At 38.3% G+C, this 288358-nt stretch overlaps 2 protein-coding genes across 2 annotated transcripts; one reads left to right on the top strand and one right to left on the bottom strand.

Moving 5' to 3' along the window:
- Positions 1 to 91494: 91494 nt before the first annotated feature.
- Positions 91495 to 214117, bottom strand: Tspan7 (tetraspanin 7). Its single transcript, XM_046465048.2, has 8 exons — positions 213993 to 214117; positions 112742 to 112930; positions 109255 to 109329; positions 106721 to 106816; positions 104854 to 105009; positions 98517 to 98600; positions 92795 to 92867; positions 91495 to 92523 (listed from the first exon to the last, which is right to left on the bottom strand). Exons 1-7 carry the CDS (start codon positions 214071 to 214073, stop codon positions 92799 to 92801), a joined length of 750 nt encoding a protein of 249 aa, XP_046321004.1. The 5' UTR covers positions 214074 to 214117; the 3' UTR covers positions 91495 to 92523; positions 92795 to 92798.
- A 66044-nt stretch (positions 214118 to 280161) lies between these two features.
- Positions 280162 to 282045, top strand: LOC124107120 (ferritin light chain-like). Its single transcript, XM_046465040.2, has one exon. The coding sequence runs from the start codon at positions 280223 to 280225 to the stop codon at positions 280739 to 280741; it is 519 nt and encodes a 172-aa protein (XP_046320996.1). The 5' UTR covers positions 280162 to 280222; the 3' UTR covers positions 280742 to 282045.
- Positions 282046 to 288358: the final 6313 nt, after the last annotated feature.

The following is a 288358-nucleotide window of genomic DNA, read 5'->3' as shown; positions in this document are numbered from 1 at the left end:
GCCCAGGTTCGATCCTCAGCACCACATACAAACAAAGATGTTGTGTCCGCCAAATACTAAAAAATAAATATTAAAAAAGTTCTCTCTCTCTCTTTAAAAAAAAAAAAAGATGATACAAAAAAGGGCTGGGGATGTGGCTCAGTAGTTAAGTGCCCCTAGGTTCAACCCCCAGTACCAAAAAAAGGAAAAAGTTGGGGCACTGGAAGTCTGCAAGCTCTATTTTCCGGACACCATTGCCAGCCAGCTACCTGTCAAGTCTGGTAATAGGAGGAACTAGAGGGAAATTAGAATGTAAGCTGAGGGAAGATGGACTTTCTTTGCATTTTCTGTTGTTGCTGTCAGATTGCCCTGGCAGCAATGGTTCACTCCAGAAGCAGAAGTGTTTCCAGCCTGCAGCTTCTTCTGGTCCCATCCTCATGCTGTCTTCTAACAGCAATATGACAGCCTTCCTCAGAAGTCCTTATGCTCAGAGTACCAGCTCTGAGCATAAGGACCTAGCAGCAGGTAGGTAGGGAACCTCTTCAAAAGTCTGAGCATCAATTTCTCAAGGCCTCTCTTCTAAGATCTTAGACTTGAGTAATGCCAGCCTCTTCTTTCTTGTTCCTCCACCCTAAGGGTGGTAGCTTCTTATAGCTATTATGCTCACATGATCTCAATTCTCCCTTTTAGTTCTTTCATCCCTCCAGTGTCTGCATAATTATTTCACCATATTAAAATCTCTCTATTACAAGACTGAGGTGGTTTCCATTTTCTTAGAAGGATACTTACTGACATCACCACCTTGGTTATTAGCACATTTGGGTTTCTATTTTATGGTAGTGGGATTGAACTCAGAGGCACTCGACCACTGAGCCACATCCCTAGCCCTATTTTGAATTTTATTTAGAGACAGGGTCTCACTGAGTTGCTTAGGGCCTCACTAAGTTGCTAAAGCTGGCTTTGAACTCGAAATCCTCCTGCTTCAGCCTACTGAGCTGCTGGGATTATGGGTGTGTGCCACAGCGCACAGCTTGGGTTCTTAAAATATAAGTCAATTTTTATAGTTTTTATATTTGGGGGGAAATATCCATTTTGTCCAGAATTGTGCCAAATATTTTCTTCTTGTTCACTCAAGTTCATATTCCTGAGATGATAATCCTAATCTTATATGTAGATTCTTGCATTTGTTTTTATATCCTTCATATTTTTCTTGTTTAGGCTATCTTACTTTTTGACTGTTGTTTTTTTTTTTTCTGAAGAAACACTGCTCTTGAATTTATTTGTGATTTCTGCCATTTTTCTAACTTACTGTATTTTTATCTATTTTGTGAATTTATCCTCTGCTTTCTCTGCTGTTTTTGGTGTTCTTTTATTTTTTAAATATCTTAGGTTGGTTATTACTTCATTTGTTCTCATCTCTCCTACTTAGTCACAAAAGTGTTTAAGGATATGACCTTTCTTCCAATTACTGCTTTAGTTGTTTTTAATCATTCTTCACTAGATATTCTGTTTGTGGCTGTTGTATCTTCTTTGGCCAAAAGAGTTGTTCCAGAGTTTTAAAAGTTTTATAAATTAGTCCTCCCTTATCCCTGATGGAGTTTTCCAAATTTTCAGCTTACTGCCCTCAGTCAACGGTTATGCAAAAATATTAAATGGAAAATTCCAGAAATAAACAATTCACAAGCTTTAAATTGCAGGCTGGTTATGAGTAGCCTGATGAAATCTTGAACTATCCTGCTCCATCCTACCTAGGATGTGAATCATCCCTTTGCTCAATGTTTCCATATTATCATAACCCACATGTTGATCACTTAGTAGTCATCTTGATTATCAGGTCAGCTGTTGTAGTATTGCAGTGCTTGTATTCAAGTAACGATTATTTTACTTAATAATGGCCCCAAAATTCAATAGTAACAATGTTGGCAATTTTATTATAATATATTCTTATAGTTTTCCATTTTTATTAGTTATTATTGTTATTTCTTATTGTGCCTAATTTATATATTAAACTTTATTATAGACATGTACATATAATAAAAACTTAGTGTATGTAGAGTTTCGTATTATCTGGGGTTTCAGGCATCCACTGGGGTCTTGGAACATATCCTGCATAGATATTAGGTGTTATTTTATTGTGTATCATAATCCTATTGGATTATTGTGTATTTTGTCGTGTTTTGAAATTAAAGACATAGTATTTTTATTATTTTATGAATACATAAAAACAAGATGTATTTCCTATTTTCAGAGTATAGATTTCTTAGTCAATTGAGGTTGCTATAACAAATTATCACCACCCGGATGACTTACACAACAAACTATTTCTCATGGTTCTGGAGGCTGGAAAGTCTAAGATCAAGATGCCAATACTATTGGGTTCTTTGTAGTTTGCAAATGGCTCTCTTGCTGCACCTCACATGTGCAGAGAGAGAAAGCTTTCTTGTGTATTCTTATAAGGGCACTAATCCCATCATGAGACCTATACATTCATGACTTAATTAAACTCAAGGCTCCATCTCCAAATACAATTACTTTAGAGATTAGAATTTCAACATATGAATTGGCGGAGACAAAGACTCAGTAGCAATAGAGTTCAATATATGTCTATTCATTCAATTATCTTAATTATGTGATTCAAATCCTCTATAATATCCTTAGATTTCAATGATGGTGATAGGTAGGAAGTTGGTGGTATACTTGATCTGCCTTAGAGCAGACGGAACTGTTCATCATTTTGCAGCACTTTATCAATTTCTCACTGTAGCTGTTCATTTTTGGTTGTTAATTAATGTATTTTGATTATGTATTATTTGATGAATAAATGTTAGTTCTATATTTGAGTTGTACCTTTTATCATAAAAAATTCATTCTCTTCACCATTTTGATGTTTTTTTAACTCAACCTTAGCAGATATTTATTTTGATGATTTATTCTATCACTTTGGTTCAACTTGCCTTATATGTTTTTGACCATTTTTCTAATTTAAATCTCCGTATAGCAAATTGTTTTTGCTGTAATTGTATTTGGTCAGCTCCCATATTCCCTGGGTATTTGAATTCCTTTTTTTTTGGTTGGCTTTTGTCATCAGGTGACTTTTTTCCCAAAAAGAACTTGTGGATACAATAGTCTCTGAGTTTTTCTGTATGTTTTAAAACATCTTTCTGGTTATAAAATATCTGGACAATAGCAAGACAGACTATAATATTATTAGGTCACTTTTTCCCCTCAGAGGTCTGGATACATTATAATTTTCCCAGTTGAATGATACTGTGGAGAAGCCTGAATTTCACCTGGTTTGTTCTAGCTTTGTTTTATGGATGCCCATAAGATTCAATGTACTCACAAAAGTCCAGGAACGTCAGCAGTATATGTGTATTTACCAGGGTAAATCAACTTTTCTCTGAATCCAATATGTTTTTTCAATCCATAGGTTTGTGTCTTACCTCCTTTCAATGAAGATTCCTTTAATTTTATCACTGAATAGTTTTTGTCCTTTAGATTTCTTTATTCTTTTATTTTGTCTCTCTTCCATAGCTGTCATTTTCCCCCATATACATTCACTTATTTTCCCTTTTTCAATTCATATTGTTAATTTTCAGGCCTGTTTATATATTATTTGTTTTTAATATCTATTGTATGCTTTGCCTTTCAAATCTGCCACTTTTTTTAACATGAATTACTGTCTTTTTTTGTGGAGAATGTATAACATTTGATAAAATTATGTTGTAAGCACACAGATTGCCTTATTATTTTCTGTAGTTTTCTATAGACATTATTTTTTTCTTTAAAAATATCACAGACTTAAAATTTTATTAACATATTTTATGTATATTATTTTTTAAATCTTTTTAATTCTAATTTGTTATATATGACAGCAGAATGCATTACAATTCATATTTCACATATAGAGCACAAATTTTCATATCTCTGGTTGTACACAAAGTAGAGTCACACCATTCATGTCTTCATACATGTACTTAGGGTAATGATGTCCATCTCATTCCACCATCTTTTCTACCCCCTTGCCCCCTCCCTTTCCCACCCACCCCTTTGCCCTATCTAGAGTTATTCTAATCCTCCCATACTCCCCCTCCCTACCCCACTATGAGTCAGCCTCCTTATAACAGAGAAAACATTCAGCATTTGTTTTTTGGGGATTGGCTAACGTCACTTAGCATTATATTCTCCAACTCCATCCATTTACCTGCAAATGCAATGTTTTACTCTCTTTTATTGCTGAATAATATTTCATTGTGTATATATACCACGTTTTCTTTATCCATTCATCTACGGAGGGGCATCTAGGTTGTTTCCACAGTTTAGCTATTGTGAATTGTGCTGCTATAAATATTGATGTGGCTGTGTCCCTGTAGTATGCTGTTTTTAAGTCCTTTGGGTATAGACCAAGGAGTGGGCTAACTGGGCCAAATGGTGGTTCCATTCCCAGTTTTCCAAGGAATCTCCATACTGCTTTCCATATTGGCTGCACCAATTTGCAGTCCCACTAGCAATGTATGAGTGTGCCTCTTTCCCCACATCCTCGCCAACATCTTTTGTTTGTATTCTTAATAGCTGCCATTCTGACTGGAGTGAGATGAAATCTTAGAGTAGTTTTGATTTGCATTTCTCTAATTACTAGAGATGTGAATATTTTTTCATATATTTGTTGATTGATTGTATATCATCTTATGAAAGGTATCTGTTCACCTTTTATTGATTGGGTTATTTGGTTTTTTAGTGTTTAGCTTTTTGAGTTCTTTATATACCCTAGAGATTACTGCTCTATCTGATGTGTGAGTGGTAAAAATTTGCTCCCAAGATGTAGGCTTCTATTCACCTCACGGATTGTTTCTTTTGCTGAAAAGAAGTTTTTAGTTTGAGTCCATCCAATTTATTGATTCTTGATTTTAATTCTTGTGCTATAGGAGTCTTCTTAAGGAAATTGGGGCTTAATCTGACATGATGGAGACTGGGGCCTACTTTTTCTTCTAATAGGCACAATGTCTCTGGTTTAATTCCTAGGTCCTTGATCCACTTTGAGTTGAGTTTTGTGCATTGTGATATGTAGGGATTTAATTTTATTTTGTTGCATAGGGATTTCCAGTTTCCCCAGCACCATTTGTTGAAGAGGCTATCTTTTCTCCAGTGCATGTTTTTGGCACCTTTGTCCCCATAAGATAACTGTAATTATGTGGGCTAGTCTCTGTATCCTCTATTCTGTACTATTGGTCTACCAGTATATTGTGGTGCCAATACCATGCTGATTTTGTTACTATTGCTGTATACTACAGTTTAAGATCTATTATAGTGATGCCACCTGCTTCACTCTTCTTGCTAAGGATTACTTTAGCTATTCTGGGTCTCTTATTTTTCCAGATGAATTTCTTGACTGCTTTTTTTATTTCTATGAGGAATGTCATTGGGATTTTGATTGGAATTGTATTGAACCTGTATAGTGCTTTTGGTAGTATGGTCATTTTGACCGTATTAATTCTGCCTATCCAAGAACAAGAGCGATCTTTCCATCTTCTAAGGTCTTATTTAATTTCTTTCTTTAGCATTCTGTAGTTTTCATTGTAGAATTTTTTCACCTCTTTAATTAGGTTAATTTCCAAGTATTTTTTTGAGGCTATTGTAAATGGGGTAGTTTTCCTCATTTCCCTTTCAGAGGATTTGTCACTGATATACAGAAATGCCTTTGATTTATGGGTGTTGACTTTGTATCCTGCTACTTTGCTGAACTCATTTACTAGTTCTAGAAGTTTTCTGGTGGAATTTTTTGGGTCTTCTAGGTATAGAATCATATCATCAGCAAATAGTGCTAATTTGAGTTCTTCTTTTCCTATCCATATCCTTTAATTTCTTTTGTCTGTCTAAATGCTCTGGCCAGTATTTCAAGATCTATGTTAAATAAAAGTGATGAAAGAGGGCATTCCTGTCTTGTTTCAGTTTTTAGAGGGAATGCTTTCGATTTTTCTCCATTTAGAATGATGTTGGCCTGGGGCTTACCATAGATAGCTTTTATGATGTTGATATATGTTCTTGTTATCCCTAGCTTTTCTAATGTTTTGAACATGTATGGGTGCTGTATTTTGTCAAATGTTTTTTCTACACCCATTGAGATGATCATATGATTCTTATCTTTAAGTCTATTGATGTGATGAATTACATTTATTGATTTTCATATGTTGAACCGGCCTTGCATCCCTGGGATGAACCCCACTTGATTGTGGTGCAATATCTTTTTGATATGTTTTTGTATTCAATTTGCCAGAATTTTATTGAGAATTTTTGCCATTTATGTTCATTAGAGATATTGGTCTGAAGTTTTCTTTCTTTGATGAGTCTTTGCCTGGTTTTGGCATCAAGTTGACATTGGCCTCATAGAATGAGTTTGAAAGTGCTCCCTCCTTTTCTATTTCACAAAATAATTTGTAGAGTATAGGTATTAGTTCTTCTTTATAGTTCTTGTAGAACTCAGCTGTGTAATCATCTGGTCCTGGGCTTTTCTTGGTTGGTAGACTTCTGATGGCATCTTCTATCTCCTTGCTTGAAAGTGATCTGTTTAAATGGTATATATCATCCTGATTCAATTTGGGCAACTCATATGCCTCTAGAAATTTGTTGATGCCTTCAATATTCTCTATTTTATTGTAATACAAGTTTTCAAAATAATTTCTAATTATCTTATGTATTTCTGTAGTGTCTGTTGTGATATTTTCTTTTTCATCATTATGTTAGTAATTTGAGTTTTCTCTCTGCTTCTCTTTGTTAGCATGGCTAAGGGTCTGTCAATTTTATTTATTTTTTCAAAGAATCAACTTTTTGTTTTGTCAAATTTTTCAATTGTTTCTTTTGTTTCAATTTAATTGATTCAGCTCTGATTTTAATTATTTACTATCTTCTACTGCTTTTGATGTAGCTTTGTTCTTTTTTTCCTAGGGCTTTGATATATGATATTAAGTCATTTATTTGTTGACTTTTTTTTTCTTTTAAGGAATGAACTTCATGCAGTGAACTTTCTTTTTAGAACTGCCTTCATAGTGTCCCAGGGATTTCAATATGTTGTATCTGTGTTCTCATTAACTTCTAAAAATTTTTTAATCTCTTCCTTGATGTCTTCTGCAACCCATTGTTCATTCAGTAGCACATTATTTAGTCTCCAGGTGTTGGGATAGCTTTTATTTCTTATTTTATCATTGATTTCTAATTTCATTCCATTATGATCTGATTGAATGCAGGGTAGTATCTCTCCTTTTTTATATTTGCTAAGAGTTGCTTTGTGGCATAGTATATGGTCTATTTTAGAGAAGGATCCATATGCTGCTGAGAAGAAAGTGTATTTGCTCATTGAAGAATAAAATATTCTATATATGTCAGTTAAGTCAAAGTTATTGAGTTCTTTGTTCAGCTTTTGTTTGGAAGATCTATCCAGTGGTGAAACAGGTGTGTTAAAGTTATCCAGAATTATTGGGTTGTGGTCAATTTGACTCTTGAACTTGAGATGAGTTTGTTTGATGAATGTAGATGCTACATTGTTAGGGGAATATATATTTATAATTATTATGTCTTGTTGGTGTATGGTTCCCTTGAGTAGTATGAAATGTCCTTCTTTGTCCCTTTTGATTAACTTTAGCTTAAAGTCTACTTTATTTGATATGAGGATGGAAACCCCTGCTTTCTTCCGCAGTTCATGTGAATGGTATGATTTTTCTTAACCTTTCACCTTCAGTCTGTGGATGTCTTTTCCTATGAGTCTCTTGGAGGCAGCATATTGTTCAGTCTTTTTTTTAAATCTAATTATCTAGCCTATGTCTTTTGATTGGTGAGTTTAGACCACTAACATTCAGGTTATTATTGAGACATGATTTGTATTCCCAACAAATTTTGTTTATTTTTGTTATTTAACTTGACTTGGTTTATCCTTTGATTAGTTTTTCCTTTAATTTGCAGAATATTTTAATTATGTACATCCTGAAATCCTTCTCTTTAATTTCTTCTGCTGTGCTGGCCCTGGATTCTAACAATGTGGTATCTTGATTTGTTTGGGACACTTTCTTCCTTTGTCTTTTCATGTTGCTCGTGTGTCTTCCTTTCCAGCTCTGTGGATCTGAGGCATTACCATTTTTACCTTTTAGGCTTGGAGTGCCCCTGTAAGGTTCCAAACCTCTCCTTTGATGGGAAGTACAATGTTAACAGATCCCAATGTAAACAAAATGCCACCTAAAAACAAATAGCTGCTATTAAGACATTTACAGTTTGGTTACAATGTACAGAAATGGGAAATTTGATTATTATCTACAATATAATCAGTAGGTTTGTAAAAGGCTTTACAATTTCTGATGGTGGACAAAGAATAGGGGGTGAGGTGTAGGATGATATGCTGAGGAGGTAGGAGGTGAGGATATAGAGTTATTATATCTTAGGATGTGTGAAAGAGAAATCTAAAGAAGAAAGTTAGTAGCAGGAGAATAGAGAGGTAGTAATTTGGGGTAGACAAGTAAGAGGGAAGACAGTAGAGTACATGAAACACACACACACACATACACACACACACACACACACACACACACACACACATATATATATATATATATATATATAAAGTAAAATAAAAATGTTATAATAGTAAAAATTGGAGAGGAAAAATAATATACAGCACAACTGTAATATACTTTTCAGTCATCTCAGTCCACAATATTCTAATTCATGCAAAGTACTTGGTTTCACATATATTGGGGATGTGAGGGTAGAAAAATAAAGAGGGAGAAGAAAAACAAATCTTGAAGGAAGAAACAAGGATTGTTTGGGTTGGAGATCCGTATCTTTCCTGCCTTCCTTCTCATCCAATGGTGGGGTTGTCTGTTCTTGTTGGTATCTCCATCCTCAGCATGCTGGGGGTCACCAGCATGTGAAGGTTGATCTTGGGGGAGGTACCTGGAAGTGGGGTATGGCACCCACTATTCCCATTGGGAGACAGCACCTCCAGGATCTCCTGTGGGGTGTGCTCCTGTGATGTGGGCGCCAGGTCTTATCTCCACATCTCGCCTGTAGACCTCACAGTTCCTGCCCTCTGGATAATTCTCTAAACTGTATCTCCCTCACCCTGTCCCTTTCTACTTCCTAATCAGCAACCTTCCTCTCCAGGGGTCTTGTGTGTGCACTATGGTGGCTGCACACCTGTCATGGAGGGCTGTTTTGTATTGGGCAGTCACTCTGCTGAGTTAGTGGCTGCTGGGGATTGGAGGGAATTAGAAAACTATGGGTACCTGGCTATCCAGTGTTCCAAACTGGTAGTTGTGCTAACTAAAGATGGTGATGGAGGTGACCCAACATGGAGGCTCCTGCTTTCAGTGATGGGGTGTTGGGTCGGGTGGGGGGAGCCAGATGATGGCATTGTGGGATGCATTCAGAGATGAGCTTTGAGGTGTTCAGTGTTGCAGCTGTCAGCTTTATTCAGAGCCTGTGATGTCCCCAGGTGTAGGGAGGCTACTGTGAGTAGTGAACTATGGCAGTGGCAGTAGCTGCTGAGTCCCAAGATGGAGGTGACTGGGGAGCCCCATGTTGGTAGATTGGGGTCCACACAGGAGTGGCAGCCAGAGTTTCTGCACATGGGTAGCAGCTGAGTGTCCTTCTTGGAAGCAGCATCCGGGGATTCTGCACTGGTACTGATGCTGATGGTCCCTCTAAGTCACCTGGGAGACCTGTGTTGGCGAGGAGTCAGGATTCAGGAGTCCTGCTCTAAAGCTGAGGCCCGGGGCCCCACATGGCACGGTGGCTGTGAATCCTACTCAGGAGCAGCTGTGGAGGGGTCCTCTATCACTCTTAGCAAAGTAGCATTCCCACTAGTTGAGACCTGGGTCACAGAGCGACACAGAATGCTGCCTCCCTCTGGCCCACCATCATGGATTCCTAGAGTTTATTTTTTATGCTTGATTTTTTGTCTGTTGTTGTTATGGGGGATTAAACCGAGGGACATTAAACCACTGAGCCACATCCCCAGTCCTTTTATATATTTTATTTAGAGACAAGGTCTCGCTAAGTTGGTTAAGGCCTCACTAAGTTGCTGAGGCTGGCTTTGAACTCATGATTCTCATGCCTCAGCCTCCTGAGACACTGGGATCACAGACATGAGCCACTGTGCACAGTTTTACACTTGATTTTTTTCCAAAAGGCCAAGAAGTGATTAGACTTTATATTTAGCATAGTCTTAGGCTCATAGCTCAATTGAATGGAAAGCACAGAGTTCCCATATATCCCTTCCCCCACACATGCACAGTATCACTCCACCAACATCCAGCACCAAAATGGTATATTTGTTAAAATTAATGAACCTACATTTACAATCATCACCCAAAAATCCATAGTTTATATTACAGATGTGCTTTTTATTTCTATAATTGTTTTGTTATTATCCATATTTCCTGTTCTGCCAGCATAGTCTTACAGCTCTTTCTCAGCATCTTACCATCTCTTACTATCTCTTCCTTGAGCCCTTTTTCTGTTCCTCTTTACAATTTTTCTATGTAATTTATTTATAATTGCACATTTCTTCTTAATTGAGGGCAGCTGCATTTCCCCCTCGTGCATTTTTGGCTTCGCTCTGACTACCATAACTTCACATCTCACTCATCAAGAAATCACACTGGATAGGAGCTTACACCGAGCACGCAGCGGCCGAGTTCCGGCTCCCGGAACTTCCCTGGACTGGGGCTAGGAGCCCGCGGAAACTGCGTCTCGGTCCGGGTCCTGCTGAGGGCCGGTCAGGACTCACCCGTTGCTTTGGTTGCCCGGCAAGGGGAACGAAATGCTGCCATTCGCATAGGATACCAACATGGCAGAGATCTGATATCAGCAGAAAGCGGTGGAGGAGAGAACTTCATCAATACCAGCGGTGACATAAGCAGTTGGTCTCCTGGTAGGGGGGGTGAGGTACAGTCACACAAGTCTCCTCAATTTCTCCTCGAGCCAGAGGGGAGGAGCCGGGCTGCTGCCAGCGCCCGGAGCAGGCCCAGCGGCTCGCCAGCGTGGTGACTGCGTGACCCCAATTGGAGAGGGGGCAGAGCAGAGCCGCCGCCCGCGCCTGCAGGAAAGATACGCAAGCAGTATGAAAAGACAAGGAAAGAAAGGACCACAAGCAATGCAGGTCAACACAACTTTAGAAGAGGTAACAGCTGCAGCAGATGGAATGTCAGATAAAGAATTCAGGATATACATGCTTCAGATGATCTGGAGTATCAAGGAAGACATTAAACAGCAAAATCAGACAATGAAAGATCACTTCGACAACGAATTATGCAAACAAATCCAGGAAGCAAAGGATCAACTATACAGGGAGATAGAGGTTATAAAAAACAAGCAATCAGAAATCCTAGAAATGCAGGAAGCAATAAACCAACTTAAAAACTCAATGGAGAATACTACCAGCAGAGTAGAACACTTAGAAGATAGAACATCAGACAATGAAGACAAAGTATTTCAACTGGAAAAGAACATAGACAGCTCAGCAAGACTGTTAAGAAACCATGAGCAGAACATCCAAGAAATATGGGATAACATTAAGAGACCAAACTTAAGAGTCATTGGGATACAGGAAGGTACAGAGCTCCAAACCAAAGGAATGAGCAGTCTATTCAATGAAATAATACGAGAAAACTTCCCAGACTTGAAGAATGAGACAGAATCCCAAATCCTAGAAGCCTACAGGACGCCGAATGTGCAAAATCATAAGAGATCCACACCTAGACACATTATAATGAAGATGCCCAACATACAGAATAAGGAGAGAATTTTAAAAGCTACAAGAGAAAGGAAGCAGATTACATTTAGGGGTAAGCCAATCAGGATAACAGCTGATCTTTCAACACAGACTCTGAAAGCTAGAAGATCCTGGAATAACATATTTCAAACACTGAAAGAAAATGGGTTCCAACCAAGAATTGTGTATCCAGCGAAATTAAGCTTCAGGATGGAGGATGAAATTAAAACCTTCCACGATAAACAAAAGTTTAAAGAATTCGCAGCTAGAAAACCATCTCTTCAAAACATCCTCGCCAAAGCATTACAGGAACAGGAAATGGAAAATAACAATGAAAACCAACAGTGGGAGGTAGGACAGTAAAGGGGGGGGGGAAATAATCAAAGAGGAAAACAAACCATGTTTAGTAACAGAAATAAACAAATATGGCTGGAAGAACAACCCATATCTCAATAATAACCCTAAATGTTTATGGCTTAAACTCACCAATTAAGAGACACAGGCTAGTAGAATGGATCACAAAACAAGACCCAACAATATGCTGCCTACAGGAGATGCATTTGATAGGAAAAGATATACATAGGCTGAAGGTGAAAGGTTGGGAAAAATCATATCACTCATATGGACTTCGGAAACAAGCAGGCGTGTCCATACTCATATCAAATAAAATAGATTTCAAGCCAAAGTTAATCAAAAGAGATAAAGAGGGACACTACATACTGCTTAAGGGAACCATACACCAACAAGATATAACAATCATAAATATTTATGCCCCAAACAATGGTGCAGCTATGTTCGTCAAACAAACTCTTCTCAAGTTCAAGAGTCTAATAGACCACCATACAATAATCATGGGAGACTTCAACACACCTCTCTCGCCACTGGACAGATCTTCCAAACAAAAGTTGAATAAGGAAACTATAGAACTCAATAACACTATTAATAACCTAGACCTAATTGACATATATAGAGTATACCACCCAACATCAAGCAGTTACACTTTTTTCTCAGCAGCACATGGATCCTTCTCAAAAATAGATCATATATTATGTCACAGGGCAACTCTTAGACAATATAAAGGAGTAGAGGTAATACCATGCATCTTATCTGATCATAATGGAATGAAACTGAAAATCAACGATAAAAGAAGGAAGGAAAAAGCATACATCACTTGGAGAATGAACAATAGGTTACTGAATGATCAATGGGTTATAGAAGACATCAAGAAGGAAATTAAAAAATTCTTAGAGATAAATGAAAACACAGACACAACATATCAGAATCTATGGGACACATTGAAAGCAGTTCTAAGAGGAAAATTCATTGCTTGGAGTTCATTCCTTAAAAAAAGAAAAAACCAACAAATAAATGATCTCATACTTCATCTCAAAATCCTTGAAAAAGAAGAGCAAAACAACAGCAAAAGAAGTAGAAGGCAGGAAATAATTAAAATCAGAGCTGAAATTAATGAAATCGAAACAAAAGAAACAATTGAAAAAATTAACAAAACTAAAAGTTGGTTCTTTGAAAAAATAAACAAAATCGACAGACCCTTAGCGATGCTAGCGAAGGGAAGAAGAGAGAGAACTCAAATTACTAGCATACGGGATGAAAAAGGCAATATCACAACAGACACTTCAGAAATACAGAAGACAATCAAAAACTATTTTGAATCCTTATACTCCAATAAATTAGAAGATAGTGAAGGCATAGATAAATTTCTTAAGTCATATGATCTGCCCAGATTGAGTCAGGAGGATATAGAAAACCTAAACAGACCAATATCAATTGAGGAAATAGAAGAAACCATAAAAAGACTACCAACTAAGAAAAGCCCAGGACCGGTTGGGTATACAGCAGAATTTTACAAAACCTTTAAAGAAGAACTAATACCAATACTTTTCAAGCTACTTCAGGAAATAGAAAAGGAGGGAGAACTTCCAAATTCATTCTATGAGGCCAACATCACCCTGATACCTAAACCAGACAAAGACACTTCAAAGAAAGAAAACTACAGACCAATATCTCTAATGAACCTAGATGCAAAAATCCTCAATAAAATTCTGGTGAATCGGATACAAAAACATATCAAAAAAATTGTACACCATGATCAAGTAGGATTCATCCCTGGGATGCAAGGCTGGTTCAATATACGGAAATCAATAAATGTTATTCACCACATCAATAGACTTAAAAATAAGAACCATATGATCATCTCGATAGATGCGGAAAAAGCATTCGACAAAGTACAGCATCCCTTTATGTTCAAAACTCTAGAAAAACTAGGGATAACAGGAACATACCTCAATATTGTAAAAGCAATCTATGCTAAGCCTCAGGCTAGCATCATTCTGAATGGAGAAAAACTGAAGGCATTCCCTCTAAAATCTGGAACAAGACAGGGATGCCCTCTCTCTCCACTTCTGTTCAACATAGTTCTCGAAACACTGGCCAGAGCAATTAGACAGACGAAAGAAATTAAAGGCATAAAAATAGGAAAAGAAGAACTTAAATTATCACTATTTGCAGATGATATGATTCTATACCTAGCAGACCCAAAAGGCTCTACAAAGAAACTATTAGAGCTAATAAATGAATTCAGCAAAGTGGCAGGATATAAAATCAACACGCATAAATCAAAGGCATTCCTGTATATCAGCGACAAATCCTCTGAAATGGAAATGAGGACAACCACTCCATTCAAAATATCTTCAAAAAAAATAAAATACTTGGGAATCAACCTAACAAAAGAGGTGAAAGACTTATACAATGAAAACTACAGAACCCTAAAGAGAGAAATAGAAGAAGATCTTAGAAGATGGAAAAATATACCCTGTTCATGGATAGGCAGAACTAACATCATCAAAATGGCGATATTACCAAAAGTTCTCTATAGGTTTAATGCAATGCCAATCAAAATCCCAACGGCATTTCTTGTAGAAATAGAGAAAGCAATCATGAAATTCATATGGAAAAATAAAAGACCCAGAATAGCAAAAACAATGCTAAGCAGGAAGTGTGAATCAGGCGGTATAGCGATACCAGACTTCAAACTATACTACAGAGCAATAGTAACAAAAACAGCATGGTACTGGTACCAAAACAGGCGGGTGGACCAATGGTACAGAATAGAGGACACAGAAACCAATCCACAAAACTACAACTATCTTATATTTGATAAAGGGGCTAAAAGCATGCAATGGAGGAAGGATAGCATCTTCAACAAATGGTGCTGGGAAAACTGGAAATCCATATGCAACAAAATGAAACTGAATCCCTTTCTCTCGCCATGCACAAAAGTGAATTCAAAATGGATCAAGGAGCTTGATATCAAATCAGAGACGCGCCGTCTGATAGAAGAAAAAGTTGGCTACGATCTACAGTCAGTGGGGTCCGGCTCCAAATTCCTCAATAGGACACCCATAGCACAAAAGTTAATAACTAGAATCAACAAATGGGACTTACTCAAACTAAAAAGTTTTTTCTCAGCAAAAGAAACAATAAGAGAGGTAAATAGGGAGCCTACACCCTGGGAACAAATCTTTACTCCTCACACTTCAGATAGAGCCCTAATATCCAGAGTATACAAAGAACTCACAAAATTAGACAATAAGAGAACAAACAACCCAATCAACAAATGGGCCAAGGACCTGAACAGACACTTCTCAGAGGAGGACATACAGTCAATCAACAAGTACATGAAAAAATGCTCAACATCTCTAGCTGTCAGAGAAATGCAAATCAAAACCACCCTAAGATACCATCTCACTCCAGTAAGATTGGCAGCCATTAAGAAGTCAAACAACAACAAGTGCTGGCGAGGATGTGGGGAAAAGGGTACACTTGTACATTGCTGGTGGGACTGCAGATTGGTGCAGCCAATTTGGAAAGCAGTATGGAGATTTCTTGGAAAGCTGGGAATGGAGCCACCATTTGACCCAGCTATTCCCCTTCTCGGTCTATTCCCTAAAGACCTAAAAAGAGCATGCTACAGGGACACTGCTACATCGATGTTCATAGCAGCACAGTTCACAATAGCAAGACTGTGGAACCAACCTAGATGCCCTTCAATAGATGAATGGATAAAAAAAATGTGGCATTTATACACAATGGAGTATTACTCTGCATTAAAAAATGACAAAATCATAGAATTTACAGGGAAATGGATGACATTAGAGCAGATTATGCTAAGTGAAGCTAGCCAATCCCTAAAAAACAAATGCCAAATGTCTTCTTTGATATAAGGAGAGTAACTAAGATTAGAGTAGGGACGAAGAGCAGGAGAAGAAGATTAACATTTAACAGGGATGAGAGGTGGGAGGGAAAGGGAGAGAGAAGGGAAATTGCATGGTAATGGAAGGAGACCCTCAGGGTTATACAGTGGAGGGGGTAGAGAGAGAGGAGGGGAGGGGAGGGGAGAGGTGGGGAGGGGGGAGGGTGGATGATGGGAAAGGCAGCGGAGCACAACAGACACTAGTATGGCAATTTGTAAATCAATGGATGTGTAACTGATGTGATTCTGCAATCTGTGTATGGGGTGAAGGTGGGAGTTCATAACCCACTTGAATCAAAGTGTGGAATATGATATGTCAAGAAATTTGTAATGTTTTGAACAACCCACAATAAAAAATTAAAAAAAAAATCACACTGGCTCAAGTTTCAAACTATCTCCAGAATATGATCACATTTTATGTCTCCATATGCCAAGGAGAGGTCAGGTGTGGCCAATGATATGAAAGAAAAAATTTTTCTTTAGCTCTCTATAAAAACTTCATGAAATAGAACAGACAACATTGGAATGTGCCTTTTGCCTTTTTCTACTTGCTGTTCGTCTCTTCTTACTGTCAGAGAAGCAGCTGGGTACCTCAGGTGCAACATCCATTTATCATCACAAGGAAGGGTACCACATATACTGAGAATAAGGCATGAATCTATAAGAAAACAGAGTATAAATAATATCTATGAGCAGCCATACCAACTATGAACTGCCTATGTCCATACTTCTTGTTACATGGGAAAAATAAATCCTTATTTATTTAAGCTACTATAGTCAATTTTCTGATATCTACACCTGAAAACCATCTTGACTGATGAACACCGCCTATATAGTATGTATTCGTTCCCTAGGGGTGCTGTAGCAAAATATTGTAAACTCGGTGGTTTAAGGCAACAGAAATTTATTCTGTCAACATTCTTGAGGCCAAAGGTTCAAATCCAAAGTTTCATCAGTATTGGTATTTTCTAGAAACTCTGAGAATCTAGTCCACGTTTATCTCCTGGCTGCTGGCCATCTTCAATTTTCCTTGGCTTGTATATGCGTCACTATAATCTCTGCCTCTGTCTCATATGGCCTTTTCCTCTGTGCTGTGTCCTTTTCTGTTTATTAAAGGACACTGGTTATTGGATTTAGGGTCCAACCTAATCTAGGAAAATCTCATCTCAAGATCCTAACTTTATTTACATCTTCAAAGATCTTCATTCCAAATGAGATCACATCCAGAGATTCTAGATAGATATCTTTTCAGAGCAGGGATGCTATTCAACACATTATACTATATGTAATTTTAAACATACATAAATGGAATTAGATGCATCATTTTTATTTTAGAGTAGTCTTATTATTTATATCTTTATTGATCTGTGTTTTACTTTTTGCCTGTCTCTTCTCTCTTCTTCTCTTCCCATGTACCCTTCTCTTATTCTCTTCCCATCATCATCCCCATAATCCAGGCTAACATATTATGTACCCTTTCATTTTTATCTGCAGACATCTAATCCGATAGAGACAAAATATGCATACACACTTTGAACACACAAATAGAGTATTAGTTATTTTGCCTAATGAACTACCCTAAAACCATGTGACTTAATAGGGAACTTACTTATTATTATAGTTTATAAATCATAAGATTTGAATTGGTCCCTCTTGGCCTGGCTTGACCATGTTGCTCAGAGTTAGTTGGAGTCTCTGCTGTAGGTTGGGTCTGTCTGGGGCAACAGAGGCTCTGCTTCATATGTCTCTCATCCTCTTCCTGGGATCAGGGTGTAAGAATATCCTTTCAACGGAGATAGTGGAAGTGCAAGAAAGCAAGGTCAGCCACAAAAACACCTGTCTGCTTGTGTTACATTAGCTCACATCCCACTGTCTAAATTTATAATCAATGGGTGGGGAAATATATTCCACCTTGTGAAGAAAGAAATTATGAAGTTATATTAAAAGGTCATAGATACAGAAAAACTTAGGCCCTTTTAATTAATACAGTCTATCACATAGAAAATAAAAACAAACACATATGACTTCATTTGAGCAAAGTTTGCTTTCCAAAAATACTATCCTAACTAGCTGAGCAGGAAGGTACATGCCTATAATCTCCATACCTCAGGAAGCTGAGACAGGAGAATCTCAAGTTCAAGGCCAGCCTCAGCAAATCAGTGAGGCCCTGACTCAAAATAAAAAGTACTGGGGTTGTGACTATATGGTTAAGGACCCCAGGTTCAATACCCAGTACTACAAAAAAATGGTCTTATCATGTAATTTGTTTGAATCTCCCTTTTCTCAACAACACCTAGTAGAAATACCTCTAAGTCATCATATTTATCTCTTAATACAGTTTTTAAGTGGCTGTATGTTATTCCCTATTCTGAATTTAGTATAATTATTCAGTATCTTTCTCCCTTCTAATGAGCATTTTATTTGTTTCTATTTTGAGCAGTAGAGAAAAAATCACCCTTGAATATACTTATATAAAAGAATTCTTATCTCTTTGAGGTAGATTTTCTGGAATAGATTTCCTGTGTCAAAAAATATGTCTATCATTAATTTTAACATAAATGACCAGGTTACTTTTCAAATAAAGCTGCAATGCTTCACTTATACCAGCAATTTATAATACTCTTTCCTACATTACTTTCAAGAGGCTGTAGCATCGTTCTTTGTTAATATTTGACACATTACTGTGCATAAAATCATAGTTCATTGCTTCTTCACTTTTCATTTCCCTAATTACTCATGAATCTGGGCATCTCCTTATATAATTTTCCACTTGAATGTTCACTTTCATTATTAGTTTGTTTATACCTCTCTCTGTTTTTCATTGAGTTGTTTTTAATTTTCTTGTCAATTTGTAAGAGCTCTTTGTATATGATAGATATTAAATCATTGTTAGTCTTCTGTGTTTCAATACTTTTCCAGATCTTTGTTTATGGTATTCTTTGTCATATAAAAATTTTGTTTGTGACTGTTTTTACTATTTAATATTTATTTAATTAAATGATTCCAGAAACATTGGTATGGAGGCTAAATTGATGTAATCATCAAGAGGTGAAGTGCAGAGAAGGAAGATGGCGGCGAGGGGAGTGCATTGCCCCCATGTGCTGCTTCACTGTGTGGGAGTATGACAAGTCAGGACGGCTAAAGGATATCTTGTTAGGAATTTCCAGCAATAGTGGGGTGCTCCGGAACCTGGAGGAAGGATTTCCATCGCACGAGGATCGGCTACGGGGACTCAAACGCGAGAGGTTTGTCACACGGAGGGTAACACTGCTTATTCAGCAAATCGCCCCGCGGCTAGAGTCTGCAGCGCACGCTGGGAAACGAGGAGATAGCGACTCAGGGATACAGCGCTGCAGTTTCTGCCAGCCGTGCAAGCACCGTACTCAGGGCTGAATTCTGGGTTCGAGACGGGGGAAGGAAGCGGTCCATCTTGGTTCTCCACACCGGTCAGACCACAGAGGAGGCCAGCAGCCACCATGTTGGAAAGCTGACATCACCATCCCTGTTTTCGACTGACCGCAGCTCATTCAGCCATAGAACAGGTAATTTCAGGCTGCCATTCGCCTGCGGCTTGCAGACAGATTGCTAGGGTTCAGTGCCTGGGTGCTTCTTAGAACCTGATCTTATCGGAGCGAACACCGAGCACGGGGCGGCCGAGTTCCGGCTCCCGGAACCGTCCCGGAACCGCCCTGGCCCAGGGCTGCGGAGCCTGCGGAGGCTGCTTCTTGGACCCTGCTCCTATCAGAGCATACACCAAGCACTAAGCGGCCGAATTCCAGCTCCCGGAACTGAGCCCGCGGGGACTGCTTCTTGGAGCCTACACTTATAGGAGCTTACACCGAGCACGGAGCGGCCGAGTTCCGGCTCCCGGAACTTCCCTGGCCCGGGGCTAGGAGCCCGCGGAAACTGCTTCTCGGTCCGGGTCCTGCTGAGGGCCGGTCAGGACTCACCTGTTGCTTTGGTTGCCCGGCAAGGGGAACGAAATGCTGCCATTCGCATAGGATACCAACATGGCAGAGATGTGATGTCATCAGAAAGCGGCGGAGGAGAGAACTTCATCAATACCAGCGGCGACATAAACAGTTGGTCTCCTGGTAGGGGGGGTGAGGCACAGACACCCGAGTCTCCTCAATTTGTCGTCGAGCCAGAGGGGAAGAGCCGGGCTGCCGCCAGCGCCCGGAGCAGGCCCAGCGGCTCGCCAGCGTGGTGACCGCGTGACCGCAATTGGAGAGGGGGCGGAGCGGAGCCGCCACCCGCACCCGCAAGGTGGGCAGACCCGCAACCCAGTGGTACATGGGCGTGGTAGGAGGGGCAGGGCAGAGCCGCCATTCGCGCTTGCAAGGTAAACAGACCTGTGACAGCCTGGCGGGTCAGGCCCAGTGGCCTGCCAGTGTGGTACACACGTCACCCCAACTGGAGTAGGGGCAGAGCAGATCCTTCTCCCACGCCCGGATCAGGCCCTGCCGGTGTGGTGGTCACGTGACCCCAATTGGAGTGGGGGCGGAGCGGAACCGCCACCCGTGCCCGCAGGGTGAGCAGACCTGTGACCAACCTGCAGATCAGGCCCAGGGGCCCGCAGGCGTGGTAGGAGGGGCAGGGCAGATCCGCCGCCCGCGCCTCCAAGGTAGGCAGACCTGCAACAGACCGGCGGATCAGGCCCAGGAGCCTGCCGGCGTGGTACACCCACCACCCTAATTGGAGTAGGGGCAGAGCAGAGTCGCCGCCCGTGCCAGGAACAGGCCAAGCATCCTGCAGGCGGGGTAGTCACGACACCCCAATTGGAGTAGGGGCAGAGCAGAGCCTCCACCCGTGCCCGAAAGGTGGGCAGATCGGCGACCAACCAGCGGGACAGGCCCAGTGGCCTGCCGGTACGACAGACACGTCACCCCATTTGGAGTAGGGGCAGAGTAGAGCCGCCGCCCGCGCCTGCAGGGTAGGCAAACCTGCAACCGACCGGCGGATCAGGCCCGGTGGCCTGCCGGCGTGGTACACTCGTCACCCCAATTGGAGTAGGGGCAGAACAGAGCCGCCGCCAGCACCCAGAACAGGCCCAGTGACCTGCCGGCGTGGTAGCCACGACACCCCAATTGGAATAAGGAGAGAGCAGAGCCGCCGCCCGCGCCTGCAGGAAAGATACGCAAGCAGTATGAAAAGACAAGGAAAGAAAGGACCACAAGCAATGCAGGTCAACACAACTTTAGAAGAGGTAACAGCTGCAGCAGATGGAATGTCAGATAAAGAATTCAGGATATACATGCTTCAGATGATCTGAAGTATCAAGGAAGACATTAGACAGCAAAATCAGACAATGAAAGATCACTTCAAGAATGAATTACGCAAACAAATCCAGGAAGCAAAGGATCAACTATACAGCGAGATAGAGGTTATAAAAAACAAACAAACAGAAATCCTAGAAATGCAGGAAGCAATAAACCAACTTAAAAACTCAATGGAGAATACTACCAGCAGAGTAGAACACTTAGAAGATAGAACATCAGACAATGAAGACAAAGTATTTCAACTGGAAAAGAACATAGACAGCTCAGCAAGACTGTTAAGAAACCATGAGCAGAACATCCAAGAAATATGGGATAACATTAAGAGACCAAACTTAAGAGTCATTGGGATACAGGAAGGTACAGAGCTCCAAACCAAAGGAATGAGCAGTCTATTCAATGAAATAATACGAGAAAACTTCCCAGACTTGAAGAATGAGACAGAATCCCAAATCCTAGAAGCCTACAGGACGCCGAATGTGCAAAATCATAAGAGATCCACACCTAGACACATTATAATGAAGATGCCCAACATACAGAATAAGGAGAGAATTTTAAAAGCTACAAGAGAAAGGAAGCAGATTACATTTAGGGGTAAGCCAATCAGGATAACAGCTGATCTTTCAACACAGACTCTGAAAGCTAGAAGATCCTGGAATAACATATTTCAAACACTGAAAGAAAATGGGGTCCAACCAAGAATTGTGTATCCAGCGAAATTAAGCTTCAGGATGGAGGATGAAATTAAAACCTTCCACGATAAACAAAAGTTAAAGAATTCGCAGCTAGAAAACCATCTCTTCAAAACATCCTCGCCAAAGCATTACAGGAACAGGAAATGGAAAATAACAATGAAAACCAACAGTGGGAGGTAGTACAGTAAAGGGGAGGAAATAATCAAAGAGGAAAACAAACCATGTTTAGTAACATAAATAAACAAATATGGCTGGAAGAACAACCCATATCTCAATAATAACCCTAAATGTTTATGGCTTAAACTCACCAATTAAGAGACACAGGCTAGTAGAATGGATCACAAAACAAGACCCAACAATATGCTGCCTACAGGAGACGCATTTGATAGGAAAAGATATACATAGGCTGAAGGTGAAAGGTGGGGAAAAATCATATCACTCATATGGACTTCGGAAACAAGCAGGAGTGTCCATACTCATATCAAATAAAATAGATTTCAAGCCAAAGTTAATCAAAAGGGATAAAGAGGGACACTACATACTGCTTAAGGGAACCATACACCAACAAGACATAACAATCATAAATATTTATGCCCCAAACAATGGTGCAGCTATGTTCGTCAAACAAACTCTTCTCAAGTTCAAGAGTCTAATAGACCACCACACCATAATCATGGGAGACTTCAACACACCTCTCTCGCCACTGGACAGATCTTCCAAACAAAAGTTGAATAAGGAAACTATAGAACTCAATAACACTATTAATAACCTAGACCTAATTGACATATATAGAGTATACCACCCAACATCAAGCAGTTACACTTTTTTCTCAGCAGCACATGGATCCTTCTCAAAAATAGATCATATATTATGTCACAGGGCAACTCTTAGACAATATAAAGGAGTAGAGGTAATACCATGCATCTTATCTGATCATAATGGAATGAAACTGAAAATCAACGATAAAAGAAGGAAGGAAAAAGCATACATCACTTGGAGAATGAACAATAGGTTACTGAATGATCAATGGGTTATAGAAGACATCAAGAAGGAAATTAAAAAATTCTTAGAGATAAATGAAAACACAGACACAACATATCGGAATCTATGGGACACACTGAAAGCAGTTCTAAGAGGAAAATTCATTGCTTGGAGTTCATTCCTTAAAAAAAGAAAAAACCAACAAATAAATGATCTCATACTTCATCTCAAAATCCTTGAAAAAGAAGAGCAAAACAACAGCAAAAGAAGTAGAAGGCAAGAAATAATTAAAATCAGAGCTGAAATTAATGAAATCGAAACAAAAGAAACAATTGAAAAAATTGACAAAACTAAAAGTTGGTTCTTTGAAAAAATAAAGAAAATCGACAGACCCTTAGCGATGCTAGCGAAGGGAAGAAGAGAGAGAACTCAAATTACTAGCATACGGGATGAAAAAGGCAATATCACAACAGACACTTCAGAAATACAGAAGACAATCAAAAACTATTTTGAATCCTTATACTCCAATAAATTAGAAGATAGTGAAGGCATAGATAAATTTCTTAAGTCATATGATCTGCCCAGATTGAGTCAGGAGGATATAGAAAACCTAAACAGACCAATATCAATTGAGGAAATAGAAGAAACCATAAAAAGACTACCAACTAAGAAAAGCCCAGGACTGGATGGGTATACAGCAGAATTTTACAAAACCTTTAAAGAAGAACTAATACCAATACTTTTCAAGCTACTTCAGGAAATAGAAAAGGAGGGAGAACTTCCAAATTCATTCTATGAGACCAACATCACCCTGATACCTAAACCAGACAAAGACACTTCAAAGAAAGAAAACTACAGACCAATATCTCTAATGAACCTAGATGCAAAAATCCTCAATAAAATTCTGGTGAATCGGATACAAAAACATATCAAAAAAAATTGTACACCATGATCAAGTAGGATTCATCCCTGGGATGCAAGGCTGGTTCAATATACGGAAATCAATAAATGTTATTCACCACATCAATAGACTTAAAAATAAGAACCATATGATCATCTCGATAGATGCGGAAAAAGCATTCGACAAAGTACAGCATCCCTTTATGTTCAAAACTCTAGAAAAACTAGGGATAACAGGAACATACCTCAATATTGTAAAAGCAATCTATGCTAAGCCTCAGGCTAGCATCATTCTGAATGGAGAAAAACTGAAGGCATTCCCTCTAAAATCTGGAACAAGACAGGGATGCCCTCTCTCTCCACTTCTGTTCAACATAGTTCTCGAAACACTGGCCAGAGCAATTAGACAGACGAAAGAAATTAAAGGCATAAAAATAGGAAAAGAAGAACTTAAATTATCACTATTTGCAGATGATATGATTCTATACCTAGCAGACCCAAAAGGCTCTACAAAGAAACTATTAGAGCTAATAAATGAATTCAGCAAAGTGGCAGGATATAAAATCAACACGCATAAATCAAAGGCATTCCTGTATATCAGCGACAAATCCTCTGAAATGGAAATGAGGACAACCACTCCATTCAAAATATCTTCAAAAAAAATAAAATACTTGGGAATCAACCTAACAAAAGAGGTGAAAGACTTATACAATGAAAACTACAGAACCCTAAAGAGAGAAATAGAAGAAGATCTTAGAAGATGGAAAAATATACCCTGTTCATGGATAGGCAGAACTAACATCATCAAAATGGCGATATTACCAAAAGTTCTCTATAGGTTTAATGCAATGCCAATCAAAATCCCAACGGCATTTCTTGTAGAAATAGAGAAAGCAATCATGAAATTCATATGGAAAAATAAAAGACCCAGAATAGCAAAAACAATGCTAAGCAGGAAGTGTGAATCAGGCGGTATAGCGATACCAGACTTCAAACTATACTACAGAGCAATAGTAACAAAAACAGCATGGTACTGGTACCAAAACAGGCGGGTGGACCAATGGTACAGAATAGAGGACACAGAAACCAATCCACAAAACTACAACTATCTTATATTTGATAAAGGGGCTAAAAGCATGCAATGGAGGAAGGATAGCATCTTCAACAAATGGTGCTGGGAAAACTGGAAATCCATATGCAACAAAATGAAACTGAATCCCTTTCTCTCGCCATGCACAAAAGTGAATTCAAAATGGATCAAGGAGCTTGATATCAAATCAGAGACGCGCCGTCTGATAGAAGAAAAAGTTGGCTACGATCTACAGTCAGTGGGGTCCGGCTCCAAATTCCTCAATAGGACACCCATAGCACAAAAGTTAATAACTAGAATCAACAAATGGGACTTACTCAAACTAAAAAGTTTTTTCTCAGCAAAAGAAACAATAAGAGAGGTAAATAGGGAGCCTACACCCTGGGAACAAATCTTTACTCCTCACACTTCAGATAGAGCCCTAATATCCAGAGTATACAAAGAACTCAAAAAATTAAACAATAAGAAAACAAATAACCCAATCAACAAATGGGCCAAAGACCTGAACAGACACTTCTCAGAGGAGGACATACAATCAATCAACAAGTACATGAAAAAATGCTCACCATCTCTAGCTGTCAGAGAAATGCAAATCAAAACCACCCTAAGATACCATCTCACTCCAGTAAGATTGGCAGCCATTAAGAAGTCAAACAACAACAAGTGCTGGCGAGGATGTGGGGAAAAGGGTACACTTGTACATTGCTGGTGGGACTGCAGATTGGTGCAGCCAATTTGGAAAGCAGTATGGAGATTTCTTGGAAAGCTGGGAATGGAGCCACCATTTGACCCAGCTATTCCCCTTCTTGGTCTATTCCCTAAAGACCTAAAAAGAGCATGCTACAGGGACACTGCTACATCGATGTTCATAGCAGCACAATTCACAATAGCAAGACTGTGGAACCAACCTAGATGCCCTTCAACAGACGAATGGATAAAAAAAATGTGGCATCTATACACAATGGAGTATTACTCTGCATTAAAAAATGACAAAATCATAGAATTTACAGGGAAATGGATGACATTAGAGCAGATTATGCTAAGTGAAGCTAGCCAATCCCTAAAAAACAAATGCCAAATGTCTTCTTTGATATAAGGAGAGTAACTAAGATCAGAGTAGGGACGAAGAGCAGGAGAAGAAGATTAACATTTAACAGGGATGGTAGGTGGGAGGGAAAGGGAGAGAGAAGGGAAATTGCATGGTAATGGAAGGAGACCCTCAGGGTTATACAGTGGAGGGGGTAGAGAGAGAGGAGGGGAGGGGAGGGGAGAGGTGGGGAGGGGGGAGGGTAGAGGATGGGAAAGGCAGCGGAGCACAACAGACACTAGTATGGCAATATGTAAATCAATGGATGTGTAACTGATGTGATTCTGCAATCTGTGTATGGGGTGAAGGTGGGAGTTCATAACCCACTTGAATCAAAGTGTGGAATATGATATGTCAAGAAATTTGTAATGTTTTGAACAACCCACAATAAAAAATTAAAAAAAAAAAGAGGTCAAGTGCAGGAAGAAAGGTCATCTCTTGACATTTGCCTGGAGCTTCCTCCAAATTCTTAGATCATGCAAATGAGAAATGAAGTAGAATATTTTAATTAAGCCTTAATAAAACTGAAAAAAGAGAAAGAGAACTGAGAAGTCACAGGTAAAGGACATGTGACTGAGGCCCAAACAATTCTAATCTAACAGAAGAAACCCCACTTGGGTTAACCAAGACTAAAGGAGGAGCTGAGCTACAGTAGTATATTACTTTCCTATGTGTCCCAATGTGACCTACTTATTGGGATGCCAGTCATTCAATTTAGGGCCCACTCTACACATGATCACTTTATCTTAACTACATTTTCAAAGACTCTATTTCCAGATAAGTTCACATCCTATGGTTTCATATGAACATGAAATTTTCAAGAACACTATTTAAGCATGTATAATCTGCCTTCTGCCTATTCCCCTCAAAAAAGTTATAGCCATTCTATATTCAAATTGTACTCCCCCAAATCTTGACCCATTCAAACATTAATCCTAAATCCAAAATATCATCACCTTAAAATTTAAAAATGTCAAAAAGTTTCAAATCTCAAGATCTAAATCAACTAAATGGGGTTTGGATGAGGCTTGATATGGCCCATTCTGGAGCAAAATCCCTCTCTATCTCTGAATCTATGAAACTAGAAAATAAGTCATCAGCTTCCAAAAATACAATGGTGAGATGGGCATAGAATAGACATTCCCATTCCAAAAGGGAGAAAATGGTTATAAGACCTAGTAGCCCATCAATCCAAAGTCTCCTGCGGGGTCCTGTCCCAGACAGAGTGATGCAGTAAGCCTCTACCATCAACAGGTGTCCTTGACACTTACTTACATTTTTGAGTATTTACAGCCAAATATAGCTTTTGTTTTTGTTTTTATTTATTTTCTTTTCTTTTGTACTGGTGATTAAGCTCAGAGGCATTCTACCACTAAGCTATATTCCTAGTCCTTTTATATTTATTTATTTTAAAAATATTTTTATTTGTAGATGGACACAATACCTTTATTGTATTTATTTATTTTTATGTGATGCTGAGGATAGAACCCAGTGCCTCACATGTGTTAGGCAAGTGCTCTACCACTGAGCTACAACCCCAGCCCTTCCTTTTTTAATTTTGAGACATGGTCTAACTCAGTGGCTAAGCCTGGCCTCAAACTTTGAATTCTCCTGCTTCAGCTTCTGGAGTCCCTGGGATTACAGATGTTAGCCACCACAGCCAGCCATTTTTTTTTTTTTTTGTACATTCTGCTGTTAGTCTTGGTTCAAAGTGTTTCCTCTGACTCTATATTATACACATAGTCCCATAATTTCTTCTAAAGATTCTAGTTGCTTAATTTTACATTTGCATTGCTAAATCTTCTGAAATTAGTTTTCTTTTTCATGAAAGATGGAGTCTATTTTTATTTTTTTTTCCAGAGGGATATGAAATTTTAATGTATCACTTATCTTAATGAATCCATACTTTTCCTAAAAAGTAGTTTGAACTATGTCTTTTGTAATTTATTAATTTCTCATATATGCTGTAGTATATATAGTTCTTGATCCTCTATTCATTTCCATTGATAATTTCATCTCTTCTTATGTCAATGTCATATCGATTTGATAAAAATAGCTTTTTGGTATTTTCTGATGTTTGCTAAAGCCAGTCTCCCTTCTCTGATTTGATTTTCTGAATTTCTATTTTTTTATCCCCCAGTGAGTCCGTGTATTATCCATTTGGTTACCACTAGCCTAAATTGGATTAATTAAAATTTAATACATTTAAATTAGTTAAAATTAAAATTAATCAAAATGGAATAAAATTAAAAATTTAGTTCCTTGGTTAGTCTACTCACATCTCAAGTGCTCAACAGTCACTTGTGGCTGGTGGTCACCATATTGAAGAGCACAGAGGTTGAATATTTCCACCATTGCAGAAAGTTCTATTGGATGGTACTGGTCTGGGTTATCTGACATTTTGTTGTTTCTAAGGATTATTTTTCTGATGTAAGTTCTTTCTTTAATTTGTGTTATATTTTTATTTTCTATTTTTTTTCAGATTGGAGAGTGTTCATGTTGCTATTATCTACGTATAGACCATGCATGGCCCTTCCTTCATTTTGCTCATCTTTAAATGGTGGAAATCCTGGAAAGGGCCACATCTTAATACTATTGTAAGAAAAATTTCTGCTCCCAACCATGACAGAGTAACTGGAAACAGATTTATCTTTTCACCATAAATTGGACAAAATATGAGACAAGTGTTTTCAAGCATAAGGCAGTACAGAAGTGTGATCCTTGAGAGACAAGAGACTCACACAAGGTGAGCCTGGCATTCACATCACCTTTTTGCCTTAGGGTACTTTTTGGAGTATGGTGCAGAAGACAGAGACCAGAAAGAGTAAACCAGTCTCACTTAGTGGAAGAGCTCAAAGTTTGGGGCAGCTGAAACACTTGGAATTTTCTCACAGGGTAACTAGAGAGGAGGGAAGTAAGCAGAAAAAGACCTAGAATACCTAATCCAGTGTAAGATAAAAATAAGAACAGCAACAACAACAACAACAAATTACTCTCCAACTTCAAGGATTACTAGAAAGCTACCAAAACCAAAACAGAAATCAAGGCGTAGAGAAAGACAAGCAAGTTAAACCAACAAAATATAATGAACATAAATGCTAGATAGGTAGATAGATAGATGTGCACACAATAGATTTTTTTGGCAAAGAAGCCAAGACAATGCAATAGGAGAAAGGAAAGTCTTTTCAAAATGTTTTGCTAAAACAATTGGTCATTTATATGTTAAAAAACTTATCTCACAACATAAGTAAAAATTACTTCCAGATGAACCATAGATCTAAGAAACTAATCTTTATTGATTAAATATAAATTGGGCTTTATTAAAAGTAAAGACTGGGACTGGGGATGTGCCTCAGTGGTAAAATGCTTGCCTGGCCCTGGGTTCAAATCCCAAGCACCAAAAAAAAAAAAAAAAAAAAAACAGTAAAGACTGGGCTGGAGTTGTAACTCAGTGATAGACCACTTGTCTGGGTTTGATCCTCAGCACCACATAAAAACAAATAAATAAAAATAAAGGTATTGTATTCATTTACATCTAATATGTATATATATATATATATATATATATATATATATATATATATATATATTTAAAAAAGAGTAAAGACTTTTTTGCCAATCTAAAGACAATTAAGACAATGAAAAGGCAAGCCAGCCTTGGGAGAAAATATTCACCACATACACTACAAGTCTCACAAGAGAATTCCATCTCGAATTTATAAAGAATGTTTTCAATAATAAAATGACAAACAGTTCAATTTAAAACTGCATAAAATATTGAACAAAAAGGGTGATTAGGACAGGCTAAGTGAATGGGGAGGGCTGGGGATATATTAGTCAAAGGTTGTAAAATTTTAGTTAGATGGAAGGAATAAGTTTAAGATATTTATTGTACAATATGGTGACTATAGTTAATAATATATTGTACTCTTGAAAAATGCTAAAAGAATGCATATAAATTGTTCTCACCGCAAAAATGATACCTACTAAAGTTAATGCATGTGGTACTTAGCTAGATTTAGTCATTTACAATATATCTGTATTTTAAAACAATTTTGTTGTATGCAGTGAATGCATACAACTTTATCTGTCAATTCAAAAGAAGCAAAATGAATCAGTAAATGAATAGAGACTTGAAAAAGACAATAGACAAAGGCCAATAAGTACATGAGAAAATGTTCAACATTACAATTATCAGAGAAACACAAATTAAAACTATAATGTGATACTACTTCATACCCACTAAAATAGCTTATACATGAAAGTCTGGTTGTGCTATATTATACACATAGTCCCATAATTTCTTCTAAAGATTCTAGTTGCTTAATTTTACATTTGCATTGGTGAGGATGTGGATTAACTGAAACTCAACATGAACGCGGGAGTGTGGAATGGTATGACTACTTTGGAAAACTGTCGGTTTCTCATGAAGCAAAACATCTGTACTAGCCTATTAGTTGCACTCCAATTTTCTCAAGACATATGAAAACTTGTGCCTACAGAAAGGTTTGTACAAGGATGTATAGCACCTTTATTCGTAATAATCCAAAAGTGGAAATCAACTAATGTAGTACACTCATACAAAGGAACACCAGTCAGCAATAGAAAAGAACAACAGGGAAATCTCCTAAAGACATAATGAGCAAAAGAAGCCAAACACAAAGGAGTATATACTCTTATATTACATTGATATCAAGTTCAAAGAGAGGCAAAACAAATTGATGGTGGGGCTGGAGCTAGCACAGCACTACAGACTTGCTTAGCATGTGTGACACATTGGGTTCAATCCCCAGCACCACATATAAATAAATAAATAAAATAAAGGTGTAAAAAGTACATTAACATTATTTAAAAAACTAATTGTTGGTGATGGAAATCAGAATGATGATTACTTATGGTGGGGAAAGAAGCAGGGTGAGTTAGGGATTGACTACAAGGAGGTTCACATGGACTCTCCTGAGTAATAGAAATGTTGTATTTTGGTTTTGATCAAGATGGTGATCACAGAGATGTATATACTTGCCAGAACTCATTGAATTGTACAATATAGATTTGTGCCATTTATTGTAGATAAAATTTTGCTTTTAAATAAAAAAGAAACTGTGAGGAAAATAATTGGGAGATGCTGTGGTTAACTTTTGCCTTTAAATCAGGTATGCTGGTTTTGGAAACTGTGGCCAAATGTAGATCTCTTTCCAGGAGGCAACCCCTCTGTTTGAGTTCTTGACACATCCTTAAGGGGAGACTAGCACTCACATGGGAGATCTCCTAGTCCAACTTGTCAGTTTTCTGAGCTTTTTCTTTCACAGACTTAACTAGTTTTTGTCTTTTTTTTTTCTTTGCTTTCCAATCTTGCCACCAGCCACTTCCTGGTAAGCTGGTGTCACCCCTGATTCATCTAGAGGAAGTTTATCTGAGCTGAGGAAAGCAAAAATGACATACCCATATTGGCATTTCTTTAGCCTCACTGCTTCTCTTATAGTTTTTTAGTGTGAAAAAAGTCTACACAGTGATGATCCCTCTTCCCCCATGGCTCACTCATTCCATAGTCTCAACTCTCAACATTACATCTAAACACTTACCTATGGACACTTCAAATGCCTCTCATTCATGTGCCTAGATATTTACATCCTTCTTGAGATCTGGAAAGTTATTTGTTAAGTCCCAGCATTGTTCCATAATTCTGTCCAAGTTTCACTGTATTTGGCAACAAATATTCATCATTATTTGGCTTATAGTAGCCATTTCTTAATTTCATTGTGGATGGATTTTTCTTTTCTTTCCCTCACTCAAACCTGTAGGTTTGGAGCAAAAGAGTGCATTTAAATAATATTGAGTCTTCCAATCCATGAACATGAGCTGTTTATTTGTATCTGTAACTTAACTGAATTTCTTTATGAGTTGCACTCAGTTTTTTTTTTTTGTGGAGTCTTTAAGGTTCTCTCTCTATAACATCATGACACCTGCAAATGTAAAATTATACTTTTTCCTTTCCAGTTTGAATGTTTTTTTCTTGCCTAATTGCTTCAGCTAGGACTTTCATTACTATTTTGAATAAAAGTAGTGACAGTAGGAATCCTTTTCTTGTTCTTGATCTTAGAGGAAAGACTTTCAACTTTTCACCATTGAGTATGATATTAGCTATGACATTGTGATATGTGGCCTTTATCCTGAAAGGATAACTCGATAACAAAAAGGTAATCAACTTGATTTAAAAAAAAGACAAAGGATCTGAATAGTTCTTTTTCCAAAGAAGGCATGAAAATGACCAACAAGTATATGAAAAAGTGCTTAACATCACTAGTCATCAAGAAAATGCACATCTAAACCACACTGAGATATCATTCCACACTTGTTAGGATGCCTATTACTGAAAGAGAGAGAGAGAGAGAGAGAGAGAGAGAGAGAGAGAGAGAGAGAGAGAGAGAGAGAGAGAGAAACAGTTTTTTGTAAGAGGTGGAGAAAAGGGATCCCTTACACACTGTTGATGGGAATATAAATAGGTATAGCCATTACAGAACACAGTATAGGTATTACTCAAAAGATGAAAAATAGAAATACTGTACAATTCAACAATTTCACTTCTGGTAATATATCCAAAGGAAATAGAATCAGTATCTCAAAGAGATATCTGCATTCTCATGCTTGTTGCATCATTATTTACAACAGCCAGGAAAGGGAAATAACCTAAGTGTTCATCAATAGATAAAAGGATAAAGAAAATATGACATATGCAATTGAAGATTATTCAGTCATTAAAAAAGGAAATCTGTTATTGGCAAAATAGATGAACCTGGAGGATATTATGCTAAGTGGAATAAGATAGATATAAAAAGGCAAATACTGTATGATCTTACTTACCTATGGAATCTAAAAGGTCCAAATTTCAGAAGCAAAGACTAGAATGATGGTTACCAGGGGCAAGACAGGGATTAGGGAAAATGGGGAGATGTTGGTCAAGGAGTACAATCTTTATGTTATAATATGAACAAATTCAGAGGATGTAATTTGCACTATGGATGTTGAAGGATGTGTTAATTTGGTTCTTGTAAACACAACACAATGTATGTTTATCAAATCATGAGTTTTTTCTCATCTTATCATTTCTCCTCAGCATTGTATTTTAAATTATAGTAAACATTAATAAACACTATGTGCCCAGTAATAGTGGGCTGGGAATTTTGTGTGAATTTTCTCATTTAATCCTCACAACCACCTATGAGGTAAATATTATGATATTCCCATTTCATAGATGAGGAAATTAAGGCACAGATTGATTAAATAATTTACCCAAAGTAACTCAGATGGAGTGTGCTGGAGCTGGGACCCAAACCCAGGTAAAGAAAGCAACAAAACCATCCTGAAATAATAAAACATTGTATGACATTGATAAAATATTCAATTGATACAAAAGAAGACTTATAATCTGTCTGTGAGGTATAAGAAGTCATGATACAATGAGAGAGAAATTATCCCTTGTCCAGTTTAAGTCACAAACACTTGCTTATGACAGATCTGCAAAATGGCCTTCATAGAAGTTGTGACAATTGGAACTAAATAGCATCTGGGCCTTAAGGTTAAAATTACCCAATGGAAAGAAGAAAAAGACTTTCTTACCCCTTAGTGTATGGTAGGTAGGCCCTTTGCCTCTGTAGGAAGTCTAGATCAGTTGGGTGCTGAGAGTACAGTGCTAGTGGATGCTTCTCAGGTTGGCCCTCCCCCAGCCTCAGGAAACTTCTGCACTGAGAGAGACTGGGGAAATCAGAGCAACGTTACCTCATGGAGTGGTCCAAGCTTGCTTAGGGAGGTGACTTAAACAGCCTTGGGAGTAGTGACATCAAAGTGGTCAGTGATTGAGGGCCCAATAGGTATCTGTGCCTGTGGCGAGAACAGCTCATGCTGAGCTCTCTGGGTGGACAAACCAGGGATCATGATGCATTCAGAGACAGCACTGTGGTGGCAGCAGGAGAACTTGTTATCTCACTGAGCATGCTATGCTAAATACACTGCTTAATGACATATCCCAGAGATGCATTTATGTGTAGAAATCATTCTCAACCTTTTTGTGTTGGCTTAATATTCCACTATGGGGATATTTTATTGTTCTGAACAGTTTTTCTGTATTGAATTCATGGTGTTTTAGTCAGCTTTTTCATCGCTGTGACCATAAGACCTGACAAGAACAATTTTAAGGAGTAAAAGTTTATTTGGGGCTCACAGTTTCAGAGATCTTGGTCCATAGATAGCTGACACCATTCCTCAGGGCCTGAGGTAAGGTATAACATGATGGTGGAAGAGTGTGACAGAGAAAAGTTCTCAGGACATCACAAGTTCTCCTGCTGCCACCACAGTGCTGTCTCTGAATGCATCACATCAGGAAGCAGAGAGAGAGCTCTACTAAACAAGGACAAAATTATATATCCCAAAGCATACCCACAGGGACCCACCTCCTCCAGTCACAGTTACCACCCAGTTAATCTCTATTAGGGATTTAATGCACTGATTAAGTTAAGGCTTTCATAACCCATTCATTTCACCTCTAAACTTTCTAGCATTGTCTCACATATGAGCTTTTGGGAGACACCTAATATCTCAACCATAAGACATGGTTTTTTTTTTTTTTTTAAATCCTTCCATTGATTCCTAATTTAATGAAAAAAATGTATTTGATAACAATGTCACTCCCCTGCTCACAAATATTTATGGCTTTTCATTGTTTGCAAAATCCAATTGCCTTAGGAGGGTTTTAAAAGCCCCTCAAAGTCTACCTTTCTGCACTTCCCACCCATCCCCATCCACCTTGTACCCAGTGTGGCATCCACAGGGGATCTCATCTTCTCCCTATCCCAAATTTCCTCTGTAGGTTGCTCACACAGTTCTTGCAACAAGAGTCCTCTCTTCCGTTCCCCACTTCTAACTCTGCCCTCTACATTGGCTGAAATTATTTGTCATTTCCTAGGAAAAAAGCAATCTCCTCCAGGACTCTTTTGCTGATTATTGTCCCCATCCACACTTTCCTCTAATTCAAATTAATCATTTCCATTCTGGTATTCCTAAAGCATTGTAGTAGTATTTTTAGAATTTATTTTTGCAACTTATATCATGAAATAATTTTCTGGTTATTTGTGTGCATTTCTCACCCACCCCCACCCCTGTAGCTCTTGGAGAAACAATTCCTGTACTGGGCTGTCACATGGTTAAGTGATCAATAAATATATTCCTTCTATTGTTTGTTTTTATTAAATGTCTGTAAAACTAAAGCACACATAATAACTAAGGTCAACAGTGCTTATGGTTTTAAAAAAGCAAATTCACGCCACTCATCTTTTTACTTGCTTTGTTTTATGCTATTTGGTGTTGGGGTGAAGATCCAAAGCAATTCCTGGAGAAATAGAATTCTCTGAACAATTGAAGGTTGTTATTTTGTTTTTCCAGCATATTTATGTAGTTTTAAAATTTCCATGCTTTGACATATCAACCTTCCTCTTAATAGCTTTTTGCCATCTACACTGAGCTTCAAATTAAGTTATTTAGGTTCTGTCCAAAATGACTGCCAAGCATTGGAAAGTCTGGATGTTTTACTGATAAGTTAAAATCAACATTTAAACATGTTTAGCCATGGGGCTGGAGTTGTGGCTCAGTGGTAAAGTGCTTGCCTCACACCTGTGAGGCCCTGGGTTAGATCCTCAGCACCACATAAAAATAAATAAATGAAATAAAGGTATTGTGTCCAACTACAACTAAAAAATAAATATAAAAAACCATGTTTAGCCATGACCAAACCCATCAAGACACACATATTCAAATGTGTGCATGTTTTTGGATAGCAAATATACTTTGATAAAGCTAAAAAAAATCCCAGGACATTAATTATTACTGCCCAATGAAAGTAACCTGACAGACTGAAACTATTTATGGAGTCTCTTTAACGGATAATGATCTGTGGGAATCTACTAGACAATCCTTGGCCATTCTTATTTCTTCCTGTGATAAGAAAAAAAAAGTTTTGTGATCATTATAAGAAAGAGCTGTAATGAACTCTTTCAAGGAAATTTTGTCATAATTTAGAGAATCAATACAAAGTTTCTGGTTCTAGAGATAAAAGTCTTTCTGGACTTTTTTGGACCATCCCCAGAAGTCACTTCAATACCAATGGGATTCTGTCAAATTCTAATGGAAAAAAATATGGGCTAGCAAATGTTAATTGTGATGAGTCATGTATTTGGTTTATGTATAGAACATAAAGTCTATACGTTAAAAGGCTTATAATCTCATTAAATACATCAAACTTCCCAATGGAATAACTGCCAAAGAATCTGTGGTCACCTTTAGTTCACCACAGTATTGGTCCAGGATGGTGATTCCAAAAATAGCAGCTAGAGCCCAGGCCTATCCTTTGGTAAATATTTATTGGATTAACAAATAGACCTTAGAGATATCATGGAAGGAAAAAAATGAACAGCTGGGTTTTGTGGTAAATTGTTTGCAGGAGTCAAAGGTGAAGAGAGAAAACAAAGTGATCATGGTGTATCTGGGAAGTTGATGGGCCCTTTGATATTCATATTGACAGCAGTTTTAAGGAATCAATATTATCTCTTCTTTTACAAATTAACCTTCAAAAACCACTGAGGCTGCCCCTAGAAATTGTCAATTAAAGTTAAGGGACATAGGTAAAGATTTGGAAATCAGAATTCCCAGCAATGGTTAAAAATGAAGGAAATGAATTCATCCATGGGAGAGACTGTGGCAGGAATAATTTTAAATAGTCCCCAAGTAGTTTTGTTAATGAACATTAACAAGAATATTTTTGTTGATATTATTAGGGCCGTTCTCCCATGAATAGTAGGTGCTCCAGAGAGATCAGTAGTAAAGACACCTGAATTCTGAAAAAGAATTGTTTTAGTGCTAGAATATCAGCGGCTTCCCAAGTTGTTAAATTTGTGAAGATGAAATATGGTCAAAGCATAGAGCATCCCTGTTTAAAGTTTACACTAAAAAAATAGTGGTCTGGCTGTCTCTAATTCAGCTGAAACAGAAACTTCTTGGCTGAAGCTTATGGGGGGTCTCTTCCAGTTTCTCATTTAAATCCCTCCCTGCTTTCCTGTAGCACGAGTTGTAAAGTGCTCCATAACCCTGTGACCAGGAAAAATGAGAGGCTCTGCTGAGACTGTAATCTTCCTTTAAACAGGTCTCCAGTGAGGGCTGGTGAGTGGTGATATATCACGCAGCTCTCTCCTCTAAGGTGCCCAGTGTCACCTCCACAGCGCTCTCTGCTCCAGCTGCAAAATAGGAGAGCTTCCAGCCAGCCTTAGCTGAGCTCCAGGTCTCCCATGTAGTAGCACCACACAGTGTATTAGCTGCTGAGCAATAGGTCTGGCCCACAGCCTAATTATTAACATTTGAAAGTCGGCTGCTGGGCAACTGCAGGAATAGCTTCTATGACATTTAAAAATATGGATTTTTCTCCTCCTACTTACTGGACAGGCCTATTGCATATTCGTTTGTGGATATACTGTCAGTGTGATTGGAGAAGCTTCACTGTGACTACTGTGACTATTGATTACAGCAAGGACGAGGCAGATTCTTCCAGGGACAATACACTAAATACATATTGGAAAATAAATAAAAGAGATATTTATATTACTATTATTATTTAGTACTAATATTAATTGTATTTACTTAGGCATTTAGGTGCTGGGTTGTATAAAAAGCAAAGCACCACTAAAATGTCATCATTATGGATAGTAGCTCCGTCAATGGGACATTTGACATTCTGTTTAGATAAGGGAGACAGACGCATTAGAACTACATCTCACAACTCAGTCAATAGCCATAATGATTCATAAATATAGAGAGTTCACTTAAAGTCTGACCTTCCAGCCTCTGAAAAAAGCTTTTGGAGTTCCAAGGATTTGCTAATATGCATTTAAGATGGTATTTTAGGCTGGACAGATCATGGAATGCTGAGGGATGTGGGTTGCCTTTCAGAAAAAAAGAATTTCCTCCATGCCCTGTCCAACATATGAACCTAAATTGAACATGGCTCTGGGGAGGTAGTGCAGGTGACCTAACACTGGATCCAAAATTTTCCTTCAGTTGCTGACAGATTCCAAGATAAGTCACATCCTGAATGTGGTTAACGCTGTCATGTGGCTCCTTTCTCAAGGGAAGCCAAGGACCAAGGTATCCATTGAGCGCTCAGCAGATGATGGGAGGGAAGCATCTGTTCCAGAGATGAGATGTGCCAGGGAAATGGTTGGGAGTCTCTCTTCTTAAGCCTAGATAGCCCTGACATCAAGGACAGGAGCTTGCTTAATCTCTGGCTTGTTGATTTGGGATAGTCAACTGCCATTTTGTATTGTGGCTTCAAGGGGGAAGCATACATGTTCAAGATCATTGACTTTTTATCGTATGTCTCAGTCATTTTACATAAAAAAAAAACTGAAAGAAGAAGAAGAAGAATGCCTAAAGAAAAGTGGCCATAAAAAAATAATGAACACAAATATTTTAAAAGCCTTTTTTTGGTAATAGTTAAGAAAAATAGTAATACTTTACATGTGTAGACTACTTTATTGTAGATAGTGCTTTGTAAATCACTTTACATACATTATATAGGACATTTAAATCTCAAAGCCAACCTACAAAGTGTACAAACATTTTATAAATGATAAATAACTAATACTGAAAGGCAATTAGTTTAAAAATTAACTTACAGATGACATTATTTTAAATGAATGGGAAATCATTCTTTTAGTAATTTAACATTGGCACCAATACGCCAGAAAGATAGACGATTTGACCTCGGCTTTAAAGTTGTCTTCATTGTTAATTTCCATAAAAACCTCAACATTGTCTAATTATAGGGTTCTGCATTCATTGATCTCACTAATTCAACTGTTTTATCTGAGGGCCTCTCCTGAATTGATAAATCTAAATTGCACATTTTCTAAACTGCTAAGCTCATGAGAAATCTTGAAGGTGGCCCAGATGGCAGTTGGATCTTTTGTACCCATCTAGCACCATCTACTGTAACTTTGCAATACTGGATTTATCCTCCTTTTCTCAAGTCCGCGATGTTCAGATTCCTTTACATTGTGTCCTGGCAGTATTCAGGACTAAAGGTGTTATGGTTAAACGGCAAATCAAGCAATTTGGGTGGCAAAACGGGGGTGGGCGTGGAGTTGAAACTTCATGATATTGTTCAATATTGTGATCAAGGAATAAGTTTCTCAAATCACCTGTCTCATCTTGAAGTCTGTTATTGCACAAGTTATGTTTTTACTGGAAACCTTTCTAAAGGGAATGAGTAGTCACATACAAAAAAAAAAAAAAAACTGCAAAACCTTTGCAGTTGCTTTGTCCCAGAAGAATGTGTGTTCACATGATTCACACAACTTATCGTTTTATCATTTATCTGCCTCCCTGGAAGTAATAGGACATAAAGAGAATGAAATCAATATTCTTTTCTACTTGCCTAGCACAAATGGATACTTACTTGGGGTCAATAGTCCTTTTTGTGGGTTTTTACGTAATGTACAAAAATACCTTTACTGTAGGTAGGAAGAAGCCAGAAGATGGAATGATGGGAGAAACATATGGTTAGCTGTAATTATTAGCATGTTCCTGGCTTTTGTTTGGGGCTGCAGCTTTGCAGATGCTTCTTGTATCATTCCAACTGATCAAATAAACAATGAAAAATTGACTAAAGTAGGCCATGAGTGGACTAGGGATAGAGTCCATCCTGGGCCGGTTCCTTGCTCCTCCAGGCAAATGCTAAAAAACAAAAAGAAAATTAAAAGACGGATGCAAAAATGTGCAGTGCTGTTCATGATAGTCCCTAACTAGAAACCGTTCAAATATTCATCCACGAAAGAATGGATCAATATTGAATACTCACACAAAGCAAAACTCCACCACAATGAAAATGAATGAACCACAGCTTCCACAACAATACGGATGGCACTCACAAAAACAACACAATGTGAGAATCTATATGCAAAATATTTTTTTGAGAGAGAGAGAATTTTTTAATATATATATATTTTTAATTTTTGGCAGACACAACATCTTTGTTTGTATGTGGTGCTGAGGATTGAACCCGGGCCGCACTCATGCCAGGCGAGCGCGCTACCGCTTGAGCCACATCCCCAGCCCCAAAATATTTTATACTACACAATTTCACTTATATAAAGTTCAAAAAGCAGCAGACTTAAACTATTTAAGGAAGTCATGCTTAGGTGGTAAAAATATAGAGAAAAGTGAAGTAGTCACTATCATCAAGGTCAGATTAGTGGTTACCATTGAGGGCCTCATATAGTGACTAGGAGGACATGTGAGCTGGGGGTCTGTCATGGGTTGGAAATGCTCTATTTCTTGACCTTGGTGTTTACTTCATGGCAATACCCTTAGCTGAACACTTATGATTTATTCACTTCCCTGATATTTAAAAGTTACAGGAAAATCATTTAAAAACAAATAATGAAAGCCATATGTGTCTCCATTGCCCACCCACATTCCCTCCTCTATTAATTTGAGTTTTCTATATCTGCTCCCAGCTACTGATTTTGTCTGGCTTCATCTTCTCTCCACCGTGTACACTATGCTCTGATCATATTTTATTCTTCAGTGACTTTGCTCTTTTCCAATTTCCATGTCCAAATGACCATCCCTATTCCCAAGCCATCTCCACCCATTGAATGCACATCCATTTATTTAAGGCATAGCCAGAGAATTCCTCCATGAAGTCATCTTTGAACACCTTGGTCCAGGGTAGTGTTTCCTGACTCTAGATTCTCACCCTCCTTCTTGTTGTAGTTGTTGTGCTGTGTCCTTTTTGTCCATAAGCAACACAACTTTGAGCCCAGTAAATATGGAATAAATTCTTTCTTTAATGGAGGAATGTGAATTATCTATTCAGCTATTTAGGACCTAAATTACTTTTGCAGAAGCTTGCCCACAGAAATGGGGTCACTGTTTGTTATGGGGACACTGACAAATAACTAAACTTACTAAGTAGAGTTTACTGACTGTAAAGACTCTTAAGGCATTCACTGGCATTAGATGGTGGCATCGGTTAGTTATTTGTATGCATAAAGATGTTCGTAAGTGGTTCATTCCTGAGTCAAGACATACCTATGTTGTGAGAGTATGGATATGTTTGTGTGTACATGTTATGGCCTATATTGGGGAACCTTTTCTTTAACAAATGAGCATCTATATTTTGATTGACTTTATAGAATTATTCAAAAATAACTGGTCACCATATTTTGAAGGAGGACTTATAGCAAATGTTGACTTAGGTAGGACTTAAAGCTAATTAGGAAAAAAAGAGCTCTTTAGAGAAGATTCTTGAGAACTGTGCTTGGTTGATTTTGAAAGACACAGAAAGAATCTTCAGATGAAAAGTTCTTTTAATCTGTTAAACTGAGACTGGAACTAATTGTTCCACCATAGGGGTGTTGATAAAAGTGGTTATTGTGCAGGAAAATTAGTATAGTTAAAGGATCGCAAATAAGTTAGATTTATATGTGGGCCCTAAATGCATTATACAGTATTAGATGCAAAGTGCAGTTAATGGCTAACAAATGTTTGAAATTCAAAGCAATACCAGGAAAAGAAGAATGAAACAAGTCCATGTTATATTCATTAAGCAAATGGCCTCAAACATTTGAGATGTTTCCCAAACACTCTGTGAATTACTGGCTTTAACGTGTTGCAATTTTGTTGCTCAAAGAATTATTGAGAAAATTCCATAGAAGTCCTCAGAACAAAATGGCATAGAATGGCATGGGAAGAATACTATTGTAATATATACTTAGAAAGAGGACAATGCTCCCTGTGCTTTTTCTCAGGACCTAGATGAAGTATAATTCAGGAAATGAAGTCATGTGATTAGAAAATATCATTAACATTCTTCAATATGATGTCATGAATATCCTTTATGGTTTAGATAGTTTCTTTATAAGTCCCTTATGGTTATCTCTGTTTTGGAAAACTTTGGAACTGTCTGTGAAGTTTCTGTAGTCTTCATAAGGAAATGCAGCAAAAGATAGGCTTCTGTTTGTGTTTCCCTTGAGTTTGCTAGTTTCAAAGCATTGTTACTGTGTTTTCATTGGGGTTCTCTGAAGAAATGGGAAGTTTTGATTTTGAATTTCAAGGTTGTTCTTTTTTTTTTCACCACTGTCATTGTGTCTTTGGCAGTTTACAGGTACTTTTCGGTTGTGGATGTTGGAGAAAATGAAATCAACCATAATAAAAATAATTTTGTCCAGGTGGAACATAAATCAGCTGAGGAAATACAGTTCTTTGTGGCAAATAAAAAACATATGTATTACCTAGTGCACTGAAATGTTATTATTCATCAAATGAATGTTATAGATGTGTCAGGATTTAGATACATGAGGAAGAAGAATATGAGGGTAGAACATTGCAATATTACGTATTTTTGCCTAATGTGGAATAATTGGAAACAAATATGTGAGGAATTATATATGGATTAGAACTAAAGTTCACTTCAGGGGTATATGCGGATTTCTCCATTAAGAAGATTTTTTGCTATTTCCTCATAATTTACAGTTTGTTGAATGTTACTGAATATCACTACCAAACTCCAACTAGAGAACTGAAAAATAAATATTATGGTGGATACAGTGTTAACCACAAAAATATATGATTACCTGGAAGCAACAGGAGTGTCTAATTATATGTATGTCTGCATATTTGTTTGTATGTAGTGTATATGTTTGTGCAATATATATTTTTATTTGATAAATTGCTATGGTATGTAAATTATTTTTCTTACCTGAAATAGACATTTCCATCAATGTCCTTTCTGCATTTATGTGTATAGTTTGTGCTATTTTCGTTTCTTATTAAGTGCGCTATTTTGTAAATATATGTTTTGCTTCCCAATTTAATTACAACTTTAACTGTTTTGTAACTCCTTTGTAACCTTCCTTCAACTATTCCCATAAAGTACTTAATACATAAGACATTTAGGTACTTTAAAGTCCTTTTAAACAAACAAATGAATGTATTTCTTTGCTATTATTTACCATTGTCTTATTTTAGTAGATTAGACAGAGAGTTTAAGGAACTAATGCAGGAATCTAAAAAACTTTAGAATGCTATAGTTTTCTGGACTCAGTTATAGTAATCATTTTTATTTTTCATATTTTCTTCAATTCTTTGTTCTATTTTTTTATGCCAACTTTACATCAAAGCTAGGTGTTCCAGGCTTTACTGAAAGTAAGTGAAAATACAAATTTTCTCCTTTTCTATGACCTTTATTAAGCAGAAAGAGTAATTTCAATTTAAAAAAATATTTTTAGTTTTATATGGACACAATACCTTCACTTTATTTATTTATTTTTATGTGGTGCTGAGGATCAAATTCAGTACCTTCCATGTGCCAGTCAAGTGCTCTACCACTGACCTACAGTCCCAGCCTTCAATTTTAATTTCTAAGATATTTCTCATGCATTTTTTTGTCCTCAAAATCTTTCTTTTTTCTTTTTTTTAAAGAGAGAGTGTGAGAGAGAGAGAGAGAGAGAGAGAATATTTAATATTTTTTTTTTTAGCTCTCGGCGGACACAACATCTTTGTTTGTATGTAGTGCTGAGGATCGAACCTGGGCCGCACGCATGCCAGGGGAGCGCACTACCGCTTGAGCCACATCCCCAGTCCCAAAATATTTCTTAATTGGACCAGAATCCTTATCTTGTATCCCAAAATCTATCATCTTATAGCAACTTTTTAATAGTTATTTTTCTCTTAAAGCAAAAAAATCTATAAATTATTTGTGATGAATTTAATATAAAATTAATACTATTGTCATTTACTTTTTAAATGAGCTTAATGTTTTTATCACTGAAAACTAAGGTTTGTTTGACTTGTTGTGTACATTTGTTGACCTGTTATGCACAAATCAATTCTTCTTTGATAATAAATTAATTCTCTTTCAGTTTCTATTGACCTTCCCTCTCTCCTTCCTTTTCCTTAGTGGTTTTCCTCTTCCTCCTTCTCTTCCTGCTTCTCCTCCTCCTTCTTCTCCTCATTCTCTTCTTCTTCTGCTCCTCTTTTTCTTTCTCTTCTTTCTCTTCTCCCACAAATGAAAAGGGGGAGGGCAGAGGTAACAGAAATACATTCTCAGGAGCTTATGAACATTTTGAAAAATAACATGAGTTAGAAAAGATCTGTGTGAATGAAGAACTGAAACAAACAGAATGTTCTTCCTCATATAAGAGTGAGAACACATTAATACAGGGGCTTATCCATTTCAACACCGGTCAGACTATGGTTTTTAAAAAGTCTACAAATAACGAAATCAATTAGTAGAGATTACAATTATTGCATGCAAAAAGTCATGTTTTATAGCATCAAAACTCTTGATACAAACATGTCATAATGTGAAGGTTCCTATAAGGGAATATGTGTAGCCCCTGTGGTTGTTCTTATGTGCAAATATCACAAGCGTTCAAATAGCAAATGGAGGAGAGGATTCGATTGAAATACTCTCACTTGACTTGTCACTTAGTTAAAATTCACTTAATGCTAGGTTTTTAAAGTGAAACCAACTGGTGATTAGGATATATCAAAGGGAGTACTGATCCTATAAAAAATGCTGAATGAATGAATTAATAGGTGAATTGAATGAAGCATATATCATTTTATTACAAAATTCAGATTTGTCTATTGCCCTACAATTCTGGGTCCTAATTTCCAAATAGGAGATAATATTTGTTTTTTGAAGATACTTTAGGAAATCGTAGTTTATAATTGGTGTGTAATTGGTGGAGTGAATATGGAGGGTAGTAATGATGATGAACCTTCTCCGCCCCGCTCACTTTTGGGACCGGAAAAGGATTGATAAGTGCTTCAAGGAAGTTGGAAGATGGAAGAGCTGATAGCTTCTTGGTGGTTCAGAGCACTCAGATTATCTGACATTTTCAATATCCTTTATTTAATATAAGAAATGTCATACTGTGTCATATCAGTGGTCCACCCATCTTGTGCTGTCTCCAAAGGTGATACCAATGTTTTATAAGAATGTTGCAATTTGCATGCATGAAATCCTCAGAGGTTAGGGATGTAACTTGAACCTGCCTAATTTCCCCTTAGTGAACTGTTATGATTCTGTTATCCATGAATTGATCCAAATTCACCTTGACCATATTCGCCTTCTCATTCTGCCCAGCTACGTGGGTAAAATGAGTTCCATGTGTCTTCTAGTCACTGTATAAACAACTTCTTCATGTTTGTTTTAAACCATTCCCCATAAGTTTTAGGGTATAATACATTCTACGTTTTCCTCAGTAAGCTCATATACGCCCTGGTCATACCTTCTGGGTGCCTTAGGTAGGGGTGGAACAAAACCCCTCCATTTTAGAGGAGAACTGTTGTCCAAAGAAATTAAGGTTTCTAATATAACCCTTCACATTTATGCCCAAATAAAATACACCCATATTTTTAAAGTTCTGAAAAATTCTCCCAGAACAAAAGAAGATTTTTGGTGATAGATTTTGGAAACTTCCACCTCCCTCACTACAGACTGGTTTTCTAACAAAGGCAAAGATTTGGTATGCAAACACTCCTCACCAGAGTACATGCAGACTTTCATAATTCACTCAGATATACCAGTCTAACCCTCAATATGTGATAAAAATTGATTATCCATTTAAAGTTGTTTCATGGTCCATGCATGTGTTTCCACTGGTGTTTTAAGTGGCTTTACACAGAGTGAAATAGCATTACTTAAACAGTAAAGTATAAACATAATATGGCTCGTTTATTAAGGTCCCAATGCTGCAGCTGGAAGGCATTCCAAGCAGTCTGGACGCACAGAAAATGTCAATGTCCTTGACTTCCTAGAAGCTGAGATAATTAAGACACCTCGATGCAGACTATGACACTTCCCTCCTTCCTCTTTCACAATAGAGGAGTCCCTGTGTTTTATTTTCCTTCTAGTCCTATTTCTTTTTAGTCAGTTATGCACTGTTCACTGTTAATAAATGCTGTAGCTAAAGTTGCAGATTGGACTTAAGTCTATTCCAATGTAAAAACCTGCGTCTTTGGTAATGATTGCTACCAAGACAGGGAGTATAAGGTCGAAAAATGGCAAATTTTTCAAACTATTGGGATTTTGCATAAAATCCTGGTGAGATTACCCAAATCTAGTCTACTCTGAGCCTTGGCTCTACCTCAAACAGCAGACATGTGTGTGTCCCAGCCATAGTCCCTAGATAATCAGCATCACTGTGCAAGCCAATCAGAGAGACTTCAACTGAATACATCCATCTGGTTGCCACAACCCCCTTGGGTCACTTAGATATCCAGTTGGCACTGCCAAGAAGTCAATGATAAAAGTTGACACCTCAGTATATTTGCAACTAGGATGAAGTATTTCAAAGACATGCTCCTTACCAACCCCCACAGTTCCCATTGCGATTGCGCTCTGGTTTCCCACAGCATTAACTTGCTCCATAACACATGCCTTTTTGGCTTTCTCCTTTTCCTCCCACCCCCATCAGCGTGATTCTTAGCATTCACCTCCCAAATGAACTCATTGCTTTTGCATTCTTATCTCAGAGTCTGCTTCTGAAAGAATTCAACCTTACATATTTTAAAAAAGATATTCTCTGGCCCAACCTCAGGTCAACCCCATCAGTATCTCAAGGGAGTGAAACCCATGAAATTTATACCTTTAATACATATGGTTATCTTCAGACTTCCAGAACATGGTGGCCATCAGTGAAGATGGAGTGTTAGAACATGGTTTCCACCACATTCTTCTTGCTGAGGATCCCACAAACTCTAGGAAATTGTGGGTGAAGTTTGGATTCAGACAACTTTCCCTTATATCTGTAGACTTCAGGAGCTCATTTTATTTCCCACATTGGTGCCATGGGTTAAATGAAGGATTCTGAGTTGGCTGCAGATCCCAGTAAATTATTACTGGGATATACTTTAAAACTAAACTGCATATTTAGAATTGACTCTGGTTGATTCCAAGAAAAAAAAAAAAGCAATCTTCTACTATGTCTTTCAAAAGAGAAGCCATCACAGTTTAACAAGGAAGCATAATGTGAATTGAATTTAGGGGCAAGAACTTCATTGTGCCTATTCACATTTTTTTTTAGTAATGGGAAGAAAAACAGGCAAAACCAGCTTCAAATCTATCTGTGCCAAACCAGGAATAATGAAGCACTGAGGGTTCAGAATTCACTGGGGCCAGTTCTGAAGGCATAACTTTAACAGTATAATTTTGAGCAGTGTGAATAAAATCACTTTTAAGGCTAAACAATGAATATACATTTTTCTGGAAAAAATATATGGAACTATGTTTATTTAATCTGCAGAAAAGACTACTAACAGGGACAAGAACAAATTGTCATACAACCATATCTTGAAGAACTGGGCTTATTGTAAGCATATGTTTTAAGTAGAGATTCATTCATTTAATCCAACTCATGCCTTTGAGTTTCCAATATGGACTAAGTGCTGTGTTAGGCATGGGCATTACAAAGGCAAGTTGGATATGACTCTGGTTTTTAATAAACTCACTGCCTGAAGTATCACATGTTTTCCCACGTGTATGGAATCTCAGGGGAAAAAAATAAGCCATGAGAGTAGCACAGAAGCTATTAAAGAGGTGGGGGAGGGGAGAGGAGAAATGATCAAAGTGTATTATTTATATATATGAATATGCCACAATAAGACCCATTTTCTGTAAACTAAATTTTAACTAATTAAAAAAACTAAATATAGTATAGTAATAAGTTTAAGAAAACATATAAGGTAGACTGCATGTAATATAAAAATATATGTGTATCATACATATAATAAATTTTTCTAGTATTTAAAAATAAAAAAAAAATAAACCCAGTGGTAGACAAAATGAAATCTAGTGTTTTCGGAACAAGAACATTAAATTCCTGTAATGAGCAGAATGCTGTGTAGTTACAAAGGAGAGAGTGGCTGGTTAACATAATATAGAGAGGAAAAGATACATCCAATTTCTTTTAAGCTATAAAATAGTATGTAAATGTGATTTTTTAAGAACATCTTGCCTTGGGGTGGGAGAGGTGAGGAACCTGGTCAAAGAAGATTTCAGGGAGAAAGTAGCTTTCGACCAGGAGATGGAACACAGTACAGGCAGCAGGCCCAGTATAGACAAAGTTGGGGAGCTTGTATGGGGGCATCTTGCTAACTGTCTATGCAATCATATATGTTTGTTCTAAACATTTTCTGCTCTCCTCAAGGCCTCCAAACCCTTCCTGCCTCTGTTTACCTTTCTTCAATATCACAGATACCCATGTGAACTTACTAATCTTTCTTCCTCACAGCCTGTATCTGTATCCACCTTTCCCCTACCTGACCTCAGAGATGACATGCTCAGAAACTACAAATATAGCATCACTGCTGACCCCTTTCAGCCAGATCCTCTGCTCCTAGACCAGCCCTTTCTTCTATGATCTCAACTACCTCTCCTCTTTTGGGGGGGCAGGAGGGTACCGGAGATTGAACTCAGGGGCACTCGACCACTGAGCCACATCTCCAGCCCTATTTTATATTTTATTTAGAGACACGGTCTCACTGAGTTGCTTCATGCCTTGCCATTGCTGAGACTGGCTTTGAACTCGCAATCCTCCTGCCTCAGCCTCCAAAGCTGCTGGGATATAAAAAAGTGTATGCCACTGCACCCCCCCTGCCTCTCCCTTTTTGAGATTCTTTTTTAAAAATATTGTCTTAGTTCTCAATGGACTTTATTTATATGTGGTGTTGAGAATTGAACCCAGTGTTTCACACATGCTAGGCAAGTGCTGTACCACTGAGCCATAGCCCCAGCCCCCTTTTTGAGATTCTTGAGCATGATCTGCACCACTCATCCTAAGTATTCCTACACTACTGCTGTTTGTTTGTTTGATTGTTTGCCTTTTCTGAAATTGCATATTTACATTTCCCTTACCTTTAAAAACAGATAATGTCCTTCTTTTTTCCCTTCTTTCTATGTACTGCTAGTTCACATCTCTCTTTCCATCTTCCTCAGGCTTCCAGAAAGCTTCATCTATCCCTGCCCCACCCCCCACTTTAATTCTTATTCCCTCTGCTAATTTCTTGTAATCTAATTCTATTTCCTGATAATAAATCTTTCCCTCATAGCACCTGAAAGCAAATGCTTCAAGGGTTTATCCAGGGCCATCTATGGGGTTTGCAGCCTCTGTAGCAATTGGCTCTGCAGGCATCTCTGTACTCCTCCCTGATCTGTTTTTCTCTCTCTTCTCAACTTAAAGGGGCAGAATTTACTCCCTCATTCACTAAATATCCATTGTCTGCCCCATTTCTGCTGGGTATCAGTACAGCACAAACACAAATGAAATCCAGTTTTCCCATAAGGCATTCACCCTTGGGCACCAATGCACCTGTCAATGTGTTGGAATGAAATCATGTGCCAAGGACTCCTGGAAAGATAAATAGGAAGTGCTTACTTGAGTCTGAGGTTGATGAAGCTTTTGGGATGACCTCTAATGCGTTCAAGCCCAAATAGCAATGTAGCTGGTTATAGCAATAAGTCAAGAAGCCAGAAGAGGAAACTGGTTTGTGGATGATGAGTTCAGTTTGGGCTGTGCTTTGTGTGAAGTTGACATCTGGGAAATCGAGCCAGCCTTCCTGGTAAAGAGAGGTAGGTTGTGGTAGTCACCTGCCAGGGGTAGGTGGCTGACACCAGAAGAGTGGGTGAGATCACTAGGAGACAAAGCTATAGAAAAGGAAGTCTAGAGCCAGATGCAGTGGCGCTTGCCTGTAATCCCAGCAGCTCAGGAGGCTGAGACAGGAGAATCAGGCGTTCAAAATCAGCCTCAGCAAAGGCGAGGTTCTAAGCAACTCAGTGAGACCCTGTCTCTATATAAAATACAAAATAGGGCTGGGGATGTGGCTCAGTGGTTGAGTGCACCTGAGTTTAACCCCTGGTAACTCCCTGCCCCCCAAAAAAGAAGATTAGAGAAGTAGGGATAGTGCTGTATAGTGAAGACAGAAGGGAAACCAGCCCTGAAGGAGGGCATCTCTCTTTCTACATCCTGCTCCACACCATTGCAAAGGTGATAGATTTGAATCAAAGATCTGTTCTGGTCACTTTGCTGCTTAGAAACCAATCCTCAGTGGCTCTCATATTGTCTGCAAGATAAAACGGAAAAAACAATCTCCTTAGCACCAGGCACTTCAAGACCTAACCCCTGTACCTCGCCTTGTTTATCAACCCTCTCTGGCAGGAGCCATACTCTAACTCACTGATTCTTGACCTTGAGCTTGAGAAACACACGGACGGCTTGTTAACACACAGATGGCCGGGCCCCACCCCCAAGTTTCTCATTCCCTAGGTCTGAGGTGGAACCTGAAATTTTCCTTTCTAACAAATTTTCAGAGATGCTGATGCTTCCGGGCCAACCATAATTTAAGAACCACTATTCTAACCACAGCAGGCTGCCCTGGCCAAGAGAGTTCTCTGCCCCCGTGTCTTGTTGGTGATACTGCATGCCTGTAATTCCACCCCTGTCATCATTGTCTGTGGCAAAGTTCTAAAAAACTTCCTAGACTGATTCTCCTCAATGGCCTTACATCCTGATTCCTGTCTTCTTCCTGCTACTAGTTATGGGGCCCCTCTAATAAGATAGGCACTAGGCTTACATCTGATATGCCAAGGCAACTAGCCCTGAGCCTCTGCTTCCTGGGCCTCAGTCTTAATATGTTGATGTGCTGTCTGCCCCAGCCAGGACCCTGGGTGGTCTTGAGGCTTGCAGTGAAGGGGAATGGAGGGGGGTTAGCAGCTCTGCCCATGAGTCTCTGGAAGAAGAATGATTCAGGGGCTGACTGTTGACAGTATTGGTACATTTGTCTTTTGTCCTCTTTTAGAACACAGATTGCTTAAATGCCAAAGCAGAACTCTTTTCACATACTGTGCCGCCTATAACTGTCTTGTACATAAGAGGTGCTTATTTCTGAATGAACAAAATGAGGAGCAGCAGTGTGTCCAATTTGTTATTTGCTCCTAAGTTTATTTAAACAGAAGAGGCCATGACAGATGACATCTGTGCCGTACACATTTGTCACATTTATGTTAACATGCAGCTTTTGAAAGTGCATTTCATACTATCTCCATTATCTTCTGTTATCCTCCCATTTTTATCTGATCAATTAGGAGGTAGCTTTTGACCAGCTGGCCATTAGGCAGCGAGACATGTATTTACCTAATTGATAGAGCTGGAAAAACTGGGACAATTCCAAATAGGGCATTTCTAAACAATTATTTTTAAAAGTAAGATATTTACTTCACATAGAACTTTGTTTTCCTAAAATACATTTAAAAATTAAAAAGAAAAAAAAAATTGGATTCAATTTTTTTTTTTTTTTTTTTTTTTTTTTTTTTTTAAGGTTTAACTAGTCTTTTTCAGGTCACAACAAAGTACCATAGCACCATTTTGCCATCTAGCGTTGCAGGTCAGTATTGCGACCAGACTTTTATTAAAGCTTGCGAAGACATGTATGGGAGTTCACTGTATCTTAGAAAACCACACAAGAGATCCAATTTCCAAAAAGTCAGACTTCTTTCCCATTCCTTTCAAAGTCTGCAGTAAACAGCCAAGCTGAGCTGAATTCAGAACATGTTGTAATTTGTGCCCCTTAGAAATTCCTCACATGCATCTGCTGGGAGATTTCCCCCAAGATGGGGGAGGATGGCAGCTGACAGCAGGACTGGAAGAGCATCTAAGTTGCTAGACTGCAGCTGACATGAGACTGAGTCTGGCTTTAGTAGTAGACCTGGGTTGATGAGAACACCCAGTGTGTAGGTTACATGAGCAGTGACTAGAGCAGTTAGCCTTCAAATCCTTATTCGGCCATTTACTAACTGCAAGTCCTCAGCAAGTCATTTAATCTCTCTGCATGTCAATTCCTTCACCTGTAAAATAGGGGTAATAATACTATCCTGTTACCCTCAAACTCCTGGGCTCAAGCACTCCTTCCATCTCAGCCCTCCTCCCAGTAGCTGGGACTACAGGCCTGAACCACCATGCCTGGCTATACAATCCTAATTTGAGCCCTTGTTCTATGACATATTATTTGTTTGTCTTTAAGCAAATTTCTTAACCTCTTTGAGTTTCAGCTCTCTTATTTCTGGGGATACTTCAAAGCACTGCGTTGACACCCAAAGCAGATTGTTTTGAACACTTCCTCTCTTTATATGACAAAATCTTTTCAGTAGTAATCATGAAATGAAACCTACCATTATAATGGTCCCCAAGAAACACCAAGAGCGAACATTTTTTCTTTTGTTGAACTTTCACACCAGTAGAAGAGTATAGGAAACAAATTTTTAAATATTGTAGAACAAAAAGGAAAAATGTTGAGATTAACATTTTTATTTATATTAATCATTTTAAGAAAGGAGGACCTGCATGAGGAAACATTGTCCAAGTGAGTGAACATCACAAGGTTCCAAGGCTGATTTGCATATTCAATGACAAGTCTCTTGTGTTTTCAAATCTACCGTATAAATGCAGGGATGTGTAGTACCGCAGGGACTGGAGATGCAAACTGCATCTGAAGTGAGCTCAAATGATTCTGAACCAACTCGAACCTACTCTAGGATCAAATATGCGTGGCTAAGGATGTGTGTCAGCGAACTCACTGAGGCTAATGGAGAGGGGACTCTTTGCATTATCTTCCATGCAGAAAACACTGGTTATTAAAGGGAAGTGATGAAGATGTGCCAATTTGAAGCTTACAAATGTGTTAAGACTCAACAGTAACTTCTGGAATTGTAGAACTTAATCCAAAAAGATATTTAGGGGACAATGAGAATAGCATTTTATCACTGACATGGTTTCAATAAGCTTGTACATGCTGTTAAGTAAAGAGACCAACTTAGGGTTCATTTTATTATTGTTTTTTCAAATATTTTTTTAGTTGTCAGTGGACCTTTATTTTATTTATATGCCATGTGGAGGATTGAACCCAGGGCCTCATGCATGCTAGGCAAGTGCTCTACCACTGAGCCACAACCCCAGCCCTCATTATTGTTTTTTAATTTGTCTCCAAACAATGCATCCTCTTCTTCCTTGCACCGAGGACAGAAAGACTGCTCCCACTGCCCTGCCATTAGTACCCATTGCTTCCAAGAGTTCAATGAGATGCTGGGCACAGTGGTGCATGCCTATAACACCATCAGCTCTGGAGGCTGAGGCAGGAGGATGGCAAGTTCAAAGTCAGCCTCAGAAACTTAGTGCAGCACTAAGCAACTCAGTGAGCTCCTATCTCTAAATAATAATAATAATAATAATAATAATAATAATAATAATGGACTGGGGATGTGGCTCAGTGGTTAAGCACTTCTGGGTTGAATCCTTCAGTCTCCTAGTACCAAAAAAAGAAGGAATTAAATGAGAAAATTTGCCAGGGCAATATATTCTATAGTAAATATTTAACACACTTCATCTTCTTTCATGAGTTATCTCCTAATTTCTCTCTTAGCCACCCAAAGCCTACTCTCCATCCCCTCATGCATACAAGCACACAAGTAGATGGTTTTCAGTCTTCAGGTGATCAATGAATAACAAACTAACTGACAAATCTGGCATCTTATACTGTTTGAAGACAAATAATCAGCAGCTTATGGCTTCATTTGGAAACATGGGCCTTCTCTGGAGTTCCTCTCAAGACATCTTTCAATACTGAAAGAAAGATAGACATTCTGAGTGACATTGGTCCTTGAGTGTGGTGGTGCCAGAGTAGGGGTTGGCCTATGAGCCTGTCATTTGTTCCCAGCCCTTCTTCTCCTCCATTCTGTATCACAAAACACTCCATTTGTCTGGATTCTGGGAAGGTTAGGCCAACAGAAGACTGGAGGGGGAAAGAAAGAGGGCTACCTATTTTTCAGCCCTGTGACTCCCTCAGGCAGTGTCTCCGTAATACCTGTGTCTCATCCACAGACAAGTTTCAAGAAAAATTAATGAAGCTGAAGCACTAAGGCCTCTCACTTTTGCACAGGCCTCTTCCAATGGCCTGCATGTATAATTTTGAACAGATTTATTGAAATGTAATTTATACCCAAGCACAGTGGTGCATGCCTGTAATCTTGGGACAGGAGGATCACAAGTTCAAAGCCAGCCTCAGCAACTTAGTGGGGCCTAAGCAACTCAGTGAGACTCTGTCTCTAAATAAAATATAAAATAGGGCTGAGGATGTGGCTCAGTGGCTGAGTGTCCCTGAGTTGAATCCGTGGTACCTCCAAAATACATATACATGTAATTTACATACTATAAAATTCACCCATTGTAAGTATACGGTTCAATGGTTTTTAGTAAATTTATTGAGTTGGGCAACCATCACAATAATCCAGTTTTAGAAAATTTACATCACCACTCCCCCTTAAATTCCCTTGTGTCTGTTTTCAGTCAGTCTAGGCTCCCAACCCCAGGCCATGGTAACCACTAATCTACTTTCTGTCTGTATGGATTCCCCTATTCTGGACATTTCATATAAATGGAATCCTAGTATGTGGTCTTTTGTGACTGGTTTCCTTCACTGAGCAGAATATTTTGAGATTCATCCATGTTGGAGCACATATCAATACTCCATTCCTTTTTATTATCAAATAGTGTTTCATTGACTGGGTCTTCCCTATTTTGTTTACACATTCGGCAGTCAACATGCCTATGTCAGATTTTGCATTTGTAATGTCGATGTACATGTCTATGTAATTTTTCTTTCTTTTTCCTAAAAAAACATTCTCCAGATAGTGTAAGCTTCAGGCCCTCTCAGACCTAGAGCTGACTCTGCCTCTGTTTTCAGCCCTGTGGCAAATAGTCTCTAAGAGTCTCCCTGTCCCTGATCCCTGTTTCCTGGTATCTGGCCCCTCTCCTTGAGTATGGACTGGACTTAGTGGCTTCCTTCTAACAAAAAGTATGTGGATAAAGTGTTGTGATATCATTTCCAAGACTTCTTTATAAAAAGACTGTGCCTTCCATCATCCTCCCCCTTTCTTGCATGCTGTGCCTCTCAGAGTCCTTGCTCTAGAGGAAGAAAGTTGCCATATTGTGAGTAGCCCTATGGAGACTTCCACTTGGCACGAAAATGGTCTGTTCAACTAACAGCCAGCAAAGTGAGGCTTGCTGGTCTCCAAGCAAGTGAGCCTGGAAGGATATCCTCCCCTATTTGAATCTTAACATAACTTCAGACTCAGCTGAAACCTTCATGAGAGTCCCTGAGCCAAACCCACTAGCTAAACTACCCCCATATTATTGACCTACAAAAACTGTAAGATAATAAGTATGGTGTTTCCAGCTAAGGTTCGGAATTTTTTTTTTTACACAGCAATAGTCAAACACAGTCCCCACATAGGAACCCCTCTTTCTATGGTCTCAGCACCCATCTTGTAGCCATGTCTCTATCTCCTGTCATATGGTCCTGCTTCTGGCGTCAGGTAACACCCTCTCTTCCCATGTCTCTCCATCCTAAGGATGGTAGCAACAGCCTCCTGTGCCTAATCTTTGTGTTGCCTTACTGGCTCCTCTTTAACTTCTCATTCTTCTCTGACTCATGTAACCAACTTCTGGTATTAAACCCCCTCTGTTTGAAATACCTAATGTGGTTTCTGTGTCTAACATTGCAGGGGAAAACATTTTATCTTCTATGACATGTAGCCTCACTTGAGCCTTCACAAGTCTGTTTAGAGAAAGAAAAAAATTAGTGTGGGACCAAGAGTCCTGTAGGTCCTAAAATCAGTCTTCACAAATAAAATAGGCTAAGACAGAAAGCCACCCGCTGAGCTTGCAGATAGCGCAGCAACAGTTCTGAAAGGTGATGACAGAGTGACTGAGCAGCTCTTCTCACCATCCCTCTCTGCAGAGAGCATTCTGGAGCAGGGAGAGGTGTGTGAGCAAGTTTGTATTCTCAAATGGAAGCAGCCATCTTTGGGATTCCCTTTACAGAGTCTCAGAGGCTATAACAGAAGGAGGGAGGCCAAAGGACTGCAAAAGGGAGGACATGATTAGGATCATAGGGGGCCAAGCCCAACTCCTCTGGGGTTTGGGTGGCTTCATTATACTCTAATGGAGCAGGAAAAGCAATACATTCTTGTCTCCCTGGGGGACAAAGAGGCTGTGCTTCCCTAGACCAAGAAAATAGAAAATAAGCTTTGGTGTTTGATTCCTGTCTTCCCATCACTATCTTAGTTGGGAGAAGAGGCTGTTGGCTGGGATAATTGTTTTCCAAGGAAACTCTATTTTTGGTTCTTGTCTTCAACATTGTTGGGTGGAGGCCCAAGAGTAAACCTACCAATGGAGATTGCCCCTGGCAGCTTGGGCTCCCTAAGGAGCTGAGTGTCCTGCACAAGCAGTGATCATTCTTCACTTACACCTTGTTGCTCACAGTTCTTTCTCCAGTGCTTCTGGCAGCTTCTCCCTTTCCCCAGTGTTATTTCATGGACCAGCACCTTCAGACCCACTCCCAACCTCTGACTGAGGAATTGGCAGCTTCTTCTGACACAAGTGGGCTCCGTAGCTCTCTCTGAGTCGCAGAGGTGATGAATTGCCTTGGAGCCATCGTGCCTCTCTCATCAGTGCAGACATTCAGCTGACAGAGGGACAGACAGAATGTTGGCAATAGGCAAGTCTGATGTCAGAAACCCTATGTGGAGTTTGTTACCGAGTGCACAGTCGGAACAGAGAGAAAGGGCATACAAAGAGGGAAATTTGGAATAAAATGGCTAGGAGGATTATAAGATTGATTTCAGTCTTGCTGAAACTGTCAGCTGTTTGGGGAATCTGGGCCCAGGCCTCAGCTAGAGCTGGGGAGAAGTTAAAGAACAATGGCTAATAAGAAAGGCAGTTCCCCCTCCTTCTACGGACTACTGCTGCTTTCTCTTGCTGGAATAGATTTCACCACGCTATTCAGTATTGACTCTCATCATTTACATCTTCATTAAATATTAATCAGATATCTTGTAATTGTTCATTGCTTTTTAAATCTGGGCTGGCTTCTGGAAGGCAGTGGACTGATTTGTTCTCAGGTTTGGGTCCCCCAATCTCTTTGGGGTGTCTTCATCACAAACAGTTGGGCTCAGAGCTCTGGTCTGAGCAGGGGACCAGCTCAGAATCAAGGGAGTCACTCATTGCCCACCAGTGTGTTTGATGGTTATTACAGGTGTGATAATGGGAAGTAATGTACATTACGCAGCAGCCTCTCAGGGCTCTTCTGGTGAATTACACATCACTTTGTCCTTTAGTCTGTTAGCACTTCCATAAATTACTGCACAGCCTGGGCAGAACTCACATGGAAAACCACCCATAAAAAATGTTTTCTAGTGTCTTTAATTTGGGGACCACAAATCAATTAGGTTAGCAGTCATCATAAACACTTAACGAATTGAAAAACAGGAACCATCTCCATTTTGTGGATATGGAAGAAAATTTGAGGACAAGCAGTAATGGATGTGAAGATTTGGTTTGGTGAGGACCTGTTTCTCCCAGTGGCAAAATATTGTCACATATTTTGTGGGGATCATTAAGGGAAAACTGGGTTTGGGTTCTACTGAAATACTTGAAAATGAGAGTGCTCTTTTGATGTATAAGTTTTAATGCTTTTGGATGCATGTAACTAAACATGCAACTAGAATAGCCATAACACTAAGGCTACTTCTCATTTAATATACTCAGAAATCCAGAGGCTGGTGGTTTCAGGGTTGGATCATAGGTTCCACACTAGCACCAACCACACAAGCTCCCTCCATCTTCTTGCTCTGCCCTCCTCAGGGCATTTGCTAGGTACCTAGATCCTCCCCCATATTGCTGCAAAACGGCTAACATGGTTCCAGACATTGAATATAAACATAACAATGTCTATTTTAGGAAAGAAACTTTCCCAGGAGCCTCCCCTCTTAATTTCTCACTGACCAGATTGGGTCATAGCCTTACCTATCTGCAAGGGAGCTGGAAAATGAGAAGCTGGTATTTTCAGTGTCTGGGGTAGTTCTCTGCTATCAAGAATGGAGGAAATAATTTGTGTCCTTATAACCAACAGTGTCTGCTACTTAGCACGTGTCTAGCACTCTCTTAGGCACCATCACATGCATTGTAACACTTACCTAAATAATCTATAATGAAACCAGAATGATCATTAAATTATCTTTAGGGGTTTTAGAAGCCACTTGTTTATCTATTTATCTTTGTAGCCCTAGAGCTATTCATTTTCACAAATAATACTATCCAATAACAATTTCTTCCCTTATCCATGAGTAATATGTTCCAAGATCCCCCCCCCCCCCCATGGATGCTGGAAACTGCAGAAACTACCAAACTCTATGTATATTATGTTTTCTCCTCTATACACGTACCTATGACAAAGTTTAACTTATAAATTGGCACAGTGAGAGATTAACAACAGTAATTAGTGATAAAATAGGATAATGATAACAATATACTGAAATAAAAGTTCCGTGACTGTACACTCTCTCTCTCTCTCTCTCTCTCTCTCTCTCTCTCTCTCTCTTAATATGGAATTTTCCATTTACTCTTTTGGATCATGGTGACTGAATCCTTGAAAATAAAAATTGTGGATAAGGGGAAAGTACTATAACTCTAATAATCAAATAAGCTGAAACTTATTATTAAAAGGAAAGACTGACAAATGTTCTCAACATAGAATCAAACAATCTGGTTATTGAACTTTCATTTTATTTGTTTCTGCAGACAGTTAACGCAAGAAAAAGACCAAATGGGGTATAGTTAGTATTCAGAGTAAAAACCATAAACTAAAAGGTCTTAATTTTTGTTCTTTTAAGTTGGGTAAGAACCAAAATTGGCCACAGATATAGACTCACCACAAGGAATGTCTCAGAAAACAGAACTTCAATACTGCGGTACGCCAGCATATTAGCTTAAGTTGACCCTATTGGCTGGGCTGATTTCATTCGAGCCCAGTGAGAATACATTATCATTCACCTATGTTTTGCATTGGAGTTTCTGTCAACAAGTAATCAAGTCTCTCCAGATGTTTCATTTGCTATGACAAAGCCACTGTCATGAACAATAATGCACAGATGTTCCCTTTGAAAAGCAGATTAAAAATGTTTCTGTTAATGCATTCAAATTATCAAATGAATTGGGAAGAATATGGATGTGAAATTGGTTTCAGGACCATCTATTTGAAACTGGATTTTTAAAAAATTAATTAACTATAACCTCTTTGAGTAAGATTAATCAAACTTCAACAAATAAAGTAGAAAAATAAACGTTGCAGGTTTTGTTGTCAAGTAAGATTCAAGTGACTAGAGATTATGAAATTTGACTTTTCACAGAAGGATTTTATTTCTGCATGTTTCGTTTCTTTTCCTCTCCTTTATTTCCCTTACTGTACTTTGACATGGATTCTCTTTGCACTTGTGTTACTTTAAATCTTTGTTTCTGAAATGATTTTTCTTTATTTCCTAATTTTATCCAAAGACCTGAAAGCTGTGTTCACATTCTCCCTTTGGTTAGCCTTAGCATTTCAGAACTTTGCCCTTTTCAATTTATGCTCCTGTTTTCATAGCTTTCTTATATCTCTTTTAATTTCATTTCTATAGTTATATAATTGGTTTCATCTGGGTTTTTATCATATTTTTCTGCTGTTCCTTTGTTATCTGTGGATGTGTTATTTTATTCCTTCCTTCTTTTTATTGATAATATCTTTTGTAAGGGGTTTGAGCATAACCTTTTTCTGTTGTTTATCTTTAAATGAGGTGTGTTTTCCTATATTTTTAGGATAAGGATCTTGAATAGTGAGTGAGTAAAGTAGAGCTGTTGTTGTGGACAGATGTTAATGCTCCTCCAAATTAATAAATTGAAATCGTAACCCCAGTGTGATGGTATTAGAAGGTGGGGTCTTTGACAGGTGATTAGATCATGAGGGTGGGACCCTCATGAATGGGGTTAGTGTCCCTAGAAAATAAGCCCCAAAGAGCCTCTCATCCTATTTCTACCATGTAAAGATAGGATAAAAGGAGTCAGTAGTGTGCAACCCAAAAGGGATGTTCCCCAGAACCTAGCCACACTGGTACCCCGATCTCAGACTCCCAGCCTCTGAAACTATGAAAAATAAATTTCTGTGATTTATAGGCCACCAGGACATGTTATATCAGCCCAAATGGACTAAGACAGCTCCTTTCCTAGCTCCCCTGCTTGAGGGCTCCCTCTCTGCTTTGACGGAGAAGTGGGGCTGGCCTCATGGGCATATGGCTTGTGCAGTCACACAGGGTCCTTCCTGCTCTGGGTTTCATGCTCTGCTATTGCGGTCATGAAATTTTTAATAGATTTTTGAACAAGGGGCTCTGGGTTTTTATTTTGCACTGTGCTCTGTAAATTATGTAACTGGTCCCACTGAGGAGTATTAAAAACACTAGCTTTTCCATGTAACTGCCTGCATAAGCCCTGAAGTTGGCCTCCTCTGGATCCCTCCCAGCCAGTATCAATCAGTCAGTATGTGAATATGTTTCCCTCCCCGCTCCCTCCCCCCTCCCCCTCCCCTCCCCTCCCCCTCCCTCCCCCCTCCCCCTCCCCTCCCCCTCCCCCTCCCTCCTGTCTCCCTCCCTCCCTCCCCCCTCTCTCCTCCACCCCCACCCCCTTCTTTTGGCTTGTTCAATTTGGATTCCACTCCCAACACGATTCTTGCCTTCACAGGGTAGGTTTCAGTTATTCTGCATGGGTGTATTATTGGGTATTTTTGTGGTTCCTGTAGGCTTAATTCATCTTAGTGCCCTGTGACCTTCTTGCAGCCTCTTCGTGACTCCTCGGAGTCCTATCTAGATTCACCTGCAAATGGAAATTCTGAAGATGTCTCGCAGGTCAGCTCACTGAGCATCCCACTCAAAGCAAAATACTCTTCTTTCAGTAATCAGTGTTCATTGGCAATTTCTGTGCCCTAGGTCTTTCAAGATAATCATAATATCCCTTTACTTTCCCTTCACTAACCTCACACAGCTATTAAATTCAAAAGGATCCTAATGCAGTTGAAATATTCTGGGGTTCATGGACATACTTGTCAATTAGGTTTGTTGAACATGGTTCTTTTACTATCCTGGTTGGTAGGGGAGGACTTGGAGATCTTAAAAAAATTCACTGCCATCATAATCTTGTTCCGAGGTACATAAGAATTTTTGGATTTGATGCATTGATTATAGAATCATTAAGCATTATTTACATACAACACCAAATTTTTGCTTTTTAATATTATTTTTAATTGACCAATCATAATTGTATATACTTATGGTGTACAATGTGATGTTTTGAAACATGTAAATAACGCGGAATGATGCACCAGATTTTCAGACTGCTTTCTACAAATATACTCAGACACATATCATCCAAAAGACTGAAACATGAAGTAGGAGGAGATGCAGTGTAATTCTAATTGGCAAGCCACATGTGGTCTCATTTATGCCCTCAATAGTAAAATAATTTTTTAATTTGGAACAATTAAAGCAAACGAGAGTTGACCAATCAATCAACAATTAGCAAAAGACACACCGTTTTGGAAAAAAAGAAATCATATTTACTGTAAATAAAATGAGGCAATAACATGAAATTTTCCCTCAGTATATGCAGCATTATTTATTTTGGCAAAATAGGACTGTTTAAGTAGGGCAGATATCAAGGATATTTAGAATCACAGTCCATGATGTTCCAGCAAAGTCCCTTTTCCACCAAAGGCCACGTGTCATTCATTCATCCATTCCCCAGATACACGGGAAATCTCTTATTTGCCACAGATGTTTAAATGAAGTGACAGAGGCCCTGCTGACTGAGAACTAGGTAGGCAGCCTCATAAGTTGGCTGCTCAAATAGGGACCAGAAGAGGGAAGCCAGAATCAGTTTAAGAAGTCAGAAAGGATACAGTACTGTATTCCAGTTCATTTCTACTATTTTTTTTTTTGGTGGTATTAGGACCTCATGCATGCCAGGCAAGCACTCTACCACTGAACTACATCCATAGCCCTATTGCTTCTCTTTTCTAAAGCCAATTTGCCATCCTAGCTGAAGTAAATCACATTCTTTCTGAAGTCTTCACGACTCTTCAGTTACAACTTTCCTCATTGATGCCACTTTATACTGACATTTACCTTTCTTTGAGTTCCAAAGTTCATAACACACTTTCATATTTGTCTACATATTATTTTAGAATTATTCTACAATTGTTTTTGTTTTCATTGTGTATTTGTATGTGATTTTCTGTATCTGGATTCTAAGCTCTTCCATGATAGATGTCATATCCTCTGTTGCTTTCTATCTTCTCTGAAATCCATTATGATACTGGGTGCATAATAGACACTATATTTAATAAATGCCTATTAGAGAGGAGAACAAGTCAGGAGGATCACAAGTTCATGGCCAGCCTCCACAACTTAGCAAGACCCTATGTCAAAATAAAAATAATAAAAAGGGCTGGGGATGTAGCTCAGTGGTAGAGTGTTCCTGGGTTCAACCCCCAGTGAGAGAGAGAGAGAGAGAGAGAGAGAGAGAGAGAGAGAGAACAAATGAGTGAGTAAATGAGTTGTAGAATTCAATTGCTGCAAACTACATCATGAGATTTGTTTTTCTATGATGGTTTGTTACATGAAATGTGATAGGACTGATTACACATCAAAATATGGGAGAAGGGAGCTGCTTCTCGGATTCAAATTATGCAACTATTTTGGCTTTCTTTTGCAAGGTGCTGATTTTAAAATGTGCCTTCATGTGAATTGAACAATTATTTCAAAATATACAGCTTGTAGCACATAGAGTGACATAATGTGGTGGGGAGAACATAAGGAGCACCTAGCCTCAAATGATAAAATGTCACATTGACCCTGGCAATGAGTGAAGGTTGCCAAATCTGTCTCACATCTGGCAAATGGGGACAACTGCACCTACTCAGTACACTAGACTATCCTCAGGATTCAATAATGTCTGCAAAGGGATTAACTCAGAGGCAGCATATAGTAGGCAACCACTAAACATTATCCTTTTTTTTCAGCTCCTTTCATACCATGAAAGAATCAGCAATTTTTCTAAGACTGAGAATGAAATAAAAATATTCCATGTTGAAGGACACTGAACACATGCTTTTTGATGATTCAGAGACTACTTTGAGATTTTGAAATTCCTCAGCATTACATTAATTAAAACATTTCACTCACTATTTCTTACAATCACTATCATAACTAATCATGATTAATTTTCTACTTCTATTTGCCTAACTATCTGCCTGCCTGCCTGCCTACCTACTGATCTGTTTACCTATCAAAATAAATGGATTAGTAGGTATTTCCAGAATAAAAAAAAATACCAGAATGGCTAACTTTTCTATATGTGTATTTTATGTACAATTATAGGCCTTCATTCTTTATAATAGTCTCTCAAATCAGCCCAATATAATAGGTTTACAAATCTCAACAACTGGGAGTCAATTGATACTATAAGCTCTGCATTGATGTTCTAAAATTGGGTCCATGCCATCAAAGTTTCTGAAGTTATGAGACAGATTTGGAGAATAAATCTTTAGCTTTCTGTAATATAGACAAGATCTTTCATCCCAGTCCCCAGTGATCTACAGTTAGAATACTGTTTGGAAAATGTAACAGCTGCAACTTTTCAAAAAGACAAGCCTAATTCTTAAACTCGTCATATATGCAAGGCAGTAATCACAGGGCTGAAAACCATAGAATTTTGTACTGAGCTTGATGTAAAAAGGAACAAAAACAAAAACATCTTTCAACCAAATCAGTGGGACACCTCAGCCTGTGATAGAGAAAGAGGTCAGATTCAATTTATTATTTGTTTGTCATCATTCAGCAATATAGTTTCTCTTATGTTGTCAAGTTCACAGGAATAAGATCACAGGAATGTTTAATAAAGCAATGAGTGTCTCTCTGTTTCAATTATTTTCTTGTAAGACTATGAAGCTAATAAGAATAACTATGTTGACAAGAAAGAATAAAAAGATATTTTTAAAAACTACTACCCTACGTTTCATCCTCACCACCAAAGCCTCACCTAGATGTCAAACTGAGACATATCATTCATAGATGTAAGAAAAAATACTGTTCTCAATTAACCACCCTTCAGATTGACAGCTCAATGACATGATGAAAATAGCAGCATACAACATATATGATGAAATCGTAGGTGGCAGTATCTCCAATGATTAGGTAAAATATACTTTATTACATTAAATATACTTTAAGAAAGTTCTCACTCTTCATCTGTCCCCCAGATATGTGCATGTGGTATGAGTACACTGTATACATGAACAAACACTGAGTAAGTCCAATGATAAGTTATTTAAGGAAGCACAATTATTTCTATATAGTAATTTTGCTTATTAGTGAGAGACTATTTGAAATTTTGAAGACATCTTTATAATCAAGTATACAGTCAACTGTTTGTATTCTTAGATGTTCTTGAGAAAAATATCTATTCACAAGTTGTCAGACTCAATTACATTCATGTGTTGCTTAACAATGAGGGCACATGCAGAGAAATATTGTGTTATCTTAAAATTTTAAGAAAACTTTTAATTTGTTCATTTTACATATACATGACAGTAGAGTGTATTTTGACATATCATACATAAGTGGAGTATAACTTCCCATTCTTATGGTTGAACATGATGTGGAGTTTCACTGATCACATATTCATATATGAACATAGGAAAGTTCTGTCCAGTTCATTCTACTGTCTTTCCTATTCTTATCCCCCACTCCCTTCCCTTCATTCCTCTTGTGTAATCCAGTGAACTTCTATTCTCCCCTATCTCCCCCCCACACCCACTTATTGTGAGTTAGCATCCACATATCAGAGAGAACATTCAGCCTTTGGATTTTTGGAACTGGTTTATTTTACTTAGCATGATATCCTCCAGTTCCATCCATTTACCAGCAAATGCTATAATTTTACTCTTCGTTATGGCTGAGTAATATTCCATTGTGTATATATGCCACATTTTCTTTATCCACTCATCTTCTGAAGGGCACATAGGCTGGTTCCATAGTTTAGCTATTGTGAATTGAGCTGCTATAAACGTTGATGTGGTTGCATCAATGTAGTATGACGATTTTAAGTCCTTGGGGTATAAACCGAGATGTGGGATAACTGGGTCAAATGGTGGTTCCAATCCAAGTTTTCTTAGGAATGTGTATGCTGCTTTCCAGAGTGATTGCATTGATTTGCAGTCCTACTAGCATTATATGAGTGAACCTTTTTCCCCACATCCTCGTTACTTATATTTATTTAATACTTATATTCTTGATAATTGCCATTGTGACTAGAGTGAGATAGAATCTCACTGTGGAATTTGCATTTCTCTAATTGCTAGAGATGTTGAATATTTTGTTAGCCAAATTCATTATTGTGTGAACATGAGAGAGTATACTTATTCAAACTGAGATGACTATGATGTCACTAAGTGATTTACTCTTATGAGACCACTGTCACACATGCAGGCATTGCTGACCAAAATGTAATGTGGCATAAGACTGTATATGCATGCCCTTTAGATAAACCTTATGAATTATGTTGTTTGAATCATCTATATCTTATTAAAGTTCCCCTTCTTGATTAATGTATTTATTAAAGAGGTGTGTTAAATTTTTCTACAAACTGTGAAGTTGTTAGTTTTTGTAAGCAATGCTGTTTTTCACTTTATATATATTGAAGATCTATTGTTAGATGCATACCAGTTTGGAATATATACACACACACACACACACACATATATGTACACATATATTCACATATATACATATAAATAATATTTTTCTTTTTATTACTATATAATTAACTATTTCATCTCAAATAATACTTTCTTGCCTTGAAACATATTTCATTTAACATAAATACTGTTTTATCTGATCTCTTTGTGCTATTCTTTACTTGATATATCATTCTTCTTCATCTCTTTAATTTTAACACTTTGGTGTCACTATGTTTTAAAAACTTTTATGAATTACCTAAATAATTTTTGGGATTAATTCATATATATTATTGTGGCTATTGATTTTTCTTTATTTCTAACATCTAATTTGCCTTGTCTTTGAATCATGCTGTTTCTTGGTTTCTTTCTTTTTTTTCCTCTTTAGTTGGTCTTACTTTTAATGGCTTCCTTTCTTTTTTTTTTTTTTGGTACTGGGGATCAAGCCCAGGGGTGCTTAACCACTGAACAACATCACTAGCCCCTTTTTAATATTTTATTTAGAGACAGGGTCTCACTGAGTTGGTTAGGGTTTCACTGAATTGCTGAGACTGGCTTTGAACTCACAATCCTCCTGTCTAAGCCTCCAGAGCCGCTGGGATTATAGGTGTGTGCTACTGCATCCAGCTAATTGCTTCTTCTTTATTCATCTCTGGTGTCGAAGTTTTCATTGAATTTCAATTTCTATTCCTTCGTGGTCCATTCTTAAATGCTTAACATGTGTACTTAACATGAAAAGTCCCTATCTTTGCCCTTCTCTTGAAGAAGATAAGACCTTAAAACACAAACTTGAAACACAATCTTCCCATCTCCCATGTTTTTGTTGTCTAGTATTTAGTTGCCCCTTATTTTCAACCTCTTGTTATTCACCACATTTATTATTGTTTATAGTGAATGTTTATTTAGATTTTATCTCTATTTTGAGCAAAGACCTAGCTCATTAGTTCTTGCATTCCACTTCTTCCTTCTAAAATTTAGTTTTCTCCTTATTGATGCACATCCTTGGGGTTTTTGTTTGTTTGGCTTTGTTTTTGTTTTTAGCAAAGATCTATGAGTGGTCAATGCTTGTCATTCTTTGTTTTTCTAAAAAAGTCTTTGTTTTGGTTCAATTTTGAACAAGAATTTACCATAGAATAGAATTAAAATTGACAGCTAAAAATAATACTCAACTGTCTTCTGGTATTGTTGTTGTTGCTGCTGCTAAAAATCTCTTCTCAGTTTAATTTTTGTTCTTTGATGTCTTTTCTCTGGTCACTTTACAGTTTGCTTTTTTTTTGTAGTTTCACTCTGTTGTTTCTATGTTAGGATTTATTCTTATTTACCATTTTTTGAACTGATGATTAATGAATGTCTCTCTTCAATTATTTTGAATGTCTCTCTTAATTATTTTCTTCAAGAATTCTATTTATTTATTTATTATTTTTTATTTTGATATCAGGAATTGAACCCAGGGGCACTTAACCACAGCCACATCCCCAGACCTTTTTATTTATTTATTTTTAAATTTTGAGACAGGGTCTTGCTGAGTTGCTTAGGGCCTCACTAAGTTACTGAGGCTGGTTTTGAACTTGTGATCCTCCTGCCTCAGTCTCTGGAGCCCCTGGGATTCTTCTGGAATTCTTATTAGATGTCTGTTGGACCTGCTCATTTTCATGTCCATGTCTCTTAATCTTTTTGCCATTTTTTTCTTAATTGATCTTTGCTGAATTATGAGCAATTTCCTCAGGTTTATTGTCAGCTGTGTCTAACCTAGCTATTGAGTTTTTATTCTAATGACTATTTTTTGGTTTCTTTTTAAAGTTCTCTTCTTTCATAATTTATTTTCCTTTTGTTACAGTTTGATTCATTTTTTAGCATTTTTAAATGTCTCATTTTCAACTCTTACACTTATATAACTTAAAAATCTATGATATATCAAAGTGCATAAATGCATTCTACTCCCATGTATAACTAATTAAAACAAATAAAAAATTTTTAAAAATCAAAACAACATATTCCTACCACCCAAAAATAGTTAAATTCATATGTTAGTTTCCAATGTACTTTTCCAGTATTTCTTAATGCAAACATAAGGATTTTTTTACTGTATATTCTGATTTTCTCTCTTTATCACCTTAAGATAGAATCATAGATTATATAAACGGAATTATGTCTTACATTTTCACAATAAGATCATGATTTCATAGTATTGCATTGTATGGATACACCACAGTAAGTCAACCAATACCCAACTGGTAGATTTGGGTTGTTTCCAGTCTTTTACAGATAATACTGCAGCAAATAACCAATACATGTGTCATTTTATGTGTGCTCAGGTGTGTCTGTAGGACAGTCATCAAGTGGGATTTCTGGGTCAAGGCATATGTGCATTTGTAATTTTGAGTGATATAACACAATAGTTCTCCATAGGGGTTGGCACATTTTGTATTCCCACCAATAGTGCACAAAAGTGCTTCTGATTCTCCAAAGTCTCACTAATAGAATATGCTGTCAAACTTCTTTAATCATTTTTAACATATCTCCTAATAATCTCTTTCAGATTGTTGCATTGTCTTTAATTCTCAGCATCTTCCTACATATCGTCTGTGGACTTCTCCTTCATGGAAGATCATTTCTTCCCATGTTTGTGATTCATGTTAGTAAGCCCTACTAGCAGAGTTTTCTTTTTCTTCCTCCTTCTTCTGATTACCTATTGTTATAAATGAATTCTCCTAAAATATAGTGGCTTAGAGTGACTATTTTATATTGCTTACAATTTTGTGGGTCAGAAATTCGGGAAGGATTTGGCTAGGCAGTTCTTGATTGGATTCTTTCTTGCTGTTGCAATCAGATGCTAGTTGAGCCTGTGGTCATTTGATATTTTGCTAGGTGAGATGTTCATGGTGGCTCACTCACAGGGCTGAGATGACACTCAGCTGACACTGTAGGTGGGAGCATCTACATATCAACTGTCCAATGTGGCCTCTCAGAGTGGTGATACCTCTTTACATGATGTTTAGGGCTCTAGCCTAATACTTCAGTAAACAAGGGGGTAGGTTCAAGATTTTTTAAAGCCTTAGCCTCAGAAATCATGCAGCATCATTTTTGCTATATTCTGTTGATCAAAACTGTCAAAACATGCTTGGATTTAAGTTGAGGGACACAGACCCATATTTGAGAGGAATATTGGTAATTTTGACTAATGCCTTCTAGACCACCACATTTCTGACATTCCATGTATCCTGGATTGTAGAAGGATCCCTACAGGTGTTTTTCCATTTGCCCAGTTAGCTTAGAGGTTTTTCTGGTCTGAAATCACTTTTTATATGTGGGTAAAGAAAATTCACCCTTTATACCCACTTGTAGGACAAACATGGGAACTTTGTTTTCTTACAGGAACTTTGTTTTCTTTAATTATGGGCAAAGAAAGCTTCCTTTGCTAAATCCTGAACCAATCAATAGAATTTTTCTAGTTTACTTTCACTAAGGGGACAGCGCTTCAAGAATCCTGGCTTTATAAAGTGAAATAAATTCAAGCACATTGTCTTTCATAAACACAAGGCCATGTCTTCTGCCCCTATATGGGCATTAAATTGCAACACCTGGCCATGAAAATGTACATCCAAGTCTGATGCTGTACCCTATGACTAGGATGCCCATGAGGACTTGTTTTTGTTGTTGTTGGTGGTGTTGGTACCAGGGATTGAACCCAGGGGCCCTTAACCCCTGAGCCACATCCCCAGTCCTTTTAATTTTTTATTTAGAGACAGGGTCTGACTGAGTTTCCGAGGGCCTCAATAAGTTGCTGAGGCTGGCTTTGAACTTGTGATCCTCCTGCCTCAACCTCCAAAGCCACTGGGATTACAGGCGTGCACCACTTCACCCAACTGAGGACTTGGTTTTGATTCCTTTTTAGTTTTGTATTTGTATGGATTTAATAAATTTATATATTTAAATTTATTCACTAAGGGTTGGAAATATCTCAGTGATTTGCCTAGCATACCCTAGCCCTGGGTTCAGTTCCCAGAACCACACAAAAAAAGTTCTTGTTGATGTATTTCATCCACTATCCCATGCGTTTGTAGTGAGAAGATCATCTATAGTAATCCAGTCCACTATAATCCCAGAACTCCTTATTTCTCAAACAATTTTTTTAGGTTAAAGAAAAGAGAGAATTAGTGAATATCTGAACTGAAACTAAGTTTATGAGGTCATCATCAGTGGGCAAGAATGAGTGGTTTCCCTTCACTAACCTACTTTTCTGTAAGGGCATCTGCTTCATATTTTCTGATCTAGATCAATGGGCAGATGCCATTTCAGCCAATCCTAAATGGCGACTGACGCATGTGAAGTCACTGCCTTTTTGCCATCCAGAATAACTATTCTTCTTGTCATAGATTTGGCAGCATAATCAATAGGACCCAAATGGCAATCAATTTCATGTGATTGCACTTGGTTTCCCATTGATTTCAATGCTGACTCTGTGGCAGAATAATGAAGAAAATCTGATGCCAATCATTGCTTGTGAATGCCACTGCACATCTTGCTAGGTGACTGAACAGCATCAGAAAGGGGGAGAGAGAGAGAGAGAGAGAGAGAGAGAGAGAGAGAGAGAGAGAGAGAGAGAGAGAGAGAGAGAGAGAGATGGATGCTGGCAAAAAGAGGACAGGGCAAGGCCCAATGATGGAGATGAAGAAAAACATGTTAATAGAGTTGCAAAGAGGAAAGCTTGAATTATAACCCTCCTGTGAGCCAGAACACCACAGAAAAACCTTCTTGGGTTTGTATGGTGGAGGATGAAATCAGCCTCAGGCCCACATAACTGAACAAGAATCCGGTGTATGTTTCCCTTGCAATCATGGTGTTTAATGTCTTAATCTTAGTGAGGAAATCTTGGCTGTGAGTTCCCCAGTAGGAGCTGATATGTCTAATCATGTCATTTTCTTGAAGCCAAGGATCACATTTTTGTTTTCTCATCAAGTATCCAAACATCCTCCACCATATGGACATTCAATGAATAATTTAATTAATGGAAATATATGTTGTGCCTATGATCTATGCTTTTTTTGAATCTATGGATCTAAGAAGGTATAATTAGTATTCTCAGAATTTTTCTGTTGACAGTGACTTTCTTGTTTGACATGTGATACAATCATCATGCCAAATGAAGGATCATGGTAGATCCTAATAAGGAGACATTGTTAACAATACAATGAAACACACTCAACTTAGAGTTCTTCTAAAGTGTAAACTTTCCTTCACCTCTGTGCTATTTATCTTTGACGAAAGTTTTCAATAGCATATATTTTTATTTTTTATTTACACTCTTTTGGAAAAGGAATGTATTTCCAACAGTTAAAGGTACATGTATCACTGCACATATTGTGTGACTCTACATCATATACAACCAGAGAAATGAAAAGTTGTACTCCATTTGTGTACAATGAGTCAAAATTCATTCTGCTGTCATAAATACCAAATTAGAATAAATAAATAGAGAAAAACAAAAAATAAAACAAGATATATTCTATGCTTTAAAAAAAAAACAGTGAAAGTGAGCTGGACGCAATGGTGCCCATCTATAATCCCAGAGGCTAGAGAGGCTGAGGCAGGAGGATCACAAGTTCAAAGTCAGCCTCAGCAACTTAGTGAGGCCCTCAGCAACTCTGTGAGACACTGTCTCTAAATAAAATACAAAAAAGAGTTGGGGATGTGGCTCCATGGTTGAGTACCCAGTGAATCCCTGGTACCAAAAAAAAAAAAAATACTAAAGTGATAGGGAAAGACATATATGAAAACATGTCCATCCTACCACTTCCTCCATCCACCTCTTTTACTCCTGCCCCCATTAAGTAAAAACCATATTAGTTTATTATATTCCAGCGTTTCCTTAAGCACATACAATTAATTACTTTTAAGTTTCCTACACAAAGGAATCATATTATATTTGGTGATCCACCCCTTTTTTTCATTTAATAGACCCTACATTTTGTTTTTCCATATCAGTACTTAGAGAAGAGTATTTTCATTCTATTTTAGCAGCTGCATAACACTCCATTATGTGGATACGGCAAACTTTATGTAATCAGTCCCCTATTAGTGGACAATCAGGTTGTGTCTTGTCTTTTGACATTACAAACAGTGCCACAGTGAATAATCATGAACATGGATCATTTCTCACATTTGCAAATGCATCTGTAGGATAGATTCAAAAGGTAAACACATTTTTAATTCTGATAGTGTCAATTTGGCATCAATATCCATAACATTTGCATTTCCACCTGTAATGTATAAGAATACCTGCTGTCCATAACCTCACAATAGAAAGTGTTATGCATTTAGATTTTTGTCAATCTGAGAGGTGAGAAATTGTATCTTATCATAATTTTCATTTGCATGTCTATAATTTTGAGATTGGTATATTTTTATAATGCTTAGAGATGTTTGTTCCTTTTTTCTGTGAATCATTTATGTAGGTTCTTTATCATATTCACCTATTATATTAATCTGTTTTCATTTGCTAATAACAATATCATAGACTGGTGACAAAGAAAAGACATTTATTTTGGCTTATAGTTGTGGTCTAAGGGTGAGGGGCTGCATCTAGTGATGGCCTTCTTTTTTATTGATTTTTTAAAATAAATAACAGTGGAATGTATTACAATTCTTATTACACATACACAGCACAATTTTTCATATCTCTGGTTGTATATAAAGTATGTTGACACCAATTCGTGTCTTCATACATGTACTTTCAATAATGATGTCTATCATATTCCACCATCCTTGATAATCCCCTGCCCCCTTCCTTTCCCTCCCACCCCCTCTTCCCTATCTAGAATTCATAGTGATGGCCTTCTTGATGGCAGAGTCCCAAGGCAGAACACAGTGTATCACACAGTAAAAGACAAGAAGCACGTATACATGCATGCACCTCTTCTAGTCTCTCTCTTATAAAGCCACCAGGACTCAGTCATGAGACTTCACCCTAATGACCATGTCTAACCATAATCACATTCCAAAGGTCCCACCCCTCACCGCCATAGTCAGTATAAGTTTCCTCTCTTAATACCTCACAATGAGAATTGAAGTTCAACACAAGGGGACTTGTGGGACACTCAAACCGTATTCAAACAATAACACCCATGTTTTTTGAAGAAAAGCTTTTATGGTTTCTTCTTTTTTTCCTGTTTACAGTTAAACCTCCAGTTGATTTAGAGTTTATTCTAGTGTACAGCTTTACAGTTTGAGGTATGGCTGTAACTCAGATCACTACCTAGTGGTCTAAAAGTCCTCTTGAACATTCTGATTAGAAACGCCATTTCATCATGTAGCTACCATTTGTATCATGAAGTAACAGCATGTATGTGGTTCAATTTCTGGAGTTTCTGTTCTCTTCCCTTGGTCCGTCTTTATTCGAGCTCTTTTCCAATCTCTAAAATGTCATTGTATGTTTTAATTCTGGTAGAGTTAGTGTCCTTATATTGTTTTTTCCTTTCAGAATGTCACTGGCTACTCTTGCTTGTTTTTGTAATGAATATTTCTTTTTCTTTCTTTTCTTTTTTCATACTGGATAGAACCTTGAGGCTCTTTACCACTGAGTCACATTTTTTTTAAATAGATCTTATTAATTTCTTAGGGCCTCACTAAGTTGCTGAGGCCAGCTTTGAACTTGAATCCTCTTGCCTCAGCCTGCAATAGGCATGTGCTACCATGCCTGGCTGGATGAATGCTTTTTTTTTTTAAATAGTATAGTGAATTTTTTTTCACAAAGCACACTACATAAATATATTATCATAATGAGAATTTTGACTTTGTGGTTTCGGTCAAAGATGCATTTGCCAATTTATTCAAATAACAGTTTATACTTAAATATTATGATACAGAACTAATTTGAACTGGGCGCCATGTTTGGATGAACCCAAAAAGCTATGCAGACCAAACAGAAGCAACGAACTGTTATCGTCTTCCACCTGTCTTCAGTCTGTATAGTGTTGTTACTGCCACATGATCAAAGAACTCCATCTTTAGCCTTTGCTTTGTCCCCCAAATGTTTTTTTATGTTGTACATTTATTTTTAAGAATAGTTTCAAGGCAAGATAACCACGAACCCACATAAAGGGTAAGAAAATGCTCAGAAAGCAGAACGCACGGTGGAATAACTCCCTGGTACCCCACTGCACCACCGACTAGCCACTATCAAGTATCTGCTCCTTTGGACCAAAACAATGGACCCCATTTATGCACACATTTGCAAATTGGTATTTATTATTCACACAAATTTGCTTTTATAGTTCAAATGATTTATTTTTATCTTTGCAAAACATTTTGTGGGTATTTGAGGTTGGGTTAGAGCACAACCCAATCTTCCCCAGTAAGATTAATGTGTGCAGTTTTTCATGAAACAGCTTTTCACATAGTGGCAAGGGTTTCAGAAATATATCAGCGTCCTTGAGCTGGGGATGTGGCTCAAGTGGTAGCGCGCTCGCCTGGCATGCGTGCAGCCCGTGTTCCATCCTCAGCACCACATACAAACAAAGATGTTGTGTCCGCCGAAAACTCAAAAAAAAAATATTAAACAATTTTTTCTCTCTCTTTAAAAAGAAAGAAATATATTAGCCTCCTTAAGGGAGGGGTGTAGAGAATCACGGAAGGCCACCTACATCTACACCACACTCCTCCACACTGTTCATGACTTTCCAGCATCCCAATGTATACAGCAACCCCAGTGGCTCTTAAGAGCCCCCTCCTTACTGGATGAGATAGATTTTGCTTATTATAAAAGGAAAAGTGGGGATTGAGGTTGTGGCTCAGTGGTAAAGCACCTGCCTAGCACATACGAGGCACTGGGTTTGATTCCCAGCATCACATAAAAATAAATAAATAAAACAAATGTTAAAAAGGCTGAATGTTTTCTCTGATATATGGATGCTAACTCACAATAAGCAGAGGGGGGACTAGGGAAGAATAGAGGTACTTTGTATTAGACAGAGGGGAGTGAAGGGAGTAGGAAAGATAGTAGAATGAATTGGACATTATCCCATGTACATATATGATTACACGACTGGTGTGATTATACATCATGTACAACCAGAAGGATGAGAAGTTATACCCCGTCTATGTATAATGTATCAAAGTGCATTCTACTGTCATTTAGAACAAATAAAAAAACAAAGGTTAAAAAAAGGAAAAGAGAAAGTCTACAATAAAAATACAGCAACAGATATCCTTTTACATCCATAATGAAGTGTTTGTAGAAGAATATCTGCAGGAGAAATTGGTAGGGGTCAAGGAATGTGTGTGTTTACAATATGAAAGTGAGTGGCGAATTGTTCTTCCCAGAAGATGCACCAATTTACACTCCCATTAACATTAGACAAGAGTTCCTACACCTTCACGAACAGAGGAGGAAAGCAAACATTTTCATATGTAAAAAGCAGTGATTCATCTGTTTTCTATGCATTTCTTTGAACGTGAGTGAGGGATAAGTATGAACAGCAGCATTTATCATGTCATTATAGCCACATGCGATTCTTATTCTCTGAAATACCTCTTCATGCCCTTTGTCCATTTTTCCATTAACTTGCTAGCTCATCTTTTATTGAATTGGAAGACTTAAGGATTTTAAATAGGGTTGGAAGACAATTGCATTTTAGAAAGTTCTTTTGCTTTATAGCATCATATTGATATTACAGTTTATCATTCACTCGGCTAATGTGCTCATATTTTAGAAATTTCTGGAGAATCCGGGTATTGGTTTCTCAGAGGCTCTGTGAAGGAGAAAAGCTCCTATAAAAATATAAACTTTATAGGTTCTCATAGGCTAGGTCTCACTGAGGAAGCATTTTATTCTTCTTCTTCTTCTTCTTTTTTTTTTTTTTTTGAAGTTTGAGGGATAGGCAGAAAATAACAGTAACCAGGAAACATGACAACAAAAAGATCAGAGAAATTGTACCTTCTGAAAATGAAATAAAAATTTAATGTCAGGCGATTTCAAAAGTAGAAAATAAAAGGTATACCACCATTGTATTAATTTCTCTGAAACAGTGCTTTGATTTCTCTCTGAAGGTCAGGCGCATTTCTTCTTACCCCTCTTTGAAGAATACACACTTGGTCACTGTTTGTTGATGAGGATAATCCTTTTTCTGCACTGAACTTTCTATTTCCCCTTATATAAGATCTGAAGTCTCCAGGTGGGTATCATGCCCTTAAGACCTGGCTTTGAGCTACCTTTTTAGTAGAATCTGTCTGTATTCTCTAATGTGAAATGGCTGCTCCATCCACAGTACATGCTAAATCCTCCTCCTCTTGGCCTTTGTGTCATGTTCCCCTTTGCTGGTGAATCCTTCACCCATCACCCATTTGGCCCTCAAGGTCAGCCAGCTCCTGCTTCTCTTTGAAATCTTCTTGGCCTCCTTGTTCCCAGAGTCCTCTAGACCTCCCCTCCCCCACCATTTGGCTTTTCCTTAGGTTTTCCTTTCATCTCACACCTCACATCTATCCCTTCAGTGTTGGGAGGCAGCGTCTGAGGAGTCAGTCCTTGCCCTTTTGCTCTATCCATCTTCTGGAAAAATCTCATCTACCTCATATTTCCTGTCACCAGGGACCTAAGTGTATAGCCTAGACATCTCTGGAGTCATCCTTAGGTTTATCTGGCTGATAGGAACATGCCTGCCAGACATCTATAGCTAGACATCTCTGAGACACCTCAGATTCTCAACCTATCTAGAACTCATTGCTGCCCTCAACCCTGTTCCTGTCCCTGCATTTCCCATCTCCACTGAGGCCCCAACACCCTCCCAGCCATCCAAACTAAAAATCCAAGTGTCATTCTTGATTTGTCCACCATGCTCAGACCATCTTCATATGCAGTCAATTACCAAATCCGCCAATCTGAACCCCTAAATATCACCCCTTTTCACCCCAACTCTCAGTGCCTTAGGATAAAGGCATCATCATAGGATAATTATAACCCACTTTCTTTCTCTTCTTCTTCTTCTTTTTTTTTTTTTTTGGTACCAGGGATTGAACCCAGGGGCACTTAACCACTGAGCCACATCCCCAAGTCCTTTTTATATTTTATTTTGAGATAGGCCCTTGCTGAGTTGCTTAGGGTCTTGCTAAGATGCTGAGGTTGGCTTTGAACTTGCGATCCTCCTGTCCCAGCCTCCCAAGCCACTGGGATTACAAGTGTGCACCACCACACCCAGTTGTAGCCATTTATGCCCCTCAAAACCTTTCAGAATGGCCAATCTCCCCCACTAGAAGCAGTTCTCCAGCTCTGTTGCCTGAGGGACGAAGTCTCAAATCCTCAGCCCGGCATATAAAACCTGCAGAGTTCTGCCCATGCCTTCTCCTGCTTTGTTTCTCACAACCTCCACTGAATACAGCCCTGTCTACCCCACTGCCACCACCCATAACTGTCCTACACTTGATTTGCCTCCTGTTCCAAATGTCTGTCCTTTGCTCTAATGGTCTTACACCTTCTCTTCACCTGGCCACCTCTATTCATCCTTTAGCACTGAATTCGAGGTCCTCTTCCCTAAGAAACAAAGCATTTTTCTGATACCTTATTCCCTCCTATTTCCTTCCCCTGCTCTGACACACATTAAATGCTTAGTTTGCTGAATGAAAATTCATCAATTTTTGTTCCTGAGCACATAGACAATTGTGTTGATATAGATAAGATTGCTAGGGGGTATTTCATAATACAGCTTTGTTTTTGTGTATTTATGTGGGACAAAGTTTTCAGAAATTGGCACAAACACCATGACTGATTATATACATCTGACACTTAGTTCAATCATTTGTAACTTTTCCTGACTAAACTTCCAACAGTGTCTCCAAGTAGGAGAAGTGAACCTGTTATGAAATGGGCATGGTACAGGGTAAATGTGTATGGCAATGGGATGCCCTATAAAGTCAGATGGGTGTGGATATTCCTTCTGGAATCAGAGCACAAGTTGCCCAGTGGTGAGGTGAACACAAGGGTAAGCCAGAAGCAACCAAGTGACCCTCAGGATGAAGAGGTAGGTAAAACAGGAATTAGAGAGGAAAGGAAGATAAAACAACATTGTCAGGCATGCTTTTGTGTGGTTGTTACCTTAGCTCCTGGGCTGGTATTTTTTACAAATGGTTACTTTGGCATAACAGAGACAAGAGAGAAAATTGGGCAATTTTATCTTGGTTCCTGGTTTATAATAAGGAAATAAGATAAATTCAAGTTCAACCTGGCAGCAATTATCAGCAGTCTCTCTCAACTCACTGAATATGAATGGGTTCTCCAGGTATCCTATTAGTCCACTTCTGTCCGCTTCTGCCCCCTAGTGGTTCATTTGGAGTTGCTAACACTTTCAACCTGTGCTTTTCTGAACCACTTTTTTTTTTTTTTCCTTTTGTTCAGGAAAGGGAAGTCGATTTTCCCTGGAAATGGAGAAAAGAGTATCTTTGTGTATAGACCCTTGCATTTTAAAATTGGAATTTATGGAGCATATTTAATTTATTTTGTAACTACCTGCTCCTGAAAGCCTAGCATAACCTATAAAGAACTATTTCAGCTCTTACTTTATACAAGCTTGGCCATGCTTTCCAAAAATATTGTGGCTTCTTGATTCTAGTAGAATGATTGACACATTGGTTTTATTACCTTCATCCTGTCTAGAATTATTAATAGTTCGTCGTTCCGCTTGATCTTCCTTCTCTGTTAATCTTTGTGAGACTTGTGGTTTGTAATCGTTATGTAGCCAGCATTCTCAAATAATGTAGTTTTCATTTTACATTAATCTGAAATGGAATGTTATTGGGTAAAATACCCCTTAGGGGTATAATGAAAAGGACCCATTAATTTTCAGGGCAAGAGGGCTAATTACTCCCCTCCCCCCTAAGTCTATACTAATTGCTAATAACTTTTTATAGAATTGAGTACATGAAGCTAATTTTGATTTCTTCTTTCCAACATATAGCATATCTGAAAAGCTTGTCTAGAAAAAGAAAAGGAGCTTTGGAAGTTCGGGTGCTTGATAAATATGCTTTATGATATTGCAGTTTGTAAATGAGTCAAAATTGATAGAAATTTGGGACTCCAAGAGGTAATCTTCATATTTTTAATTAAAGTAAAGTGTAATTGGGTGACCTGAACATTTTATGAGTGCACACATAAGCAATGCTTCATAGGAAACATAGGGGTATTTCATAATACAGCTTTGATTGCTTTATGAAAAGCATCATTCTAGAAAATAAAGATGAGGTGCTATAGCATATTGGTTAAGAGCACACTGTTCTTGCTACTAATTCCATGATAATCCCAGCTCCACTGGTGTGTCCTCCTGGAAAATTGCTCAACCTCCCTGTTCATTGGTTTCCAAATCTACAAAATGGGAATAATGAATGCACTCCCTAGTTTGTACCCTTCTTGTGAAGATTAAATGAGATAATATAAACCCATCAGAACACTCCCAGTCATTAAAGCCAACAATGCTAGATATTGCCTCTACTTGGGGAGGTCTCAGTTGGTCCTCATTTGTCTTGAGTCCAAAGAATTCTCAAAGAACTTTGGTGGTCATTGACTGACCAATCATTGAGCCATATCAAAGTGGTTTGGGGGAGTCTTTAGAAACATTCAGTTCCACCCTTGTCATTTTTGCTGGTGAGGAAATGAAGTTACAGCTTTTAAGAGATTACACATGAGTCCTGGAACATTCTGAAGCCTAAACTGAGACTTAGGTCCCTCTGGATTCCCATCCTGACATGCTTCAGCTAATGGTACCACATTTCTGTTCACCAGATATGGCCATGTTAGTGTACCAGTAACATTAGACTCTCAGGGCATTGCTGAGACACCATTATTGCTGATTTACATTTACTTCACTCTCACTTTTTTTTTTTGGGGGGGGGTGGTACTGGGGATTGAACTCAGGGGCACTCGACCACTGAGCCACACCCTCAGCCCTATTTTGTATTTAGAGACAGGGTCTCACTGGGTTGTTTAGGGCTTCACTGTTGCTGAGGCTGGCTTTGAACTCATGATCCTCCTGTCTCAGCCTCCTGAGCTGCTGAGATTACAGGTATGAGCCACCACACCTGGCCACTCACACTCTTAATATTACCTCACTTCTAGCTTGTGAGCAATTTAAACGTTGAGGACTGTGATGGGAGTGTCCTTTCCTGAGAGTGGAAGAATGAAAGACTTCCTGATACTGCTGCAGAGTGGTCTAGAAAACTAGGCATTAGTGGAAAATGAGTTTGGAACATTCCAGGGGTATTTAATTTGGGAACTAGAGGTTCTCAAGAAAGATTGTCTTGCCAGGCACGGTCGTGCATGCCTGTAATCCCAGCTGCTCCAGCAGCTGAGACAGAAGGATGGCAATTTCAAAGCCAACCTCAGCAACTTAGTGAGGCCCTAAGCAACTCAGTGAGACCCTGTCTCTAAATAAAATATAAAAAGGGCTGGGGATGTGGCTCAGTGGTTAAACACCCTGAGTTCAATCCCTGGTACCAAAAATAAAAAGAAAAAAGAAAGACTATCTTTTCATACTTCCTCCCCCTCCCCAGTTTAAGGCGGTATAATGGACCAATAAAAGTTGTATACATTTAAAGTGTTCAATGTGCTGTTTTGATATATGCAAACACTGTGAAATGATTATAACAATCAAGATAATTACCATATTCATAACCTCAAATAGTTACTTGTGTGTGTATGTGTGTGTGTATGTGTGTGTGTATGTGTGGTGAGATTTACTCTCTCAACCAAAATCAAGTATACATTATTAACAATAATCACAATCTTATTCAAAACTGAAAGTTAGTACCCTTTTACTGAAATTCCCAGTCTCTGGCCACTACCACTCCACTCTTGTTTCCATGAGTTTGCCTTCTTTAGATTCTACATATAAAGTGAGATCATGTAATCCAAAGGTGTCTTTTGGTGCCTGGCATAATGTTCTCTGGGTTCATGTGCATTATCACAAATGTCAGGATTTCCTTTTATTAAGGCCAAACAATGTTCCATTATATGCACACACCACGTTCTCTTTATCCATTCATCTCTTGATGGACACTTAGGTTGTTTCCATAGCTTGGCTATTAGGAATAATTCTGCAATGAACATGAAAGTGTAGATATCTGTCTGAGATACAGATTTCATTTCCTCTGACTATATACCCAGAAGTTGGGTTGCTGGGTTATGTTGTAGTTCTATTTTTAATTTGTCAAGGAACCTCCATACAGTTCTCCATAATAGCTATACTCATTTACATTCCCACCAACAGTGTATAAGGGTACCTTTTCCCACACCCTTGACAACTATTATCATGTGAAATTTTTATAAAGTAACCTCACACCCACATTTTGAGTTTTAAAAAACATACAGTAAAACACATAGATCTTAATTTTCATGAATTTATATTCTTTAATACCCATGTAACTATCACTCAGATCAAAATTAAGAAGATTCCAGAAATCATTCTATAAAGTCTCCTCATGTTCCTTTCCAGTCAATACAGTAACCACTACCATAACTTCTGACTATTGATTAGTTTTATCTGCTATTGAATTTCATAATATACTCTCTTGTATACTCTTTCAGTCAACATTTTGCCTAAGAGATTCATCCATGTTATTGTGCAAAATATTAGTTTGTTTTCTATTATTGCTGCATAGTGTTTTATTCTATGACTATACCACTGTTTATTTATCCATGGCCCTGATGGATTCTCAGGTTGACTCTGGTGTGGAGCTGCTGTGATTAAAGCTGCTATTGACATTCTTGTCTTTTGGTGAACATACACTTTCAGTGTTTTGAAGTATACACTTAGAATAACCATATTATGAAGCATATCAGCATGCTTTTAATATCTATATTTTAACATTGCTGATAATTACTTTTATATACACAATTGTCCCTCTAATTACCATGGTATGACCCTAGCTACCACCTAGCAGAAGATATCATTCCTGGTTACCTTTTCTTCTCCAACATGAGTCATTTGTCCTGCTAGGCCATTAGGAATTAGGATAGCTGGCAGCAGGAAGGCCTAGCACAGGTCCCCAAGATTCTTTGGAGGGTTTTGAATGGAACCCTTGTTATCTTTATGTTGACAGGGGATCTTCAGAATATGCCAGGGGACAAAGCATATTTGTTTTCCTCAGGGGAAAAAAAAAGGAAAATGGGAATACTTGTTTGTCTTCAGCTGAACCAATTATAAAGCAACAGAAACTTGGGCAAAACGCAAGAGGCTGTCAAGGCGATTGCATTCTCTACCTAGAACACCTTGCCCCTTGATGAGGTAGGTAGCAGGTCCTGAGAACCTTTGGCCTCCTGGTTTTGATTGCTTCCTGTTTCAAGATATGCAAGAGCCAGGGCTGGTTTTACAACTGGGGTCCACTTCTCTGTGTGTCCCACCTTCATGCATCAAGTACAAGGCAGAAAACCAACTGAGTTAGAGTATTGCCCTTGCTGTAGCCCATAATTCTTATAATAATTTTCACCATTTTATGAAAAAGACACAAGTTGTTTACCCAAAGGGTAACAGATGCAACTGATTGACTGAGTCACTTTCTTCCTGTCTAGATTGATTTTTATAGTTTTTTTTAAGTGTGTGTGTGTGTGTGTATGCGCACGCGCGCGCGCCTTGCTGGGAACGGAACCCAGGGCCTCATACATGCTAGGCAAGTGCTCTACCACTGGGCTATATCTCCAGCCCTTTATTTGAACTTTAAATACTATCTCCCCACAATCTCATGGGACTTTTTGTGAAAGGGCACATTTATCCTCTTTACCTGGGAAGTTATTAGTGATCCTTTCTCTTTTGCCCCTGATACTCTTTGGGGGTTACTCTCTGCTGTGCTGCTGGCTTGCACGTAGGGGGGTAGTCTGTGAATGGGTTTGGAGGAAACCTGGGCCACCTTGGGACTTTCCTGGTAGAAGCATACTTATCTTTAGAACCTCAGTTTTAGGAGACTACAAAGATCAGTATGATAAGGTAGTGCTGATGTTGGAGTGGAAATAACTTACTACCAGCTTTTGGGAGGAAAGCTCATACTTTATTGTTGTGTTTCATTGTGGTCTAGAAACCAGGTTATGGCTGATTATCAGTTCAGAGAAACACACTGGCCTCTGGAATATTTCTCAAAACATGGCCCAAGTGCACAACTATATTCTTAAAGCTGCTAGTAGGACTTTTACTTATCTAAGGCTCATGAGAAAAAAATCTACTGGAGGCTGGAACATGGGATCTGAGAAGACACCATGTACAGGGAATTCTTTAAAATCCTATTTTCTCATTAACCTACGATTTCAGACATCATGACTTCAATATGGGTAGATTTTCCATTGGTAACGTTACCTAATACTTTGGCTTTCTATTTCCTTCTACCCTTATTACCACAACCCATTTCAGGAAAATTATTACATTAAAAAACCTCTGTTCAAGCTGGTTGCGGTGGTGCATGCCTAAAATCCCAGTGCCTCGTGAGGCTGAGGCAAGAGGATCTTGAGTTCAAAGCCAGCCTTAGCAACAGTGAGGCCCTAAGCAAACAGGGCTGGGAATGTGGCTCAGTGGCCGAGTGTCTCTGAGTTCAATCCCTGGTACCCACTCCCCCGCAAAATCTGTTCCAAAATTTCCTGAAATTTATTCTTAAACTTAAAATGTGAACAAGGATACAGCCAACATAGCCTTGTACCTACCTTATGGTCCCCTATCTCCAAAGCATCTCTCCTCTCACCCTGTCTTCTGCCAAAGTCTTCCCAATTCTTGCATTCAGACAAGAAGCAAATATTTGGAAGATAAATACTTAACATTTACTCCCAAGGAACTTTATAATTAAAAATTATTCAGGGATGGTATTGTGATAAAGCCTATTGATCATTTGAAACTTTGTTTTCATTGATACAAAAGCAATAGTGTTACCGTCTCCCTGCTCCACCGCCACCATTTTCATTCATAGTGACCCTAGAATCGAGTATAAAGACCCTAGAATCAGCAAGACAAAAAAATGGAAAATCTTCAAACTAGTCCACCATTCCCTATCTAATAAGGATCTAATGGTGTCCAAACATGCTCAGATTATATATGCTCCAAATATGCTCAGATTAATTCCTAATTAAATAAGAATAAAAGTTGCTGGGGAAATTAAAATTCTTAGTTCAAAACATTTTCATGGAGTAAGGGTTACTCTGGGGCATACAGCTAGGTTTTAGACTTCCTATCTCGTTATAAGACCCAAAACTTCCACAGAGAAGGACCAGAATCTCTGGGAATGAAATGATGTGATTTCAAAGGGAGCTAGTTGACATAGAATCACTTATTTTCAAGTGGACTAGTCACTCTGCATTTACCCAATGACCACATGTGCCCCTGGTAGACAAGCAGTGAGTATTTCCATGGTTAACTTATATGAAATGGGACTCATATATGGAATAGGAAATCCAGTTCTGCCATGTAAGCATACTCTGGAATTATTAGCTGCCCTGAACACTAGGTTTGGAAGATCAAGACTCCTGGAAGCATCAGTACGATTGTCCATGAAATTAACAAACAAACAAACAAACAAACAAAAAACCTACCTTCTCAGGGTACCAGCTTTGACTTCCAGCATGTTACTATAAGTATGCACACATGAACCCATAACTAAAAGCTCAATGCAGCCTGCTTTTTGAACAAGCAGATAGAACTTCACACATACCTCCCCTTAACTATATCTTACTTAAAGTGGCTTTGGGACCATGGAGAATTGAATAGAGTGGAATTTTTAAAGTGTCTATGTTCTCCTATCCCATGATTTAGTTTTGATTTTTAAAACAATTGAAAATGCCTACTGCAGATTTAATTTTTCGAACCATGTTTCCAGGAGACAGAGAGGGAGAGAAGGAGGGGTGTGCACCCCCAAAGGCAACCTCTTCTGAAAAAGGCATCCACCTTCTCCCCTTTTCCAGCAATCCTCTGCTGTTTGCTTTATGACTTAATGCATAAGGCCATTCTATTTACTATCTTCAGTGGCTTGAGCTATCCATGTGGCTGCTTTCCCTGGAGGAATTTCACAGATAAATTATTGCATACAATTACATAAAATAAATTCAAACTGAATAGGTGAGTAGCAGGCAGGCTAGTCGGAGTGTTTCTACTGAGTTAATCCCTGGTGAAGAGGGAAAATTGCTGCATATAAATGAGATCTCACTGCTGTCTAAACCAGCTGATAAATGATACCATCTGCTGGCAAGGAATTCTCAATGCCCTTGACATTTGTCCCACCCACTTACCAGAATAGCCATTCTCCATTATGTTCTAGCTTTCACATGGAAGGAGGAGGTTGGGCAAGGGGCTATCACCTTTCCTCAGAGGTAGAGGGCTTTAGCTGATGGACTAACACTATAAACTTGGTTCTCTGGGTGACCAAAGAGTCCATATTTTGGGGACATCAATCATATCAGAACTCAGTCTGTGGCCTAAATCAGCATTCTTAAACTTGGTCGCACATCAGAATCCTTTGGGGAGCTTTTAAAAATCCTAAAGCATAGTCTATCCCACAACTCTCAGGGCATTGACAAGTACAGCTAAGTTTGGAAACCAGTGGCCTAAATCCTAAATCAGTACTTCTTAAAAAAATTTTTTTTGTGAATATGAAGCCTCTAAGGTCTTGTAAAAATGCAGACTCTAATTCAGATTCTGGGTGGGGCCTGAGATTCTGCAGTTTGAATAAGTTCCCAGGTGAAGCCCACACTGAGGAGAACAGATATTTTATTCAGCTCTGAATTCCTCATTAGCATAATCAAACTCAGTGATTTTTCAAACATTTTTTTCTTAAAGCTCTATGAATTCAGTTCTTTAAATCCAATCTTACAGCAAAACCCCATATATACAACAGGTAACACTGGGGTGGTTCCAAAGGTGAAGGGCCAGTTAGTCCACAATGCTATTCAATCATAATTACAGCATGTACATTCCTTGCTAATGTACATACCATAAACACTGTTAGGCTCGTCTGTCTGAAGTCAATTCTTCTTTGTGAGGTGGGATCTATAATTAGCAAATAATTGAATTTTTGAAAGTTTCTTCAGGATCCTGATTTGGAAAAGTTGGCAGCCTTATTTATATATCCATAAGCGGCTGGTTTCTATATATACAAACGCCACCTGTGATCACATTGCCCGGCCCAAAGCATTTGGCTTACACAAATCTGACTTCAGTCCACCTTTAAGTGAACAGATGAGATCATGTTAGAACTTGATGGCCCATGTTCATGAACTAATTCAAACACACTATCAAAGTTCAACTATTAAAGTAGCATTGCCAACATCACTCATTTTCATTTTTGAAAGCCTATCAGTGATCTTATATATTCAGACATTTACCTTCTCTGCCAACTTCTGTGGAAACATAAGTTCCATAAAGGTAAACCCTGCTCTGTGTTGACCACCATAGCACCACACTTGAGAACAGTGCTTGGCTCACAGTAAGCGTTTAATAAGTTACAGAATAATTGCATACAGAAAATACACCAAAAATTCCTGTTTTTTCTTTGTGTTAGTTTTGTTTTTGTTTGTGGTGTTGGGAATCAAACCCAGGGCCTTGCATATGCTAGACAAGTACTCCCCCACTGAGATATATCCCCAGTCCCCAAATTCCCATTCTTTTCAATACAAACCACACTGATAGGAATCTTTCCTAGATGTGAGTCCCAGTTAATCTCACCATTACCACCACTCTGGGTTTTCAGTCTTCTTTTAGCCTTGTAGTTGTTGGCAGATGAATTGTACATATCTATTACTCCAAAGAAAAGTGTAATCTGAGTATTTGAAGATGGAAGTCACTGCCACATATATGCAATTGAAGCAGCAGAGATGAATAAAATTGCCCAGGAGGAGAGCATAGAGAAGATGACCAAGGTTTGGGCTCTTATGAACTCAGTGTTTAAACAAGAAAATGATTTCCTGCTTTGCCCAATTTCCCCAGCATATCTCATGCCATATGCACCAACTATCAGAAATTCCTCCAACTGTAACATGATTTCTAGACCCTTACTATTTGGGAGAGTACTTTGCAAATATTCATTTATCAGTTTACTAATTAATATCCTCTTAAAAATATAATCTTTTTGCTTCTGAAGAAATCACAAATAAAATAATCCCATCATTAACTTTACTGTATCAACCATCACTTAAACACATCAATCCTAATGAAGTTAAAGTAATGGAAGAATAAAATCAATACCAATGTATCTATGCTTCTATGTATCTATCTATATATCTATTTTTTATCTATTTATTTATTTTATGATACTAGGGATTGAACCCAGGGATGGTTTACCACTGAGCTACATCCCCAGGTCTCTTTATTTTAACATGGGATCTTGCTAAGTTGCCCAGGCTGGCCTCAAACTTGTGATTCTGTTGCTGGAATACAGGAGTGGACCACCATGCACACCTCCCCATATTTTTAATATTTTTTCAGGGCTCCTTTACCATGAGATATATGGTAATACAGAATTGAGATAATTACTAGATTTTTAAAGGAGAAAGTAGATATCCAGAAACTAGGAAATCTTCCAAGAAAATGAAAAATATTTTTGATATTTATGAAAACTTGCAGCATTTGATTTTGCTATCACGACTTCTAATTCTTAAACAGATTTGAGGTGATGCCAAAAAAGCCTTGGCTAGCCATAAAAGAAATGGAAAACACCAAGATCAATGAGAGTGGAGTGTCAACTTATTTGTAAAACGGCCCTCTCTCTTAGTTGCTTGCCATTCTCTAGTGAGTTAAATATGTGAGACTTTGAATAAGTTCCAAAGGAAAGCAAATCAAATATAGTTGTGGTACGCTGCCTCCTAGGAGATGCCCAATAATAACAGCCTCCTGATAGTCAGAGCCTTGTATAATCCTTCCCCCCTATTCGTGGGCTGCTTCTTCCCTGATTTCCAATATATACAATACTAAGAAAGTGATAGCCTGTCACTTTACAGTTTAGGTTATAAAACAGTGGCTTCTGTCTTGAACACTCTCTCTTTGATTGCTCATCCTGGGGTGAATCAGTGTTAAGCCTTGGGGTAGCCCTGTGGAAAGGCCCACATGGCAAGGAACCAAGGGCTGTCCCCAACCAAGTGGATGAGCCCAGGAACTCATTCCTCTAACCCAAGTTGAGTCTTCACAGGAGATTATGGTCCTAAACAATGGCTTGACTCATGAAAGAACTTGAGAGCCAGAGGCATCCAGCTAAACCATACCTTGATTCCTGATCTACAAAAATTGTGATAATAAATGTTTGTTATTTTAAACTGCTAAGTGATGGAGTACCTTGTTATAAAGCAATAAATAACTAATGCAGTTGCATTTATAGAAGATATTATATTAGCCTTTTCACCATCAACTGTACAAACCTGAATTATTCTGGTAGAAAGATAATTAGCTTCCACAATTTGCTAAGTATATGGAAATTAATCAACATTGTTTGAAAGTGAATATTTTACTCTTCTTCACATGTCCCATGGTCTAAATCCAGTAAGTCTTCAAATAATCAGTTTTGAGTTCAATGATGACTCCCTGGAAACATCATAAAATAGGTCAAAACTCCTTTTTTCAATATTTTTTTAGTTGTTGATGGACCTTATTTATTTATTTTTATGTGGTGCTGAGAATTGATCCCAGTGCCTCACATGCTAGTAAGTGCTCTACCACTGAGCCACAACTCCAGCCCTAGGTCAAAACTTCTATGCATACATACTGAATACTATTTGTTGCAGAGAGCTACTACAGCTAGTTCATTTATCTGTTCTTGGATCATTTTTGTGTTAATCAGCTTATTTTTACACATTTAGGTTATATTAAGAAACAAAGGCCACCTCTTTGCCTCCTCCAAGAAATAAAAATCCGGGGATTCTAAATCTAGAAGAAAATCCAGATTAGACGATAGTAGTATTACTCAAGAACTGACTGTACTCGGAAAGATAAGTCAGAGGTGGGGAGGAAGCAGCTACAATCCACACATGCAAGAAAGAACTTTTATCCAGAATATATAAAGAGTTTCTACATGGGCTGGGGTTGTGGCTCAGTGGTAGAGTGCTAGCCTAGCAAACGTGAGGCACTGGGTTCGATCCTCAGCACCACATAAAAATGAAATAAAGATATCGTGTCCACCTACAACTAAAAAATAATAAAAAAGAACAAGTTTCCACAAATCATTGAAGATGGGTGAATTTTAGAAAACACACGAGACTTGAACATCTTACAAAAGGATATCAAAATAGACAATAAAAATTGAAAATGTTCAATATCATTAGTCATAAGAAGAGGGCAAATTAAAAAAAAAATACCACTATCCACCCACTAAATGGCTTAAATAAAACAGAACAGCAAGTGTTGATGAGAATGTAAAATGACCAGATTTTTTTATAACCTTGCTGGTGGGAGTATAAATAAGTGCAATCATTTGGGAAAAAATGTTAAACATAAAGCTAAACATAGTGTATTTCTGAGTAATTCAGTGTGTGTGTGTGTGTTTATGTGCATCAGAAAGCATATCCCATAATGCCTGCTGCAGCTCTGTCCATAGTAATCCAAACCTGAAAACAATGTAAATGTCTAGCAGTAGTATAATAGGTGCATAATGCTATATTCAGAGCAGAATCCCACATGGCAATGAAAATAAGACCTTGTTTATGTTCACCATGTCACTCTTTCAGACAGAAGATGACAAAAGAACCAGTCCGTACCTATGATTCTATTTATATGAAGTCTGAGAACAGATAAAATAAATCTATGGTAATACAATGCACAGAAACAGCTGCTACTGGATGGAGGCAGGTGTCTAGGGGTTGCTGACTAAAAGGGGCACAAGGGAAACTTCAGAAGTGCTAAAAATATTCTGTATCTTGTCTGGTTATACTGGTTTCTATATATGTAAAACTCCAAGCTATATATTTAATATTTTGTGCACTTTACCATATGCAATATTGTACTTCAAAAAGAGGAAAAGATGCTAGGTGCAGTGGTGCATGTCTATAATCCCAGCAGCTCAGGAGGCTGAGGCAGGAGGATCATGAGTTCAAAGCCAGCCTCAGCAACTTACGAGGCCCTAAGCAACTCAGCGAGACCCTGTCTCTAAATAAAATATAAAAAAGAGGTGGGGATGTGGCTCAGTGGTTAAGTGCCCCTGAGTTCAATCCCTGGTACAAAAAAAAGGAGGAAAAGGTATTTCAGTATTCCAATTTACATTTTTAAAATTTCATTGAAGGAGGGATATACATTACACACAAGACACTCAGAGTTGAAACATGATTACTACAGTTTTGAAGTAAATTTAACAATGTAAAAGTATGTAATATAGAGATCTGAATTTAATTTAGAAAATATATAGCTGTCTTACCCAAGTTTACCAATAAATGCATGGTTTGCAAAAAGATGAGCCATAGGTTGGGCTCTATTTAGGATTTTACAAAAAAGCCGTATTTCAATATAGAATGGAAATTTTTAAATGAAACTGAAACGTTCTGAGCTATGTAAGTTTGCACACAATAGCTCTCCTTGATTCTCCAAAAATGCTGGGCTATTGAAGAAGAAACTTCTGAAGGTTCGGGCAGTGCTCTCTATAAGCCTTGTAGGGTTTAGCACAGAGTTCAGGTGAATAAATGCATAAAGTTAGAAAACCATCTCCACCTTAAATAAAGCTCATTCTACAGAGAAGAGAGAGGCTTTCCCCCAACTATTTATTTTTAATTAGTGCTTTATTGATGTACATAAAGGTGGAACTCACTGTGGCATATTTATATGTGCACATAGCATCATTTTGTCAAATTCATTCTGCATTTCCTTCCCTTTCCTGTCCCTCCTCAAGAGGGAGCTTTTTAGATCTATTCATTTGGGAACAGATCACTTTATGCTTTTACTGGGTTTTTTTTTTTTTTCATGAATCATCAAGAAGAAAAAAAAATGATTGCAGATAACATATTATACTGCACCTATTGTTAAAATGCTCTTTAAATCAAGTGTAAGCATTTTATACTTGAGTATAAATTAGGGCATTGGGACAACTGAATTGTTGTTCAGATTGCATTTATTCAATCCAACCCAGAGAAGGAAGAAGGAAGGGAAAAATATATGCTCATTAGAAATGATGAAAGAAAGAATAGATGCTTATTGGCTTTTTAAATAAAATTCAGACTTTAAAGAACCCTGCTAAAATCTTATTTATTTCGTGGATTGTAGAGGCCTGAAAAAATACAAAGGCTCTATTTTTGCAGCCAACAATCTATCCCATCCGTGATGAATGATTCAAGTTTCTGAAATGTCCATAATAATAAGAATAATAATAAAAACTAACCCATCAGTTTTTTGGCTGCTCCATGCTATTTTGGTGGGGTTGGAGCATCTGTGTGGGGTTGGGTCTGCATGTAAGGTGGGCCACCTCTAATACCCAGAGAAACAGGATGGAATGGAAATATGTGTTCAAAAACTGTTATAACAGCCAGGCATGGTGGTGCACATCTGTAATCCTAGTGGCTCAAGAGGCTGAGGAAGGAGGATGGAGAGTTCAAAGCCAGCCTCAGCAACTTAGTAAGGCTCAAGCAACTCACTGAGACTTTGTCCCAGCCCTTTATTTTTATTTTATGCGTAAATAAAATATAAAAAAGGGCTGGGGATGTGTCTCATTGGTTAAGCACCCCTGGGTTCAGTCCCTAGTACCAAAAAAAAAATCATAACAACTAAAGAACAGAATCACAACACAACCATTTGTAATTGCTCTATTTATTAATACATATATCACAAATGTTCACAATATCAATGCATTCGTGTTGGCATGCTAGACAGAGGCATTATTTTTAAAGATCTTTTAAAAATATTTTGACTTTTGTTCCCCCTTCACACTCATTTTTCAATTGATCTGATGAGGTCCTCAAAGTCTGTAATGTCAATGCAAGAAAAAAAAAATACAGGAAAAATACAGGAAGAAGTAGTAAAATAACACAACAGCAATTCATTGGGGAAAAACAAAAGTAATATCATTGCCTTCACAGGAAGCAACAACAGCATTGTAACAGGATTATACAGGTTTCAACTGAGAGGCATAGGCGCACTAAACTGTCTCTTCATACCCAGGTATGGAACAATAACAAGCAAGGAGGCTACCTAACGCTCCAAGACCATTTCCTCATGCGTGACACATGCTTTCTTCTCTGTAGGAACAATTACTAGTGGGTCTCTTTACCTGTCCTAGGCAGCTTAAAGAAGGTAGGAAAGCATTTTAGTAAAGGGAAAACCAAACCAAATGAGATTAAGTCAAAAGAACAGATAACTAGCATCTGCTTATCTACGTAAAGGTATGTGGCATTTATCCACCACGGTCAGGGGCTAACAGGAGTTTCCCATAATACATGCAGGACTCCAAGGGGCCAGTGATGGTGTGATAACCAGTGACCTACGATGAGCTGCAGGTGGACCAAGTACACGTGAAGGAGCTGGCACGCACGGGGCCTCAGGGCAGGGATCACTAGGACTAGCCGCAGGGGGCCTGGCTATACTCTGTGGCACAACAGGGCTTCACAAGATGGACACTACACATGATGCCGGTGGAAAGATGAGAGAGACTGGGTAGGAGTGTCAGTTGCACGCAGGGGGTGGGTGGGTAGGGTTTGGGGAAGGGGGTAGCAGGAGCAGGGCAGGTGTATTATGTACTGTGCTCTAATATTCTTTGGAAGTCTTTCAGAGATTGCTGCAGTTCCTTTTTAAAACAGGTCTCTTATTCCATCGCTCTTGAAAGACTGAGAGGGAAATTAAAACACAAGTGATTCACCATTAATAAGGACTTGAACAAAAAGGTAACATGCTGAAAAGAGCATTTCCATATTTTATGCAATAGCACCCAGCACACCTCCTCCCAGCACCTGGGAAATGAGATTTCTGCCTATGGACAAGTGCCACCCAGAACAGGTATTTAAGTGGCCAGACAGTCCTCTTGCAGAGTTGGCTGAAGGGTATATGGCAGTAGTCCAGGCACACCCACCAAGTCCAGCACTCCCCATTGCCACTCACCTTCTTACACCATCTCATACTGATTGGCCGTGATGAACCGGGACAGACAGCAGGCCAGCAACATGCCAATCAACTGTTGCCAGGGAGACAAACAAAAAGGAGACATTCAAGTCACATCAGATGTAATTTTTAATTAAACATTTTAAGTTGATACATAATGATTAAATATATTTATGGGATGTGATATATTTTGATATATGGATATATCTAGATGTAATTTTTAGCAATGGAGGGACTGAGGGTTTCCATTATGTGACCAGGGAAAGGATGCTAGAGATAAAGAAGAAACCAGATTTCAATTGTGGGAACTAAGCTGGAGGAAGGCTACACAGTCAACTGAAGTTCTGGAACTGGCCACAGGGTTCCAGAAGAAGCTTGCTTTGGTCAGTTAAGAACAACTTTTGATACTAAGTAGTATTAAAATCTGTTCATGTTATGAGAGTAATGAAAAAAAAATCAAGCAATATGGAATTAGTAAGATATTAACTAAAAGGCCAAAATTTAATTCAAAGCCATAGCACATGCATTTGGAAAATTTTTCAATATAATATGATACTCTAGTCAAACTTAGCTGACAGAATAATAGTTCTTTCCTTGTGACAGCAACAGAGACACTATTCTCGACTAGGTTCATTTGCTTGTGAGATAAGAAAAAGTCATGGTTTGTAAGAAGTAGAAGGGGAAAGAGGACAGTGGGGCTTTACATTCTCTTTGTCTCTCGACCATATAGCTATCTTAGGCCTAAATGGAACCATCTACACACAGGGTACGCCTCCTAGTCTTTCTGGGGCCCCAAAACAACTAGTCACAGAGTACTTCCACCTTCTCAGAAGGCCCCAGTATTCCACCTGTCTTTGGCCTTGGCCTAACCTGTGGCACAGGTGCATGTGATAAAAATGGCTGTGATACTGCCAAGGCACCCTTAAGCACATCTTGCTCTCCGCTCATTAGAAACAAAATTCTCATTCATGAATCTGGAGGATCAGCATTCTTTGGATGGGAGCCCAATAGTACACTTGAACACAGAGGCAGCTTTGGCTGGGCCAATATAGTCCCTTCTATTTAAGCAACTGGGCACATTTTATTAGATCAGAGGTGGGGAATGACCTTTAGACATAATCTGTTTCAGTGTCATTCCACATGTGGTCCCAGAATCAACAGCATGGATCTTGTTAGAAATACACATTCTCAGACATGTTGAATTGGAAATTTGGGGGTGAGGCCCTGAAACTGGTGCTTTAGTAAGCCCTCCAGAGGAAGGAACCACTCATCCATTCTACCTAGTTACCCTTATCTTATAGACAAAATTCCTGTGGCCATACTAGTCTGTAGGTCACCATGACCCTTGAACTCTATTTTCCTGGCTTTTAGCTTAACAGTGCAGGTTCTAGTCTCCAATAATTACCTTACCTCTAAAAATGATAATTGTGTTATAAAATATGCAACCTATAATTTCTACCAGGTAAGGAAAACTCATCAAGTTACTTGACCCACACAATCTCCTGCCAAGGCTCTCTGGCTAAGAACATTCCATGGCACAATATATATATATATATATATACATCATGTACTGCCAAGTGGCCAAAGATATCATGGCTGAATCCTTCAGAATATTTTGTCAAATGAGAAACTAAAATTCCCCCATAAGTGTAAGGACTTTGAACTTTAAAACTTGTCACTTTTTATCAGAACTGCCATTTTCCAGGACCATCATACCCAGAAAATTAATTGATAGTGTCAAAAAATTAGATTCCAGCTAAAAACTAAGTAAGTATTGGGGGCACATCACATGTGTTCAGGCATATCTGGAAAGTTGGGATTATAATATTGCACAGGGTTGTAATAAAGAGTCTATTGAAAACAGATTTAGGGGAGCTTGAGGAATCTTCCCCCAAACTACAGAGGTAGTCCACACATAATGTCATAAAATGAATAATACCAGTGTTCAGGTTCAGTACCCCCTGACTTCTAGACTATGTAAGGTACTGGGAGAAAGGTGTGAACATGCATGATCTCTCCTGCCTCAAGTCCTCTTGAAAGAGTAGCTGCCAAAGACATAGGGAAGAAGTATCATATTCAAAGATGTGCAACCTCCTGCTATAATTTATAGAGCAATAGGACCTGTCCATCAAATCCTGACAGATGGGCTTTTCCTTGATAGGTCAAAGGCCATGGGAGCTTGGGGAGAGAAGCATTAAATGACCAAACCCCACTGTCCTAACAAGAGTTTTAAGTTGGCCAAAATAGCTAACAGGGGGAAAACGTTCTTGCAGTCTATTGAAAGACTAGACTTGGCCTAGTTTCCCTTGTATTTGATACCATCTTTAATCTCTGAGACAAAAGATATGCGAGGCTAGTTTCTTCCAACAGGTGACAGCACTCAGGTCCCAAGAGAGGGCCAGGAGAAGGAGACAGTGAAGAGGGGGTGAGGGAAAAAGAAAGGGAGAGCTCTGTTATTTCCTACCCACTTGGGCCTTTACATAGTAGATCTTCCTTTATTACAGGAAGGCCAAGGCACAATAGTTTCATCAACATCAGTCAACATTTGTGAGATTTACTATAACTCTGGCTGTAAAATTTATGAACAAATGTAGCTAAAGCTTTGCTTCTAGGTCACGGATCAATAGGGCTGGATCTTCCTAAACAAGCACATGGTAAGTGGCTACTACCATCATCTCAGGGGATCTGAAAACCAACTTTGGCTTCTAGGAACCCCGAATCTGCTCGTACCATAAACAGCTACAGTTGGTAGTGCATCTGGCTGGAGAAAGTCCTAAGTTGAGCACGGTAGGTCTCAAAGTCTCTGTTCTGCTGGACAAGCCTCACCTTGTGGGGAAGTGGTACTGGCTGAGTGATATCATCACTGGGCTTTGTATTTTCTTTTCTCATCCCAACAACTATGTGGTACCTTGATGACACCTAAGCTTGTTGCACAGTGTTTCTGTTTGGGGTTTCTTAGGTCCAAAGCTCTTCTCCTCCCAGTGTGCCACAATTATATTCAACCTTGTCAAGGATTTCTTGAAGGCAGCAGAGATTAATGTGCAACAGGCCAGCTAATCATTTCTCTATGCATAAATTCCTTCTTAGGGATGTGTGAAAGAAGAGTGGAGAATAGCTTTTCATCAGATTCTTCGTGCCTTAGAGAAGGACCTATATGACTTGATTTCATCTCTAATGAAAACTGGATCCTGCTCTCCACCATGTATACACTCAAGGAAGGCCACATGTGTGGAGATATCCTTGCATAATAAGATGCTTTATCCATGAGATTCCAGATTCACTGAGGTGTTTGTCTCCTCAGTGAATCTGGAATCTCATAACTGCATCATGTTCCTTTATTTTTCTAGGGAAGCCACAAGAGGAGACTTTAGTGATATTTTTTTTTCCCTCCAAGGGGACAGTCCTCTTCCAAAACAAAACAGAAGTCTGTCTTCCTGGTGTTAACCTGATGCTACATATAAATGTGTTAAGGAAACTGTATGTTCAAGACTTTCAAATGTATCCTGCACATTTGAATCAGTCACAAGGTTTTGAATACACTAAAATGTCCCCTGCAGTCATAACAGAGATGCTACTGGATGTTACTGTTGAAACATTATAGCAAACTAGAGGAAACTTCAGGGCAGTCATCCCTTTGAAATGTCTTTGGAGGCTGTGTACATTGTGGTGTTTGTGACCCACTCTGGTTTGTCTGTGTGTTGGCATGTTGAGGGTTTAATTCACTTCATGAGCTACAAGAACAATGAAGTGTGCTAAAAGATAATTTTGAAACTGCAGCAAGAAATGTACTTATATTGACTAAGTCTGCATGCTCTTGTGAGATGAAATGTCACACAGGTTTTTAATAACTGCTTAGGAAGAAACACATTTCTACTTCTCTGCAGCTAAGCTCTCTAACTCACAAGAACAAACCACCATGCTATGGTTCTTTTCCTTGATCTATGCAAGGGCTACACAGGTCTATTCATTTTGTGATCATTTATTAAGCTGTAAACTTACAATTCACGCATGTTTCTGTACATTCAATATTTCAACAATCATTTTAGGAGTGAGATGAAATCTCAATGTAGTGTTTTTGCATGTTTGTTTGATTTTTGGTACCAGGGATTGAACCCAGAGGTACTTAACCACTGAGCCACATCCCCAGCCCCCTTCTTAAATATTTTATTTAGAGATAGGGTCTTGCTAAATTGCTTAGGGCCTTGCTAAATTGCTGAGGCTGGCTTTGAACTTGCAATCCACCTGCCTCAGCCTCTGAGTTGCTGGGATTACAGGTGTGTACCACTGGCCTCAATGTAGTTTTGATGTGTATTTCCCTGATTGCTAGGAATGTTGAACATTTTTTTCATATATTTCTTAGCCATTTCTATTTCTTCTTTTCAGAAATGTCTCTTCAGTTCTTCTGAAGAACCCATTTATTGATTAGTTTCTTTGGATTTTGATGTTGTGAGTTTTTTTTAAAGTTCTTTCTATATTCTAGATATTAATCCCCTGGTGGAGAAGTAACAGGCAAGAATTTTCTCCATATGCAGTAAACCACACTGAATTCCACCTGCATGTATTCCTATAAAACACCAAAAAATAAGTATGTAGAAGAAAGACAAGTACAGAAGAAGAAGGGAACAGAGTGAGGGAGGAGGAGACAGACAGGGGAAGAACTAGGTACTGCTTATATGATTACGTCAAAATCAACTCTATTGTGTATAGCTATAATACACTAATAAAAATATTTAAAAATACAATCCAGGGAAGACAATTTTAGAAGAAAACTTGAATAAATTTAAAGTGCATCTGCATTGCTAAGCAGGAGGGACAGGGGTACAGATGGGCAGATGACCTCTATAGTAAGTAGAACACTGGAAAAATTATTGAGACAATATTAAATGAGCTTTGCTTGGAAAATAATCTGTTGATCTGAAAAAGGCCTCAGTTAAACAAAGTTGTTATTTGGTTGCTAGGTATACATGCTGATCCTTCTGCCCATCACAATATTATAGCTAGAATGTAACATTTTGCTGGGAGATCAGAAGCATGTGGAGCAATACCCTGCCTGGTGGCAGTAGACTACATTTCAGATCTAGTATAATCTTGTTTCATTCTTTAATATGTGTGGCTCACTTAATCTGCATAATTATTCTCCCATTGTTTTTTTAGAGGGTGGATAGAAATGAGGGGATATAAAACTGAATACCCAAAAGGTGGATTTTCTTTGAAGAAACAGAATAGTCAAAGCTAGAGATTAAAATAATAATCACAAGATGAAGTTTGATAAATGTGAGCTTTCTTTAAAAGGAAAAATGCCATGCATAATCCACAGGAACTAAGAAAGAACAAAAAAGGACAGGTCAGCCAGCAAAAAACCTCCCCCCAATCTGGATCAGCCATTTGATGTTTTGAGTTGTTTATGCTCCAATTAAGCCAGCACCTTGTTCAGTTAACCTCCATTTGACCTACAGAAGAAGCAAGTTGTTTATCTGGAGCTAGTCATTAGTTGAACTGTAACCGATATTCCCTTGATGGCAAAACTTCATTTAAGTTGAAAAAGGAAAATCAATAAACAGATGACCTGAGGACTAACGAGCAAGGAGCTCTGACCCCATCTATCAGCCTTTCCCTAGGCACAGGATGGCAGGCTGAAAATATGGAGGCCAGGGAGGGAAACCAGAGCTGGAGGCAGGGGAGAACCTAGATCGAGCCCCACACGATGATGTAGGTAGGCTACCTGGGAGAATGCAATTCCAAATGCAACTCCAGCGATGATCCCCATGTTTGTCTCCATGAAACTGGTCACCAGATCATAACAACCCTGGAAATAGAGAGAAGGGGTCTCAGGGATGTGTATTGGCCAGTCTAGGCTGGGTTATACACACTTACAACATTCTCTCATATACTTTGACTTGAATTTGGAAAACACAATTGCAACTCACCCTAGGAAATACTGGAATTCCATTCAAACAAACAAATTCAAATGTACAAAAAAGTACAGAGAGTAGTACAATGAACCCACACCCCACACTTCCCCTAACATCACAATTAATATATAGTCAATCCTATTTCATTTAAACATCCCTGACTTCCATTCCCTGGCTGAGTTACTTTCAAGCAAATCCCAGACATAATTTCATCTACAAATGTCTCAGTAGGATTAAATTTAGCATGAAATCTGTAAGCTCTATGAAGCAAACACTGTACAGGCAGAGAAGTAAATGGAAACAGATAAAAAGGCATTCTATATCCTTGAACAGAAAACCCAAGTATCATAAACATAGGCACAAGCATTTTGACAATGAATGAGAAAATCTTGGATAAACAAAGACAAATCATCTGGTTAGAGGGAGGTGTTTGAAGATCTGCCAACTCTCTGGAGTTTTATGGTTCTTCCTAAGGGAACTGCTAAGATTTTGTTTTTTGTAGAGAAAAATCTATGTTCTAGAGTAATATTTTCCAAAATTTAGTATATAACCTTGAACAAGTCACTTCCCCTTTCTGAATGTCAATAACTTTATCCTTAGAACTAAGTAAATTTCCCTTTAACACATTATAATATCTTTATATGGCATGCTTAAAGTCAACAATTTTCACAAATTCTAATGTAATTTTAATGCTAAGAAAGTGAATTACCTTTATTTAAGATCTGGTTGGAGTTCAATCACAGTGCTAAACAAGTTTGTTGTTGTTGTTATTCCAGATTACATTTTACCAACCTAATCCAGGCAGGAAACACCGAATTTAAAGTCAACTGGCAGTAATAGGAGTGTATGAATGTGAATATGAGTGTGGGGAGATATATATATATATATATATTTTAATTGAAACCAACCAAATCAACCTAGAGCCTCTGAATTGATTTATTCAGCTAGGAAGACATGGTCTTTTTCTAGTTTTCTGATAAATGGCTTCAACTTGAATGTATCAGTGTGTGAAAAATGAAGACATAAATTCAATAAATCGGATAAAGGTGGTTCTTGTTCATAGAGAAAGGCATAGTAAGTTGTAGCCAACATCTGAAGAACAACAAACACCCCACTGTATCTCCTATTTTAAAATTCAAATCTTAATTTAACATTTGTCATAGCTTGTGAAAATTCTGCCAACGCCCTATCTTTGAAATGATGTTTTATATTCATAGTCCGTTTGCAGACAAAAAGTGCATTAACTTAGCAGTGGTTGTAGACATGTGGCTTCCATGCGAGTCACAATCTGTATTCATTGGTTATCTGATACAAATATGAAGGGTAGCACATTATTGTTTCTGGGGACTTGTGGAACTTGCCTCTCTCTAGCAAAAGCTTGCTGCTTTTACTTTTAATAGTGAAATGATGTACTACTTTTTAAAAGGTAGTGGAAGGGAGAGGAGTTTGGGTTAGGAAAGAATCAAAGCAGGAAAAGAAGTGGATATTCTAATAATGTCCTAAGTGGTATAGCAGCTAAAATAGCATTTTGTTGAGCTGGCCATCATTTCCATATCTTCTCCCCACAGTGATGGTCAGGTGAAGGAATGAACTCCAGACCAGCACCAGTGTTAGGTCAGTTCAAAATATGGAAACACAAGCTGGTAATACCATTGAGAGAGAAGTAATGTGGGTTGTTTTCTTCCTCTGCAAAATGGGTTAGCACAGATTCCACCCTCTATCACTGGTCTCAATTCTACACTTAAGCTGAATATGTTATTTTAAAATTTCAATTTCTTCAGGATGCAGTGGTGTGTGCCTGTAATCGCAGCGGCTCAGGACGCTGAGGCAGGAGGATCATGAGTTCAAAGGTTAGGGTTAGGAAGAGGTGCTTAACCCTCAGCAATTTGGCAATGTGCTGAGCAACTCAGTGACACCCTGTCTCTAAATAAAATACAAACTAGGGCTGGGGATGTGGCTCAGTGGTTGAGTGCCCCTGAATTCAATCCTCAGTACCCCACAAAATTATGATTTTTACTCCATTCTTCTTTTTTAATAAGGTCACTCTAACCAGTGAAAAGAATCAGAAAAATGAAATAACTACCTGGTATTGGTACAGTGGTGGCAAAATAGTTTTCTGTAAACCCTGCTCCTCAAATGTGTGGTTCTTAAATGAGTAGTATCACATCACCTGGGAGCTTTAAGAACTGCCTGATTGGAGGCCCTACCCCCAGACCTGCTGAACCGGCACTGGCCACATCCCAGGTTATTTAGAATTAATTTAATGACTTTTAACTAGATTTCCAGGTGATTCACATACATACCCACTGAAGTTTGAGAAGCACTCCACTGTAAGGAAAGTTTCCTATTTTGTATTCCAAATAAGAAAGCAAATTAATGCATCATATCAGTAATAGGATTAATCAAGATGAGAAGATGAAAGTGATGTCAAAATAAATGTTTTCCATCTCCGGGTTTTTTTTTCTGTTATTCACCACATGGACCCAGGGCCCATTTTGCAAATCTCACTATACCTCTGCAGACTGTGAGAACTGCTTTGATATTACAACCACAGGCCATGTTTGCATTCAACCTTAAGTTCTGCACTAAAGTGTGATTTTATCTACCCACAATAATCTCTCTCAATTTCCTAATATGAAAGCCTGGTTTTCAGGCATGAGATAAATCTACTGAGAGTTGCTAAGTCTCCTAGGAAACACCCAGAAACAGAATAGTTAATTTGCTTACCCTCTCAGCATGTCTAAATCAACACAGTCACCAATGGAAAACATCTGCAAGTGGCAGACTTGAACTAAGGAAGAGAAGGCTAGTTCCAGACAGGTTTTGGGAAGAGGTATCTTTGTAGCTGTCAAGCAGAACTCTTTCTTCTTCTTGCTCTTACAAACTGGCAAGGCACTCTTATGGAGTAGGGTTCAGCCAATGCTAATAGCCAACCAAATCTGGTAGCAAAACAAAAAAAAAAAAACCAAAAAATCTGCCCCCCAAAATAAACGATAAATATCCTGTGTTAACTGTTCACATCTCCTCCCTCCTGCTCTAAGTAATCTGGATAGCATAGGTTTCCTTGGGCTGCCAAGAAAAAGCCAAGAATCATCTTTCTGTGCTATCAGAGTGTAGGGTTCAAAACACTCAAAGATCTATATCAATGACCCATCTATCTACACCACAGGAGTCCATACAGCTAGAATGCGGCAGTAGTTAAGTTCTTAAGGGAAAATAAGTCAATGAAGGGGGGCTGGCATATATGAGCACCTACTGTTACTTTCTCTACTCCATAACCAATTCCCTTTTGGAGAGGTCTATAAAAACTAGACAGGAGAAGTAATTTGTCTCAGAGATTTGTGTGGGCATTAAATGAGAATGTCTAATGAAACTCAAAAGACAAATTTTAGTGTCCATCCACTTTTTGTTCTCTGGAGGAACCAGGCTAGAGAATACAAGGGCAATGAGAAAAAAGTTAAGCACCTCTTCCAAGTACTTAAGGTGCCCAGAGAAATACAAAATAGGCCTGCAATGGAAAGATGGGGAATAAGTTCCATATGTAGGTTGTCAATTAAATTTCTTTCTAGAAATTACTGTAAATATTATAGATGCACTATAGGATATGCTCCCAAATTTTCTTTTAGATATTAACAATAGATCCACCCTATAAGGACCTGATGTACCATTTCTAACAAAAGATGGTATAATAGAGAGGAAGACAAACTTCATCATCGTCATCATCAGGATCACATTTATATCACAGTTGACATTTTTCATCACAGTTAACAATTACAGTACCCTTTGTCTGTACCAGGCACTATGCTTTAGATACTTTATCTCCTCCATTTTTAATGAATTTAAACCAAATCTCCAGATACTTTCCAATAACTCTAGGGGACAGGAACTATTATGATCCCCACTTTACAGATGGGAAAAAGAAAGATCGAGAAAGGTCAAGTAACTTGATCAAGATCACATAACCTACAAGTGGCTGAAGCAGAATTTAAACTAGGTCTGACTCCAGACCCTGTGCTCATGATTTCTGGATCCTTTACTTTGAAAAAAGAAGAGCAAGTTTGGGTGAAAAAAATTTTTTTTTACCTAACGTTGGTAAGTTCTGCTTTTATAAACCAGCCTCATGAGCCAAATATCTCATTGCCATATATCACTCTTGCTTTCCATAAATTGGAGTGTCCACCATGTGCCAGGTCTGCTTGGCACACCATATAATGGCACCCTAGTGACACATATGGGTGTTCAGTGAGGATACTCATGAAAAAAGCCAAAAGTAGTCTTATTAACTAATGAGAGGTGAAGGAAGCCTCAAAAGTTTGAGAACAGATGTTCTCTTAGCCAAGACAGGTAGCTTTTAGTATTGCATCTTACTGAATCATGCTAATAGCAAAGTAATAAGCCCGGAATGACAAAAAAGCTTCCAGGATGGCAAAGATGCATTGCAGTGTCCATGTTACAAATACCAACATGAAATGGGTGAAATATAGTAACCACCTCTTTTTAAAAATTTTTTAAACTTGTTTATAGACCTTTATTTATTTATTTCTATGTGGTGCTGAGAATCAAACCCAGTGCCTCACACATGCCAGGCAAGCGCTCTACCACTGAGCCCCAGCCCCAGCCCTGTAACCACTCTTAACATTCTAATGTTGAGAGAAGGGCTGTAATCTCAGTAGTTGGCCCAGACCATACAGAATTTTGAAGACATCAGAAGAATAGCCTATCATCCCAGCCAATCAGGAGGTTGAAGAAGGAGGACAATAAGTTTGAGGACACCCTCAGTAAATTAGCAAGACCATCTTGAAATAAAAACTGAAAAAGTCTGGGATAGTTTTCTTAATTTCTTTTTCAGCTGAATTGCTGTTGTGGTATTTAACAAAATCATGTTATATGCACACATAAATGTACCAGAGGGAATTTCACCTTTATGTATATGTATCAAGTACCAATCAAAAATAAATAAATAAATGTGTTACAGGAAGATCAGTAGAGGAAAAAGATGGGGAGGGAGAAGGATAGGAAGAAAGAGCGGGGATGAGGACTGAAATAAAATTCCTTATATGTATAATTTTGTCAAAATGAACCCATACTATGTATAATTATAATGCTCAAATAAAAAAAGGACCAGGGATGTAGTTCAATGTTAAAACACTCCTGGGTTCAATCCCCAGTACCCCCCACTAAAAAAAATTTGGAATTTTATCTTAGTAGAAAAATATGCCCCATGGCTGAATAACCACAGGTAAACTCAATAGTAGGCTTATTTTCTCCCCTTTGGTTCATTAAATCACATTTGGCATATGACATTTCTCAAAATCTTTGAGAATATAGACAGTTTTCACATATAGTTGTCATGTCTTCATCATATTCTCTGCAAAGCAGAATACAGAATTGATTTCCCTTTTCCCTAACTACAGAAACTTCATTTCCGTCATTTGCACTATGTACTGACTTTCAAATTGCTTTTAGCCATCTTTTTTTCGCTCTGATTTAATTGAGACTCAGGATGTTGACAGTGAGTTGAATTGGAGTTGCTGATTTCTTTTCCTATAATGGCAAACTCCCTAAAATAAGGGCCACCCTCCTAGCAGAAGCAGATGCTGTCTGTCAACTCCACTCCCATCTTCCTGCCAAAGACTGGCACCCAGCTGCAAATAATTTCATGTTTAGATGGTATATTAGCAGAAGAAAGATACCCAGAAAGAAGAAAGTCAACATTCTCTGTCTGACACTAGCATCAGGGTTAACAGGAACCACTTGCTGAACCTTCATAACTGTGCATGGTAGAAGCTGTCTGTGGAGAGCAGTGGAAAGCTGATCTGAGCCACAGTTTTTTCTCTTTTAGAAGGGAGCAGCCTCAAGTGCTTTTCCCAGGCAATCAAGGACCACAAAGGAAGACACCTGACAGCCTCCTGGACTATCTTTTGTAAACTAGGTTGTCAGAATTTCACAAAAACAACAAAGCCCTCCCAAACATTCACAACTGCCAGGCATGGTGGTGCATGCCTATGATTCTAGCTACTCAGGAGGCTGAGGCAGAAGGATCACAGGTTTGAGGGTAGCTTTAGCAACTTAGTGAGCCTCCACCTGAAAAGTGAAAAATTAAAACATTCATAACCAGTCCTGCCAGGGTTGGGAGGAAGCAGGTACCTTCTGGTTAACTTTGGTGGCGGCCACAGTCAGATTGTGGAGATCCTGGGGGTTACAGTCAGTTTCATTCATGCAGCAACTTGGGGGGATGCCATGCTCCAGGAAGTAGGGGCTGGTGCTCCAGTTGGTGTAGTTCTGCACACCACAGCAGCTCAGCTATTAACAGAGAAAGGAAAAGAATCAAAGAGTGGTAGATCAAAAACACTGTGGTCTCCTCACTCACTGGCCTGCATCTTGTAAGTCTAGATTATATGTCCACTGGCTTTCTTACCAACTCCGCAAAGCAAAGCTGTGCTTCTCTGCCCTGGCGAAGTATCACAATCACTTGTGAGAGTAGTGTGTCATTAAAGACAGAGACATACACACCAGCTACAGCAGAATTGTTCATGGGGAAGCTGGGGCAAATAATGGTTTTTCAGAGCACTTCATTAGATCTATACCAATGGTTTGTGGGGGGGGGGGCGGGTAGCACGCACATAAAGAAAGAGAGAGAGAGCTGGCTTTGGCAATCCACAGCCCATCAGCTGCCTGTTTTGTGAATAAAGTTTTATTGAAACACAACCACACCTATTTGTTAGCTATTTCTGTGATTGCTTTTGTGCTACAGCAGCAGAGTAGTTGTGACAGAGTATAAGGCCCTCATAGCCTAAAATAAACCTTCACAGAAAAGGTCTTCCAATCCCTCATGTAGAAAATATTAAAATAAATAGGACAGAAATATATATCTAGTTGTTGAGTTTGGGCAAAGGGTATACAGTTTATTGTAATATTCTTTCAATTTTTCTTGAAATTTTACTTGAAGTTTGAAATTCTGATAAATGGATGGAACTGGAATACATCATACTAAGTGAAATAAGCCAGATTCAGAAAGTCAGGGGTTGAATGTTTTCTCTCATATGTGGAAGTTGAGAAAGAAAATGAATTGTAAAAAAAGGAGATCTCACAAAATTAAAAGAAAAGTAGAGTATAGGAAGGGAATCAAGAGGGAGGGAAGAAGGGAAGAAAAGGAGAGGTACTAGGGAACGAAATTGACCAAAATATGCTATGTGCGTGTATGGACATAGCATAATGAATCATTTTATGTATAATTATAGTGCATCAATTAAAAATGAATCAATAGAAAGGAGACAAGTAGAGTAGATGAAGGGGGTCAGAGGGAGGAAGAAGGGAAGTACTGGAAAATCTAATGCATAAAATTATGTCGTGTGCATGTACGAATATGTCACAATGAACCCTAACATTCTGTATAATTTTAAATGCACCAATAAAATATCAAAATAATTTTAAATACTGTTTCTGTAATATTAAAAAAAAAACTAGAACAAGAAAACTCAAAGCCAAAAACCTTCCTAGGTAATCCTGATGGGCAATCAGGCTTGTACTCTAGCACCTGTCACCCTGAGAGCCTCCCGGCAGCCCAGGCCATTCCCACACCTGCCAGATTCCTCTGTTTCTCCATACACTGCCTTAGATGGTGGATGCAGCTCATCCAAGCTCTCTATCTTAAAGACACTGATTCCAGAAAGCCAGCCTTTGGAAACCAACTCAAAGCTAGGCTGTCGTCTACTCTCTGCCTAAATCCTTTCCCAGGATTCAGATTGTAAGGGCAAATAAGCTGTCATCAGAATGCTCACAATCCTTACTGATGCACAGCTTACTCAAGGGAGTGGCCCTCTTTGACATTAATTACCTGGAGAAATGGAGCCTAGACAAATACCAGTGTCAACTCTTGAAAATGGAACTTGACCAAGAGCTAAAGAATGGAAATTCACAGCAAATGCTGCTAGCCCAACCTACTGGCTGCCTACAAGACTCAGCCCAGACCCTGCAGGCAGATCCCATCCCAATCTCCTTCCCTGGAACTTACACTGCGCTGCACGTGGTCCACGGCCCGGCTCCTCTCATCATTGCCATTGTAGTTCTGCATAGCATCCGTGTAAGTCCTCAGAAAGGTGTCCTTGATCTGTGGAAGACAAGGAACAATATGGTTCTAGGCCACTGCAACCCAAATTGACTCAGATTCATACCAACTTCAACCCCATGGTAGCCTCTTCTGAGTGTCTGCATACATGGTGCTCAGAGATCGGGAATGCCCTGTTTTCTGAGACAAAAGCACTCAGAAAGTTCACCAAGGGATTTATTAGCTCAGTATTTTTTTCTAATAAAAAGTGTTGCCCTCACCCCTAAACCAGAGGAAGCCTGGCTGATTCAATGACCCAGCAAAGTGGCTAGTCAGTTTCTGAAAGGGTTGGGATTGTGAGCTGCCAAAATGTTAGGCATGAGTTTTCTAGTTATTTTATTTGCATTGATTAATGCCCATCTTTCTGTAACTTTCTCTGACCTTGTGCAAAAACAAGGATAAAGGACAGGCCATTGGAGTGACAGGAATACTGATGTTTCATCCAAAAACAGATCCTATCTTACCATACAGGAGAGGGAAAAAATCAACTTTTACCTGTCTTTACTGAGGCCAAAGTAAAATAAGCTAAAGGACAAGAACTTTTTATGTTAATAAGGAGTTAACAAAACATGAATGAATACATTTGTAGGGAAATTTTCAAGTTCTGTCTTCCTGGTAATTTGATGAAGGTAGGGTGTTAGGTATGTTACCAGGTAACCTGGCTTAAGTAAAACTGACCCCTGATTAGTGAAATGCCTCTGGACAGCAAATGGCCATATTATTATTACCTGGTGGGAAGCTTAAGCTAAGTATGTTGACTTTCCTAACTTGGTATATTCCTTGATGAAATACTGGAAGCTATGTCCAATGGACAGTTAAAGAAGGGAAAGAATGGTTAGTTACATGAAGCATCTAAGCCAAGGTGGTGACCATACCCAATTGTGTTATCTCATTTTACTGTACCTGAATTGTCTCGTGGACAAGTGAGCTGCACAGAATAGACCCTGCACCATACTGAGGACTCATGCTGATGGAACAGGCCTGCTGTTGCCCTATAGGATAGTTGGGCATTCTTCTGAATAAATGGCATTAAGTGTGGCCTATTTTCACCATGTGAGTTTAACGCCAGACTCAAGACCAGAACTGGTGGCACTGCAACCCTCCCTACTACACCCCAGAGTGTTCCAAATGAAAAGAGGTGAGGGAGATAAGGATCTCCAGATCTTAGGGAATGAAACCCATTAAGAGAAAACCCCTATGTGGAACACAGTCATGGCAGTATCCCAGAGGAAGTGGGCAAGGGCTCAGGGAGGAGTGAGTCAGGCTGCTCCTGAGATTCACATATGTACTTGGGGCATCTATGAGGGGTATTGAGGCCATGATGTCATCAATTTTCATCAATTGATAATAAGAATGAGGATTGCTATAGTTTGGGTCTTCAATGTTCCCTAATGGTCCATGTATTAAAGGCTTGGTTTCAGCTCATGGAGATATTGGGAGGTTGTGGGACTTTTAAGAGTTGGGGATTATTTATATGAAGTCTCAGGTCATTGGGGGTGTGCCCTTGAAGGGGATATTGGGACCCTGGCTCCTTGCTCTGTTTTTTGCTTCCTGGGCACCATGAGGTGACAGCCTTTTCTGCCAGACACTCCCACCCACCACGATATACTGTGCTACCACAAAGCAATAGCACCCAGTGACCATTGACTGAAACCATAAGCCAAAATAAACCTTTCTACTTTAAGCTGTTTATCTTGGGTATTTTGTCATAGTGACAGTGAGCTGACTAACACAGCGGGTCTAATTCTGGATGCAGCACTGTGTGCAATCCCATGTGAATGCTTTGGCATCTGGGATACTGCCTCCAATAAAGAAAAAAAAAAAAAAACAAGGTAACAGGGAAAGGAAGAGAAAGCACCTAAGGCAGACTCCCATGGAATTTATCTTGACCAAGCCCAAAAGTGGGACCTGGGACTAGATGATATCAGACTCAAGGGTCATGGCAACACTCTACCTTGGTAGGATTTCAACCTATACCATGTTATATTTTCCATTTTCTAGTACATGCCTATGTCCTTCTGCCTTTATAGGGTACAATCATGGATTTCCAAGCAGCAGGACAAGTACTTTGACTTCCCTTTATAGTCTCAGGAATCTTGTTACATAGATACACATGTGTGTCCTATAAAGCATCTATTTTTAAAGGAGTAATTTTATTTTAATCTGCACTGAAGGTCACTACTTTAAAACAGAGTGGAAAATCATATTGTGTAATAGCTACATAGTGAAATAGGATCAACAATGAGGGTTTTGAATCTGTTAAAGTACCTGCACTTAGAACGTCACTAGAATTTTAAGCCATATTACATGACATTTGGAAAATAGCAGTATCACTAGAGAAACCAGGTAGCCTATATGCACCCTTTACACATTTTAAGCCGTCTCAAAAATCCCCCTTCCAAAGGCCCCTTAACTGAGTTCTCTACCTTATGTGAACTCACCTCATGACGAAACACAAATCCTGAAATGCCAGCAACAAGCTCAGCTAGGAACACCAGGGACAGGAACATGGCATACTGAAAATCAAGTGGACAAAGACAAAGTCAGACCTCAGGAGTGAGAAGAGGACTTTCTCAGGGTAGGTTACTTCCTGCCAGTGGGAAGTAGACAAGTCCTCATTCTCCCTAGTCAAAATTTAGAAGACACGTGAAACTCTCCAGCTTGTAACAGTAGCACACATCTGTAATCCCAGTGACTCAGGAGGCTGAGGCAGGAGGATCACAAGTTCAAAGTCAGCCTGGGCAACTTAGAAATCCAGTCTCAGAATAAAACATATAATGGCTGTGGATTGGGCCAGGGATGTAGCTTAGTAAACCCCTGTGTTCAATCCCTAGTACCCCCCCCAAAAAAAAACAACTCTTCTCCAGATTTACCCACATGAGCCTCAACATAAGAATGTGTCCAATTTAGGGTGCCTAGGATGAGTAGAATTCATCAGTGACTAACATGCCTGTTAGTTCAGTTCAACTAGGAGAAATTCAGAAGGACCAATTAAAACTAAGGTATCCACTATTTTTAACACTGAAATCTTTGAACTAGAAAAAAAAAAATCTGCTCTGGGGGTCACAAACAGTTCTTCCCTGCCTGTGAGTCTTTCTTAGCACCTTCCTCATGATGATGATCCAGCACCTGTGAGCCCACCCTCTGCAGCCTGTTCTGTTTTGAATCTGTTCCAACTGTTGGAAAGACTTCCTTTCCCCTGGCTGCAAATCTCCCTCCTTCAGACTTCCACTTGCTGGTGTTGATTCTGCTTTTAGAAGATACAGGAACCAACCTCTCTGACTTCCATTAGCCCTTCATATGTGTGAGCACAGCCAGGATATAAACCTGCTGCTTCTCTTCATTTGGGCAAACTCCTTCACTTTCCTTGGCCACATCTCAAAACCATTTCATTTGGAACTACACCCCTCCCGTCTGGGCCTACAGACCAGAATGTGCACAGGAGGATACACCTCTTCAGTATGCTGGACACCCTGCGCACAGTACTCTCAGCACCTTTCTATGGGGCTGCTCACTTCTCTGCTCAGAACACTGCATAGCCTTTTAAAAAGCAAATATGTTGCCCTACTAACCATGTTGCAGGCATTTAAAACCCTTAGTGATTTTCATCTCGTGCTGCCTGCACTTCTTGAGGTGTGCCTGTGTGTGTGTTTGCAAGTATGGGTACCTGAGTTCAGAGATATTAAGGGTTTCTATCTTTTGACTTTGAAAAGCAGATAAAAGGAAGAAAAACGGACTTCTTACCAACAAGGCATATGTCTTACAATCTGCTTCTTCTCATCTCAAAATAAAATACAACAGTTCTGAATGTTTGCAATAGCCTGAAATGATGCCATGAAATTTGGATGGACTTCACGTGGCCATATTACTTATCTGTAAAGTGTACATGTCGTGTAAAAAAAAAATGCACAGAATCATTAGTTATTTTTCTCAGCTACTGACACATATAGCAAAAAAGGAAATACTGGTTTAAAATGCCAATTTCTTTCTAAATATCAACAAAATCCTCTGTAAACACAGCAAGTCACTAAAATATCAAACATGTACTCATGATGCCCCATATACACAACTTCTCTCTCTCAACTTCATACAAAATGCAATTAGAAGCATTGCATTGCTTCTAATTGGGGAGAGTCTCTCAGCAGACCTAGAATCCACCAGAAAGTAGTATGGAGCAGTAGTTCACAAGGAGGCAACTGGGAGAAAGTACATTTGTCTCTTTGATCAGAAGCCCTCCTAGGAGTAAATCTTAAGTCACAATATTTGGGCTGGAAGAAACCTTGATGATTTACTTCAATAATGTTCTTTCATAATTGGGGACAATGGCCTAGAAAGGTTATATTCACCAGATCTCCTCTCTTCTTGTTTGTGAAGACAGTTTTCTAGTATCTTTTTTTTTCTATGCCTCTAAATTTTCCCTTTCCTATTCATCACCAAGGTTCTTAACATTGACACTAGAGTAGAATCACTGGGGGAGCTTTATAGAAAATGTGATGCTATAGCCTCACCACCAGAGGTCCTAGTTTAACTGGCTAGAGAGGGAACCCTGGCAAAGGTGTTTTCAAAAGGCTGCCCAGGTGATTTAATCATGCACCCAGAGTTGAGGGCCATGGCACTAGACCACAAGAAACTAATGCTTATGAGAAGTTCTAGAAGGTAGACCAGGGGAGCAAGGATAGAGTTCAGGTGACAGCTACATGTGTCCCCATATGGCTTCCTTATGGCTTTTCCACTAAGGAAGTGGTAGCTGAGGTATGTAGGACTGACCATGATCAAGTCATGTACTACTTCCATGAGTTTGCCAACAAAATGACTAATTCTTTGTTGCCAGTTGGGAAGGTGATTCCTTTGAAGTGAACCACCCTCATGCCCACAAATGTCACTAGGTAGAATTAAATATATTGTCATAACCTTAAAGATAAACAAGGATAGGCAACATGACCCTAGCGGAACCTCTGCTTCCCCACTTTTATAACATGAAATTAGTGGGGATTGAACCCAGGGGCACTTTACCACTAAGTTGTATCTCCAGTCCTTTTTATTTTGAAACAGGATCTTGCTAAGTTGCTGAGAGCCTTGTTAAGTTGCCCAGGCTGGCCTCAAACTGGCCATCCTCCTGCCTCAGCCTCCTGAGTTGCTGGGATTACAGGGGTGTGACACTGCATCTGGATTGAAATAGCTCATTTTAAACAAAATTTTCTTCTGAGAAGAGGTCCTTGCTAACTTTTATTTATAAAATTCTTCAACATTAGTCCACATCAATGAAACACATAGTGAATAGGAAATTAGACAATTAGTCTACCAGAAAGTTAAAAATCACCTTTCAATAGTTTTCCTTTACCCTCTGGGATACACCACTGCTTCATCTATCCTATTAGAGTGTAGGAAGCCAAGTATGGGTCCTGGTAGACCATATTTGCCATTGCATCAGCCCTCTGGCTTAGCTTCAACAGCACTGAGCCAGGGAGTGCATGATAAAAGAAGAGGATACACCCACATCCATGCATGGCCAGAGTCAAGGAGTCAGGAAGTAGTTTTCTAATGGGAACTTGGACTTGACAGTCAGCTTATGTCTGGATGATGCATTGCCCACCAAAGCTGCACATCATATGCTTGAGGAGATTTCTGAGAGAGTTCAAAACTGGAACTGGACATCTTGCCAGAAGGGCATCAATAGCCTATTAGAATCACAGGCCTCTGCTTTCTCATCATCTACCTCAAGAGACTGAGTTTACTGTGCCAGGTTATGTTTGCAGTTGTTTTTCCTACTGGGGGATTAAAGGGTGGATTAAGTAAAAGTTTTGATTAAAATAAGAATCAAAAAATATTAAAGTCTTTTCTGTGGCCTCACAAGGGGACACATCATGTGATTTATATTTTTACAAAAAATACAATTGAGAAGGCAGTATTTTACTGCAACATACTCACCAGCTTCAGCATCCATGGGCTACCACGGCATGTAGCAAAGCATCCAAACAGGCCAAAGACGACAATAGTGGTGCCAGTTCCGATGAGCACATAGGGAGCATTTGTGGAGTTCTCGGCAATAAGGGAGATATAGGTGCCCAGAGTAAGTTTTCCCCAGACTCCAACAGCCAACAGGATCACCCCAGTGATCTAAAAGGGGGAAAGAAGAGTAAGAAATCATTACCCATAGAGTTAAGAATCAGCACAGAATAAGGTGGCTAAGTTTGAAGACTCAAGTTTCCATGAGCAAGATGGTAGATGCTCTAGGATTCCTTAAGCTGCAGAAAGTGTCAGAGATGATTAAGTAAAACCATCACAGGGTAAAGACGCTTTGATTTTGTACAATTAGATCTGCCCCTCACACAGCCTCATATGCACTTATTGTGCTAATTGGAATTCAAGCCAATGATAAAGAACTTTTATTTAACAGTTATTTAAAAAGTATATCATAAGATCTAAGAGCTTTCCCCCAGCTGCTGCCTGACTGAGCTAGGTACAACTCTAGGAAGAATGTCAGCTGCCCTCTTCAATGCATGTGTATATATCATATGGTTTTTTTTGGGGGGGGGGCGGTTATTGAAGTGAAGTGTATATTGTATGTTTTAAGGACATCCTACATGATGTTTTAGGAACAAGGAGATTCTCTTTGACCAGTATCACAAAGAGCTCTATAAAAATAAAATATTTCAAATATTTTTAATCCTCATTGATGTACTGCCTTATTTACAATACTGCATTCAACATAAAACAACAGAAGAATCTGAATAATTTCTGGAATTAGATGTAAAGCGATTTTTCTAATCTCACTGATCAGTCCAAAGGAAATCCCTGCAGCTGTCTAAACTCTAGAAACTTGCATCTATTAGGCCCTTACTATAGAATATACACTCAGGGCTTCAAACTCTGCTTGAGTCTCCATTCCCTGCAGGCCATAGGCCCCACCAACTGGGCTAATAAAGCCATGGGTTGCTCTGTGCCTCTACCCATCTCCCTTTTCAATTTACCAATATTTTGGCAACACATTCAAATGGATGGTCTTTTAATTACTACCCCTTCTGACACCATGTGAGGCCTGAAAAAAACTCAAGTGTCCAAGGGAGCCCTTCCTCAGCTTTGCCCCACCCTACAATCCAATGTCTCCTATCAAATGCCTCAGATACTTGCCTAGCCCACTAAAGCAAAGAGGCAAGATGAGAAAACCCACATGAAACAAATCTACACCTTGCCAAGTTTTCCTTTATCACTCAATATGCTCTTCTGTATCTGTAAATAAATATCTGTAAATATCTGTAAATGAATGCACCAAATATATTCTATACTATGTGCCAAATGACCAGGCTAGTGAAGGTGCCTCTCCCCTTTACACTCTGAAAACACGATCTATAGTTTGGAATTATCAATCTCTAATATCAACTTGATTCTATGAAAAAAAAAAAAAGAATGTACTGAGTACCTTTCCCCACTTCGGATAAGGGTGAGCTCTATCTATTTGGGGTGAAAGGTCAGCAAAACAACAAAAGCTTGATGATAGTCCCTGATCCCTCCCCCACCCCAATAGTCTCTCTACTTTGTAGAACCACCACTGTGAAAGCTAGCATTAAAAGTTTCAAATCAGAGAAAAGAGATTGAAGAGTGAGTGCTAGTTTTATTAGGAAAAGATGAACAATTGTAATGTGGTATTGAGGAGTAACTGACACTAATACTTGGGAGACGGTAGCCCAGTGGGGGTTGACTGCCAATGGGGTGGCGTTGGTGAGTTAAGAAAACCAAGATCACTTTGCCAAGAATTCCAAATCCTCTGCTGACACCTGGTGGTTGCTAAAAAATAAGTACTTTTCTTGAACAGCCTTTTGTGCCATACTCCTCCAGATGGAAATAAATTGGGAATTGAAATTGATTAGATTATGTTACATGCATGCATAAATATGCCACAATGAAACCCACTAATCTGCATAATTAATATGCACTAATAAAATGATAAGTAAATATGCTTTTTACCAACTGGAATCAAAATTTAAGAATCAACTCAAGTCATTAGGGGTAAAAATGCAATGATGCCTATGTATAAAAGGTCAGTTATTTCTTATTAGTCAATACCTAGCACAGTCCAGGAACACAGTTTATTATTCATGAATGGAAATACATTTTCTATCTTTGAGTCTTAGAACCTATATTGCATAAAACAGAAATTTATTAAATTCTAAATACTTAAAAAATTTCTACATTAGGTAATTACTGTTAGGGAATTTACGGTGGAACCAAAGAGAAACTTCCCCCATACTTTCCACTTTAGCCTTATCTGCCTAAACCTGTAAATATCACAATGTATATGCATTGAAAAACTTCAGTTAAGCTAGTCACTGTTTAGGATGAATATAAGTCTCATATGGAGACTTTTGACTCCCAAAGATTTAATAACACTTCAGATATATACAGGGTATATTATTTACAACTGCTACAGGTTATTAGGATAGGACTGCTTCAATAAAAATGCATTATCTGATATTATCTTACATTTCTTTAACCAGCGATTTCACAAAGCTCAGTTACTACCATAACAAATTTTATATGCAGTATGTTAAAGTTAATACAAATCCTGATTTTAAGGCAAATGGTTACATAAGACCATTTTTATGCCTTTCTTTCAAATATAATTTACCCTGATGCAATCATTGTTCTGTTTATGAAGAGTATATGAAGCTAGTCTTCACTTAAAGTATAAACCCAAAATACCAATTTTTTAAAATGTACCTACACCATAAATTATACAAATATTCCATTTTTAGAAAAAGTCTTCTTTTGTGGACTACAGTGTGCCTCTTAATTTTCGCCAGTGGGTGCAAAGAAACACAACATGGAGGGCACCATATTGTCAGGGAGAAAAACAATTCAACATTCTAATCTTGCACAGGTCAACCACTTTCAAAGGAACTCATTCTCCTCTGAATAATATGGGGACTAAGTTAGATATACCCCTTCCAGCACCTGTGTGCTAGAAATCTAAGAATAACCTGCAGAGGAAAGGCCTTCTCCAATGTTGCTGTTATCATACCCAAACACCCCTGATGGAGAAGGTGTATTTGGAAGCCCAAATTCCACAAAAATAAGGCTTTCTGCACATACTACAGCCCACCTTTTCATCCTTATCCCCCTTATTGCCCTATAAGCACCAAGCAGGCTAGTAATCTGGAGAAATAATAATGCTAAAGACAAAGAAGAAAAGACTCAATATACAAAGGAGAAAATGGATGGGCTATAGTATGCCCTTAGACAGATTAAGACATATTTGGCAGTGGTAGTGGTGGTGGATTTGGGGTGGGTGTTAGAAGAAATTGTTGGGAGGTTGAAGGAAAAAAAAACACAAGCAAAGGCTAATGAGCCATGAAACAAAATAAATTAGCACATGCTCAAAATTTTCCTACTAGAAAATACTTCTTACCGAAGATGGAACATATATAAAGACAAGTCAAAGACAAAGTTGTCATCATTTCTATGTTTTTCCTGGTTCCTTTCAACACACATTCACCCATACACACACCTTTGCAAGTACCCACAGAGGAACCACTTCTCAAAATCTGGAAAGTCAAAATGAAAAGCAAGGGAAAGAGTCTTTTGATCTCTCTCTTTCAAAACAAGTTTGTATCTGAGCTCCTCAGAGCCCTTAAATTTCTAAATTAATCATCAGCCCATGTTAATCTTTCTCAGGACAGTTTTGTCTTTTATAAGCAATTAGGAAGCAGCCAATGCTATGGTCTGAGGAGGAGTCAGATAATAGATCAGAGATCTCATCACTACTTCACATGCTCCCAAATCAACACCAAGCCAGGAGGGCAGGCCCAATGCTCCATCAGCAGTCACCAGGATGAGGGTCTCCATTGCTTGCTTACTCTCAGCATTTCATTTCCTGTGTGCTTACACCCCAGCTCAAAATTTATGGGTAACAGTGTACCACTAGCTACATATGATAACATACATATGGGTATGATAATAGCAACATTGGAGAAGGCCTTTCCTCTGCGGGTTATTCTTAGATTTCTAGCACACAGGTGCTGGAAGGGGTATATCTAACTTAGTCCCCATATTATTCAGAGGAGAATGAGTTCCTTTGAAAGTGGTTGACCTGTGCAAGATTAGAATGTTGAATTGTTTTTCTCCCTGACAATATGGTGCCCTCCATTTCTTCTCTCTAAATCCATACCTGGTTTGTGAATCTCACCTTCTAAATGAACGTGCATGTCATTCTAATGATGCCATGTGTTCATATTTAGCATATCATACAATTAAAGAAAAATTTAAATAGAAGTTGAAAATTAAATCATAGAGGTATAATAAGATACCTAGAAGAAACCCCTTCCTAAGAAGTCATATGGGATAGAAAGCATGATATCTAAAATCTGACCAGAAGAAATATATAGGAGAGGCAGTAAGGTGAAAAATTTCAGCTAGCTTGCATTCTGGGTAAAAGTCACAATTCAGTCATTCCATAGGTTTATATGTTAATTCATTCCTGGTATTGTCAAATATCCTTCCCTCATACCAGATAATTATATAACTCAGAAAAAATGCACAACATAAAAATTCCATAAATATCATCAATAGTTAAAATATAGATACCTTAGATATTAGGATTATTTTTTGGTACTGGAGATTAAATTCATGGGCCCTATACCACTGAACTACATCCCCAGACCTCTTTATGTTTTTCTTTTTGAGACAAGGCCTTTCTAAGTTGCTGAGGCTGGTCTCAAACTTATGATCCTCCTGACTCAACCTCCTAAATCGGGGGGATTACAGGCATGTGCCAAGGCACCCAGCTCAGATATTAGATTAAGAAGAAAAGTAACCAGCCAACTATTCTTACAGCTAATTCTTATGTGAGTGTGTGTGCTGAGGGGACAGTGGACAGTGGAGGGGAGTGAGTCTTCACAGTATTGGGAACCAAATTTTGTGGAGATGCAAAAAGAAACCAGAAAGGTAAAGAAACCAGCAGCTTCCATAATCTCAGGATACTCTCTTTAAACTTCAAGAAGTTTAACAAGTTACAACTTTTTATTGTGAATTCTTTTTGTATATACTTAGTGCTTTACAATTGGACTAAGAATCAGAGTTTACTGGGATTCTTTACTGGGCTTGAGAAAGCACTCACTCCAGGTGGGCAGCAGAAAGTCACTCAGTAAATTTCAAAGGTAGGTGAATATCAGATCTCTGGGCTAGGGGTTAGGAGACCAGGATTTACAGTTCTGTCACTAGCCATGTGACATTGGACAGATCACCTAACTTTCTGTGCCTCAGTTTCCTCTTCAGTAAGATCAAGAGGTGGAAAAATCTAATTTCTAGTACCTCCTCCCAGCTCTATCATTCTGATAAGTGACATGCTTATTCACTCTGCAATAAATTTGCAGATGTGAAAAATAAAACAAACAAACAAACAAATAAATAAATTTGTGAGTGTGCCTTTGGGAAAATAAATAAAAGTAAGTTTATAAGGTTGTCCTTGTGACCACCAAACCACCAGGAGTGGGAATAGGAGAGTTCAGCTCATTTCAAGACTGGAAACTCACTATTCTGCCAGGTTTCTAAGGTAAAAGTGGAAAAGAAGAATGCCCAGGGGTTCAAGAAATTTTACATAGACGTCTAAAAATTCATAAGCTCACTGTCCTAACCAAAGTGTCTCTTTTTATATGAAGATGACTGTCATCTTAATAGAAATAAGACATGTGCTTTGAGCTGTTTCTTTGGAGGCAAGTATTTTTGACACTTAAACCTTTTTGTTCCATCACAGTCATGTGTGTGTGTGTGTCTGCATATTTGCTCGTATGTGTGTGGAAGAGAATGAATGTGGCATGGCTGAGAGATGAGTGGTATCTTTACAAAGGGATAGATGCCGGAAAGAGAGAGGAGTGACATCATCCTAAATGCTGATTTATTTAAACTGAATTTAAGAACCCACAGGAAATCCAGAGAGCATGTGGTCTAGGCCCTTGTTTTCTATGTGGCTTGAGGTGACCAAAAGCCACACAGATATCATGTTCAAAAGGCAGTTGTAGGTATGGGGATGGAGTTCAGGAAAGTGTCAGAATGGCAAGTGAGAGGTTAGGGCAGAAATGACGGCTGAGGGAACAATGTATCTCAGGAAACAGAAGCAGAAGATAGTGAGAAGGTCAAGGGCTAAGGCCTACTTATCACTAGAACATGGAGGAAAATGCTAGAAGATGAAAACAGTGGAGACACTGAATAGAGTAGATAAATCTATGAAGGTGACTATCAATGGAAGAAGACATGGAAGAAAGGGACTTTCTTCTTTCTTTTGCTCCATTAAAGACCGATGGGAAACCAAATACCAGCATAGTTTATTGACCATGGAGAGAAGGGTGTTCGTGAGCAGGCATGGTACTTACTCTTTATTTACATCAAGGAAGACCCACTAAGATTATATTCTGTATTTAAATATACTACATCCTATAGTCAATTCATAGACTTCAAATTTCAGGAGCTAGGTCATAAGCCTAAAGCAATTGATTAAAAATTCTAGCTTCCATTTGGATTTTATCAGTGGCCATATAACCAGGGTTAAACATGCAGATTGCCTAACAGATCACAGATGCTTTTGAAGATAAAGGGCTTTGATGGACACTATGAAAAGTCAGACATTGTAGCTCTAACTGTGCATCCCTCATAGGTTCTTCATGTAGGTAGTGAAGAAACTGATCATTTCATGGGAAATGGACCCAGGCATGCTCTAAGTCCAGCAGACAATGTTTCCTTCTTCCAATTATCTCTGAAGTTGTAACCACCACTTTGCACCAGCCATGTTGCATATTTGTGCTTTAATTTGTCATCTATACTCACAGATCAGGCCCCAGTGACATCTACAAGGGCCCTTCTATTGCTAGAGTTCTTTATGTTTCTTCGAAATGCCCAAAGGTCCTCAGAGGGGCTGAGATCAAGCCAACTGTTAACTACAATCTCAAACATATTTGTCAAGGGCCTGCACAGACTGGGATCTGTACTTAGCCTGGGGGAGTGTAGTTGGAAGCATCAGGGAGGAATGGTAAGGGCAGGTTATTCTGAGCCCCTTGGTATTATTTTTATTTTTAAGCACTGATGAGTTCTCCTCGAAAATGTTTAAGACAGGACTTAGATTTCAGATCTGCAGCAATAGGGAGTATCCTCCCCCAACTTCAGATGTTCAAGAGCACATCAAAGGAAGAAAGAATGAGCAAACCAGAGCTTAATTTTTCTAGATGTAGCTCACATCTCTACTTTCAAAATGACCCAGATATATAAATAGACATCACAGAGGTGAATGCCTATTAGGAATTGGGGCCGGCAAAGCCACTTACCAGGAGATTTATGTACTTAGAAATCAGGACCAGCTGTAGTGGCTGAAGTGACAGAAGCTTAATGTTTGGGGGAATTCCCTCTTTACCACACCTCCTTCATGAAACCCCCAAGCTGATCTCACTTGTATTAAAAATCTGTTGGTGTACTTTAACACACACAGAGGCCACATGAGTGCCAGGAGTACTAACAGTGTTAGTGCCACTGGCAGATGGCCAACCACCACTGAAGGAAGAGCTGTGGAGAAAACTGCTTCCCTTGCTTCCTTTCTCAGGTGACCAGAACTATAAAAATATGGGATAAATCCCACTTTAAGAACAGATACTCTGGGCTGGGTTTGTGGCTTGCCAGTAGAATGCTTGCCTAGCATGTGCAAGGCACTGGGTTCGATCCTCAGCACCACATAAAAATAAATAAATAAAATAAAGGTATTGTTTTAAAAAAAAGAACAGATACTCTCACAAAGATCATGTCAGAATAAGTTTATAAATAAGAACTAAAACTACATGAAAACTGAAGGTTTCTGCTGACCATATATTTATCCTGTCCTGTACTGTGAATTGTGTACACATCAAGATCTTGAGAGTCCTGTGGAACAGAATACAGTTCTTTACCTCCTTTGTATCCACCAAAGCCTCAGCCAAATCCTCTGCATGATTTTCCAAAACATTTCATTCAAATATTCTGTCCTAATATCCATGTAAGCAGAATCACTGCTTGTCTGATTATGAGTCCCAGTTTTTAATTTGAAAACCAATCACTCTGCCTATAGTACATGTCCCTCTGGAGCACATAGTGGGAGCTTGATGAATACAGAATGAATCTTAGTGATGAGCTCTTCTTCAGACCCAGCTCCCTTACAGTGGCTGGTCCTCAGGAGTTACTGGATGGGAATGAGTCTGGATAAACTAATCCTAATGATTATACTGTAAATGTGAAATTAAATGCTAATCCTGACAGAGCAGCACATGTGTCTCTCATAAACGTGTTGTTGAACAGATTTGGCTCTCCAGGAGTCCCATTATTTTCAAGAGGGAGAATTTTCTTTCCACAGTTTCTCTATAGGATTATCATCTTTCAAATGCCAAAAACAAAACCAGTCCATATACATATATATACCTATATGTGTGTATATATACATATATACACATGTGTGTATATATATATATATATATATATATGTGTGTGTGTGTGTGTGTGTGTGTATTATATGTATATATGTAAAGTAAATAGGCCAAGTGTGGTGATGCACACTTGTAATCCCAGCAGCTTGGGAGGCTGAGGCAGGAGATCGCGAGTTCAAAGCCAGCCTCAGCAACTTAGAGAGGCCTTAAGCAAATTAGCAAGACCCTGTCCCAGAATTAAAAATAAAAAGAACTGGGGATGTGGTTCAGTGGAAAAGAGAACCTCTGGGTTCGACCCTAGTACCAATTAAATAAATAAAGTAAACAAGAAGCTGCTAGAACTCAGATAATGAGGAAGTCACTGAATTTCCATGTTGTCTGTGCTATGTGTGGTGGGGTGGTTTGGCAAATTCGTGCCTTCTTTCTGGTGAAATCCAAGCTGATGAGACATAATTTCAGATAAATTAAATGAGGGAAAACAAGGTGCAGAAAACATGTAAGCAGTATTCCAGAACAAGATATTGACAGTGATCTGAGGCTCTCCATTTTGGTGGTCCTAATTTCATCTTGAAGAGATTTAAGGAAAAGCAGTAGAATGCTTCTATTACTGATTTATTTCCTCTCAACACTCACATATCCACACTGTACATACATGTGATACTGCCACCAAGTCAGATATAAAGTCATGCACTATACAATTTTCTGACAACAGTGCCACATATATGACAGTGGTCTCATAAGATTATGTCACCTAGTGACATTGTAGCCTTCTTAGTTTGTGTAAGTACACTCTATGACATTCACACAATGATAAAATTGCCTAACAATGCATTTATTAGGACATATCCTTGATATGTTGCCCAGTGACATGTAATTATACAGAGAAAATTTACATATCTAATATTGACAGGGTATTATGAAAAAATAACTTTAAGGTAATCTGTTCTTTGCAAAAATTCAGAAAAGCATCAGGGACATCAACCACTACCATTAAGCATCTCTGGGATTACAAGTGTGCATCACCACACTTGGCCTATTTACTTAACCATTCAGCATCTCTACCACTACCACCCTGTGCCAAGCCTCCATCTGTCCCATCTTTCTGTGCCTGAACCTTGCACCCATGCCCTATTCACAACACAGCAAAGAGAGTGATCCTGTTGAAGCTTAAGCCCAATAATATCATCTCTTTGCTTAAAACCCTTCCACAATGTTCCATCCCCTGGAGAAAGTTCCAATGTTCCTACTCTGAGCTGCAAGGCCCAACCTGCTGGGCAGCCTGGGCTGGTTCCTTTGATGTGACCTCCAGTGGCTCTCCCCTTGCTTTCTTGCTCCAGCGTCACAAGCCTCTTAGCTGACCCTCAAACATTCCTGGCCTTCTGCATTTGTTCTTCCCTCTGCTGGATTTCCAAAATCTCTCATTTCTCCAAGTTTCTACTCTTCAAAGAGCCCTTCCCTGATGACCCTATTTAAAAAACTAGAGGCTCCTGCTTTATTTTTCTCTACTGCCCTTTCTGCCTTTGAACCATTGATTTACTAGCATAGTCTGTGTCCCAAAAGGCATGCAAGCTCTGTGAGGGCAGGATATTGCCTCATTTATTGGTAGATCCCTAGGCACAAGGCAATGCCTGTTCATAGTAGGTACTTAGTATATATTTATTAAATGATTGAATATAAGAGGTGGGTGAGCAAGTATAAGCTTCAGAGGCCATAAACTCTATCTTCACTAGCACTGCACTGAGTGAGGAGTCCAAATAGTGGACATGATTCCCAGAAGACCCATGCAGTTGCACTCACATAAAAACCTGTTCCTTGGCCAACTCACTTTCTAATCTAGCACACTGCTTCATAAGTGTCTGTTTTTGGCCACAAGGGGGACTAAATGAGAAAGCATGGGAATGCTTCCTTCTAATCCATCACCACTAATGGAAAAGTAATTTGAAGTTCTAACATCCTAAAACTCCAAGCGGTCTGTAATTGATGGTTAGGAGTCTAAAGAATGAATAGTGCTTATGCCAGAAAGATTTCTCTCCCTTTTAAAAAAATGTACAACCAGGGAGCTTACTCTGTGCTGGGTCCTACACTAAGTGCTTGAATGCTTTATCTGCTACAATCCTCCCAGTAATTCTATGAAACTTGCCTTAGGTCATTAACGCTAAGTGGAAAAACAGGTACTCAAAGCCCTGGCTTTCAACTACTGCCTTTCCTTAATGTCCTCTTCAACATGTCTGCAACCTGTCCTTCTCCCAACCCTCTATGCCAAACTTCCATAAGAGTTCAGAAACCAATGTCATCTATCCTGGCACTGATTTGTCTCTGATAAATCAAGGACAGTGTTCCAATCAGTGTCTGAGAATTTGATTGCCACCATCAAAAAAATAAAAGTTACGGTCATTAATTCATCTCTTTGAAAATGCCATCCGTTATTTTCTCCCTTGCAAGCATGTAAATCTATCGAAATGAAGACATGTTCTACCCCAAACCATATTAATACTTTAAAAGCCAGAATGGGGAATAAATATCTTCATGTATATGTTGGGATGAGCCAGGAATGTTAAATAGGAGAAGCACCAAGCATAAAATTATGGAAGGACCAATCTTAAGAATTGGTAGAGCTTGACATACAAACCAAAGCTATAGTGTCTTGAGTACTGTTTTCCTACCAAGACCTCTGGCAAAAAAGTTTAAGGAACTAAAGTATTCTAGTTTGGACCCTGAGAAGAAAAACAAGAGGTCACAGTTTAAATATGTTTGATGAGACCCCTCTTTGAAGCTGTGGAATCATTTGTCTTTCAAAGTAGCCCCAAAGCAATGGGCCAAGTCACCAGCTAAGGCAATGGCAATCAAATCTGCTCACCCTACAACCTGGGCAGAAGATGATTGGCTGTTCACTAACAAAGGGCAAAAAAGTTTGTAAACAATTAACTCTGTATTTGTGTGCACGTGTGTGTGAGATTGTGTGTGTGTGTGTGTGTGTGTGTGTGAGAGAGAGAGAGAGAGAGAGAGAGAGAGAGAGAGAGATCTGACAGAGAGAGAGAGATCTGACAGAGATATGACATTTATCGAGCAGTACTAGGCTCCTTATATGTCACATTTGTGACACAACACATTTGTTCTTGATCTGTTTTACAGATGCAAACCCGAGGCTTTGAAAGATTCAACAACTTGGTCAAAGTCACAGAACTAATAAGTGGTACAGCCCAGAGTAAAATCCATTTCTGTTCAACTTGAAGGCAATTTTTCTGATCATTATGATACAGTACCTCCTGCAGCACTATATGCCAATGTGGGAAGGACCTAGGGCTGAGTTCCTCCTTATCCAATATTACCCAGTCACCCACTCTCTCCTCTAGATAGGTAAGTGTCATAAAGAAAGGCTCAACTTTACAATGCCTAAGGGTTTACTGAGAGTGAGTAATGAGGAAGCCAACATTCTGAACCAATATCCACAGTGAGTTTTCTAGGCAGTTATTTGTTGTTGTTGCTGTTCTGGGAATTGAACCCAGGGGTGCTTAACCACTGAGCAACAGCAACATCCCCAGCCCCTTTTTGTATTTTATTTAGAGGCAGGATCTAAGTTACTTAGGGCCTCCCTAAGCTAAGGCTGGCTTTGAACTCGAGATCCTCCTGTCTCAGTCTCTGGAGCCACTGGAATTACAGGTGTGCACCACCACACCCGGCTCTTAGGCAATTTTAAATTGTCAACACCCAGGAAAGATGAAAAAAGGCAGGGTGGCCAGACAGACTCTATACACTGATCCTGTGGGTGCTGGCCTCATCCCTTCTCCTTTCCTGGGGCATGCTTCCTGCGTCCCCCACTGGGCATGTTCCAACTGATAAACTAGGCTGTGTTCCAGAATATTATTTATACATTACTTGTTTGGAACTAAAATTGCATTTTCGTTGGGAAATAGTGTTATACATGGTAGCTGTGTTTCTAGGCCAGTCCTCAAAAGTCTATATTTAAGCCACTATTAGGGAAAGTTATAGGGAAACAGATTTTTGGCTCAATATGAGGAAGAACTTGCTAATAATAGGCATTGCCCAAAATGGAGTGAGTTGCCTTGGGAGGTGTTACAACAGAAGGTAAATAGCTTTCTGAGTATCCTATCCCCACAGAGGCTCCAGAGGCAGGACACAAGGACAGAAGTCCTATAGAGGGAAAGTCAGCAGGAAAGACTGAATTGCACCAATTCTCAAAAGCTGTTCTCATCCTAACTATTGTCTGGGAAGCCTTGTGATTTTCCTAGCCAATTATCTCCCTGGATTTTCATACATGAATGAATAGGAGCTTTAGCAACACAGGAAGCAGGGAAACCATTTTCCCGGACCCTGAGTTTCATTTCCTTTGATCTCCAAAAGGAAATGATAGGGCACATAATTTTGTCACATGAAGAGCAATAGAAATATCTGCGCAGTGTAATGAGGTTGCAACTGAAATGAGCTGTATTCTACACTTGAAGGAGCATTTGCCCTGTTATTTTAATACCTCTATTTTCCCTAGGCAAATATACTTTCTCTCCTTTCTCAGCTAGAGTCAGAAATCCTGCTTGACTTTTTGAGACTCAGTGAAGCTGAAGCTGGTTAAATTTAAATGTATAGAAACTACAGAAGTGACTTTCATACTTTTCACATAAGACAAGGATTCTGTCAAAACCCTGACATACAGATTGGATCTAAATAGAGAAAGTGTCTATTAGTAATGGTCTACTGCACCCTGTTAGCTGAAACTGATTGGCCCACTGACCAGAGATCTCTTTCTATAAAACCATGACATAGCTCCTTAGATGGTCATGGGGCAAATCCAACTCCAGTTTTTACCCCTACCTAATACTGCTGCTGAGCTTGATCTTACAAGGTGTGTGCTGGTTCTCCTTGCTTGGCCCTATCATTGCCTGGCCAGGTCCTACTTGCACTTCGAAGCACAATTCAAATCTCCTGTCTACCAAGAGGTCTTTTCTGATGCTCAGAGATAACAATCATTTTCCTCCTCTGAATGTGCTTAGGATTTTCCATATCTTTTGTGTGTGTGTGTGTGTGTGTGTGTGTGTGTGTTACCATCCCAGCCCTTTATTGTATTTTATTTAGATACAGAACATGGCTGGGTTGCTTAGGGCCTTGCTAAGTTGCTTTGAACTCCTGATCCTCCTGCCTCAGCCTCCCAAGTAGTTGGGATTAACAGGCATGTGCCACTGTGCCTGGCCCTAATATCTATTGAGTGACAATTCACCCTGCATTCTGAGACTTTGACCATCTTGTCTGCATTTCCAGTCACCTGCTCCTCAAAGACAGACTAGTCCCTATGTTATTAACTAGTCCCTATGTTATTACGTGTCACACAAACACACACACACACACACATCAATCCTGTGGCATTTAGTGCTTGTTTTTGATAATGAAACATAGTCAGAAAGAGTGCTTTTGATCATAGGTAGCTATCATTTAGGACACATCCATTTCCACGTTAGTCTGAGATTTTCAAAGACCATGGGATGGGAGAGGCAGGTCATAGAGCCCGAGAAATAAAAAGGCTAGAGACACATGACAGTCATGTATGGCGCCAGTATTAAAAGCTGTTGCATGACTTAAATGTTGTGTTTAGGGGGAAGAAATAATTACTGTGGTCTTAGGCAAATTAGAAGTTTAGAAAAGTACAACTTGGGAATCAGGCCCCCAACTCAGAGGCCATTGATAATAAGCCTCCTTCCTTCTCCCAAGTCACCACTGGTAATTTACTTTAGAGTGCTAGTCTGTTCAGGATAAAGCAGAAGTCCTTCCCTTCTGGTAATATTAGCTGAAAGTGACTGGCCCATTGGCCATTCCCTAAAAAAGCATGTAATGGGCCAAGTCCTACTGTATTCTGCATAAGTTAATAACCAAGGATGTGTTTTCCTGGGTACAGGGAAGTCCCTGGATCTTACTGAATGCTTGGACATGAAGTCAAGTATCCTATGAAGCAGTAGCACACACTGTGAGTGACTGTGACTGGCTGCGATGGCTTACTGGCAGGGTGAACTAGCATGTCCAACAGATATATTCTGACAAATATATATTCTGATGCTGAGCTTAATGTGTGATAGCATTTGCTAAACCATTCTCCCAGCTCATTTTGCTTTGTATTGTTAAATCAGAAAGCATCTTTTTAATTAAATATTTATTTTTTAGTTGTAGTTGTCCACAATATCACTTAGTTATTTTTATGTGGTGCTCAGGATAAGGTGCTTTACAATATAAAAAGTATTTTAATTCATCAAATTCCAGGGTCCCACACGTGTGAGGCGAACACTACACAGCTGAGCCACAACTCCAGCCCCTCAATCAGAAAGCATCTTAACCACAGATCATGAAGCTACAGGAAAGAGAAGTCAGATAAATTACCTTGAGCCTAGGGATAGTTTCCTGACGGCCACAGGCATCTTATAAGGAACCAAAAGCAACTGGCTACTCCAGGAACAGAAGCCAGGGGAGCTACTCTTTCCCTCCCCCACAGAAAAGGCTCTGGGATTCACCAATCTTGCACATCTGCCATATTCTCTATCCATGCAGACTGGCTTTCTCTGTACAATGGCAAAAGTCTGACATTAAAGTACCTCCCAATTCAAATATCCAACAGAGACTGATGAGCAGCCTTGGGCAGTAATTTCAACTTCATGGAAGAGAGAATCCAAGGGACAGTCTCAGGTCAGGTGACCTCTCTGATGCATCAGCTGTGATGGGGGCAGGGTCATGTCTCAATGCCTCATCTTATCAGCAAGTGGTAGAACAGATGCTCAGAATGAGCTGTCAGCAAAGCAACCCACTAATTAACATGCCTGTCACCATAACACTTAGCTATCCCTTTTCTCCTGTAATATAGGACAGGGACTGTGAAGCAGTATAGGTGTTCAGCTGGACTTGAAACACTCTGCAGTCTCTATGGTCCCAGAGAATGCTGGTGGCAGACCCATTACCAGTGCAATCCTCTGGCTCAGGTCCTTGACCACACTTGACATTCCATGCCAAGCGACCTCAAGCAAATGAAGACATTATACTCAAGTAATGGCTTGCTGCCCAACTCACTATATACTCTATGGACCATTTAAAGAAGGCCTATCTTAAATGATCCAATGGCATTGGTGGGATTCTTTGGATATCCTCTGACCTGCATTGGAGCTTCCACTACATCTGGATAATTATTGACCCCTTCTGACTTGTGAGCTCGGCTTCCACTACAGGAGCAGAGATTTCTCCCAATAAGAATGAGGGCTGGGCTGGGGTTGTGGCTCAGTGGTAGAGTACTTGTCTAGCATGTGTGGGGAACTGGGTTCAATTCTCAGCATCACATTATAAATAAAATAAAGGTCGATCGACAACTAAAAATATTTTTTTAAAAATTATTAAAAAAAGAATGTAGGCTTGGTTGTCAGGAGAGATGTGAACAATGTAGTGTCTCACTGCCATGATACATTAACATATTCATTGAAGAAGTAGAAAGAGCCTAAGAACCAAGGATACATTGCCATCCCTCAGTATCCATGGGAGATTGGTTCCAAGATCCCCAGTGGATGCCAAAATCCACAGATGTTCAAGTCCTTTATATTAAAAGGAACAGTATTTGCATATAACCCCCACACATTCTCCTGTATACTTTAAATCACTAGATGACTCAGAATACCTAATACAATGTAAACGTTATGTAAATAGTTGTCACACTGTATTGTTTAGGGAATAATGACAAGGGAAAAAATCTGTATACGTTCAGAACGTATGCAATTCTTTTTAAGAAATATCCTCAATCCATAGTTGGTTGAATCCATGGATGCAGCAGGGTTGTCCCTTCCCTAACAGGAATAACACAATTGTCCTCTGTTAATTATTCAGTTATGCTAAAATGCAAATGCCTAAACTAACCTATGGTGATAGAAGTCCTAAGAGTGACTATCCATGGAGATGCGGAGTGATGGGAGGGGCAGGAAGGGTGAAGAAAATGTTCTTTATCTCAATTGGGGTGTGTTGTGAGGGAGAACTTCAAGATACTAGTAGAAAAAAGTGAAGAAACGTTAATATATAATCATTAGAAACAGCAGAAGGCAAAATTTTTTATGCAAAAAATCCAATTAAAATATCCTCTTACAATCTGTAAGGTGCTTTACAATATAAAAAGTATTTTCATTCATCAAATTCCAGGAGCACCAGTATGGTGTCCTACACATAGGACACACTCAATACATGCTTTTTTCAAAATATTTGGTACCTTCTAGAAAGTAGTAGTATTAAGAATAAATTTCTATATGCAAAAATCTGTATGATAGACTAAAACGTATCTCAGTAAAACTCAGGACAAAATTACCATGATGGTTTATGTATTAAGTGCACATGCTCTCTCACTTTAATCCAAATGGGAAAATAATTTATAGAGCTTAATTAAAGAGTTCAAGCAAGCAAAATCAACCTGTAGAAACTTCTGTTAGAATAGTGAGCCTAATTTTTTAAATGTTTTTTATTAGTGCACTATTATTATGCATAATATTGGGGTTCATTTTGACATAATCATACATGCATGGAATATAATTTGCTCCAATTCAGTCCTCAGTACTTCCCCTTTTCCCTTCCCTCCTCCCTCCCCCGTTCCTTCTACTCTACTGGTCTTTCATCTATTTATTTACAGTTTCTTAAATTGGTGCCTTATAGATATACATGAAGATAAACTCACCGTGGTATATTAATATATGCATATAGCATGATTTGGTCATTATGAGCATAATTTTTAAATGTATATATTTCCTGCTAAGTGTAATCAGAAGAAAGTCTATAGGCAGAACTGTACTTTCCAAAGTGTGAAGCCTATCTTCTCCCCCAGTGCACCCCTAATTCTTACCACAGGCCACATGGTTTTCAAGTTGCATTACCTTACAGATACAGATCAGCACTGTTCTAAGTGGACCACTAGGGAATTTAAGCACTGACCTCAGTGAGGGACCAGGAACTGAGAAAAACTGCTCTCCTGTGGCCACCAATCTCTGGCAATGTGAAGACACAAATATCCCAGAAGTAAAGATAAAAGCAATGAAGTTGCTTGATTGCACCTGTACTTTCTGTCTTAAAGGCAGAATTTTAAAAAATTAAATGACATCCCCAAATCCCATCACCTTCAAGCAATTTTTGAAATTTATAATCATTCCACTCCACATGAATGCATATAATTACAGTATGTAAATAACACATCATTATACACTTGAACTGGGAAGTAATTAGAGCTTAACTTTTAAAGTGATATTCCTTTTGGTAAGCATATTACAGCTCATGTCCTCCTTTAAGATTATCTGGAAGTTCAAAACCTCTTCCAAGCAATAGGATTGTGAACACATTTTCTCCAACTATATCCACTCCCTTCCTTTGGTTTCTGATATCTCCTATGAAGAACCAGTTTTGTGTGTATCCATCACCACAAGTTTTTCTGTGCGATTCCACTGCCATCTCAGGAAGAGAGGAAAAACAAACACTACTTTTACAAAATCCCAAAGCTACAAACATTAAGATTTATATAAGCCAAACTCCCAAACAAAATTTACTAATTGAAAACATAGCCATATCTTCTCTGTCGCAAAATCCTGCAACCTTTTCTCTAATGAACATGAAATATTATAGCAAAAGTTCTGTTATTATATCTACACTTTGTAGACAACTTTCTCCAATAACATCTTTAGAGATTTCATTAGAAAGCACACCAACTATTACTTGCTAAAACCAGAGTTTTAAATCTGCTCGACCAACAAAAGTCAAGAATTTGCCAGATCAACCACTCATTGCCATAGAAATGACAAGTTCACGAACTCAAACATAAATCAGGCAGTCACCAAAAACAAACAAAAAAACCCCACCCTAATCTTTCAGATTTCTCATGTGTAAACTAGTTTAACTTTATTATTTCATAGGGTAGATGAGTGGTTTACATAGATATTATGACTAATGGACTTGGCAGGCACTCAGGCCTGGTAGGCAGGAAATACTAAATGCTGTGGTTTTCCCACTGTTATTTTATTATTATTAATATTGTTATTATTTAGTATTTCCAAATATTTCACAGCAATATATACTACCAAAAATGTATACTGCCTAGAATCCTTTCATGTTTTGAATTGCCTCTTAGCAAAGTCTTTATTCTATTAAGTATCTAGACTTATGAATCCAGAGATCTGCTCTGGCTTTTAGGGAAAATAACCATAATATTTTGCAACTAGAGAATACTGACCTCCTTATTTTATGCACAGCCATTTCTAGCTCACTTCTCAAGAGAAAGCTTACAGTTATTAATTTGCAACCAGTGATGGTAGTGGCTTTAAATTGAGCTCTTGGAAAAGGCACAAAGCTTATCAGCTCCTTCATCCACAGGTTGGCTGTAGGATGGATGTCAGATCTCTGGTCAAGAGGGACAGACCAAGCCAGGCAGTAAGAGGTTTGCAGGGCAGAACTAAACACACCTGGAAACCATCAAGGGTCTCAAGGCTGCCCCTCTCCACTACCAGCAGGGTGAGAGGCAGGAGGCTAACAGCCCAAGAAAACAGACTCAGGAGTCAACCTCTTGGGTCAGAATAACCCTGTCTACACCCTTGCCAGCTAGGAGACTTTTGGCAATGACCTCTGTGTGCATTACTTCATCTGCATCTTGGGGACAGTGATGATCAAGTACTTACTTCACAGGGTCAATAGGAGAATTAAATTAATGCATTTAAATGAGTTAAAACTCTTAGAATAATACCTGGTGCATCAGAAGCATTCAATCAATGTCAGCTACTGTTTTAATCAACATCATCACCTGAATCAACTTCCACAGTTTCACAAATGAGAACACTGAGGTCCAGAGAAGCCAAACATTTACCCAAGATTACACAGTGGCTTAGAGACAGAGCTAGAAGGAGAATCCAAGCCCTTTATTTATCCATACAGAGTCCTTCAGAATGCTGCCTTTGTGGGCCTCTAAATAACTCTATCACAGAGAGTTTCTGGGGATCATGGGTAGATTTATCACAACTGTTTATAATGACAAAATTTAACTTATTCTGAAATTCAAAATTCATTAAGGAAATGCAAAAGATATAAATCAAAAGGGACACATTAAATAACTAAAGAACCTGACAAGGGTATACTGTATGCAGATTTATTTTCACACTGGTGTACTTCTCCCCATTTCTAATCACCATCTGGTCGATCACACAAGGTTGAGATAAAGATTTAATATCACAGAACACCACCAGAACAACTATGCTACTATTTCTTAAATTCAAGGTCAGAAGCATCAGCACTTCTCAGCAAAATGTTCCCCCAAACAGGCAGTGCAGAATGATTTTAGCTTATGCATCACCCTACTGAATCAAAACCTTTCTCCTGTGCATAGTTTACTGAGGTCAGCAGAGTCTAAGAAGGTGGCAAGTTGGGGCTCTGCTAATTTTATCACACCCACAGGAGCCATATGTCCTATACCAAGAGCAACATTCATACTGTCAGAGTGAGATACCATCCTTCCTGCCTTTCCTTCCCATCATCTGTCATTCATTGCCATCAAAGTAAAATAGGTATAAATTCTAATTTTGCAATAAATTCCTTAACCTAGACTTAGTCTCCGTGTGGCTGGTGTATGTCCTCCCATGTCCAGCTTCCATCTCAATAATTTTGCTTTCCTTAGTAAAACAGGGAAAATTTTATTTTATTATAAGCTAAAACTTCATTCCTTGTTGAAGGACTTTCTGAGGAATCTCAGCAACCAACCACTTTGTAGAAACACATTCCCCTCATGACCTTTTTTTGCTCTATTGATGTATGCTTTTTTTTAACTGAACAAATAGCCTTGTCTCTATACCTTTGCTCATAATTCTCCCCAACCAGAAACAATCAATATTCTACCCATCCTTTGAAGCCCAACTTGGGTCATATTTCGCCCCAGGATTTAGATCCACTGTACTTAAATTTGATGTTTAGCCAGCTGAAGCATCCTCTCCAGCCCATCATGCCATTTGGTGCCTCTTCTAGTTTTCTGCCTGCACACTTTAAAATCCCTTCTAAGGACCACTGTGTACCATTCCCTGTCTCCTCCCTATTCTTTTCCAGCAGATATCCTCTCCCCTTTTTGGACTGTTCTTCAACATCACCATTGCCACAAGGTGTGTGTGTGTGTGTGTGTGTGTGTGTGTGTGTGTGTGTGAGAGAGAGAACATATTCAATCTTTAAAACAATCCTACCTCCCATGTGGTAGGCACTATTATTATTCCCCATTTTATAGATGAAAAAATAGAGGTATAATGCAGTTAAAGAAGTTGCCCAAGTACCATGTGATCAGTAAATGCCAGAGCCAGGATTTGAGCTAAAGCAGCATGGCTCCAATTTGTCTTTTAACCACTGCCCTCCCACTGCCTACTGTTGTACCTGTTTCTACCACAGAATTCACCATTTCCATATGCACTTTAGCAGGGAGGGAGGCTTCTGTAGGACAGAGGATGGATTTTGTGGAATATTTTATCCTCTCGATGTTTGTTGCTTTTTAGTCAATGTCTCTGAGCACCCTAGACTCCAAACCCATTGTTTACACTCATAGTCATGTATTCTTTCCTTGTTTATTCATGTTTTCAGCTCTGAGTTCTCCAAATAGATTTTAAACTCCTGGAAGGTCTAGAAAACCTCCCACCCTTTTCTAGGTCTACCACAGTACTCAGTACGGTGACAAGCAAAGCATAACTGTCCTATGGATCCCCCCTGGGAGACTGGGTGACTTTATTATTCCTATGATGTTAGTGTCCACTTGCCCTCATTAAGTATTATTTTGCTGACTTTTCCAATTAGTCATGGTCTCCCTGAATCCTAAGTCCAGTCTTAAGATGTCCTAGCCATATCTGCCCAATGTACCTAGAAGCTGCTTTAGCCCAGGGAATCACTGCAGACAGGGTTGCAGAGAAGCTGTGGATCTGCTATTGCAACATAAATACACACCCCAGAGCATGCCAGAAACAGAACAAAAGAAACTGCTAATGGCTTCCAGGAGAACGTGACAAATACCTGCTGTAAAAGGAGGAGGACTCTTTGTACCTAACAGAAATCACTATTTCACACTTTGTAATGAAAATCAAGGAGCCAGCAGCAGCATGAGGCAGCAGCTAGTGGAGACACACTTTACAAATCCCAAGAGAAAATAAGAGAGCTTTCCAGAAGACTAGAAGGAGGAGACCCAGAAAAAAAAGCATTTCTTCCTTTTTTTTTTTTTTGTTTTTTGTTTCTGGTCCCTCTTTACCCTCTCCTTCTCCTTTTTCTTCCTAGCTAGGCCACTTATTTGCTACATCTTGGCTAAGATCTCTGAGTCTCAACCTACCACTGGTAAAATGAAGTGATATCTGCTCTGTGGGGACAAAATGCAAAAGCACCCTGAACCTTAACCCCCCCAGACAAAATTCAGATCTTATTGTTTATAGGAGCTTGAAGGAACACGGGAGAGAAATTTAAAGAAAGGATCACAAGGTTTTGCTAGGAGCACTCTCCAAACAGACAAGACAGAACAGCCAGGCCAGTGTCGGTGAGTGCATGCACAACTCGGTCAAACAACATGATGTGGGCAGTATCTGTGTGTGCATGACTCTCTGGAAAACATGGTGCCTTCACTAACCATGTACATATGCATTTCCCAGACAAAAGAAAGGAGACATGACACACTCAGGGAGTATGCACAACCCTGCCAACCACCCCCATTGGTGCACCTGAGCAGGTCTGTAACTTCTTTATGATTTTATAGCATACAATACCCACACGAAATGTATTTTTCCATATAGGGGAGACAAAGGGAATAATATGTCATGGGTGGCCAGGGGAGAGGGGGACTAGTAGGGGCTATATAACGTAAAGCATCTCTGCATTCAGGTGTCAGCCTTCGGATGACAATCCGCCAAGTCTATGCCAGCACAAAATAAATACTGCTTTCAGTTGAATGTTCTAGTGCTCCATCTCTATGTGTGCCAATCCCACAACAAGGTGCAGAAAGAGAGGAAAGCAAAAGGAAGATGGAGAGAAGGAACAGTTATGGCTCCCTTCCTAAACACTTCAGTTTTAGGGTACACAAGGCAAGGGTATCACAGAGAGAGCCCTGCCATCTGGCAGAGCTGGTCAGCAGATAGCTGCTTCCTTCAGGGTTTCTAACACCTTTCCTCATAGTTAACTCTATCAACATTACCCTGAAGGTAAAGATAAGCAGGAATTGGGGTTCAGCAAATTAAGAATGAAATATATATCTTCACAAGGGAACCTGCATTAAAAGCATCCTACAATTTTCTTATTTCTCAAATATGAACAAATATCGCACAGGAAAAATCTTCACTTGAGAAAATTCAAAGGCTCTCTTCAGAATTGCAGGCTAAAGAAATTCTTGGAGAAGGGGCTGCATCCTGAGTATCAATCATGCTGCAAACAAACTTGAGACCTCCCACTGGGAGGTTGTGCCCCAGTCTCCAAGGCCAAGAATTGACACACAAATCCTCTAGCAGAAAGACTGAGCATTGGCTTTAGTTTTTCATCAGACAGACATAAAACCCAGCTCCCACAAATCCCTAGCATGTGACCTTGGGCAAAGCCTCCCTTACCTCATGTGTCAAATCCAATAACCCATCTCATGGAAGTATAGCAAGTAGTAAATGAAAAATAGCTAAACTGCTTAGTACTTGGACTCAAACAAACAAGTACTCAGTAGATATATTGCCAACCACTTTTATTTTACCTCCAAAGCAGAATCAGCCTTTACTTATAGGCAGATGGCTCCTACTTAATGTGATTTTAAAACCATGAAGTAGGGTCTTGCTCTGATCTCTCCTTTCCAGATAGATGCCAGAGTCCCTGAAATTTTACTTTTAAAGGCATGTTTTTTTGTAGCCAAATATCAGCATTTGGGGAGAGAAAAACACTCTTAAGAGGCAGTAAAATAGCACTCCATCCCAAAGTACACATGATTAAATTCAGCCTTGGCAAAAGGTGCAAAGGGCTTATTTGGGAGGCACCCATTGAGAAGATTCCCTCTTATCACACATAGAAAATTCCTGGGATTCTCTTTGAGCAGCAATGCTATAAACAAAGAGCTTTGGGATAAGATGGCCCTGGACTCCAACTGGGGTTTTATCAGATGAGTACTGTGTAACTGAGCAAAACCTCACTGAGTTGGTTTCCATGTCCATTATAACAGTGGTAAGACCCAATCTTAGTAATTGCCCATTTGTTTGTTCCCATATTTTGCTGTAATGCTATTTATGTATTTTGAAAGGAGGTAGGGAAGAAGCCAGGAGGAGCTGAAACAGGTCTCATATAGAGCCCAGAACAGAGCAGGGGCTCAAGAAATGTCCCTAACATTCCTGGTAAAAATTTTTTGAGTACATTCAGGCTTTTAAAATGCAAGGAAAACTCAAGCTTGATACCAAAGTATTTTAAACTTACTTTTTCTGCTCTTCTTGGCTTCCTCCCTATCCCCTTTCAGAACCCATGAAGGTAGCAAAATACAGAACCAATCCATGGTAGAACAAAGCTGTCAATTTTTGCTTGTGCATATATTCTCAAAAGGCCTGTCCCATCCATGAAGGAGGATTCTGAAAGAAACACTCCAGCAAATAGAATCACAATCAGAAAATAAACAATCCTCATATAAAATGTGGTGATCACTATGAATATGAAGGAAAATGTTCTCATTGCTCAAGGTCAAGAACCACTGCTCAGTGATGAGGGAAAGACTGGATGTAAACTTTTCAAAGCAGATCCCACTGCTAAAGACTCTCGCACCAAAAAAAAAAAAAAAAAGAAAAAAAAAACATAGAAATCATCCAATGAGATCTGCAACCCCCAAACAGGTTAATATTTACATTCAGCAATAACTTAATATGTGGCAGAATATGACATGCCACAAGAGTAAAAGAATAGGAAATCACTTCTCATCAGAGGGTTTCATGAAAGTTAGTATTGAGACTAGGCCATGCTAGATAAAATGGATTCTGTTGGCTCAGGATAGATAAGAGAGAACATTCTAGGCAGAAGGAAAAACAAAACAATATCCAAATCAGACAACATCAAGGGGATACCCAACATGGCATGCAATTGCTAGGCCCATGTGCTAGACTCAGCAGAATCTCTTCTCCACCATTCAAGTAATGCAATCTTGGATAAGTTACTTAATTTCCATAAGACACCAAGGCCTTTCCCCAGCAAGATCCCTGATTGCTGTCTTGCATTCTAGAGAAAAGCTGTAAATGACCAAAATGTTTACAGTGAGTCATGCTGGGGGTCATTTAGTTTTCTTATTAACCAAGAATTAATAGAAAACCAATTTGTCTCAACTTACAAAAAGTCTTAAATCCATGAGTATATCCCTTGCCTTAGAACATTCAGTGTGGCCATAATTTAATCTGTCTTTGATGACTTAAGACCTAGCCATGCCCTCAACCATATAATTAAGGAAGGTTCCACATAGTTGAGGCTTTGCAGAGCAGGATCTGGGCCAACTGCAAAAGCAAGCTGATGGGAGAGGGAAGCAGTTTGAAACTAAGATAGAAGATAGCGCCTTCCAAGTCAGGACTTTCAGACCTGACCATCTGCATAAGAAAAAACATTTAGACTGAAACCCATATGTACACACATATGCAAATTAAACAATGGTTTCTCTCAAGTCCATACTTCCCCTCACTATGAACATATATCCTGATATTTTCTGTTGTATTATATTTAACTTTTTAAAATGTTGGTCATGATCCACTAAATTGATCTTAGTAACCCATGGTATAAAAACCCTTCTTATAGGTAGCACTCTGTTTGTACCATAGGGGACCTACCCTGTGTTTTCAGGAAAAGTCACATAGCATGAAAGAGATAAAAAATAGTTTCCCAGGTATACATGCCATGCCCTATATAGTAGGAGTGCATGCTGGGGAATACTTAACACTTCCATCCAACAGGGTAGTCATGAATGGCAGGCGACAGGGGGGGGCTCTCTGGTGGTTCCAGTCCTGATTTAACAGCTAACCCACCCTCCTGGGTCTGGGGCAATCTGTTACGTCTTGAGGAGCCTACAGCATACCCTAATATTGACACATCCTTCTGCTACAGAATAGGCAGAAAATTGCTGCAATGGGAAAACTTTTTTTTTCATAATTCAACTGTCACAAATGTCATGGGAACCCCAAGTCAATTGGAGGCAATTCTCACAAAGAAGCTTCTATCAATGGGGAGCCAACTGTGTCGCAGGCCACCTGTGTGGTATAGCACTGCTGTCCAGGGAAAATAAACTCCTTGCAACTAGGAGAAAACTGTTGGCAGCCACCCATGCTGGCAAATTGTTGTGTTCATGTGCACATGGAAAGATTTCCTATCAGCAGGGGCTTGCTCTCCTGTGAGGAAAGATGGCTATGTTTCAAGAGGCACTAGGAAGGAAAAACTGACTTCAGCAAAGCAGCACATGAAGGAAAACAAGCCCTTCTGAGCTGGGCCACTCGTAGGATTCAGCACTGAACCAAATGACTGTCAGGACATTTCAAAGTCTAAGACTGAAGACACAAGATTATGTACCTCTTAGAGTAGACCAGTCTTGAGCATTTAAAACAGAAATGAACCAAGGAAGGACTCTTAGAGGAAGCAAATATTTGCCAGGGTGCACAAGGTTAAAGCAACATCAGAATAACTGTGTTCATAAAAACATACAGGTCACATGAATTTTAAGCAACATTTTTGGAATTTTACAGGAAGGAAATCTACCCATTAGAATATCCAAAGGCCAATGTACAAGATAAAAAAAAAAAAAACAGCAGTCAGCTGAAATTCTACCAGGACACAGGAACTTCCAGTGTGGCCAGCTAAGGAAACACATCCCAGAATGTCAGAATGCCAGAATGAGCCTGGATGACAAAGGGGTCATTTCTTAAAGCCTCATGCTTTGTAACAACTTGGCTATATTCCCTGTGATGTTTCTTCAATAGGTCTACCGTTTAATTAGAAAAGTTACAGGAGGGAAAAATCCCTGCTCACCCATCCCACTTACTCTGCTAGTGACAAGGAGCATATGGCCCTGGGGTTCTACTCATCCCACCAAGTGCCATAGCAGTGTCCTTCACTGTTGGTGTCATCATTCAGTTGGGTCCACATGATGGCTTTGGATCTAAAGTTGCAACATTTTCCATGATGCTGTACTTACTCTGAGCTAATTCTCATCCAACACTTGGCTCACGTATTTGCTTAGCAACCTCATTGATTCTAAGTACAAGAAATTTGTGAATAGGGACAACTGTTAGGAACAGAGAGCAATTTGCAATTTTAAACATCGCTCTACAAGGAGACAAAGAATAACACTTCTTCACCCAAAGTCAGCTAAATGGTTATGATACAGTTTATATGAGCAAAGAGAAAGAAAACAACAAAAGAAATGGTTTCTGTCTTTATTGGCAAGCAAGGACAATGACAAGTGGGGAGTGCAGGCACATTTAGCTGTTCTGATCATCAATAGCAAGAGGGTTTTGCACTATTTGGCCTAAATGTGGACCTGCCTGATGCAGGGGTATGATCCATTTAAGATTTTTTAAAATCCCTAATTAGCAAGCACATGCAAATTTAGTGAGGCTGTCACTAAACATTTCAAACATTTTGTCTGAAAAACTGAATAAATTTGCCAAAAATTGAAAGCCTGACATAAATTTCAAGGAGTGCTATTCATAAAATGAGGCCTGCATAGCGCCCCCTGGAGTTCAAAATGCAGTGCCATGCAGACCACGGCATTATTACTTTAGAAAATCAAAGTGTGAAATATGATATATCAAGAACTATGTAATGTTTTGAACAACCAACAATAAAAATTAAAAAAAAAATAAAAATCGTAGTTGGACACAATAAAAAAAAAGAAAATGGGCTTTGGGATCAGACAGAGCTGTAGTAGAGTCCCACTCTGCAATTCACTGTTGTAGGACGTAGGGCAAGTGACTCATTCTCTGCCTCAATTTACTCATCTGTTAAATGAAGATAATATTACTTCCTTTCTTGGCAAAGTAATACTAAGAACTACATGAGATTCTGACTCCATGGTGAATTTCCTGGCAGTATGAGGCATATGGTAAGTGTTCAAAAGACATTAAGTATTAACATCATTATTTTAGATTACCCCAGAGTTTGCTTTATTTTTCCTCTTTCTGGCAAGGATGTTTCTGAAAACAAAATATCATTAATCCTTATCAACACAGATGGGAAATGGTGTCTATTTCTTTAGAAATGTAACCAGAGACCTACATCATCTTCCTCAGGAAATGGAAATAATACAGAAGGAAGACCCCTTGGTGACACCACCTCTGCCCCCAAAAAAGTCTTGCTGAGACTTAATATGAGAAACATTTCATAGCATTTTTCTTCCTTTAAAGGCATCTACCCTCTTCTAGAAAACCCCTGATCCTTGCTTTTATTGACTGGACTAATTAGCTCTTTTCTCTTTTAACCTTCATACATCCTGGTAAAGGTGTAATTTACTCTTGTGGAAGAAAGTTCTAAGTCACAGAAATGCCCCTAACTACACAAGGAGTGGAGGGACAATTTGAAGTAGTGGAGTATGCAGAATTCGGACAGCACATACCCAAGTTCACTGCCTGGAAGTTCACCACAAAGTCAGAATCAGGCCAATGGCCACCCTCTGAGGGGTTACATCCTGCCTTCCCTGTGTCCTCTGTCCTACATAAATGTCCTCGCATTGTGCTTGGGGAAGGGCTCACTTCCCAGATTCCTCTTGACCATGGTTTCTTATCAGCAGCAGTTTAGAAATATCAGTTGGTTGAAGTTCCAAGTGCTAGTTTTTTGCACCTCTGAGTTTCAACTTTCTCATGTTCTCTGGGGGCTAGAAAGAAGTTTTATGAGGACCCTCTGGATGGTGCAGAGAACTATGTCAATAAATGTGAGGTCCCTTATGAAGAAAAACAAGATCTGGAGGCTGAGAATTAGGTTCCTAAGTAGACAAAGGAATTGATAAGGTTGCTACTATGGCGGCTCTCTCCTGCTTACTTCTAAAACACCCTGTCTCGAGAAGTGATGGAATAGAGCCAGGGACCAACCAAAATAATTGGATGGAGGTCTGCCTAGTGAAACAATAACCAGGGAAATTACAACCTTAACAGCGGAACAAGGAAAGAGTCAAATCCCAGAAACCAGGAACACCAGTTCTGTTTTAAATCAGCTACATGACAAATCTCTAAGATGATATAAACAAACCTTTTGCAAAATTTTGCAATTATGTACTACACACATGAATTGTAGAATAATAGAGGAGTGCTCAACAGTGTTTATTTTCTAAAGCATTACACAGTTCTGTGAGAGCTTTTAGATTCCCAGGGTGTGTGTCAAATTTGCCTTTACCTCTCCCCCAAATTTTCAGATACCCCAGTAGCCTTTTCTGCCAGGTCCCCAACTTCAAATACCTTTCTGTCAGGTACTTCTTTGCATTAAGAACATCATATGTATATTTGCATACATATTTAACAGGTGAACCAATTTGAATTAAGAGTAAGAATGATTGATTCTAAAAATTTGATTTATATACTTTCAAGTACCAACCACCATAACTTAGAATAGTATTATCTTACATCAATCTTTTACTGATATGAATGAACTAGTTCTGACATAGGCATGTAGCAATAATCTCAAATATATTAAAATTTGAAATTAGTTAACAAGTTAGCAAACTTATGGATATCATGTAAGAACACAGAACAAAAGGTCATTAAAATAAGTAGCTTAAAAAAAAGAACAATATAATTTACAGCTATTAAAATAGGATTCCTTCTATATTCTACTTTATTCAAATTGAAAAGACACTCGGAAACATGAAAATAAAATTTAAGAAACCAAATGATAGTAATCACAAGATAAGAAATGTCCAATTAATTATGTCACCCAATAATAAATTTAGGTTGACATGAACACATATCAAAATATAATCGCTTTATGAATGTATATGTTAAAGAAAATGCTTATGATTAAGTTAACCAGTTAGATTTACTTGGAAAAGTAGCTATATCAATGCCTCAGTCAGCACTATAAACATATACTAATTAGTTATCACAAAGCTTTAACATAATTATTTAGCATAATTAACATAATGCTAAAAAGATTAGAGGTGTCCTTAAAAATTAAATTTAATGCCATATATATAAAAATAGTAGTTTGTGGTCCACTTGTAACCATCATTTTTGTTTGTTTGTTTGTTTAAAGAGAGAGTGGAGAGAGAGAGAGAGAGAGAGAGAGAGAGAGAGAGAGAGAGAGAGAGAATTTTTTTTAATATTTATTTTTTAGCTTTTTTTCGGCGGACACAACATCTTTGTTTGTATGTGGTGCTGAGGATCGAACCCAGGCCGCACGCATGCCAGACGAGCGTGCTACCGCTTGAGCAACATCCTCAGGCCCCATTTTTGTATATAAATTCTATTATTGGAAAGTTCCAATGAGGCCAAATTCAGGCATTAATTAACTATTAATACTTCATCAAAGTATTAATAACTACCTATGGTTGAACCAATTAGGAGGATTAGTTCCTTATCAGATAAAACTAAAATAAATCTTCCCCCTAACAAATAGTATAATGTGAATGGTCTTTAGAATCAGCAAAGTATTATGAATATCTTTAAATATCCTCAAGGATATCTTCCTCAAAGCAGAACCAAGACCAAAAGAACATCCTAAAAAAATTCCTAGTACTTTATTAAATCACAGTGCCTCAGAATACTTGATAGAGTGGTAGCCACTCTGGAAGATAAATGCTAAGAAATGGCAGAAGAGACTTCTGCAGTTAACAATCTGGACCAGATGACCTCAGGCCTTCTATCAATTTATGACCACACATGCTCCTTAAGTTTACCCCCCTACAGATTGTCTTTCTTCCTGGTTGTCATTTAATGGTGTGGTTTGTATTCTTGAGCACTGGAACAAAAAACATTTCATTAATAATGATGACAGTGTTGAATATTCAAGTTTTACAGTATAACCTCCCTGATAACAGAAATTTGGTAGATAGTGCCTCATGTAACACTTGGTAAAGATGCATTCCCAGTGGCAATTGATAGTCAATGAACATTAAGGCAAAAGTCTTGAAATTGAACTGGACTTCAACTTTTCCAAGATTAATTAAATGTCACAAGGCCAATCATTTTAAAAATTCCTTTTTGGCTGCCAGCAGACAAATGCAAGTGAACTCCTGAAGGTAGAGTGTCTCAAGAGAATTAGTAGTTGAAATTAACTCTGGTTCTTCTTGTTAATCCAATTATCTTTGCCCCCAGTCCAAACTTTTATTGATGTTCTTTTTAAGAATACCTTATAATAGGGTTGGGTGGAAATAAAATATTCTAAAAAGGGTTTAAAAGGCATTGATTTTGGAGCAGTTAGGTATAGAAGTTTTTTTAAAATATTTATTTTTAGATGTAGTTGGACACAATACCTTTATTTTATTTTTATGTGGTGCTGAGGATGAAACCCAGGGCCTTGCGTGTGCTAGGTGAGTGCTCTACTGCTGAGCCAAAACCCTAGCTCCTATAGAAGAGTTTTATGCAAACTGAACAAATAATATGCTAGCTTGGAATCCTACAACCCTGTCTGGGGGCATGTTACCAATTAGCAGCATCATTGGTCCAGTTACAAAATGCAAATCCACTGTCTCAGGCAACTTCAGAATGCAGTGCTGTTGAAACCTTAATGGCATTAGTACAATTAGAAGATGAGCAGTTTATACCAATTAAGGCAATTCTAATTTTAGATCCAATCCACAGGAGAATGTCCTCTAAGTGATGCATCTTCTCCATAGTTTAAGACAGTCCTTAGACCTACAAAGACAGTTGCAAAGGATCTATCAAAGATGTACCAAAGGAGCTGAGGCTGTAGCTCAGTGGCAGAGCACTTGTCTAGCACATATGAGGCACTGGGTTCAATCCGTAGCACCACACAAAAATAAACAAACAAAGGCATTCTGTCCACCTACAATTACAAAATTTAAAAAAAAAAAAGGTATACCAAAGCTGGAAAAAAAATCTTTGGAAGTTTCACACTGTTGGAGGGGTACTGTCACAACAAGAAAGCTAAGAGGTTAGATAAGTACATTCAACTTTACAGTAAAGATAACAGATCATACAGTCAAGAAGCAACTTCTATTTCTCCAATTCAAATTAAGGGAGCAATAGATGAAATGTCTTGAAACTGTAGCAATTACTCTTTTAAACATGGAATTCCGGAAAGTCATAAAAATGAAGATTGAGGCAATGCTTATTCAAATGGTCTCTATGCAAACAGGGGTTCAACTGAAATTCCAAAAACGGACTGTGGCATTCAAAAACACACCCACACTAATGCTTCCTGTTCTTTAATTTTTTCTCCAAACTTCCTGCCATAAAATGGAGAGACCACCACTATCAGGATATCAGAATTAAAAGATTCATAACCAATTGATTTAAGGATTCAGATGGAAAATATTTAATTTAATGCTTGTCAGATAAGAAAATAAAAGCAGTGAATATTTCTAAAAATATATTCTACCTGTGGATAATGAAGAATTCTAACTAACTGACCATCTGTTATCAATTTAAAGGGAATAATATCCACCACCACCCCCTTGCCCTAAAGAAATGTAAAGCATAAGTGAAAGGTTTAGTGTTCAAGATTGATCTAGTTCTTGGTGCTTTATTTCTGCTCTCACACTATAAAGAGGTGAACACAAGCTATGTTCATTGCAGATGGGCATCTCTGCACCATTATAGTGCTACATTGCAGGGGTCTTCTCAAGGGGACTCGGAAATAAAAAGAAATAATCTGATTTATCCTGGACCACATTAAAAGAAAACTCTAAAGAATGGAGATAAAAAAATAAGAGGGGGTGCTGGGGTTGCAGCTTAGTGGTAGAATGCTTGTCTAGCAAGTATGAGGCCCTGGGTTTGATCCCCAGCACCATATAAAACTAAATAAACAAAAAAAGGTAGTGTGTCCATCTAGAACTAAACATATATATATATATATATATATATATATATATATATATATATATATATATATATATATATATATATAAAGAGGGATTAAAAAGAACATTCTGGTTCCCCAAATGGCCTAAAGGTATACAGTAAATACCTTTAGGTATACAGTAAATAAAGGTATACAGAATCATTACATCAGAATAGTAGATGTACTCAAACACTGCCACACTACATATATTTGGTCCTCATTTGTATGTTGGGATTTAAAGTCACATTTATCCATAAACAGTCTTTACCTGGACATGCCAATGTGACATAACCCTCACCGTCAGTGCCAAAAGGCCCAATTTTTGAGTCTGGGTAGAGACCATTTCAACCCTACTAAGGGAAATAGAAACATGAACTAAAAAAATGAAACCTTCAGATTAAAATTTGTTAGGAGAGGCTTGTGTATTTCCTATGCTTTAAACCTATGACTTGTTGACTTCCAAAAACATTAATATGAAGATGGCTATAGAACAGAGAGATATCCATTTCATATTTTCTTCTTATAACAATTTGGCAGTAAGTCCAAACCATAAATAAGAATAAAGTTCCATCAACGACTTACAAAAAAAGTCCAAACCATGATGGCAACACTTTTTGTATTACATGAAGGACACGAGCATTTCCTATCCAAATCAGATAATTTGGATTGTAATTGGTCACAAAAATAGTTAAATTAAAATGGCGAGATTAAACTCATCATTCTTTATTCTTTCCCCCCAAGGAACATTCTAAATATTGAAAACATCTCATTCTTTTCAAGAATGATCACAAGAATCCTGAACCTTCCATAGTAAAAATTGTAAACTGGAAGCCAAATTCATTCTGACTGTAAATATACAATTGCCAATTCCAGATCCCAAAGAAAAAAAAAGTCAATGGCATTTAGATAAGAAGGAACTGGTTTCCAGAGTTTATAGACAAGACTCTAAAGACACTTTATCATTAGAGATCAGTGAATACAAGCAGAGACCTAATACAAAAATAAGTCTGGCTGGAGGAGCCCATGAAAAAGGCGAAATTCCTGAAAGTCTTATATATACATGCAAAGCTAGCCATCTTTCAGGGCACTGGAGGCTCTCAGGTCAGAGGAGCATTAAGCTGGAATGAGCTCTAATGCTCTTAGATATTTTGGCCCTGAGTATCACACCTCCTGTCTTTTTTCATAAGAGAAGCGACTGACATGGTAAGTCATTAAGTGTATTAAGAATTGTAATGGTAAGTGTATTAAGAATTATAATGCAAAAAACGTACACCTATAATGACATAAATTGACGTGAACATACTTTATACAGAGATACGAAAAAATGTGCTCTATGTGTGTAATAAGGATTGTAATGCATTCCACTGTTGTCGTGTATTTAAAAAAAATACTAAAATCAATTAAAAAATAAACCAAAAAAAGAAAAGAAAAAAATGGAGTATTTTGCTTATTAAAAAAAAAAACAAAAAATAAAGAACGAACGAACTATGGTAGAATATCCTCCATACTGTATCACATATACTTTCTCAATACTACATATCTGTGCTATCTACTATAATAACCATTAGCCACAGTAGTCACTGACCACTTGAAATGTGGCTAGAGCAAACTGAGACATACAAGCCAGATTCCAAAGAATACAAAAAACAGAGAATACAAAATATCTCAGCATCTGACCTGTTTCTTTTTACTTTTTAAGTGGGTACTAGAAAAATGTAACATATGAGTTTTATAACAGAATTTCTGTTGATTTTCTGAATCTGACATGATTTTCCTATATACATAAATGAATACACCATAGTGAATCTCACCATCATGTATATCCACAAGAAATTAACTTAAAAAAAAAAACTATGGGTAAATGACAGAAAGACCAATAGATGGAAGGGAGCAGAGGGAGTAGAAAGGGAAGGAGAAGAAGGAGAGGTACTGGGGTCCTAATAAAATAAGATTCTGTGCTTGTATAATTATGTCAAAATGGACTCTACTGTCATGTATAACTAAAAAAACCCAATAAAATAAAAGGTAATAATAAAAAGAGGAAACAGAACAACAAAGGGGAAAACACTGGAAATACCTGGCATATGTAGGCTACTTAGCACAAACCCAAAGACTACCTAAGGCCTAAAACTTACTGGCCACTGAAAAACAGCTATAAAAATGCAAAGCCACCTGCATTGCACTATACTCCCAAGGTCAGAGGTTCTCATTTTTACTTGAAAAGTAAAGGAGGTACTTTTGATATCTCTCACAATATAACTCCTCTCTCCTTGCTGCTAGTCCCACTTCCATGAAAATCCCTAAGCCTGTGGTCTAGAAAAACAGGATGGGCAGCAGCAAAGGGGTACAAAATTGATGAAGAAGAAACCCGGAGCCCAAGTCAAACTATATCAGAGACATCCATCTCAGCTGAGAATAGTGGCTGAGGGACAGAGAAGCTGAGGACTGACTGTCCCACGAGTTATAAAAACCCCAACCAGAAGAGCCATGGACTGATCCCTTGGGATGCTGAAGTGACACTGCCACCCTAATTCTGATAAATGCTGCTACAGGATCCAACGCTCAATGGCAGATGCATTTCCTTAACCACGAAAGCAGAGAATAGGCTAGTTATTTTGAAGTTTCTGAAATTGTTTGCAAGTTTCTGTAATATATTTGTGCTTAAGTATATTTGTAACTGAGTTGGCCACTGGTCAAAATTTAAAATCTCACAGTAGGAATCCACATTATCAACTCTGGGCCAATACTAAATTGCATGACTGATTTCTAAAATAAATGGGCAGCAATTTCTCATTATGATCTCAGTGTTTAGATCTACCCCATATGTCAGTTTTACAAAACAAACCTAAATACACCCTAGTGAATGCAGTTCCTTTTAATGATGATGCCATCAAATCCCTCCCCAAATTCTCAGTAAATAAGAGAAAGATCCAAGTCAGTAAATTGATAAATATAAATGCTTAAAATAACTCAGCTTCCCCAATTCACCAATGAATGCTCAAGAGGGCAGAAGTATTAAAAAACATGAGAACAGTTAGTTGACAGCTGAATATAAAATAAGAAGCTTTGACGTTCAGCTCCAATACTGACCTGAGGCGAAACAGTAGAATTAGGCAGATAGTACAAGCTTGCATGCAGAGATTTTTATGTACTAATTAAGTCAAATGCATGGCATTCATCTGCAAGCTTCTACAAATGGGTACTATAACCCATCCATACCAAAGACTTTCCCTATTCAGGAAAAGAAGACTGGAATTGTTGTTGTTGTTGATTATTTTGGGGGTTTTTTTGTTTGTTTTGATTTGGTTTTGTTTTGTTTTGTTTTTTGTTTTGTTTTCATTTTTGTATAAAATTGACACCACAAGTGATCCCAAGATGAAAAGCTTATGTTTGGTACAATTCCTCTGAAGCTGTGTTCATGGTCACAAGTGGATCCTTACTTATAGATGTAATCAGAATCATTCCAAGAGTCATCCATACACCTAGCTTGAGACCTGGAGGACACTTCTGGGTGTCCATTTGCCAACCCAGCCCCCATGTATGGGGGAGGCATGGGAAGGGTACTTGGTATTAATGCCAGTGGACCCATTTCTGGACATCATCTAGGAAGAGGTGATAGGATCAAGATCTCTGCATCTGGAAAGCCTGTGCTAGACAGCAGGGAAGTTTGTCTGCATCCATGGGAAGTCAAAGAGCCAGCCCAGTGCAAGCCACTCTTTGAGTTAGGCAGGATTTTTTCCCATATTAAAATCCAGAAGAAGACTCTGAGCAGGTTCTCTGAAAGAAAGAGTTACAGAATTCTGTTGCCAATAGAGGATTCAGTAGAGGCTAGGTAGAGAGTACTACCCTCTAAAGAGAGTATTTAGGATCTATGGTCTTCTGTGGCACTTTATGTTAGTCTGGATGTGATTTGAGTATGTCCCCCAAAGGTTCATTTGTGCTAGAAGCTTGGCTCCAGTGTAATGGTTTTGAAACATGGTAGAGTGGTAAGAAGTAGAACCTGGTAGGAGGTGATTGGGTCATAGGACCACCACCCTTCGAATGGATAATGTAGTTCTTACAGGACCAATTTAGTTCCTGTGAGAATGGGTTGTGATGAAAGAGTGAGCCTGGTGCCTTCTTGACCTCTTGCTTCTTCTCTCATTATGTGAACACTTCCCCATATGCCACTAGTTTCTCCTACGTGCACTCCCACTGTGCTGCCATCAACCATGTTGTAACATTGCCGTAAAGCCCTCACCAGAGGCCAAACAGATGGGGCCCCCTGATCTTGGACTTTTAGCCTTCAAACCTGTGAACTAAATAAACCTCTTTCCTTTATAAAGTACTAAGTCTCAGGTATTTAAAATAAAATACCTGAGACTTAGAACTTTATAAAGGTCTAAGAGAGTCATCCATGCCATCTACTGCAAGGGCAAAATCCACTCAATTGATAGTCTTCTAAAAATAGAGAATAAGTTTTTTCAAGAGACCTATGGTTGGCATCACTGTAACATTAGTAGGGGTTTAAGACAACTCTAGAGATTTTACACAGTAATACAGATTTTACATAGCTGCAATATTTCTCAAGATGGCTCTGGTGATATGGGCTAGGCTTACTCACATGCCTGGGAGTTGCTAGCTATCGTTTGATCTGTGCTGGAAAGCAGGGATGGACATATTCATGAATGCACACTTACCCCAGATCTTAAGTTCACCATTTACAAAACACTTTCAAAAGCATTGCATCACTATACTCTAACAACCTAAAAAGTGTCAATATCTCCATTTACATATGGGTAAATTGAGGCCAAGATGGTTAGTGGATCATACTTTCTTCTGAGAGGGCTCAGAGTGCCTACCCACAATCCAGCAGATGCTTATAGAAACTGATGCTTTTGCTGGTCAAATATCACACCTGTTTTTTGCTCATCCCTAGATGTAAATCTTTCTAGTCACGGTCTTCAGTTTCTTTCCATGTCTTTCTCAACATGTAGTGCCTTGCAAAATGACCCCAGTTCTCCACCCACTATATCCATATTCTTTGTCATATCACTTTGGGATTTACCCTGAGCTTAGCTATGTGACTTAGTCAGATCAACAGGAATGTTAGCAAACATGAAACAAACAAAGGCTTAAAAAGCAATTGAGCAACTGTACTTGCTCTCAACCTTGCCCCTGCCTTCACTTTGATAAGACCATGCCCAGGCTTGTCCATAGGTCCCAGGAGGTGAATGAGGTACACACATAGCAGAGGCAAGGTATCCAAGCCCAGGCCAGCATAGATTGACTGACAGCTAACCACCAGACATGTAAGTAAACCCAACCAAGCTCATCAGAGCCACCTAAGGGGACTCCCATCTAACTCCAGAAATACATACAATAAATACTTACTGTTATATACTCCCATGTTCTTATGGTTGATTGCTATAGAGTATTAATGTGGTCAAGGATAACTGGAACACTCTGTAAACCCCTTCCAAAGTCTTCCTACTGTAACTTAGTACCTTTGTTGAGGAATAATTCCTCTCCTCTGAATGTACCTTTCACCTCCTAGCCCTCTCTATTATGCAACTCTTATCTGAGAATACCATCTTCTGTGGCCCTTTTTTCCTACACCCAAGACACTCATTGCCATGAGAACAATCAGCATCTCTCTCATGCCCCAGTGCAACTTCCAGACCACTGCACTTCCATTCTTGAATAGCTATCCTGCTCCCTAATGCTCCTACCATCTGCCTATACCAGCTATCACAGTCTATTTTTTCCTATTAACATCAAGTACCAATCCCTTTATATTTTTAAAAGACTGACAGATGGTTGATTGCTGTAGTTTCTATCCCATGCCCTATCACCCAGGGTGACCTCTTGCCTTTAGGATCTCAGTCCCAAAGTACCTCTAATGGTAATGATCTTCCTCTCTATACCATAGCTGTCACCTGTCACCTACTTCCATGGACACAACATAAAATTTGTCAATACCTGGAAACACTCTACCTCTAGAATGTTCTATTTGAAATCCTATTTTCTGACCATATCACCATTTTTCCAGCTCTTGCCTCTTTAGTGCCTCTACATTTATTCTTTAATCATAAAATCATTCATTCAAAATCTGCCTTGTCTCAGGTCCCATGCTGAGCACCAAAGAAGTGAATGAGAAACACAGTCTTTAATGGGACAAACTCAGGTGATTTCCATCCTCAGTAGATTTTTTTAAAAATATTTTTTAGTTGTTGATGGACCTTTATCTTATTTATTTATATGTGGTGCTGAGAATTGAACCCAGTGACTCACACATGCTAGGCAAGCACCCTACCACTGAGCCACAACCCCAGCCCCTTCAGTAGATTCTTGACACTGACCACTACTGTCTCCTTTGTATTTCTTTTTTGCTCTCTATAAGGGCTCTTTTCAAAACAATATCTCCTCAATCTACTTATCCTACCCCATGAAATGACCATAGATGACTTCTGTCTTAGAATTCACAAAGAAAATTGAAGCTATCAGGAAAAAAATGGCCTCAACTTCTTGACATACATCAAATTTGTGTGCTTCCACACCAACTTCTTCCTTACTTTCCAATTGTCAAAATCAAAGATGTGTCCTTTTACCTGGTCAAGACTAAGGTTTCCACTTGTGTTCTGGATCCCCATCTCCCAGGTTGTCTATTTTATTATTTCCCCTTTCCACTGGGTCACAGTAGTTATCTTCAGGTAGGACTAGCTGTTCTAACACACAAACCTCCAAATCTCTCTCTGAATATATTTTCCCTGTTCACACAGAATCACACTGTGGGTATTTGGCAGGCAGCCATCCAAAGGTATCTTTGCTTGTAACCAATAGATGGGGAAATGGCGATCACATGCAGAGGCCAGGTCTGGAAGTGGCATACAATACTTCCAATTTTGTTATATCAATTAGAGTCCAGTTACATTAGCTAATATGGAGGCAGACTGGGGACGGCTATCTGTATACCTTTGTGCCAAATAAGAGAAAATAGGTTTTGGTGAATCCTACTAGACTCTACAAAGGAGTTTTGGAATAAGAAAAGCCAGGGTTCAAATCTCAGGCCTGCAATTACTGACTGAGTGATGGTGAGCTGGTCTCAGGGTTTAGACAGATTAAAGGAAACACTAATATAAATCTCCTAAGCCCTACAGGGTTGGAAATGCATCTGCCCCATGCCCTGGTAACTGGCTACGTACACATAGCTAGTGCTCAAGAGTCTGGGAAAATATAATGCTTAAAAGTGAGGGGAACTGTTTGTCATTTTTCTATCTTCCAAAAATAAAAGATTTTTTTTAAATCCCAAGGAGGTTCTAGTCTCTTCCAGAAAGCAAAAATTAAAACATAGCTCTGCAAAGTATTTTCAAGGCCCTTCTGTAGGAATTCTCAAACCTTGGTTGTGCATTAGAATCGCCTGAGGAGCTTTTAAAATTAGCACTGCCTGTGATTCAGAGAGACAGCCAAGACTGAGAACCACCATCTTAGAGGAATGGACATTCAATATCATATTTTTACCTTTTAATTCAAGTGGGCAAGGTACAGAAAAAATAATTATAATACATATAGCCAGGCAAGATAATTCTGTGTCAATTATTTGTTTTTTCCTAATCCTTTAGGCTCTAGGAACTCTTTCTAGGCAATGTTTATTGGTTTAGAGAACATTAATAACTGAAATCTATTTCTAAACAATCTGTGAGATTACTGGGCATGAATAATAACCTACTAAAGAAGTCAGTATTTACTGGTAAAAAAGCAGAGAAGCCTCTCCACTGTTAACATAATTTAATAATCTGAAAATAAATATAATAATATGCCCTTCCATAGCACCTTTCCCCATGAATCTGGTTTTAAGGGTCTCAAGAGATGTACATGGCCAGAATCAATCTGGTAGCAACATATCCTCCTGCTAGTAGGCTTGATATAACTTCATGATTCAAAGTTTTAAACAACAGAACTTTGAGAGGGCAGAGTGATAGCTTACTAGATAAGAAACAGAAACACTGAGCAGAAATGTATGGCTAATACAATATTTGGATGCATCTGTTGCCTGGAATCAGTCTGGGCTATCCTGTCTTTATAAGTAACTATACTAGGTAGCTCTGAAAACAAAAACAAAACCCCCCAAAAGATCACAGAGCTATTTGCCAAAAGAACAAGAATCCATGAAACCTGGCCACATGACCTTGGGTCTGTTTTCTCATCCTTAAAATAAGCCCAGTGGACGACGTTGGGTTGCATTTCATTTCTAATACTAAGATACTTACTTCTCTTCTTTGTGACTCTTATCAGATGGACTGGGGAACAGGGAGAAGTATTTAAAATATAATTTGAGAGATAAAGAAAAGGGTATGGAAGAATACAGTTTTGGTAGAACAGGTTTTTGTTTTGTTCTGTTTTGTTTCCAGGCCAGATCAATTCAGTTTGGGGCTGTATTGAGTTTGAAATGTGAAAGTAGAAAAAGCTGTAGGTGGTGAGCCTGGACTTCAGGAAAAAGTTGGGAAGTTTTCTAGATTGAGGTGATATTTTAAGTCATGAGATGGGATGAGGTCATCAAAGGCCTGAGACCTGGGACCCACCCCATATTCAGAGACTGGGGGAAAGCGGAAGGACTAGTAAAGAAAGCTGAGAAAGGGCTGGGGTTGTAGCTCAGTGGCAGAGCACTTGCCTAGCATGTGTGAGGCACTGGGTTCAATTCTCAGCATTACATAAAAATAAATAAATAAAATAAAAAGTCCATTAGCAACTAAAAATATTTTAAAAGAAAGAAAGTTGAGAAAGAACAATCAGTGATAGAAGAAGAAACCCAAGAGAATGGGGTCTTTGGAAGCCATTGAGAGAAACTTCCAGAATGTATGGTGACCTTTAAAATGTTCAGGGATTGAGGTTTCATTTCAATCCTTGGGCTAAAGGAAGGCTTTTGACCTTACTACATGGCAGCATTAGCTTCAGTAGCTTGTTTCATGGTTCCAATGAAAGCAGCCAAGTGTCGGAAACCAAAGGGCCTACTAATAACACTTAAGAATGGGAGCAAAGAAAACTGACAATTATCACACTTCATTGTGTACTAAGTATTGCCTCACAGGTCCCTCCTTAAATCTCTACAATTTCCCTGTGTAATGAGAAGGATTCGTTTCACCTGTGAAGACAAATAAAAACAACCTTAAAACTCTACAACTCAGGATTTAAGGCCAGCCACCTATATTATAAAAAAGCCAGACTAGAACTTGGATCTTTCGTCTTCAAATCTTTGGTTCTGTGTCTCATACCATATGAACTGTGTAAAGGAGGAGAATATCAGCTTCCCATGCTCAGTAGGCAGGGTGATCACAAACGGAGAAATTTTTAAAAATAATATTTTCATGCCAATTTGCAGATCATATAACGGAATGAGTGGAAAAGAACTAAGTCTGAACTGAACAATTTAGGAAAATGGAAATTAAACATAGGCATGAGAGTTAGGACTGTTTTTCTTTGCCTCACCATGGCTCTACTTTACACTCTGCTGAAGGAGAGTTCCCAACATGGTAACTCCTTCCACTTTTCCAAGTAGCACCCAATCCTAACCAAGAAATTATGTATCAGTCATAATCAAATTCATTAGCTTATTTAGGCTCATGAAATTCGGTTAATTTGAGCCTTTCAGACCCAGACAAATGAAAGAATTCTATATTTCAGAACTCACTGAACAATTTCAAGTTCTCATAAAGAATTAATTTCAAGGCCAATAATCAATATATAGTAGCATAGCCAAAGTTTGGAAACCTGAAAATTATTTTCTGGCTCACTTCAGGGTTCCAGAAACAGTGTACTACACTAAACCAGTTCTTTTTGGCTTTATAAATTCATTGAGATGTTTGTGAACCATTAGCTATAAAAAGCCAAATGGAAGATCATAAATGCAGAAGTTCCTTATTGAAACAGCATACCCTGGATTAAAATTCTGCATCTGCATCTGTTTCTAAAATCAGCCTCACTAGAGAAAGTAATTATATCAGCAAAACCAAGTGGGATGGGTCACCACAAACACCATCAGAGTCTGGCTGCTGTTTTCTGAAAGGCAAGTGACAAAGCAATTATTCCCTCTTTCTGATGAGGAAGCTACAGTTTTTTGTTTTTAATTAATTTAATTCTGGAAGATCAGAAATGAATGTAATACAAAATTTGGAAGATACAAAGGGATATATTAAAAGAATCTCTCTTTTACCCAGAGCCCCTAACCTCTCTATTCTCCTCCCTTAAGTCAACCACCATTATAGTTTGTGTACAGGGGGCCTGTCTGAAATATTTTGATGACAATTTCTCTGACCTTCCACTCTTTTCCTTGTATCCTCAGATCTTATCACTGTACTTTGTCCTTTCCCTAGCAGAGTTTTTGTTGTGCTGTTGGCTTAAGATAAAGCATTCAAAAAACCCATGAAAAGCCATGGTTTACCACTCTTCTCATATAGCTACAAGGGCAGACAATATCTTATTCACTGGCCCAGCTATGGTTTCCTAGGATAAATCTCCTGAAAGTTAAAAACACTACATGACAAAATAATCCAGGAAGCCCACCCTGGACTTCTTACATCACTGTGTCAAATGAAGGTTGAAAAACAAAACAGGATTGTCCTTAAAAGTAAAAAATAAAATTCTATATGATAGGTGAATCTTGCTTTTAAAAAAATCAGTACAATAGATATTTATTTGCTTATATCTTATCTTTCAGGCCCCATAGGTCCTATTCAGAAGAGAAAGCATCCCTAATTCTGGCAGACTCTAAGTACTTATTTACTGGGCTTCTGCAAGTGCCAAGCATCCTGCTAAATGTTGGGAACAGAGCAAGAAAAACCACATGCCCTCCCTTCATGAGTCAGCAATTTCAGGAAACCAATGGGCAGAGACCAGTCACAAGTTTTCCCACACTGTTTGTTCCTTACAATGTAGTGCTAAGACATTTTCAACCCCAGCTACCCTTTGTATAGCCATTGCCTGATGGTGGGTTTCTTCACTGCCCCAAGAGGTATGGGTTCCAGAGCTGTGGTTGCTCCCTTGAAAGCTGAGAGTGGACAACAGAGGATTGCTCACACCTTAGGGCCAAGTCACTAGAGGTCAGATCAGGCCACTACTAGAGCTGGGGAGGGGGGATTCTGACCCCTTTCATTACTTTTCTGTAGACAGAAATTGTAGGTTCATGATGACACACCTGTGCTTCATTAAGAAGATGGGCTGTGGCTGGGGCTCAGTGGTGGAACACTTGCCTAGCATGTGTGAGGCCCTGGGTTCGATCCTCAGCACCACATAAAATATATAAATAAACAAAATAAAAGATCCATTGACAAAAATATTTTTAAGACAATGAAGAACCTAGGTCTCTATCTCAAATGGAAGTGGCAAAAAATCTCTAAACCAAAGACTAAGAAAAAGATTTTCAAATGCCACATGTTTAGGGCCTATCTTCCAGGAAAGCACTCAAAGACCAAGGCAGGGCTTTACTTGACAACAAGAGACAAGAATTAGGTGGGGGCATGCCATCTGCTTCCATGAGGGAAAGAATTCATTACTTGGTTTGGTCAGGGTACATGAGACCAACAAAGAGGATTTTCCTGATGATCTGTCATCATCCCTGGGCTAGAGCTATAACTGCAAAGCAGAGAGAAGATCAAGACTGTTCTTGCAGAAGTCTTCTCCTCATGTCCCATTATTTCTCTCTTAAAAGGCTGTCTCCCCGCCCCCCCCATACATGTCCTGTCATGTCCCTCAGAAACTTCCAACAGTCCTGCACAATAATAAAGCTATCAAATACATTTCTCTACTGCAGAGGATACAAGTATCTTGGAGAAATGAATGAAACAATGTATTATCCTTAAATTAGGAAAATCTGAGTAGCTTCATTTTTGGTTTGGATAGCTTACTGCTTTAGTGATTTTTGAAACAAAAAAATCATCTCCCAATGTGAGCTTTTCAAAATCCTGTATTTATTGTTATCTCTAATCCCCCCAATAAAATATGGTTTGTACAATACAGGAAAGCCCCCACCAATGCTAAAAATCTATTTGCAAATTGTATGAAATTTTGCATTTAACTCTCATGTTAATGGTAGCATTATTCACAGTAGCCAAGATATGGAAACAAGCTAAGTGTCCATCAATGGATGAGTAGATTTAAAAACTGTTATGTACCCACAATGGAATATGATTCTGCATTTAAAAAAAACCAGAAAATTCCATCATCTGTAACAACACAGATAAATCTAGATGACATTGTTAAGTGAAATAAGCCAGGCATGGAGAGACAGATAGTTCATAATCACACTTACATGCTAAATGTAAAAAAGTCAGGCTCATTTAAGTAGGGGAATAGAATGGTGTTTAACCAAGGCTCAGTGTGGACAGGAAAAGGAGAGGTGTTGGTCAACATGTACAGAGTTGCTGTTAGATAAGAGGAATAAGTTCTGATGTTCTATTGCACAGTCCAGTGTCTACAGTTAATGATAACACATCGTATACTTCAAAATAGCTGAAAGAGAAGATTTTAAAATGTTCTCACCACAAAGAAATAATAAATGGTTTGGTAATGAATATTCTAACTGTCCTGATTTGATCATTGCACAGTATCTACATGCAGTGAGGATCACATTGCACCCTATAAATACAATTATTACTTGCCAATTAAAAATAAAACTTACAAAAATAAAAAGGAAAGAAATATTTTTCAGTTTTGTCTCAGTATGCACAGAGTTGGCAACCTATGAACACAAAATCAAGAATGTCCATACATTCTGGAAGTCACAGAGTTGCTCTGATTTGCAGTCCTAATTAGGAAAACAAGGGTTATGAATATAAAAAATGACAATGTGTCCTGCCTGAAAACAGGCGTCTGCCGGGTAGGTGGTGCACACCTATAATCCCAGCAGCTTAGAAGGCTGAGGCAGGAGGATCACAAGTTCAGAGCCACCCTCAGCACGACCCTGTCTCTAAATAAAATAAATGTGGCTCAGGGGTTAAGGACCCCTAGGTTCAATTCTTGATATCAAAAAAAAAAAAAAGTTCCTGCCTTTCATATAAGCTATCAGTCTCCTTAAGATTTCTGTGGCCAACACTGAAAATAAGCAACAAAGGATCATTTCAGAGACAATGTGAAGGCCTTTCCTACAGTACTCAGGGAAAGACTTGACCTTGAGACCATGCCTTAGCTAATTACTGATAACCCACCCCATCTCGGGTGCCCTTTGGAGTCTAAACAAGGTGAGAGCATGAAGAATATCATTGGGGGGCAGGAATGTAGCACCCTTGCTCTCCTCTTTCTGGAAGCACCAGATACTCAAGGTAGACTTAGCACAGCAGGGAGTGGTATCCCAAATGCCAGCGGGGGCAGATTCCAATGCTACATTCCTGAGGCCAGTCAGGGGGCCAAACTGATAAGGCTCCTCTGCCTCTTAGTCAAGCAGGAGGCCCAGGATGTCCCAGTGTCCAACAAATGGCCACCACCTGGATATTTAGGCTCTGGAACTAGCAGAAAACTGCATTTCTGAGCTATCTGAGATTTCAGAACAAGTGGGGACTTGACATTCCCAGATAAATTGGCAAGTTCTGAGATTATATCTCAGGGCAAAGACGAGAGGAGAATAGAGTCTGTTGCAGACAGAGGGACCAAAGGAGCACAATGTACTCAAAGCCACACTTTCATTGCCAGGAAGAAAAGCCATCCAGCTTTCAATAGAATGCAGCTACTTTGTCCCAGTCTTTGCCCCTAGCATGCCTCCCCACCTGTCACTTTCCGCAGAGACTTCTGACCACAGACTCCAATCCCAAATGGCCAGAATCTGTGCCTATTTTTTGGCTGATGCTCCTGAACCTAGCACTTCATCATTAAGAACTGTCTGCCCTATAAACTGTTGAACTCACTAAGCAAAGGACTTAACATAAAGATTCTCCAGCTACTGTGTGAAGTGGTACTATTCTCAAGGCAATTCTGTGATTGAGAGAATAATTGGAGAAAAGACTGTTTTAGTGAAAGATTGGTGAAAAACTGAACTCTCACTACTCTTTTTTGTTTTGTTTTTTGTTTTTGGTACTGGGGATTGAACCCAGGGGAACTTAACCACTGAGCCTCATCCCCAACCCCTTTTTATTTTTTATTTAGAGACAGTGTCTCACTAAGTTGCTTAGGGCCTTGTTAAGTTGCTGAGGCTGGCCTCCAACTCACAATCCTCCTGCCTCTGCCTCCCAACCATTGGGATTATAGGCATGCACCACTATACCTGACTTGAACCCTCATTACTCCCTCACAACCACAAATGACTGCTCCCATTGGAAAGAAAATCAGAGGGGGAAATTCTGCCTCTAACACCCTGACATGACTGCAAATTCCAAATACCCTTATCAGGGAATGCCATCCAACTGTCCATCAGCCCCTTTGCATTTCCACTCAGAGAAAAAAATGCACCAAGAAGGAAGTCAGCCTGCTGACTGTCTGGGGGTTTTCTGAACTTTCCCATCTTCCGGAAATACACAAACCAGGTTTGCTATTTTTTCCAGGGAGGAAAACAGATGATGGAGCAGAACAGCTACTGGCAGCTAAATATTTACAAGACAGTAAATGTATAATGGATTGTCAACTTAATGAGTTCTGACTTCCCTAACATGCTTATTAAGGTCTCTGTCCTCCTGATGTTTTACAATACACATTTCCTGCTCTCCCAATCTGTGCCACCCAACAGTCTTTCCCATTGATGGCCTGATTCTCCCATTCTACCTATTTCTACCTTCCTACGACTGCACCAAGAGCTTCCAAAGTTCACTCTTCCTCCATTGCAAACACCCTTTCCTTATTGCATCTCAAATATCTTTATGGCCAGGAGTGGTGGTGCATGCCTTTAATCCCAGTGATTTGGGAGGCTGAGGCAGGAGGATCACAAGTTCAAAGCCAGCCTCTTTTACAAAATAAAAAGGACTGGGGATGAAGCTCAGTGGTAGAGCACCCCTGGGTTTAACCCTCAGTACCAATATATCCATATATATCTCTATATAGAGATATATAGAGATATCTATATCTATTTATCTATAGATAGATAGATATCTACAGGTATATTTATAAATAGATATAGATAGATAAATAGACCTATACAGATAAGTATATAGAGATAGGTATATATCTTTATGACAATACAGATTGTTTCCCTTTGGCCCTTCTCTTTGACATGAATAAGCAAATATTAAAAATACAATATGAAAATGAGTTTTTCCCAATATCTATTGTCCCCCTGTCTCCACACTGACGAAAATTATTTGTCACCTATTTTGTCAAATGAAAGGGTGGATCTCATAAGCTGAGAGCTGGTTTCCCTAAATCAGAGGAGAGACTTGCAAAGCAGAAATGAACAAGAAGAATATACAATGAACTTTGCACAGTGTTTCTCAAAGTGTGGTATGAAGCCTTCCTGCATGACCAAAGCTTTAGCAATCTGTTCCATTCAAAACACAGATTTCTGAGACTTGCATGAGCCCTACAGAAGCAGTCTCTCTGGAGTATCTAGAGCTCATACTCCCAAGGAAAACTGCATTGTCAACAAAGAGCACATCCTTCCAGGTTATCAAGTTCCAAAACACTCTTTATCTTTGAGCTCTCTTGTAAAAGCTATAGGTGACTGATAGGCATAAAAACTGTCATTGTCCCATTGTGCTTGACTTCCTTGTCCCCTACATGGGAGGGGGATCAGTTTTGACTTCTTTTGCAATTTACTTCCTTTGCTCAACATAAATCATTGCCTTTTGACTTGTTCCCTTTGAACTGCTTATAACATCCGCCATGTCTCATATACAAGTAAAATAAAATCTTCAACATGTGTTCATTTTTATCTACATGAAAGTAATGATTTTGTCTTTTTTTCTGAATATTATCTTTTAATAGGGGCAGGACCAGGCACCTCTATGTTAAAAAAGTGATTCTTCAACAGTTCAAAGTGGGAAAACCAGCACTGTAAATCAAGATTAGCAAAGGACAGCTCTCAGGCTACATGCAACCAGACAGGCTCTTTGTAAATAAAGTTTTCTTGGAACCTAGACACAGACACTGTGAATAGTGACAGAAAGCCTATGTCTTGCAAAGCCTAAAATATTACTATCTGGTCTTTTATGAAATAATTGTGCTGAACTCTGGTTCTGGAGGAATAGCTTTCAAAGCTCTTTATTTATCAAGCATATCTTTCAGAGTCACTGCAAGGCAACTGTGGCCAGGTTGGCCATGGGGTCAGCCACACTATGGAAAGCTCAGTAGAAATACTGACACAGGGTCTGGCACCAGCACTCAGAGATGAGAGGTTTATAGGGGCCCAGGGAAATTGAATGGAGAAGCTCTAAGGAAAACACATTTGAAGAAGCATGTGGCTTCTTAAAATAAATTACGGAAATTTCTTCACATATTTATTCAGTATACACCTGTCACCACCTACAGTAGGCGATATGTATCCCACAGATGAATGGGACAGGAACTCTGCTCTACAGAAGGCCAGAATCCACCACATCATTTTCAGCCACCCCTAAGTAGTGGTAAAAACACAACAGTTAAGACATAGGGTCTAGAGTCAAACTGTCTGCATTAAAAGCTCAGCTCCAACACTTACTGGCAGTATAACCCTGAGCACACTAAACTCTCTGTGACTCAGTTTCCTCATCTGTAAAGGGAGGATATTGATATAGTACCTATATCTACCACAGAGATTTATGAAGCTTCAATACGTTAACACACATAAAATCCATAGAACAGCTAAGCTTTGTGCCACATCCCAATAGTCTCAGTTACTCAGGAGGCTGAGGCAGGAGGATAGCAAGTTAGAGGCCAGCCTTGGCAACTTAATGAGACCCTGTTTTAAAATTTTTAAAAATAAAAAAGGTACCAGAGATGTAGCTCAGTGGTAGAGTGCCCCTGAGTTCAATTCCCAGTATCACCCAAAATGAAAGTGAGTTTAAAAAAAAAAAAAAAAAACACTTGGAACAGAATAACAGGGGCTTTAGGGCTCTTAGTGCTATGATAATGATTACAGCCTCCAGTTACACATCAGCTACTCTAGCAAGCCCACTGCACATTCTCTCTAAACCTTACAATAACCATGTAAACTGAATGATCCTCATTTGTTGCTAGAGAAACAGGCCCAGAGAAGTCAATCATTTTATCTTAAGAATACAAGATGGAAGCAGAATTAAAACCTGGACCTAACTCCAAATTCCAGTAGACACACCCTTACACAAGTTCTGAAGTAATGGTGACCTCAACATTATAGGTCTGCATTCACAAGGTCCTCTGAATTTCTCTGATATTCAAAATTAGATTTTTCTGATATGAGAAACCTCAATTTATTTTCTTTGGTAAGAATGGAAGAGAGGATATCCCCACGACGAAGAGATGTTAAAAACAAATTAAAATACAAGGTCAAGTGTTTGATTTCTCTCAAATAAAATACTCAAGGCATATGTTCTCCATCTTTTTCTCCCCTAGGTAAAAAGTCTAGTTAAATTTGAAAGTCAATACAGTAAAGCAGTCTACCAAGTGTCCTTATAGTGCTCTTTTCTTTAGAACTTGAGGGAATATAAAAAGGCCCCAAATGTGCATTTTAAAGTGGTTGAAATTGGTCCAGTGCTCTTAATCCCTTTAAATGAAAAGGCTTCTCTCTATAGAGACTAAAAATAATTTGGCTCAAAACATTATATTAAAATGGAACCCAAGCTCAATTCAAGGATTCATAAGCAGAGGCAGGTTGATAATACTTTGCATAAAAACTTATTTCCAGCTATTTGTTAGTGTTTTATTTTATATTCTTCTAGGCAAATGCTAGCTAGAGTTATAAGAAGGATTAAAAACAGAATCTTATTCTTAACAACTAAGCAGCCATGCATAGAAAGCTCACTGAAGCTGAAACCTGTCTAAGAATAACACTCTCAGTACTCAGGGGGAAAATGCATTGTTTATCAATATTTCTAACACTCTAATACTCAAATCTATCCAGCCCATATTCAAACCTATAGGCAGCTCTTTAGCGCTGAAATATTTTGATGAAATGAAACAAAACATTTTTTGATACCTAATTGGGTCTGAAAAAATGGTTTGACAAAGATTTACAAAAAATAATAACAAATAATTAAATCTATAAAGCCTATGAAGCTCCCATTTATGATCATATTCATTTTGCAGATCAATGGCTCATACCGTTGTAGAAAAAAAAACAAAAGTCTCAATAGGGAATTAAGATGCTGATGCTCGTGACATTGAATATGTAATGAGTTATCTAGCCTCATAGCCACACAGAGAATCAGCCCTTCATTATAGCATGGTTTCACTCATAGGACACACATTCTACTGGGTGGGCCAGAAAACCATGCATTCTTTGTTCTCTAGACAGACAGCACAACGGTGACCATGAATGACCTTCAGACGCAGACTAGCAGGGAGGAGACAGTCTGAGCATTTGGGGAAAGCAGGTGCTTCTTATGCTTTGCAGGTGCCCCATTTGCTCTTTAAAAGCCCAAGCAAGGTTGTTCAGCTCAATACTTGTCAGGATAGTTTTCTCCTTCAGAGTCCAATTAACTCTTAGAGATCCTGATAGGATTCACTGGCATTATTTCAAATCAGCACCTGGTACAAGGAAAGCTAGACTTGTTAAAAAAAAAAAAAAAAAAAAAAAAAACTTTCATAGGTTTCCAAACCCAGATCTTGGACTGCATTCAGATTCCAGCATTGCCACTTTCTGGCAGTGACCTTGGGGACACAGCTTAATCTGAGTTTCCATTTTGTCTTTTGTAAACTAAGAATAACACCTATTCCTACTGGCATCTCTACCCACGCATAGGTCTGAACAGTACCTGGCACAAAGGTGTTATATGAATGCTCAGAAGCCTTGAACTTTGAATACTTAAAAAGGTACTGAAATTCAGTCATGTAAAAAAGAAAAAGAAAAAGAATCCAGCTTCCAGGATGGATAAAACACAGGTATCCAACTTTGCTCTCTTGAAACTCCACTAAGACCATATAGAGGAATTGTTTCTTAAAAGACAAGCCTAAGAGAACAGGAGGGGGCAACACATTTCAGTTTGAGAAACTGTAAAGCAGACAGGTGAGTGGCAGCCAACTTAACAGTAAAGGAGGAAAATGATCACAAATGAGCAGGGAGGACAGCTGACAGTGAGCCCCAGGCTCCTCGGGAACTGGGCTAAAGGGGAAGATGAAAAGTGGAAAAGGAAGCTGTTTGAGAAGCTGGTTACGTCCGGATCCCCATTCCATTCCACTGAGGGGCTGCCCCTTCCCCACTCAGGAAAAACATCTTGCCCTTGAGTACTCCACTGAAGACAGGAACATTAAGTAACCAGATGCATGCCAAACCCTGAATGCAGAGATACCTCCCCAGTCCTCTTCCCACAGACTAGACACCAAACCTCCCCTTCCCAATAGGAAAGTAGAAATCTTCTCTAGAGGACCTAAGGCACCAAGGGTGAAAGATCTAAAGCAACTAATGTTGTAGTTTTCCAACAAATGCCCAACCCAGATCACCTTGTAGTGAGCAAATTATAAGTTCCACCCACCTGCTTACTGCTTCATAGCAGCTTTCTAGTTCCCAAGCAACCAAGGATTACCAGACATCTGAGAAAAGCCTCTGCCAAGGAAGACAGATCAAAACAAGCAAACAAAAGAGCAACTTGGAACAGAGACTCCACAGCTAGGAGAAAAAAATAAGCAAATATTATATCAATGATATTCTTAGAGACATCAGATGCTACATCCATGAAATAAGAAAAATGATCTTTAAAAAGAAACAGAAAATTAAAAAGTCAAAACAAACTTTGGGGAATTGAAAAATATTGAGAAATCAAAAGCAGTAGAAGTGTTAAAAGATATCACCCCAAATGAGAGTAAACACAAAGAGATTTAAAATAGGAAAAAAAAAATAGGAAACCATACAACTGCTGCAAAGATTCCAGTTCCTGGATGTTTGTTGTAGGATCAAAAGAGAAAAATGGAGATAAAAAGAAAAAATTCAAGAAAATTAAGATGTCAGAATGAAATGCTGTATAGTATATCAGAGAACATCTAGCACAGTAGATGAAAACAAACCCATGCCATGGCCCATTAGTGTGACATTTCAGATCCTTGGGGACAAAAAGACTTTATATGCCTGTAGAGAGAAAAATGAAATCAGGTCATAAATAGCCTATCCGGAATCAGAATGGCTTTACCCTTCTCTACAGCATTAGTAGAAAGAGAAGACAGCAAAGCAATGCATTAATTTTCCTTTAGAACTTTGATTTCGACTTTATTTATTTATACTTGGTGCTAGAGATTGAATCCAGAGCCTTGTACATGCTAAGTGCATGCTCAATCACTGAGTTATATAACCTGGCCCCAGATTTCTGCTTTAGAACTTGGAATTCAACTCCCAAACTCTCATCAAGTAATGACAGCATAGACATTTTCAGGTATAGAAGCTTCAAAAAATGTACTTCATGTGTCCCTCTTCACAAAGTTCCTGGGGGATAAGCTCCAGCAAAATAAGCAAATGAAGAAGAAAACGTGACACAGAAGGAAAAGAAGCTCTAACACAGGCAGGAGGCCGGGAGAAGCTCTGGATGAGAGTGAAGGATGGTCTCGGAATGGTCACCATGCACCAAGAGTAGGGCAAGCAGTCAAGACTGGAGCAAGGAGAATCAAGAGAGGGACATGTAGATGACTGTCACTGCACAGCTGCTACTAAATCTGAGCAGGTGAACTGGTCTAGATTCTTCTGTTCTGCCTTTTCTGGCCATAGACTGATGAGGTTTCTGCTCTTCTCTGCTGTCTGGACCACCGGAGGACTCTTATGTATTTCACTCCACTGCTGTGTTCTTTGACCTACTCTGAAGAGCTGGAGGAAGGTTTCAATGAGCTGAGGAGCAGCAAATTCAGAGCAGACTGTGACCCTGACTGCATTCCTGCTGGACACCCAGTACCTGGCCCACTCTATACATGTCAGATGTTCTGACTGAGGGGAACCCCATTTTCTCCTTGATTCATTCATGGTATTGCCCACCAATTTCACCACAGTAAGCTCAAGGAAGCTGAAGTCACACTTCTCCACCAGAGACCTGACTGAGTTTACCTTTTCTTGGGACCTTCACCCAACAGAAGTAAGCCCTTGCTTTCCATACAAGCTATATTTGTACTAGCTTCTCTTGTTTTCAAAACCAGATAATATTGTTCGGGGGTATGCTTAAATAAAACCAAGAAATTGTGGAACATAAGTCAGCGTACTGGTTACCTGTGGAAACAGGGAGTCTTAATGCAAATGCACAATCAAACAGGGGAGGATCTTTAAGGAATTGCAGTCACCCCATTTCTTAAAACTTGGGGGTGGGCTCGTGGGTATGTGTTTTATTATTCTTTTTTTATTTACTTTTTAGTTATAGGTGGACACACATCTTTATTTTATTTTTATGTGGTGCTGAGGATCGAACCAGTGCCTCACACATGGTAGGCGAGTGCTCTACCTCTGAGCCACGACCCCAGCCCATGTTTTATTATTCTTTATGCAATGCCTATATCTACTAAATATTCTTTTGTGTTTAGAATACATTTTGCGATTTTAAAAACAATTTGGAATGTAGATGATATTACACATGATACAGCAATCTGTACCATTTGTCTCTGTTGTCCCCCAAAACAGCAGTAGACAAAGTCTGTTCCCATCATCACAATCTTTTTATGTGCCCCAAGATAGCAGTGACAGAAATGCAGTTCTAGGAGACACTTTATGGCAGGAACAAACAGAAACAGGCCCCTCTGTAATTAGCTTTCATGTACGGCCATAATGAGAAATGCCCTCATGCCCCTCAACCAGTGGGATTCCTGCAAGCTGACAGGCTTCAGAGAGAAACCAGTTTCTAGTCAGAAAACATTGCTCTTGCCATTTCCCCAACAGGATTTAGTCTTGTTTGAACAAACTGGCAATTCCAAAATAAATTCCCCAAACAACAGATTCACTTTCTCAGCATGATTCAGATGAAGCAGTGAAAATGTTTACCATTAACTACTGATCCATGTTTGGTCCATTTCCTTAAAAGCTACAAATGTTATGCTCATACTGTCACATTTAAGTGTCACTTTGTTTTTAAATATGTATTTTTTTAGTTGTAGGTGGAAACAATACCCTTATTTTTGTATGTGGTGCTGAGGATTAAACCCAGTGCCTCACGTGTGCCAGGCAAGTGCTCTACCACTGAGCCCCAGCCCCAGCTCAAGAGTCACTTTTTTTGAAAGGCACTTTGCTATTCCATTTCACTAACTTGCTCCAACAGAAAAAAAAAAAAATCTTTCCAAATTCTTATGTGTTGAATGCTTCCTTTTTGTGGCCAAAGGAAAAGGAATGAACAATCCACAGAGGACTGAAGATACTGCAGCCCAAGCCTCATGCTGTTTGGCCATCTGGCTGAGACGTGGCCTGCCTGCCCCACCACCAACGATGTTCTCTTACTTCTTTTCAGATTCATCTCCAAGTTCGGTTGCAGAGAATCAAAACTAACTAGGCACTGATTTAAGTATGAGCATCAGATTTCACTCACCCAAGTAATAAAGTGAAACAGCTTGCTAATATATTTTAATATGAATGGATTCACATCCTGACTTTTCTAAAATATCATCACAACCAGAATCTTTGAGAAGGAATAATTTTTGCCAAACCTAAACTGCCTCCACTTGAAGACTGTTCTTTTGTGAAAAGGTTCCCAAATCAAGAGCTTCTCAACCTTGGCTGTCATTGGAATCGCCTGGGGAGCTTTAGGGACTACTGGGGCTTGGATCCCACCTCCCCAGAATGATTTATCAGGTTGGAGTACAGCCTAGGTTGAGTTTTTAAAAGCTTCTCAGATGATTCTCATGTGCAGCCAAGCATGAGACCTATGGTTTATTGGGGAATGATAATGGTAAGCAGTTTCCTCTTGTCAAAAATATAAACTAACATTTCCTAAAAAACACCATGTGTGTATGCCACACAGCACAGCAAAGTGATTAAGGGCACTGAATCTTCTCCAGTCAGAGTGCCTTAGCTTGACTACCAGCTTCATCACTCACTGGCTGAGTGATCTCAGGCAATTTCTACAGCTGCCCTATGCTTCTGCTTCCTCATCTGTGAAGCTTCTGTGAAGATACCTCACAGAATGGTGGGTATTCTGAAATTTATAGAATGCCTGTAAGCACTCTTGTAAGATGCTTTACAAATGTTTACTAAATAGCTGGGAGAGGTAGTGCATGCCTATAATCTCAGCATCTTGGGAGGCTGAGGCAGGAAGATCACCAAGTTCAAAGACAGCCTCAGCAACTTAGCAAGGCCCTAAGCAACTTAGTGAGACCCTGTCTCAAAATAAAATATAAAAAGGGTTGGGGATGTGGCTCAGTGCCCCTGGGTTCAATCCCCCAGACCAAAAAAAGAAAAAAAGAAATGTTTACTAAATGATCAGCTATCAGTTTCTGTTAAGACCTAAAGAGAAACTACAAAAAACACACTGGCACTGAATGAACTAAAGAATAAACAAGAATCAGACAAAACTTTGGGATGCCAAAAGCACATTTTGGGGATAAGAATCCCTAAAACATTTTATACTGCTTCTTATTTTTACAGTGGAACTTTAGCTTTAGCAAAAAGCACATTTTTTGAGATCCAACAGGGAAATTTAACATAACATAGCAACATTCTTTTTTGCTGTGTCCACCCTTTTCTTCATCATTTTAGACTTCCATGTCTCCATTAATAACTTGGTGTGAAATCTGAGCACTGTATTTACAGGAATTGTCAAGAACAGCTTTAGAATTCTAAGATTTTATTTTCAAAGGTATATATCAATGCCTCACTGAGAAGATAAAGGCATTTTCCCCCAAAGGGTTCTCTGCACCCTTGTAGGAAACAGAGGTCCCTGAATTTTATTTTTACTTTAATTTTTCCTAAAGAGATACTGCATGCCAAGAACCATGCACAGAAATCCATTAATTCTAAATGGTATCAAAGTTGGAGATCAAAACTGAATGCAGTCTTGAAATGGATGTGTGAACAGATATTTGGCTGCATATGCTTTTCAACTACACAGATAAATATAAAATAGTATTTGAGGAAAAATATTTTTATACATGTAGTTCTAAACACAGAAGAAACCCGATGATAAACATTTCGTAGTCTCTCCCACTATCTTCCACTAATAATAGAACTGGTTCATTATCTAGGCAGTGCAAAAATGTTGCAGGAGGGTTGTGTGAAGACAGACAGCTCCAAACAATATTCACCAGCAACACTTCAAGCACATTCAGCTTGCTAATGCTTTCATTCAAAAAATAACACTTAAATTTTCTAACATCATGAAGTTGCTTTTTAAAAAATATTTTTGGTTGTAGATGGACACAATACCTTTATTTGTCTTCATGCAGTGCTGAGGATCAAACCCAGTGCCTCACACATGCTAGGCAAGTGCTCTACCACTGAGCCATAACCCCAGCCCATGCAGTTGCTTTTGCTTTTTAAAAGTAATAGCAACTTGTTTTCAAACATACAGATTGCTAACCAGACATTGGTGAGAGAGTAAGTGAACAGGCCCACATTTCTCCAGGGCAATGTGGCACTGGGCGTTAAAAGCATTTACAGTGTCTCTATCCTTGAGCCCAGGATTCAGCATCTAAGGAATTCTCCTTGAGAAGTGACTAGAAACTCCTGTAAAAATGCACAGGCAGGATAGGTCATCACAACAGGGCTTAATGGCAAAACAAAGAACAGGAATATCATGCAGGGGTATTCATGCAATGTAGTCTTGAAGCATAGCAATGTACTGAGGGAAATGGAATGTGACTGCGATATTATTATCAGGAAAAGGTGGTTAAGCTGTTCAGATAGCAGGAGTCCAATTCTGTAGAAAATAAGCCAGCTTCTTGGGAGGCTTGGGTTCAAAGTCAGTCTCAGCAACTTAGCAAGAACCTAAGCAGCTCAGCGAGACCCTGTCTCTAAATTTTATATATATATATATAGATATAGATAGATATAGATATAGATATATAGATATATACTGGGATGTGGCTTAGTGGTTAAGTGCCCCTAGGTTCAATCCCCAGAGAAAGAGAGAAAGAAAGAAAGAAAATTCAAAACATGTTAAAGAAAGTTATCTCTGATAAACGGGATTGGAAGAATCTTTCTTTTGGCCAGGAATTTCTAATTATTCAATTATGTATGGATGTCATAATAAAAGGGAATGAATAGAATATGAAGTAAAAAATTAAATGTAATGAAGACATATCAAATATACAATAAAGAAGGGGGGCTGGGGATGTGGCTCAAGTGGTAACGCGCTCGCCTGGCATGCGCGGGGCACTGGTTTGGATCCTCAGCACCACATACAAATAAAATAAAGATGTTGTGTCCACCAAAAACTGAAATAAATAAATAAATATTTAAAAATTCTCTCTCTCTTAAAAAAAAAAAAGAAGAGGAGCAGACTTTAACATTTCCCACATTTCTCAAGAATCATTTCCAACAAGCTTCAGAAATGGCACCTGAGAAAGTGCCCACATAGCTCTTATCCACTAAGAAATGGCCAGAAAACAAAAGCAATGGCACTGAGCATTTTAAAACCATATGCCATCCTCTTAAGCGAGGGATGCCTGTCCTGGATTCTGCCATAAGGGTGGTCAGCAGTCAAGTTATTTGGAACATTAGGTTGTCAGGACCCTTGGTAAAATTGACAGTTCAGTCACCTCACTTTGTTCCCTTTAAGTGACATCTTAAGAACTCAACAGGAAGTGCAAACTGCCTAAAGGAAACAAATGTTTAAAGGAACTAACAGCTCAGTGGCCCTTTTTACTCAACTGCAACTCTCAGCACTCCTCATCTCCTTCCCCTTTGCTTTATTTATCCAATTCTCCCATATTTCTGAAAGACTTGAATTTTTCCCCATGAGAGACCAAGCTAAGTCAGGAAAGATTTGGGGGATTCCAGAGTTGGGTGATGCCCAGAAAGCAAAAACATACAGCTTTGAAGCTACTCAAAATTCACTTGGTGCCAGGCACAGTGATGCACACCTGTAATCCCAGTAACTCCGAGCCTGAGGCAGGAGGAACACCAGTTCAAAGCCAGCCTCAGATACTTAGTGAGGCCCTAAGCAACTCAGCAAGACTCTGTCTCTAAATAAAAAGGGATGGGGATGTGGCTCAGTGATAAATTCAATCTCCCAGTATCAAAAAAAAATTCACTTGGCTATCTTAATCCCAATTCAGATTGGCTTCTCCTCTTTCCCACCTTGTTATGGTTGTTTTTCAAGCCTAAAATTAGACCAGAGACCAGATTCTGCACATAATAAGTATGGCCATGTTTTGCTTTCTGCAGGGTCAGAAAGAAAATGTGTCCTAAAGATGGCTGAGCAAGTTTAATGATCAGTGCTCACCTTTGGTCCCCATGCATATCGGATATCCAAACATGAAATCACAGAATTAAGGAACATTAGAGTTGAAAGTGGCTTTCCTAATGCTCTAGATGAATGCTACTAAAAGTAGGGGAGCTAGTCTAGCAATAGCAGCATTGATTGCTTGGGTGTTTGTTGAAAATGCAAATTCTCTGTCCCCACTATGGGCCTACTGAATCTGAAACTCTGAGTGCAGGGTCTAGGTCTCTGCATGTTTACTCAATTTCCAGGTGCCTGAAGCTCACCTAAGTAAGAACTACTATTATAGAGAAAGAAACTGAGGGTATGATTGTCTTATTGAAGGAAGAGAGAGAGAAAAAAAAGAACTATACTAAGTGAGACATCTAAATAAAGCCACATTATTTTTCCCTGTTTCAAGATCTGCAATGTTATACCCACAGGCCTCTGGATTATCTTGCATTCCTAGCTCTCTTTTCGTTTTTACATCACTACACTTGGAGAAACTCTGGAAACCAATACAGAGCAGCCCAATGCAGTCTCTGGAGCATGAAGAAGCATTTAATTCAAGCTCTTTTTACAAGTCACTAGATTAATGAAATTCATCATACAAGGGAGTTCTGGTATGTCAACTGCATGCAAATCATATCTAACAAGCTAAAGTGCAGACTTCTACATTAGCTCCCAGAAAATTGGAGCTGCATATGCTAGGATTTGACGGTGTATTAATCTAAAAAAAGAACTGGAGCCCCTTATCTTATTTTCTCAGGCTGTCCTCGTCTACGTGCACACCAAAATTCAGAAAGGCGCTCTGATTTGTAGGCAGTTCTGTCTCATAAAAAAAATGCTGGGTTTCTAAAAGATCACTTCTAAATCACTTGTTTAAAACCAGGACACATTTCCTCATACAAACCATGTTATTAATTATCATAAATGTCTAATCATAATAGATTTGCAATAAAACTGACATCATAAATATATATAATCATTTAAAAATGCTGCCACTAGGGGAAAAGCTTCCAAGCTCCAATTTAGGTGTACCTTCACAAATGGGGCACTGCTGGGTATGGTCATGGAGGTGCAAGAGAGTCACAGCAATAGCTTCCGGTGAGGCAGCAATATGGGGACAGATGTCTTTGGTTGCATTAATCATGTGCAGGTATTATAGACTTAGGATTCAGGATTCCGGGAGCAAGAGATTACTCTTAACCACATCAGCTACTATTCTAGAAAATATGACCTAATCCACTGGAAAAGGTTGCAACTCTGGCTCTTCTAGGTCCAAGGATCAAAGTCAATGAACACCTTGTCTTAGACATTTTTTAACTTCCTCCCTCTGGCACTTCCAGTTGGGCTAGGTCCTGATGCTTTTTAATTTTAGTCTCCATTTATCACTGAATTTCCTGAAACCATCCTATTTTGAATTTCTTTTAAAATATTAGTTATGCATAAAAGTGATATACTTTTACATTATATCAAACTCCCACTCCTTATTTATTGCTCCCAAATTCCTCCACATTATCCAGTCCTAGGCAAATGCTAATCTACTTTCTGGCTCTATAGAGTCACCTATTCAAGAATTTTATATAAATGGAATCATACAATATGGAGTCTTACGTGACCGGCCTTTTCACTCAGAATATTTTTCCAGAGTCATCCATGATATAGCCTGAGCCAGTGTTCCAGTCATTTTAATTGCCAAGTAATATTCCATTGTTTGGACACACACATATTTTATTGATCCAGTCATCAATTGATGAACATTTGGGTTGTTTGGAGCTATTATAAATAATGCTGTTGTGAACATTTACATACAAGTTTATATTTGAATTATGTTCTCAGTTCTCTTGGGTATACACCTAGGAATGGAATTGCTGGATCACATGGTAACTGGATGTTTACCATTTAAGAAAATGCCAGTTTGGTTTATATTTCCACCAGCAATGTATGAGGGTTGTAACTTTGCCACATGCTTCACAACATTCCTGTCTTTTTTATTATAGACATTCTAGTGAACATTGAGTAGTATCTTATTGCATTTTCATTTCCGTCTTGTTAAGGGTTAATATTAAATATTTTTCATGTGCTTATTGGCCTTTTGCATATCTGCTTTAGAGAAACATCTATTCAGATCCTTTACCATTCTACTGGCATATTTGTCTTTATTGTTAATTTTTAGGGCTATTATCCATTTGTCTGTTTTCAATAACCTTCCCATTTTGTGTTTTCCTTTTTTATTCATGGTGTCTGACATAAAGGTTTCTCATTTTTATGTAAACTAATCTATTAATTTTTACATTTATTCACTACCTTTGGTGCTTTCTCTTCCCAAGAATACACAAAAGTTATTAGGTTTTATACTTGAAGACACTTTTTGTAAAAATTCCTTTCCCAGACTGTCCTATGATTTCTTATTCAGAGCACATTCATCACATCAATGCAGAAGTGGTTTTCCTCTGTCCTTAGCTCTCATACCTCATCCCAGCAACTAGAGTGGTGTTTCCATTTTAATGAAAGGTTCAGCAACTTAATGTTCCACTGTGGGAGATAATCACATCCTCAGTAAGTAAGATAAGATAAGATAATAAGTAAGATAATCAGCATCCTTCAGTAAGTCACACCTCCCCATACCCAAGGCCTTGTGTAGTCTCCCTGCACAGTGACACTGGAATTGGTGATATGACTTGCAGTTGGCCAGTGGAACACTGGCAAATGTTATGTAAACAGAGACATTTAGAATGCCTGTGCATTACTTCTGGAAACTCTTCTGCTATGTTGTGATGAAGCTTAAGCTGGCCTCCTGGAGGCCACTTAAGGAGGCCTCCTAGAGGCCCACTCACAAGATTTATCCCAATCTAGCATGAAGGGAGATTCAAATAGTTCAATCTAATGCTTGTATGCAGCTGGCTGACTCCTTCAATGATGGTATTAAGGAGGTCAAAGTTTGGTTCCAAATGGACAAATTAATCTATACCAGGAAGATGACACAAAGAAAAACGTCACTACCACCATCTCAAAAAAAAAAAAAAAAAAAAAAAACTTTGTCCTAAAGTCCATTCTAAGCCCTGGGTGTGTGATCCAGAAAGAGAAGCGCTGGCATAATGCCCATTGCAAAACAACATTCCTGCTACTTAGAAGAAAAGATCACCTTTAGTTCAAAACTACTATACGTCTAGGACACTTGCAAGCTAACTAGGCAAGAGAAAAGGGGCCTGGGAAACATCAAAACAAAGTTAAATTCTACTTTTTGGGTTCTCCTATTTATAGGTCATCAAATTGTAAGATCTCACTGTTGGCTGGACAGACGTGACCAAAACAGCATAATGTCTCTGGAAGTGACAAACAGCTGGCAGAGCTTATGTACTTCTTGCTGATAGAAGAAACAGAACAAAGAGCCAAAGTACAGAATGGCAGCCAGTAAGGCCTAAGTGAAATGCTTTACACAAGTGGGCCTTCCATTTCTGTGCTTTACAAAAAAAAAAAAAAGAAAAAAGAAAAGAAAAGAAAGAAAGAAAGTAGGGGGTGGGGGAAAAACAAGATCAAGGGAAACTTAAGACCCTTTGTATGCTTAGGCCTTCCAGCTGGGTACACAGCTCACCCAAATATCCATCCTCTCCTGCTGTTACTAAAAATACATGGAATAGCTCTTCCAGAAGAAAATGACCACATATCACCAAGGAGACAGGAAGACACTCATGATATAGTTTTTTTAAATGACTTGGGAAACCAAACAATGCTCAATTCCTCTCTCTGGATTTTCTTCCCAGAGAGAATTGTATCTGTTCACATCTGATACTGGGAATCAGCTGAAATCTAAAGTGCCTTAAAACTAGCTCATTGTGAAGGCAGACATTCTGGCATGGACCCTAGAAAAGACTGCCGCCAAAATAAATGCACATTGTCTTGCACCAACTGCTACTAGAAAGAGATTTCAAGGATTCTAGCAGAAAAGAGAATGGAGAATTGACAAGAAGTTGAGCAGAAGAAGAGTGATGCTGGGAGAAATGTGAAGATCATTTTCAGATGGAAGGGTATTTCTCATAAAATTGGAAAGCAAGGTTTTCTTTCTGTGCCATGCAACATAGAAAAAATAGGATGCATATTTTTCTCCCAAGCCTTGCACAGTTGCCTTTCTTTGAATAGCACCCTTTGCTTCCTTCCTGCTGCCAAGAAAATGTAGGACAAGCTCATACAAGCACCACAAAATGGGACTCCATTAAAGCTGATTGCAATTCATCTCCACATCCCCAGTCCTTGATTGACTCAAAAGACTGGCTATCTGCGCAGTGTTCCCATTACTTTCTCGTTTTCATAATGCCTAGTATCCTTGAATTCACTATTAATACTACATTTTATGTTTGGTCATTTTGCTGCCCGTTTTACCTTATAAAAATATAAAGTTTTTACATATGTGCTTAATTAATCTTCAAAAGAAGGTGAAAGGATGGGAGCTGTCCTAACACCTCTAAATAGGGATTTTTAAAGTGTAGAGCTCAGAGAATTGGATAAATTGTATTAATTAAAATCCTTGATTCATCATGGACTCATCATGTTCTTATTTATTTGTGTTTATTTTATTCATACACACATGAACCCATTATCTTACATGTAGACCAGAACATGAACAATAACTTACATCTCCCTCTGTAGTAGTCCCCATTCCCTCCCCCATCTCTCTCATACCAAGATAACCACTATCAGGAATCATGTGCCCATCTTTGAAATAACCCTGTCATGCAATCCTGAGGGACCTTCTTTAACTTATTATATTAATACAATGCATCCTTAGTGTTGTATATTGAATGGTTCATTCATTTCTACTGCTGTATATTACTCATCATATGAATCAGTGAAACCAGGAATTAAAAATCTAGATTAATACTTTGTTGCATTAAGTCATTCCACATTCTTTGCTTCTCAAAAAAACAATGCTAACTAAGCATTATTTGTTTGAAAACGACCAGACATGAAACAGATTTGCTACTGTTTCAATTGTACTTCCTAAGTAATTTCTTCACCCTCAATTTTTTTGTATTTTCCAGGATTATATACTTTAAACTGACTTTCCTTATAGATTAGTAATAGCACAACTGGTGCAGATCCAGGCTGCTGGTACAAAGTATTCCATTAAAACACTAGTCAAATTAGACTCACCCCTACCTTCTCATTTATTCATCATTTCCAGTGACCTCATGGCCAGATACATACTCCTATATAAAATACATGGCACTCATGATACCAGGATGAACAAAACCATTCCTTTCCCTCAAAGATGTCACTGCCTAATGGAAAGTGGTTAATAATAATAATAATAATAATAATAATAATAATAATAATACATTTCCAGCATTACAAGAGATAATTTACAGAGTCTTAGCTCAGGAGGATACTTCCTGGTAGATGAAGAAAAAAGGGCATATCAGGCGAGAAAAGATCATACACAGGTACAGATGTGGAAGAGATTATCAAGCAGTCAGAGGTCTTCAAGCACTGTAGCTAGGTAGTTTCAGGTCAAATTTCAGGATGTCCTGAACTTTATCCCAAAGCAACTTTATCTGAGTCACTTAGATTGCACATGGATGAGGGATAGGATGAGATGTTCTATGCTAGAAAATGGAGGACACTGGAGGGTGGAGTGTGGGAAAGAGCAGTTGGAACACTAATCTAGGGCCCAGGCAATACATGATGTGAACCTGGACTGAAGCACTACATGAATCACATGACATTCATGTGGCAAAAAGAACACACAGACCCAACCAAACAAAAATGAGCTTAGCATACAAACCAGGGGTCAAAAAGCAACTGCAGGGGTTGGGGCTGAGGCTCAGTGGTGGAGAACTTGCCTAGCACATGTGAGGCCCTGGGTTCAATCCTCAGCACCACATAAAAGTAAGTAAATAGAATAAAGGTATTGTGAAAAAAAATTTTTAAAAAGCAACTGCAGTACTTTTGTCTCAAGTGCCTACAAAATACTATCTTACAGGAGGAAAAAAGGCTATCTGAAATATTGCTTCAATTCCCAGAAAGCCTCCAAATATCAAAGCATGTTTTTGTAAACTTTACAAGATATCTTTATTTGAAATCATGCTCACAGAGTGTAACTAGACTTTCAGTCCAACAAGTTAATCTATCATCTGCAAAAGACAAAATGATGTTCAGTTGGAATGCTAGTCCTCTCATTTTTTAAACATGCACATCTTTCTCATTATTTCCAACACTTGGTTCTTTAAAGTCACCACAAACACTGAATTAACAAATACTGGACCTCTGTTCCTAGGGAAAATTGGGATTAGGATTCTATGAGCTTCTGATCACCACATTTTTGTTAAATGATCAATACATGACTTTGTTGTATGTGTGTTTTTGTTTATACACACAATTGTCAATTCCTTAACATTAACTCATGGCCAACTTCACTATTACTTATGTAAGAAGGAAACTCATCTAACAAATGTATTTTCCCTTCAAGGCACATCATGGCTTTCTGCTTAGGAACATCAGACAGCAATTCAGCACTGTGCTTGTAGGCCACTTTAAACAGCAAAATCCCCAACAAAAAGAACAAAAATAATGTAAGACATGGCACTAAAGAGACTGTGAAAGGATACTTGTTATGACTGCTGAAACAGAAATGTGTTGTCATGTTCAACAATATGCACATCAGGTGATTCAAATTGTTTCGCCTATTTGCAAGTATTGATTTGGGGGTTACAAATACACTCTAGCAAGTAGGCAAGTTCTCAAATATATAATCCATGAATAATGAAGATAAACTGTATTTTCCAAGAGATCATACTCAGCCTTTCAAAAGGGAAAATTAGAGGCAGGCATGGTGGCATGGACCTGTAATCCCAGCAGCTTGGGAGGCTGAGGCATGAGGATAGCAAGTTCAAAGCCAGCCTCAGCAACAGTGAGGCACTAAGCAACTCAGTAAGACCCAATCTCTAACTATAAAATAGGGCTGGGGATGTGGCTCAGTGGTCGAGTGCCCCTGAGTTCAATCCCTGGTATCCCCCCCACACACACAAAAAAGGAGAGATTAGTTATTTTTCAAATAGAGCAAAGGTTTCAAAAGGACAGAACAAGTCAGCAACAATATCAAATCTTTAGTTATCTCTTCTCCTTGAATGAGCTCAAAAGTGTCTCTTTAGACCTTGTATCAAAATGACCCTTTTGCTCATATCACATGAACCAGGAAAGACTCAGTTTGAAATAAGTTTTTAAATATGAGAAAAATCAAAGCTTTTGAAAAGTGAGAAGCATACTTTTATTTCAAAAGAAAGAAAGAGAAGAAGCAGAAATAAATTCTAGACTCCCTGATTCCAAACAAATTTTCCATCTTCTATGGTAGTATTTCTAAAACTTTGCTATGCTTATGAATCCCCTTGGATATAGTGAACGGTACAACTTCTGACTCAGGATGTCTGAGGTGAAACCTGAGGATCCTGTCTTTCTACCCATCTCCTAAATAATGCTGATCTTTGCACATGCTTTGAGTAGCCATGGTATACATCACAAGTTCCCTCAAGAAATTCATCAGCCCCAACACAGACCTATGTCCAATAGATGACAATTACTTAAATTAAAAAAGTAAAAAGCACTTAAATTTAGGTTTGCACATCAAATAGTTAAAAATATTTAATCTTCCAGAATAGCAACAGATACTCATGTGAAATAATTTTGAACAGATGATGATATTCATATGCCTGCCTAAATCTATCAGTCTCATAAGGAAAATAAAACAAAGCACATTAGGAAATCATTATTGCTTTTCAAATAGAACCTCAGATCTGGAAGGGCTTTTCCTCCTTTCCTAATAGACTGTTAACTACATTAAGGAAGTAAAGGAACAGCCAGGTGAAAGGTACAAAAAGCTTCATTTTCAAGCAACTGACACAAGCCAGCAAAGCACCACTTGTTCATTTTAACATGCAGATAAGGGCTGGGGTTATTAGGAAGCTGTTAACGGCAGATAAAGGTATTTGCTTCTCACATCTCTGCACTCTTACTCCCAGATACACACAATAAATCAAAGACGACTCTGAAATAAATGGCAGAAGAAGTGCAGATCAGGCAACCTGTCATTTTGGATGGAAATCTGGCACCTAAGAGCCTGTGAGAAGGTCACTTGGATGCAAACACCCCAGTGGAAATTTGATTTCTAAGGTATAATTCAGAAGAGCATTATTCCCCCACAAATATTTGCAGATCTACAAAAATAAAAATTTTAAATTTTATTTTTTTAAAAACCACAAAGCAGAAGAAAAAAAGAGTGTGTTCGTGAGGACTTCAGAGAAGTAGACATTCAAAGAAGACAAAGGGGAAGAAAGGTCTTTGGGACACTCAACACCCATCCTTTCACACCAATGATTCCAATTTGATAGTTTATGTTTAATAATTAAAAAATTCAAAGTTCCATTTGAAACTGAGCATGGGCTTCTCCACCACTTAAGCCAGTCTGATTTTCCATGCTACTTGAGAACTCTCCACAGCTGTCTTTTTTTCCTTACACTAAGTTTCTTCCAGCACACATGGTAGCAGTTGTACTTAAGAAGAAAAAAATAACTGTGTGCATTTGACTAAGTCTCACTAATGGAACACTGGATTCGTCATATTTTTTAATCAACAAGATAAAAACAAAATGTAGATTAATTTGATGGGCAAACTTCAACTCAGAATTGAGAACACTTTAGAATGTAAATGTTATGGTTTGGATGTGTCCCTCAAAAGCTCACATGTGGGACGATGCAAGAATGTTTGGAGGTGAAATTACTCCATTATGACAGTTGTAACCTAATCAGCAGATTAATCCATTTGATGGGTTAATAATTTGAATGGACTACTAGGTGGTAACTATATGCAGTAGGATGTGGCTGGAGGAAGTAGGTCACTGGAGGCATGCCCTTGGGGATTATATTATCTCTGGCTCCTTGCACTCAAATTCTCTCTGCTTTCTGGCTGCCATGAACTGCACTTTCCTCCACCATGCCCTTCCACCATGATGTTCTGCCTCATCTCATTCCCGAGCTACGGAGTCAGCTAACCATGGACTGAATCTCTGAACATTAGCCCAAACAAATTGTTCCTCTTCTAACTTGTTCTTGTCAGGTTTTTTGATCACAATGATGAAAAGCTGATAACACAGTAAGAGAGTTTTATGAAGAAATATTAAAGAAAGAGGAGGGGAGCCAGGGTTGTGACTCAGCGGCAGAGCACTTGCTTAGCATGCGTGAGGCACTGGGTTCAATCCTCAGCACCACATAAAAATAAACAAATAAAATAAAGGTATTGTATCCATCTACAACTAAAAATATATTTAAAAGAAAAGAAAGAGGAAGGATGATTATAGAAATAGAGTATTCAAAGAATAAAACTTAAGATACTGGGCTGGGATTATGGCTCAATGGTAGAGCACTCACCTAGCATGCGTGAGGCATGGGGTTTGATCCTCAGCACCACATAAAAAATAAAATAAAGGTATTGTGTCTATCTACTATATATATATATATATATATATATATATATATATATATATATGTGAATTAGATATTATGAGGACTGACCTTGATATATCAGAAAAAAAGTCCTCATTTATACATTTGTACAAATTTGTTTGCTTTGCTTAAAATCATGGGAAGAAAGAAATGCAAAGAAAGACTGTTATTTTGCAATACAAATCAGAAATTCTTCAAGGAAACAGAGGGATGAAAATGGCTCTTTGTCCCAGGAATCCTACCATTAGGAATCTGCAGTAAGGAAATACCTTATAAATGGAAAAGATTTTTCATTGAATAATTGTTTGCAATTACAAAATACTAGAAATAACTTAAATGCCCATACAAATGACAATGACTTCTATGGTACAACCACAATAATAAAGTGTTGTGTTGTTATAAAAAATAATAAAGACAATACCTATGAATTATGTAAAATGATTTATAAGACAAACTAAATGAAAAAAGCAAAGTGAAGATTTTAAGTGTTTTTGTTTGACACACAATAAAAATGGTGACTGTACTGATGAATGAGTTAATTAAATTTATTGTGGTCTTCATTACACAATGTACATATATATCAAGTCATCACATTGTATGCTTTATATATATATATATATATATATATATATATATATATAAGCAATATATATGATATATATTATACACACAGTTTTTATTTTTCAATAAAACATTTTTTAAAAGTAGAGTGTAAAAAATATCCAAAGTATGCTTTATAGGGTAAAGAAAGAAGGAGACATAAGAAAGTGTTCATGTATCTTCACATTGTGCAAAAGAAATATAGTAAGAATAAACCAGAAACTAAAGCATTTAGATTTCTAAGATAGTAGATAGGAAGGGAGAGAAAAAGTTGAAATGGTAAGGGATACTAGGGATGAGGGAATGACACTTTTGAGTATAGCTTTCAATTTAGCCCTGATTCAGAGAAGCATAGTAATGTTTAACATACTAAAAATATAAGTAAGTAATAAAGTCAATCATTATATATTTGTTTGGGGGAAGGAGGCCAAATAGAATATACACACTAAGAAAATAACCTACTTATAGCAGAAGTGAATAACATAACCACACTGAAAATTATGAGGAAAAAAAAGAAGTAACTTTATTAACTATGTAAAACAGTATCTTAACTGGCTGCTATAAGATTAAATAAACTATTTGCAGAACTATACTTAAATTATCAAATGCATTTCTCATAAGAGAATGGGGTAGCAGTTCTTTTTTTTTTGTGGTGCTGGGGATTGAAGGGTTAGCAGTTCTTAAATTAGTTTGTGTATACTATGATTTTAAAAGTTAACATATTTAGAAATATATTTACATATTATACATGTTGAGAGTTAGGGTTCGTGGTATCAGAGAAAGAAGGCTAGAATGCACAATGTGGTTTAGATTAGAATGAAAGGTATTGGCAGAAACTCATGGTTTTTATAGATGGATGAATGGGTGGGAATTGGATGAATGGATTAACAGATGGAAAGATGGATGGATTAGAAGGAAAAAAAGCAAGAGAGGAAGGAAGGAAGGGGACTCAATCTGTTTTGTGCTGCTATAACAGAACACACAAAGCTGGGAAAGTTATAAAGAATAGAAATGTATTTCTCACAGTTCTGGAGGCTGAGAAGTCCAAGATCAATGTGCCAGCAACTGACGAAGATCTTCTTCCTGTGCTATTTATTCCAAGGTAGAAGGGCAAAGAGAAGGTGAGAGACAGAAAGAGAGACCAAAAGGGGAACAAACTCATCCTTTTAAAAGAAATCTACTCCTGCAATAACAAACATACTCCCACAATAAAGACATCAATCAATTTATGAGGGCTAATTACCGCATGGACTAATCACCTCTTAAAAGTTCCCACCTCTTAATACTGTTACAAGGACAAATTTCATCATGAGTTTGAGCAGGAACAAACATATAAACCATAGTCAGATAGACACAGACATGTGTTTGCATGGTTATTATATTTACATACTTTTCCTAACTGCTGGTAGGGCCAAGAAGCAATGACATTCCAGTACCAATGAATACATCTAATACCCAGGACCTAGTTTCCAAATACCACTTTGCCATAAAAGCCAAGAAATTTTGGGAACAGAAAAAAAGAATTTACAGAAATAATGTCCAGAATTTTCCAAATTTTGTGCCAACAATAAGCCCACATACTCAAGAAGCTCAACAAATCACAAGCAAAACATGAAAAGTATACAAAGTTATAATAAAATTGTTCAAAATAATTGGTAAAGAAAAAAAAAAAGAAAAATCAACAATACCAAAACTTGCTTTTAAAAAGGTCAATGAAATTGGGCTGGGGTTGTGGCTCAGTGGTAGAGCACTTGTCTAGCATGTGCAAGGCACTGGGTTCAATTCTCAGCACCACATATAAATAAGTAAATAAAATAAAGGTCCATGAATAACAAATAAAAATATTTTTTTAAAAAAAAAGATCAATGAAATTGGTAAATCTCTAACTCGCTGATCTAGAAAAAATAGAAGCCACAGATTACCCATATGAGTTTGAGAAAGGCAACATCACTATAGATTCTACAGATATGACAAGTATAATCACAGAATGTTATTCAAAAACTTATGTCAATAAATTTAATAATCAAGACAAAATGAACTAATTCCCTGAAAAACACAAATTACCGCAACTAATATAAGAATGAAAGTGACCTAATTATGCTATGTACATGTACTATAGTGAATTTTACCTTTATGTATATTTATAAAGCACTAATTTTTTAAAAAAGATCTATAAATAGAAGGAAAACCAGTAGAATAGAGTAAGGGGCACAGGAGTGGGGTAAGGGTAAGGAAAGAGAAAGTACTAGGGGCTGAAGTGAGATATTATATTCAATTCATATATGATTATATCAAAATAAACCACTTTATTATGTATAACCATAAGGCACTAATAAAATCATTACAAAGTATATAATCTTAAGTGATAAATATCTATCAAATAAGTTGAATTTATAGTTTAAAACACTTCCACAAAGAAAACTTCAGGCTAAGATAGCTACATTGTTGAAATCTACCAAACATTGAAGGAAAAATTAAGTATCAATTCTGTACAATCACTTCCAGAAAACAGAATCTAAAGGAATGCTCACCAACTCAGTTTTTTATTAAATTATTTATTTATTCTAATTTGTTATACATGATAGCAGAATGCAATTCATTTCATATTACACATATAGAGCACAAGTTTTCAAGCCACTGATTGTACACAAAGTATTTTCACAACATTTGTGTCTTTATTCATGTACTTAGGGTAGTGATATCTAACTCATTCCTACCCCCTTGCCCCCTCCCTTCCCCTCCCTCCCCTTTGCCCTATTAAAGTTCCTCCATTCCTTTCATGAACCCCCCCCCCCATCTTGGCCATTATGAGTCAGCATCCTCATATCAAAGAAAACATTCAGCCTTTGGTTTTGGGGGATTAGCTTGCATCACTTAGCATTATGTTCTCCAGCTCCATCCATTTACCTGCAAATGCCATGATTTTATTCTCTTTTAATGCTGAGTAATGTTCCATTGTGTATATATGCCAAAGTTTCCCTATCCATTCATCTACTGTAGGGCATCTAGGTTGGTTCCATAATTTAGCTATTGTGAATTATGCTGCTATAAATATTGATGTGGCTGTGTCTCTGTAGTAGGCTGTTTTTAAGTCCTTTGGGTATAGACCCAGGAGTGGGATAGCTGGGTCAAAAGGTGGTTCCATTCCCAGTTTTCCACGGAATCTCTATATTGCTTTCTATATTGGCTGCACCAATTTGCAGTCTCACCAGCAGTGTATGGGTGTGCCTTTTCCCTCACATCCTCGCCAACACTTATTGTTGTTTGTCTTCATAATAGCTGCCATTCTGACTGGAGTGAGATAAAATCTTAAGAGTAGTTTTGATTTGTATTTCTCTAATTGCTAGAGATGTTGAACATTTTTTCATATATTTGTTGATTGGTTGTATATCATCTTATGAGAAGTCTGGTTAGGTCTTTAATGGACATTAAGGGCAACCTACTGTATAGCCTTAGAGCTGTACATGAATTTATACCTTGTTTTATCAAATTCATGATTTACATAACTCCTATGCCATAAATTAAAAGAGGAATGACAAATTTAGTTATCTGCAACAAAATCTGGTAGTTTTAATTTATAAACATTCTAAAAAATTAAATATTACTGACAGAAAAATAAACAGAGTACAAGTACAAACAATTCATAAAATATAAATAGATGTTTATGTTTTACCTTATAATCAAGAAAGGATATATGTGTACATCATAATTAATTTATAAAAAAAATCTTTATCAATGCCAAGAGTGTGCTATGACTGAAATTTTCTTATACCATTAACAGGGAAATAGTTATAAACATTCTTTTAGAAAGCTCTTCTAGCTAAAGTTTTCAATATTTCAAAGCATACTTAATTCAACTTTGAAGAACTTAGCGTGAGCAAAAAATGGAAATGTGAAGGCACAAATTTAAGGGCTACTAATCACAGTCTTATATTAGTGGAAAACTAGAAAAAAAGCCTACATATGCAAGAAGAGGGAAATTGCTAAGTACATGAATCGATGGATGGAAAAATACATGGCCATTTAATATTTTTAAAAGAATCATTAAAGACATGGGAAAATTCTGATTGAATGAAAAATGTCAGGACACAGCATGATTCCAAATCTGTCTCACTCCCTCAGATTTTGAAAGGTCTGTACTGCTCTTTGAGCACAAATTGTAACCTCTTAGTGGCTTATTGCCAATCAAGTGACTAACCAACTAAATGAAGGCTTGAGCACTACAAAATAGAAATTCTGAACTCAATCAATTCATCCTTCTAATGCTAACCTAGCCTCAGCATGGGGGTACCATAGTCACGAATCCATTAGCAAAACAGCCTCCACATCAGGAGAGACACTAAAAGTAGGTGGTAGAAAAGAATAGGTAGTTAATGAAGAAAAGCAGGGAGAAATGAGGAACTTAAACACCTGATTTTTTTTGTCCATGATCTAGTGCATTATTAATGATAAACTGGGACAATTCTATTAGTGCTTTCTTTCAAAAAATAAAAGACATAAGGCCACTTCAAAAGATCACTTCTTCCAGACAAGACATTCACTCATGGAACTTAATTGCCAGTATATGAAAATGGCACCTTGGGCTAAGATGAGGAGGAAAAAAGTACTGAGAACAAACATTCCCCCCTCCCCAAATAGTGTCTTCTTGGCATTTGAAATGTTGTTCCAAAAGAACCCTGATTTTCTCAACTTGGAGATTATATTCCTCATGAATGTTCTGAAATACTAAGGTTACCACGTGGGGTGACACAAATAATCCCAAGATTACATAGTGGATTTGGCAGGATTATTCCAACAGGATTTCTTTCTCCAGCAATTCTTGATTGGTGGATAAGACCAAGAAGAAAAATCAGCAAATGCAGCATTTTAAACTTGGGAGTATGTTGTTTTTATTTTTTCCTTTTCCCAGAGTATAATTTCAGTACTATTGACAGTTTGCCTAAAATAAACCCACAAATAAAACCAGTAAGATTCCTATGGTTATTCTGAGCCATAGCCTATAGTATCTAGATATAGATGAATACCTCTAATGTTTGAATGCTCTAGCCTGTACCTCATTTTCTGCCATTACACAAGAATTAGAATATTCTTATTATAACACAATGATAGGAACATAAGTCAAGTATAACTGCTGACTGCCATTCCATGTAACTTTTCTTGTTTATTCTGGAGACATGTTAGCAAACTCCCTATGAAACCCTGAATATTCCACCTTGAATAGAAAGGAAAGAGAGAAAACACCTGCCAAGCAGTCAGACTCACTTATCATTTCAAGACTCATCTCAAACCATCTCCCAAGCTCCAATTACAGCAATTAGTGGTCAAGGCAAACCTCTCATTCTAAGAAGGTGGTTCAGCAATGGAAATATGGGTTTCCATCCACTTTACCACAGACAACTGCTACTACTTACCGAGGTTAAATTCAACCACCAAAACAGCCAATGTTCTGGAAATTATCCTTTAGGAGGGAAGTATATATTGTGTTTTTGCTCTATACCTACAAGATCAAAAAATGCACTAAAAATGTCATGCGAACCCAGAAATTTGTGGACATAAAACTTGGAACTTTACGATAGAGGCTAATATGGATTTTCTCCTTTACAATGTGGAAATTATCCTCTTGGCTAATCGTTGAGAGGTATAAATGTGTCCTTCCACATAAAAAAAGCATCAGATTAATATTAAAACAGTAAAATTCAGAACTTAGCTCCAGGGTGCTATCCTTCATTAATTACTGCATATATTCTATCTATTAGTCCCAAGTTACCTAGCAGTATCTAAATTACTTTAAGTCTCTTTCTATCCTGGAATGTCATTTAATAAATGAGCATCTGAAACTATAGAATTAAAATATAAACAGATTAAAAGTATTTATGATAGTGATTCCGCAACTGTATACATTTATCAAAATTCAGTATTGCATAGGTGAGCATGTGTATGTGTAAAAATCCTGTGTGTGTGTGTGTGTGTGTGTGTATAAAAATCCTACTGGGTACAGTAGCACATGCCTGTAATCCCAGTGGCTCAGGAGGCTGAGGCAGGAGGATTATAAGTTCAAAGCCATACTCAACAACTTAGCAAGGCCCTGTCTCAAACTAAAAAGGGATGGGAATGTGGCTCAATAGTTGAATGTCCCTGGGTTCAATCCCCAGTACCAAAAATAAACAACAACAAAAAAAAAAACACTCCATAATAGCACTGATTAAACAATTAATTAAATTGTTAATTAATTAGTAGGCAGCAATCATACAGATTTTTCTTTTAATTCAGGTAAATGCTGAATTGAGGGACTTGAATTTATAAAGTCAGTTTCTTGAAAAACCATTTATTAAAAATCTAATGCATATTAATCAAATTAGAGACCCCTAGAACATGAATATGAACTGATAATTAACTCATAAAACATGGAAGTAACAGTGAATGGGAAGCAAATAAAAAGAAGGGGAAAACTTTTTTACACTAGAGTGGGCTTTCTCAATCTCAGCACTACTGACATTTTGGGCCAGATATGCTTTGTTGTGGGGGCCATCCAGGTCTTTGGAGGATGGTTAACAGCATTCCTGGTCTCTACCAATTAGATGCCAGTCACACCTTTCCCCTTCAGTTGTGACAACGAAGTCTTTCCAGATATTGTCAAATGTCCTCTGGGATGGAGTAGGGGACAAAACATCCCCAGTTAAGAATCTCTGCATAGATACCTAGAACAAGATATATTATATAAATTGAGCTAAGGATTATGGTGAAAGTTAACAATACCAATGAAAAGGACATAAATGAAGAATGTTGGTGGCTTATAGGTCATTTGGGGCACCTTTGAATATAGGAAATCAATATAGTCAATACCTTTCTCCCCAGCTAATGAGCATGTGCAAATGCATCTCAAGTACACTTTTCCAAGAGTCATCATTAAATTCACATACTAAGTTTCATAGCCATAAATCATTGCCATTGACCAATCCTCTCAATAACTTCATAAACTGCTCATTTGTTCCAGTAGAACATGGAGTAATTAAAGAACTGATCATATACTCTGAGGATGGAATGAAAATATGCATTAGACTTTTAATAAATGGTTTTTCAAGAAACTGACTTTATAAATTCAAGTCCCTCAATTCAACATTTAGCTGAATTAAAAGAAAAATCTATATGATTGCTGCCTACTAATTAAATAACAAAAAATGCATATTAAATAAGGCCTTATGTGGGACATACTAAGTAAATAGCTAATTTGATCTTTTCGTCATCTAACTTATAATATAAAAGGTTAAAAGAAATAAACTGTTTAATAATTTCACATTCGGAAATATATTCAAGGATATAACCCGCAAAAGAAATTAGATCCAAACCACTCAAAACATCCCTGCTACAAATATTTCACTATTCTCAATTCTGCAAAGTGGGGCAAAGCAACAAATACATCATGTTTTACCAGATACAGATGAAGACTGAAAGAAACCTGAGCAATCCATCTTGTGCCATAACAGGTCTCGCAACCAGTGAAGGGACTTGAATGTAGTTGAGAAGGACCACTGGATATTTTCAGGAATTAAAAAGAAAAACTTAGGCCAAAGCTTTAGGTAGTGGTGCTAAGTTACAAGGTTCAGAGAAACAAAGAAATAAGCACCTTCAGATGGAGGAAGGACCCGATAAAGGGTTACATATTTTTGTCTTATAGTAAAATTATTTGTGCAAGTACTGTCTATAAACATATTGTATATAAATATAAACAATTTTATTAATAAAAAACACTGTTTCTTAAAAGTACAACTTATGAGACTGGGGCTGTGGCTCAGTCATAGAGCATTTGCCTAGCACGCACCAGGCACTGGGTTCAATCCTCAGCACCACATAAAATAAATAAATAAAATAAACATTAAAAAAAACTTATGAGTCAAAAAAGAAACCATAATAAAAATTTAAGTATTTTTGTAATTTTTTATTTTTTAAATACATGACAGCAGTGGAAAGCATTACAATTCTTATTATACATACAGGGCTCATTTTTTCATATCTCTGTATAAAGTATGTTCATGCCAATTTATGCCTTTATACATGTACTTTGTTGTTTTTTAAAAAAGTACAACTTATTAATCAAAAAACTTTTAAATTATAGCAGCCAAAAAAATAAGTTGCCTCTTACAGGAAAATGAAATATGTGTAACAAATAAATGAAAATATACACTTTCTCATTATTAACCAGGAGACTGCAAATTGAAAGCAAGCACCATGATACTATACACATCCACATGACTAGAAAAATACTGAGTACTTTAACTAGAGAAAATGGTTAAGATATGGGGCAACTAGAATTTCCACCAATATACAACCACTTTCAAAACCAGTTTAGCAGGATCTGTAAAGATGTACCTATATATTCATACACATTCTATAGGAAATAAAAGAATGTTCATAGCAGCAGTATTCCTAAAAGCAAACTAAGGTTGACCCAAATGTCCAATACAGAATGGAGAACCCATGATATGATCATACAATTAAATGATATATGGCAATGAAGAAGAATGAATATAGCCCCAAGCAGCTATAAAAATGGATGTCAAATAACATTAACTAAAAGGATAAAAAACACTTAAGTGAAAGAAGCCACAAAACACACAAGAGTGTTATTAAATTTACATAACATTAAAAATAAACCACAAAAAAGATGACAGGAACTAGTCCATTTCAAGAGTTCATTCATAGGAGGTACAGGTGTAAAGAAAATCAAGGGGGAGGAATAAGTCTGTATAAAGTTTCCTGGGATATGAGACAACAGAAAGAGGAGGACATCACACAGCAGGAAACTTATGCAGCTTCAGGGGGCACTGACCATTTTCTATTTCTTAACCTTGGAAGTTAATTACATTAGTATTTGATTTTTAATTATTTTAAGCTATATTTTCACAGTTCTTTATGTTTCTCCCACAACATAAAGACTTCATAGATAGGAAAGTACGATGAAAAAGACCACAGGTTAATTGGAAGTGATGTGACAAAGTCATGTTCATCAGATGCTGTTCCTGTAGAGGTGTTTAGATTCATAATTTCAAAACGACTTGATTGATGTCACATAGCAGATTAAATGTAGAGTTCGTGGTGTCAAAAAAATCAATATACAAAAAGAAGTCCAATTGACAATGGGTTTAGATTAATCACAAGTTGCTGATTGATGTTTAATAGATATTTTCAGAAAGCAAACACACAGGGTGGATTTGAGAGACTTAAGATTGTGTACACAGGCTAAATGTGGGCTGAATCTACAACTGAAATTTATTAGCCACAGAAGATTTCTGACTGACAATTGTATTTCAGAAAAATGCTTTATCATTACAAAGCAGGGTACTGTGGGGTCTTAATTAGTGGCAAATGTCATAAAATTGAAGATAATGATTCTATGTGTGAATAGGCCATGAAGACAGATCAACATGGATGAAAAAAAAAGGAGAAATTTCCAAGATTAGATGTAAAGTTGATGAGAAAGAAGGAAGAATCAGGATAAGTTTCAGGAAATGGCAGGATGGCCTGCTCTAATTTCATCTTGTTCATCCTAATTACAATTAATGTTTACCAACAAAGTGATGGCCAAGCGTGGTGCTGCACACCTGCTCGGGAGGCTGAGGCAGAAGGATCGCAAGTTCAAAGCCAGCCTCAGCAAAAGCAAGGCCCTGAACCACTCAGTGAGAGACACTGTCTCTAAATAAAATACAAAATAGGGCTGGGGATGTGGTTCAGTGGTTGAAGTGCTCATGAGTCCAATCCCCTATACCAAAAAAAAAAAAAAAAAAGAAGAAGAACAGAAAAAACTAAGTGCTTAATTCATAATCATTTCTTTATTGCCCATTATCCAAGACAATCTTTTTCCATTTCTACTCCACTGTTTATATACTTCCCCCCCAAAAAAAACCCAAAATTAGATCCATATTTTTATGCTAAAACAATTAATAATTAGGAGGACAAATCTATTGCTGCTGTCAACGGGAGAAGGGATAGCAGTGCAAATCATTAATAGATTTCTAAATCACCTGCTTTACCACAGATATGGAATAATCAGATTTAAAATGGCCAGTAAACAGGAAAAAAAAAAAGCTCACTGAATTATCAATCACCTAGATTCTAGACTATGAACCTTCTCATCCTTTAGGTCTCAGCTCAAATGTCACCTGCTCAGAGAGGTCTTATGTGATGTCCCTATCAAGTAGGCCTCTATGCCAACGACTCATGAACTCTTACCCTGAAGCACTCACCACTGTCTGAAATCATCATATTTATTTTCTTCTTTGTTGTCTGTTTTCCTCCTAATAAATCATCTTGTTCATTCTGTTCACAGTTAAATCCCAGCACTTGGCATTTAATAGGCACTCAATATTCCTAGAATATTCTGTGAATAAATGTAATGAATATATGGGAAAGGCTGCCAGCAAGACAAATCAAATGATTCCTATGCAACACAAGTACTATAATAGATGGGCAAAGTTCAAAGAAGCCATAAAGAAAGAGACTGACTGTAAAGTGGCAGGGAGAGGTTGTCACGAAAGACAAAGCTTCCCAGAGAATGTGCCAGTTGAAGGAAATCTCTAAGACAAGTGAGATTCACTAATCAGAGAAACTGAAGCCAGTGACCAGGATGGAAGTGAAACACAGTGTTACTCTTGTAAGTAACATAAAACAACTACTGTTTTTTAATCAGTTTAGAATAACTACTTCAACAGAATAGGTGGGGCGAAATGAGGGAGCTAGAGGTAGGGGAAACAGGAAATAGCTGTAATGGCGTGAGAGAGAAAGGACATTGGCACTGGTGTGATCATTATTCATCATATACATGTATCGTGTACTACCCCATAAATTTGTACAATTAAAGTAATAATAAAAGAACAATATAAGAAGGATGGTGGCAGTGAGATGAAAAGAAGAGACAGGGTGCAAGAGCTACTGAAGAACTAAAGACCATCATGTTAAATGAAATAAGTCAAACTCAGAAGGTCAAGGGTCATATGTTTTTTCTCATATGCGGAAGTTAGAGAGGAAAAAGGAAAACAAAGAGGGGGGGTGGATCTCCTAAAAATCAAATGGAGATCAGTGGAGAAAAGAGACCAAGGGGTGGGAGAAGGGAATCGGGGGGAAGTGCTGGGGAGTGATATTGGCCAAATTATACTTTTATATTGTGTGCATGTACAAATATGTAACAATATATCGCATCAGTATGTACAACTATAATGTACCAATGAAAATGTGGGGAGAAAAAACAATTATATTCAACAAGGGTTGCTGATTCATACTACATAAAAGAGGGTGAAGTCAAATCAAAAGCTAGGGTTTAGATTGTAGGCAAGTGGATACAACAGATGTGAGGATGATTTGGGGGAGCTAGGAGTGAGGGAAAAAAGACAAACTCCAATTCTTTAATTGCTGGATGGCATTGGGAGCTACTTTATGTACAAAAGACAAGATGATAACTTTGCATTCGCTGTCCAATTGAGGCTTAACCTGAATGCAGCTTTCTCTGTCTCTGGCCAATGCTCCCAGTTTTAAAAAAATGTGTGTGTGTGTCTATATGTGTATGTGTGGGGGACTGACTGAAACCAGGGTTGCTTATCCACTGAACCACATCCCCAGCCCTATTTTGTATTTTGTTTAGCGACAGGGTCTCACCAAGCTGCTTAGCACCTCGCTAAGTTGCTGAGGCTGGCTTTGAACTCATGATCCTCCTGCCTCAGCTTCCCGAACTGCTGGGATTACAGGCGTTGACAACCGTGCCTGGCTACAAATAGATTTTTTTAAAACATAAATCTTCCAAAATCCACATTAGTCACACCTTTATATTTATAGGGACCTAATGCAGAGGGAAATCAGAGGTCCCCAAAAAAAGAAGGCTAGAATACTGCCCTGATTACACAGGAATGCTTGATTTGAGCCAGGCCTCAATTTGAGAGGCCCAAGGGTCCAAAACACTCCCTATTGTCACCTGAGAAAGATCTGGGGCAGGAGAGTAGGCACAGTTTTTTATGATAATACAAGTAGAACACATATTCATTAAATAATATACTTTATGGAATAATTCATATTAATGAGCTTTGTATTTGTAATGCATGATGAATTATTATCACTGCTGTTGTTCTATATAGTTCATCTTACAAGTGGGAAAAGGGGTCCATGTACAGACCTTCCTTTTTTTTTTTTTTTTTTTTTTTGGCTAAAATATGATCTTAGCAGCCTGGGACACTTCTCCTTTTTAGAACTAGACTTTCTCCAGTATTCTCTAATGCCTTAAATTCTTCTCATCAGAGATAATATAGCTAATTACATAGATATATGTAAGAATTCTTCTTGCCATTCATAGGGGATATAAACGACTAGTCAGATTTGTTCCCTAAGAGCAAGTTCAGGGAGAGGAAACAAGATCACTCCAACTGACAAACCCTTACTTAGCAACTGTGCCAATGAGCCTTATCTGTGTCCATGTGTGGATTAGACAGCTGTTTAGCTAGTGTCAGCTCCATAGGAAAATGCCTGATAATTCCCACTGCTTTCAGCTTTGTTTCTTTAGAGCAAATAAAGAGGGGGGAAAACTGCATCTCCAGCAGCTTTTAATGCCTTGATTTCTAGATTGTTCAAAGTGGCCAAGTGCTTATTCTCATAGGAGTCAAGTTCACAACCTTACTGTATTTCACAACAGCAGGATAAATAATATTCATGTACTTTGGGCTGCAATTTTGGAGTCTTTTAGACACAAAATAATTTTGTTTTAAATGAGAGAGTGGAAATACTATCCCCATGAAAGTTTTCAGGATTTCTTATTGTCTTTCCACACACCAGCCATAAACTGAAAAGGAAAAAAAGATATTTTATAGATCTGAACCATCAAAATGAATGAGCAGTTGCCCAGTTGTTCACAAGAGGGACATTATAGTCCCTTGGACCATCTTCAGCATCCACTATCCATAAAGCATTATAATCCTCATCTGGGAAACCTAATTTATGAGCTAGGAGGCCAGAAAAGGGTAAGACAAGATGGCCCTGGCCTCAGATTTCTGCAAAGGAAGCATGTGGGATAATTATTCCCATTACAGTTGTAAATTTTGACAGTTTACAGAAACTGAGGCTTCTCCCTTGTGCATGAAGCCTTGGTCAGCTTATAGAAGCCACTTCAAGAGCCAATGAGGATTTGTGCCTCACAGCAGCAAGGATTCTCAACGTATCCTGTAACCCATCTGCAAAGTTTTCCATAGAGAAATGTGCTCCTTGACCTAGAACACTGGGCCCAGTAGGGGTGAAGAGGTCCAAACTAAAACCTCAGTTTGGACATGACCTTGGGTCACACTTTGGACCTCAGCTGCCTCCTCTCAAACAAAGGAGCTGTAATTACTACCTCAACAGGTTGTTTTGAAGATTAATCAAGATAGTGTACATGAAGTGCTTAACACTATCTTTGACCTTTATTGAAGGTTCAATAATCATACGGTAGTAGTAGTTACTAATAGTAATAGCATCACTTTAACCTAATTCAGTTAACTGCAAACAGTGGGTAGTCCTTTGTTGCTGATACCATTATTCATAACTCTCTTTGTTGATGTGTCTTTCTTTTCATTTCTTTTTTTTTTCTTTTTCTTTCTTTCTTTTTAGTGCTGGGGATAGAACCCAGGGCCTCAAACATACTAAGCAAGTGCTCTATCACTGAGCTACACCCGCAGTTCACTTTGCTCCAGATGGACAACATAATCCTTTTCTCTCTTTGTGCAATAATAATCTGCTTTGAGGGGAAAAAAAAACAACTAAATCAAGAATAAGAATATGCTCTTCAACCAAACCTACCAAAGAAAACATCTAGCAGCTAACAGGGTCCATGTCTACCTTGGGTTTTTCATTTTTGCTAAATATGAAAAAAAATAGAAGTTGAATTGTTTTATGTTCAATTACACTATATTGGAAACTCTATAACTCACACACTGAGGAGATATACAACAGTATATATACATACTGACGCTCACCAATGTATCACTTATAAATAAACAAGTATCTATGGACCGAAAATAGATAAATAATAGTATAACCACACAAGGAACGAACTAGGATTTCGAAAACTTCCATAAAGGGCCAGACAGTAAATATTTCAGGCTTTCCAGGACATACCATAAAGGAGTTGGGGACATGTCATCCAAAATTTGACTTTCATATTGATTATTTCAAGCTGAAAACTTAAGGTTGCAGAAAGGGCTATCTGACCTGCCCTTTCCTACACAGATCAAACCATAAAGACTCCTTTGGGAGGGGTGCCTTCCCCATATCAGGATGAGAAATAATCCTTAATCATCAGAGACTGGGAACTGTTGCTGCCATGAGCAGTACAAATAAACTTACTGAAATAACCTTTACCTTCTACCAGCTTTATACCCCCATAAATCTCCTAATGACATCCCTAGAACTTACTGCCCCTAGTCCAGATCCCTTTGTCCTGTCATTTATTTACACATTTTATAATTCTTTGTCTAAAAAGCATAAAAGTTTTCTGCTTTGGCCAGTTCTACGGACCTGCATTCTCTTTTGAAGGTCCCTATGTGCATGTAAAATAAATAAAAACTTGTATATATTTTCTGCTGTTAATTTGTCTTGTGTCAATTTAATTCCTAGACCCAGCTGCAGACCTAGGACAGAATGGATAGAGGTGTTCTTTAGCCTCTCCTACAATGGTATTTGTTGCACCTGGGGTTTTGTTGTAAAAGCAGCCATAGATAACATATAAAGTTTATTTACAAAAAAGAAATGGCTGGCTAGATTCAGCCCACTGGCCATAATTTGCCAACCCCTAAACCCCACGTCTCTCCATATGGAAACACAGAAAAATTCTAAGCAAAACTACAAGCTTCAAAATGATATGTATAGCATGGCCTTTCATTTAGAGTTTAAAACTATGAAAGTAATATTTTATAGTAACTCTGGATGTGTAAATATGAGTAAATGTATGAAAACAGACCTAACACAGATAACTTCTGAATTTATGACAGAGAGGAAATTTTGGGCCATCAACTGCAATTTTTTTCATATTTGTTTAAAAACTAATTACTTGAGGCATAAAAGGTATAATGCTAAGATCTGATAAAGCTTGCCAATAGATACACAGGTAATTATCATATTATTCTCTTAGTATCACATTTAAAATACATCACAAAAATGTTTAATACCCAATAGGAATAGGTATTTTCCTTTATTTTGAAGGACAAGAATTAAAAATCATGTAAAGGTAGTTTTGCTCTACATTAATTTAATCCAATCACTAAAATGGACTGAGTCAATGAAGTGCTGCATTATAAATGAGATAACATGGTTAAAAAAAGATAGTCCATCTCTGAGAAATAATAGAAAACGATATACTACAAAGTATATAGAAGTAATTCATTGCTAGCCAGGCATAGTGGCACACACCTGTAATCCCAGCAGCTCGGGAGGCTGAGGCAGGAGAATCACGACTTCAAAGCCAGTCTCAGCAACTTAGCAAGGCCCTATGCAACTCAATGAGACTCTGGCTATAAATAAAATGTAAAAATGGGCTGGAGATGTGGCTCCTGGTTAAACACCCCTGGGTTCAATCCCTGGTACCAATTTTTTTTTTTAAGTAAGCCATTCTATGGGCTGGGGTTGTGGCTCAGTGGTAGAGCGCTTGCCTAGCATGTATGAGGCACTGGGTTCAATTCTCAGCAACACATATAAATAAATAAATAAAATAAAGGTCCATCAACATATAAAATAATTTTTTAAGCATTTATTTTTTAGGTGTAGATGGACACGACACAATACCTTTATTTTTATGTGGTGCTTGAGGATCAAACCGGGGTCCTGCCTGTGCTAGGCGAGCACTCTACCACTGAGCCACAATCCCAGCCCTAAAATAATTTTTTAAAAAGTAATTCATTATATATGTAAAGGGAGGGATAACCCTTGGAAAATAAAGCAAAGCACATGGAAAAGAGTAAACCATAAATTATTTTACCACCCAAACATAATTGTCAACATTTTTACATGGGTATCTCTATTTGTTACATGTATTTTATCTTTCTCAAACTAGAAAACTATATATACATATTGATTTGTAGACATCTTATTTGAACAGTATTTTTTTAGTAAAACATTCCTTTATGCCCATCTCTTTTCCTGTATTTTTTATCTCAAAATAATTGGTATACTATCTACCCAGAGTTCACTTCCAACATGTTAGTTTCAAAGACTTTGATCTGAGTCCCAAACAATATGGAAAAGAGCATTTCCCCTTCGCTTGTCTTCTAGACTGTTATGAAAGGCTCCCAAAGCACTCATTGAGGTACCAGAATGCTGCCTGTTCTAAGTCATTTATAAAACTGTCAGGTTCACTATTGCCTCTGTATACCAGGACTTTATCTTTTGAAAAATACAGCATACAAAGCAGGTATTTGTTTGTCCTCATAACATATCTGAAGAATATAAACTAAAACAACTGCCAGCCTCAATTCCCAAATAGAGCAGCTGCTGTTAAGGAGATTAATAAGTAACCCACTCAAATCATTTGCTCCTACCTTGTAGGAGAACCTTTATCCCTTAGACAAGACTTACTGGAAACACAGGCTTCCATTAGCACTGCTGACCAAATGCTTTGCTACACCCTATAACACCTATTATCAGCTAGCAACTTAGTGTTAAATGCATTTAGAACTCTGGGCATATTATGTGGTTGTAAAGGATCCCATACTGGCTTTTCACAACTTGGCCTCCTCTGATAATTCCAATTCTGCCTTGCTTAGCACCTCAAATATCTCTTGGTTCAGCAAGGAGTTTAAAAGAAGAGAAAATAAGGAGGTGAGGAATCACACCCACTTGACCAGGCCTCCCTAAAATCATGAAAAGGCCACTCTTTCAGGTCAGAAAGGAAAAGGTCAGAAAGTAACCTACACAGGTTACTGACCAGTTCATTGGTTCCCGCCAGTTCACCAATTCTGCACTCACTGTGTCTGCTACTTCCCCCTGGTTCTCATTCTGAACCTACACCAACCAGGTTTTGTTTCTAGTTTGGGTTTTTTGTTTTTTTTTTTTAATTTTGTTTTGTTTTGGTTTGGTTTTCTTGGTACTAGGGATTGAACCCAGGGACACTTATCCACTGAGCCATATCCCCAGCCCTTTTTGTTTTTCTATTTTGACACAGGGTCTCACTAACTCACTCAGGCTGGCTTCAAACTTGTAATCTCCCTGTCTCAGGCTTCCGTGTTACTGGGATTATAGGCATGTCCCAGTGTACCTGCCTCTCTTCTATTCCAAGTTAGAAAGGCTAAAAAATAACTGCTCAGGCTGAGGATCTAGCTCAATTGATAGATGTCTGCCTAGCATGCACAAAGCCCTGGGTTCAATCCCCAGCACCACAAAAAAAAAAAAAAAAAAAAAAAAGAACTGCTCCATTCAGATCGCACAATACTGATCATCTCAAGCTCCACTGGATCAGCCAACAGGCAAATATCCAAAAGTCAGATCTCTCCCAAGTCAAACAACTGTTACGCTGTTTTCACACTAAAATAGCAGAGTTGAGCAGCTGCAGCAGAGATGAATGGCCCACAAAATATGAAATATTTACTGCCTGGCTCTTAATAGAAAAGGTTAGCCAAGCAGGAGGCGGTGGTGCACGCCTGTAATCCAAGTGGCTCAGGAGGCTGAGGCAGGAGGATCGTGAGTTCAAAGCCTGCCTCAGCAACAGCGAGGTGCTAAGCAACTCAGTGAGACCCTGTCTCTAAATAAAATACAAAATAGGGCTGGGGTTGCGGCTCAGAGGCTGAATGTCCCTAAATTCATTCCCCGGTACAAAAAAAAATAAGAAAAGGTTAGCCAATAACTTCCCTATAGCAGTAATTTCCCAAGTGTGGTTAGCAAACCAGTGCTGATCAGCAAACTTATCAGTCTGTATTGATGAGCTTGCATCAGAAGTAGATATTGTATGAATGTCTAAATGAAGGAGGCAGTATATGAATTAATAGTCTGGCACAAGCTCCTTGTCCCCCACAATGTTTAATTGACCTTATTATACCATTTGCATTTTAATTTTTAAAAATTATATAATCATAATTATAATTTTATAATACTTTGATATTGTATTTATTTGCTTCTGAGTCTCCAGTTTAGTAGGCTTTCTAATTCCTTATTGTACAGTCTCTATATTTTCCAGCATGACTTTGCTTTATTTTATATTTGAACATTGAAATTACTAGAAGTTTTCATAAAATTTAAGTAAAGGCTCCAATTTTACTTTCTCCAATATGGAGATCTGGTAGTACCAGATTTTAAACGTAGTTTCCTCTCACTGAAAGTAATACAGCTTTTCATTTATTAAGTAATATACACTAGAACTTATTATTTCTGCACTCCTTAGTGTTTCATTGGTCTATTTGTCTATTTCTTTTCTTCTTCTTTCTTTTTTTTTGGTAGCAGGAAATGAACCCAGGGGTGCTTTACTACTAAGCCACATCCCAGCCCTTTTGGATTTTGAGGCAGGGTCTCATTAAGTTTCTTGGGGCCTCACTAAGTTGCTGATGCTGGCTATCAACTCTCAAGCTTCCTGCCTCAGCCTCCTGAGATGCAAAGATTACAGATGTATGCCATCACACTCAGCCTATTGGTCTATTTCTAAGCCAACGTCATATTGAATTAATTCATAACTTTATAATTATGTTAATTATTTATTACTGCATAACAACAGTACCACAAATGTAGAGACTAAAAACAAGAACATTTATTATCCCAGTTTTTATGAAGTCAGGCACAGCTTAGCAGGTCTTCCATTTAAGGGTCTTGCAAACCTTCAATCAAGTGTCAGGTAGGGCTGTGTTCTCACTGGATGCCCAAATGAAGAAGAGTCTGATTCTGAGATCACTTCATTGTTGGCAGCATTCAGTTGTTTGCAGATTATCAAATTGTGGGCCTCAGTTTCTTGCTCACTGTCAAGCCAGCGAATGCCCTTAGTTCTTTGCCATATGGCCCTCTCCGTAAGGCAGTTCTCACAACCTGGTGGCTTGACTCTTCAAAGCCAGTAAGAGACAGAGTATCTCAGCAAGACAGACTTTACAATCTTATGTAATACAATCTTGCATATATATTCACATACATTTGATAACCTTTGTTGTATTCTATTAATTAGAAGTAAGTTATAGGTCCCACACACACCTAAATAAAGGGGGTACACAAAGGCATAAATACCAGTTCATGGAGCTCATAGAGGCCAACTTATTTACTGTCTGCCACAATAGTATATTCTAATAATAAGTAAGGCATATACTTCCTTTTCTCCCCAAATTTCTCTTAATTTCTCATATATTTATTTATTTATCTTCTATAAAATAATACAATTTTATTAAGTGCCCATCCCCCCAAAAAAAATTCTGTTGCCGAGCTGGGCACAGTGGCACACACCTGTAATCTCACCAGCTTAGGAGGCTGAGGCACAAATATCATGAGTTCAAAGCCAGCCTCAGCAACTTAGCAAGGCCCTCAGCAACTTAGTGAGACCCTGTCTCAAAATAAAATACAAAAAGGGGCTAGAAATGTGGCTCAATGGTTAAGTGCCCCTCTGCACCTCTGCATTCAATCCTTGGTACCAAAAAGAGTCCTGTTGAGATTCTATGTGGAAATGTATTAAACATACTTTAGAAAACTGATATCTTTATGATATTAAATCTCCCAACTCGAAACTACTTAGGCATCCTTTAATCTCTTCAGGTCTTATTTTGTAATGCTCAATAAGATTTTATGACCTTCAATAAGATTTTAGTTTTCTTCTTATAAGAGCCTTCTTATTAAGAGCATTTCATACTAAATTTATTGTGAAGTAGTTTTAACTTCTGTTGCTGCTATGAATGAAATGCTTTCCTCCTTTCCTTTTCTTTTAATATTTTTAGCTGTGGGTAGACACAATACCTTTGTTTTATTTACTTACATGTGGTGCTGAGAATGGAATCCAGTGCCTCACATGGGCTAGGCAAGCACTCTACCACTGAGCCAAAATTCTAATCCCTTCCTTTCCTTTTCTAAGGCTTATATACTGAAATAATAAAAAGCAATTAAAATTTGTACATATACCTTGTATCTAGTCACCATATCAAATTTTCTTAGTAGTTTTTTTTACTAGAATCTTTGGGGGGGTTAGTATACAACTGCATATATAAAGAGATATCTCTTCCTTCATTGTTATTTTTTTGTCTTATTGCATTTGCTAAACAAATTAAATAATAAATAGTAATACTAAACAAGAATCCCTATCTAGTTCCTGATTGACTCAAATGATTTTAGTGTTTAACTATTTATTTGAATGAATACTTATTGTTCTAATATTTGTTGAATGGAAATCATCTCTATTAAAATTAATGGTGAATACTCCACTCTTAAGGAAATAAAGCATAATACCACTCCTTCAATAAGGGCTGTACATAGTGACTTTCTTTGAAAGGTTACAGTATGGAAAGGGGGAATAAAAATAATGTTGGGGTTGTGGTTCAGCGGTAGTGCACTTGCCTGGCATGTGTGAGGCACTGGGTTTGATTGTCAGCACCACATAGAAACAAAAAAAATAAATAAAGGTCCATCAAAAACTAATAAAAATTTTAAAAAGAATAATGTTATAGTGGAGAAACCTGACAGATGATCTCAGCCAGGCTATCAAGATCAATCTCAACAATAAGTCATGTTGATAGTATGTACACTTGATATTATGAAATGGAAATAGCATCTTACCTCTGTAGGGTTTTCCTCCCAAAGGCACACAAGCCCTATCTAATCACAGGGGAAACATCAGAAAAATCTAAATGAAAAGGCATTCCACAAAATACATGACCAGTACTATTCAAAATGTTAAGGTCACTAAAAATGAGGGAAATCTGAAAAACTATTACAGCCAAGAGGAGCTTAAGGAGACATGACTATGAGATATAATGTGGTAGCCTGATTGGGATCCTGGGACAGAAAAAGGATATTATAAAACCCAATAATGGAATCATCCTTAATTTCTTGAAATTTATTAATTTAACACATATTGATATAGGACTTCCCATATGCAAGAAACTAGGAGAAAAGCAATACTCTACATTCAAAGAAATAATTTTACCAAAACATAGATGTATCACACATTAGTTTATAAAGTACTTCAATGTCATTTGACTACCAACACTTGATTGAGATTGGTAAACACAGATATCCAAATTCTGAAGAGGAAATACGCTCACAGAAATTATGTGACTTGCCTAAGATTATACAGCAAATATCTGAGCAAAATTTCACATAGGTCGAACTTTGAATTCCCTGCAATAGAAGGCAACAGTCAAAAGAATACCATGGAGTGACACAGTTTAGAATATGAAACAAATCTTAGGAACAGTGAGAAGTTCTTAAAAGCTTCATTAGACAAAAAACATGAACCCAAGTAGAGATGTGAATGCAGAAGGGATGTTTAGGAACATTTCCCACCCAGCCTCATTTTATGAAGCTTTAGATTCCTTTTCAACCCAAAGGGGTCTACCTTTGGGAAGTCCTAATCCAATCCCTGGAAATCAATAAAATCAATACCTGTTTGAGAAATGTTTACAACAATGAATTGACCCAGGAGCTCTACACATTATCATTATATATGTTTAGTTTAGAAAATGGGAATAGAAGTACAGAAACAACCTCATTTCACCAAGAAGTAAGAACTGGTAACTTGAGACAAGAATAAAAGCTTTTACTTCTAGAAGTAGGAGGAAAGATTGATTAGTCAGTAGCCACAGTAAGCGGTAACCACCAGGACCTACTTCTAAACCTATTTGATCAATGGCTATTCACCTCATTCCAATCAATGACAACTTAACTTGCTTCAGAGAACACACTTCTGGAAAGCAATCACAAGGACAGCCTCACACAATTCAAGGTCAACCAATCAACCATAGACACATTACACTGAACATGCTTCACAGCGTCAACAATCATTTCACCCAAATAGTCATATTTCTTGTCAAGGTCAACCACTAAAGTCTCTGCAATGAAAAAACCTCCAAATACCACCATGATACAAAAAAATATCAGCAATATGCTTTACTTCTAAACTCTGCATGACTAATACAGCTCTCTCATACTTTGATAAGTAATAAATTCAGCTTTTTGTTTACATACTAGATAATGCCCTCATCTTTTGACAGAAGGTAAGCCAAGACTCTTCCTAATTTCTCAGAGCAACTCTGAACAAAAATATATTGTCTATAAGGGATGAAAACTACTCCAACTGCAAAAATTCACTTGAAGATCCTTGCCAGAGCCGAGTTTAGTGGGTACAAAAAAATACATTGGCTACCTCATACTTGGTGGAATACTCACCTCAAACCAATTCTACAGTACCAGAGATCACACTAGAGGAAAGCATTCATTAAGCAAGTAGTCATTTATAATGAACTGCATCACAGACCATAGAGCCACATCCCAGAAATCAGAAACATCTTGCTGATCCTTTTTTTAAAAAAATGCACACACCCAGGACCCTAGCCATATTAATTAAAATTGAAATTCCATAAGATAGGACTGAGCAGTTATGTTTTTAAAAGACCCTTAGCAATCCTGATAAATAATTTTTTTCAGTCAGAAATAACTAGTACAATCTCTTAAGAGGGACAAGACCTGGACCCAGACTCTTAGGCAAAGACAACTAAATCAACAGAAAAATACTAGATACTCCCGAGCTACATCCAGATCCAGGAGACTCAAGATGAACCAACCCTGCTATTATCTACCGAATTTCTCTAGATCAGTGGTTTGCAATCTTAATTGCACAGCTGAATCACCTGGGAGCTTATTTTAAAAATATCAGTGCTGGCACCCCACCCAGACCAAGTGAATCAGAATGCCTTAGGATGGAGTCTAAGTATCTTTTTTAGGGAACTTAGACAATTGAGATGGACAAGCAGGATTGAGAATCACTGACCTAGATTGCTCAACTACCACCTGTGCTTAATCCACACCCCTTCATTGTTCCTAAAAAAAACTCGTGATTATGGCAAAAGTCCACCATATTTTGCACCAAGGACTAAAGAAAATATTTCACTACAGAATTGTGATCCTTAATTCCATCACTAAACTGTTCAAAATGCTTACTTGTTCAACTGACCAAAAACCAAAAGGAAAAACGAAAGAAAGAAAAACCCTCTCCTATCCCCTCCCCTCCCCGCTGCTGCTGCTGCCACATTCTTTTCTTGATGAATGTTTGGGTGCTATAACAAAAGAGGACAAAAATGCTCAGCCAAGAATGAAAAGCATGCTGTCACAGCAAGAGGGATAACAACCAAAGGAGGAAATTTAAGAGCAGTGACCCAATGATCTGCTTGTCTCCATGAAGAGATAACTCAAATCAGAAGCTGCTGTAATGGGACTGAAGGAGGAAAAATCATAATATATTTTTAAAGCATGTTTCAAATTGTGCATTAGTCATCCATGTCAAGGGTTTAGCATGCTTAAACAAAGAAACACAGTCACAGATGACTTCCAATTGTTGGCATCTTCTAAAGTACTTACTTAAAACAGTATATAATTCTGAACAGTCAATGAATCATCATAATGTAGCTCATGGTAAGATCAAATCAAGAATTCTAGCTGTGATTAAAATGGAGAAAAGCATTTCTTTCTTTTTTGGAAAAAAATCAGCTAGCTTCTAAGCATTAAGCAGAAAAGGCTTAATGTCCCCCAAGTGCTATAAAAGGTAATACAGACAACCTAACTACATATTGCATATGGAAGGTAAAGTTAATTAAATAAGAAGACTTTGGGTTATAATATGCAAGTTCCATAACAAACAGCAAGATTAACACTATAGGAGCAGAAAAACAGCAAAGCAGTGATCAGTTTAACATAATCCTCCCATACACACACAAACACCATACCATAAACTGCTGCTTCCATACTAAATTAATACAGCAAGGACTGAATTAGGTCAGAAGACACACTGGGCATTCACCTGGTGGGAAGAAATGAAAAGGGCAGAAAATGTATTGGCAACCTTCAGAGTTACATTCCCATTTGTCTAGTCGCTGATGACTACACGACCTTATTTGCCTTAATAAAGCTGTTCCAACCTAGAACACTTCCCTTGACATTCAAAAGCTCTTTAAAGGTTTTTTTTTAAAATGATACCAATACTTATTAAAGTACCCCAACCATTGCTGTTTTAGATGCTATGTTCAATCACTCACAATCAACTGTTTATTTAATTAGTATCATATAATGTCGAGATGTAGATATAAAGGACTTCCAGTTAAACATGATGGATAGGACACATCCATTTACCTGGCTAGCTCCCAAAACTCCAATGAAATGACACTAAGAGGAAATTTTAAACCCAGAATAACAAAGAGAAGGAATGAAAGAAAAGTCAACCACAATGTTATCTTGGAAACTAAGAAAAAGCCAAATCTTATTTGCACCCAAACACCTGTGAAAGACAGGAGATAGCAGCTTCATGCACATCTGGAACTAGGGATGAAAGGGGGCTAAAATAAGAAGGATCCAGCAAACAGTTTTTTTGAAGAGCAGTTAGGTCCCCTCCAACTTCCTATCTCTGCCTTTTTTCTCATTCTATTATAGGTTCAGATTTTTTTTCTTTAGAGGGTGAAACAAAGGGTCTCTGAACTGGGAACACAAGCACAGTGGACATGGATTCAACACTGAATATAGGAGCTTAATAAAGGTTTATATAGTCTATGGAGACTCCCACATCCCTACCTTCTTTATTCAGAAATTAAAATATTCTTCTATAGGAAATCTGATCAGACAAGAGAAAAATTCTAAAGATATTGATCTTGATCTTGGTTCCAAAACTCAATGCCTCAAATTACCCAAATTAAAATCAGTAAACATGGGAATAAGTTTATGCATAGCTTCCAATCAGCCTTTTAGTAACCCCTCTTAAACATGTACAAAAATGAGCAAAACATAACCAGAAATTTGAGATAAAACTATAATATGCCATAAAACTTGACCAGTTTGGAAGAAACTATACAGGAAGAAGCAAATATTTTTCCCAAAATATCCTAAACTGTCAGAGGGATTTTAAAAAGATATTATACTCATGAAACATGAGCAAGATGATAAAATATAACATTCAGACCTCAAAAAGGAGCTCCTGGAAATTAACATATGAAACTGAAAAGATGCAAGAGCAATAAGATACAGTAGGAGAGTTGCCAAGAAAGTGGAGCAAAAAACAAAGAGGCAGGGGTTGGGGTTGTGGCTCAGTGTTAGAGCACTTGCCTAGCATGTGTGAGGCATTGGGTTCCATCCTCAGCACCACGTAAACAAATTAAATAAACAAAATTTAAAAAAAAAACAAAGAGGTAGAAAAATGAAGGGAAAAAACTTAGAGGATCAGTCTGGAAGGTCCAATTTCTAAGCAGAACAAAGAAAAGAAATCAAATACTTCAAGAAAATTTCTCCAAACTTAAGGACTTGAGTTTCTAGACTGAAAGGGTACACAGGAAAGAAATGAAAATACACATACATCAGGGCATAGTTGGGAAAATTTCAGAGCACTGAAAAAAAAGCAATCAGAAGAGAAAAGCAGGATTTAAGAAGAATCCGAATAACAACTGATTTCTGAATACTAATAACAAGAACAAGATTTCATGGAGGAAGGTGGACAGCAAAATTTTGATGGTAAATGACATCCAAACTGCAATCCTATATTCAGCCAAACTATCAAATTAAATGTATAAGAGTAAAGCTGAGCATGCTGGAACATGCCTGTAGTCCCAGCAGCTTGGGAGGCTGAGGCAGGAGGAATGCGAACTCAAAGCCAGCCTCAACAATTTAGCAATGCCCTAAGCAACTCAGTGAGACCCGTCTTTAAATAAAATATACAAAGGGCTGGGGTTGTGGCTCAGTAGTTAAGTGCCCCTGGGTTCAATACCTGGTACCAAAAAAATATGTGTGTGTGTGTGTGTGTGTGTGTGTATGCGCGCGTGTGTGAGAGAGTGTGTAAATGTATATATGTAAATATATGTAAAATAAAAGTAAATATGTTTTATATATAGTAGTAGTCAATAAAATTTCATTATTCAATCATATATATATATATTTTTTTTTCACCCCTGTAAAGGCCTCAAAATCCATGCATCCTTTTCCAGAAAGTTCATAGAAAATTTGTTCCATCAAAATGAAGGAACAAATCAAGAAAGTGAAAGAATATTTAGGATAATGATGCCCACTGTTTTAAAGGCCCATAGAACACTGGTGCAGGTTGAAGGTCAGATTGCAAAAATGCAGATAAAATTCCAACAGCAACAGCTAGTAAACTGATAAACATGTTATTGAGTACTCAATATTTGGCACATAATAGACATTCAAAGAATGTTGAATTGCACTGACATGCAAAAGAATAACTATAAGCTACAGTACATGCCCAAATTCAAACATTGTGCAAAATTTTATTTTCCATTCTATATAACCCAAGTACCTAAAATTTCTGGATAACAAAAAAAAACCAAAAAACATTTTGACTACTTTTTAAGATGTTTTCCCCAAAAAAGATTAGTGATGCTTCCCAAATGAAAAAAAAAAAAAACTGATATTTCACCATAAGAGAATTTAATTGCACAACTGATAAGCTAATTAGCTCCTTACATAGTCAAAAAGAAATCAAATCCAATAAACAGAGAAATGAAACAAAGGATATTTCTGTTCACAAATTATTCAGTAGATTTAGATGTGATGGACTTAAATCTTAGCTTAGAACTCAGATGAGCATTTAAAAATCAAAACAGTTTATCTGGTAAAAGTAACATATTTATAAAGTTTTCTTGCTTGCTTTCAAATTATATTCATCATAAAGATGGGATGATTTGTTTTACATAAGGCAAGATAGATATCCTTTTTGTTCAAGCTTAACAAATTAAATTACAGTTAAAAATTTAGATAACTAAAATGTCTGGCAAACTAGATCACAAAAATATGACTGAAATATCATTAGGATAAGCAAGTCCCTGTAAAGTCCTCTATTCCATTTTTCTATGTTATTGGCAAAAGCACATTTAAATTGCCACCCCGTAGACTTAAAAAAAAAAAAAAACTGTTTCAAAAAGCCTCCTCCTATTGAGATGAGCTAAAATAAATAACTAAGCCCAAGAGTAGTCAATAAAATTTCATTATTCAATTATTCCTTAAGTAAGCAAATATCTCCTGAGTAAATCTACTAAGTGCCAGGTGCTGTTTGCCAATATTTAAAGCACAATGACTTACTCTTAGGTGGTATTTGTCCCACCTTTCCTTTAAACCTGAAAATGAAGCATACAAATCAAGGAAAATAAAGGATCTGTTCACTTAGCATACAGGTGATGTTATTTAACTAGAAAACAAACCATCCTATCCATTAGAACACAATTACATAAAGAGTCACCTACCTTTTGTCTTCAAATAAAGAATTATGATACACCATAGAGAATGTCTTTCTACCATTTCTTAAAACATGTAATTGTTTTAAGCATGCACTGGTTCTAAATACCAATAAATATCATAATCTTTGCATGAGGCTCCATATGTCTTCTTAGGATATACTTCTATGTAAGCCCAATACAGCAGAAGTTGCTGGCACTATTGACATTTTGAGCCATATAATTCTTTGTTGCATATTAGAATATTAGAATGGTGAGCAGCATCTGTGGCCTCTACCCACCAGATGCAATAGTGCCCCAAAAATGTGTTCAGACATTGCCAAATTTTGGGGGAACTGTCTCCCACTGAAACTTATCACTTTACAAAAAACACCTCAGAAAGGGAGAGTGATTATGGACAGAAGAGGTGTTCAGGTAAGACAATGATCTCTCATTCATAATTGTAGACTTCTGGTTTCGTATATATGCTCAAGTACATCAACGTTCCCCATACTACTGGCCATTTGACTGTTTTAAGGTCCAATGTCTTCTAGTCCTAAATCTTAATTGAGGTAAGGAAAGAAAATAAGTCCAATTAAAACAACTCACAGTGGTAGAGCACTCGCTTAGCACGTGCAGGGTCCTGGATTCGAGCCTCAGCACCACATTAAAAATAAATAAATAAATAAATAAAATAAAGGTATAGAAAAACCTCACAAATAACACAAAGGAAATATTTCAGCCTAATCTTTCCTCCATCTTCCACTTAAAAGAATATCTCGGTCATCATTTGCTAATTAGTTAGCATAATTCCAGAAGCTCTGACAAATATTTGAGTACTTACCATATGCCACAGACAGTTCTAGGAGCTGTAGAAAAGATTAATGCAGGGGGCTGGGGCTGGGGCTGGGGCTCAGTGGTAGAGCGCTTGCCTGGCAAATGTGAGGCTCTGAGTTTGATTCTCAGCACTGCATATTAATAAATTAATTAATTAATTGAAGGTATTGTTTCCCTGTACAACTAACAAAAAATATTTTTTAGGGGCTGGAGTTGTGGCTCAGAGGTAAGAGCGCTTGCCTAGCATGTGTGAGGCACTGGGTTCGATCCACAGCACCACATAAAAATAAAATTAAAAAATTGTGTCCACCTATAACTAAAAAATAAACATTTTAAAATATTTTTTTTAAAAAAAGACTAATGTATCAACTCCATTTACTGAATTGAGAAATCACTCTAACAAACAACTTTTAACAGGTAAATCTTTGTGACATTGGATTTGGCAAAGGATTCTTTTTATGACACCAAAAGCATGAGCAATGAAGGAAAAAATAGGTTAACTGGACTTTATTAAAATATTTTTTTAAACTTTTATACTTCATGTACACCAAAGAGAAAGTGAAAAGATAGCCCACAGAATAAGAGAAAATACTTGCAAATCATACATCTGATAAGGGTCTTGTACCCAGTATACATAAAGGACTCTTACAGTTTCACAATAAAAAAGACAAATAATCTAAATAAAAATTTTAAAATGACAAAAGATATAAATAGACATTTCTTCAAGAAAATATACCAATAATTAATAATCATGTAAAAAGATGCTCAACATCAATATTCATCAGGGAAATTCAAATCAGAACAATGAGATATTACTTCATACCTACTAGGATGTCCACAATTAAAAAGCCGGAAAATAACAAAGAATTGACAAGAATGTGGAGAAACTGGAACCCTCACTGTTGTTGGGAATGTGAAATGGTACAGCTGTTTTGGAAGACAGTCTGGCTATTCTTCAAACAATTAAACATAGAGTTACTATGTGACCTAGCAATTCCACTCCCAGGTATATACCCAAGAGAATGTAAACATGTTCACACACCAAAAAAAAAAAAAAAAAAAAAAAAAAAAACTGGTACATGAAAGTTTATAACACAATTATTCTAGTAACCAAAAGGCCCAATCAACCCAATGGTCTACCAATGAGCAAAAGGATAAATAAAATGTATTATATTCATACAATGGAATATTATTCAGCCATAAAAAGGAATGAAGTAGTGATACATGCTACAATGTGGATGAACCTTAAAAACACTATACTAAGTGATAGAAGCCAATCACAAAAAGGCAAATATTCTTGACTCCATTTATAGGAAATGTCCAGGATAGGAAAATCTACAGAGATGGAGAGTAGATTAATAGTTGCACAGGGCAAGTGGGAGGGATTTGGAAGGGGTTAGGAGAGAATGTAATGACAGCTGAAGAGACAGGAAAGGGTTTCTTTTTGAGATAATGAAATGTTCTAAAATTGTATTAATGTAATGGTGTGAATATACTAAAATATATACTATTTATATATTGTTTTTATTTTCATATATTATTATACTTTAAATAGGTGACTTTCATGACATGAATTATGTCTCAATAATGCTGCTTTCAAAAAACAGCATTCAGAATCCACTAGAAAACATGGCATTTGCACCATGGCTTATCAACAAAAATGGCTTTTTAGGAGGGGGGATAGTAGAGGATAGGAAAGGCAGCAGAATACAACAGACACTAGTATGGCAATATGTAAATCAATGGATGTGTAACTGATGTGATTCTGCAATCTGTATACGGGGTAAAAATGGGAGTTCATAACCCACTTGAATCAAAGTGTGAAATATGATATATCAAGAACTATGTAATGTTTTGAGCAACCAACAATAAAAAATTTTAAAAAATGGCTTTTTAAAAATACCCTCACACCTAGAGAGATCTCATTCTTCTGATTGTCAGGTAGGAAGTGATCACTGAATGGTATTTAAACTATTGAAAACATCCAGGTAAATATTTTATTTGTGAGTACAAAAATCTTGAAAGTTAAAAAAAAATAAAATGCTAGCATCAAGGAACTTGCCCAGGACATAAAGTACACGGATTATAGGTGTATTAGGGGGCTTTAAGTAATCAGATTCATGGTGTAGGGGGAGAGGTGGAAGCACAGAGAGTTAATGAGCTCATATGATAAACCTGGAAGACCCCCTTCTTTACCAGCTTGCAGAGATGCGAAGAGAACAAACTTCCTTCCTGAGCATTATAAACCTTAGGAGGCTAAAAATAATCTCCCATATGATTTACTCCAGTAACAAATAGGAAGTCAACTAAATAATAAAGGGACAAACAAAAACAGACTTGAGGAAATACATAAAAAACCAAACCAATTCCCAGGAATGACTACTGGGAAGTTTCAGCAATCAGCATGTTTATTGCTTTTCCAGGCAAACATCTGATGATAGGATCTGTACGTGCACAGCACACAATTCCACTACTGAGATGTTTCAACCAGTCCAAATAAAGTCCATTTCTATGTTTGCCTAATGCAATCTACTCTATCCTATCCCACTGCAGAGCTCCTGGAAAGCCAGTCGAGTCCATAGGTTTCCAAACCTGAAGAATCACCAATGTCAGTGACAAGGAAATGTCCGGGGACATTCGAGATTTTTTTTTCTTTTAACCCTTAATAAATCTCAGTTTCTGCCCTGGCTACTGAAAACAGTCCAGTTCACCATCAGGCCGACTGTGGGTACCTCAGACAGCACTGTGCTCCAATTTCAAAGCAAAATTAGGGCTAATCTGGAAGGGGGTGCGCAAGGAGAAAAACAACCAGGGGCGGGACTGGTTTTTCCTACAGTGCCTCAGGTTTCAAAATGACTGCCTTGGAAGCTGAAATGACCCAGATTATTGGGGAGCGGGGGGCGCAGATCTTCATTCCCCTGCGGAGTAGCTGTGGCTTGGTATGCAAATGGAGACCTGGGGGAGGGGGCATATCTACAGGGAAAGAGAAAGAACAGGCAATGGTCTTTAGGTACCACCCACCTCTCCAAGTGAATCACTGCAGTGTCAGCCCCGCACTGATTCCACTTGCCAAACAGGATGAGGTAAGGCACAAGCCTGGAGCCCCCTCTTCCTCCCCCTCCTTCTCCTCCTCTTCCCCCTCCCCCTCTCGCTCCCGCTCCTCCTCCAGCGCGCAGAAGGGCGCATCGCTCAGCGAGGTGCACCATGCAGCCCCCAGCGGCCCTGGCTGAGGGGGCTGACGTCACCCTTCTGCATTGAGCTTCAAGGACTGGTAGCAACACCAGTTAGATGGGGAATAGAGTTGGGGCGCTATAGCTATCACCAAGTCGCAGGGGTCCTCCCCCAGGACACTGTGAATTGGGTTCATGCAGTGAACAGAAGGACAGGATGAGGAGTAATGGACGAGAATGAAAAGGGGTCGTAAGATCTATCTTCTGGGTCTCCGAGAAACCTCAAAGATGCCCCCGGCTTATATAAGACCCTCTCCCCTCTGCGCGCCTCCACGCGGTGGCTGCGCCCGCCACCCTTTAGTGCGCTTCGGGGACTCGATCGCCCTTGCTTAAGCAGGCAGAGGGCTTTGGGCGCCTCTCTCCTGCAGCCCAGCAGGGTCGCGGATAATTGGGAATCTGGGATCAAACCTCGCGCTCCCTCGCGGGTTACTAGCCCGCCACAGGTTAGCTCCAAGAGGCGCCAAGAACCGGTTGGTAAGGTAGGGTAGGAAGGGGAGACCAGAAACGAAAACGGACAAATAAACCCGCAACTTTCCCTAGAGGCTGACCCTATCCCTCGAGCTTAAAAAAATAAATCAATACATTAAAAAATAATTTTTATAAGGTCGACAACCTGCAGGCACCCCCACCACGCAGCCAACTGCAGCCTGCGAGTCCAGGGTCCGAGCAGCCCGGACCTGTGCCCTGTGATCCCGCAGCCCCGACCCAACACCTCGCGCCGGTCTCCCTAAAAAAGGGGCCAAAATTTGGTTTGGGATTTGGGTTTCCCCCCACTTTCCTATCTAAAAGAAGAATATCATCACCCAGACTGATGGATGGATGCCCGGCCCCCGGCCAGGTGTGGGCACTCACCCAGAAGACGAAGGAGTAGATGATGAGGAGGGTTTTGAGACAGGTTATCACAGGTTTGGTCTCCATTCTCCTCGATGCCATACTACAGAGCTCCGGCGGCGGCGGTGGCGGCAGGCGGAGGGCGGGCGCGCGGGAGGGGGGAGGAGGCGGGGCGGGGCGGGGCGGGGGTGCGTGCTGCCAGAGGCCCCGTGCGCGCGCAAGCGAAGCCTTGCTCGTGCGGGAGCGCGCACCCTGCGGGAGCTCCCGCCGAAGGAGCAGGCTGGGCAGCCACTGCGCATGCTGGGAAGGTTGCCTGGGCCTGCAATCCCGCGCAAGCTCAGACCCCCAACCGGTGTGAGGGTAGGGCTGGGGAAGGGAAAGCAAGAAGTCTTGAGACACTTGAGAGGTCAGGGGAACCTCTCCCAGACCTCCAGTGTATTTAGGTTTCTGCTTTCTACAGTGTAGGGTCTTGTATTTGCAAGATGTCTGCACCTGGCTTCATGAAGTTTATGGGCCCCAGTGATCAGTCACGTTTCTACATTTGGACGCCCAGCTGGTCTCAGATGAAGAGGCCCAGTAGTCATGTCCTTGGCAACAAGAAGGCCTTGTCTGTGTCAGAAACAAACTGTGACAGGTGGACAGAGATACAACTGGATGAGTGGTCAGGAACCTAGGAACTCAGACAGAGACACAAATCGTCACCACCTCATGAATCTACAGCCTCCCCAGGAGCTCCATTTTTTAGATTTCCTCACACTTGGAATTTTCAAAGCCAAATATCAAGAGGATTCTGTATGAAACATCATTCTCACATATAAAATGTTTAACAGATAACAATTTGATGGGCTTGAGAATCATTTGCCCCACCATAAAGAAAACTACATCAACGAGGTCAAAACAATGTTCAAAAACAACTTGAAAATTCCTCCAAATATTAAATATAGAGTTTCCATAAGAATTTCATTCTTAGGTATCCAACACAAGAGAAATGAAAACATGCCCATGCATGTACACAATTGTACATGAATGTTTACATGACCATTATTCATAATAGCCAAAAAGTAGAAAGAACTCAGATGTCGATCAAATGATAGATTGTGTATTTGTAAAATGGGAAATTATTCACAAGAAGGAATGAAATACTACTGATACATGCTATAATACAGATGAGCCTTGAAAATATACTTAGTGAAAGAAGTCAGACATAACCATATATTGAATGATCCACTTGTAAGAAACATCCAGAATAGACAGATCCATAGAGACAAAATAGATGAGTGGTTGAGGAAGACAGGAAAGGAGTGACTATTGATGGGTAGGGGCTTGCTTTTTGGAGTGATGAGAATGTTCTGGAATTAGATAATGGCAACGGTTGCACAACTTCGTGAATATACTAAAAACTACTGAATTGCATGACTTTTATTGCATGTTATTATATCACTATAAAAAAAGTACACTCCACCCAAATTTCTCACAGCTGGTCTGTAAAGGAACACAGTACACATCCTGTAGGAGATTTAGCTTGATTCCTAAGAGAATATGTGGTCACAACAACACTGCTATCACAAGCTAACTCAATTCTGGGTTAAGGATACCTTTTTGTGAAAGAGTGAAAACCAGAGTCAATAAAGCTTGGCAAAAACCTTTCAGAGTCAGTTGTTGTAGGAGTAATTATTACCTTCAATGAGTTACACATGGTCCCAGGTCAGTGAGGTCATTACATCAAATGGACACAAATGTGATGAAGAGGAAAATCTGGTTAAGGAAACGATCAATCCTAGAAAAAAGGGTAGTGGAGAGGAATATGGCTGCAGATGGAAGAAGGTTAGGGATAGAGTAAGCAAGGTGTATCTCTTAAAAGGGGAGCCTGCATGTTAATTGTCTCTGCTGCTTGCTCATTTTCATCATCTGGAGAGTGTTTTTTTTAAAAAAAAAAAAAAAAACTATGAATGCCTGTGTCCAATCCCAGCTATTCTGAGTCATTTAGTATGAGGTAAAGGCTCTGCATTTTTAAAAGCTCCTCAGGAGATTCTAATATGAAGCAAAAGTTGAAGGCCACTGCTCCCACTGAGCTAAATTTAAAGCTAAGATCAGAAAGAATCTTCTTCACTTTTACAGTCCCCAGGCTGATTTCCTTCTATTACTGAAGCAAGGAAAGGATTCTGAAGGGTTCAAACCCAGTTAGTACCCTCAGCCTCAGGAGGTCTTGGCCATGTATAACTACTTTATAAAGGGATCAGAAATCCCATTGTCCAGCCCAACAGAAAGTCTAAGTGTCATAAATAATTTAATGAGTTGATATATGATATTCACAGGTGACATCCATCAGCCTAAACTAACTCCTGATTTCACAGTTCATCTGGAACTTTTTTAGAGTATGTAATTGGGTGTTGATTCTTGAAAACCTGGAGTGCCCTAATAAAAATAAACTGTTTAAATATAAATAGTAACATAATTCATAGGTAAATTAAAATACCCCCTAACTAGATCCTGGCTCCTCAGATTGTGGTTTGTGATAGAGGATGACAACCCATTCCAGTTTGCCAAAAACTGATGTATTTCCTTGCATCCACGACTTTCATTGATAAAACTGGAAGTCTTGGACAAATCAGAATAAGTTGGTCATCCTATCCCCAAATTAGCAGTACTGAAATCCACCAGAAGAGCCTGTTGAAAAGATAAAACCTCAAGTCCTATGCCAAGTCAATGTTAACATGATCCCCAGCCGTTCAGATGCACAGTAATTCATTTGTCAGGCAGTCACTGATTGAATAGTGTCCCCCAAAAGATATATTGAAGTCCTAACCCTAGTACCTCAGAATGTGACCTAATGTAGATGTAACATCATTGTAGATATAATAGTTTAAGATGAGGTCATATTGGAGTAATGTGGACCCTTGATCAAATATGACTGGTGTACTTTAAAAGAGAAAACATGGGGAGAAAGCCGTGTGGCAATAGAAGAGACTGAAGTGATGCACCTGCAAGCCAAGGAATGCCAAGAATTGATGGTCACCTCAAGAAACTAAAAGAAGCAAGAAAGAATTCAACCTAGAGTCTTAGAAAAAGCATATATGTGAGCTGGCTCCAGCTTTCTCTGCCACTACTCCCCCTTTGGCCCTCCCCATCAGCTGCCTTGGTGTGAACAAGTGGGCTTCATTCCTTCTGAGGACTTTTCATACTGGCCAGGTCTGTTTTTTTCATGCTTGGCCCCCTAAATTTTCTGAATGGTTCATCCTTTTCTTGCTGTTACTCAAATCTCAGTATAGACATCACCTCCTCAGGCCATTTCAGCCAAAAATAGCTACCCAGTTCTAATTCTCTGCATAGCGCTTCTCTAATATTTTCATGTTTATGTTATTGGTTTTTGTATTATTTTCCCATGTCCCTCACTTAAATGTAAACTAACAGGGAAAGGCATTTTTGTCTTGTTGACTATTGTATATTCTCAGAACCTAGATGCGGTAGGAATTGAAAGAAAATTACTGAACAGATTATTGGTGCATAGTAGTGAGTGACTAAATGGATAACTGTTGACTGGTGGAATAAGGGTGTCATAATTGAAATGGGCCTTGACGTATGAATAGGATAATGGTGGTCTTTGAGGTCTGGTTAGAAGTTCATCACAGGCAAGAAATAGCTCTAACAAAGTCAGCTTGAACTAAAACAGAAAGCTTACTCAGAAAAATGGGAAGGCACACTATAGGACCTAGAGGAGGAAATGAGGCAGAAATGTAGGCTGGGCTATGGTAAATGTAGGCCTCATTCAGACTAAGGCCAAGTTAGATTCTCTAACATAGATGGCAAGAACAGTGAAGGGTCTCAAGGTAGTAGAATGCTTATACAAAATTTGAGCATACGTTCATTCATATATAGTTCTATTTTTATTGATATATCTGGGTTGTTTCCAGAATTCCTAACTGATAACCCCAAATCATTTTTATCCCAGGAATCAGAAATGTCTGCAGAACTGAGTTTGGATCTTCAAGGGTATGTTTTTTAAAAAGTACTCAGGAAAAGACTCAACCAAAAGGGGAAGGGATCTGAGCTTGGCAAACTTGGTTCAAGGGGACCTGGTAAGCATCTGATGGTTGCTTAGGTTGACAGCTTGATATAAACATGGAATGAGTGAGAGATGCAGGCCCTCACCTTTCCTCCTTAGATTGCCCCTGAGCCTTGGGAGTTAAGGAGATACATTTTTAAAGGCTAGACTAGGGTGGGAAAAGTCATAAAGAGATTGGGAGCACACAACGTTTCATAGCCAATATAGCCTGCTGAACAAAAAATAGCAGGGACAAAAAGTACTGTTCTCATTTTAACAGAATGACAGTTGAATGGCTCAGAACATGGGGTGGGAACATAAGAGACTCAACTTCCTTTAAAACAGAACAAGTTAAAAAGAAGGAAAAGGTCAGTGTCACTTAGTAACAGGACTGTATTAGTAAGACGGATAATGGGAGCACTCACTGATGGCTAGGAATACTGGGTCGTAAATACATGTGTTGCTGGCAACTTCCTGAACATATTGGAAGAGATTTGAAAGGAGTTGTAGTTCCCTAATTCTTTTTTTTATACCAACAATGCCTCATCTATAAATTCTCCTTACAAAAAAAATACATGTACAAAATATATCTGTAAGAATACTGGTTTACATAAGCCATTACCAAAATGGTGAAATTAGAAACAATGCAAGTATTCATCAATAGTGATTCCCGTCTGGAGTCGTGGCACACGCCTGTAATCCCAGCGACTCAGGAGGCTGAGGCAGGAGGATTGTGAGTTCAAAGCCAGCTTCAACAACTGCGAGGCACTAAACAACTCAGTGAAACCCTGTCTCTAAATAAAATATAAAATAGGGATGTGGCTGAGTGGTTGAGTACCCAATGAGTTCAATCCCCAGTACCAAAAAAAAAAAAAATATATATATATATATATATATATATATAGTGATTCACCATTGAAAGAAAAGTGACCACAACACTCAGAGCAACCAAAAGATCTTTATTGCAGCAGTGCAACAAAGAGAAAGGAAAGAAGGAAAGAGAGAGAGAGAGAGGGAGGGAGAGAGAGAGAGAGAGAGAGAGAGAGAAAAGAGAAGAAGAGAGATGAAGAGGGAGAGAGCATGAGCAAGAGAGAGAGAGCGCACGCAAGAAAGACAAAGAGAGCAAGAGAGAGGGGGGGCCTGGCAGGAGGGAGTTTTTATAGCCCAAATCTAATGGGGCCTCTGGGTCTGCAAGTTGCCTTGTTGGCCCAAGGAGGGGTTAAGTGTTCAGCCTTGAGCGGGGTTGAATGTTCAGACTTGACGCAAACAGGTGATAAAGGACCAGATAGAGGGGGGTTTGAGTGCGTGGGCTATCTTGCAGCCAACATCTGTTCAGCCTGCCCTGCGGACAACACAGTTCAGCCTGCTCTGCACCCAACAACCATATATTCATTCTAAAAAATTATAGGGTTACCTACTCTTTGCAGATACTTTTTAAGCACTGCAAGTACAGCTGTGAACAACAACAACAAAAGATCCCTGTCCTCAGGGAGCTTGTACTGTATTGGTGAAGATAAACAATGAAATAAATTTTAGCATATGCATACTATAGAAGCCTATGATATGATGTTTAAGTATTAGATACATTTACCTGTATTAAAGCAAAAGGTCCATCAAGATAAAATATATTATATATAACTTTTGACATATAAGTTACAGAAGAGAATCATAATATCCTGCTTCTGTGATTATAATCATATAATTTATTAGAGTGTTCATAGGAAAAAATGGATAAACTTCCATGGTGTTAGGGAGAAATTTCACCTCTGAAAATGTTAATTTGACTTTCTACAAGCAACACTAAATTTATAATGAAAATATTTTCTAATGCTATATACAAAAAATACTACAAATACTTCCTGAAAAATCATTATTGAGACTTTGTATTTACTATGACTGTTGGAACATAAGGAATATGAGTGAAACTTTTTCTATTTAGGGACACAAAAAATATAATTATGACTTTAAAATAATCCTGGTAGATCTCAACCAAATGGGATACAATGTGAAGACATTAATGTTTTTTTGTTTGTTTGTTTGTTTGGTACTATGGATTGAACCCAGGGGCACTTACCACTGAACCACATCCCCAGACCTTTTAATATTTTATTTTGAGATGGGGTCTCACTAAGTTGCTTAGGACCTTGCTAAGTTTCTGAGGCTGGCCTTGAACTTGTGATTCTCCTTCCTGAGTCTCCTGAGTTGCTGGGATTACAGGTGTGCACCACTGCACCCAGAAAGACCAGTTTTTGAAGTAAACTGTATGATTATAGATCACATAGATAGAACTCCAGTGCTATTCGCTTCATGATGAACACAAATCTGCTCATGGAGGGATAAAGCAAAGCTATTTAGACCTGCTCTAGTTCATATACTGTTTCTTGTTGAGCTCCAAGGGGACATGTCCATAGAAAGTAAATATCCATATTTATTGGGTTTGGAAACAATCCCACTGATAGTTTTGTTTTTCACATTTATGTTGTGTCTCAAAAGAAATAATCTAAATATCCAGCAATAGGGGATTAGGTTTAAAATGATGCTATTTTGCAGTAATTTTTCAGTTAGCTCTCAGCTACAAATTACAGATTCCTTTTCCAACTGGCTTCCTGTTAGGTTCATCAATGGGAAGCCCTGGTGGTGGGATTACATTGGAAAAAAAAGAGCTTTTTTTTCCTGTCTTTGGGGAACCCTCCAGATCAGGAGCAACAACAACAGTATTATAGGCAACTATTTGTCCTCAACATGTGTGACAGGATTTGTTGTTGTTGTCATTGTTGTTGGTACCAGGGATTGATCCCAGGGGGGGTTAACCACTGAACCACATACCCAGCCCTCCCCCTTTTTTGGAGAGAGGAACAGGGGATTGAACTCAGGGGCACTCAACTACTGAGCCCCATCCCCAGCCCTATTTTGTGTTTCATTTACAGACAAGGTCTCACTGAGTTGCTTAGCGCCTCGCTGTTGCTGAGGCTGGCTTTGAACTTGTGATCTTCCTGCCTCAGGCTCCAGAGCCGCTGGGATTACAGGCATGTGCCACCACTCCTGGCTGTGTGGCAGTTTTAACATTAGTAAGGCTATGGGCTCCTGGATTCCTACTCAGTGGTAGCAGTACTTCTAAAAGGGGTAGTGATGGCAACGCTTGTAGATCTATATCAAGTTCAGGCCTGTGGGCTTAGCTTAGGAGTAGTAGAGCTCTCTGGTCTGTAGGGAATACTCACTGTTGTCAGTTGTTTGTAAAACTAGCCAGAATTCTTTCTCTCCCTTTCCATGCTATTTTTCATTGCAAGGTTACAGTTCTTCCCAGAAAACGAAGAATCTGTTTCCTCTCTCCTTGAATCTTGGCTGGCCTTGTTTGTTACATTAGATAATAGAATGCAATGAAAATGACATTGCAATAATGCCAAACGGAGGCCTCATGAGAATTCATGGGCTTCTGCTCACTGTCTTGGAACCCTGAGACTACTATGGGAATAAGCCCAGACTAGCTTGCAAAAGAATGAAAAACTATGTGCCTCCGAGTCAAGCTAGGCTTCTTATCCCAGTTGATTTCTCAAATATGTAACGGAGCCTAGCCAAAATCAGAAATGGCAACCTATAACCAACCACAAATGTGAGGGAGCTCAGCTGAGGCCAGAGAACTATCCACATGAACTTAGCCTAAATTGCCCATCACAGAATTGTTTCTTAAATAAACTTTCTGATTTTAAGTTTTTTACACATCTGTAAGTTCACAGTGACTTGTTATGGAGCAATAACTCACTGATATGTACTCTTTTTCTTTGTTTTTTTCAGCACTTTTTATACCTTTGTGGCAAATTATTAACATTAAGTCCTTTTCTGCATTAAATATAGAGAATGGTTTCTGTTTACCTGACTGGACACTATCAAATACTATGTCTATAGAATGCAATTCTATACAGCTATCAAGTTAATGTTTAAGTGGACCATTTTGACATGATGATTTCCTCACATTATGATTATAAGTGAAATTGCAAAAAGTATACACATACACAAAATTTTGGAAATGTGTGTATACACATAAATACCAATAATTATTACATCATGATTCAATATCTGGTTAAGATTTTTCTTTTATTCTCTACATTTTTTTGCATTTACTAGATGTTCTTTAAAAGCATGTGTTTCTTTTATAATTACAAAACTTTTTATTTTGAATTGTCAATTTTTTCAGGACATCTGGATTAATATTTGGTTTCGGGGAATTATGGTACCTCTACAACCCCCTTTTTAGCTACATATTCAAAATGACATTTTTTTTTCAAAAAATAGATGACATGAAAAGACTGTCTTCTCTCTGCTAAAAGTATTCTAAGCTAGGTTGTGGCCACTGTCATTGCCCAATGTGTTAGTCAGTTTTCCATTTCTATGACAAAACACCTGAGAGGAAGCAACTTAAAAGAGGAAAGGTTTATTTTGACTCAAATTTCAGACATTTCAGTCCATGGTCATTTGGCTCCCTTGTTCCTAGGCCTGTTGTTAGGCAGAACATCATGGTGGGGATTGGGAGTGCATGCAGGCAAAACACACACTTGCACAAAGAGGAATGGGCCAGGGACAAAATATACCCTTCAATGGCACTTCCTCCACCTGTTATCTAGTACACTATCTATGCAGCCTGCGTTGCCTACCCTGCTTTACTTACCATGACCTAACTGTGCTTATTTTTAGCAGGATGCTCAAATGTTCTTCATGGTAATAAGCTAAAACCAGCTGGGTCCAAGATGGCTGCTCAAATGACTTCTAGTAGACCTCAAACTTAATCATCATCTAATTTTCATGCTAAATGACACACCCACTAGTGCCATGATAGTTTATAATCAACATGGTTGCAATCAGGAAAGACCATATAAGGAAAGAAACTAGCCAGTTCCTGGATTCCTAGGAAACTTCCCCTTCCCCCAAACCTAATGAATATTCCCCCCTATATTTCTGTTGCCCTATATCTGTGACTGCTCAACACTCAGTGAGTTGAGGAGGAGATTTGTGAGCTAGGCTCCCATTTCTCTGTTCTTTTCCCATTGATTATCTATGCTGTTGATACTCCACTTTAGTTTTGTTATTGGCTTCATGAACCTGAACAGGGAAAGGACCTTAATGTTGAGGTTCTCTTTCTTACAAGAGAGGCCAGCATTTCATTGGTGAGACTACTAGCCCCACTTCTCAAAGTACCATTACCTCCCAATAGTTATTAATCCATTATTGGATTAATCTATTGATGAGGTTAGAGTCCTAATAATCCAATTACCTGCCCCCCCCCAACATTGCTGCTGTAGGGACCAAGCCTTAAACACATGAGGCTATGGGGGTAATTTCAGATTCAAAGCATAACACACCCTGTAGTACATAATAATGCAGTACCATCTAAAGTAGGAATTAAGTCTTTTTTTTTCTGCCTCTTTCTAGACTCTATGTCACCTGCCACACAGCAGGTGCTAAAACATCCTCCTGATGTGTTTCCCCTGTATGTATCCAGCTCTAGATAATTTACTCTGAAGTTGTATGAACCTCTGATTACCGGGAATCTTTTATTAAGAAGATGTGATGCTTTTACAGACTCCAATATCTGTGACAAACACCACATTCCTATGACATGAAAGATATAATTAATGGAGACTTGGCTCATTAGAATTCAGCAAAAAAGTGATAGACCCAGATACCCAGCTCCTGCACACACAGATTTTAACATTTTTTGGTCACTTACGTCATGTTTATTGACCTTATTTTTTTAAATCCAAGTAATGCTCTCTACATGATGCTGACATCTATTTTAGTTAGGTTTATTTGTTAGAGAATTATCTTTGCATTATAACTAATAAAACAATAGATAAAAAGGAATATATTTTTAAAAATCCTTCTACCCAGTTACAGTGAAATGTACTTTAAACATTAAAACATATAAATGTTAGATGACATAGACCAGAGTCTTGTCTTATTGGAATGCTTGAGTGATTACCTTTAAGATTGAAGATTAGGCCAGTAGATTGTGGGTGCAGACTGCCTGCATTTCCTCCTGACCTCTGGCACCAGTTTTCACATCTGTAAAATGGGGATATTAATAGAAACTATCTTATTGTCTTCAGTTGAGACAGAATATGCAATGTGTTTCGAACAATTCTGGCCTAGTAGATGCTCAGTAATGTTAGTTATCATAACAACACTGCACCACCTCCTAATTCCTGAAGTTTGCACCTAAAATAGACCTCAAATATGACTGAGTTCAATGTTTTCAACTGTGGTAACAATTTGTTAGTGGATTGTGAGATCAATTCAAAGACTGTCTTTCAGCATTTATTAAAACAAATAGGTATAAAATAGAATAGAAGATATCAGAATGCAATGCATGTGGTAAGAATATAGTTGTTTATGAAATTAATTTTAGGGGAACAGAGGATACAATTGACACTCTGCATGTATCATCTCAAGTCTCTTCTGCTGGTTCTATCCTCCCCCAGTGTCTTTGTGCTTATCTCCTAAAGAATCTTCTTTCCAGTTCTTTAGACAACTAAACTTCAGCTACTTGTGACACATTAGCCTAATGTACTATATTGTTTATCTGGGCTGATGTATAACAAATTTCTCAAACACCTAGTCACTTAGAGCAACAAGCACTTATTATCTCACCTGTTTTCTGAGGGTCAGGAATTCAGGAGCAACTTAGCTGGGTAGTTCTGGCCCAAGTCTCAGAGTTTAGTCAAGCTGTCATCTGGAGCTGCATTCATTTCAAAGCCTGACTAGGGCTGGAGGATCAGCTTTCAAATACACATAGTGGTTGGCAGGCCTCAGTTCCTGTCACAAGAGTCCATGTCATGGACATCATCATAGGATTGCTCATAAAATGGGGCTTTGCATGTGTGTACTGAACCACTGTGAAACATTTCTTACTGTAAGTCTTGAAAAAAAAGTTGAATAAAAAAAACTCTGATCTTTATCAGTCCTTTTATTTTACAAATGAATAAATGAGGGACCAGACAAGTGCAGTGATTAGCCCCAAATTACCCACTCCTCAGTGTTTAGATGCAACTCCTGGTTTTACTTTGACATCTTATGCATAAGCCTCTGGTTGTGAAAATCATTTCCATTATATTAACTCCAACTGTGCCTTTTGATAGTTGTGTGGCTTATGTCAATTTAGTCCCTCTGGGCCTTAGTCCCCTTGTCTGTAACATGGGGATAATAACTACTTAAGAGAAAGCAAAGGTTAGACAGGAAGAAAATCAAAATCTAGCTCCACTAGTCACTGCCTTTTCCCCCTACTCCCACCAATTTTTATGGTGGTAAAATGTACATAACATAAAATGTATGAACTTAAGCATTTTTAAGTGTGCAGTTCAGTGGCATTACATAAATCCATTTATATTGCTGTTTAGCTATCAATATCATCTATTTCTAGAACTCTTTTCATCTTCCCAAATTGAAACTCCATACCCATTAAACAATAATGTTCCATTTCCCCCTCCTGGCAGCCCCTGGCAACCATCATTCTACTTTCTTTATAATTTACCATTGGCTGGCTTTTTATAATAATGCATTTTCTTTGCCCCCATTGTAAGCAAAAGATGTATTTTCATTGTCCCCATCTTGAGTAAAAAGAAACTAATATTTTCTAGTATGTAGTTTATCAAAGTACCTGGTATATGCAACCAATGGGAACTGGAATTATCATGTACATAAAGGAGCTTTGTAAAGTATAAAGCACCATACAAATGGGAGTTATGGTGGTTATTGTTATAATACTACACCTAAAGAGGACCCCAAATTCTGCTTATTTATATGAGTTTATATATCAAAACATTATAAATTATTGATCAACATCATATCATTATTTAACATTAAGGTATGTTAATCAGGCTAGGGCTTGGTGGCCTATGCCTATAATCCCAGCAATTTGGGAGGCTGAGGTGGGAGGATCACAAATTCAAGTTCAGCCTCAGCAACTTAGCACTAAACAAGGCAATGAGACCTGTCACAAAATTAAAAATTAAAACAAGGGCTGGGGATGTGGCTCACTGGTTAAGTGCCCCTGGGTTCAATCCCCAGTACCAAAACAAAAAATATGTTAATCATATCACCAAGTGCATTTTCTCTGAAAAAGCAAATGAATTTTTCTTTATGGAAAAACTATCTGAAGACAATATTTTTCAACATGAGTGGTTTTATATTTTAAGAAAATTTTACTTATGTGATAAAGCATAAAAGGATCAATTATAAATGTGTGAGATTTTTAGGTTTTTGTATCTCACAAACTGGTACTATGTTTGACCATAAGTCAAATATAATAATGTTTAGCCTCAAAGGACTTTCATTTATTTATTTATTTATTTATTTATTTATTTACAGTAATAAGGATTGAACCCAGGGGTGCTCTACCTCTGAGCTTCATCCCCAGCCCTTTTTATTTTTTTTATTTTGAAACATGGTCTTACAGTTTCCCAGGCTAGTCTTGAACTTGTCTTTCTCCTGACCCACCTCCTGAGTAACTGGGATTGGGTGTGCATCCCTATGTCTGGAAAGACACTTATTGAGTGAAGAAGGGGAATGATTTATACTATGTATTAATATAAGTCTATCTGTCCTTGTGGACTTAACCACCATTCCATCTTGATGGACCTAATAGTTCAAATTTTTAAAAAGTAATAATTAAAAGGAATGACATATGAACAGAAACTAAGAGAAACCTGAAGATGTTCCAAGATGGAATAATTTAAGGCCTATGTTTAAAAAAAAAAAACAACTATTCACACATGGTTTAGCTTATCTGCAAATTAGAAGAATGCACTTGCCTAGACAGGGAGAAAAAAAAAGATTGATTCTGGGTGAGAGACTAAAAACTAGAGGGTTTTTGATTGGTTGGTTGGTTGGTGCTTAATTTTGTTTTTAGTTTAAAAAATAAAAAGTCTGAGCACATGGAAAATCATGGCTCTTTCTGTAAACAAACAAGCTTCTGTATATATTTCCGGTAGAAAATTGTATATTTTTATGTTAGAAATACTGCAAGAAATCAAACACGTGCTCCAAAGTGGGTGGGCAAGGCAAACTTTACTTTTGGCAGAAGGGCACGCTACTGGAACCTGGCTAGCAACTGCGCTTTAACTGATGGTGCTAATTATGCCCAATTTAATCACGTGCACAAACTTTTTGAGATTTACCTTCCATAAACTTTCCGCAGCTTAAGACATTCTACACTTCATTGACATCCTTAGCTTTCGGTCTCTTTTTCTTGGACTTAAGCACAAGAATATTGTTAATTGTCAGGCACTCAGGGTAATGGGCCCCAATTAAGGCTTTTTTTTTTCCAAATGTAAAGGCAACCCACTGAGGACAAACATTCCAGTCTACTCTTTTTGTCTTGTAGTGGTGGTAAAATGAAGGTGGGGGCAAACCCAAATGATTATACAACCTTTAGACACAACATTTTTAAAAAATATCCATTGAGGGCTGGGGATATAGCTCAGTTGGTAGAGTGCTTTTCTCCCATGCACAAGGCCCTGGGGTCTAATTCCCAGTACTACAAAAAACAAACAAACAAACAAACAAAAACCTGTTTATCACGGACTCTGATTGATTCTTTTATCCAGAAGCCATAAAACCTCTGTTAGGTTCCCACTTCCATGACTGGAGTTACATCTTCTTTCATTTAAACAAAACTTACTCCTTTTTAATAAAATAAAATACTTTAATCTTTACAGTGCTTAAATCAAAACACAGCTGAAACTTTTTGTATGAATATAGAATTACACCTGTTAGAATGTTAACTCTTAATAACCTTGCTTTTAGGTTAAGACCCAGAAACTAGCAATCTTAAACTCTTTTTTTTAAGAGAGAGAGAGAGAGAGAGAGAGAGAGAGAGAGAGAGAGAGAGAGAGAGAGAGAGAGAGAGAGAGAGAATTTTTTAAATATTTATTTTTTAGTTTTCGGCAGACACAACATCTTTGTATTTGGTGCTGAGGCTTGAACCTGGGCCGCACGCGTGCCAGGCAAGCGCGCTACCGCTTGAGCCACATCCCCAGCCCTTAAACTCTTTTTAAAAAAATTACCAATTTATAAAAACACGTTTAATATACCCAAATATATGTTACCTTTTGGAATTCAAGAAGCCAATAACTTAGTTTATGTTTTAGTATCTTAACTTTGCAAATTCATGAGATGTCTTCTCTAACATACACATTTAGGAAGATTAATTCCATTTATGTTAAAACTAACTTACCCATTTCTAACTTAGGTTACCCATGAAAGCCAAGATATCAAACAAGTCTAATTTACACTTTATGTAAGTTATTCCTGCCAAAGAAAAGCCTTAGAAGCAGTGGATGTTGCACTTTAAACATTTTATAGAGACCAACACTCTGATTGTCTGACTTTAACAGTGGTCCACCTCATACTTTGAATACAGCCTTTGCTACTCTGCTACTGAGGTTATATTTTGTATAATTTTTTATTTGTTCTTTTAACATATACATGACAGTAGAATGTATTTTGACATATTATACACACATGGAGTATAACTCCCCATTCTTGTGGTTGTACGTGATGTGGAGTTATACAGGTCATGTATTCACATATGAACATAGGAGAATTATGTCTGATTCATTCCACTGTGTTTCCTATTCCCATCCCCCCTCCCTTCTCTTCATTCCCCTTTGTCTAATCCAATGAATTTCTATTCTTCCCTTGCTTTCCCCCTGGCCCCACCCACCACTTATTGTATGTTACAATCCACCTATCAGAGAAAACATTCAGCTCATGGTTTGGGGGGATTGGCTTATTTCACTTAGTATGATAGTCTCCAGTTCCATCCATTTACCCACAAATGCCATAATTTCATTCTTCTTTATAGCTGAATAATATTCCATTGTGTATATGTAGCACATTTTCTTTATCCGTTCATCTGTTAAAGGGTACCTAGGTTGGTTTCATAGCTTAGCTATTGTGAATTGAGCTGCTATAAATGTTGATGTGGCTGCCTCACTATAGTATGCTGATTTTAAGTCCTTTGGGCATATACTGAGAAGTGGATTTAAAAAGTAGGACCAATTCACCATCATATTGGTTTAGGAAATGAATACCTCAACAAGATTTCTAAAGTGCAAGTATTAAAATCAAGAAACAATATATGGGGGGCTCGGGATGTGGCTCAAGTGGTAGCATGCTGGCCTGGCATGCGTGAGGCACTGAGTTTGATCCTCAGCACCACATAAAAATAAAATAAAGATATTGTGTCCACCTAAAACTAAAAAATAAATATTTTTTAAAAAGAAACAATACACAGGATGATAACAAACTAAAAAGCTTCTTCCAGCAAAGGAAACAATCAAGAACATAAATGGAGAGCCTAAAAAATTGGAGAAAATCTTTGCCATCTGCACCTCAGAGCATTAATCTCCAGGATATATAAAGAACTCAAAAGAACTTAACACCAAAAAACGCCAATAACCCAATCAATACATGGGCAAAGAAACTGAACAGGCACTTTTCAGAAGAAGATATATTATCAGTCAACATATATATGAAAAAAAATGTTCAACATCTCTAGCAATTAGAGAAATGTAAATTAAAACTACACTGAGATTTCATCTTACCCTAGTCAGAATTGCAATTACCAAGAATACAAGTAACAATAAATGCTGGCAAGGATGTGGGAGGGGGAAGGCACACTCATACATTGTTGGTGGGACTGCAAATTGGTGCAACCACTCTGGAAAGCAGTATGGAGATTCCTCAGAAAACTTGGAATGAAATCATCATTTGACCCAGTAAAAATAACTCAGGTTATTTTTAAATGGGTATGTTTCTGTTTTCTTCTTCTCCCTTTCCTCCTTCCTAACCTGGGGTTAGGGAACAGGATCACCATTTCCCCCATCTTAGACTCAGTTATCTGTCTTTGAGCACAACCCCCCACCATAAGAGCCAAGAAATTCAGACTTCAGGGATGGCTATCTCCCAAATTAATAAGTGAACCACAATCCCCCTACAGAGAACACCTGGAATGGAGCCTTTGAATAGCTTCTTGAAAAACTCTTTGTTCTCCTTGATGGACAGAATCACAGCCTCTGGGACAGGACCACCCCACTACATTTCTCCCTACTAGCAAAGCAATAAACCTTCCTTTTCTTTTTTCTCAAAACTGTGTCTTCATTATTGAATTGGCATTGGAGACAAGGACTGAGCTTTTGGTAACATGGCCACCTAGAAAACTTGTGGGTAAATACTTTCAAAGTCACCTTTACTCTTATCAATTTAGATTGACCCTTTTTGTCAAAGTTTTATTTAAGTCACATGAACTGAAAGGTATTTGGGTCCATTTATTAAATTTATGAGTACTTTTTTTATCTATAAGCCAATTTTGGTACTATGTACATGATATAGACACAAACACATATATAGACACACACACATACAATGCACAAATTAAAATAGAGCTGTCACAGATTTTTGCACTATGACCCAAACTTGAAAAGGGCTCAAAGGAAAAAAAAATGTACATACGAGCTCTTTCCATTGTTCTTCCTTGTCCCTAGGCCTAGAATTTTTATTCCCCATTTTTTTCTTGTAGGTTCCTATAATTAATTTTCTCTTATGTACTCAACACCACTTTATTGGAGGTTTCTTATATACCCTGAGGCCCCTGTATCCTCAATCCTAACTACTAGAGATTTATTCCATAACTCCCATTCTTTTTTCCTAGATGTGGCCTTGTGTTTCTGAATAGAGTTTAACCTCTACCCTTTTGTGGGCTTTCTTGCATTCGTGTCTCACACAACCTCTGGGATGTCTCAACTACCAAGGAAGTACTTCTCTCTAAAGCTCCAGAACAGATTTTCCTACTTTAGTCCATGTACCTGATCACTTGAGCCCTTTATCTTTATTGCCAATCCACTTCAGATTTTGGGTCCTTTGTCAGCCTCATGGATCACAGTTTCCTTCCCCACATGGAGGCAACGATAGTAAGGCAGCAGGACGCATGTCCTCTAAGGGGAGGGAGGTCCCCACACTACCTAGGTGATGTGTGGATCCCCATACTGGGTGCCAAAATTGTTAGAATATACCAAGGTGTCCCAAGAAATCAAACGTGTTAGAACGTGGGTGGGCAAGGCAAACTTCTGCTAGGAGGGCATGCCCCTGGAACCAGGCTAGCAAGCACACCTGGGTGGGCAGTCTGCCTGCTTTTATCCTTAATGCAGCATTGCCCTTCACCCTGATTGCTGGAGCTTGGGGTTACAATCTATTAGATTGGCTAAATTTAAAATTGGGGCAAAGGGAAGCGCTATAATTAAAATACCTACAATTGGATCCAATTAAGGCTGAATACTATATTCTGAAAATGGACCACTAGACTTTCCATTTCTCACATATGAGAGGCAATAGCCATCAAAATTATACATGTAATTTGGACCCAGGAATCGGGCAGTTACATGTGTGCACATGCACATACACATGCACACACACGTGCACACACATACGTGAGAATATGTATATGCAGGTTTGGTTATTGAAGCTTTTTTTGGTAATAGTAAAAGTTTGGAAGACACTCAGTGTCTATCAACTGAGGATTGACTTAAAAAATGATGATACATCCACACAATACAAAGCTATGCAACTATGAAAAGGCTGAGAATGTTTTTTATGTTCTAAAATATGTCAAGTAAAATATGTCAAGATGCCATACAGTGCATATGCTAACTTTTGTATAAAAAAGGAGAAAATATGAATATTTATTTTCAAATGCTGGCAAGATAAACAAACACACACAAAAAAATTCTCACCCTCTCAAAATTGGGGATAAAATAATAAAATTTTCATGGTCAATCCTCCTCCTTGTAAATGGCAATGTACTAGTAATTGAAAAAATGTTTTCCAAAGCCTGTTATTGGGTTCTCTTATCCATCAAGGTTAAAACTAGATGTCATGAAAGTCAGCAGGCAAATGTAAGCAATAGACATCTTCTATATTTGCAGTGTCAAATTTGAATCATCAAGCCCAGAACAGTGGCACATGCCTGTAATCCCAGATACTGGGGAGGCTGAGGCAGGAGGATCATAATTCCAAAGTCAGCCTCAGCAACTTAACAACACCTTGTTTCAAAATAAAAAATAAAGAAATAAAAAGAGCCGTGGATGTGGCTCAATGGTAAAGTGCCCCCAGGTTGACTCCTTGATACCAAAAAAATGTTTGTTTTTGAATCTTCATGCAATTCCTTTTTCAGGATATAATAAATTTACTTGGTCATGGTGTCATAAGAAATTCAAGTTCTTGAACCCAGCTATGTCAACGATAAAGTGAAAGGCACTAAATAAGAACTGCTAAATGAAGAGATACTGACAATGGAGTGCAGGCATATAGAGCTCTAGTAGAACTCATTCAAATAGACAAAGGTTCATTAATTGTGAATGTTGAAAAGCAGATAAATGTTCATTTTGCTACCTGTAAAAGGATTCCATGTCTCCCTCACTGCTTCAAGATACTGCATTACCTTTATCATTTATTTAGCTATGAGAGAATTACTTGCTAGAATAAGCCATCTGTCTTTATGAATTTCTACACACTCACATGCTCTACTCATGTTGACCACACCCAATTGTTTTTTTTCTTTTTCAGTGCTGAGAATCAAACCAAAGAACTTGTGCATGCTAGGCAAGCAGTCTGCCACTAAGCTACTCAGCCAGTCCCTCTTTGTGAATTTCTAGACATTGTAAATGCCAAGAGAAATACATAGAAGGCATATCCATCAGATTGAATAAGCCTTAATTCTATTATCAGGGATAGTCCAGGTAAAGAATGAAAATAATTACTGATGTTTGGAACACATCCTGCTCTAATTATGAACCTCCTCATTTGTGGATTATTTTTCCTGACATCCCTACCAACTGCAAAAGAGACTAACACAGTTGTGGACCATTAGGCCCCAGAGTACTGGAAAAAAGTGTCCAACTATGGCCCACATGAAGGGGAAAATTTGAAAGAATGGCAGGCCCTTTGCTCATCCTCTGGAGAGAAGTGTGGAAAGGCTGAAGAACAAAAGAGCAGAACAGGATTGGATCTTTGTGGGCAGAGTTCCAACTTCACCCTTCCATTGGCCCATGGGGAAACCCAAGCACTCTTGCCCCACTGTCCCTTGTGGAGGAAAGGGCATCTCACTTCTGATGCAGTCTCTTCTCACTTTGCTGCCAGGAAGTAAACGGCAATGTACTAGTAATTGAAAAAAATGTTTTCCAAAGCCTGTTACTGGGTTCTCTTATCCATCATAGTATGGTATGCTTCCTGCCGCAGCCCGGCTGGCTGGGCAAAATAACCGGCGGGGTGACAAACAACTTGTGTATGTTGATACAGCAGGAGTAGGAGCCGTTTATTGCAGGACAGGAGCAGTATTTATACATTCCACACAGCTTATCTAATTAGCATAAACTAGATACATCAGTCAACCAATCAGGAATCTCCACACTTAATGGCTCGCTTTTGTTACTTCTCAAACCACTCCCTCTGGCATTTTGCCAGGCACCATCCAGACTTGTTTATGAACTCTAACATTCCCCTGGCAAAATGCCAGGTGTTATTTTGACTTGTTTACAGACTCTAACATTTCCCCCTTTTGTTTAATTTAAATAATGACCATAGTGGTTTTTACAGAAACACCATAAATAACCTGCTACAAACAGAAGGGGAGGATACAAAATCCACAATACCAAGCCAATTGATGGCTCCATGCAAGAAGCCCTTGGAAAAATTATACCAGCAATGACACCATTAGCAAAGATACCGAGTTACAATTTGTTGTAGATTACAGTTTGTTGTCTCAGTCCAGGTAAAGCAATGTCTCAATAGATTAACTCACAGTCCAGGTCACAGTCCAGGTAAGTTCTGCAGGCAGCTAGCCTAAGCTGTAGCAGCAGAAACAGCAACAGCTCCGAAGTTTCGTCCATTTCTCAGCCGAAGTTTCGTCCGGTTTTCAGCAACACTGGAAATTCTTCCACCCTCGTTTTCACAGGCACTGGGATGAAGGCGGAACTCCGGATGGCTAAAGAAAATCCTGTAATATTCCAGCAGGCACTAAGAAAACACCTTCTGAACAATTTACTACATTATCTCAAGGTTTTTTACATTTGAAATAAGCCTTAATATAGTGCTCATTACTCATTAGCTTCCAGGTGTGGGAGAACCATTGTGGTTACTGGCCTTGGAAATGATCAAACTTCAGGGATGCCATATGTGTCCTCTCCCAGCTGCAGCGTCCCAGGCAGCCCCAGATGGCCCTGGGGAGTGTCCCCGACTCAAACTGCTACTGGGCACAGGGAGCAAGAGCCTGCGAGACTGTGCCTCCAGGTCAGGTCTAGATTTGGGCTCGTGGCAGTGGAAGAGCCAGCTCCCCGGCCAGGAGACTGGGAAGGGCCAGTTGCCACTGCCTCTTGGAAAATCCTTGCTGCGCTGTGACCGGCTTGCACATTCGGCAGCCGCCTCTCCGCTTCACGCACCCTCCGGTAACTAAAAGTATTTAGTAATAGCCTTTTGCTGCAACTTTTTTCCTGATAATCCTTCTTCTTCTGAACTTTCTTTTTCTTTCTGACTAGAGTTCCTGGGCTCTTATCAACACATGCCCTAACTATTCTTGGTTCCACTGGGGTGCCTTCTTCCCTTAGTAATTTATTTCTCACCCCTTCCATATTTTCATCACAAAGACAATACAATACACTGAGACAAAACAAGACACAAACATACTGTATCAATCTTCTCCATTTTCTCGAAATGGTCATTTTTCCTCTCGCCCTATCTGCCTAGGGACGAGCAGATTTGCTCCCGTCCTATCTATGGACGGGCAGCTTTTTTTCGTCACTTACCCCCGAGTGTCCCGGGGCTCCCCGTATGGGCCACCATCTGCCACAGTCCAGCTGCAGCAAAATAATCAGGGGGGGTGATGAACAACTTGTGTAGATTGATACAGCAGGAGTAGGAGCCGTTTATTGCAGGACAGGAGCAGTATTTATACATTCCACACAGCTTATCTAATTAGCATAAACTAGATACATCAGTCAACCAATAAGGAATCTCCACACTTAATGGCTCGCTTTTGTTACTTCTCAAACCACTCCCTCTGGCATTTTGCCAGGCACCATCCAGACTTGTTTACAAACTCTAACATTCCCCTGGCAAAATGCCAGGTGTTATTTTGACTTGTTTACAGACTCTAACACTTCCCTTCCCTTTCTCTCCCAAAATGTCAGACATCAGTCTCCCAGAACCCAGAGGTATATGTGAAGCTGAGTGGCCTCACTGATACCTACTGGACATGGAACCTGGAAGAACTTTAGCACAGCGCTACATTCTCAGCCATTTTTATTATTTATTCTTTTTGGTTTTACATGACAGTAGAGATGTATACATATGTATACACACATGGAGTACATATTGTTCTAATTAGGATCTCAGTCTTGTGACTATACACAATGTTGAGATTCACCATGGTGTATTCTTATATGATATATACATAGGAAAGTTAAGTCATTTCACTGTCTTTCCTATTTCTCCCTCCTTCCGTTCCCTTCATTTCTCTTTGTCTCAGTCCTTTTATATTTTTTACTTCAAGACAAGATCTCTCTAAGTTGCTGAGGTTGCCTCAAACTTGCAATCCTCCTGCCTTGGCCTCCCAAATAGCCGGGATTGTGCCACATCTGTCTGTTTAAACTAATTTAAACATTATACACTGTATACATGCATCAAAACATCACATGACACTTCATAAATGTGTAATTTTCATGTTTTATGTATCAGTTAAAATTAATTTAAATTTTAAAAAGACATACAAATGACTAATAAATATACAACAAGATTCTTGACATTGTTGATCATTAGGGAAATGCAAATAAGAAATACAAATAAGTGTGTGTTCACAATACAACAATGGCTACACTAAAAAGATAGATATTAACAAGTGTTAGTGAGGATTTGGGGGGAAAATACCCCAATAAATTTGTGGTGAGCCAGGAGCAATGGTGTGCATCTCTAATACCAGCAATGTGGGAGGCTGCAAGTGTGAGGGCAACCTCAGCAATTCAGTGAGACCTTGTCTCAAAATAAAAAAAAAAAATAGAAGAAAAAGAGCTGTGAGGGCTGGGGTTGTATCTCAGTGGTAAAGCACTTGCCTAGCATGTTTGAGGCACTAGGTTCGATCCTCAGCACCACATAAAAATAAACAATAAAGGTATTGTGTCCATCTACAACTAAAAAAATAAATTAAAAAAAGAAAAAGAGCTGTGGATATAGCTCAGTGTTAAAGTGCCCCAGGATTCAATTCCCAGCACCAAAAATAGATAGTAGATAGATAGATAAAATAACTTGTAGTGGGCATGTAAAATGGCACAGCAACTTTTGAGAAAGTTTGGCAGTATCTTAAAAAAGTAAACATAAATTTACCATACAACTCAAAATTCTACTCCTGTGTGTCTATAAAAACAATGTTCACACAAGGACTTGTATACAAATTTGCATAGCCTTATTATTTCTAATAGTCAAAACTCAGAAACAGTTAACATGCCCAACAACTAGAGAATGAAGAAACAAATTATGATATATCCATACAATAGAATTTTATTCAGCAAGTAAAACAAATAGAGTATTGATGTCATAACATTAATGAACCCCAAAAGCATTTTGCTAAGACACCTGATACAGAACACTACATACTATCTGATTGCATCTATATGAAATATCCACCATAGGCAAATTTACAGACATAAATTAAGCACTAGTTCCCTGGAATGGGTACAAGAATTAAAATTGATGAAAATGGACAATAGGAGTCTTTTTTATTGGTGCATTAATATTATACAGAATAGTGGAATTCATTGCTACCTATTTGTACATGGGTATAAGGAACATTATAGGGTGATGGAGATGTCCTAAAGGTGGACATTGGCAATTGTTGCAAACTATAAATTGACTTAGAAAGCATTGAATTGTACACAAAAAATGAATGAACTTGATGCTATATAAATTAGATCTCAATAACAAAGTTAAATGTTTGTATTAGTAAGGGTTTTCTAGAGGAACAGAATCAACAGGAGGTATGATTATAATATATTGGTTTACACACCAGAATCTGGACAGTCCACATGGCCATCTGCAGGCTGGAGAGCTGGAGGAACCAGTAGCTGTTCAATCCAAGATGCTGAAACCTCAGAACTAGAGGGATCAATGATGCTACCCCAGTCTAAGACTGAAGCCTTCTGGAGACTCCCTGGGGAATCACTGGCAGAGTCCATTTTGGAAGAATAAAGGCGTAAGGGGCAATCACAGCAGCAATCAAGAACCAGTTCAAGAAGAATCCAGCTTGCATCTGCTGCTGCTTCCTTGTTCTTCCAACTTTTATTCTACCCAAGCCTTAGGGAGGGTCTCCACTTCAGTTTGCTATCCCACATGCCAATCATTTCTAGATACACCCTCACTGACACACCCAGAAGCCTCCTAATTTTCAGCATCTCTTAATCCAATCAAATTGACAATTCAAATTAACCATTATGATGTTTTTGAACATTTAGGTTATAGGTGTTCTTTTCGACCTTTTATACCGAAATGTTTTCTTACTGGGTTATCAAACTTAAAATGAAGATATGGGCTGGACTCAGTGGCACACTTGTAATCTTGGCGGCTCCAGAGGCTGAGGCATAAGGATTGTGAGTTCAAAGCCAGCCTCAGCAAAAGCGAGACACTAAGCAACTCAGTGAGACCTTGTCTCTAAGTAAAATACAAAACAGGTGTGGGGATGTGGCTCAATGGCTGGGTGCCCCTGAGTTGAATCTCCAGTACCTCTCCCCCAAATTAAAGATATGTATATCTTTTTAATCAACTAAGGAATATGTGTTAATTAAAGAAAATCTATACAAGCAAAACCCTTCCACAATTGTACTTCCTAAGCTAAACACTATCAATATTTTGGTATCATAGTCTTCACATTCATGGCTGCACATTAACTTTGCATAGTCTTTCTTCAGTTGGAGAATGTGATGATTTAAAAACCTGCATGATAATTCTTGATTCCTACTATCAAAAGGTGGAGCCTAACCCTTTTATTGAAACTAGATGAGCATTTGCAGTGACCTCAATGATTCCAATGTTACAGAAACGATGCTGTGTAATTTCTGACCAGAGGTTAGGAAAAAACTGCATTACAACTACACAGCTCTCTCTTTGGAGATGCTCAGCTTTGAAACCTACTCACCATGTGGAACTAAAGCAAAGAATACATGGTACCCAAGGTTGGATACCCAGAAATACCCAGAAAAACACTCTGAAATGATTAAGCTATGTACATTGCTTAAAGAAATACCTCACAGAGTCAAAGAGAGTATCAGAGGGGGAAGACAATATTTAATACTGTTGAGAGTTGAGTGGTTTACAGTGGTCTTTCAACATAGAGGATTGATTAGGTCAGGATAAAGATCTAAGGTTTGGTAGACATTTCAAGGAGAACATTTTTGAGGCTAGAGGCTGAAAGATTCTTAGGATGTTAATTTCTCTATTGAAGAGTGATGGGGCTTTCAGAGAGTTCCTGTAAAAATACAATAATTTTGCTTTGCAACTTTAATTTTCCAGTGAACAGTCTATTGTAATATTAAAATCACGTGAACAAACCAATACAATAGGAAAGTTAGGTTAATACAGAAAACAAGTTGTGTAGAGATAAACAGTTTGGTTTTTAATGGAGAGATGACATGTATATGTCTGGCAATGGCTTCAGTTCAGGTCTCATTGGGAAAGCCACCATTAGCCACCAGGCATAAAAGTGACTAGGATTTCAGATGATTCTAGACCCCAGTTTACCCTGAATGAAACACAGATTAACTCTCCCCTCCGAATCTTGCCCAAATTTTAGATTTATAAGCAAAATAAACGCTGTTATTTTAGCTTCTGACTTGTAGGATGGTGTGTCCAACACCAGTACAAAACTAGAACAAGAAAAACCCCATATATGAGTCCAGCTTCCCAAAATAGGGATTAAAAACTCAAGTTCACAGCACTATTTGTAGCTACTGAGCAGAGATGTGTCCTAGACCCTGTCAATGAGATGCACCCATGTGAGACTCTTCTTTAGAAGTGAACAATCTGCTATAGTGCTTCCATTTCTTCTGAAGATGTGTCTAGCACCAAGTTATAACAATGACAGTAGTTTCCCAGTGGTTGAAAAGTTGAGTTCCTGCCACAGATCTGATACCAGGGTAGTGACAACGTGGGCTTTCTCCAGGGATCAGTGGCAATAATTCATCAAGTGTGTTTTGATATATGGTTTCAGGGTTTGTTCCTGGAAGTTTAGCTTCAAGTCCAATTCTCCAGCCCTCTAAGCAATAATAAGAACTATTTATGAATGCCTTTTCACCGTAATAACCAATGTAATCAAGAAATTGATGCCGGGAGTAATTGCAAGAAACAGATCCTCAGGAAGATAGTGTGTGTGTTGGGGGGAGAATCTTGGATTTATTATATCTAATTGTTGATGATTCTAAAAACTTGACTGATGCCAAGGCAGTCCAAGACATGCATCCATTAAAACAACAGCTAATTAAATTATTATCTGTACTCCTTAGAAATAATAGCTTGTTTTGGACAAGGCTCTAAGGGATCTAGAGACAGTGGTCTTAGAGTAATATGAAAGGCTTAAAGAATTGCAAATTTGCAGTATATGCTAGTTGCTTCTAGCTGAACGAGGCAGCTTGAAGAAAAGAGAGAGGCATCCTCAACATCCTAATGTCTTGTATCAAGATAAAAACAAGGCTAGGGTTGTGTGGCTCAATGGTAGAGCACTTGCCTAGCACACGTGAGGCACTGGGTTTGATCCTCAACACCACATAAAAATAAATAAATAAATAAAATAAAGGTATTGTGTCCATATGTAAATAAAAATTTAACAAAAAGAGATAAAAACAAAATTTGTGAAATTTCTATGACTTTATTCAAAGAGTCTCATTACTCATAAATAGTGAAATTTTGATTTTTTAGGCTGCTGCAAAATTCATTGAGCTAACAGATTATATACATAAAAGTTATCTTTGGATTAAGAAAGAGTGGGATCCCAAGAATTGGAATGGAGACATTGTAGGACTCAGATAACTCAGTACCTCAAACCCCATAGAATTTCTTCTCCTGGTTGATGAAGTTGTTCCTTTATTTCTTGAAGATCCTGTAGCAACCTTGCTGAGAGCATTACCTTGAAAAAAGGATAAAATTCTCCTCAACTCTTAGCCCGCTACTTTTGATTACTGCCACACCTAAACTAGAATCAGATCTTAGGCAGGTTCCAGTTGGAAAATTGCAAATTTACTAATGTATATTGGCCAGAATCAGAATAGGTTGAGTAGAAACTATACCAAGGAAAGAAGATCAAAATGCTAGATGTTTAGAAACCACTTACTAGGAGATTCTGATTTTATTATGCTACCTTAAGATTCTGGGACTGGCTCCAAATGTTTGTTCAGTTGGACTTAATAAAGGGTCCAGAATAAAGGAGATTGAGATGCTAAAGATTTCTTGGTGTGATATAATAAGTAATCTAAACACTTAGAAATATGGAAAATCTGTATTGGATTTATTATGCATTACTTATTTGCCCAGTTAACTCATGGTTTGGTGAACCTCCACTTTCTACACAAGGCTTCTGTATTAAGCTCCTGAAGTAATGCGTAAGATACATAGGTAGTGGACCAAGCTCTCACTTAACACATAGTTAAATCTAAAAAATAATTAGAAATATAATCCATTACTTGTTTCCCGACCCTTTCTAGACATAAAGCAACTGGCACACTCTTTCCAAGGACAGAATGCAGGGTACTAGATGATTTGATGATGTGTGTTTCATCAATGACTAGAGATAGCTAATGCCCACTGGTCTCAGAATCTGATGGGAGAAATATTTCACACTGCTGTCCATTTGTTGTACCAACCAGTTGTGCTGTGTATTAAGCTACAGCCTCAAGTTGTATGGAATTGCTATGTTCCAATATATGGGATCAATGGTGAATTATAAGCTATGTGAGTGAGTTTCATTTGAAGGTAATTTTGCCCACCAGCAGATATTTAGCAATGACTATAGATATTTTTGGTCATTTCAAGTGAGAGGGTGAAACTGGCATCTGGTGAGGAGAAATCACAGATGCTGCTAAGCATCCCACAATGCACAGGATAGTTCTCACTATAACAAAGAATTATCCAGCTCAAAATAGCGATAACACTGAGGTAGTGAAATCCTGGGTTAGGTGTGTATAAAATATGTACTGAAAATAGAGCGTGACTAGCCTGGCTATGTTGCAAAAAGAGTAGGGGTAAGCAAACATTTTACAGTGCCAGATAGCAAATATTTTAGGTCATATGACGTCTGTTGTAACCATAGACAATTCTGACATATGAAAGACAGTGTTTATGTTCTAATAAAACTTTATGCACAAAAATGGGCGTATGCTTGATTTAGCCTGCTGGCAGTCATTTGCCAACCCTCCCTATGGAGATTATCTTGAATGTTCTTGCTATTGTGATTTTGTCATTTATTGTATGACAATTTTATTCATTGATAATGCTTTTGTTTTGCAATAGACACTTTTAGTTACCATGAGCTAATAAATGAAGTACATGATTATTAATGACAAATCACTGACTTCATTATTTCTCAAGAAAGTTGATTATGGACAGGTAATTTGCACAACACTTTTGGAGACATTTGCTATTTACCTTGGAAGCCAAAAAAAATACCATTGACTGACCATATAAAATCCAAGCAGATCATCTGTGAAAGACACATGACCATCTATTTTGAAACTTAGTAGTTAATTTAAGAAGGCTAGGCCTAAAGACAACAGTTGAACATATACATCTTCAGAAGGGAGATATATATATATATATATATATATATATATATATATATATATATAGAGAGAGAGAGAGAGAGAGAGAGAGGGAGAGTATATATATATATATATATATATATATATATATATATATATATATAACAAGACTCATTTAATTTTGGAAAATCACCATTTTCTAAAATTAATATAAATCATTTTATTCCAAGTTTTGATTTGTACATAGTCAAGTGACCTGATACGTGTTATTGTATTTGATCCATTAGCAGAAGAACTTCACAAAGAAACAAGATCAATTTTATATCAGTATATGGAATGCTTCAAATTTTAAAAAATCTGTTAATTCTAATGTTGGCTCAATTTTATTTTTATCCAATTCATGAAAGCAACATAAAATTTTTAGAAGGTCATTCTGTTAAAGGGAAAATATGACATTATTACTAAACCTATTTAAAATTGTATTTAAAAATTCAATATTGAGGATATAGTTGTTTGTTTTGTAAAATAATATGAAAATAATTTTCTGTGAAATACAGTGTCATGGCAAAAACAAGGGGTTTTGTTTCATTTTTTACTAAATGAAGATGTCTATGGAGCAGAATTGTACTCAGAATTGGTTGACATGCACATGTAATTCAAAACTGATTTCCAAAATCCTATGATGTTACATGGATCAAAATAGAAAAGGTAGTTGTCAAAATTCACAAAATCTTTTATATACAAACACAGTTTAAGGGAAGTTAAAAACCCTTATGGTAAAGTTTATATTTAATACAAAAATATTTTAGCATGGAAATATATGCTTGCTCTCTCTCTCTCTCTCTCTCTCTCTCTCTCTCTCTCTCTTAGGATAGAACTCAGGGGCACTCAGCCACTGAGCCACATCCCCAGCCCTATTTTTTTTGGTATTTTATTTAGAGACAGGGTCTCACTGAGTTGCTTAGCACCTTGCTTTTGCTGAGGCTGGCTTTGAACATGCAATCCTCCTGCCTCAGCCTCAGGAAACTCTGGGATTACAGGTGTGCACCACCATACCTGGCTATGTGGTTTCTCTTAAGCTGAAGAAAATGCATATAGGAAAGACTGGGACATTTTTTTGCCAGGGGGTACCAGGGATTGAACTCAGGAGTGCACAAGCCCAGAGCCACATCCCCAGCCCTATTTTTTCCTATTTTATTTAGAGATAGGGTCTCACTTAGTTGCTTAGTGCCTTGTTATTGCTGAGGCTGGCTTATGAACTTGCAATTCTCCTGCCTCAGCCTTCCCAGCTGCTGAGATTATAGGCATGCACCACCATGCCTGGCTTGGGACACTTTTTTAAAAAAAATATACACTTCAGGCACGTTGTAATTTTCAAATTTGTAATTTGGTTTCCTTCTTCCCTAGAAGTCTTTAGTGAGCAGTGCTAAGGTAATATTTCTATGGAAGTGAAATATTTATTCTGGCAACATTTAAATGAACTAAAATTTAAATTTCTCTGTATTTCAGTATTCTGATGACTGCTGTGTATACCTTGCTAGTATAGTTGATTTTATGTTTTTTTAAAGAATTCATCCCAATGTTTTATGTATGAAAAAATGTACCACTAAATGATGCTCTTAAATATTTGCACTACTTGCTGACCTCCACAGAAAGCACTTGAACTATTAAGAAATACAATGAGAGACATAACATCGCTAATGAGGAAATAAATTGATAGCCCCTCTCTGCTGCTCATAGATGTTGTTGAGATGAATTTAATAATGGGATCACCAAAAAGGTCATTGAGCTTTAAATGTACCTAAGAACCTGCTAAGGAGAAAAGGGCATTTTATGGCCCTCTACTACTCTGTCCTAAATTCTCTCTGGTAGATATTTGTTGTTTTTCAGCTGCTCAGTATCTACTGCCATTTCCCAAGAGTATTCCAATTTTCTTTTAGGGAATATCAATCCTTCATCAGGATGGACTTGGTGGAAGGCAATGCCAGATTTCTGCTTCACTCTTTGGAAGCCAAAGGTGTTCAGTCCTTCCCTACCTTGTCCAGTTTGAGAGCCAGGATGGAAAAGTTGACCTGAGCTTGACTAATCTGATACTTTCTCCTAACACTTTTAATCTTGAGCAATTGATGCAAAGAAACAATTGAGGACAGGCACTAAGTAGCTACTTCCTCCTTTAAGGGTGACTATAGATTCTGTGGACTAGGCCTATAGAGTGACCCTTAAGCCTGATTTTCCAATATTCTGCTGTCAGCAAAGCAGAGATTTGTTTTAGTTACTTGCAAACAGCAAACACTCTCCTTTCACTTTGTTTTCCCCTACATCTGTCCCAAATAAATTACCCTATAACTGGCCCATCTTGCTTGTCTCTGAGAAAGTCACTTTTTGCTAAAAATTAATTTGCACTAAGGTGTTAAGGACTCAGTATGTTACTCCTTCCAAGAGTCTTAGAAGGTGGTAGACCAGCTGTGAAGGGTAGATGTTTAGATATTTGGTCCCTATATGACTATAGCATGAAATGCCACCATTTGTGGAATACTTTGTTTTACTGTGCTAGGTGAGTACTTTATATACAATTCCCATGACAACATTTTGAAGAAAGCATTATTAAACCCATTCAAATATTTTTTTTTCTCCTACCACACTCCCCACCCCCAACCCTGTCCACCAATTTCAGGCCTTGTCTAGAGGACTCATATATCCAGTTTACAGATGGGCAGTAGGAGGCTTAGAACAATAAAAAAAAATCTTGCTCAAAGTCATCCAGCTAATATTTGACAGAGCCACTTTAATCTGTTATTTGAGTCAAGTCATTCTGTTAACCATTAACATGTACTGCTTCTCTGTATGGTGGGAATCTTTTGGGGGGAAAAAGGATTTTTCTCTCTCAGGTGCATTATGTACATAATTTGCCATTTTTCTGTGAAATTGGCCTAGCACATGTACCCATGTCCAACATGGCAACATGGAGGCTGACGTTTCTTCTCTGTTTGAAGATGATTGATTAACGGTTGGGTAAGGCCAGCAGTACCCTTGTCCAGTTGTTGCCTGCTAAGACTTAACTATCATTTTAGTATATTGCTGAGATAAAATTTACATACAGCAAAATTCATAGATCTTATGTGTACAGGTTGGGGAATTTTAACAAAAACCTAAATAAGATTGGTGGATTTCATTGAATGTCAGTCTCCAGGTTATGATACTATTAAGACAGATGTCAAGCAAAGCTGTTACTATTGATTGTTACTAGGTATAGAGTATATGGGATCTCTCTGTATTACTGGGGTTTTAAAATATTTTTTTATTTGTTTTAATTAGTTATACATGACAGTAGAATGCATTTATGCACTTTGATATATCATTACTTTTTTTAAAAAAATAGTTGTAGATTGATACAATATCTTTATTTTGTTTATTTATTTATATGTGGTGCTGAGGATCTAACTCAGTGCTTCACACATGCTAGGAAAGTGCTCTACAACTGAGCCACAACCTCAGCCCTCTGTATTACTTTTTATAATTGCATACAAATCTACAATTATGTTAAAAATAAAGATTTAACAAAATACCATTATTTGTACAAAAGTATTAATTAAAAATTTAAGTTCAAGCTAATGGCCCCAATATTAAAGTAAAAGAATTCAGGTTACTATGGATGACTCAATAAAATTATATATATCAGTCATTATATTTCTTACTGGTCTAGCAAAGTGGCTTGTTCAGTTACTATGGCTATGTAACAAATTACACTCAAAACTTGGTGACTTGAAATAATGACAGCATTAATTTTGCTCGCACATTTGTAATTTGGGCAAGACTCAGAGGGAAAGTTAATTTCTCTGCCTCATTTGGCATCATTGTAGGGTGGGCAATAATTGAAGACTAGGGCCAGGAAATCATCTGAAAACTCACTCACATGTTTAGTAATTGATGCTGATTACTTGATACCAAGATCTTAGCTAGAGATGTCAACTAGAACATCTACACATGACCTCTTCCTGTAGGTTGGGCTACTTCATAACATGGGGACAAAGTCAATGATGAAAGTCTCCAGAAAAATAAGAGAGCCCAGTGGAAATTAATAATCTTTATGACCTGGCCTCAAAAGTCACACAGTGTCACTACTACCATGGTCACAGTCTTGGATCAGATTAGAGAGTGAACATTAGTTACATCACTTGATATAGGAATGTCAGTATCACAGTATAAGATGAACATAGTGGAAGGGATATATTTGAGGCAATCTTCAGAATACAATTTAGTACAGGGCATGGCACAGAGTAAACGCTCAATGTACATTTTTTTAACGAGTGAAAGAAAAGGAAGCAACCAACCAACTCTATGCCTTCTTACTTCTCCTTGTAGCACCCTTCCCCTCTTCTATGTCCTACTGAGAAAGGACCTTCAGTCCCACTTTCTGAGGGCTTGATGTGTTGATGTTTCTCTCCATCTCCCAGAATAAAATGACTACTGTGGCAGTTTTGTAATTGTATCAACTTGGCAAAACTGGATTACATTTTTCAGATGTCTTTTTTATGTTTCTGATTTCAGTGAGCCACAAGAGAGATTCTTAGGCAAGATTTAGAGAATAGAAGAGAACAACAGCCATTTTGTAGTTCACCCATATTGTCACTGATCTGCTAACTCACCTAGTTGGAGTGAGATAACAATTGGGCTTTAATTGCTCTACTTTCCCCTGGATCCTCTTTCAGCTGTTCTCCTCCTTGGTTAGATGTATGGGTTTAGCTCTGTAGTGAAGGTTCCCCAGCTTCTTTTTTTTTCTTTTATGTTCTAGGGATTAAACTCAGGAGCTCTTAACCACTGAGCCACATCCCCAGTCCTTTTTGTTTTTTATTCTGAGACAGAGTCTCACCAGATTGCTTACAACCTCGCTAAATTGCTGAGGCTGGTCTTGAAATCATGATCATCCTGCCTCAGCCTCTGGAGCTGCTGGGCTCAGAAGAGTATGTGCCACCATATCACACTTTTCCTAGCTTCCATAGGACAACTGTGCTACCAAGGTCAGGAGAAGCAACAACTCATGAATTTCAGCCCATACTTGATTTCAGTTCCTGTTTATGGACTGACTCATTTATTCTTGTTTTCCCTCATTTCATAACCATCTTTCCTACCACCAACACCTGTCCTGAGGTCTTTAATCTCCAGCACCACAAGCAAAGAGAGTGACCTTACACTTTATTATAGCTTCCACAACTGTGTAAGGTCAAGTCCTTTTGTGCATGTGTACGTGTGTATGTGTGTGTGTGTGTGTGTGTGTGCATATGCAGTGGTTTGGCTTCTCTGATTGAGCCCTATATGATACAAAATTTAGCATCAGAAGTCTCTAGTTTCTTTTTTATTTTTATTTTTTTTGGGGGGAGGGGGGCGGTACTGATGGTTGAACTCAGCAGCACTCAACCCTGAGCCACATCCCCAGCCCTATTTTGTATCTTATTTAGAGACAGGGTCTCACTGGGTTACTTAGCACCTCATTTTTGCTGAGGCTGCCTTTGAACTTGTGATCAGGGTCCTGAGCTGCTGGGATTACAGGTGTGCACCACCACGCCCAGCCAGAAGTCTCCAGTTTCTATATATTAATTTTAAAATAGCTTTATTGAGATTAAACTGACATATCTAATGCTTAATATTATCATTTATCCAACATTCAACAAATATTTTATGAAGTCTATTCTATACCTTTAGTTTTTATTTTTAATAAAGATATTTTCTTTAAAAGTGGGACTGAGTGTGGGCTTTTTATTCTTTTTAAAAGACCTGTTAAATAAATAGATGAGAAAATACATTTTTGTGATAATCTAAACCCCATTTTCCCATGGGAGAAGAAGGAGGCTTTGCTGGAATAATTTTGCTTTATCTGGGGACTCTTAAAGGCAGGATGAAATGTTGGGATTTCAAGCTGTGGGAGAGATGTTTTGGTTTTAGGCAGGGGAGGGGGAGGAATATTTCTGTACATCCTATTGTTTAGCTTTCACGCATGCTGTGTCTCATGTAGTACCTCCTGAGGAGCTAGAGAGAGGAAAACAGGGTGAAAGAACAAAGAACCTCTTTACACACACACACACACACACACACACACACTCCTGCAATTGGCTATTTCTCACTCTTCTGCTGGAAGGAAGGAGGAATTGTGTTGATTAGGTAATTTGTCCAAAATGGTCTTCATCAAATCATCTTGTGATAGTCTTACTGACAAGGGCTACTTAGCTGCCTTTAAACTGCATAAATCACAATTTAAAAATCTGTTGCATAAAGAGAAGCATTACTGTGACTCATTTTTTTTTTCTTGAAGACGGATAAGCAGCAGCTCATGCATTTTTAGAGAGCTCACAGATGCTATGTCGATGCATCTATTTTGCAATTTAAATATTTCATTTTTATGACTGATATTAAAAGCCTGCAGTAGTCTAATGCTACTGGATATGTGAGACCCTTACATAGACTTTGGTTTATTGTATGTAATGTTCAGAGTACCTGGAAGTCTTTTTCATGATGCCTAAATATTGGAAGATTTAAAACATATTATTTTGCCAGAGAATGTGAGTTTTCACACATCAAAGCTTACAAATGAAGAAAAAAAGTATAGCTGAGTTTTATCTAAATTAGACCAAATCACTATACAGACACAACTGCTGCACCACCAGGACACACTGGAATGACTATTGTTAATATATTGAAATATTTCCATATTGGTTGGTCAACAGATGCTGCTCTGAGCTCCCAAAGTCCCCTGAATTGCCATCACAGTCACCTCCTTCCCTCCCCCAAGATCCCATAGGCCATTCCTTGAGCAGAAAATAAGAAGATATTTTGACCATATCAAACTGCCTTTCAGACCCTACTCCAACACACAGATGAATCTTTTAGTCTGGGGCCTGTGCTATATGCAGCTATTAAATATTTTAATATCTCTCTTACACACAGATGTGGTGGAGAGGAGACTGGCATAGAAATTGGCAGATTTAAGTTGGAGTCCTTGCTTAACCTCTCTGGGCCTCAGTATCCCCCATAGACAAAAATGGGAATTTGGACAAGATTATATTTAATGATCCTTTGAGGTTTATTCTGGGCTTCTATGATTTAGAAACATCTGAACATTTTCCATTTTCATCAGGAAGTTTTGGTGTCTTGCAGAGGGAAAAGAATGGCTGAAAGGAGTGGGATAACGAATTCCAGAAAGCTGGCCAAGCAGGGGGACTTGTCAAGAAAAAAAGCAGCAGAAACAAAACAGAACAGTGTATAAAATCCCTGTACAACCATGCTGAGAAAACCATTTGCAATTCTGATTCTGAAACTTCTCAAAAAATTCATCCTGGAGCTGAAAAGTGTCCAGGAAAGGGCAGCTAAAATGGCTGGAAAAATAGGGGACTTCTCTCTTTGAAGGCAGATGAAAAGATTTAGGATGCTTCTGCATGGAAAGGCAAGGATGAATAGGAGACAAAGCCAAAGTGTGTATACATTTTGAAAGACATGGAAGAATGAACATTGACTTATCCATTCAGCCATTATAATCCTGCACCTGGAAAGTAACTCTTGAAGATTGAAAGGTTGAAGTGTAGAGTCCTCTCCCCTTTGCAGCCCTGATAGGGGTGTGAAGTTGGCGTGATGAGCTTATGAAATTTGTAACTGCCAAGAAGTGCTATGAACTATTTGCATTGATTCAAATAAGATATATATTATTTCATGGCGACAAATCTATAACCTATGCAGGAACACTTAGGTTCAGTGTATATCGGGGAAAAAGTGTGAACCTCTTCTAACCCAGTTCAGCCACAGTCCAGGAGAGAAGGTAACCCAAAATGACACCTAGAACATTTTGCTTTTCTCTTTTCCCCTAGATTTTGTTTTTCTGTTTTTTCATATTAGTATCTATCAGAACAAATGAATGATCACTTCAAAAAGAAATTTCAAATAGTTCAGAAGACTATCAAATGAAAGTAAAAAAATGTTTCCCCTACCAACACCTTCTCCCCTGAGGTAACTATAGGAAAATGTGCTTGTTCATTTCTCTCTGTAAAAAATATATGCATGATTATATATATATATATATATATATATATATATATATACACACACACACACACACACACACACAAATATATGCACATATATGTGAAAAGTGTATATATATATGTATTGTGTGTATGTGTATAGTTTATTTAATAAATATCTTGGGTATCACTATATCATCAGGACACAAACTTATTTCTGGTGTAGTATTTCTTTGCATGAGTAAGCCATGATATATTTAACCCACCAATCAGAATTTAACATGTTTCCAGTATTTACCATATTTGCAATATTACAACAAATATTTTTTGTATCTGTTTATATCTTGTACTCGCTTAGCTTGTTTGCTAGGGTGCTTCTATATAATAAGTTTCTGGGAAAACAACTGCTACTTTAAATTGTACTACATGATATATTTTGATAAAATGGCCAGACTTGTCCTCTAACGTATGCTCAGTTTATGAGTATTCCAATTTTCTAATATTGTCACAATATGGCAATTTTTATGTTTCCGTGTCTTTATGCATCTTCTCCTAGCTAACAGAAATATATTCAGTTAAGTATATTACTACTCTCCTAAGAACACAGATGTTATGAGGATAGCAAAGTGATATAAATAAGCTTGGGAACTTGGAGAAATGCCATATAACAATATCTCTGTTGGCCAAATGGATAAAATTATGAAGAGTTTTCTGATAAATTTCATTTCCATGTTCCCAAATAGGGTATTTGATCCAAATCTTATTTTTAATTTAATTTTAGTATATATATATATATATATATATATATATATCATTAGAAAAGTATATACATTAGAATATATGAAAAATGAACACCTGTATACCATTTTCTTCATGGCAATTAGAGGTGGATTGAGTGAAATAATGGGAATTTTCATTTCTGTTGACCTGATCATTATTTAGATCACATAGTCTCCCCGTTCTGCCTCCTTCTTTACCTAATCCTCTACCTGTATATAGTGAAGCAGAAATTATTAATAGAGTCTATCCCTTTTAATTTTGTGACCATTTTAGAGGAGTTAATAACAACAAACATTGTAGGTTGTTTTGAATTCAAAAGCTAAGGAGATAAGTGTTATACATCCCAGGATTATATGCATATTACTGAGACACAGAGTCCTATATCCAAAAATAAATCCCTAGTTAGGAACTTTCTAGCATTAAAAAGCAGAGGGGAATGCATTTGATGAAGTGGGCCTGGAGGGAGACCTAGGTAAGGTCAACGTGTGTTGGGGAGGGAGGGTGATGGTTCACATGCTTCTGAAATATACCTGCTGTCCCCAGTTACACAATTTGGTGAAAGAATGCCAGGGCTTGGCAGCTAACTGGTGGTAAGAAATAGCTCTACTCTCTTGTCGGCTTCAGCCTGCAGCATATGGTACCAGGCTGTCACAGGCAGGAAGATAACCCTGGTGTCCTACACCTGAGCCAGTTCTCTCCTACCTCTACCCTAGCTGCATCCTACTACACCACAGGTACAGAGGCCTCTGTGTCTGATCAAGAGGGAGGTGTTTTTCAACCAAGAATATGAAATCTAAACTAGAATTTCAACTAGCTCATAGATCAGAGCACTTGTTGGCAATTCCCTGGCACTTTGGTATTTATTATCGTGCCTACACTTCCCACACTTTGTGTCCACGGACATTCACTGGCTTCATGTTGCTTTTTCATTTGAACACCATACTGCATTTTTTAAGCCCTAGTGCTCAGAGGGATTTGTTTGCAGAACCTAGTTCCCATACAAAATAAATAATTAAATAAGAAGCTCTTCCTCTTTTGCAAGGTTGCCAACTAGTTTACTTCAAGGGGCAATTATGTCGCTGCCAAAAACACACTGATAATCTCCCTGTATTTGAATTTTTAAATGAAGCCCTCAAGAGGGTTAGGCTCAGAAAGAAGCAGTGATAGCTTACTTTACTGGACTCAAGCTCCATTTAAAATTTGCATATTAATAAAGAGAAGTTCTTTCTATTTTGGGCTGAAAGCGAGAGAATAATGATGAAAGGGAGTTAGGACTTACCTTAGTAATTAGGGAGTCCCCATGGATTAGACTTGCTAATAGAAACCCAATTAAAACGTATTTTTTGAAGGATTTTGTGAGAACTTGTAAATATCCCAGAGCTGGTTCTGGATTGTCAGCTTTTTTGTTCTTTTAAGTTTACAATTATATATTTTTTTGTTTTATGTTGCATACTAAGTGGGACTAGAAGAAATCAATCTCATTAATCAATTCTTTGACAATGCACAAGTCTTTGGTACTTTAGAACTTGAAACGGGTTCATAATTTCTTATAGTCCACATGTCATGGCCTCTCCTTTCAACAGAGAAGCCTGTTACTAATAGGAGAATCTAGGTGGCTTCATTTGTGTCTGAAGATCAAAAAATGGTGCACTTTGTAAGTTCACAGGCTCACTGTCAACAGGCAGGCACCTGCCAGGTTGAGAGGGTACAGCCATCTGGAACAGCAGAGAACAGGGTGAGGAAAGCTTTTTTCAATTTGCAGAGAAAGCAATTACTACATAAAATGAGCAAGATGGGACCCAAAAACGAATGCCCCCATCTATCCACCTGCTGTTCTTGATCTAGAAATAATTCAGTCCTTTGGTTATTTGCAGGGAGCTTTGGGAAAGGAACACATTTCATAAATCCCCATGGCTACAGAGATTGCTGCTATGGTTATGATCGCACGCAACACCCCTGGATTCCTGTGCACTGTTACATGGCTCTATTGACTCTGAGTCACTGACTCCTACTGCTGTGAAGAACCTTGATGTCCTCACTGCTGATAAACCCAGCAAGAGGGTTTAAGAGTGATGGACCAAGAAGATGAAATGGCTGCCTCAGGCTCATTGCAGATATTAACACCCTCAATTTTATCTCAGGTGTAAGTCTGGAGATTGGAATGATAAAGGTTATTCCTTTAACCCACAACACTGTGAGTCTGAGAATATACCAGAAAAAGCCTTTTATTGAATCTACTCTTAAGATTCTGGAACTCTTTCCTGGGGTCTTTAGGAAACCAAAGCAAGAAATGTTCGATTCAGTGATTAATCTGTTATAGTGATTGTTTTGATTCCCCTGGAAGCTGGCGTCAAGATAATTATTCAAACATGAGTAACACTTGTTTGGGAGATGATTCCAGGAAACACTAATAAGTGAATAGGGAAGTGAGACAAGGAAGAGAAGGAAAGCAATAAGGGGAGAGTTTTCCATCAAGATACCACTGTGGAATCCCCAGAGAAACTCTGAGAGATAATATAGAACAGAGGTTGGCAGGTGACCACCCATGGGCCAAATCCAGTTGGGTTTTATGTAGCTTATTTGCTCATGTGTTAGTCATCTTTCTATCACTGTAATGAAATACCTGAGGCAATTAACTTGTAAAGAGAAAAAAATCTATTTTGGCTCTTGGACTTGGAGTCCATGATCTAGTTGGCCCTATGGTTTTGGGGATCTGATGAGGTGACACATCATGGTTGAAGAATATGGTGGAGCAAACCACTTTCCTCATGAGATAGACAACAAAGAGAAAGAGGATGGATCGGGGCCCTACAGTCCCCCTTGGTAGCATACCCACCATGATCTCAGGACCTCCCTCAAGGTCCTGCCTCTAAAAGGTTCAACTTCCTCTCAATTGCGGCACCTTGGGGACCAAAGCTTTAACACACAGACCTTTGAGGGACATTCAACATCCAAACTATAGTATGTAAGAATGTGTTTCATGGTTTTAAAATATCAAAAGATATTTTATTTTTCACATAAAAATTACGTGAAACTCACCAGGTGCAGTGGTGCATGCCTGTAATCCCAGTGGCTTGGGAGGCTGAGGCAGAAGGATCACGAGTTCAAAGCCAGCCTCAGCAACTGAGCAAGGCCCTAAGCAATTCAGTGAGACCCTATCTCTAAATAAAATACAAAATAGGACTGGGGATGGGGCTCAATGGTTAAGTACCCCTGGGTTCAATCCCTGGTACAAAAAAAAGAAAGAAAGAAAAAGGAAAAAAAAAACTATGTGAAACTCAAATTTCGTTGTCCATAAGTAAAGTATTATTGGAATACAGCCATGTTCATTCACTTATGAATTATTTCTGGCTACTTTTACTCTACAACAGCAGAGTTGAGTAACTGCAAGAGAGACCATGTGGCCCACAAATCCTGAAATATTTACTATCTAACCTTAACAGAAATAGTTTGCTGACCCATGATGTAGAACATGTGCCTCAGAGTGATCCCATCTGAGAAGCTTGAGTATACTTATCCACAAATTTCTATTCATCACTGGATAAGGGCTGCTCCTGAATGGCTTTAATTTCCCAGTACTTACAGCCTGGCCTGCCATAAATGGAGAATACCCTGGTAAGTATTGTGAAGTCTATGAAAATTTATTCTCATCCCCCAAATGCATATTTTCATACTTTCCCTAATTAAACATGAAAACACATATTTTGTAAATTCCCAATTTTCTAAATTCCTGAAAAAACACAGTTGCATTCTAGGCAGAATGAAATAAATATTTCTGCCTATTTCACAGTTATGGATGGAAATAAGCTGTATGATAAATTACATAAAAGAGCATTAGGTTCAAAATATGCTGCCTGTATAGAGCAGGGCTGGTGGAATTAAATATTTGTTTATACTCAACAATGATCCACTGTAATGCGTAAGTCAATATCAGAATATCTTTTTTATTTCACATAATTTCACCATGTAGATAGATATTTCAGTTAGAATATCAAAACCCAATGAAGATTAAATTATATATTTAATGTTTTTGGTACCAGGAGTTGAACCCAAGGGAGTTTAACCAATGAGCCACATCCCCAGCACTTTTTTTAAATTTTGAGACAGGGTTTTGTTAAGTTGCTTAGTTCCTCACTAGGTTGCTGAGGTTGGTTTTAAACTTGTGAGCCTCCTGCCTCAGCCTCCCAAGTTGCTAGGATTACAGGCATGCTCTACTGTACCCAGCCTTATATGTTTAATTTTATATTCAGTAATGTTATGTTTATAAATAAATAACTGAAATTGATGAAGCATAAAAGGCAAAGGCATTGCCCAAGTAATTGTAAAGCAAAATTAGCATTTACCAAAGACAAAATTTGTTCTGGTACCAGAGTCTAGACATCTCTCATTCCCCAAACTGTATATCCTCTGCATTAATACTTTTTAAGAACAAATTTTTGTAGTTTTAGATGGAAAGAATGCCTTTATTTTATTTGTTTATTTTTATGCAGTACTAAGGATCAAACCCAGTGCCTCACACATGCTAGGCAAGTGCTCTGCCACTGAGCCACAACCCCAGCCATGCATCAGCACTTTTAAAATTAAGCCCAAATTTAACCAATTACATACAGCTTTACATCTTAATTTATTTAGATAGTGAAGCACCACTAGACTTTCTTTAAGAGTAATAATGGCAGCACTGTTTAAAATCCAAAATGAGGGGCTGGGGCTGGGGCTCAGTGGTAAAGTGCTTGCTTTGCACATGTGAGGCACTTGGTTATGATCCTCAGATCCACATAAAAATAAATAAATAAAGGTATTATGTTCATCTGCAACTAAAAAAATTTTAAAAATTAAAAATGAGCAGTTCTGAAAATATTAAATTAAAAACAAAAATCAATTTCTCATTCAGAAATTCTCTCAAGTTCTTCTCTGGTCACCATACCTAAGAGCAGTTATTTCTTCAATAAAGTTGCTAAATGCTCCTGAATTTTAGATGTTGGTTATCTCTCTACCTACCAGTAGATTATTGTTAAAGAAAGAAAGTCTATTTGTCCAAGCCCAGATTCATAGAACAAACTATACATTTGAATGATCTTGTGCAAAATTCTGTTGAGAGCCACAGCCGAAGGGGCCCCAGCAAACTTCCAGCTGCCAGCAAACTTCCAGCTGCCGGCTGATGATTGGCTCACAGCGGCCCCAGCAACATCTAGCTGATTGGCTCCTCGGCCCCAGCAACATCTAGCTGATTGGCTCCTCTGCGGTGATGCTCATTGGGCTGTTTCCCTGCCCTTTCAGACCACGGAGCTGCTCATTGGGGGACTTTTTTGGCTCCGCCCACATGACCCAGCCAATCGGCCTCAAGAGCAGGAGGATTGTGGGAGGTGGAGAGAAGCTTGTGTGGGAGAGAGAAGCTTGTGTGGGAGAGAGAGGCTTGTGGAAAGCCGGTGGTGGCAGTTGAGGCTCTGAGGGTTTTTCCTGAGAGGCTGTTTTGTTTGGCGTGTGTGGTTCTAAAAATAAAGTTAGTTTCTTTTGACAAGTGGCTCCTGATTGTGCCCAGCCAGACTGCGGCAAAATTCCCTTATTTCATACTATACATGCTGGAGAACACCTAGATTAAATGCTGCTAAACTTCATCATGGCTGCCTAAACTGCCCCCCTACTTTGAAGGTTAACTTTCCTGTTTTGGGATTCTCTCACAGACATACATGCTTCCTATGCAAGACTACCACAGTTTTCTGGTCTTAGGAGGAGGAAAGTTGGTGATAGGAGGGCAGGAAAGTACTAATCTCCCCTGTCCTGCTTCTATTTTTATGGCTTGTTAGGTTGTTCCAAAACAACAAAAGGCACTTTTTCCCCCACTACTTAAGGTGGTTCCCAATAATTTCGCTCATTCATTTAAGTATTTATTCACTTGATAAATCTTTGAGATCTAACAATATGTCAGGCAGTAACTCCTCATTTCCCCACAACTTACCCTCAGCTACTGTTCACATAAAAACAAAACACATGCACACACACACACCCTTTCAACTTGTCTTGGGTATAACAGACAGGCCTGGAGAATGTGTGCACTGTACTAGAGTCTTGCACATTGCCACAGCCATAAGAACCACAAAATAGCTCTACACAAATTTTAATGGTAAAGCAAGAATGTGGGTGTTGAACCCAAGGGAGTTCGGTTGAACCCCTGAAAGAAAAGCTTTTCAGAAAAGCAATGTGATTTTCCCAGCAAGGTTTACCTTCTGGACTTTGACAGTTACCTGGCAGCTGAGTAGGTCTGGCTATCAAAAGAAATAAAAGTTATTAAGCTTTGAGAGTTCAGAGTTCCAGTTAAGGTGTGGACAATGTGGCTTTGTGGTTAATGAAATAGCTTTGGAAATAGATGATGACTGAAGTTCAATTCTATGCCTGCAAAATTAGTTTTGCAATCAATATTAGAGGAAGACTATCTGTGTCCTCCAATAAGCTAAGCAGTGTGATATGTAAACATGCCAATATCAGTTCTGTTTCTTCTCTATTTTAAATCATACCTAAATATTTCCTTAGGGTTCCAGTCTTAAGCTAGGAGATTTGCAAAGATGGTTTATATATTCTTAGTTTACCAGTATTATCTTTCCATCTTCTATTGGATCTCTTTATCTTAAAAAAAAAAAAAAAAAAAAACTCACTAACTTCTGATTTCCATATTCTTGGAAGGAGTCCATTATACTGTGCACCAAATTTCACTGATATCTGTAGGATCATATATGCCTCTGTTATTAAAATATTAGATTACCTTTTTAATTGTGATTAGTTCTCAATATTCCTTAGGGTGTTATACAGCAGGAGTAGCAAATACCTGGTAAGCATGCTCTAATCCCCCTCCCTGTGCAGAGCAGGCATTGCTAACCAGGCACAGTCCTCTGAATGCAGCTTCTGAATATTTCTGAACACAAAGTTCAGGAAATCTTTATCAAGATGAAGTCTGTTGAATTCTATTTGACATTCTTGGTATATTAGGCAATGAATCCTATTCTTAGGGGTTAATATCAAGAAAATTACTTTTGAGATAGGTGTGAGCCAGTTTTTAATTTGGAAGGGATGAAGACAGAGAAAGAGAAGAGCAAATAGAGCATTGCTCATATAAAGCAATGTTTTTCCGAGGAGAATGCTTATCAGATTTCATTTCCATTCTAGCAGATAGATTTTAACGTTTAAACAGAATCACTTGGGTTTGAAGAGACCTCTCGTGGGTCATTTAGCTCATATCTCAGCACTACCACAAGATAGATCTCATTATTTTTCTTAAATCCTGTCTTAAAAATGAATGAGTATCTAATGAGTCTTTAAATAGTGATTTTACTACTTCCTTTGGTAGCATGTGTCATAATTTCTGTATTCTAATAGCTTTATAACTTCTGGATTCTAATGGCTAACAATTCTTCTTTAATATTTACTTAAAATTTCCCATTACATCAGAAGTTCATTGATGTATCCTCTATATTCACCTTTTAAGCTAACCTAGTGGGCAATCACAGCTGGAAGTGACTGAAGAAGAAACATGAGCTTTGGGTGTCATAGATAGGCTGGCCACCCAAATTCCCTTGAAATTTCACAATTGCTCTTATCAGGTTCCTGTTTTGAACCCCATCTTCAAATGCTGGGAGGAAAGTTGGCAATCATGCCTCTAGCACTTTGGATTTACTACTGTTACTGAGGGTTTCAACTTTTTTCTCTCGCTGGCTCCTCCATTTCTTCATACCTAGGGCTGCTTCAGCAGGGATTCCTGCAGTACTGAACCCTATTGTTCAATCCTGACATCTGCATAGGGGAAATGAGACAAATTCTTCTAAATCCTCATTAGAATATTGACACTAAGTATGATGATGATATCTAGACTGTGCATACCCAGATCTATTAATCTGGGCCCTATAGATGGAATGGGAAGTTAGCTTTGTGGTCTAACTGGAGTGAATAGCCTCCCTAATCAAAAATATATTCCCTAATCAGTGTAAATGCTAAAAATTCGATCACTGAAGTGTCTTTTCTCTTGAATAATCACAAGCCAAGCCAAGACTCTCTTTTAAAATTTGATGAACTGGAAAGGTTAACCCATTAGATCAAAAACTCTTTAGTATGAATTGTATTTTTCAGCCTAATTTATTCCTAAATAGGTTAACATAAATAGTACACTAGAGTCCTTGGAAGTGGTACTGAAAAGAAAGAAAAGATAATAAAAGTGAGTGATGGAAAAACACCGAAGGAAAGTTTTGCCTACTTCCCCATGTGGTCATGGGCTAGCCTGAAATCAATTCTCACACCCACAAAAGTAAGACTTTCTCATTGTGTTTCCTTAAGGCTTGGTTCCAAATCAATATCCCTCCTACTTATCAAGTGTTCTTTATTCATTAATCCAACCTTTGGCTGCCTGAGACTTCAAAGATTACCTTCATGCTATCTTATTACCAAGGCCTGGGAGGCCTTTCTTCTTTTTCGCTTTCTGACAAATCTCAGCTTCCCCTCAAGGCCAAGATCATTATATACCCTCTACAAAAACCTTACCTGAGACCACAAGCCTTGCTCTAAATTTCTTAACAAAAATTACTGTAAGGAATAAAAATGAAGAAGAATCATACTAACTATTCACTATGTGCCAGTCATTAGCACATCTCATAGGTTATCTCTTTTTAATATTAACAACAACCATATCAAGTAGGTATTACTATCATTAAACAATGACAATGAATTAAAAGTTCTGTCTTGTTACTGTAAAAAGAAATCTAACTGGAAAACTGACCTGCACCTAACAGGGAGAGTTAAGAAGGGTACTGTGCCTTGTGTTCTTAGTAGAAGCCATTACTTTAGAGCAATTGGGAAGGTTCTAATTCCAAAAACTAGCTAACATTTCACAAAAGCTATCCATCTCATGCTGAGCAGCTTTCTAGTGTATGAACACCTAGAACATTTATGGGTAAGATGAGGTCAAACTTTCCTGGGAAAAGAATGTAAAAAAAAAAAAACAATTTAAAGCAATTATTGGTGACAAGTAGCTTAGATTCAGCAGTGTGCCATTTTGCAAGTGTTTATTTTAAAAAAAAATAGTTATATTAGTCAACTTTTCATCATTTTGACAAAAATATCCAACAAGAACAACTTAGAGAAGGAAACATTTATCTTGGCTCATGGTTTCAGATGTTCAGCCCGTGGTGGACTGACTCCATTGCTCTGGATACAAGGTTAAGCAGAACATCATGTCAGAAGGCTGTGGTGGAGGAGCATCGCTCCACTCATCATGGCCAGGAAACAGAGCGAGAGGAAGGGGTCACAGGAAAGATGCACCCTTCCAGGGCACAACCCTGGTGACCCACCTCTTCCAGTCATGCCCCACCTGCCTACAGTTACCACCTGGTTAGTCCATTCAAATTATGATGGACTGATTAGGTTATAGTTTGCATAATCGAAAAATTTCATTTCTGAATATTACTGCAATAACACAGGAGCTTTGCGGTGGGGGGGACCTCAGATCATAAAAATAATCAATCCAGGGGCTGGGGTTGTGGCCCAGTGGCAGAGTACTCGCCTAGCACATGCCAGGCGCTGGGTTCGATCCTCAGCACCAAATAAATAAATAAATTAATTAATTAAAGGTATTGTGTCCAACTACATCTAAAAAAAGAATATTAAAAAATAATCAATCCAGATTTTTTTCTCTCAGCAATTTCATGGTGTATCTGTTTTCATCCTTTTAACTTTTAATATACCTTTATTGTTATACTTGAAGTGTCTCTTGTGGACAACTTGTCATTTTTTTTTTCAGTTCATTCTCACAGTCTCTGACTTTTACAATTTACATTTATGGAATTATTGATATGTTTGGATCTAGACCTACTATCTTATCATTCATTTTGTGATTCATCCCTCTATTTTTCATTTCTCTACTTCCCTTTTCTTCCTCCTTCTGGATTATTATCTCTTTATATAGTATTTTTAGTGTTCTAGGAATTATATACATACTGAAGTTTTCACAGTCTATGCAAAATTGATATTATTAGATATGGAAAATGACAAACCCCCAAAATAGTGAGACCTGGGAAAAGGGAGAGAGAAGGAAAGCCTTACATTGAGAGCATTGATTCTTTCCCAGTACATTCTTTTCCAGTAATAAAACAAACCATGGGGAGGAGGTATCCATCAAACCTAGAAGCAATCTGGGAAGAGGCCAAAGCATTGATCCTTCCTTAAACAAATCCTTTCCCAGATACAAACCACTGACCCCAGGCCCCCCATCTGGTCCAGTAAGATAAATCCCAGATACTGACCCCAGACCCCCTCCCATTTCACCCAGTGAAACAGACCCCAAATTCCTGAGTGCCTAAGCTGACACGCTCATTAATTAAGTCACCTCTCAGTATAACCTATATAATCCCAGTTCCCTCCTTTGTTTAGTGGCTCATTTTACACCAGGAGAGTGGGCCCATTCCTGTGGGTATAATCCTGTTCCTGGATAAAAGGCTGAGATGATCCGTGAAGTTTGCGTCTGGCCTGGTCCTTTTGTACTAATAAATATTTTACTGTTTCAAACGGGAAAATATTACTGCCATATAGGTTCCTTCACTACCTGCCTTTATATTGTTAGTTGCCTTTTTTCAGAAGCAGGGATTTTTTCCTTTATTCTTTGTAGTTTCATGTATAGTTTCAAGCATGTGTTATTTACAGTGAGAAAAAGAAGACATTTTTATTATAAAATCAAAATAATTAAATGAAAAAATACAAAGCATACAGAAAGTGCTCAAAAAGTAAGAAATGACTATCATTACAATTATGAGGTTCTGGGGGTAAGAAGTTAAAAGACACATAATAATCTTGAAATCTATTAAGGTAGGAGGTTAGAACTTAGTTTGCTTGGTCCTTCCCCATCTCTGGGTTCTAGTTTCTCCATCAGGACAACATGTATAGACCCATTGATCTCTAACAGCCCTTTCAGGTCTGGCATTCTCTGCTCTCTTATCAGGGTACCTGCTGCAGACTACAACCTGTGCTTCTTCCCAGAACCCAGTATGCTTATTTTGGTCTCCCTTCTGTCTAGTTACCTTCTCTGCCTTCTAGCACTTTCCATAGCCCCACTGTGGCCACTTCATTCTGATTTTTTTGTCAGCTTGAAATTCTTCCACTTCTCTTTCTCTTCTTTCTTCATCATTCAACCCTCCTGCCACTTCCTCACAGGCTCCATGATGTTCTGGTCACACACTGTGGGCCACATCCCTGCCAATCTGTAGTTGCCTTTTATTTTTTTAAAAATATTTTTTAGTTATACATGAACACAATATCTTTATTTTGTTTATTTATTTTTATATGGTGCTGAGGATGGATCCCAGTGCCTCACATGTGCTAGGCAAGCACTCTGCCACTGAGCCACAACCCCAGCCCAGTAGTTGCCTTTTATGTAGTATATCTACATATATTGAAGACCCCTCAGAAAATGTAATAAGTTTGACTTTCAGTCATAACACATATTTTAAAGAAGTAAAGAAGGTAGAATATTTTATTTCTCCAAATATTTATCATTTATATTGCTTTTTTTTTCATTTCTGATATTCCAGGTAACATTTCCCTTCTGTCTAAAAAACTTCTTTAGCAATTCTTTCAGAAAAGATCTGGAGGTAATAAATCCTTTCAGTTTTCCTTCATATAATAATGTCTTTATTTTATCATCATTACTGAAAAACTGGGTTGATAGTTTTTTTTTTTTCTACCCAACACTTTAAGAAAATATCATTCCAGTTTCTTCTGGCTCCCATGGTTTCTGATGAGAAATTTGTTGATATTCAAATTGTTTTTCTCCTGTAATTAATGTGTTAATTTTACTGGCTCCTCTCAAGATTTTTCTTTGTCTTTAGATTTCAACAGTTTGATTATGATGTATCTGGGCATAGATTTCTTTAGGTTTATCCTATTTGAGGTTTTCTGAGCCTCTTAAATCTGTAGGTTTATATTTTTTTGACTACTATAATTCTATTGATTTATCAACAAATTCATTCTTTTCTTTACTATCTTCATTTTTCTATTGAGCCCATCTTATGAGTTTTCTACATTGGTTTTTGTATTTTTAAGCTGTAAAATTTTCATTTGATTCCTTTTTGTATCTTTTATTTCTTTTTTTGCATTTTTCTTTTTATTTTTTTTCTATTTTTTAAAATTTATTTATTTATTTGTTCTAATTTGTTATACATGACAGCAGAATGCATTTCAACTCATAGTACACAAATGGAGCATAATTTTTCTTTTCTCTGTACACCAAGTAGAGTCACACCATTCATGTCTTCATACATGTACTTAGTATGATGCCCATCTCATTCCACCATCTTTCCTACCCCCATGCCCCCCTCCCTTCCCCTCCCTCCCCTTTGCCCTATGCAAAGTTCCTCCATTCCTCACATGCTCCCCCACCCCCAGCCCATTATGGATCAGCATCCACTTATCAGAGAAAACATTTGGCCTTTGTTTTTTTGGGGGGATTGGCTTACTTCTATTCTTTGCCAAAGTTTTCTAGCTTTCCATTTATTTCAAGAGTGTTTTCTCTTATTTCTTGGAGATATTTTAATAATAGTTAGTTTAAAGTCTTTGGTAATTCCAACATCTTTGTTATCTTGGCATGGATTTCTTTTGATTGTTTTCCCATGTGAGTTGAGATTTTTTTTTTCCTGAATCTCTGTGTGCTGAGTAATTTTAGATTTTATCCTGGGCATTTGGGGGAGGTTATAAGACTCTGGTTTGTTAAATTCTATGAGGAATTCAGATAGTTTTTTTTTTTTAAACAGGCGATCAGTGTAACTGGGTTCAGGCTGCAAATTCCAACAGCCTTCTATGGGTTGTGGTTTCAATGCAAGTTCAGTTTCCAAAGCCTTTACAGTGCTGTCTGTGTTTGTCTTGTATGTGTGTCACCCAGTGGCCTATCTAAGCCTGGGCAGCATTCTATTCCATAATTCAGTTCTCAAAATCTTTGGTACATCTTTCCATGTCATATATAAAAGTATAGCTAGGGAAGGAAAGTTCATAAAGAAATTTAGGAAGTAGTTTTCTTCATACTTTCTAAACTTTCCCCATTATTTTTTCCTCCCTAGGCCTCATCTTTCAGTCTCTGATGCCAGAAAGGTGAAGCTTTAGCTAACTATGTGATGCCCACGTCTGGGACCAAACATCAGGATGTAGAAAGAAGAGGGAGGGAACAATGGAGGTTGAATCCACCATTTTGATTAGCTGTTCTAATCAAAAAAGTTTCTTTTCTTTCAGAGTTTAGGCACCTATAGGTCCAGTTGCTGCTGCTGTCTGTTCTAATGCTCTTGCTATGAAGGATTGCCTAGAGCTCAAGAGACCAGAGAATAGGGGTGGTGTTGGATTTTCCCCACTCTCTCTGAGCATCAGTGGAATGCTTTCCTGTTCTTTGAGACAGAAATAGAGAGTTTCTTCTAGAGATCTCTGGTATGTAACCCAGTACCTAATTCTAGATTTTGAGGCTTTATTTAGTCTTGGCCAAGGATAACAGAGGAAAAATAAATGATCTACTCAACACTAGTTTGGCAGTACTTCAGATTCTTGACTGTCTTCCTTCCTAACCTGCCTACTACTATTTATTTATCTTTCAGAGTGCTCAAATAGCTGCCCTATGCATTCTGACCAGATTTTATGGCTACATTGAGTGAGAGAAACAGGGTAGAGTTAACATATTTACTTGGAACCAGAACCTCCTACTTATTTTAGCTCTTGTTACAAATATAAATCTTAATTTATTAAAGATTTATTTTGTTATTTTTACAACTTTTTTCCTCTAGGAAAAGACTAATCAGTGCTGAATAACAATATTGACTTAGGTAGAGTCATCTAGAAACAGACTGAGATAGGGATTCTTTTCCTTAATTGTATATATGTAAGTGGATGAATGATGTTTTGATATTATACAGAGTGAAACAGTATAGTCAAGCAAGTTAACATATTGATCATCTCAGTTACCTTTTTCTCTGACAAGAGCATCTCAAATCTGCGCTTTTGACAAATTTCCAATATACACTATTAAGTATGGTACTCAGGTGATACTTTAGATCTCTACACTTACTCATCTTTCTAACTGGAAGTTTGTACCCCTTTGTCCTACATCTCCCCATTCCATTATCCTCCTCTCCTCATTCTTCTGGTAGCCAGTGTTCTACTCTATTTCTAGGCATTCAATTTTTTTTAAAAAAAATTAGATTCCATATATAAGTGGTATCATACACTACTTGTCTTTCTGTATCTGGCTTCACTTAGCATAATGTCCTCTAGTTTCATCCATGTTGGCACAGATTTCCTTCTTTTTTAAAGATTGAATAATATTTTGTGTGATGTATAAATACCACAATTTCTTTATCTATTCATCCACTAACAGACACTTAGGTTGATTCCATAGCTTGGCTATTGTGAACAATGTTCCAATGAACATAGTGGTGCAGATTTGATCTCCTTTGGCATATTCCCATAAGAGGAATTGCTGGTCATATGGTAGGTCAATTTCTAAATTCTTGGAGGAAACTCCATACTGTTTTCCTTAATGGCTGTGCCAATTTGCATTCTCACAAACAATGTACAAGGGTTCCCTTATCTTTTTTAAAAAAAATTATTTTAAGATGTTGATGGATCTTTATTTTTTATTCATTTTTATTTATATGTGATTGTGAGAATCAAACCCAGTGCCTCGAACTTACTAGGTAAGCGCTCTACCACTGAGACACAATCCCAGCCCCGGGTTCCCTTATCTTTACACCCTCACTAATACTTGCTTTTTCTTGGAGTGCTCTCAGAAGAAACCTGTAAGGACGAAAATGAGGGAAATGGAAAAGAAGTTAAGCAAAGATGTGTTTTCAGCATAAGTCTAGCATCAGCCTGATCTCATAGAGAACTCCAGAGCAAGGATGGCACAACAGTTTTCTCCCTTGAGGCAAAGGGGCTGACCTTCCCTTTGCTCCTACAGGTATTGAGTATCCCTTGTCTGAAATGCTCAGGACCAGAAGTGTTTCAGATTTTGGAATACTTGCATTGACTCTACCTGTTGAGCATCCTTATTCTGAAATACTGAAAAATATGAAACTTTCAAGTGCCCACATAACACCCCAAAATATGTTTCATGTTTTGGAGCTTTTATGACTTCAGATTTTTCAGTTAGGGATGCTTAACCTGTATGTACTAGTGAGCCACTGTTGTGTTGCATAACCTTTTAGGCATCTCTGGGTGAGGCGGCCCCTATCAGCCAAGAGCAATTCTTGAGGGAAGAGTACAGCTGCAAGCTGTTAGCAGCCAACACTCAGAGTTGCTAAATATAAAATAAATAGAGCTTGTCCTGGCTCTGGGTAAGCTAGAGCAAGCAGCTGGGGGATGGGTACACCAGACTGGTAAACGGGCTCTGGGTGGGGCATCAACGCCATCATTACAATGATTAATCACACATTTCAGTGGTGATAATCACTGAATGCTGCCATTTCCTTCCAAAACAAAGAGAACTACTAACGAGTTGTGGCATTGCAGGAACCATGCCTACAGTGAAATAATCAGCCTCTAGGGCAATAGTTCTGCACTTATAGTGTGCATAAGAATCACTTGGGGAACTTATTAAAGATGCAGATTCCAATACCAATCCAGAGATTCTTATTCAGTAGATATGCTATGGGAGCTGCATGTTAACAAGGACTTTCATGATTCACTTTGAGATCATGAGGGTGGTCACACAATCCAGCTGATTTTCATGATAAGCATTATTCTGTTTTAATTATCTTCCCCCAACTAAATCTGAAGGTATTATGTGCAGATGTTAAAATGCAGGAGTCCCCCCTATAGTGACATTCACAACCATGAAGTGTAATGTACAGAATGTTTTAATTAAGCCCTTATTGATTCACTGTTCGAGTGATTCAAGTAACTACTTTATAGGAGGCCTGAAATGAGGTGATTATAAGAATCCGGAGCACAGAAGCAAAATCTCAGAGCATGAGCCACAGGATTTATAGAAGTCTAGGAAGCAGCTAACCCCATCGGCAGTGAGTCATAGCTTTTTAAGAATAATTGTCAGAGAGTTTCAGGGGTATCTGAGGCTTACTGACACAAAACGCCTATCTCTGCCAAGTGCCTGGCACCACAGATAAAAATGTATGGCAGGGCTGGGCCTGGAAGAGGAGCATCTGTTTTTACAGCTGTGATTGTCCATATAGATTGGCATTAGCATCAATCATATCATCTTTCACTATAAGGGACAGAATATTGACCAGTACCCATGTCTGCCTAATAATACCAGCTCCACTTTGGGTACCTAGATACAGTCTGAGATCAGGAATGGAACAGTATTTCCAAAGGGACATAACAAAACAAAAACGAATATAAGAAATCAATAGACTTACCAAGAGTTCTTTTCATTCCTTCATAAAAATTAGGCTGCATGCTGTGAGAGCAAAGGATTTGCTTAGGAAGATCTATTTAATTAGACAAAGTATCTTCCCACAGAAAGTCTAAAAAATAAGCAGTTATGCTCTGCTGAGTTTTTCTTCTGTGACTTTATTAGCTTATCAAATACAGCACTGCACACTTCAATAGGGCAGTTATTTTACCTATTCCTTTTTAAAAATATTTTTAGTTAGAGAGGAACACAATACCTATATTTTATTTGTTTATTTTTTCATGTGGTGCTGAAGATCGAACCCAGTGCTTCACATGTACTAGGCAAGTGCTCTGCCACAGAGCCACAACCCCAGCCCTCTATTCCTTTTTTCTTTTTTTTACACCTTTATTTAATTTATTTTTTTATGTGATGCTGAGGATCAAACCCAGTGCCTCAGATGTGCTGGGCAAGCCCTCTACCACTGAGCTACACCTCTAGCCCTATTTTATCTATTCTTGAAGATCAAATGGAAACAGATTCATCCTGTTGTAGTTTCGGAAAAGACAACATGTGAGGGAGCATATTAAGATTTTATGGGCCATTAAAAGTACAGACATTTTAATGATTACTCAGATCAAAATGTCATTTATAGTCATAACAAATAAGTGGTTTGGGGTTGGCTATTCCCAAAGAGAGTATCACTGAGGCTGACCCTTGCCCAAGGGCATGTTTATAAATATATCAACCTTTACAAAAAACATATGAGGCACCTCGTTGTTTATATTCACTTAATGACTGACTCTTCGTCTGCTTCTGACATATAGTTAAATGAGCTTGTTGTTGGCTGATAAATCCTCCTAGGACTCAGGAGGTCAAAGTAAAGAACCAGTGTTGTGTGGCAACTCATGATCATCTGTCTTACTTCCTTTAGGAAAGAGAAGCCCTGAGCTGAAGCAATGAACAGTAGGCAAGAATTGATTAATAGGCATCATTTTCCTGGCTCCATTTATGTGCTTGTGTAAGCAGGCAGGCTAGACTAGTCAAGCCTCTGAGAAGAAGTGAAAAATGGGGATGAGATGGTGAAGCAGCCAGGGAGCTTTAATCCTGGGAGGCCATTTTGTTTCCTGAGTTTTATAGTTTGTAGAAGTATACAGAGACCATGCAATGGTATAAGTGCACTGGGCTATACCATGCGTTGTAGGATAGGCTTTCTGGGACGCTGACTCTTTGATAGAGCAGAGGTAGCAGGTTGTTGATGAGGGTACATCCTTTGGATGCACTTCTGGGGAGGAAACTGGTGGACAGAGGAAGAAGCCAAACTGTGATACAGGCCAAATAGCAGCCTCAGCAGAACCACCAAGGGAACTCTGGAGCCAAAATGGACCTTCAGAATTGTCTCCAGTTGGGCTGGGGATATGGCTCAAGTGGTAGCGTGCTCACCTGGCATGTGTGAGGCACTGGGTTCGATCCTCAGCACCACATAAAAATAAAATAAAGTTATAAAAAACATTGTCCTACGAATGTGAAATAAATTAAAAAACAACAAAAAAAAAGAATTGTCTCCAGTTGGGCCAAGGTGAGTGGAAGTTTATGTTCCTTCACTAATATATTACTAGATATGAGTGACCATAGAGGCTCATTAAGAGAACAGCTTCTTGGTCATAGTAAGTTTGCAATTGAAGCAATCTCATAAAGGTCTGAAGATATCAGTACTCCTAGCAGCAGATATGACCAGTATTTCACTGGAAGGGGATCTGGGCAGTGTACCAGAGTAGTCAGCAAATGTAGTCAAATTTGAGCTGTGGCTCAAGTGATTGATTGTACCAGAAAATGGGAATCCAGAACTTCAGGGCTAGTTATCATAGGCAAATCAGGCCACCTAAACTTTGTTGCATCTATCTAAGAATCAATTTATTTAAAGATCTGACAGGAAGGGGCAGATGTGAACACTGTGGGACCTGGGACCTGGCCCTAGTCCTATCTAGCAAGGTGAAACCAAGCTAGAGTAGAGTCAAGGGTGGATGTGATACGAGACTGAGCCTGTGTGTGGAGCATCTGAATGGTGGCTGGGTACATCATCCAAGACATTCAGCAAAAGTCAGTCAACATAGGGCATCTAAAATGAAAAGTCAGATGAGGTAATACTTGGAAGTCTGTGACGTCTGTTGGAATGTAGAAGACAAGGCACTGGGATAAAAATGGTAGTAACTATCCTTTATTAAATGCTTATGTCTATCAAGGACCCTGTTAAGCACTTTAAATATACCATCTCATTTAATGCTTAAAATTCTGTGTGGTAGGTTTTACTATATATATATTTTTAACCAGGGATTGAACTCAGGGAGTCTTAACCACTGAGCCACATCCCTAGCCCTTTTTATTTTTTATTTTGAGACAGGATCTCACTAATGTTCCTTAGGGCCTTGCTAAAGTTGCTGAGGCTGGCTTTGAATTTGCAATCCTCCTGCATCAGCATTCTGAGCCACTGGGATTACAGGCATGTGCTACCGTGCCTGGCCTATTTCCATCTTTTATGAGCAAAGAAATCAGAACAAAGAAGAACTTACTCAAAATTATACAGCTGGTAAGTGGTAGAGATTCTGGCAACTGACTAAATTCTAGCTTACTAGATATGTGACCTGGGACAAATTACTTAACCACTGTCTTCCTTGTTTTTTTTTTTTTTTCATCTTTAAAATGGAAAAAAATAACAACACCTACTTCTTACAGTTGCTATGAACATTAAATGCATTAATATCATTAAATTACCAAGATCAATGCCTGGCACAGCTTAAGAATTATGTAATTGTCAATAAGTGAATAGGTCACTGTTAACTCCTAACTTATATTTTAGACTAGTGTACTGCCCTGGCAGGACTCAGATTCTTTTTTTTTAATATACATTTTTTTAGTTGTCAATGGACCTTTATTTTATTCATTTATTTATATGTGGTGCTGAGAATCAAATCTAGGGCCTCACACATGCTAGGTAAGCACTCTATCACTGAGCCATAACCCCAGCCCAGGACTCTGATTCTTAGGATGTACCTGGAGAGAGCTGGTCAGTAGCTAAGATGTTAGATAACTAACCATTCATTGATTCACTCAATTATTTACAAATATTTATTGAGAAACTCTCTATATGTGCTAGGCAATTTTTCTAGTCAAGATAAAGCAATGAACAAAATGGTCAAAGTCCTAGCCATCACCAAGGTTCTATTTTAGTAGGGAATGGTAATAAACAAAATAATTAATAAATATATAAATAATGACAGGTAATCAGAAGAGAAATTGTTACTAGGTAGCACAAGATCCCACCCAGGGAGGAAGAGGCTAGGCCATGATGCTTTCTGCTCCAGAAATATTAAGTCAACTTGTCAGGAAAAGAAGTTTTATTCAAGACCAGTTTTGAAGGAAAATGGAAGAAACTTAATTACTCCAAAGGTGCTATCTCCCCAAATCCCTGAAAATTAGCAGAACTTTTAAAAAAGAGGAGGCAGTGGATGAGGTGGCACAAGCCTATAACACCAGCGATTTGGGAGGCTGAGGCAGGAGGATCGTGAGTTTAAACACAGCTTCAGCAACTTAGTGAGGCACTAAGCAACTCAGTGAGACCCTGTCTCTAAATAAAATACAAAATAGGCACTAAGCAACTTAGCAAGACTCTGTCTTAAAGTTTTTTTAAAAAAGGGATTGAGGAGTGGCTCAGTAGTTAAGTGCCACTGGGTTCAATTCCTCAAAGAAAGAGAGATGGTGGGTGGGTGGGGTGGGGTGGGGAGAGACAACAGTAGATTAATAAAATAAAAAGTGAGAAATATACATAGGCAGATATTTAGGTAGCCTGTGTTAGGCTGGGGCAGGAGGTAATCTTAACTCCCATCTTCTTTGTCACCTGTGGTGGTGGGGGGGTCACAGCCCCTCCATCTTCCTTCACTCATCAGGAAAGGCAACTTCAGTTTGTTTCAAAATGAAGAAAATGAAAACAGGGCAAGGACTCAGGTAGACTTGGTGGTGGGGCTATAAGGAAGGGGTAATTGTGTGCTATTTTAGAAAAAGAGATAAGAAAAGCGATGATGAGGTGACATTTGAGCAGTGACCTGAATAAAGCAAGAAGGGATTCTGGCAGTAATTGAAGAGGCAAGCACAGACAGAGAAAATAACACAGGAAAAGCAGATATGGCCCTTCAGAGGTCTCCCAAGTTGGGGGATGGGAATGGCCCTTATTATGAGAAGAGATTTGGGGTCAGGTAGTTGTCTTCAGTGGCAGCCATTTGCAAAAAGGGCTGACAGCTGAAGCCCACCTTCCAGCAGCACTCCCAGCAGCTGGGTGCACAAGAGCTTCCTTCTGGAAGGGTGATGTGGGTGACACAGCCTCACTTCCAGCACCCTGAGATTGCTTTATTTGCTTTTTCTACAACTTGGCTTACTCCTGTGGAAACTGGTCCTTGCCACCAAAGAATATAGGCAGAACACTGAAAATGTCATCTGAGTTGTTCACAAGTACACAGGTTGAAATGTTACTTTGGATTTAAGTAGCTAGAAAAAATAATGTAAATATTGGAATGATGATTCTTGAATAACACAGGTGGAAAAGAACAAAAGTTGAAATCTGAAGGTTCTCTGGAAGGGAGTACATGGCAGATGGGCGATTTAAAAATGTGACACCAGGAATTCTTTTGCAACTTGATAACACATCAGCACTGCCCACACATTATAGAAACCTTGTGAATGAAGAAGGCTGTCATTACAGTTGGAAATTGCTTTCTGATTTTGGCAATGGTTTCCTCTTAGGCCCGGTTCAGATTTCCCAATTTCTGACCAATTCCAACCAATGATTGTTGTTACTGTGTTTGGAGAAGGTTACTGGAGATTGTGGCAAAAGAATTCTCTGCAATTTTAAGGCATCTTAATCATGATTTGGACAGCACAGAAGCCTTAAACTTAGTAAACTGAGCAGCCATTTCCATAGCAGAGAAACAAGCTTCTGTTCAACCCAGAGAGGGAGCTTTCGGCTGTTATTTGTTGACCTGAGCAGAGAGAAACAAGATGACAGATTGGATAAGCAGCACACCATGCAATTTATGCCCTTCATGGACTGTCAAACATTAATTTAATGTAATTTTAATCATTACCATCTGGTTCTTATATAGCAAGTCAGGCCCAGATAGATATTTCCTTATCTTGAACTGGTGAATAGAGCTGTTTTTTGGACAGCAGCCACATCCATATACCCTAAGCAGGGGGCAGAGACATCATGGGAGGCGAAATTTGTACTGATGCCAGGCATGCAGCTTTCAGCAGCCCCAAAAGCTGTAAATGGGACCTGTTGTACATACCAGCCCCACCATGGATCAGTAGCCCCTACTCTGGCCCCGCTCATGGAGGCAAAATGCTGAGTCATGTCTTTGTGTTCCTGGACATTAACAAAGGGGACTGGCTAGGGATGTTGTCTGGGTGAATTGAGGCATGTGGCTCTGTAGATTAAACCCCTTGAGCAGCTAAAGTGACTAGTTCATTAAGTAATTATTAAGCACTGACAATGAGGACCAAATGACCTTTAAGGTTTCCTCACCCCTGACAATCTGCAATTCTTTGTGTGGATTACAGTGCCAGACCCAGTTGGGAACATGGAAGAAACATAAAGCAGGATCCCTGCCCTAGAGCTGAACTCCATCTCAGGAGGGATTCTCCTTTCTTCCCAGTCCCTAGACTGAACCTCAGATTATTAGTGTCTAGTAGGGAATAGAAGGGTTGCCAACAAGTCACAAGGGAATGGGGGGTTGAAGGAGGAAGGCCTTCATGTTCCTGAATTTTAATTTTTCCATTGCAAAGTAGCTTGGCGCCCACAAGACTGGAGGATGTCATTTAGCAAGCCAGCTCTGGCTTCAGGAGACAAACACTGAGCCTTGTTCATTGCTTTGTGTGCAAAGATCATATGACCTTCTAGAGAGAGGAGAACAAGTTTTCCTCCTTCCTTTGAAAGTAGAAACAGGTCTTTTTCCATGATTTTCCTGCAGTAAATTTTATAGATATTCTTATTGCCAAAAAATCCAGACAATTACAGAAAGTTAGAAAGTAACAAATTGGTGACACACAAATATAGACCACTGTTAACATCATTTTAGTACATATGCCCTTACACACACACACACACACACACACACACACACACACAATCATGTTCTAGGTAAAGAAGAGCAAAATTTCTTGCTGGGTGAATTTCTTCTCCAGCCGGATGTCAGCATGACCAGAAGGAATATTCAGGGGCTTCAAGCAGAGAAAGAGAGCATAGTATTGCAAAATTTGCCACTTCAAATTTCAAGGCTCAATGTTCTTTTGAGCTCAAGCTGTGTCTGTCCAACCTACCTCTTGGCAACTGCCAAGGACAGACTTGCCAGCCCTTCTGAAATAAGAGGCCACCTCTATTCAGAGTGTGAATCCTGTTTCTTTCTATGAAACATCACATTTTTCCTTTTAAAAATGGACAGAAAACACTTTTCATTGTGGAGGGCAAGGAACAAGTGGAGCATGGAAAAACATTTGCAAGAGGTAAAATGGAGCATGGTAAGGAAACAAAATCATTTTCTGCCCTCCTTTTCTAACTATAATGTGTTTAACCATTTTTGAAATTTTCTTTATGATTAAAAGAAGAGTATTCCATACAGAACTTTTTTAAAAATTTTTTTTAAAATTTTTTATTGTTGGTTGTTCAAAACATTACATAGTTCTTGATATATCATATTTCACACTTTGATTCAAGTGGGTTATGAACTCCCATTTTTACCCCATATACAGATTGCAGAATCACATCGGTTACACATCCATTGATTTACATATTGCCATACTAGTGTCTGTTGTGTTCTGCTGCCTTTCCTATCCTCTACTATCCCCCCTCAGAACTTTTTTTTTTTTTGTACTGGGGATTGAACTCAGTGGCACACAACCACTGAGCCACATCCCAACCCAGCCCAATTTTGTATTTTGTCAGAGACAGGGTCTCACTGAGTTGTTTAGCACCTGAGGCTGGCTTTGAACTCACAGTCCTCCTGTGTCACCCTCCCGAGCTGCTAGAATTACAGGCGTGTGCCCTGGGGCCCGGCACAAAACCTATTTTGACCTATGTGCAACAATATTAAAATGAATGATCTGCAAGTATATTTTGCCCCAAGTAAACATGAAACTTTGGCTCCCTGATTGGTGGGAAATCCAGTCCCAAACTTTGCAGAATAACCAGAGAGAAACCCACAGAGCAAGGCCATTTGCAATGTGGCACAAACAGGGTATGTCTCTGTGAAGAAAGGAAGTCTTCTATCAGTGGAAAAATGGGTGCATTTATTCTAGATTCTTCTGAAAACTAGAACCAGAATAAAAAGATCAAATGTACTGTGAGTCACAAAACTGACATATGAGGACTGGGGTTGTAGCTCAGTGGTAGAGTGCTTGCCTGGCACGTGTGAGGCCCTGGGTTCGATCCTCAGCACTACATTAAATAAATAAATAAAATAAAGGTATTGTGTCCATCTACAACTAAATATATATATATATATATTATTATTATTATTTTTTAAAGAATACTTTGTGGGCTGGGTGGTGGCTCAGTGGTAGAGCACTTACCTAGTATATGTGAGGCACTGGGTTCGATCCTCAGCACCACATAAAAATAAATAAATAAAATAAAGATATTATGTCCATCTACAGGTAAAAAATATTTAAAAAGACTGACATCTGAGATTTAAGAGGATGTAGAAGGAAAAGGGATGAAGTCAATTAATATTTATTAAGAACCTACTGTGTGTCAGAAGTTGTGCTAAATTCTTTGTATTACCTCATTTTCTTTACAGTAATCTTAAAAGGTAGATAATATACTAGTATTTTATAGCTAGAGAATAAGATTCAGAGACATTAAGTAACTCTTTCAAGGTTCCACAGCCATTAATTGGCAGAAGTCAATTTAATCTCAGATCTCCTTGGCTCCCAAGTGGCTCTTTTACCCCTATATCACACTCTATGAAAGTTGAATCAGTAGCCCTTGTAAGCTAATGTGTTCCTGTGTACCTGGGTATATTAAGGCAAAGACCAAGGACTAGATAGTTTTTTCTTGGAGATGCTTTCTTTTGTTTGTTTGGTTGATTAGTTTGGGGTTGTTTGGTTTTGCAGAACTAGGGATAGAACCCAGGAATGCTCTACCACTGAGATACACCCTCAACTTTTTAATTTTTAAATTTTGAGACAGGTCTTGCTAAGTTGCTGAGGCTGGCCTCATATTTGCAATCCTCCTGCCTCAGGCTCCCCAGAAGTTGGGATTATAGGCAAATGCCATTGTGCCCAGCAGTGATGTTCCTAGGGGGATTTGTGTAGTGTTATAGAACTGGAACACATGGTTTCTAAGAATCCTTCAACTACATGTTCAAATAAGGCCTCGCTAACTAAAACCTGCTACTCTTACATGTCTTCTAGGACATCTACCATGTTTATAATTAGAATTACTTTTTCAGCTAAGGCATTATCCTCAAAAAAGGAACTGAAGATATATCCCATGACATTTTCCTAGAAGACTAAACCCAGCAGATGTTGTTGGTACCCTACATAGTCCCCTCATCATTCACCATTCTCAAACATGCCATGCAGACTTGTTATAAGCACCCCAAATTCTCTACCTCAGGGTTTTCCTTTGATTCATTCTCACAGTGTAGGCCGGAAGTGCCAGAAAGTTAACATCCTTGGAAGCACACTCTAGCTAATGACAGATACTAACCAGAAGACAAATATTTCTGCTTTCAGAGCTATCCCAAACAAGATGACGGAAGCAGGAATGGATCCAAGTTGCCCACTGGGGTCACCTGTCCTTTATTTAATACACCCTTTATTGCTTTTCTCCAACCTTTCTGTCTCATTTCCCCAAATCCTTACTGGTACTTTCAGGGATCACCTCCAAAATGAAATAGTTGTTCTCAAGGCCCTGTCTCAGAGTCTATTTTTGAGGAAACCCATATCTGAACCTTGGCATTATTGACATTTTGGCCTGGAGAATTCTTTCTTTGGGCCACAAAATCAAACCCAGCTGAGAAGCACTGTTTGCTTGAGGTGCCTGTGGGAAGCTTGTGTGGAGGGGTAGGTCTGAGGCAGGCCTGTTGGGGTGGGCTGTGGGCTAGCTTAAGTTTAATGGAGGGCACAGGTGGGGTGAGGAGGAGGGTGTGTGTGTGTGTGTGTGTGTGTGTGTGTGTGTAGCTCTTCCTATTTCATAACTGTTCCTGCTGCCAAGCAGTTGCTTGTCCAAAATAGATAAACAGCTTAGAACTAAACTCTGTACCCCTATAGTTCCTTTCAGAAAAATGAGAAGCATGCAGAGACCATTTTGCTGTTTGTGTAACATCAGTTTTCAGGTGAATTCGGTTTGGATGACAGGCCCTTAAGCAGTCACTTCACAGCCTGTCAGTTTCTGGGTTGCTAGGATGTTTTGACTTTTAAGTACTATGTGAGCTATTAAAAAATCAATATGTGGTTCCACTATGGGGAATGCTGTCAATCAGAGTAAAGGGTCAGATAAAAGATGCAAATGTCTTCTTACCTGAAGCCTTGGGCTTGATTTGGCTGGTGTATATGCAAAAGAAACCCTTGAAGAAGATTAGATAGACTTTCAGGGATGACAAAGGAGATTGCAGATGTTTAAGATTGCACCCCAAGCCCTGTATCCCCTGTAAATAGAAGCAGTAAAGAGGAACAAATGTGGATTAATACCTATGATAAAGTATATTATTCATTAGATTCCTGGTATAAAGGTTCTGATTAAAGTTCCTCATTACCACTGAATTCTGAGACCTCCCAAGGTCAATCAGTATAGCAAGCTGGTGCTGGATACTGGACATGCCCTGCCCAAATCTACTTGGATCCCTTCCATTAGTTTGGTGTGCTCTGCACCCAGGGTCAGTGTGCTTTTCTGATAATGATTGGCACCTGTGACCTTCTTTGGCACCTTGCTCTTTGTTTAATGGAGTTGTCTTACCTATATATAGACTCTGGGAGTTTATATCACCCTAGGTAAGCCCACAGTCAATGGGAAGGAATAGGAAAGCCCAAATCCCTTGCCTCATGCTGAAATAAATTCTTGGTGTAACTTATACTCCGGACCTCACCTTAGGATTAGGAAAAAGCTGAGACTTTTCCTGAAATTGCAGCCTTACATCTTGACTTCCTTTCTTTCTCTGTCCTGCAATCCCTATGCATTTTTTTTTTGGCTCTTTGGGAGCACTTTCCCCATAAATCAGTTATACAAGAATCCTCATATCAGTATCTGCTTCTGGAGAATCAGACTGAACACATACGAATTCCAAGTTCGACATTTGAGTTGAAGGAGCGGTCAATTCTATTAGTTGCACGAAGTGTTCCAGAATCTTACCATTTCCTACGAGGTAGGAAGCCATGAGATGTTTCTTGTTGTAACTGGGAATGACCTTGGGCTATAAAACTGCCACAAAGTACCTCAGGAGATGCTGTGGAAGCATGTTTAGCCAACAGAAGGAAGAAAAGCTTGCTCATGTTTCAAGTGAGTTGGATTTTGGACATCCAAGTTGCGCCTCTCTGCTTTCCTGCTCAAAAGTCACAGAAATGATTAAGGCAAACCGGTCTATAGTGAGGAAACTTGGATCAAAAACATATTGGTATCTGCTCCTGATACTTCTTAGGGTTTCAGAGGCTCTTCACAATTTTATTGTAAAACCAATATGTCATTTCTTAGCTCCTTTTACTCATTTGACACTGTCTTCTCATGCATTATATCATTTAATCTTTGTAGTACACTCATGAGATATTAACATTCCCATTTGACAGGCAAGAAAGTTGAGGTTCAAACAAACAGGTTATGCTATCTGCCTCAGGTTGCACTCATGGTTGAATGCCAAAGCTGGGATTTAAGCCCATTTCAGTCTGATTCTGACAACAAGGTACTTAACCACCCACTAGAGTGTGACTCTGATGCTGGCCCCCTTTTCTCCAAAGTGATGAAGGAAAGATTTGTCAACATTTGCACAAAGCAGAAAACTATCTCATCTGGGAAGGTTTACACAGACATTTTTCTTTACCAAGAGAAATAAGGAAATGTATAGGAAATTGAAATATAGTAAATGAGCCTGACATGTTATGATACAGATAATATTTTATATGGTGAAGTTTTCTGTAGGCTTAGCATTTTTTTCTTACAAGGCCAATATGATGATTAATGGTTCATGCGCAAGATAGAAAATGATCATTTTCTTTGCAGCCCTTTGCAAAGTATTGCATCTTCTGTAATTTCCATCCTATTTGGCCACTTGCTAGGTTATTCTTGGGTTTGAATTTCTGTTTTTCCTCTTCCTGTTCAGTCCTAGCCCCCCTTTTTTGCAATATAACCAAGGCCAAGAAGGCTGCAGAACTACTTTTGTTTTATTCAATTCCCTCAAGGACTGAAAAATGTGGCTATTCCTGAATTCTAGCAGTTTTTGCAAACCTCAAATGCAATACGAGAACACATTTGGACAACAACCTTCCATGAAAAAAAAAATCCTGTGTTTAAAATACAGGATATGTGTTCATATTTTTGCTTAAGCAGTAAAGGGAAACTATAGGCTGCTTTTTTGAAATTTTAAGGTGTCGGTTTTCAGCAACCGAAAATAAAATCTGAAAGTAGCTGCAAAAGAATTGATTTTTACTTTCATTTAGAACTAGGTCCAAAGTTTAGAGCAAAGCTCTCTTCTCTGGGGTTCAAATCTTGTTTACCCTGAACAGAATATGATTTCCTGTTTGATAGAAAACAAATGAAAATGTTGTAATTGTGAAACAGCCCTAGGCAAATGGTACTTAAGAATATAAAATGGTAAGCATGGAATCACAAAGCTGGAAGAGACCCTATGAGAATATCTAGTCCTGCCCCTCTCTTCCAATAGGGAAAAGCTAACATCCTCCATGACCATTCTATTTTATAAATTGATGTTTTTCATCTCTCATGCTGTTTATATGATGTTTCAGTTAATGGTGGAATTTCTGGAATCACAAGACAGCAGTATCTAACAAAACACCTGGTATATATGATATTCCATAGAACTTTCTAGAAGAAATGAATTCATCACTAAATAAAAAGCAAACTGGGCTTGGTGGTGTATGCTTTTAATCCCAGAGACTCAGGAGTTTGGAGCAGTAGGATCGCAAATTCAAGGACAGCCTCAGCAATTTAGTGAATCCCTCAGCAACTTAGTGATTCCCTTTCTCAAAATAGAATAAAAAGGACTGGGAATGTGGCTCAGTGGTAGAGCACCCCTGGGTTCAATCCCAAGTACAAAAAAAGATATAAAATATGAACAGATGAATAGAAAATTTATAATGGGAGCTCTGCTATGATTAATAAAATGAAAATAAATTATGCCTAAGTTCAATGTTTCACAAATTCTATTCATGTCACATTCCTTAGTGTGTTTTGTCCTTTTGAATCAGAAAGGTGCCCATGTAATATGTATTCTAAACAGGAACACTTTTGAGAGAGAAAAGGGTTACCATTAATAATTACACCAGGACGACAGGATTGCCCTAGGCAAACTGGGATTAATGGCTAATCATTGAGACAATGAGTGACCAGAGGCAGGAGAAAAAAAAAAAAAAAAAAACACTGAAATATAGGTTCTCAATTAAGAAACAAGAGAATTTAAGTCACAAACAAAGATTCAGAGGGAATTCACTGTAATACTTTTTGACATTCTTACCTCAGCTTGGAATCATAGTTAAATATGGGTCAGATAACAAATAAGGACTCCTTTCCAATAATTATGAAAGAAGGAAGGGTTAAATTCTTATCAGAAAGTAAACTGAGGGACTGAGTCTCCTGTAATCCCACCTACCTATCAAAAATGTGGTGGTGCACACCTGTAATCCTAGCAATTTAGGAGGCTGAAGCAGGAAGGTTGCAAATTGGAGGCCAGCCTGAACAGTTAAGCGAGGGCCTGTCTCAAAACAAACAAACTAACTAACTAACTAACTAAAAACAAAAAAGGGGCTAGGGATGTAGCTCAGTGGTAGAGACTCCCTGGATTCAATCCTCAGAACGGCAGGGGAAAAAAAAAAAAAAAAAACCTTAACCCTACCCCCAACGTCACACCAGCCTCTAGCCCCACCTCTTTACTCACAGCTTCCGGTATATCTCCTCAACTTTCCCCTGCTTCCGGGACGAGCCAGCATATTTTGCGTCTGCTCCGTCTTGCCACGCAGCCATGAGCACCCAGGGCCACCAAGTTTATACCCATAAGGTGCAGGCTGCCCTCGACCGCCTGATCAGCATGCACCTGCAGGCCTCCTATACCTACCTCTCTCTGGGCTTCTATTTCGAAGGAAACCGTGTGGCTCTAGAGGGCGGTTTCTTCTTCAGGTTGGCTGAGGAAAAGCGAGAAGGTGCCCATCGCCTCCTGAGGCAAAACCAGGTGAGCGACCGCTCCCTCTGCCAGGATGGGCAGAAGCTGACCCAAGATGAGTGGCATGATTGCCTGGAAGCCATGGAAGCTGCCCTGATCCTGGAGAAGAATCTGAACGAGGCCCTTTTGGATCTGCATGCCCTGGGTTTGGCTAACACAGACCCCCAACTCTGCTTTTTCCTGGAGAGCCATTTCTTAGACCAGGAAGTGCAACTCATCAAAAAGATGGGTGAGCATCTGACCAACCTTCGCAGGCTGGCCGGCCAGGATGCTGGTCTGGGCGAGTATCTCTTCAGAAAGCTCACACTCAAGGGTAGCTAGGAGCCCCCGGGGCCCGGCGGCTTTGGAGCGGCTCCTCTGTGTTCCCCTAACATCAAGATGCGCCTGAGTTTCTAGCACCAGCCAAGAGACAGCTTCTCACCACCCAGGAGCACCCGCCCAAGCCGTGGATTAAATGGAAACAAAAAAGGTTCTTTTTGCAGAGAAGGGGTAAACTTAGGCTAAGATGAAAAAAATAAGTATTCAGAATAGCATGCAGAATTTTTGGTCTGTTTATTTCTATAACCTGTTTAATTTTAATCTGTTCTTAACCTTTCTGAGTGATTTGTGGACTTTTGGGGATCCAACAAGCCGTCTTTTCTCTGTCAAGAAGAAACACACTCACCTTATTCCTAAACATTGCATATACAGTGTTGGACGTTTTGCAGTTTCTCCAAAACCATCATGAGGACTGGAATGATTGTAAAATGTATCCCTGATTTTGCCTAGCTAAAGAGTGGACTATCTGGACTACATCATACTGGACACTCCCAAAACTGTCAAATTCACAATAACAGTGTTTTTCCTGATCTTCAACTTGGTGTGATGCCATCTGCCTATTCTGAGGAATCCAAGAAGAAGTCCTGTGAAATTCATCTTTGCATCTCCCATTGGATTGCTGTTGAGAACACTGACTATAACATCATGTGCTGGTCTGTTAATGAAGCCTCTCAAGAGAAATTTTGGTCTGGACTTACTATTAGAAATAACAGTGTTCCACTTGTATGATTAGTTTGTTTTGGTTTTATGGACACTAAATGAACTAATTAACTTGCCTTTTCTGATTACCTACTAGAAAGCTTAGGACCAAATTTGTAGTCCACCCAGAGTAAATGAATAGAACTGTATTAAGTTTTGTTTTGGTGTGTGTATATGCTTCTTTCCTGATCTGTTATTAGATTCTTGGTGTATGTTATGGATCCTCTTAAACCACTTTAAACTCTTTTACATGGTTGTGTATAAATAGATAGCCAAATAAACTTTAAAATGTAGATTAAGAATGGTTCTGAAGTTTATTTTGGAGAAAAGGGAAGATAACTATAAGGAAGTGCTAAGAGAGCCAAAGTGATTAGCCTGGAGGTGGGTCAGGTGGAGGTTAAATTCCAGAAGACAGAAAAGCAGCAAATGTAACATTTTATTTAAAATATATTTCATCTTTCTCCTGAGTTATCTTCTCCTAACTTAATACATTTGGGTCCCACAGATAGCAGTATAATAAGTGTGTATTGTTTTCCTTGCACATTGAAAGGCTGGAGTTGTAGCTTTTTCTCAAATCACACAAGTGGAAAAAAAGTAATTTTCCTACAGTTTCTTTCCCTCCTGAAGTGGAAGAGCAAACATGCTATCATTTCTTTTATTCTGGAAGGGTCAGAGATATAGGGAAAATATTTTGCAGAGATTGGGACAACTGTTTTGCTTAGTAAGGAGAAAAAAATCTTTCTCTTCCTGTTTTCATGCAAGGTCATTTGATAATAAAAAAAAGAATATAATGGCAACCTGATTCCTAGCGAAAAGAGTTTTTTTTTTTGTCCATTTGCTAATAGTTGGCAATTGTCTTCAGATTTGATGTCAAAACTAATTTCTATACTTATATATTTACATAAAATATTTAAATTGGAGATTATTTTCAAATTTACATTCAAATATAAACACATAAATATTAATGATAAAAAACTGCCTAACACTGAGATCAATTGAGAGGCTGTCATTTGAGGTGCACTGTTTGGGAAGAAGTATGAAAAAATTGTTTCCAAATAATAACAGTATTTGTCAGATCATTAAAGCCTTCCAAACAGACTGACATGTTCTTTGGTCATCAAGCAATGCTTGAAAAACATCAATTTGGGGAGAAGAGAAATGATTCAAAGACGTGATAATATATTAGTTTGACTTTTGGAAATGACTTAAAGTTCCTTTTGATATGGTGGTGTATGCCTGTAATCTCAATGACTGAGGAGGCTGAAATAAATGGATTAAAAGTTTGAGGCCAGCCTCAGCAATTTGGCAAGACTCAGCAATGTAGCAGGACCTTGTCTCAAAATAAAAAAAGAAAATTAGATGTAGCTCAGTGGTAAAGCACCCCTGGGTTCAATCTGCAGTACCAAAAAAAAAAAAAAAAAAGACTTACGGTTCTTGGCAAATTTCTTTGTATAAAAATGGGGATTTCGTTTTTTATGTGGTGCTAAGGATTGAACCTAAACAATTTAGTGAGACCCTGTCTCTAAGTAAAATATAAAAATGGCTACAGATGTGGCCCAGTGGTTAGGCAGCTGTGGGTTCAGACTCTGGTACAAAAAAAGGGGGATTTTGGGACATTATATTTCTAAAGATTAATTTGGAAACAAATCCCAGAATGTTTTCCTATATGGAGAAACATGGTATGTGTACTTGCACAGAGAATTATAAAATGATTTTTGTAGGCTTTGGATAAATTTCTTATACCACCCTTTATTGATCTCCTTGGTCTGCCATGTCTAATTTGCCTTTTAAATTGAATTTTCTATTACTTTCCCATTGTTGAAATTTTGAGGGTGTCAATTGCTCATCTTTTCATCCAAGTTCAGAACAGACAAGAAGCCAGAGGAAAATCAAGATAGCTTTGCTCATAGTTAAGCTAAATTGGAGAATGTGGTATGGCTTTCCACTGCCACACCCTGAGTTAAACTAAACTACCTAGTTCCAAGAAGTGAAGCTGGGATAGAAAGAGCAGTAACTAGGCTGGTATGGCCAGGGGTAGGTTCAGTCTTTTCAGTTAACCCCATGGAGACCCAAGGAAACACTGGTGGCCCAAAGGATGTGGGGAGGGTGTAGCAGGTCCAATCGCTTTGTCCCTGCAGTGATCCTGTGCCCTGGCCAATCAATATCAGGCTGTCAGAATTCTCCACATTGACCTCTCTATCCACCTCTGAGGGTTTAGTTCAAACCTGCCTTCTGTGAAATTTTCTCTGGCCAACCCAGTCATCTGGAATGTATTCATCTCTTAGTTGTCTTATGGCAACTATTAGACTGTAGGCAAATTGAAAGCTGGAATATCAATGGCACACTGGTTGAGTGATGGGCTCTGGGCCAGACTACCTGTGTTGAAATACTGCCTCCACTTTTAACTGATCTTGGCCAATTTCTTCACTTTTCCCAGTTCCAGCTTCTTCATCTGAAAAACAGGATATGATCATAATAATGATCCAACTAATGATCATAATGCTATCCAACTCATATAATATACTGAATATTAAATGAGACAAGCTATGTAGAGCTCCTAAGGAATGGCCCAGCACATTCTAAATGCACAAAAAATATTATTTTAATCAACTGACTTTGCATTTGAGCTATGCTAGTAACATCTCTAAATAAGCTTGCTTCTCAGTTTCAGGGAAATAGAAACTTTAGATTCTATTTTCCCCCTTAATAATCCCTTCCTCTCTCTAAATAGACCCTATGTGTGGAAGTAAAATATAGGAATTTGCTCATTTTCTTGGATGTGATCTTCAGTGAGTAGAAGCAGATGAAGGAGGACCACTCTCTCTTCTACCATATAAATTGAGCCACATTATTTAGGACCTAGGATTAATTGTTTTAATTACCACACCACTAAAAGCAGGCAAGACAGCATTTTAATCTCTCTCTCCGGAAGAACAAGCTGTACAAAGGGGTCATTTCCAAGCTGAAATGAATTAAGTGCTGGGTGCTAACCTTTACAAAGTTGCCACTTCTTGGAAGTCTTCTCCACCCATTCTTTTCTCCCACACTTCCTTCTCCTTCCACTTTGTGATAGCCTTGGATAATCCATGTCAGCATGAGGGAGCAGGAACTGAATAGGCAGTCAAAACTCCAAACCTCACTAAAGCCTTGACCTCCTTTGCACTAGGGCTTGGTTAAAGCTCTTGCTTTGAGGATTCTATGTGGTTGACTTTCCTTAGAGATTGGATTGCAAATGTACTTATTTAGAAGAGGAGACAAATAAAAGAAATAAAGACAAAAGAATAAAATACAAAAAATAGAGGAGAAAAATGGCCTTACCACCTTCTTGTCATTATTTATCCCTGTCAGTCATTTATTCACCTTGATAGGTGATTTATGCATCACCATCATAATAAAGCAGACACTAGTCCATGGGTGAATGGAGACATACATCAGGAATTAACATAAGGTTTCAGTTAAGTCTAAACTCCCCAAGAAGCAGACATGCTCAAGGATTTTATCAATCCTTATAACTAAATTAGGGATCATAGGAAGAAGCAAAGAAAAATTAATGTAGTTTTGGTCTGGAATGTCCCCCCAAATCTCATATGTTAAAGGCTTTTTCACCAGCTGGGGTACTGTTAGAAGGTGGTGAAAACCTTAGGAGGAGTGGCTTCATTGAAGAAAGCAGGTCATTGGAGGCATGTCCTTGAGGGTATATTTTGTCCCTAACCCTTCTCCCTCTCTCTCTGCTTCCTGGTAGCCATGAGGCAAGCAACTTTGCTCTACTGTGTGCTCTCCACCATGATGTTGAGACTTCCATCAGGCCCAAATGATGGGGCCAAGTAACCATGGACTGAAGACTTTGAAACCATAAGCCAAAGTAAACTTTTCCTCCTCAATTTGATTTATCTCAGGTATTTTGTCATAGCAATAGAAAACTGACTAATACAACCTAAATTTTGCAAGAAAACCTCACCCCCCTACAGCTATATACAATGTCTGGTCAAAGTTAAGGGAGCCCTGGGCAGAGGCAGGTATTCTGGGGTTTAAAAAATCAACCACTTATTCTTGTCATAAATTCATACAGTGAATCTCACCATGAGAAAACATCACATAGATCTACCTTGAAGGGAATTCTATAAAATTACTAGCTTATAATCATCAAAACTGTCAGGATCAAGAAAGAAAGAAAAAGACTGAGGAACTGTCCCAGGTTAAAGAAGAATACAAAGTATGACAATTAAATGAGTGAGCCTGGATTGAATCAGTTTTGGCAAAAAAAACTATTAAGAAAATTGAGACATTTTGCATACAGACTATACATTATGTAATGATGTTATATCAATGGTAAATATTCTGATTTGGATAATTGCATGGTTGTTAAGTAGAATAATGTCCTTGCTTTTAGAAAACACACACTAAAGTGTTTAGGAGTAGTTAACTAGGCAAAATATTTCCAAATTACAAATGGTTAAGAAAAACAAAGAAAAAAATTGGTGAATCTGGGTGAACAGAAGTTCTTGTAGTATTTATTGCAACTTTTCTGTAAGTTCAAAATTATATCTAAGTAAACTTATTTATAATTATATATTTTAATTTATAAAATTATAAGTTATTTATAAAAATTATTGTATCTAAATAAAAGTTGTCACTAAAAAGTGAATCTTAGATCATTTAGATTTGATTGGTTCCAACCACTCATGGTTATACTTCCTCTGTATGTGGCACCTGCGATGTCACTTCTCATTGCAGGAGGTGAAGAGTCCGTCAAAAGAGGTGCAAGGGTTTGGTTATTTATTTATTGCTTTTTTGTTAAGTTAGTAATTATTTGGGCTGGAAATGTAGCTTAGTGTTAGAGCACTTGCCTAGCATGCATGAAGCCCTGAGTTCAAACCCCAGCACACACACACACACACACACACACACAAGCTTAAGTCTCCTGCTGGACTATGAACAGGATTTGCTTTATTCATCTTTGTATCTCCTGCATGTATCACAGTACCTAACAAACAAAGTGTTCCAAAATAATTTATTGAACAAATATTGCAAAGATTTCTGAGTAAATATTTGGACTTAGATTTCCCATCATAGGGCTTCATAAACATTTTAGCTACCAGAAAATTTCATTTTTTTCTTTTCCTTGTGAATATAAATTATATGCTTTCAGATTTGCTACATGACTCTCATCTACACAAAAGATGTCAACAATTTTTAAAAAGAGAAAGTAGCCAGGACAGGGAGGCAAGGAAAAGGAAATCCTATTATTTTATTACCTCACAAGTGATATTGGTACTGGACTAAGTATTTTAATTTTTCAGGCCTTCTGGTTTATATCTTCAAAGGAGGATTTGTGCTAGTTGCTTTTCTGGTGAAAAAAAAATAGATTTCTTTCAGCCATTTTGTGCTTTGGGGACTATGCAGAGCTTCAAGATTTAAGACTCTTGTCAGCCTGAAAGGTCACAGAACAGGATGGAAGATCCAGTTGGCTTTTTGTTTTTATTCACTTCTTCTATTCAGCTCTCATCCCACATTTGTGAGAGCTATCAGCTCCTGCACATATAATCTTATTCTTTTCAGTCTTTCTCTCATCATGTCAAAAAAGGCATTCCTCTGTTCATAATTTATCTGACATCCAAAAGTGAACCTTAATATTATTACAAACAGGTCAAATGATCACAGCCAGGTTATTTGATTCTGTGGGACAGAAACAATCTTACAGAACACCAAACTCAGTTAAAGTCACTATGAGATCACTATATAATGAAGCAAAGCAAAAAAAAAAGTCAATTTATAAGTTTGTCTAAGCATAGACAAACTAAAAGACCACATGCCTTTCACAAAATACCCAATCTTAGGATTACCTCCTCTTTCTGACAGCATCCAATTTACAGAAAAAATCCATGCTTTCTTGGTCCCTTCACCAAATCATTCATAGATAGCCCAGATCTTATTATAGTTTTGTTATGGGGAGCCACTCCAGAAAGCACTCTAAGTCCAAACTTCAAATCAAAAGAGAGCTTTATTTACCTGGCCAGGGACTGTCACTCACCTGTAGAGACTCTATGGGAAGACAGCAGCTTTCTGGTCCATCCAAGGAGAATATAAGCACAAAAACTACAACTCAGTGACTTGCTTATGGTCATGTAAGCTAGCCAATCACAGAAATTAAAACATTAATAATAAGTGGGACCTATGGGCTCTAAGTAGGACAGGGATTTTCCAGTCAGCAAGCAAGCAATAAACAGAAGCAAAAAAAAGCATTAGCTTTGCAGTTCACTTGACCACAGTCCTGGGTTCAAGCAGGTGCTAGACAGTCGTATCTTGAATTTGGGTAGGGGTTGGCAGGGCGAGAACTTACTTCAAAGTCATGTAGACCCACAAGGGCATTCACACTAGGATGTAGCTCACCATGACCACTGCTGAATCCTGAGTAGGGTACAATTTGTGGGGTACAAAGTACAGAAAAACAATTTTTTTATAAGAAAACAGCTTTATTTTCTATTTCCTAGAAATGGGTCATGCAGTTCTCTCTTCACAGGGACATAAACAAAGAAACTAAGATGGAGTTTCTATAGTCAGATCTTTTTACTCAAATGACTACAATGACCCTATTCCCATAATCCCAGCAAGGCAGGATTTGTTGCTAGTGACTAATGAGTCTCTACCAGAGCAATTGCTTTACACACTCAGTACTAGTAATTTATTTGATGCCTACTTAAAACTACAGTTATCTTATAGCTTACATACACATTTTCATCTGTCATTTACTAATATCTATTCTATCTTGCCTTATGCCTATAACCTATATCTATGACTTATTGATTATATTGATCAGTTCACACCATAACAGTTTCTTTCAAACATACTTTTATTTAGACACCCTATAGTCCCCCCAAAATGTATGTCACTCTAATTGAGATAAGAACTCAACTTGTTTAA

The sequence above is a fragment of the Marmota monax genome, unplaced genomic scaffold (assembly GCF_021218885.2).
Source record: "Marmota monax isolate L192 unplaced genomic scaffold, Marmota_monax_Labrador192_F-V1.1 WCK01_AAM20220418_F8-fsc00158, whole genome shotgun sequence".
Classification (NCBI taxonomy): Eukaryota; Metazoa; Chordata; class Mammalia; order Rodentia; family Sciuridae; genus Marmota; species Marmota monax.
The sequence above is the reverse complement of the archived record's forward strand: the minus strand, read 5'-3'. Positions and strand labels throughout refer to the sequence as shown.

Bases quoted from the DNA above. Each gene is read 5' to 3' on its own strand.
- Tspan7 (XM_046465048.2), bottom strand. From the start codon at position 214,073: ATGGCATCGAGGAGAATGGAGACCAAACCTGTGATAACCTGTCTCAAA. The intron at 112,931-213,992 runs GTGAGTGCCCAC...TCCCCCTTTTAG, and splicing joins TCTACTCCTTCGTCTTCTGG to ATCACTGGGGTGATCCTGTT. The intron at 92,868-98,516 runs GTAGCCTACCTA...CCCTGGCAACAG, and splicing joins TTGGAATTGCATTCTCCCAG to TTGATTGGCATGTTGCTGGC.
- LOC124107120 (XM_046465040.2), top strand. From the start codon at position 280,223: ATGAGCACCCAGGGCCACCAAGTTTATACCCATAAGGTGCAGGCTGCC.